Genomic DNA, 243,793 nt, shown 5'->3' on the forward strand with positions numbered 1-243,793 from the left:
ACTGGGAAGGGTGGCGATAGGCCGGAGAATTACCTCAGGATACTAGCCCTCAGCCTGGCGTCACGAACTATAGGGTTAACATTAACCCCTCATATACCGATACAACATCCCCACTACTATACACCCCCCAAGGGCTACCACAGCAGCATTTAAATGTTAAATTCTGGTAATCTATGATGTTTATTGGCCCCATCAGCCCCCCCTCGGATTTAATCGCAGGGTGCGGATGGGTTGCTGGGGAAGCCCAAGGCCTTTTACCTGTGCCTTGATCTTAGCTCCCAACCGTCCCAAATACAGCAGACCTTTCCTATTTTGTGGGGTCATGTCCTGCTGTCCTGTAACAGGCCCCACATATTCTGCTTTTCATTTAAACTTCCCAGCTCTGCACACTTTACCTGGAAGTTGTGCTGCTGCCGCATAGCCGTGCACCTACCCACTGCCTGGAGTCGATGGGGAGGGTCTGGATTGAGGCGGGTTGGCACAGTCACATGTATCTCCGAACCTCCCTCTGCACTTTCTGCACTGCACTCTCCCTGGACCCCTCCTCTTAGGGTACATTCACACTACGGAATTCCCACGGAATTCCACCAGCGGAATTCCGTGGTGTGAACCTAACATTAGTGTGAATGGGTCTCCACGAGACATGTTCACACTGCGGAATTTCAGCAGCAGACAATTCCACCGCTGAAACGGTTTCGTGCAAAGAAAGAACAAGTTCATTGTTTGCGCGGATTCCGTGAGCACTGCATAGCCGTCAGTGCCCCGCGGCCCTAGCGCCGAAGATTCTGCAGTGTGAACGCACCCTAAGACTGAGGGGAGGGGGAAGGGCACATAGAGAGCTCACTGCAGGCTATGGCAAGGCAACTGAATTCATATAGTATATAAAAAGTGTTCTTGTGAATGTTTATTTAATATTTATGTATGTGTATATATATATATATATATATATATTCCTCCGGAGTATCTGTTTAAAGCCTGCCTTAGGCAGGCTTAGGAATAGAGCGCCAATAACATAGATCAATGTTATGCAACTGTAATGTCCCAGTACAGGACATGGTCCTGCACTAAACTTAGGCCCTGTCAGGTTGAGTCCCTCGGTGACCTGATGGCTCTCCTGCAGTCTCCCCTCCTGTTATTATAGTGTTAATGTAATAGGATTATAGTCAGTATGTCAATATATAGTCAGTATAAAGGACCTTTGGAGTACTCCAGTAAATGTCGAAAGGACCTGTGAAATGTTACATGTTATGTTTATGTTATCACATGTTACCCAGAGGGCAACAGGTTAACACATGACCCGCAGCTTGACCAATGGGCACCAAGTCAAGTTATCAGGATATGGGTGTGTGCCATAAGCAATATACCGCAATTCCTTTCTCCCCCCCCCCCCCCCCCACCCCCCCCCCCAGTCTGAATTGTGTCCAGGAGAGAAATCGCATGCAGTTGCAAAAAAGGTTGCGCCAGAAAATAGTACGGGACTGTGTTAGTGAAGTGTGTCTTTACCATGGCGCGATAAAGTAGTGGGGGAGGTGAAAGAAAGACTGTTAAGTGTTATTGCCAAGTGTGTGGAGTCAGTACCTGAAGGGGTTAAACAGAGTCCGGTGTTTCCCATGCGCGGGAGTGGTCGCAACTCCGCCCCATCAGTCCCCAGCGGTGATGCCTCTTCAGTGTGCGAGCTGGAACTAAAGAACCACCCTGTGTTGCATGGAGGAAGATTTTACCAACCAGACCAAACGGGAAGTTCCCTGGGCGCAGCCATATTGAAGGTTCCGGTGGCTGCGTCTGGCTCAGCAATATGTCGACAAGCACCTGCTGCAGCGCAGACTCTGCACGAACCAACGATCCTCCGCAACAAGTCTCCAGCACCGGTAGCAGGCAGTGTTAACCCCTCGCTGCCCAACGAAGTCCACGGGCACTTGTTGCATAGTAGGGTTGTTGCTACCCGGAGGGTTCCTGCTTATAAAGAGTTATGCCGCTGCAGTCTATTGCCAAGCATTTTAAAGAAAAAGCACACTCAATTGACAGCACACCCAAATCATCTTAAAGGGATGACACACTCAAATCATCTTAAAGAGACAGCGCACTCAAATCATCTTAAAGTGACAGCACGCGCAATTTATCTTAAAGTGACGACGTACGCGTACTCAAAAAGTCTACAAGATGTCAGCACCGGTATTCTTGGGGAATCCTGTCCCCCCCTACCTACAATGGAGACCCCTTCACCCTGAGGGATTTCAAGGAGAAGATTTGTTTGTCTTTTATTCTCTCCCTCCTAATCAACAGGTGCAGCTGCTCACAGGGACCAGCACTTGAGGAAGTCCGCACTTGGCCTGCCTCCGAGAAAGCGACGGTAGAGCAGATCTTCGAGAGGTTGTACCAGGTATTTGACATTCTCGGTCAGAGGTACGCCTCCGGTTGTATGAGATACGGCAGAAGCCAGGTGAGAGCTTATGCGGTAGCTTTACAAAATGCCCTAGAGACTGTTCAAAAGCTAGATGGTATCACTCCTGAGCAGGGTAACAAAGTATTGATGGACAGATTTATTGATGGGGCTCACAATGAATGGGACAAAGCTCAGTTGGGGATTTTAGCAGTGCAAAATCCCAGTCTGTCCTCCCCCGCTTTTAAAAGACTGGCTATTCAAGTAATTGAGTCCGGGACTTAGTCTGCAGATGTTTGTACTCCCCTTGCACCTGCTCAGGAGCCCTCAGGGGCGACGGTCAGGCCCATGCTGCCCCATTTAAATGTCCCGACCGCAGTCCAAGCAACCATGTCAGTCACTACGGATTCAGACTTACAAAGTATTAAACAAGACCTTGCACAATTGACTAAGGTTATCAGGGAGCTTGCCACCTGGCCTTCTCCCCTCTCCTGTGAGCAATCCTTGCCTAGAGAAACTCCTTTTACTCCTGCCCCATATAATCCCAGTTACCATGCTCTTTCACCTGCTAGGTATTCTGGGAGTAATAGACCCTTCTGTACTCACTGTAACAAGTCTGGACACTGGACAATGCACTGCTGGGGTTTAAACGGAATTTTTCCTGGGGTCAAGGACCGGTCCCCAGGAAAACAGCCAGCAGTAACAACTCCAGAACACCCTTAGTCAGGGCTATCCCTTTATGTCGCCTCCTGTCCCTATGTAAAAGTCATTGTAGAAGGTGTACAATTGGAGGCGTTGAGAGATACAGGGTCACAAGTGTCCACTATAACCAAAGATGTTTTTTTTACAAGTACTCGAATGCTAATTTGTTGTGTGAACCTGACAATGTTGATTTCAGGGTAAGACAGATAATGGGAAACCAATACCCAGACATGGATATTGGGAGCCCACCATCCAGTTGGGGAAACATGTACTTAGGGGACAGGGAGTGATTGTAACTGATGTGTCTGATAAGGGGTCTGCAGTATTCATATTGGGGATGAATATCATGAAACACTTTTTCACTGACATTGTAGATTCCTTGCATGCCTCTCTCCCCTACCTATCTCCCTCAGGCCAGCGGGCTGTGCAGCACCACTTAAAGGTTCTCCAAGCAGAGCAGAAGTTTGCCAACCGGCAAGATGAAGTTTGCAAAGTGCGGATTCAATACATCAGGTCGGTAACCTTGCAACCCAACACAGAGACAGTCCTCTTGTGCCGTGCACGTCCTGGAATAAGAAACCAGTCTGACTAGTCAATTTGTCCAGTGTGACTACCATCTTACCGAAATACACTCTGGTCGCCCAACTGTATCTTCTAGAGTCAAGTGACATCCTATCACAATGCAAGGTGGCTCAGCAACGGACAGCCCAAGTGACTCCCGGTTCCACTGAAAGTCCCCCTGAGTCCTGGTGGGCACAACTTAAAGTAGGAGATGAAACTACTCCAAAGGATCAAGTTAAGGGAGTCATCAATGACACCAAGAGGTACCAAGAAGCTTTCAGTAAGCATCCTACAGACTTTGGATGTACGTCCATGATACAGCATTGTATTCTGACAGGCGACAGTCCACCTATCAAAGACACCACCCAATCGTGCCAGGCATGTACCAAACTGTCAAGAAGATGCTAGTCGACATGAAGGACATGGATATCATTCAAGAAAGTCAGAGTCCCTGGGCGGCACCCCTTGTCTTAGTAAAAAAAGAAGGATGGGACCATCCGTTTCTGTGTACAGGAAGCTGAACGATGTCACACATAAGGACGCTTATCCCCTTCCAAGAATCGAAGAGTCACTCACCCTCCTTCGATCGGCTGCTTCTCCACCTTGGACTTAACCAGTGGGTATTGGCAAGTGCCTATGGCTATGGAAGACTGAGAGAAGACAGCCTTCATGACACCCATGGGATTGTTTGAGTTCAAGAGTATGCCAGGCTATGCAATGCCCCTACTTTCCTGGCCAGAAGGTATTGCTGATACTAAGCAACGCACGTAATCAAGTCTAAGGTAACAGAAATGTCAAAGCATAAAAATGTCTAGCATAAACTTAAATATAGTGTTCTGGGGAGAAGTGTTTTAAGTGCCAAGGGACTGGGCAGAAAGCCTTAGGCAACCCAATCCGCGAATGTCTTGTACCAAATGTATAGAATATTACTTGTATAGTCCAAAAATGTCATGTTATGTCTAGTTAACTGTTATGCATAGTCAAGTAATCAAATGCATACTTAGAGGTCCTTAAAATCAAGTTGTCAGTACTAGTCATAGTCTTCACTCGTCCTGTTCTCAGTTGAGCAACCAAAAATCAGAGCATGTATGGACAATATTACAGAGACTCTTATGTTATTAGTTTTACCAGCCTGGGAAGGACGTTTGTTTGCAGAAAATTCCTCAGGACTGCATCCAGCCCCATTGCCACCTCGACTCTCAACTCTAACAGAACCTACATCAAGGGCGACTTGTGTTAAGTAGGGGGGTTTGTAATGTCCCAGTACAGGACATGGTCCAGCACTACACTACACAGTACAGGACATGGCCCTGTCAGGTTGAGTCCCTCGGTGACCTGATGGCTCTCCTGCAGTGTCTCCCCTCCTGTTATTATAGTGTTAATGTAATAGGATTATAGTCAGTATGTCAATGTATAGTCAGTATAAAGGACCTTTGGAGTACTCCAGTAAATGTCTAAAGGACCTGTGAAATGTCACATGTTATGTTTATGTTATCACATGTTACCCAGAGGGCAACAGGTTAACACATGACCCGCAGCTTGACTAATGGGCCTTGGTTCAGCCCCCTCTATATAAGGGGGTGGGCATTACAATTCTCTTTTGCTCTTCTACCATCACTTGCTGAGGAACAGTGGAGACCAGAAGTCTCAGTGCTAGTGTCCAGCTACTTGGAAGGCCTCAAATCTACAGTCACTTCCAGTAAGTCAAGTCTATGTCTGTTGTCACTACCTACAGTTCAGTCAAGCTTAAAGTCAATTATGTGAAGTCTATTACAAGTACAACTAGTAGCAGCAAGCTGTGAGGTCCTTCTGTGTTCCTGGCCACCTCTCTGGGATTCTGGCCGAGCTGTAGAGACCATAACAACTGTCTGACCTCATTAAAGCCTCTGTTAAACCATAACCTGGTCGTGGACTCTCATTTCACTGCCTAGCAATTGGGATAGCGGAGATATCGTTCTGGTGGTTCCCGATACCCAGAAACCACCCTTGCGTCAGTGCAGCGGCCGCCCAGCGCAGCGCTGAGCGCAGGAGAGAAGCACACCAGACCAGCCCAGGCAGCAGCAAGAAGAAGCTGGCAGCGGCGGCAGGCAGGTGACACAGGCCAGAGAGGAGAGAGGGAGCCAGTGGTGACAGACGCTGCAGGAGGACAACCTAGGAGGACCTGAAGGAGAAAACCTAGCCTGCTGACTGCTGTGATCGGGTCCGGGACAGCCGGTGAAAAAAAAGGTAGGAGTCACGAGTGACAGGAGTCAGGACTGACTGGAGTAGTACTGGGCTCAGTGGGCTGGCTGTGTAGTGCTAGCAGAGCATCTCCAAAACTGAAGTTTCTTTGGGATGTTCCCGGTCTGCAGGTCAAGACTGGCATGTTGAGATGACCAGATGGATTGAAGTTTGGTTGGTTCAACAGTGACGAGACAGATTTCGATCCATATGTAGCTGCTCCAGCTCAACATAAGTTGATGTAAGCCAGTGGGTTTAGCAACCTTTAATTTATTTATCAGTATTTTCATAACAAACAATGCATGTGCTTAGGGGGTAAGGGTTTCTTTAACTAATCTAGTGGAAGAGCCTCGAGTGATAAAATCCACGGGTTAGGGGGCGCAAATTACTTGCCTTGCCCCGGGTGCTGACTACCCACGCTACGCCGCTGTGACCAGGTGATCCCAGGGGTGACCTATGGGCTCCCGGCTAGTCTCCCCCATATAAGCCCTGGGTGGAGCCCAGGGCCGGATTAAGAGCATCATGGGCCTGGTGCTGAGAATTTTTCTGGGCCTTTTTATGAAAATATTTACATAATATATAAAATGAAAACGCAAAGCAATTTTATTACTCGGCCGCACAAAGATATCAGTGACTACAGCACTGATGGGACACAGTCAGGAGAATACACAGTGATTTAAGTGACTGACAGGCAGGGCTGGACTGGGACCAAAAATAGGCCCGGGCATTTTTAAATAAGATGCCCATTTTTATGGTGGGGGTCAGACTGCTGGGACCCCCACCAATCCCCTCGGTTCAAGTGGCTCTCCAGCTGTTGCTAAGCTGCTACTCCCATCATGTCTGAAGAGACTCAGGAATTAAGGAAGTTGCCGTTTTGAAACAGCTGCAGAGCCACAGAATGGGGTAAATTGTCACCCATCATCACTACGGAACTTACAAGTGACTCCAGAGCTGATGGGACAGTCAGGAGAATACATAATGATATCAGTGACCTGAGTGATGTCTTCTCTGTTGTCTTTCCTTTCCTTCTTTATCTGGTCCAGACGCCAGGACTTCTTCCAGCTCCATCTTCTCTGCAGAGTCTGATGCCCGGACATCATAGGCTCCTCACATTGTCAGCAGATCCTCATCCTCTATATAATTACAATATTCATAATAACACATTATAATTCTGCCAAATACTGTACCACCTGAATATAATACTGCCACGCACTGTACCCTCTAAATATATTATTGCAACACACTGTACCCCCTGAATATAATACTGCCTACCACTGTACCCTCTAAATATATTATTTCCACACACTGTACCCCCTGAATATAATACTGCCACGCACTGTACCCTCTAAATATATTATTGCCACATACTGTACCCCCTTAATATAATACTGCCATACACTGTACCTCCTGAATAGAATACTGCCACACACTGTACCCTCTAAATATATTAATGCCACACACTGTACCCCTGAATATAATACTGCCACACACTGTACCCTCTAAATATAATATTGCCACACACTGTACCCCCTTAATATAATACTGCCATACACTGTACCTCCTGAATAGAATACTGACACACACTGTACCCCTGAATATAATACTGCCACACACTGTACGTCTGAACATAATACTGCCACACACTGTACCCTCTAAATATATTATTGCCACATACTGTACCCCCTTAATATAATACTGCCATACACTGTACCTCCTGAATAGAATACTGCCACACACTGTACCCTCTAAATATATTAATGCCACACACTGTACCCCTGAATATAATACTGCCACACACTGTACCCTCTAAATATATTATTGCCACACACTGTACCCCCTTAATATAATACTGCCATACACTGTACCTCCTGAATAGAATACTGACACACACTGTACCCTCTGAATATAATGCTGCCACACACTGTACCCCCTGCATATAATACTGCCACACACTGTACCCTCTGAATATAATACTGCCACACACTGTACCCTCTGAATAAAATACTGCCACACACTTTACCCCCCGAATATAATACTGCCATACACTGCATACCCTTCATCCCATCTGTCTTATCAACACCCCCACCCCATGCTTGGTTAGCTTATCACCCCAATGCCCCCTCCCCTCCGCCACATCCTCGCTATTCTCATGACTCCATACACCCCACCCATCCTTGGCTCTTCACTCCCGCACTCCATATTATTCCCCCCCCCCATCCTCAGTCTCATCATTGCAAACCCCACCCCCCATCCTCAGTCTCATCATTGCAACCCCCCCCCCCCCCCGCACCTCATCCTCAGACTCCTCATCATCATAATTGAACCCCCCCATCCTCAGTCTCCTCATCATTCCACCCTCATCATCATCATCATCATCATTGCACCCCCACCCACACCCCATCCTCAGTCTCCTCATCATTCCACCCTCCTCCTCCTCCTCATCATTGCACCCCCCCACACCCCATCCTCAGTCTCCTCATCATTCCACCCTCCTCGTCCTCATCATTGCACCCCCACACACACACCCTATCCTCAGTCTTCTTATCATTGCACGCCCCCCAGCTTCCCCTCCTCCTCCTCCTCATTATAATTCCATCCCCCCCAACACTCCATCCTCAGTCTCCTCATCATTCCACCCTCCTCCTCATGATCATCATTGCACCCCCCCCACACACACCCCATCCTCAGTCTCCTCATCATTCCACCCTCCTCCTCCTCATCATTGCACCCCACAGCATCCCCTCCTCCTCATCATCGCATTCCCCCCACCCCATCCTCAGTCTCCTCATCATTGCAACCGCCCACCAGCCCCATCCTCAGTCTCCTCATCATTGCAACCCCCCCCCCCAGCCCCATCCTCAGTCTCCTCATCAGGGGCGTAGCTAAAGTCTTGTGGGCCCCGATGCAAGGTGTCAACCGCCCCCCCCCCCCATTTCTTTTCCCACCACCAACCCACCAACAGCCGGCCAACTGTGGGATTCACCCCCAGTACAATAAAACCACAAACTCACCATGTACACATATATGTCACCATAAACATACACAAAGAGGAAAAAATCTTTGTAAGAAATATTTTTTTCAATATTTAATCAGTCCCCTACCCCCTTAATCAGTCCCATGTCCCCCTTCACCAGTCCCCTGTCCCCCTTAATCAGATGCAGTATTGCTCCCCACATTAGGTGCAGTATAGCTCCCCACATTAGGTGCAGTATAGCTCCCCACATTAGGTGCAGTATAGCTCCCCACATTAGGTGCAGTACAGTTCGCCCACATTAGGTGCAGTACAGTTCCCCCACATTAGGTGCAGTATAGCTCCCCACATTAGGTGCAGTACAGTTCCCCCACATTAGATAGGCAGTATAGTTCTCCCACATTAGGTGCAGTATAGTTCCCCCACATTAGGTGCAGTATAGTTCCCCCACATTAGGTGCAGTATAGTTCCCCCACATTAGGTGCAGTATAGTTCCCCCACATTAGGTGCAGTATAGTTCCCCCACATTAGGTGCAGTATAGTTCCCCCACATTAGGTGCAGTATAGTTCCCCCACATTAGGTGCAGTATAGTTCCCCCACATTAGGTGCAGTATAGTTCCCCACATTAGGTGCAGTATAGTTCCCCACATTAGATAGGCAGACAGCCATAGCCCCCCCCCCCCCCACATTAGCACAGGCCACCCCCCAACATTAGCATAGGTCCCCCCAAACAGATTGACACACACACAGACAGACGCACACATATACATACACATAGACCGGTGTTTCCCAACCAGGGTGCCTCCAGCTGTTGCAAAACTAAAACTCCCAGCATGCCCAGAGAGCCTTTGGCTGTCCGGGCATGCTGGGAGTTGTAGTTTTGCAACAGCTAGAGGCTCCCTGGTTGGGAAACACTGGGTTAGGCCCTAGGGCAGTGTTTGCCAACCCAGGTGCCTCCAGCTGTTGCAAAACTACAACTCCCAGCATGCCCAGACAGCCAAAGGCTCTCCGGGCATGCTGGCAGTTGTAGTACAGCTGGAGGCTCCCATACACCCCCCCCCCCCATACACACACATACATACATATACACTTACCCTCCCGGCCCATGCCTTGCTCCTTCTCCCTGGCGGCGGCTGTGAGTGACGCCACCGTTGGCGTCCCGCGCGGGTCACAGACGAAATGAATATTTGCGACCGGGACCTTGCAGCAGAGGAACAAGGTAATGTCAGACAGCGGAGCGGGCATGACCGGGGAGGGGAGGGTGGGGGGGGGGGGGCATTGTTATCGGCGGGGTTGACTCTCGCCGGGGGGAGTTGCTATTGGCAACTTAACTTACCTTACCATGCGCGCGCGTCCTCTTCCTCGCTGCTCCGCTCTGCTGTTGCTATGGGCGCACGCACGGGACGTCAGTGATGTCCCTGCGTGCCCTATCTCCCAGCGGCCCCTGCGTTTTTAAAGTTAACGCGGGGGGCCGCCGCAGAGAGGTAACGAGACATCTTTGTGTCCCGAAAAGATCTTTTGGGACACAGGGATGTCCAGAATGTGACGGCGGACCCTGTGGGCTGCTTAGTGGCGGCGGACCCGTGCACATTACTGATTAATTAACTTGATGGCGGTGCCGGCCATCATATGATTGTGGCAAGGGGGCCCGCGCCGTTTGCAGGTAATAGTGCTGGCAGCGGTGGGCCCGGGCCGCGCCCGAGGTCCCTGCCTGTTGCTGCAGCATGTAGCGTAGTGTAGTGGCAGGGAGGGGGGCCCGCTCCTCGGCGGCCTTTTTGGCGGCTGGCTGGGCCTATTTTACTGTAGGGGCCTGGAGCTGCAGCTCCATCAGCCCCTACGTTAATCCGGCCCTGGTGGAGCCTCTCTCTCTTTCCTTACAAGTCTTTGCTGAGGTCAAGTCGAGTCCTAGAGAGTGTCCAGAGTCATAGGAGGCCTCAAGTCCAGTCTGCGGCCACAAGCAGCTACAAATAAGCCACAGTCTCAGTATTGTCAGTCATCAGTCAAGTCAGTCACAGTCACCATGTGTCAAGTCAACGTGGCCTGCATTAAACTGACCATATCTACTACAAGTCCCAGCAAGCCGTTAAGGTATCTGAGTCACTGGTCACTTCTGTGGGCCCTGGCTGAACAGTATAGACTTTACCAGCTGTCTACCCTCAGTAAAGCTACCTTTATCCGTAACTTGGCATCGGGGTCATTATTGCCCCCCGTGCCTAGCCCAGGATCTAGCGGTATAACTTCGGGTGGTATTGAGGATAAACTACGCCCTGGCGTCACAAATACAAGGGGTTAAAGCTATCTGCCCCTAGGGCAATTCCATCTGCCCTTTGCATCACACCCTCTACTACAAATTTCAAAATCTTAATTCTTCCAGTACGTATCAACTGCTGTATGCTCCACAGGAAGTTCTTTTCTTTCAGAATTGTGCAATTCCATTTTTTTATTTTTTTTATTTAGCCCTACATATCATTTTTTTTCTGGCTTCATAATACATTATATGATCAAATAAAATAAAGTGTGCCAATGAAAAGTACAATTTGTCCCACAAAAAGAAACTCTAATACAACTTTGTCTGAAAAAATAACAAAAAAAATGATGGGTCTTAGAAGGTGAGGAGGAAGAAAATGTAAGTCACAAAGCAAAATGTGTCAAGAAGGGGTTAATCATGGATCGGTCTTCCTGGGTTATAAGCCCTCTTCTGTGCTGTTCCCCTTTCAGTTGCTCAACTAACAAAAATGGCTGTTCATTCCACCTATAACAGGAGAATTCCCTTTCTTTCTCTCAGCTCACTCTGAAAACTTCAGTTAAGTGCAGAGACAAGGCTTATCCTAATGAATGAGTCAGATCTCTGCCGCACATCTACACAGGATGGCGGCACATTAGAATAATTATTCTGTCTATAGAGAGTTGATCACTTTCTGCTCCCGAGCATAATGCTGTCCATAAACACAGGGATGTTAAAAGAAACACCAGATAATTACCTGCTTAGATCTGTGGTATTGTTCTATAAGGGGAAATATTATAGTAGTTATTCCCTTGTATAGAAAGCAGTCCTATAGCAGTTATATTCTTGTACATAGTGTGCAGTAATATAGTAGTTATGCCCTTGTATATAGGACACAGTTCTATAGTAGTTATATTCTTGTACATAATGTGCAGTAATATAGTAGTTATGCCCTTGTATATAGGACACAGTCCTATAGCAGTTATATTCTTGTACATAGTGTGCAGTAATATAGTAGTTATGCCCTTGTATATAGGACACAGTTCTATAGTAGTTATATTCTTGTACATAATGTGCAGTAATATAGTAGTTATGCCCTTGTATATAGGACACAGTCCTATAGCAGTTATATTCTTGTACATAGTGTGCAGTATTATAGTAGTTATGCCCTTGTATATAGGACACAGTTTTATAGTAGTTATATTCTTGTACATAATGTGCAGTAGTATAGTAGTTATGCCCTTGTATATAGGATGCAGTACTATAGTAGTTATACTCTTGTACATAGTGTGCAGTATTATAGTAATTCTTGAATATAGGAGGCGGTATATAGCAGTTTTATTCGTGTACATGGAGGGCAGTATTATGGCAGTTATACTCTTGTACATAGGAGACAGTATTTTAGTGGTTATAATCTTGTACATAGGAGCAGTATTATCGTAGGTATATTCTTGTAACATAGTAGCATAGTTTGTTAGGTTGAAAAAAAGCTAAGAGTGCATCAAGTTCAACCTAAAACAATACTGTGTTGATCTAAAGGAAGTCACCCGCCCCCCCCCCCCCATGAGGCTGATACTAATTGCCCCATAAGAGGAAAAATTCCTTCCTGACCCCAATATGGCAATAGGAATAAATCCCTGGATCAACGTTCTATCCCAATAAATCTAGTATTCAAAACCTGTAATATTATATTTTTACAGAAAAACATTCAGGCCCCCCTTGAACTTGTCAGACATCACAACATCATGTGACCAAGAGTTTCATAGTCTCACTGCTCTTACTGTAAAGAATTTCTGTCTTGGATGATGGTGAAACCTTCATTCCTCTAGGCCATGGTTACCGGCTTAGGTATAAAAAGATCACTAGAAAGATCTCTGTACTGTCCATTCATATATTGTACATAGGAACAGTATTATAGTAGTTATATTCTTGTATATAGGAGGCAGTATTATAGTAGTCATATTCTTGAACATAGAAGAAGTATTATAGTAGTCATATTCTTGTACGTAGGAGAAAATATTATAGTAGTTATATTCTTGAACATACGAGGCAGTATTATAGTAGTTATATGATTGCACATAGGAGCAGTATTCTATGAGTTATATTTTTGTACACATGGGGCAGTATTATAGTTCTATTCTTTTACATACTGTAGAGGACTGTCTTATAATAGATCTGTGTACAGCAGATACAATGACAGATGACAGTTCTTTTAAGTGAATATGAATTCTGTGCTTAATAGACTGGAATTTACCATAGATATAACACATAATAATGGAGAATTATTGGTGCCATTGACACAAGCCTCATCAGGGCAAATTGCAGAAGTGTATGAAGTATAATTGCAGTAATTTCCAAGGCGCCAGGAGTTTCTATGCAACTTGGATGAATTTAGTTGTAGTGTTTATTAGTCTGGATGAGGACAAGATAATTTCATCAACAACCAAATCTATCAGTACAAGAAGTACCGTATATACTCGAGTATAAGCCGACCCGAGTATAAGCCGAGACCCCTAATTTCAACCCAAAATCCCAGGAAAAGTTATTGACTCGAGTATAAGCCTAGGGTGGGAAATACCTCATCCCCCCCTGTCATCATCCAGACCCGTCATTAACATCCTCATCATCATCCCCTTGTCATCATCCCACACATCCCCCCTTCATCATCCCCTTATCATCCCACACATCCCCCCTTCATCATCCCCTTATCATCCCACACATCCCCCTTCATCATCCCCTTGTCATCATCCCACACATCCCCCCTTCATCATCCCCTTGTCATCATCCCACACATCCCCCCTTCATCATCCCCTTATCATCCCACACATCCCCCCTTCATCATCCCCTTATCATCCCGCACATCCCCCCTTCATCATCCCCTTATCATCCCACACATCCCCCCTTCATCATCCCCTTATCATCCCACACCCCCCCTTCATCATCCCCTTATCATCCCACACATCCCCCCTTCATCATCCCCTTGTAATCATCCCACCCCCCCCCTTCATCATCCCCACCCCCCTTCATCATCCCCACACCCCCCCTTCATCATCCTCTTCTCATCATTCGCCCTCAGTGGTCTTCAACCTGCGGACCTCCAGAGGTTTCAAAACTACAACTCCCAGCAAGCCCGGGCAGCCATCGGCTGTCCGGGCTTGCTGGGAGTTGTAGTTTTGAAACCTCCGGAGGTCCGCAGGTTGAAGACCACTGCGGCCTTCAACATCATCCAGCCCCCCTCTCACCCCCTTTAGTTCTGTGTACTCACCTCCGCTCGGCGCTGGACCGGTCCTGCAGGGCTGTCCGGTGAGGAGGTGGTCCGGTGAGGAGGTGGTCCGGGCTGCTATCTTCACCGGGGGCGCCTCTTCTCCGCGCTTCCGGCCCGGAATAGAGGCGTTGCCTTGACAATGACGCAGAAGTACGTTGGCAATGAACGCACCTCTGCGTCGTTGTCACGGCAACGTGACTATTCTGAGGCCGGGCCCGAAGCGCTTAGAAGAGGCCTCCCCGGTGAAGATAGCAGCCCGGAACCACTATCCCACCGGACCACCTCCTCACCGGACAGTCCTGCAGGACCGGACCAGCGCCGAGCGGAGGTGAGTACTCAGAACTAAAGGGGGTGAGAGGGGGCTGGATGATGTTGAAGGCCGCAGTGGTCTTCAACCTGCGGACCTCCGGAGGTTTCAAAACTACAACTCCCAGCAAGCCCGGACAGCCGATGGCTGCCCGGGCTTGCTGGGAGTTGTAGTTTTGAAACCTCTGGAGGTCCGCAGGTTGAAGACCACTGCGGGTGGGGGAGTTCACTCGAGTATAAGCCGAGGGGGGTGTTTTCAGCACGAAAAATCGTGCTGAAAAACTCAGCTTATACTCGAGTATATACGGTAGATACTATTCATCGCTCTTTCATGTCATTATTACCTATCCAATTATTCACGCCTCTCTTTTAATCTATGAAATAAACCTTTTTTAGTCCTTTAAGTCCTACATGGAAAGGGGTAAAGGGTCATGCCACCTTTTTTTCCCTTCCCCCAAGCTAAAGAGAATCTGGCACCCCGTTCCCCCGTCCTAAACCCAATATACTGGGTTATAGTGTGGGTGACCAGCTTTACAAAGAGGGTTTACTTAAATCTGTTCAGTACAAGCAGAGTTCCTGCTTAAATGTGCTGCAGCGCACAGTGGAAGCAGGGAGCGGGCTCACCCAGCTCCCCTGTCTCCCCGATATTATTCATCCCGTCCGCTGCTGTTATTAATATGCCTATGTATGCCGCAGGTGAGTGCTCGGCTCTTTGTGCACTCACCCACTACCTTTAATAGCATAATAATGACAGGGGGTGGGGCGGATAGAGAACATGGAGGAAGCAGGGGAGCTGGGCGAGTCGGTTCCCTGCCTCCATTGTGCACTGGAGCACAATGCAGCTGAAGATTGCAGTGCTAGAACTCTGCATCTACTAAACAGGTTTAAGTAAGTGATCCCTTTTTGTTAAGCTGTTCACCCACACTATAATCCAGTATATTGGGTTAAGTGTTGTTGAACAGGGTGTCCTATTCTCTTTAAAAAATATGTTTTGGTAGAATTAAACAGGACTAAAATAGGGAAGGGAATTTTTATTTATTCTTGCTAACCCTGGTATGTTGGACATTTTCTGTCTGACATGGTCAATGGGGGATACTTTGAATGGCACAGTTTATAGGCGCACTCTATGGCTCACACTGCGTATAGGGTCATTTTGTGATGAACACTCAATAGAGCCTTCTCTGGCTGGCACTGTTTATTTTTTCCACAAAAAACATGCATATATCAGAATTTTTCTAGGTGTACCTGTTTTTGATGATATCCCCTTTAGTGGGCTCCTAAATGACTCCCTAATATGCCTGGAGATGCACCATCCTGACTTCATGGAAAACATGGCACAACCTGTCTGACACTAGTTGTAATGAATGATGAAGTAAGCATGAGACTTGGAGAGATCTTTCTAATCAGTGTTTTCCTACAAGTGTTCAGTTTTGCATGGCTTGAAAAATTGACTCAGATTCAAGGAGTGGTTTTTGTGAAGTATTGCTGATTTTTATTGATTAAAATAACTGAATGCTCCCAGACATCTACATGAACAATCTACAAACCTGAACTACTGAAATGACATGAAATAAAATCTTAAAAGAGTTCTTCAGTGTTAGACACGGAGCTGGGTCCCCCCGCGATCTCCTGTATGGGGCCCCAGCTCTGCTGACACACACCCTCCATATATCTCTATACATTATCCAGGAAGCTAAAAACAGAGCAAATTTCTTTCAAAAAACACTCACTGTCTGTCTCCAGGTTGAGTGTGGTATTACAACTTGGCTCCATTTACTTCAATGGAACAAAGCTGCAGAACCACACCCAACCTGGAGACAGACAAGGAGTGGTTTGTTAAAGAAATTAGCTCTGTTTATCGATTCCTGGATAACCCCTTTGTGGGGACTTGGGATGAGGGGTGAACAGGGGTGTTGCAGTGTTGCTGGGTATAGGATTAACCCTTAATTGTCATGACGCCAGGGTGCGGGTTTCCTCAATCTATATGTATATATATCCAACCGCCACCTGTCCCAGGAACGATAGGGAGGAATAAAGGATTGTCCACAGCCGGAATTGTATTGAACTTGAAATAACTTTACTGCAGATTTTATGCAGGATGCAATTAACAACTGTCTTTACAAGAGGACCGGAATTTAGGCTCCTCATAGGTTGGCTGGGACCTTGTAGGGAATAAGCTTTGAATTCTTGCTTTACGCTGTTCCGCTGAATTTCGGGTTATGTTTTAGGTTCAGTAGTCACGTAGGATTTTAGGATAGAGTTGGATAAACTCACGGTTCAGTATGCAGCTGAAATTGGTAGGCTTCAGGACTAGTTTGCTTGTAGAATTACACAGAGCTCTACTTGCTGTCATATCCCGGAGAAAAGAGAGCGATCATTGGATACAGCGCCCCTATATCTGAAGGGGCAGGCTCAAAGCTTATTGGTTCCCCAAACCTGTCAGTCCTAGTACAAAGGATTGTGGATATAACACATGACCAAGTCACATGACCCGAAGGTCCTTAACCTCCAAAACAACACAAATATCATTGATCACGTGACCTAAGGTCCTGTACATTACTTACATTATACTATATTAAATATATACAATTTTAAGAACACTAAGAGGCGACTAGGGACTATCCCACCAGGAGAGCCCTATCAGCATGAGGAACTCTGACTATGGGGACTTACAACCAAAGGTACGGGACCGAGTCCAGTACCAGGACACCACACCTTTAAACATCCTATGAGAGGAATCTGATTTAAAAGTGAGGGAGGAGATCTATTATTCTCTCATCTATTAGATAGTACAAAGAGTGAGAACTTGAGGATCCAGTATGGCCTGTGCTACACAGTCATGCCATTGCTTTCAGTTAGCACCATGTAATACTTAATTTCCCCTGTGGTGGCACTGCAGGGAAATTTTACAATTACTGCTTGGTAGCCAATATATAACAGCTGATCAGCAGCAGAACACCCTGTGCCATAGTAATAGGAATAAATGGGCTCCTAAGCAAGGGGTGTACGAAAAAACCTTACTACATTAACAATGACTTTCCCCTTAATAACCCCTTAATAACTAGATAGAACACTCTCCAAATCGAGGACTGTGTGGCCCTACAGTTATCTCTCTTTTCCCTCCTTGCATACATTTCTATGATCATACAGAAAACTGTGTAACTATGCAGTCACAACTGCTCTGCTTTTTAATTAGTGTTGAGTGGCATAGGCCATATTCGAATTCGCGAATATATGGACGAATATTCGTCATATATTCGCGAATATTCGCATATTCGTAATATTCTCATTTGATTTTCGCATATGCGAAAATTAACATATGCGAAAATTAGCATATAAAAAAATTAGCATAAGCGATAATTCGCATATGCGAAAATTAGGATATGCAAAGTTCGTATATGCGAAAATTTGCAAGCCAGTCTCACACAGTAGTATTAGAGCCTTCTTTACACCACACAAGCTGGAAGCAGAGAGGGATGATCACTGTGATGTGTACTGTGAAAAAAATACCCCAAAAAAACGAATATTCGTAATTACGAATATATAGTGCTATATTCGCGAATATTCGCGAATTCGCGAATATGGGAAATTCGCAAATAAAATTCGCTTTGCGAATATTCGCGAGCAACACTACTTTTTATGTCCCCTCCCTGCATTCATCTCTGTAACCAGAAAAAGAACTATGTTATCCATACAGTTACAGATGCACTGTCCTCTTTATGCTCTTCTTGCACTCATCTCTATTATTATAGAGAGAGCTGTGTTACCCTACAGCAGTGTTTCCCAACTAGGATGCCTCCAGGTGTTGCAAAACTACAACTCCCAGCATGCCTGGACAGCCAAAGGCTGTCCAGGCATGCTGGGAATTGTAGTTTTGCATCATCTGGAACAACCCTGGTTGGGAAACATTGCCCTACAGTTACAGCTGCACAGTCCTCCCTATCCCCTCCCTGCACTCATCTCTATGATCATATAGAGAAGTGTGTTGCCCTACAGTTACCATTGCACAGCTGCACAGTATCTCTATGATCATAGAGAAAATGTACTCTTGCCGACTCTGCCAGCAGTCATGTAATGTTGGTGTTGTGTACTGGTCACTTGCATTGTCGCATCTTTCTTAACCCCTTAACCCCTTAAGGACTCAGGGTTTTTCCGTTTTTGCACTTTCGTTTTTCCTCCTTACCTTTTAAAAATCATAACCCTTTCAATTTTCCACCTAAAAATCCATATTATGGCTTATTTTTTGCGTCGCCAATTCTACTTTGCAGTGACATTAGTCATTTTACCCAAAAATCATTGTGCGACAAAATCGAAGAAAAAACGCCATTATGTAAATTTTGGGGGCTTCCGTTTCTACGCAGTGCATATTTCGGTAAAAATTACACCTTATCATTATTCTGTAGGTCCATACGGTTAAAATGATACCCTACTTATATAGGTTTGATTTTGTCGCACTTCTGGAAAAAATCATAACTACATGCAGGAAAATGTATACGTTTAAAAATGTCATCTTTTGACCCCTATAACTTTTTTATTTTTCCACGTACAGGGCGGTATGAGGACTCATTTTTTTCGCCGTGATCTGAAGTTTTTATCGGTATGATTTTTGTTTTGATTGGACTTTTTGATCACTTTTTATTAATTTTTTAATGGTATAAAAAGTGACCAAAATACGCTTTTTTGGACTTTGGAATTTTTTTGCGCGTACGCCATTGACCGTGCGGTTTAATTAATTATATATTTTTATAGTTCGAACATTTATGCACGCGGCGATACCACATATGTTTATTTTTATTTTTTTTTACACTGTTTTATTTTTTTTATGGGAAAAGGGAGGTGATTCAAACTTTTATTAGGGAAGGGGTTAAATGACCTTTATTAACACTTTTTTTAACTTTTTTTTTTGCAGTGTTATAGGTTCCATAGGGACCTATAACACTGCACACACTGATCTTTTACACAGATCACAGGCGTGTATTAACACGCCTGTGATCAGTGTTATCGGCGCTTGACTGCTCCTGCCTGGATCTCAGGCACGGAGCAGTCATTCGCCGATCGGACACCGAGGAGGCAGGTAAGAGCCCTCCCGGTGTCCTGTCAGCTGTTCGGGACGCCGCGGTCCCGAACAGCCCGACTGAGCAGCCGGGTCACTTTCACTTTCACTTTAGAAGCGGCGGCTTTGACCGCCGCTTCTAAAGAGTTAATACCGCACATCGCCGCGATCGGCGATGTGTGGTATTAGCCGCGGGTCCCGGCCGTTGATGAGTGCCGGGACCGACGCGATATGATGCGGGATCGCGGCGCTATCCCGCTACATATCGCGGGAGTCGGTGCAGGACGTAAATATACGTCCTGCGTCGTTAAGGGGTGAAGGACCCATGACGTGTGCATACGTCATCACACCCTGGGTCTTAAGGACCCATGACGTATGCATACGTCATGGTCTTTTCCTGGTCTCCCCCGCTCACCCGGCGGAGATCGGAAGCGGATCCCTGCTGAAATTCTTCAGCAGGGATCCAGGGCAAACGCCGAGGGGGCCATGTAGGCCCCCCATGTCGGCGATCGCCGCAAATCGCAAGGGAAATCGCCCTTGCGATCTGCGGTGATACCGGGCTGATCGGGTCTCTGGGACCCGACCGCCCGGTAATTTTGCGTGATCCCGGCTGTCACAGACAGCCAGGACCATGCTAAAGAATAGGAGCGAGGTGGCAAGCCTGCCACCTCCTCCGATCCCCTGCGATTCTTTGGTTAGTTAACCGACCAATCGCAGGGGGGGGGGGGGGGCGGTTACTTCCTCCCACCCTGCCCGGCCCCTGGAAGTCCGGAGAGGACGGGAGGAAGACCGGAGGACGCGGCGGGGGACAGGGGAATTCTGGGGACCGGCCCCTACTTACCTCGTCCCTGAAGACCCGGATCCCGGCGATGAAGACGGCGGCGGCGGCGACAGATGAGTGGATCTTCAGCCGCGGTCGGGCCCTTTACAGCAATGCACGTTGCCGTAAAGCGACATGCATTGCTGTAATGGGACCTTGTATACTACAACTCCCAGCATGCCCAGACAGCCCTTGGCATCTGGGCATGCTGGGAGTTGCCGTTTTGCAACATCTGGAGGTCCGCAGTTTTGGGACCACTGTGCCCTTCCAGATGTTGCAAAACTACACATCCTCAGCATGCCCTTACTGTCCAGGCATGCTGAGAGTTGTAGTTCTGTAACATCTGGCCCTTCAGATGTTGCAGAACTACAACTCCCAGCATGCCTGGACAGTTTTGGCATACTGGGAGTTGTAGTTTTGCAACATCTGGAAGGGCACAGATTGGGAACCACTGTATTAGTGGTCTGCAAACTGTAGTCCTCCAGATGTTGCAAACTACAACTCCAAGCATGCTAGGAGTTGTAGTTCGGCAACATCTGGCTCTAAAGATGTTGCCGAACTACTACTTCCAGTATGCCTGAGAATGTTTGGGAGTTGTGGTTTTGCAACAACAGGAGGCACACTGGTTGGGAAACATTGTCTGTTTCCTAACTCAGTGTTTCCCAACCCGTGTGCCTCCAGCTGTTGCAAAACTATAACTACCAGCATGCACTGATAGACTGTGCATGCTGGGAGTTGTAGTTTTGCAACAGCTGGAGGTCCCCCCCCCCCCCCCTGTGAATGTACAGGGTACATTCACATGGGCAGGGGGCTTACAGTGAGTATCAGGCTGCAAGTTTGCGATGCAGCAAATTTTGCGCCACAGCTCAAACTCGCAGCAGAAAACTCGCTGTAATCCCCCGCCCGTGTGACTGTACCCTAAAAACACTACACTACACTAACACAAAATAAAATAAAAAGTAAAAAACACTACATATACACATACCCCTACACAGCCCCCCTCCCCAATAAAAATGAAAAACGTCTGGTACGCCACTGTTTTCAAAATGGAGCCTCCAGCTGTTGCAAAACAACAACTCCCAGTATTGCCGGACAGCCGTTGACTGTCCAAGCATGCTGGGAGTTTTGCAACAGCTGGAGGCACCCTGTTTGGGAATCACTGGCGTAGAATACCCCTATGTCCACCCCTATGCAAATCCCTAATTCAGGCCTCAAATGCACATGGCGCTCTCCCTTTGGAGCCCTGTATTTCAAGGCAACAGTTTAGGGCCACATATGGGGTATCGCCGTACTCGGGAGAAATTGCCTTACAAATTTTGGAGGGCTTTTTCTCCTTTCACCCCTTATGAAAAGGTGAAGTTGGGGTCTACACCAGCATGTTAGTGTAAAAAAATAAATTGTTTACACTAACATGCTGGTGTTGCCCTATACTTTTCATTTTGACAAGAGGTAAAAGGGAAAAAAGCCCCCCAAAATTTGTAATGCAATTTCTCCCGACTACGGAGATACCCCATATGTGGGCGCAAAGTGCTCTGGGGGCGCACAATAAGGCCCAGAAGGGAGAGTGCTCCATGTACATTTGAGGTGATTTGCACAGGGGTGGCTGATTGTTACAGCGGTTTTGACAAACCAAAAATAAAAATAAAAAACACATGTGACCCCATTTCGCAAACTACACCCCTCAGGGAATGTAATGAGGGGTGCAGTGAGAATTTACACCCCACTGGTGTCTGACAGATCTTTGGAACAGTGGGCTATGCAAATTAAAAAATTTGTACAGGCCACTGTTCCAAAGATCTGACAGACACCAGTGGGGGGTAAATGCTCACTGTACCCCTTGTTACGTTCCTCAAGGGGTCTAGTTTCCAAAATGGTATGCCATGTGGGGGTTATTTTGCTGTTCTGGCACCACAGGGGCTTCCTAAATGCGACATGCCCCCAAGCAAAATTTGCTCTCAAAAAGCCAAATATGACTCCTTCTCTTCTGAGCATTGTAGTTCGCCCGTAGTGTGCTTCAGGTTAACTTATGGGGTACCTCCATACTCAGAAGAGATGGGGTTACAAATTTTGGGGGGTATTTTCTGCTATTAACTGTTGCAAACATTTGAAATTTGGGGGGAAACACACATTTTATTGAAACTTTTTTAAACATTTTTTACATATGCAAAAGTCGTGAAACACCTGTGGGGTATTAAGGCTTACTTTATTCCTTGTTACGTTCCTCAAGGGGTCTAGTTTCCAAAATGGTATGCCATGTGATTTTTTTTTTCCTGTTCTGGCACCATAGGGGCTTCCTAAATGCAACATGCCCCCCAAAAACCATTTCAGAAAAAGTCGCTCCTTCCCTTCTGAGCCCTCTACTGTGCCCGCCGAACACTTTACATAGACATATGAGGTATGTGCTTACTCAAGAGAAATTGGGCTACAAATAGATGTATACATTTTCTCCTTTTACCCCTTGTAAAAATTCAAAAATTGGGTCTACAAGAACATGCGAGTGTAAAAAATGAAGATTGTGAATTTTCTCCTTCACTTTGCTGCTATTCCTGTGAAACACCTAAAGGGTTAAAATGCTGACTGAATGTCATTTTGAATACTTTGGGGGGTGCAGTTTTTATAATGGGGTAATTTGTGGGGTATTTCTAAGATGAAGACCCTTCAAATCCACTTCAAACCTGAACTGGTCCCTGAAAAATTGTGATTTGGGGAATTTTGTGAAAAATTGGAAAATTGCTGCTGAACTTTGAAGCCCTTTGGTGTCTTCCAAAAGTAAAAACACGTAAATTTTATGATGCAAATATAAAGTAGACATATTTTATATGTGAATAAAAAAAAAATATTTGGAATATCCGTTTTCCTTACAAGCAGAGAGCTTCAAAGTTAGAAAAATGCTAAATTTTCTAATTTTTCATCAAATTTTGGGATTTTTCACCAAGAAAGGATGCAAGTTACCCAAAAAATTTTACCACTATGTTAAAGTAGAATATGTCACGAAAAAACAATCTCGGAATCAGAATGATAACTAAAAGCATTTCAGAGTTATTAATGTTTAAAGTGACAGTGGTCAGATGTGCAAAAAATGGCCGGGTCCTAAGGTGTAAAATGGCTGGGTCCTTAAGGGGTTAAACATCACTGGCTGCCGGGAGGTAGCGTAACAAAAATGCCATGTCCGCTGCCCTATCATCCATCACGCCCTGACATCAGCTCAGTAGCCTGGTCTGGGTGCAGAGCACAGAGGAGGAGAATAGTAGCAGAAGAGTGCGGCGCCATCGAGAAGAGGCTATGGACAATACCTTGAGCCTAAGGTTACTAGTGGTCAAAAATCTATGACTGGGGGCCATGGCATATATCATATAGCATGGGCAGGCAGCTGCCTGGCAGGCTATATGACTGGGGGCTAAGGCCTACAACTATATGGGGGCAACTATCAGCAGCACAGAGGGGCCTACACCAACTAGTTGTTGTTGACCCCTCTGCGCTAATTGTTGCCCCCATATAGTTGTAGGCCCCTCTAAGAGCGGCCTTCCCAAACTATATGGGAACAACTATTAACAGAGAGGCCTACACAAATGGTGGGGGTAACTATTACCAGAGGGGCGTATACCAACTATAAGGGGGCAACTATTAACAGAGGGGCCTGCACCAACTTTATAGGGATGATTATTAACAGAGGGCCTACACCCACTATATGGGGGCAATTATTAACACAGGGGCCTACACCCACTATATAGAGGCAACTATTAACAGAGGGGCCAACATCAACTATATGGGGGGCAACTATTAACAGAGGGGCCTACAACACCTATATAGGGGCAACTATTAGCTCAGAGGGGGCCAACAACAACTATATAGGGGGCAACTATTAACAGAGGGGCCAACACCAACTATATGGGGGGCAACTATTAACAGGGGGGCCTACAACACCTATATAGGGGCAACTATTAAAAGAGGGGCCTACAACACCTATATAGGGGCAACTATTAGCACAGAGGGGGCCAACAACAACTATATAGGGGGGCACAGAATGGCCCAACAAGTATATGGGGGCACAAAGCAGGCACTATTACTGTGTGGGGCAATACGCATGGGGAGTTTGTAAAGGGGTGGACATTATTGTGCTGAAGAAAGGAGCCTAATATGTTTGTCTGGCAGGTTCTGTTGAGACATCCGGGAGACATCTTCATAAGGTCTAAGCCAGTTTTTCAGTAAAGAAAGAAAAAGTTGACAACTCTATTTAGAGAACCAGGCCCCTGTGATTCACTTAGAGAAAACTACAGAGCAATAATTTATGCAGTCTGCAGAGCGCTTGTGTATAGTGGTATCTACCACTATATGGACCGCTGTATTGGGGAAACATTAGTCAGAACATACTGACTTTATTGGGACACTGACAGCAGGGTCACTCATACTAACCTGCAGGTACATGGAAATAGTGAGAGCAACCCCATTCTAAAATGCATAGCTTACCCTAATCCATTGCGCTGTTCCTGAGTTTTTGCCCCTTAAAGGGGTAGTCCGGTGGAAACTTTTTTATTTTTTATTTTTTACATCAATTGGTGCCAGAAAGTTAAACAGATTTGTAAATCACTTCTATTAAAAAAATCTTAATCCTTCCAGTACTTATTAGCTGCTGAATACTAAAGAGGAAATTATTTTCTTTTTGGAACACAGCGTTCTCTGCTGACATCACGAGCACAGTGCTCTCTGCTGACATCTCTGTCCATTTTAAGAACTGTCCAGAGTAGGAGAAAATCCCCATAGCAAACATATGCTGCTCTGGTCCATTCCTAAAATGGACAGAGATGTCAGCAGAGAGCACTGTGCTCGTGATTCAGCAGAGAGCTCTGTGTTCCAAAACGAAAAGAATTTCCTCTCTAGTATTCCACAGCTAATAAGTACTGGAAGGATTAAGATTTTTTAATAGAAGTCATTTACAAATCTGTTTAACTTTCTGGCACCAGTTGATTTAAAAAAAAAAAAAGTTTTCCACTGGAGTACCCCTTTAATATACATTTGCAAATTATTTTCTTTGTGCATTCGGGGCTAGGGAACAAAAGAAGGTCATTTGCAGATTTGGACTGAGAACAATATATATGGAGCAACGCAACGGATCAGGGTTTTTAATGCCGTACAGCTAATCCTTTTTTTATTATTCTTTAATTCCTTACTGAAATCACTGATAAGGGTCTGAATCCCATTTTACTGTATTTTCTGTACTTAAAAGAAATGATTAAATAAAATAGAGGGTGGGTCCTAGGGGCGGGGGGACGTTTGGAGGTTGTTTAAGGGGCCCTAAAATTTCTGATGGCAGCCCTTTCCCTCAAAGAAGTCCTGGCACTATGCTGCAGTGAACGGGATGTTGCTTGCTGTTTAAAGGGATACTCTGGCGCTTAGACATCTTATCCCCTATCCAAAGGATAGGGGATAAGATGCCTGATCGTGGGGGTCCTGCCGCTGGGGACCCCCGTGATCTTGCACGCCGCACCCCGTTAAAATCAGTCCCCGGAGCATGTTCACTCCGGGTCTGATTACTGTCGATCACGGGGACGGAGCGTTGTGACGTCACGCTCCGCCCCCTCAATGCAAGTCTATGGGATGGGGACCCCCAGTGGCGGGACCCCTGCGATCAGGCATCTTATCCCCTATCCTTTGGATAGGGGATAAGATGTCTAAGCACCAGAGTACCCCTTTAAATGCTGATTCTTTAGGGGGCGGAATCCTCCCAGTGAAATTCTGTATTAGGAATGAGCCTTTATAATGTAAACACATTGCTGTTGCTGATCTTGAGTCACAGATGATCTTAATATACCAGTAAGACCTTTATTTTCAATTGTTCTGGTTTTCCTTGGAATCTGTCAGCACTCAGTACTAATTATTGTATGTATATCCTAGTTTGCCAGCTATGGGCTCTCCATATTAATATTTCTACAGACAGAGTTTAAGGGGTGCCGTGAGCAGCTCCCACTAGCTGATCCAATACACCATGTGCTGCATACCTCTTTATCGGGTTATATAACTCAGTCAACAGTGTACATTCCTTCCCACGGCCATTTGCACAGGGCAAGGTGTGTCAGTGCAAACTGATCTCACCCTGAGTACTGGACCTGAGTCAGTACATAATTCCACACCCTCGGACTGTACATGGGAATGAGTTAAAATGTACTTAACCTATGTACATCTAGATGCTTAAAGGAAATGTTTACTAGGTCCAATATTCTGTGCCAACTAATTTCAATAATAAGAAAAAGAAAGTACACATTCTTAATTTTTTTTACAGTTTTATGTTCTAGGACAGAAATAAGCATCTGGTACCAGGGGTGGACTGACACCTCATGGGGTCCCCGGGCAATAATAGACCCCACCCTTTATAGATACCCATCCACATAAATTATAATATATTTCTTCTCCTGTACAGTCTGCTGAAGGTGATAGGAGTTTGGTTCCTTTCCTCGTGTTCCTGTCACTCTTAAACATGCTAAGATCTCACAGTGACATGAGCACAGTTACAGTGATTCGTTTCATCATGAAGACTCTCTCCTAAGACTGTGTCCACTAGACTTGTGCAATTCGTTTCGGACGTAATTCGTATTTGTCCGAATTGTGCATATTTCGTACATTCGGATTGATCCGAATGTACAAAATATTTACATCCGAATGAATCCGAACAAAACGAATTGTACATGCCTACGAAACTGTGAAAAACTAATTTTATTTTTGTTAAAACAAAATTTGTTTTCATTTAGAAGCAAGGGACCATTATCGGGAGCGGGTGCACGGAAAAGAAGAGACCCGTGGAGATCAGAACATTAAGACAGGTAAGATAATGTATAATTCTATGTGATTCATTAATACATGATGTAATGTTGAATGAATAAATGAATGCTGTATGAATAATTGATGTGTTTGATCGATGTGTTTGATTGTCGGGTGATTTATGTATAACATGTCATGTCACTTGCGCTAACACTGTTACTGTTACCAGAGTGGCTCCAGCTGTTGAAAAACTACAACACCCACCCAGCATGCCCTGACAGCCAAAGGTTTTGCAACAGCTGGAGGCCCCCTGGTTCATTGGCAAAGATGCGCACAAGCTTTTCATCTTTCATTTTTAAATATCTCTCGCTCTTTTCTAAATTGGGTTATAGTAGGTCAATGAAATGCATAGTAATTGCTGTAGGAACATTTTTCATTCATAAAACCGCAGACTTAATTGCATAATTGCCGTTTAGAATGTTGGGACCCCAAACGTTCTTAACGGCAATTATCCAATTAAGTCTGCGGTTTTATGAATAAAAATTTTTCCCACGGCAATTACTATGCATTTTATTGACCTACTAATCCAGTTTAGAAAAGAGCGAGGGATATTTAAAAATGAAAGATGAAAAATAGCTTGTGCGCATCTTTGCCAATGAACCAGGGGCCCCACAGCTGTTGCAAAACAGCTGGAGGCCTTTGGCTGTCAGGGCATGCTGGGTGGGTGTTGTAGTTTTGCAACAGCTGGAGGCACCCTGGTAACAGTAACAGAAACAGTGTTAGCGCAAGTGACATGACATGTTATACATAAGTCACCCGACAATCAAACACATCGATCAAACACATCAATCATTCATACAGCATTCATTCATTCATTCATTCATTCATTTATTCATTCATTCAACATTACATCATGTATTAATAAATCACATAAAATCATATTAACTTACCTATCTTCCAATGTTCCGATCTCTGCGGCTTCCCTCTTTTCCTGCACACGCTGATAATGGTCCCCTGCTTAAAAAAGATTTACCCGAATGTACCCGAATACCGAATGTATCTGAAAAAAATTGCCCGAACCCCCGAATACCGAATGTATCCGAAAAATCAAGCCTGAAAAAATTACCAAAACTAAAATTTTACCCAAAACGAAAAAACAAAACGAGACGAAAAATTTTCTTGTGCACAAGTCTAGTATCCACCTTTTCCAGCCCACCGGAGCACCTGAAAGCTGAACTAATTTATGCAGGCTAAAGTCAGCAGCTGAGAAGTTTGCGACTAATCAAATCACTGTAACCTCGCTCATCCCTAGTGGCCACCAACACTCCTATTGGGATAGAATTATCGCTCCGGTATTGGACAGCCAGAAGCGAGTCGTAATGCTAGCGCTGCCTGCCTCACTAACGTACACTTACGGGGAAGGGGGAGTCAGCGCAGCCAGGTGTCGGGCACTAGAGGGGTAGACTTCCTTTAGTGTCTAAAGCTTGGCTGTGCTGACTCCCTGCCCCCAGTAAGTGTAGGCAGTACAGCTGTGAGCACAGACTGCTAGTGTAGGCAGTACGACTTACACTTATAACCTGTAAGTTAAAAAGCTGTGAATTGTGAGATGGAACACCCCAATTGGTGGCACCTGGGGCAGACAGCCCCCCCCGGGATAAGACATGATGTAACAGCAGAATAGTGACTTCAGCTCTGGAGGTTACTAGAGTACAAAATATGATGCTAATGCAGTATAGAAAGTGCAGCTCTGGAGGTGACTAGAATATATGATATGATGCAAGAGCTCTGGAGGTTACAGGAGGATAAGACATGATGTAACAGCAGCATCGTGACTGCAGCTCTGGAGGTGACTGGAGGATAAGACATGATGTAAAAGCAGAGCAGTGGCTGCAGCTCTGAAATTGACAAGATAATGTAACGTAGCAGGATGTGGATCCTCTAACCTGTGTGGCTGATGACTCGGACCGTATCGGGGAGCGGAGTCTAAGGTGCCGCTGGTCTTCACCAGAGCCCACTGCAAGGCAGGATGGGCTTGCTGCGGCAGGCGACATCCAGGTCGCTACCCTCGACACGGCTCGACCACACAGGTAGCTGGGCTAGGTGAGGTACAGAAGGATAAGGCAGTAGCGTTGTCAAACGTAGCAGATGGTCAAGGCAGGCGGCAAAGGTGCGAAGTCAAATAACGTAGCGGAAGATCTGGATACACGGATAAGGTAAACAGGCTATAAGGGTCGCTTAATCTCAGGCTAGGAGCACTGAAGATCCGGGAGGTGCAGGGACTTATAATATGGTGTCAGGTGCAACAACTAATTATGGGCATACTGGCCCTTTAAATTTCAGAGCTCTGGCACGCAAGGGCCCTAGGAGATGGGGACGCGCGTGCCGGAGCTGAGACACAGAGAAGGAGGCGGCAGCGGAGCATGGTGAGTAACGGGCTGGGACTCGCATGCGGGGGAGTCCCACAATGCGAATCCCAGTCCCGCCGGCAGGGGATTCAGGGACCATGCGCTCACGGTCGGTACTTGCGGCCGGAGAGCAGTGTATGACAGATAACACACAATGTAACAGCAGAATAGAGAGTGCAGCTCTAATGGTGACTGGAGGATAAGGCATGATGCAAGAGCAGAATAGTGGCTGCAGCTCTGGAGGTGACAGGAGGATAAGACATGATGCAAGAGCATAATACTGATTGTACCCCTGGAGGTGACTGGAAAATAGCGAGTACAGCTATGGAGGATAAGAAATTATCTTAAAGCAGAATAGTGGCTGCAGCTCTGGAGGTGACTAGAGGATAAGGCATGGTGTAACAGCAGAATAGTGAGTACAGCTCTGGAGGTGACAGAAGGATAAGATATGGTGTAACTGCAGAATAGGGAGTGCAGCTTTGGAGGTGACTGGAGAATAAGGCATGGTGTAACATCAGTGAATAGTAAATATAGGCACACACACCTTACTTTTTCTCTCTGTCATTTTCCTGTGCAGTGAGGCTTAAAGGGGTACTCCGGTGGAAAACATTTTATTTATTTTTTTTAATCAACTGGTGCCAGAAAGTTAAACAGTTTTGTAATTGACTTCATCTTTACCCTTTCAGTCCTTTTTAGCGGCTGTATGCTACAAAGGAAATTCTTTTATTTTTTAATTTCTTTTTTGTCTTATCCACAGTGCTCTCTGCTGACACCTCTGTCCGTGTCAGGAACTATCCAGAGCAGCATAGGTTTGCAATGGGGATTTTCTCCTGCTCTGGACAGTTCCTGATACGGGCATCAGGTGTCAGCAGAGAGCACTGTGGACAAGACAAAAAAGAAATTCATGAAGAAAAGAATTTCCTCTGTAGCATACAGCTGCTAAAAAGTACTGGAAGGGTAAAGATTTCTTAATAGAAGTCATTTACAAATCTGTTTAACTCTCTGGCAACATAAAAAAAAAAAAAAAAAGTTTTCCACCGGAGTACCCCTTTAAGAATTTGCGGGTCATGTCACTCAGGTCCCTAAGCTCTCTCCTGCACAGATTGTGAAGGGGAGAAGTTCCCGCACTCTAATAAGATGTAATGATGCCCCCTCCCAATGTCCTATCTGCCCTCGGACCACATGCCCCCCTTGCTATACTCCTGCATTAGTTGTTAGAAGATCAGGGAGCATGTAAGCTGTAGGTCTATATATATCCAGCTTACATGCTCCCTGATCTTGTGAAACAGCAAGTCCTGCTCTGGGTGGGCCCCCCTCAACCCCGGGGCCGACCTGTCAGTGCGCCCCTGTCTGATACTTACAGAAGATTTCCAGCGGTAAGAAATGTATCCCCTAACTGACCACTGGGACCCACTGCGATCTCCTGTACGGACCCCCAGCTGGGCCCCTGCTCTGCTGTGCTAGAGCAAGTTTCGTACCCAGCACCTCATCTGGTCAAAACATGTGCCCTCCATTCATCTCTATAGGAGAGGAGGAGACACGCAATGCTGTGTCTCCGCCTCTCCCATAGAGATTAATGGAGGGGGTGTGTTTTGACCAGCTGACGTTCTGGGTGCGGAATGTCATTTCCTGGAGCAGAGCTGGGGCCCCGTACGGCTTCTGTCTGTTATCGTCAGCAATCTGGCAGGGAGCGCATTACTGGAGTGACGGGCAGGAGAACATGGGAGGTCCCAGCGGTCGGACCCCCGCTATCAGACACTTATCCCATATCTTGTGGATAGGGAATATGATGTCTAGGAGTGGTGTACCCTTTTAAGTATGCACTTACTGCTTCCATAGGAATTAAGAGGGTAAATAGCAGCCAGGCGCTGCTAATCCAGTTCTCTTAATTAATTGATTATCAGTAAGTGTGATAAAACCCAGAGGTTTTGGAAGTTTGCTGGTCTGGAGCATTCAGTCATCACAATGCCAAAGAAGAAAGACGTGAGCAATGATCTTAGAAAAGGAAGTGTTGTTGCTCATCAATCTAGGAAGGTTTATTAGAACATTTCCAACCATCATCCTACAGTAAGAAAGATTCTTCTCAAGTGGAAATTATTGACAACAATTTGTTTATGACAGTACAACAGGAAAAAAAGTCCAGACCTCAGCCCAATCAAAACACTGGGACAGGACCTTAAAATGTCCTTGTTATTTAAATTGGTCAGGGTCTAGGTGCTGAGATCCCCACCGATCATTAGAACATTGTAGCGGGCTTCACTCCCCAGCTCACAGCGATCTACATCCTGCTTCACTCCATGGCCCTATAGACTTATGATGCATATACTTCAGGCACTAAGGGGAAATAAGGATCATTTATTTAGTTTTACCAGTTTCTATAAACATTAGATTGTGACCTATCCTGTCAAAATCAGCCGAGAAAGAACTAATAGCTGCTATACGGCCAATTAAAGTGAAATAGGTGACAGATATGGTGGTATAAAAAAACATCCAGACCCGGCTCTCAGCATGACACGGGTCTATACGTTCATTGGTATATTGGATCATTCTTGTTCTGGGTTATTAGATGTTTGCCCTTAATCAATTGTATCAGCCGCAGTTTTGCCCCTGGGGAAATGCAAGCCTAGGATATAACCATCAGCAGCTTTAGAAATGTGACCGAGTAATTCTACCATTCTATAATTAATGTTTTCGTGACCTGATGTTGAACAACCTATCTGTATCAAATACAAAGAATTTTTTTTTCATTACAAATTAATAACTAGAAGATTGTTAATTTACATTATACTAACTACTGAAATGATTACTATATGCTCTCTTATAGGTCACTTACATAATTGTACATTGGGAACTGTATACGTTATTACTAGTTATATCCTTGTACATAGGTGTCAATATTATAGTAGTTATATTCCTGTATATAGGGGACAGTATTATAGTAGTTATAATCTTGTACATAGGGGACAGTATTATAGTAGTTATATTCCTGTATACAGGGGACAGTATTATAGTAGATATATTCTTGTATATAGGGGCAGTGTTATAGTAGTTATAATATTGTACATAGGGGACAGTATTATAGTAGTTATATTCTTGTACATAGGGGCAGTATTATAGTAGTTATATTCTTGTACATAGGAGACAGTATTATAGTAGTTATTGTTAGGATTCGGCAGGCTGGATGTGGATCCACTGTGTAAGCGAGGGATTGGCGTGGACCGTGTCGGTGGACCGGTTCTAGGGTTGCTACTGGTTTTCACCAGAGCCCGCCGCAAAGCAGGATGGTCTTGCTGCGGCGGTAGCAACCAGGTCGTATCCACCGGCAACGGCTCAACCTCGCTGACTGCTGAGAAGGCGTGGGACAGAAGGACTAGACAGAGGCAAGGTCAGACGTAGCAGAAGGTCGGGGCAGGCGGCAAGGTTCGTAGTCAATGAGGATAGCAGAAGGTCTGGAACACAGGCTTTGGACAACACTAACGCTTTCTCTGGCACAAGGCAACAAGATCCGGCAAGGAAGTGCAGGGGAAGTGACTTTAAATGGACAGGGAGCAGGTGGAAGCTAATTGGACTGATTGGGCCAGGCACGAATCACTGGTGCACTGGCCCTTTAAATCTTAGAGAGCTGGAGAGCGGAGCCGCGCACGCCAGAACGTGACAGCCGGGGACCGGGACGGGTAAGTGGCTTTGGATGCGATTCGCGAGCGGGCACGTCCCGCTATGCGAATCGCATCCCCATTGTGAATGTCATTGCAGCGCTCCCGGTCAGCGGGTCTGACCGGGGCGCTGCAGAGAGAAGAACGCCGCGAGCGCTCTGGGGAGGAGCAGGGACCCGGAGCGCTCGGCATAACAGTACCCCCCCCCCCTTAGGTCTCCCCCTCTTTTTGTCTCCTTGTCCCTTCAAATGAAAAGAGAACATAGGGGGCGCCTCTTGAGTTTCCTTCCAGAACAAAAAGTCCTGGGTAGCTACACCAGCTGCAGGTAATTCAGAAGGAATGGGAATGGGGAGGGGGGGCAGAGGGTGAAGCATGTCACAGGGCAGAGTGTCATCAGGACGGGGGCTATGAGGAGGCACGGCACAGTCCTGATAGGCCTTGGGGAGACCAGGCACAGGAGGAGACACTGAGGCCCGACAGACGGGACTGGGAGCAGACGTGATGCATTTCTTGCGGCAAGCAGGACCCTAATTCTTGATCTCCCCGGTGGTCCAGTCAAGGGTGGGAGAATGATGCTGGAGCCATGGCAGACCGAGGAGGACTTCAGAGGTGCAGTTGGGCAGGACGAAAAATTCAATTTTCTCGTGATGCAGTCCAATGCTCATAAGCAAGGGCTCTGTGCGGTAATGCACAGTGCAGTCCAACTTCACTCCGTTGACCGAAGAAATGTAGAGCGGCTTGACGAGACTGGTCACCGGGATGCAGAAGCTATTCACCAAAGAGGCCAGAATAAAATTTCCAGAAGAACCAGAGTCCAAGAAGGCCACGGCTGAGAAGGAGGCGTTGGCAGAAGGAGAAATCCGCACGGGCACAGTGAGACGTGGAGAAGCAAACTTCGTACCAAGAGATGCCACACCCACGTGAGCTGGGTGCGTGCATGCGTTTCCCAGACGTGGAGGACGAATAGGGCAATCCACCAAGAAATATTCGGTACTAGCGCAGTACAGACATAAATTTTTATCCCTACGGCGAGTCCTCTCTTCATGGGTCAGGCGAGACCGATCCACTTGCATAGCCTCCTCGGCGGGAGGCACAGGGGTAGATTGCAAAGGATACTGTGAGAGAGGTGCCCAGAGATCAAGGTCTTTTTCCTGGCGGAGCTCCTGGTGTCTTTCAGAAAAACGCATGTCAATGCGGGTGGCCAAATGGATAAGTTCTTGCAGGTTGGCAGGAATCTCTCGTGCGGCCAGCACATCCTTGATGTTACTGGATAGGCCTTTTTTAAAGGTCGCGCAGAGAGCCTCGTTATTCCAAGATAATTCGGAGGCGAGAGTACGAAATTGGATGGCGTACTCGCCTACTGAAGAATTACCCTGGACCAGGTTCAGCAGGGCAGTCTCGGCAGAAGAAGCTCGGGCTGGTTCCTCGAAGACACTACGGACTTCAGCGAAGAAGGACTGGACTGTGGCTGTGGCAGGATCATTGCGGTCCCAGAGCGGTGTGGCCCAAGACAAGGCCTTTCCAGACAGAAGACTCACTACGAACGCCACCTTAGACCGTTCTGTAGGAAATTGGTCCGACAACATCTCCATATGTAGGGAAGATTGAGACAAGAAGCCACGGCAGAGTCTAGAGTCCCCATCAAACTTGTCCGGCAGGGACAAGCGGAGGCTAGGAGCGGCCACTCGCTTCGGAGGAGGTGCAGGAGCTGGCGGAGGAGATGGTTGCTGCTGTAGCAGTGGCAGAAGTTGCTGTAACGTGGCGGTCAACTGCGACAGCTGCTGTCCTTGTTGGGCAATTTGCTGCGATTGCTGGGCGACCACCGTGGATAGGTCAGCGAGACTAGGCAGCGGCACCTCAGCAGGATCCATGGCCGGATCTACTGTTTTGATTCGGCTAGCTGGATGTGGATCCACTGTGTCAGCGAGGGATCGACGTGGACCGTGTCGGTGGACCGGTTCTAGGGTTGCTACTGGTTTTCACCAGAGCCCGCCGCAAAGCGGGATGGTCTTGCTGCGGCGGTAGCAACCAGGTCGTATCCACCGGCAACGGCTCAACCTCGCTGACTGCTGAGAAGGCGTGGGACAGAAGGACTAGACAGAGGCAAGGTCAGACGTAGCAGAAGGTCGGGGCAGGCGGCAAGGTTCGTAGTCAATGAGGATAGCAGAAGATCTGGAACACAGGCTTTGGACAACACTAACACTTTCTCCGGTACAAGGCAACAAGATCCGGCAAGGAAGTGCAGGGGAAGTGAGGTTATATGGACAGGGAGCAGGTGGAAGCTAATTGGACTGACTGGGCCAGGCACCAATCACTGGTGCACTGGCCCTTTAAATCTTAGAGAGCTGGCGCGCACGCGCCCTAGAGAGCGGAGCCGCGCGCGCCAGAACGTGACAGCCGGGGACCGGGACGGGTAAGTGGCTTGGGATGCGATTCGCGAGCGGGCGCGTCCCGCTATGCGAATCGCATCCCCATCGTGAATGTCAGTGCAGCGCTCTCGGTCAGCGGGTCTGACCGGGGCGCTGCAGAGAGGAGAACGCCGCGAGCACTCCGGGGAGGAGCAGGGAACCGGAGCGCTTGGCGTAACAGTTATAATCTTGTGCATATGAGGAAGTATTATAGTAATTATATTCCTGTACATGGGGGGGCAGTATAATAGAAGTTATATTCTTGTGCATAGGAGGAAGCATTATAGTAGTTATATTCTTGTACATAGGAGCAGTATTATAGTAGTTATATTCTTGTACATAGTGGACAGTATTATAGAAGTTATATTCTTGTGCATATGAGGAAGTATTATAGTAATTATATTCCTGTACATAGGGGCAGTATAATAGAAGTTATATTCTTGTACCTAGGAGGCAGTATTATAGTAGTTATATTCTTCTACATATTAGACAGTATTATAGTAGTTATATTCTTGTACATAGGGGCAGTATTATAGTAGTTATATTCTTGTACATAGGAGCAGTATTATAGTAGTTATATTCTTGTGCATAGAAGGTAGTATTATAGTGGTTAAATTCTTGTACTTAGGAAGGAATGTTAAAGTATTTCTATTCTTGTACAAAGGAGGCAGGATTATAGTAGTTGTGTTCTTGTATATAGGTGGCAGTATTATAGTAGTTATATTGTTGTATAATGATGGCATTATTATCGTAGTTATATTCTTGTACATATGGGCATTATTTTAGTAGTTATATTCTTGTACTTAGTAGCCAGTATTATTGTAGTAATATTCTTGTACATATGGGGCAGTATTATACCAATTATAGGCATAGGAAGAAGACAGCTGGGTGGCACCACTACATAGGCGTATAGTATCATGTAAAAATTACTAATAAAAAGGAATCTAGAAGAAGGAAAAATGATATGGGGGTGCACATGACAAGAAAAAAGCAATCATAATGCAAGGCAAAAAGTAGAAAATATGTAAATGGCACTGTACTTTATTGCTTCATATTTAAACCACATCGGTGGACATCAGGTAACGAAGGTCTGGGAACAGCATCAGTGGAAGCTGAGCGGTGAGACGTTAGGGCAACAGTTTCGTGGTCAAACACCGCTTCCTCCATATTTTCTACTTTTTGCCTTGCATAATACCAATTATATTCTTGTGTATAGGAGGCAGTATTTCATTAGTGGGATTCATAAACACATAGAAGTAGTGTTATTGTAATTTTATTCTTGCCCTTGTGCCCTAAAATTGTCTCACTTTAAACAAGTCCATCTTTAAACAAGTGCATGTGACTATTCAGTGACAGTAAGCAGCTATCTTATAATCAGTTGTTGAGTCTTATCCTTAGCTTTGATTCTAGATAGCTTCTTTCCTCATTCGTAAATACTATAGGTCTCCCGCTCTGTGGTGTGTGGGACGTCATCTATGCTTTTTTACGTGGAAGAGATAATTATAAATCACGACACCTTCGAGCCAATTAGAAAACCTGCTTAGTGTGACCGGGTGGATTATTGAGAGCTCGCCAAAATATGCAAATCTCCACAAGCGAGAAATTCATGTGTCTCTTGTAATACAAACAAAGGGCCTTTTATCAGCCACCACAGGAGAACACAAATTACATTATAGAAATGTTCATGTCAGCAAATAGGTACATGAAGATTTTAAATGAGATTCCATTATGCTTCTAGTTTTCTTTACATCTACGGAAAGTTATCACAGTTATCAACAGCACAAGGTCAGTGTGCTAGAAACACAATTCATTACAATGTGTCGCCACCTCCACTGTATGTCTGATACAGTATCAGTCACTGCATGTTCATAGCAATTAAAGGAGCAGCCAGATATATTTTGCAGCGCCCACTACTGGGGAAATATAGTTTTACATATTGGACATTTAAATTAATACAGAACAGAATGAACAGGGGTTGTCGTCATTAGATCTCTTCTTAGTAAATTGGAACATCCAGAGACTTAAAATTCTCATGACTAAAATTCACACTGATTTGGATCCATTGTAAAACTGCATCAAAATCTATATTGCATTTTCAACCTCTTACCGTATATACTCGAGTATAAGCCAAGTTTTTCAGCACGATTTTTCGTACTGAAAACACCCCCCTCGGCTTATACTCGAGTGAACTCTGGGCCCTCAGTGGTCTTCAACCTGCGGACCTCCAGATGTTTCAAAACTACAACTCCCAGCATGCCCGGACATCTGGAGGTCCACAGGTAGAAGACCACTGCCGGGCCTTCGTCATCATCCAGACAACCCCCCCCCCCTTTAGTTTTGTACTCACCTCCCCTCGGTGGGAAGGAAGGGTGAGCTGGTCCGGGCCATCTATGCTGCAGGGACCGTCCAGTGGGGAGGGTTAGTCGTTCCGGGCTGTCCATCTTCACCGGGAGGCCCTCTTCTCTGCGCTTCGGGCCTGGCCCCGGAATAGTTACATTGCCTTGACGACGACGCACAGGGATGTTCATGCGCAACGTCCCTGTGCGTTGTCATCAAGGCAACATCATTGTTCCGGGCCCGGAGCGCAGAGAAGCGCCCCCCTGGTGAAGATGGACAGCCCGGAACGACTAACCCTCCCCACCGTACGGTCCCTGCAGCATAGATGGCCCTGACCAGCTCACCCTTCCTTCCCGCCGAGGGGAGGTGAGTACAAAACTAAAGGGGGGGGGGGGGGTTTCTGAATGATGATGAAGGCCCCGCAGTGGTCTTCAACCTGCGGACCTCCAGATGTTTCAAAACTACAACTCCCAGCATGCCCAGACAGCCGATGGCTGTCCGGGCATGCTGGGAGTTGTAGTTTTGAAACATCTGGAGGTCCGCAGGTTGAAGACCACTGCGACATTCACAGGCGGTGATGATGAAGGGGGGGGTGTGGGATGATGACAGGCGGGGATGATGAAGGGGGAGGTGTGGGATGATGACAGGGGGATGATGACAGGTGGTGATAATGAAGGGGGAGGGGTGTGGGATGATGACAGGGGGATGGTGACAGGGTAATGATGAAGGGGGGATGATGAAGTGAGATGATGAAGGGGGGTGATGATGAAAGGGTAATGATGAAGGGGGGATGATGACAGGGTGATGATGAAGGGGGGATGATGACAGGGTGATGATGATGAGGGTGTTAATGATGGGGGTCTGGATGATGACAGGGGGGGATGATGACATGGGGGGATGATGTATTTCCCACCCTAGGCTTATAGTCGAGTCAATAACTTTTCCTGGGTTTTTAGGGTGAAATTAGGGGCCTCGGCTAATATTCGGGTCGGCTTATACTCGAGTATATACAGTAATTTTGTTATGTGAACAAGCTAAAATATACCTCTAAGTTCCATGTGAAAAGTCATGCTTTGTAGCTGCAGCTTTTCAAAAAACAATGTTTTGATGCATTTTAGCTGTATTTTCGAATTCTTTTTTCAAAATCTCATTCATTTTAGTTGTACCATGTCATTTTTATTGTTGACATGTTAATTCTTGATGCCTCAATGTATTGTGGGTTTTTGATGCGGTAACCCCGTGTTCAGTGTGAACATACCCTAAACGCCTATACGCAGCTTGGTTGAGAGTTAATTACATTTGTATCCACATCAGCAGACCACATTTTTCTCCTGTACTGATAGGTTGTCACAATGTATCAGTGCAGATAGATTGGACAAAACATAATAAACCCTCGGCTGTGGAAAGTATTAGTTCTATACAGGGTTCAGCATCTAAATGCCAACAAGAATTAATAATTTTTTTTATAAATTCTGCTGGTGAAATTTTTTACAAGAAGATGGCCAGGTTTAGCTGGAGGAGGCATGGTCTCTTGTAGCCCGGCAGATCCAACATAACTTACTCCATAAATTTGTATAAGTCATGTTCAAAATCTTCTGCTTATGGCTGAAGTAGATTTCATTGTCTGGCTCACAGGTATTGACAAAGAACCTCTTAAAGGGGTACTCCACTGCCCTGTCTTCCGGAGCTCCGCTCGCAGCGTCCGGAAGTTTATTACTCCGGACGCTGTGTGCGGGCTTCCATGTTTGAGGCCGCCCCCTCGTGATGTCACGTCCGCCCCCTCGTGACATCACGCTCGCCCCCTCAACGAAAGTCTATGGGAAGGGGGCGTGACAGCGGTCGCGCCCCCTTCCCATTGACTTTAGTTGAGGTGGCGGGCGTGACGTCACGAGAGGCGGGTGTGACATCACGAGGGGGCGGCCTCTAACACGGAAGCCCGCACACAGCATCCGGAGTAATAAACTTCTGGACGCTGCGAGCCGAGCTCCGGAAGACAGGGCAGTGGAGAAGCCCTTTAATAAATTTGGAATATCTTTAACTAGTGCATGTTAAGAGTGACATGGGCAACACCTATCTTAATAAATTTCACCTAAAGTACTATATATTGGAAATCTGTAGAACTTTTAATTATGCAGTGTTTTATGTCATAGAATAGGGGCTCATGGATGTAGGATAGGTCCGTTTTACATCTTCGCCTATACCCCCATACTCCATGATCAGAATAGACAGAAGAATCGGGGGAACAGATTTCCTAGACATATCCTATGCACGGCCTTTGTACCAGTCACTGAGGCGGAAAATATAATAGTTGTGTTGATAAAACACTTTGCCAGGCCCCTTATACTTTGACACTGATAAGGCCCAATCTTGGTGGCTGGGGTAGGGGTCACATCTGTGCTATATGTCTGTATTATTGATGAGCCGTCTGCTACTGGTGAATAAGTGGCGCCCTGTATTGTACAGACGGTACAGTGAAACTAAACATTTATCCTCGTAAACTCGTGACATGGTGTTTGCTCAGCCCGTCCTTTCCTGTCACTGCTTGAGGTAACTCTTACACTACATGGAAACTTTTCCCTATTAACTCTGCTCATATAGATCTACACTGGTGCTTAAACGTTTGTGAACCCTTCAGAATTTGCTATATTACGGCATATATTTTACTTTGAGTGAATATAAATCAGGCAAATAAGTCAAAAATAGTAAACTACCGTATTTTTCGCCCTATAGGACGCACCGGCGCATAAGACCCACCCAATTTATAGGTGCAAAATCTAAAAAAATAAAGATTCTGAACCCAACAGTGGTCTTCAACCTGCGGACCTCCAGATGTTGCAAAACTACAACTCCCAGCATAACCGGACAGCCGTTGGCTGTCCGGGCATGCTGGGAGTTGTAGTTTTGCAACATCTGGAGGTCTGCAGGTTGAAGACCACTGGTATAGGAGGTAATACTCACGTGTCCTTCCGCTCCGGACCCGTCACCGCTGCCCTGGATGTCGCTCCATCGCTGTCGCGCATCCCTATGGTGTCCCCGACATCTTCTTCCCCGGGATCCATGCTCTCCGTCGCCATCATCACGACGCTCCGCACGCTGCTCCTATTGGATGACGGGACGGCGTGCGCGACGACGTGATGACGTCGAAGAAGAGCGCCGGCCAAGCAGGGGATCCCGGCACCGAGGAGGCAGGTAAGGTCCTGTAAGCTGTTCGGGACCGCCGCGGCGGTCCCGAACAGCCCGACTGAGCAGCCAGGTTAGTGTCACTTTCCCTTCAGATGCGGCAGTCAGCTTTCATCGCCGCGTCTGAAGGGTTAATACAGGGCATCACCGCGATCGGTGATGTCCTGTATTAGCCGCTGGTCCCAGCCGTTGATGGCCGCAGGGACCGCCGCGATAGGCGTGTATTCGCCGTATAAGACGCACCAACTTTTCACTCCAGTTTTGGGGAAGAAAAAGTGCGTCTTATACGGCGAAAAATACGGTATGTAATTTATTTAATTTGTAATTTATTGACAAAAAAAGTTCAGTATCACATAGCTGTGAGTAAAAAAAAAAAAGTATGTGAACCTCTGATTTTAGTATCTGGTATGATTCCCTTGTGCAGCAATAACTCCATCTAAACATTTTTGGTCATTGCTGAATGGTTCCGAACATCGAATTGGAGGAATTTTAGCTTATTCCTCTGTACATAACAGTTTCAACTCTGTTACATTGGTGGGTTTCCTCTTATGAACTGCTTGCTTCAGGTCTTTCCATAACATTTCTATTGGATTAACGTCAGAACTTTGACTTAGAGGACAATTATGGACATCTATCAACGGGTGTAGTCAGGTTTGACTGGAAAGCGAGAAAAGCAAGTTTTCCAAAAATTTACTACGTAGTAATAATTTTAAAATGGACTGCGGGTAGTCAGGTATTTATTAACTGCGACAGTCGCAACTGCGCAAAAAAAAGTTGCAACAGGGTTAAAAATTTACTAAATTTACTCCAGCTCAAACATGGAGCAGAAAAAGCTACTACCAAAGTAAAAAAGGAAAAATTGCTTACGTGAAAGAAAATTATCAACAGGCTGAAATCAGATGATAAATAAGTCACACATAAGCAAAAAAAAAAACTAAGGAAAAAAATTACTAAAAAAAAGAATACATAAGCAAACATTGATAAATGTCCCTCTATATGTGCAACTCACAATAAAAACAGACCAGGATGGAAACAGACCAGGTTAACTGTTGTGCATAAAATACCCCATACACTACACTACAATACAATACTGGTACAGTAAAACAAGGCCAGCCTTATAGGATTTTTCCAGAGAGTGCCAAATATCAAAGAATGAGATAGGAGTGCAGAAGTGAATATAGTTAAATACAGACATGGACAAAATTGTGGGTACCCTTTGGAAAAAAAAAAAACAATGACAGAAAAAACTAATTGTTCCCCCAAATAACTTGGAACTGACAAAAGTGAATATTGAATAAAAATGTACTGAAAATTAATTGATGGAAATTAGACATTGCTTTGAATTGTGGTTCAACAGAATCATTTTATTTAAAAAAAATTATGAGACTGTCATGAACAAAAATGATGGCCTTCACAACTTTTTGAGGCAGTCACTGTGATCAAACAATTTCTGTAACTCTTAGAAAGACTTCTGCACTGGTCTCCAGGTATCTTGGTCCACTCCTCATAAGATCCTGCTCCAGCTGTCTCAGGTGTGAAGGTGTCTTCTCCAGACTGCAGGTATCATGGTCCACTCCTCATAAGATCCTGCTCCAGCTGTCTCAGGTGTGAAGGTGTCTTCTCCAGACTGCAGGTATCTTGGACCACTCCTCATAAGATCCTGCTCCAGCTGTCTCATGTGTGAAGGTGTCTTCTCCAGACTGCAGGTATCTTGGCCCTCTCCTCATAAGATACTGCTCCAGCTGTCTCAGGTGTGAAGGTGTCTTCTCCAGACTGCAGGTATCTTGGCCCACTCCTCATAAGATCCTGCTCCAGTTGTCTCAGGTGTGAAGGTGTCTTCTCCAGACTGCAGGTATCTTGGCCCCCTCCTCATAAGATACTGCTCCAGCTGTCTCAGGTGTGAAGGTGTCTTCTCCAGACTGCAGGTATCTTGGTCCACTCCTCATAAGATACTGCTCCAGCTGTCTCAGGTGTGAAGGTGTCTTCTCCAGACTGCAGATATCTTGGTCCACTCCTCATAAGATCCTGCTCCAGCTGTCTCAGGTGTGAAGGTGTCTCCTCCAGACTGCAGGTATCTTGGTCCACTCCTCATAAGATCCTGCTCCAGATGTCTCAGATGTGAAGGTGTCTTCTCCAGACTGCAGGTATCTTGGCCCACTCCTCATAAGATACTGCTCCAGCTGTCTCAGGTGTAAAGGTGTCTTCTCCAGACTGCAGGTATCTTGGCCCACTCCTCATAAGATACTGCTCCAGCTGTCTCAGGTGTGACGGTGTCTTCTCCAGACTGCAGGTATCTTGGCCCCCTCCTCATAAGATCCTGCTCCAGCTGTCTCAGGTGTGAAGGTGTCTTCTCCAGACTGCAGGTATCTTGGCCCACTCCTCATAAGATCCTGCTCCAGCTGTCTCAGGTATGAAGGTGTCTTCTCCAGACTACAGGTATCTTGGACCACTCCTCATAAGATCCTGCTCCAGATGTCTCAGGTGTGAAGGTGGCTTCTCCAGACTGCAGATATCTTGATCCACTCCCCATAAGATACTGCTCCAGCTGTCTCAGATGTGAAGGTGTCTTCTCCAGACTGCAGGTATCTTGACCCCCTCCTCATAAGATCCTGCTCCAGCTGTCTCAGGTGTGAAGGTGTCTTCTCCAGACTGCAGGTATCTTGGTCCACTCCTCATAAGATCCTGCTCCAGCTGTCTCAGGTGTGAAGGTGTCTTCTCCAGACTGCAGGTATCTTGGACCACTCCTCATAAGATCCTGCTCCAGATGTCTCAGGATGAAGGTGTCTTCTCCGGACTGCAGGTATCTTGGCCCCCTCCTCATAAGATACTGCTCCAGCTGTCTCAGGTGTGAAGGTGTCTTCTCCAGACTGCAGGTATCTTGGTCCACTCCTCATAAGATACTGCTCCAGCTGTCTCAGGTGTGAAGGTGTCTTCTCCAGACTGCAGATATCTTGGTCCACTCCTCATAAGATCCTGCTCCAGCTGTCTCAGGTGTGAAGGTGTCTTCTCCAGACTGCAGGTATCTTGGCCCACTCCTCATAAGATCCTGCTCCAGATGTCTCAGATGTGAAGGTGTCTTCTCCAGACTGCAGGTATCTTGGCCCACTCCTCATAAGATACTGCTCCAGCTGTCTCAGGTGTAAAGGTGTCTTCTCCAGACTGCAGGTATCTTGGCCCACTCCTCATAAGATACTGCTCCAGCTGTCTCAGGTGTGACGGTGTCTTCTCCAGACTGCAGGTATCTTGGCCCCCTCCTCATAAGATCCTGCTCCAGCTGTCTCAGGTGTGAAGGTGTCTTCTCCAGACTGCAGGTATCTTGGCCCACTCCTCATAAGATCCTGCTCCAGCTGTCTCAGGTATGAAGGTGTCTTCTCCAGACTACAGGTATCTTGGACCACTCCTCATAAGATCCTGCTCCAGATGTCTCAGGTGTGAAGGTGGCTTCTCCAGACTGCAGATATCTTGATCCACTCCCCATAAGATACTGCTCCAGCTGTCTCAGATGTGAAGGTGTCTTCTCCAGACTGCAGGTATCTTGACCCCATCCTCATAAGATCCTGCTCCAGCTGTCTCAGGTGTGAAGGTGTCTTCTCCAGACTGCAGATATCTTGGCCCACTCCTCATAAGATCCTGCTCCAGCTGTCTCAGGATGAAGGTGTCTTCTCCAGACTGCAGGTATCTTGGCCCACTCCTGATAAGATACTGCTCCAGCTGTATCAGGTATGAAGGCGTCTTCTCCAGACTGCAGGTATCTTGGCCCACTCCTCATAAGCTACTGCTCCAGCTGTCTCAGGTGTGAAGGTGTCTTCTCCAGACTGCAGGTATCTTGGCCCACTCCTGATAAGATACTGCTCCAGCTGTCTCAGGTATGAAGGTGTCTTCTCCAGACTGCAGGTATCTTGGCCCACTCCTCATAAGATCCTGCTCCAGCTGTCTCAGGTGTGAAGGTGTCTTCTCCAGACTGCAGGTATCTTGGCCCCTCCTCATAAGATCCTGCTCCAGATGTCTCAGGTGTGAAGGTGTCTTCTCCAGACTGCATGTATCTTGACCCCCTCCTCATAAGATCCTGCTCCAGCTGTCTCAGGTGTGAAGGTGTCTTCTCCAGACTGCAGGTATCTTGGTCCACTCCTCATAAGATCCTGCTCCAGCTGTCTCAGGATGAAGGTGTCTTCTCCAGACTGCAGGTATATTGGCCCCCTCCTCATAAGATCCTGCTCCAGCTGTCTCAGGGTGAAGATATCTTCTCCAGACTGCAGGTATCTTGGCCCACTCCTCATAAGATACTGCTCCAGCTGTCTCAGGTGTGAAGGTGTATTCTCCAGACTGCAGGTATCTTGGCCCACTCCTCATAAGATCCCGCTCCAGCTGTCTCAGGTGTGAAGGTGTCTTCTCCAGACTGCAGGTATCTTGGACCACTCCTCATAAGATACTGCTCCAGCTGTCTCAGGTGTGAAGGTGTCTTCTCCAGACTGCAGGTATCTTGTCCCACTTCTCATAAGATCCTGCTCCAGCTGTCTCAGGTGTGAAGGCTCTACTCCAGACTGCAGGCGTCAGCTCCTTCCACAGATGTTCAATAGGGTTCAGTTCAGGGCTCATAGAAGCCACATTGAATAGTCCAGTGTTTTGCTCTCAGCCATTCTTGGGTGTATTTAGCTGTGTGTTTTGGGTCATTATCCTGTTGGAGGACCCTTGACCTTGTGACCAAGCTTCCTGATACTGGACAGAACATTTCACTCCAGAATGCCATGGGATTTCATGGTACCCTGGGCTGGAGGCAGCAAAGCAGCCCCAAAACATAACTGAGCCTCTTTCATTCTTCACAGTAGGTACAGCTGATGTGACTTGTCAAAAAAGGTTCCAGTTTTGTTTCATCTGTCCAAAGTACAAGCCACAAAGCTTCTGGGAGACAAAACTGGAGCTCTTTTCACAATTTGTTGTGATTGGCTGTTCTAGATGCAAGTAATGATGTTAAGTGTTAGAAACTGTTTAGACGGTTTTAGCCAAATGTCTTTCGGAATGTATCCTAACCCCTTTCTCATTGGCAATGATAAGGTATAAAGAATTTTAGCTTATTCCTCTGTACAATTGCTTCAGGTCCTTCCACAACATTTCTGTTGGATTAAGGTCAAGACTTTGACTTTGCCATTCCAAAATGTTAAATTTATTCTTCTCTGTCCATTCTTTGGTGGAGAGAATTGTGTGTCTAGGGTCTCTCTTTTTCTGCATGACCCCCATTCTCTTAAGATTCAGGTCAAGGACAGATGTCCTAATATTAGTCTTTAAAATTTGTAGGTTTGATTAAAAACATATTTCTCTATCAATAAAAGCAAGCCATCCTGGCCCAGATTGAGCAAAACCATGATAATACCACCACCGTATTTCATAGATGGTGTGAGGTTTTTATGCTGAAATACAGTGTTTTCCTTTGTCCTAACATAAAACTTCTCATTTAAACAAAAAATAATAATAATAATTAATTAGATATCATCCTTCCACAAAACTTTGTTAAAATTGCAGATGGGCAGCAATGTTCCTTTTGGAGGGCAGTTGCTGTCTCCTAGCAATCCTGCCATGCACACCATTGTTGTTCAGTGTGTGAAATATTGAATATTCTCCCTTTAGGGCTAGCCACATAGCTTTTACAGGTTCCTAAATGGTAAATCTGACTTTCCCAGGACTGTACATTAATGAGTAATTTGTAGCCTTACATTGATCTAATTCTATAGGATCCTTTTACTGAGTGCTCAGGATCCTAAGCAGCAACACAACACAACACAATGACTGACATTACTATTGTAAATGTAGGCCCTGCAGCGAGTAACTTTGCACACAGCGCCGTACGTTTATGGTTATATTGCAAGCACTCACTACATACCGGGTAAGCTCCAGCTGCTCTCAGCAGCAGGGTCCTCATCGATAATGGCAGACATTAGAGATCCCGCTGATGTCGGCCTTTAAGCCTATAGATGCCGTGATCTATGCCGATCACGGCATCTATAGTGAAACCGGAGGTTCTGGTGGGCTTATCACACCCGCTCAATAGCAGGGGTGCGATAATCTCAAATGGCCACCGGAGGTATCTTCCTTCCGGCGTGCAGGCGTGAGCTTCTTGTGCAGCCTAGAGATCCAGGCTATACAAAAAGATTGCTGGTAGTACTAATCAGTACTATATTATTACATAGTACATACAGTAGGGCAAAAAAGTTTTTAGTCAGCCACCAATTGTGCAAGTTCTCCCACTTAATAAGATGAGAGAGGCCTGTAATTTTCATCATAGGTATACCTCAACTATGAGAGACATAATGAGAAAAAAAATCCATAAAATCGCATTGTTTGATTTTTAAAGTATTTGTTTGCAAATTATAGTGGAAAATAAGTATTTGGTCAATAACAAAAGTTCATCTCAATACTTTGTTATATACCCTTTGTTGGCAATGAAGGTCAAACGTTTTCTATAAGTGTTCACAAGATTTTCACACACTGTTGCTGGTATTTTGGCCCATTCCTCCATGCAGATCTCCTTTGGAGCAGTGATGTTTTGGGGCTGTCGCTGGGCAACACAGACTTTTAACTCTCTCCAAAGGTTTTCTATGGGGTTGAGATCTGGAGACTGGCTTCTTAGGAAGCCACTGCTTCATTGCCCGGGCAGTGTGTTTGGGATCATTGTCATGCTGAAATACCCAGCCACGTTTTATCTTCAATGCCCTTGCTGATGAGGTTTTCACTCAAAATCTCATGATACATGGCCCCATTCATTCTTTCCTTTACACAGATCAGTCATCCTGTCCCTTAGCAGAAAAACAGCCCCAAAGCATGATGTTTCCCCCCCCCCCCCATGCTTCACAGTAGGTATGGTGTTCTTTGGATGCAACTCAGCATTCTTTCTCCTCCAAACAAGTTGAGTTTTTAACAAAATGTTCTACTTTGGTTTCATCTTACCATACTCCCAATACTCTTCTGGATCATCCAAATGCTTTCTAGCAAACTTCAGATGGGCCCGGACATGTACTGGCTTAAGCAGGGGACACCTCTGGCACTGCATGATTTGAGTCCCTGGCGGTGTAGTGTGTTACTAATGGTAGCCTTTGTTACTTTGGTCCCAGCTCTCTGCAGGTCATTCACTAGGTCCCCCCATGTGGTTCTGGGATATTTGCTCACCGTTCTTGTGATTATTTTGACACCATGGGGTAAGATCTTGCGTGGAGCCCCAGATCAAGGGAGATTATCAGTGGTTTTGTATGTCTTCCATTTTCTAACAATTACTCCCACAGTTGATTTCTTCACACCAAGCTGCTTGCCTATTGCAGATTCAGTCTTCCCAGCCTGGTGCAGGTCTACGATTTTGTTTCTGGTGTCCTTTGACAGCTCTTTGGTCTTGGCCATAGTGGAGTTTGGAATGTGGCTGTTTAAGGTTGTGGACAGTTGTTTTTTATAATGATAACAAGTTCAAACAGGTGCCATTAATACAGGTAACGAGTGGAGGACAAAGGAGACTCTTAAAGGGGTTATCCAGGAAAAAACTTTTTTTTATATATCAACTGGCTCCAGAAAGTTAAACAGATTTTTAAATTACTTCTATTAAAAAATCTTAATCCTTTCAGTACTTATGAGATGCTGAAGTTGAGTTGTTCTTTTCTGTCTAAGTGCTCTCTGATGTCTCGGGAACCGCCCAGTTTAGAAGCAAATCCCCATAGTAAACCTCTTCTACTCTGTGCAGTTCCCAAGACAAGCAGAGATGTCAGCAGAGAGCACTGTTGCCAGACATAAAACAACAACTCAACTTCAGCAGCTGATAATTTTTGAAAGGATTAAGATTTTTTAATAGAAGTAATTTACAAATCTGTTTAACTTTCTGGAGCCAGTTGATATAAAAAAAAGTTTTTTTCCTGAAATACCCCTTTAAAGAAGAAGTTACAGGTCTGTGAGAGCCAGAAATCTTGCTAGTTTGTAGGTGACCAAAATACTTATTTTCCACCATAATGTGCAAATAAATTATTTAAAAATCAGACAATGTGATTTTATGGATTTTTTCTGTCTCTTAGTTGAGGTATACCTATGATGAAAATTACAGGCCTCTCATCTTTTTAAGTGGGAGAACTTGCACAATTGGTGGCTGAGTGAATACTTTTTTGTCCCATTGTAGCAAGCTTATGGTTGCAATTAAAAGTCCCCTATGGGGGCTTAAAAAGTGTAAAAAAAAAAGTGTAAAAAAGAAAGTCTTTAAAAATATGATCCCCCATACAATATAAATTGTATTGGAGACAGTGTGCAGAGGAGAATGCCTGTATGAAAAGATGTTCCCTCCTCACACTTGTATCGGCCCTGTCTTCTTGTCCCCTGCTGTCACCTGTACCAGCCATGCCTTCATACACTCCTGTCTCTGTACATCTGCTCATGGTTCCTGCAGAGAAAGGGCACCTGAAGGAGGAGGCATAAAAAGGGCCAGGACTTAAAGGGGTAGTCCAGTGCTGAAAAACTTATCCCCTATCCTAAGGATAGGGGATAAGTTTCAGATCGCAGGGGTTCAACCGCTGGGGCTCTGCCATAGAGTTGTATTGTGGGGACATGTCAGCTGTCGCTCCGTGCGGTGGTCAACACGTCCACTTCCCGCGGGCGGCCAGGGCACCGTACAGGAGATCGTGGGGGGCCCCAGCCATCGGACCCCCCTCTATCTGAAACATATCCCCTATCCTTAGGAAAGGGGATACGTTTTTCAGCACTGGATATCTCCTTTAAGGCCCCTTCCTGCCCTATGTGTTAATGTCCCTGGTGTGCTGGAGGTGGGGCCCTGCCAGCTCAATTTACATATTTATGTTCTGTGACTCCACGTCCTAGTGACTCCCGTTGCTGGTAATGTAAAGGCTCTGCTTTTTGCATAGAGCGCATGTGCCAACTGAGCACTCATGTGACCAGCAACTCCACGTCACTAGGACGTGGAGCTACAGAACATAAATATGTAAATTGAGCTGGCAGGGCCCCACCTCCAGCACACAATTCACGGAATATAGAAGAGGAGCTTCTGGGGGACATATCTCCGGATCTAAGGACCAGTTTTAATCAGTGGCCCCTCGTCAGACTCCTCTTCACCCACACTATAACCTGCCATGCACCGGACAGGGACCGGACCCGGATAACTGCTGATATCTATCAACAGGCACCCTGTGTAAACCCCTTACCCAGCAGGAGTGAGGTGGCCTGGGTGCCACCTCACGATCACGTGATTGATCAGTCGGAATGACCGACCAATCACTGCCCTGCTGGGTGGTGATCGGGGTGGCGATCGGGGCCGGCAGGGGTCTCCTATCTCTCCCTGGTCCAGCAGAGGTCCCCCCAGAAGCGGCGGCGGTGGTCCCGGCAGCAGGCGCAGCAGCGGCAGCAGTATCGGCGGCAGGATACAGCAGGAGGTGAGGCCTGTTCACCTCCTGCTGTTGCTTAGCAACAACTCTCAGCATGCACAGCCAAAGGGCATGCTGGGAGTTGTAGTTTTGCAACAGCTGGAGTTCCAACTACAACTCCCAGCATACCCTTTGGTAGTCTGTGCATGCTGGGGGTTGTAGTTATGCAACAGCTGGAGGCACATTTTTCTATGAAAAAGTATGGATCCAGCTGTTGCATAACAACAACTCCCAGCATGCACAGACTACCAAAGGGAATGCTGGGAGTTATAGCAGTGTGCCTCCAGCTGTTGCAAAACTACAACTCTCAGCATGCCCTTTGACTGTCAATGCATGCTGAGTGTTGCAGTTTTGCAATAGCAGGAGACACATTGGTTGTGAAACAGAGTTTGTGTCCTAACTCAGTGTTTCGCAACCAGTGTGCCTCCAGCTGTTGCAAAACTACAACTCCCAGCATGCACTGAGAGACTGTACATGCTGGGAGATCTAGTTTTGCAACAGCTGGAGGCACACTGGTTGCGAAACACTAAGTTAAGTAACAAACTCTGTGTTACGCAACCAATGTGCCTCCACTTGTTGCATAACTACAACTCCCAGCATGTATGGTCTGTCAGTGCATGCTGGAAGTTGTAGTTTTGCAACAGCTGGAGGTTTTCTAGTGCGTTTAATTTTCACAAGCGTTAAAAAGAAAAAAAAGACCACCAAAATTTGTAATGCAATTTCTCTTGAGCTACCCCATATGTGGGTGTAAAGTGATCTGCGGGCACACAACAAGGCTCAGGAGTGAGAGTGCACTATGTACATTTGAGGTCTAAATTGGTGATTTACACAGGGGTGGCTGATTTTACAGCGGTTTTGACATAAACGCAAAACAATAAATACCCACATGTGACCCCATTTTGGAAACTACACCCTCACGGAATGTAACAAGGGGTATAGTGAGCCTTAACACCCCACAGGTGTTTGACAAATTTTCGTTAAAGTTGGATGTGAAAATCACAAGGGAGAATAGGAAAAAAGCCCCCCAAAATTTAGAATAGGAAAAAAGTAAGAACATACCCCATATGTGGATGTAAAGTGCTCTGCAGGCGAACTACAATGCTCAGAAGAGAACAGAGCACCATTGGGCTTTTGGAGAGAGAATGTGTCCGAAATTGAAGGCCATGTGTGTGGACCCCCTCCCCCCCCCCCACACACATGTGACCCATTTTGGAAATTACACCCCTCACAGAATTTAATAAGGGGTTCAGTGAGCATTTACACCCCACAGGTGTCTGACAGATTTTTGGAACAGTGGTCCGTGAAAATGAAAAATTAAATTTTTCATTTGCACAGCCCACTGTACCAAAGATCTGTCAAACGCCAGTGGGGTGTAAATACTAACTGCACCCCTTATTAAATTCTGTGAAGGGTGTAGTTTCCAAAATTCTCAAAAAATTACTCTCCAAAATCCCATTGTCGTTCCTTCCCTTCTGAGCCCTCTAGAGCACCCACAGTGCGCTTTACATATACATGTGAGGTATTTCCTTACTCGAGAGAAATTGGGTTACAAATTTTCGGGGGCTTGTTCTCCTTTTACCCCTTGTAAAAAAACTGGGTCTACAAGAGCATGCGAGTGTAAAAAATGAAGATTTTGAATTTTCTCCTTCACTTTGCTGCTATCCCTGTGAAACATAGTAACATAGTTCATAAGGTTGAAAAAAGACCAGAGTCCATCTAGTTCAACCTATATCACTAATGAGTCCTCATACTAGAGGTAAAAATTCCTTCCCGACGCCAAATAAAGCAGTCAGAATAAATCTCTGGATCAACATGCTGTCCCTAAATATCTAGTATATATAACCATCTGTGGGGCCAGGGTGGAAGGATGCAATGGGGTGTTGCGGAGTGGTAGTGTAGGGTATAGGTATTAACGCTTTGTTGTGGTGATGCCAGGGTGCGGTTTCCTTAGGGTAATGGTCCTACCGCCAATCGTCCCACAAACGGTAGGGAAAAATAAATTAATGTCCACAGCAGATATTAATGAAAACCGGAATAAACTTTACTGCATATTTTACGGAAAACTCACAAAAGATCCACCCATGTGAATGTACCCTAGGGGTTTTCTGGACTGCCATCAATCTGATATTGATGATATCTCTTGAGGATATGCCATTAATTAAAGGAAATCTGTCATCTGATGACAACGGTACTTACCTTGTCCCGTTCCATGTTGTGGTTCTCCGGCAATCCACTTCGGTATCTTCCTTTCCGGGCCCGACTTGGAGCATGGGCGGAGCTTAGTGACGTTACTAGCAGCGGAACTCAGCAGAGCAGTGACGTCACTAAGCTCCAAGTCGGGCCCGGAGCTGAAGATACCGAAGAGGATTGCCGGAGAATCACAACATGGAACGGGACAAGGTAAGTTAGGTTGTCATCAGTGTCACCTGCACTACCTGTCTGTACCGACAGGTTAGTGCAGGTGACACTAATGACAGATTTCCTTTAAAAGGTCCCAGAAAAGATTGGAAGCTGAGCCCTGACCGTTATGGAAGGGAAAGGAGGGGGAGGAAGAGCAAACAGTCATGCCAGTCTGTGGCACTTCAGTAGCTCAGAACCATCTCTTTGACACTTGGCTGTGAATATAAAACGTTTTTTTCTAAGTTTTGCAATCACGGACTGCCCTATTGATGGTACCATGCGTCTTATTGCCATAACAGCTCTCTAGCAATGTCTAAAAATCTTATCATCATCGGCAGCTGACGGATTCCCTTTAAGACATGTAGATCATTGTTGACTTGGATAGCAGTATATGGTATGTAGTTTGCATTATATAAATGGTTCCATATGGCAGTACATAATGTATGTAGGGAAAAACATGGTTTACATAGCAAAAAAAAAAACATTGTGCAACCTACATATGATATACAATAAATAACTGTTAACCTGCCAACAAAATATACTGCACTCAGTACTAAATGTTCATTTCTGAGCAACAAAAAGGTAATTTACTAACTCAGAATATTGGCAAAAAAAAAACCTAAAATAATCAAATCAGCATCTTAAAGCATAACCCCCTATTGAGGACTGTGGCAGATCAGTTTTTGGGTCCATATATCAGTGCCAAGACGGCTTGTGTTTGCTTTGTCTTCAGTGCAGACATAGAACTGGCAGCAGCGCAGATTGTTCTTCTGTGGTTGTAAATTAAATGGATACAATACATCAGCTGGGCCTTGGGCTGCCTCCCTGATGATCAGCTTTATAATGCGGGCCGTTAGGAACATAATTAAATTGATTCAACCGCCAGCCTCCTAAGTCATAGCTCCCCCTACCTGCACTTATCTCATAAGCATCTTCTGCGTTTTACCGCCTCTTTGCCTGTTCAAAGAGAACACTCAAGTTTATTATCAAGATTTTGTGTTTACAAATCAGGAGGCACTTCATGTATCCCTCGTGGTGCACGTGTCACGGGGCGCCCACCCAGACTGTATGAATCTCAAGGACAAAAGGTGCTCAAATCAGTAATGATTATGCTATATTTGAAGAAACATATATGTGGTGTCCCGGTACCATATTTCATACTGTACCTTTGTAGAGGTCCCCATAGCCAGAGTCCCTAGGAACGTCGGGGTCCCTCTTCTATAGTTATCCCCTTGTCACCCCTCAGTTAATTTATATTCGTATAGAAGTCACATAAATATAAGTATAAATATGTATTTATTCAATTGCCTACACGTTCAGCGTAGCAGGACCTGCGGGTCACGTGATTAGGTTTTGAACTCTTTGGTTTTACTACAGGACCTTTGGAGGTTCTCATGACGTGTTCACCCACAATGCAATGTAACGGTGAGTGACAGTTGTTATGGACCAATCCAAAACGGCCAGCCCCTGTCCATATAAGGGAGCTGCGCCATCTTGATTGCTCTCTTGGGTTGCTGATTCTGGAAGAGGTAGGACCTCCGCAGCTTACAAGACAATTTACTAGGCCAAAGCCTTGCAGCCTCGGCCTATATCAAAGTGGTTATACTAAGCAATTCCCCGCTACTCACCGCAAGATCACTGGACCTAAACGCACCCTTAAATCCAGCGGATCTATGCTATAAAATCTCTGAGAAGCTAAATTGAGCTTATCTGATCCCAACCGACTGTCAATCGCTGCTCAGCTATATCTATAGAGACTCTGTTATCTGGACTGTTACTATTGCTGCATGTACAGAAATTCTTCATTAAAAGTTCCTGCAAGTTTTCAGTTAACAGAGGTTGTGGACAATCCTTTATTCTACATTCACCTATTGCTCTTGGGAAGGGTGGCAATAGGCCTATCAAGATTACAGAATTTAACCCTCACCCTGGTGTCACGAGTGACAAGGGTTAACAGTGCCCTTTACTATACTGAACAGCAACACCCTAACTACCCTACACCCCACAAGGCTTTATTCCCCAAGGTTACCACATATATTTCTAGAAAGCACACAAATTCTTCACTTAAATGGGAACTCTCATTAAAACTAATTTTTGCTATTGCACTCCTTATGGTAAATAAAAAATCTTTCTAATGTACTTTGCTTAAAAAAAATGAAGTTTTCAATGTTTTATTTGTGTTTTAAAAAGCTGCCTCTAAGTGTCTCCCTATTTGTCCAGAGCACATTTTCCCCTATCTCTTTTTGCACAGACTTTGGACTCCTGCTGGACTGGCAGCAGTCGAAAATCAGGAAATGCTGTGTGTTTGTGTGGGGCGGGGGGGGGGGGGTGCAGCCTTAGCCAATCATAGCTCATCTCACACACTGAACTGCTCTGGGCTGTGTGTACCAGAGTGAGGGAGGAAGTTCTCCCCTGTATGGCTTCAGGTGATGTCACAGCCTGCTGGGGAACACCCCTTCCCTGTCTGTGAATCTGACTGAGACTGAGCAGAAAATGCAGAGCAATATCAAGGTAGAAAACTAAAAAACAATAAAAAAAATAAAGGCAGGGGGTGGTTTATCATGATGGGGGCAGTGAACTGGGTGGATTATAAAATTTTACAACATGATAGGTACTCTTTAAAGGGTACGTCTGGTTTATAAAAAAAAAACAAAAACAAAAAACACATATTTAAATGCCCTATTGGGATCCATTAGTTAGATAGTATAAGGACTACAAAGAGCGTCTCTCACCCAGCATGTTTATGCATTAGGCTAAGTTTCCACTTGTTTTTTTTTTCTGGCAGTTTTTGGATATCTGCCACTGCAGTTTTTGAGCCAAAGTCAGAAGTGGATCCATGACGGAGGAGAAGTATAAGTCCTTCCTTTATATGTCCTATTCCTTTTGAATAAATTTCTGGCCTTGGTTCAAAAACTGCCAGAAAAAAAACCAAGGGGAAACGGGCCTTACAAGGACAACTCATTGATTTTTTTAAATATATTTTTATAAACCTTTTGCAATAAACTAAATAAAATACATACCAGAACAATTCAAAACAAAATATATGCAAGAACCAAGTCATCAGGAAGGAAGTAGTAAAAACGTCAATTAGAACAGTATCCTCTCACCCCTTCCCTCCAACGCTAATGTATATAAGTAGCGTCCGTCAATAACCCTAAACGACTTTCCAGGTAAGGTCTCAATCTCCAATAAAGCAGAAGTCCATGTAAAAGTAGGCAGCTGACCTTAAAGAACTCACTGGATCTCGACACCCTGCTCTCTAACCCACCTTTAAGAATAAAAAATGGAGCGCAGCCCCCCTGTCTAGAGGTCCACACTCTAACCCCTCTGTACCTCCTTTGACTCTTAGGGCATTATTAGAGAGCAGAGCAACTAGCTTAAGCATCTGGCAAATGCAGAGCTCCCAGAGAACCTCTTAAAGATTCCACCCAATACCAAGAGGTATATTGAAAAGGATGCACAATTTCGGCGATCCCCCAAGAGTCAAAATGAGTAAAAATAAGACTTTTCTTTTTTGGAAAATGCGTTTAGTGCCCGACAGAATGCTGCTCAGCATCTAGCCTGTCTACTTGCAGATAAACTGTCAACTGAGCAACCAATCATAGGCAAATCTGGAGTAGCAGGTTTTAACCATTTAGCAAAAAGACATCTCAATGCCACTAAAAGGACCACATGAAGGAACCACGGGAATTTCTCACCCCTTACTTCCCCTTCCTCAGGCTGGCGTAGTTGATGGAATAATAAGGATTGGGACGTAAAAGGGATGCGTACCCGACAATTATCCCAATTGTAAGTCTGTATTAGTCGCCAATACTAGCTGTGTGAGAGCACTCCCAAACCCCATGATACAGGTTTGTAAGTGGAGCCTTGCACTTGGGGCAGTTAATAATTCTATCCAGGAAGGATGAAGAAGGCAAGATGTTAAAGCTGCATGAGCCACCTTATAATAACTCTCCCTCCACCTTTCGTTGATAACATTCTTATGCGCTGCCCCCCAACCCCCTAAGATGATATCAGTGATGTCAGCATCCCCAATCCACCTTTCCCATGTGCGAAAGACCTTCTTGGGATCAAGCTTTAAAAAATGGTTGCGAAAAGCTAAATACAGGTCGGAGATTGACACTCTCCGGGGGTCACTACCTATAATGTCATCTAGGGTGAGCATTTCCCCCGGTGAAAGCCATCTGCGGTCTCCGTCATGGGTCAGTCGCCCCACCGTCTCAACAACTTTAGCAAACCACAAACGCAACCAAGAGGAGGATCTACCCTGTGGGAATTCTGGATGGTCAAGCAAGGGCATCCATTTGGACAGGAGGAACGGGAGACCAAAAATCTTCCGCACCTCCTTCCAAGCTATTATCGTATCCCGCACCAGCATTGACCCTTTATCCCTGCTGGGAGTTTAGCATCAGAGGTATGTAGCAGTGCCTATAAAGACCAAGGAGCAGCAATAGCAGTTTCCACCGCCAAGTTAGAGAAATAAGTGGAATCATGAAGCCAATCAAGCACATGATTGTCTGCAGAGGATATAACAGGGAGGGAAGCTAGTCATTTTAACTAGATGACAGCTACCCAAAAAGGACAACGGTAAGGACTCCCAGCATCTCAGTTCAGCCAAGATGCGCTGGAACAACGGGACATAATTGAGAGAATAGAGCGTGTCAGGTGTCTTCCCAATGTGAATGCCCAGATAGGTAATGAAGGAAGGGGCCGCCGTCACCCCTAGCGCATTCGCATCAGGAAGCCATCCAGGAGAAGCAGTGCCCAGAGGCAACAGCATACTTTTGGTGGCATTCACCTTGTAGCCTGTAAAGCTCCCAACATAGAATAGAAAGTTAAGGATTTTGAGGACAGCCTCTCCAGGATTCCTGAGATAAAGAAGCACATGATCCGTGAACATAACCAATTTGATCTCCTGGGTGCCCACCTGTATGCCCAGGTAACTATCAGTAGAAACCAGGAAGCGAGACAGAGGCTTAATTCATAGATCAAACAATTAGGCCTAAAGGGGGCATTCCTGGCATGTGCCTTTCGCTAACGAGAGGTGAGTGGACAAGATACCTGGGGTATGCACCCCAGCCGTAAGTCCGTCATAGAGAACCGCTACGAATTAGCTAAACCTGCCTGTAATCCCAAATTTAGTCAGGGGAGAGTCAGCCTGGGACTAGTTCCGAGTACTATCCTTGCCGTCATAATGTTTGTGACTGCCGAGTGGGTTTTCACAAACCCCACCTGGTGATCACCTATAAGGGAGGGCAGGAACATCGCTAAACGATCCGCCAGGATTTTAGAGAGGAGTTTCACGTCCTGGTTGATCAGAGAGATGGGGCGATAAGAGCCAGGATCTGTGAGGTCCTTGTCAGGCTTAGGTAGTTGTTACACCTTGCACTCCGGCCAGACATACTGGCCGTGAGTGCATTCCCCCTCTCTCATCCCCAGCCGAAGGGGCTGGGATTTGCATTGCGGGACACGCCCTCATGCGAATCTCAGCCCATCACTCTCCTCCGTCCTCTGCCACTTACTCTGTCTCTCAGTTTCGGCACGTGTGCCCCCGCCTCCTAGGGCACGTGTGCGCCGGAGCTCTAGGATTTAAAGGGCCAGTGTGCCCATAATTATGGTTTTTACCTGTTCCACTGTTATAAGTTCCTGCACCTCCCACACAGCACTGCCTGAACTTTGTTGCCCTAGTGCCTGAGAGAAAGCGTTATTAAGTCTTGCCTTGCCGTGTTTCTGACCTTTGTTCTGTCACCTGACCTTGCTCCTGTGTCGCCTGCCTACTGACCTCCTGCTTCGATCCTGACTACGCACCTGTGCTGCCTGCCCTGACCTTCTGCTATCCTGGCCATGAGTTGCCGTATCTTTCCTGTGCCTTGAAACTCCTCAGCTGCCTGTGTGGTCGAGTAGTGCCAGGGGTAGTGACCTGGGTTCTGTCTGCAGCAGCAAGACCATCCCGCTTTGTGGCGGGCTGTGGTGAAGACCAGAGGCACCTTAGATTCCGCTCCCTGGCACAGCCCGCATCATCAGCCACAGAGGTCCAGCGGATCTACTTCCTCCAGCGTTCCAGCCTACTAACTGTGAGTGTTACAGTAGCACTTTAATGTAAGCTAGTTTTGCTGCTGGAGAGAGCACACCAGTGTGCAAAATTTCATTAAAGTATGCTGTGAGAGGGGGAACAATTTGGTCTACTAAGGGCGTATAGAATTCATGAGGATAACCATCTGATCCCGGCGCCTTCCCATTGGCTAGGGCGTGGATACCTGCCGCCACCTCCTCTGTCGTCACATCTGCGTTAAGCTCTGTCACGATGCCGGCTGGCAGGAGGTGGATCCTCTGTGCCAGAGAGGGATTGGCGTGGACCGTGCTAGTGGACCGGTTCTAAGTCACTACTGGTTTTCACCAGAGCCCGCCGCGAAGCGGGATGGACTTGCTGCGGCGGTAGTGACCAGGTCGTATCCACTAGCAACGGCTCAACCTCTCTGGCTGCTGAAGATAGGCGCGGTACAAGGGAGTAGACAGAAGCAAGGTCGGACGTAGCAGAAGGTCGGGGGCAGGCGGCAAGGTTCGTAGTCAGGGTGATAGCAGAAGTACTGGTACACAGGCTTTGGACACACAAAACGCTTTCACTGGCACAAGGCAACAAGATCCGGCAAGGGAGTGCATGGGAGGAGGTCAGATATAGTCTGGGAGCAGGTGGAAGCCAATTAAGCTAATTGGGCCAGGCACCAATCATTGGTGCACTGGCCCTTTAAGTCTCAGAGAGCTGGCGCGCGCGCGCCCTAGAGAGCGGAGCCGCGCGCGCCAGCACATGACAGCAGGGGACCGGGACGGGTAAGTGACCTGGGATGCGATTCGCGAGCGGGCGCGTCCCGCTGTGCGAATCGCATCCCCAACGGCCATGACAGTGCAGCGCTCCCGGTCAGCGGGACTGACCGGGGAGCTGCAGGGAGAAAGACGCCGTGAGCGCTCCGGGGAGGAGCGGGGACCCGGAGCGCTAGGCGTAACAGTACCCCCCCCCTTAGGTCTCCCCTTTTTTTTGTCCGGTGACTGCCTCCCCTGGGATGAGGACACCGGGAAAGAATGGATGGTTTCCTCAATGGCAGGCAGTACAGCAGGAGTGGGAATGGGGAGGGAGGGCAGAGGGTGAAGCTTGGCACGGGGCAGGGAGACACAAGGACGGGAGCCATGAGGAGACACAGAGGCTTGCCTGATGGGACTGGGAGGGGGGGAGAGGCACTTCCTGTGGCAGGCAGAGTCCCAGTTCTTTATCTCCCCGGTGGTCCAATCAAGGGTGGGGGAATGAAGCCGGAGCCATGGCAGACCGAGGAGGACCTCAGAGGTACAGTTGGGGAGAATGAAGAACTCAATCCTTTCGTGGTGGGGTCCGATAGACATCAGGAGGGGTTCTGTGCGGTAACGCACGGTGCAGTCCAATCTGGCTCCGTTGACCGCGGAAATGTAGAGCGGTTTGACGAGACGGGTCACCGGGATGCTGAATTTATTAACAAAGGACTCCAAAATAAAATTCCCGGAGGCACCAGAGTCCAAGCAGGCCACGGCTGAGAGGGAGGAGTTGGCTGTAGGAGAAATCCGCACGGGCACCGTGAGACGTGGAGAAGAAGACTTAGAACCAAAAGATGCAACACCCACGTGAGCTGGGTGCGTGCGTGCGTTTCCCAGGCGTGGAGGACGGATAGGGCAATCCACCAAGAAATGTTCAGTACTGGCACAGTACAGACAGAGATTTTCTTCTCTACGGCGATTCCTCTCTTCCTGGGTCAGGCGAGACCGATCCACTTGCATGGCCTCCTCGGTGGGAGGCCCAGGCGAAGACTGCAAAGGATGCTGTGGGAGAGGTGCCCAGAGATCTAAGTCTTTTTCCTGGCGGACCTCTTGGTGTCGTTTAGAAAAACGCATGTCAATGCGGGTAGCCAAATGGATGAGTTCTTGGAGGTTGGCAGGAATCTCTCGTGCGGCCAGCACATCCTTGATGCGACTGGATAGGCCTTTTTTAAAGGTCGCGCAGAGAGCCTCATTATTCCAGGATAGTTCAGAAGCAAGAGTACGGAATTGTATGGCGTACTCGCCAACGGAAGAATTACCCTGGACCAGGTTCAGCAGGGCAGTCTCAGCAGAAGAGGCTCGGGCAGGTTCCTCGAAGACACTTCGGACTTCAGCGAAGAAGGACTGGACTGTGGCTGTGGCAGGATCATTGCGGTCCCAGAGCGGTGTGGCCCAAGACAAGGCCTTTCCTGAAAGAAGGCTTACTACGAACGCCACCTTAGACCGTTCTGTAGGAAACAAGTCCGACAACATCTCCATATGCAGGGAACACTGAGACAAAAATCCACGGCAGAGTTTAGAGTCCCCATCAAATTTGTCCGGCAGGGACAAGCGGAGGTTAGGAGCGGCCACTCGCTGCGGAGGGGGTGCAGGAGCTGGCGGAGGAGATGGTTGCTGCTGTAGCAGAGGCAGAAGTTGCTGTAACATGGCGGTCAACTGCGACAGCTGCTGTCCTTGTTGGGCAATCTGCTGCGATTGCTGAGCGACCACCGTGGGAAGATCAGCGAGACTTGGCAGCGGCACCTCAGCGGGATCCATGGCCGGATCTACTGTCACGATGCCGGCTGGCAGGAGGTGGATCCTCTGTGCCAGAGAGGGATTGGCGTGGACCGTGCTAGTGGACCGGTTCTAAGTCACTACTGGTTTTCACCAGAGCCCGCCGCAAAGCGGGATGGACTTGCTGCGGCGGTAGTGACCAGGTCGTATCCACTAGCAACGGCTCAACCTCTCTGGCTGCTGAAGATAGGCGCGGTACAAGGGAGTAGACAGAAGCAAGGTCGGACGTAGCAGAAGGTCGGGGGCAGGCGGCAAGGTTCGTAGTCAGGGTGATAGCAGAAGTACTGGTACACAGGCTTTGGACACACAAAACGCTTTCACTGGCACAAGGCAACAAGATCCGGCAAGGGAGTGCATGGGAGGAGGTCAGATATAGTCTGGGAGCAGGTGGAAGCCAATTAAGCTAATTGGGCCAGGCACCAATCATTGGTGCACTGGCCCTTTAAGTCTCAGAGAGCTGGCGCGCGCGCGCCCTAGAGAGCGGAGCCGCGCGCGCCAGCACATGACAGCAGGGGACCGGGACGGGTAAGTGACCTGGGATGCGATTCGCGAGCGGGCGCGTCCCGCTGTGCGAATCACATCCCCAACTGCCATGACAGTGCAGCGCTCCCGGTCAGCGGGACTGACCGGGGAGCTGCAGGGAGAAAGACGCCGTGAGCGCTCCGGGGAGGAGCGGGGACCCGGAGCGCTAGGCGTAAAAAGCTCCTGGCGCTGCATATCCAACAATGTCGGTAAGGTCAATCCTTCCAAAAACCGTGCACCTTCAACAGTAGGGGCGCGCGGGGGGGGGGGGGGGGGGGAATAAAGAGCAGTGTAATAGGAACCCTAGGCAGCATTAATTGAGTGTGGCTCATGTGTCACTTTTTTTATTTTATTTATTATTCCATTTCAATAACAATAGTTATACATTCTCCATAAAATTACAATTCCATTTTCTTCACTTATTATCAATATTACAACATTTTAAATCCCTCCCCTCTATACACTTCTCAAGTCTGGTTCCAGTGCCCTGTCCGACCCACATCAAGCCCCCTTCCAGGATAGTAAATGGTTCAGCAGTGCCATTGATCATGTTCGCTAGGGATTGAAAAAAAGAGTTATTATCTCCATTCGGAGCATAAACATAATATATATAAATATATATATATATATATATATAAATATATATATATATATGATATGTATGGCCATTATGAATCAGCTGTAAATTGGAGAAGCGGCCCTCTACATAATTTTCATGTGAGAGAATGAGATGTGAAAAAGACTTATGGCTCAGTGTCAGTACTCCAGATTTTCCTTCTACTGCTGAGCTATCCAACACCTTCCCAGCCCACAGTTTCTGCATTCTTTGAAAGTCCCGTTCCTGTAGATGTGTCTCCTGGAGGAGGACTATATCAGGACGAAGATGCTTCAGAAAACGTAGAACATTCATGCGCTTCTGAGGGGAGCGCAGCCCCTTAACATTCCATGTCGCAACCTTACACATGATGGATAACTAGCCCCCCGAGAGTAAGAAAAAGGGGAAAGCGGTCACCAAAAGGTGGGAAAGAAAAGAGAGCCCAAAACACACAGGGAGAATACAGGCACGAGAAGAAGAGGAGAAGCAAACAGTGGGTACTGCCCACATCAAGGAGACGGAGAAAAGAACAGACCATGTATTTGTGTTGAAAAGTCAGGGGGGAAGAAGGGAGAACAGAACAAAGAAAAAACATATTAAACCAAGAGGAGAACAGGAAAAGGAACTTGGAAACCCCAGGACGGCCCATCTCCCAAGATGGAACACAGGTGGCCATAGTTTGGGTGATGGACTCCACTTTTTTCAGACATGTGGGAAGACAGAGCCCCCACCCCGGATCCCCTGCGTTATCAGGGACAAGGACTAAGGTCAAGGACAGACCACAACATAGGTACAAACGTGCAAGGGAACCCCAGGAGAAGCATGAAAATACATAGAACAGAGAGGAGGGGAAGGCCCCGGCCCGCCTTTCATGAACACAGGTAACGAGAGGAGCAAAACTAAACCAACTAAGGAATAGGGACAGAATCCTGGCCGAGCAATGTAGTTATCAGAATGGCCCCTGCTATAGCCCAGAAGAGGGGGATACAGTGGAGGGAAGGAACAAAAGAAAACCCTGGTACACAGAGGGACAATAAGAGTCTCCAGTTATACCGTACTGTAGGGCAGGGATCTCATAAGGCACATAGGCAGCACACCTCAGGAGGCAATTACAGTGGTGACAGTACAGGTCTAGAATGACCAAAAAACTACCCTGGAGCCCTAGATCCCCCCAAGAACAGAAACAATAGCAGACAAACAAGGAGATACTCAGTACGGAGAAGATGATCGGCTGCTTCTACTCCTGCTACGTCTCCCCGCTGACTTTCAATGTTTTCTGGAGTCACTCGGAGACCTTGTACGACTGCACCTGCATCACAAAGAATGAGAGGAGGGATCACTTCAGCCCTGGGGGATTGAGAGTGACAAGAAGAAGAGCATTGGGGGTGCAGTGGGTCCTTCAAGATATCTCGCAGAGCGTCCTCCGCTGCAGCAGGGGTCTGGTATGAGGAAAAGGAGTCATCTGGATGGAGCACTTTCAAAGTGGCCGCATACTGAAGTTGAAAATGCTTCTTTGCTTTAAACAGCTCGGTGCAGACTTTAACATAAGCTCTGCATCGCTTGGCAATATCAGCAGAAAAGTCCTCAAAGATCAAAAGTTTCCTGTTACAGAAAGTAAGTGGAGATGAGTGTTTTTCATAGGCCCTGAGGATTTCCACTTTATCATTGTAGTCCAGCAACTTAAAGATGACTTGTATTGGGCGAGAGGCATCAGCCTGAGGGGACTGAGAGTCGACAGTAGGAGGTCGGCCCAAGCGATGAGCCCTCTCCACTTGTGCTGAAGGCCCATAGCCTTGGGCAAGTCACTTTCATAGAAGTCCTGTAGATCAGACGGAAGAAGAGATTCACTAACTACCACTATGAGGAGATTGTTCCTGTAGGAACGGTTTTCCAAGTCTTCCAGCTTCTGGCTGACATAGAAGAGATCTGTTTGGTGGCAAAACCGCTATTCTCATCCTCCAAAGCGATAATGCACTGTTCTGCTTCATCTAGACGATCCATCTGAATCTGTGTTAACATAGATCGCGTGTTTTTAAGGGTTAGCTGTATAGTAGGGGTGATTCACTTGACCAGGGCAGCTGCCAGCATCTGGAGATCCATGGAAGAGGAGAAGGAAACCTCCATGGCGCCCACCATGGTGGGCAGCTGGGTGGGCGCAGGTGGTGGCAGGGCACCATCGTCAGGGGGAATAGCGGCTGGCTGTTAGCCACATCCATAGCCACTGTCTGGGGTTGTGCACTCGGGATATATGCAGAACTGGGGTCTGAAGGTGGTGCTTGGGAGCCCACATGGAGGGACCCTTTGTTAAGGTAGCCATCCATTAGATGGGGTCCATTAAAAAAGCCCCTGCCTGTGGAACGCTGCAGAGCAGCTGTGGTGGAGAAGAGCTGGTTCTGATATTTAGCACTGGAATAGAGGGGTGCCGTTACCCTTACTGCCCCAGGGAGGAGGCAGTGATGGTGCCTCTTCAGCTGGTCAGGCGCAAGAGTGTGGGGGAAGCGTGATGCTGCAGCTTCCAGAGAGAGCCCTCAGCTGTAGCATGGCTGGAGTGGGAAGATGGCGTGGCCCCTTATAAAGAACTGGGGTCACCTAATTATAGTGTCCCTGAAGGAGGCTTATGGACTCACTGTGACTTTCAAGTTGCGGTGTCCCCTGAGTTCAGAAGCGGAGCCTGCAGTCCTCACTATGCTGCTGGAGCAGCAGTAGAGCCCACCTTCCTCATGGCCTCCCCTGAGAAGATGGCGGCTGCAGCGCTGAGGTGCGCGAGTGCCGCAAGATACCGCCGGGCATTTCAGGCGCACGGTGGGATCTCGGAGGCCGGGAGTGCTCCCCTCTGGGCCAGGACCCCACTGCAAGGCAGCAAAGGTGAGCTGGGCCAGCGGCAGCCAGTATTCGGGGCCTGGGGCGCAGGAGCTCTGTCTTCTGGCTCTTCACATGCCCGCACCGGAACCGGAAGTCAGCTCATTGCTTTTAATGGAAACTGTGTAATGGCTCTTTTCTACTGTGGTGGCACTGCAGGGAAATTTAACACTTTCTGATGTGGCCTCAATAGCTACACACCCAAGGCACCCAAATTCAAACCAAAAGTGTTTTCCAAGCAACCCTTTAAAACCCTGAATAGACTCCATGGAGATTACTGTACAATAAAATTGGTCTTACAGGCTTAGAAAAAGATGGCTACTTTATTCCAAAAACAGTCCCATGCCTGTTAACAGGTTGTGTGCAGAATTGCAGCTCTGTCCCATTCACTTAAAAAGAGACTGTATGGGGCAGGAACCTGTCCACCACGTTTTTATATTTTGAGGAGTAAGGTAGGAGCAGCATCCCTTCAAGCACAGAGTATTTCAGGAGAGACGGTAGGTGATCGTGAAAGGAGGTCGTCTAATCATGTGATGTTGTAAGTTAGAACAAGACGGCATGTGAAGGGGACAGATAATGATGTGAGGATAGGAATAAAGCAGAGTTCCCAGCAGCAGAGTATTTCAGCAGAGTGACCTGTCCACTCATATGAGGGTGCAATGTTAACAAAAAAACTGATTGCTTCTTTTACTTTTTAGAGGGCCTCTGAAAAACAAAAGAAGCAATCTGGTTGCTATGGGCAACTGGTCAACTTTTCCTGTATACAGGTTTTGATAAATCTCCCCCATTATTCCCTTTTCCTGGACACTGGGAGACATTAGCAGTGCAACAGCATGAACCTCCTTACCTCAAGAGGTGCTCTTCCTATAGTAACTGAGGACACACCCGGCCTACACAGTCTAACAGACTCTTCCCTGGTTTATCCTTCCTTTCTTTAGCTTTTATGCCTACCTGGAATAGTATTCGAAAGGAAGCCGCTTTTACTCTGGAGGTGTTATCTTCCGCATAACAGCTCCTTATTGGGTTTCCAATAGTTTCAATGGAGGATGCGTCATAGGGTGCGTTCACACTACGGAATTACCGCAGAATTCCACAAGTGGCGGACAGCAGCCACCAGACAGAATCTCCGCTCACGGAATTCCGCAAGCGAAGATTCCGCACCCTTAGGGGGAAAAGGAGTTTCCAGTGTTTTACTAAAAATAATTTCTTGCTGGGGGTGAAAAAAACCCTATACTTATCTAGCCCCATTCTGATTCGGAGATGAGGGCTCACTGCATGACATGTCAATCTCTGGCTGCAGCAGTGTCAGGTATCGGACAGTAATTGGCTGAACAGGCAGGTCCTGCAACAATCTCTTGTATCAAAACCAGAAAGAAGACAGAAGATAGGAGGACTGGACGGTGGCGAAAGGGAGCTGCGGGGAACTAGGGCTAAGTTTTTTTCTTTTTGCCGCTCCCCTGCAGGATATCAAAAGCAAAACTGTGCATAACCCCTTAACCAGCATAACCAGTATAGACCCAGTGGGTTCATCTCTCTTTTTTTTTTTTGCAAGAACATCACAAATCCTGAGTGGCGGATGGACATCAATAAATTATTCATTGCGGCACTTGTATCCGCTTATATCATGTCCTAATGAAGTAAATAGCAGCCAGTCCTCAAGAAATATTAATATTGCTTCCATAATTAGAATAATTACTGCTGTGAATGACACCAGGGGTCAGAAGTAAGGCTGGCACATATCCGGAATATGTGTGTGTGTATATATATATATATATATATATTAGAGGTGCACCGAAATGGAAATTTCAGAACCGAAATGAAACCGAAATAAAAAAAAATGTCCGTCCGAAACCGATACCGATACCGAAAATGACTTCTCCCCGTCTTCTGGTAAAATGCAGCGCTCCGCTCATTAGATTAGATTAGATTCCCCCACATTAGATTGCCAGCTCCCCCACATTAGATTGCCAGCTCCCCCGCATTAGTAGGCAGCTCCCCCGCAATAGTAGGCAGCTCCCCCACAACAGTAGGCAGGTTCCCAAATTAGGTCAGCATTTCCCCCACAATAGTAGGCAGGTTCCCCACAATAGTAGGCAGCTCCCCTCAACAATAGTAGGCAGTTCCCACACAATATTAGGCAGCTCCCCCCAACAATATTAGGCAGCTCCCCCCACATTTTTAGGCAGCTCCCTCCCACATTAGGTCAGCAGTTCCCCACAATAGTAGGCAGGTTCCCCACAATAGTAGGCAGTTCCCCCACAATATTAGGCAGCTCCCCCCACAATATTAGGCAACTCCCCCCCCCCCCACAATATTAAGGAGCTCCCCCCCCCCACAATATTAAGGAGCTCCCCCCCCCCACAATATTAGGCAGCTCCCCCCAACAATATTAGGCAGCTCCCCCCAACAATATTAGACAGCTCCCCCCCAACAATATTAGGCAGCTCCCCCCACAATATTAGGCAGCTCCCCCCCCCCACAATATTAGGCAGCTCCCCCCCCCCCACACACACAATATTAGGCAGCTCCCCCCAACAATATCAGGCAGTTCCCCCCAACAATATTAGGCAGCTCCCCCCCCCAATATTAGGCAGCTCCCCCCCACAATAGTAGGCAGCTCCCCCCCCCCAATATTAGGCAGCTCCCCCCACATTTGTAGGCAGCTCCCCCCACCCCACAGACATACAGCTTACAGCCATATACAGTGTATGGCTGGAGGCTATATGTCTGTACTGCTGCCCCCACAGTGATCCGGTCACCGCTCCTCCGGCCTGGGGTCACATCTACTGCTATGGCCTATGGACCATAGCAGTAGGTGCTGGGACCGGAGGAGCGGTGACCGGAACACTGAACAAGATGACGCGGTCACTTACCAGGCCCCGGCCGGCGTGCGTTCTCCCGCGACGATCCTGCGGTCCTCCTGCGTCTCTATGGTTGTACGCACGGGACGTCAGTGACGTCCCGTGCGTACGACCATAGAGGCGGAGAAGCGAAGGACCGAAGGAGGATCGCGGGAGGATCGCAGGAGGACGCCGGGGAATGGTGAGTGACCGCCGGACATCCTTATGTCCCGAAAAGATTTTTCGGGACACAGGGATGTCCGGGATAGGATTAGGAATACTTCTTTTTATGTGCCCGGGCCGGCTCCTGTGTGTGGCTGCAGGCGGGGGGGCGGCCAGAGCATATAAAAACTAATACTGTGTACTAAAAACCAGGGGGCCTCCAGCTGTTGTGAAACTACAACTCCCAGCATGCCCGGACAGACTTTGCCAGTCCGGGCATGCTGGGAGTTGTAGTTTCACAACAGCTGGAGGCCCCCTGGTTTTTAGTACACAGTATTAGTTTTTATATGCTCTGGCCAGCCCCCGCCTGCAGCCACACACAGGAGCCGGCCCGGGCACATAAAAAGAAGTATTCCTAATCCTATCCCGGAGAGCGCAACCCCCCCCCCCCCCCCCCCCCCCCCCGATGTTGCGGCCGGCCCCCCCTGCACCGCCCACGAGTGCCTCTGCCACTGGCAGTGTTTGTAACTTGTGCTGTGGGCGGGCAGGGGAGGTGGTCATTATCGGCACTTTTTTAGTTGTTTCGGCATTTTGCCGAAATAGCTATTTTCGGCCGATATGTATCGGCCGCCGATATATCGGTGCATCACTAATATATATATATATATATATATATATATATATTTATTATACAGTCATGAGGAAATTTAATACACCCTCTTAGAATTCTATTTTTACAAATCAAAAATTAGGTAACTACAACCTTAAATGAACAACATTACATGACAACTTATACTGTGTCTGTCACGATGCCGGCTGGCAGGTAGTGGATCCTCTGTGCCAGAGAGGGATGACGTGGACCGTGCTAGTGGACCGGTTCTAAGCCACTACTGGTTTTCACCAGAGCCCGCCGCAAAGCGGGATGGTCTTGCTGCGGCGGTAGTGACCAGGTCGTATCCACTAGCAACGGCTCACCTCTCTGGCTGCTGAAGATAGGCGAGGTACAAGGGAGTAGGCAGAAGCAAAGTCGGACGTAGCAGAAGGTCGGGGGCAGGCGGCAAGGTTCGTAGTCAGGGGAGATAGCAAAGTTCTGGTACACAGGGAATAAACACACAAAAACGCTTTCACTAGGCACTAAGGCAACAAGATCCGGCCAGGAAGTGCAAGGGAGGAGACTAGATATAGCCAGGAAACAGATGGGAACCAATTAAGCTAATTGGGCCAGGCACCAATCATTGGTGCACTGGCCCTTTAAGTCTCAGGGAGCTGGCGCGCGCGCGCCCTAGAGAGCGGAGCCGCGCGCGCCAGCACATGACCGCAGGAGACGGGAACGGGTAAGTGACCTGGGATGCGATTCGCGAGCGGGCGCGTCCCGCTGTGCGAATCGCATCCCCAACGGCCATGACAGGGCAGCGCTCCCGGTCAGCGCTGACCGGGGAGCTGCAGGGAGAAAGGCGCCGTGAGCGCTCCGGGGAGGAGCGGGGACCCGGAGCGCTAGGCGTAACAGTACCCCCCCCCCTTAGGTCTCCCCTTCTCTTTATCGGGTAACTGCCTCCCCTGGGATGAGGACACCGGGAAAGGATGGAGGGATTCCTCAACGGCAGGCAGAACCGCAGGAGTAGGAATGGGGAGAGAGGGCAGAGGGCGAGACCTGGCACGGGGCAGTGTGACACCAGGACGAGGGCCATGAGGGGACACAGAAGCTTGCCTGGGAGGGGGGGAGGGGCATTTCCTGTGGCAGGCAGAGTCCTTAATGACCTTAGGGGGACCGGATACAGGAGGAACCACAGAGTTACGGCAAGGGATACTGGGAACCGGTTTTAGACAGTTCTTGGCACAAGAGGACCCCCAACTCTTGATCTCCCCAGTGGACCAATCCAGGGTTGGGGAATGAAGTTGAAGCCAGGGAAGTCCAAGGAGAATTTCCGAGGTGCAATTGGGGAGGACCAAAAGTTCAATCCTCTCGTGATGAGATCCGATGCTCATAAGAAGGGGCTCCGTGCGGAAACGTATGGTACAGTCCAACCTGGCTCCGTTGACCGCGGAGATGCGGAGTGGCTTGACAAGACGGGTCACCGGAATATGGAATTTATTCACAAAGGACTCCCGAATAAAATTTCCAGAAGCTCCAGAGTCCAGACAGGCCACGGCTGAGAGGGGAGAGCTGGCTGAAGTGGAAATCCGAACAGGTACCGTTAGACGTGGAGAAGCCGACTTGGCATCAAGAGACGCCACACCCACGAGAGCTGAGTGTGAGCGTGCGTTTCCCAGACGTGGAGGACGGATTGGGCAATCCACCAGAAAATGTTCAGTACTGGCACAGTACAAACAAAGATTCTCTTCCTTACGGCGATTCCTCTCTTCCAGGGTCAGGCGAGACCGATCCACTTGCATGGCCTCCTCGGCGGGAGGCCTAGGCGCAGATTGCAGTGGAGACTGTGGGAGAGGTGGCCAGAGATCTAAGTCTTTTTCCTGGCGGAGCTCTTGATGCCTCTCAGAAAAACGCATGTCAATGCGAGTGGCTAGATGAATGAGTTCATGCAGGCTAGCAGGAGTCTCTCGTGCGGCCAGAACATCTTTAATGTTGCTGGATAGGCCTTTTTTAAAGGTCGCGCAGAGAGCCTCATTATTCCAGGAAAGTTCAGAAGCAAGAGTACGGAATTGTATGGCGTACTCGCCAACGGAGGAATTACCCTGGACCAGGTTCAGCAGGGCAGTCTCAGCAGAAGAGGCTCGGGCAGGTTCCTCAAAGACACTTCGAATTTCCGAGAAGAAGGAGTGTACAGAGGCAGTGACGGGGTCATCACGGTCCCAGAGCGGTGTGGCCCATGACAGGGCTTTTCCAGACAGAAGGCTGACTACGAAAGCCACCTTAGACCTTTCAGTAGGAAACTGATCCGACATCATCTCCAGATGCAGGGAACATTGGGAAAGAAAGCCACGGCAAAACTTAGAGTCCCCATTAAATTTGTCCGGCAAAGACAGGCGGAGGCTAGGAGTGGCCACTCGCTGCGGAAGAGGTGCAGGAGCTGGCGGAGGAGATGGTTGCTGCTGCTGTAGCTGAGACTGAATCTGCTGTAGCTGCGACTGGAGTTGCTGAGTCATGGTGGTCAAGTACGACAGCTGGTGATCTTGTTGGGCAATCTGTCGGGCTTGCTGGGCGACCAGTGTGGGGAGGTCGGCGACAACAGGCAGAGGAACTTCAGCGGGATCCATGGCCGGATCTACTGTCACGATGCCGGCTGGCAGGTAGTGGATCCTCTGTGCCAGAGAGGGATGACGTGGACCGTGCTAGTGGACCGGTTCTAAGCCACTACTGGTTTTCACCAGAGCCCGCCGCAAAGCGGGATGGTCTTGCTGCGGCGGTAGTGACCAGGTCGTATCCACTAGCAACGGCTCACCTCTCTGGCTGCTGAAGATAGGCGAGGTACAAGGGAGTAGGCAGAAGCAAAGTCGGACGTAGCAGAAGGTCGGGGGCAGGCGGCAAGGTTCGTAGTCAGGGGAGATAGCAAAGTTCTGGTACACAGGGAATAAACACACAAAAACGCTTTCACTAGGCACTAAGGCAACAAGATCCGGCCAGGAAGTGCAAGGGAGGAGACTAGATATAGCCAGGAAACAGATGGGAACCAATTAAGCTAATTGGGCCAGGCACCAATCATTGGTGCACTGGCCCTTTAAGTCTCAGGGAGCTGGCGCGCGCGCGCCCTAGAGAGCGGAGCCGCGCGCGCCAGCACATGACCGCAGGAGACGGGAACGGGTAAGTGACCTGGGATGCGATTCGCGAGCGGGCGCGTCCCGCTGTGCGAATCGCATCCCCAACGGCCATGACAGGGCAGCGCTCCCGGTCAGCGCTGACCGGGGAGCTGCAGGGAGAAAGGCGCCGTGAGCGCTCCGGGGAGGAGCGGGGACCCGGAGCGCTAGGCGTAACAGTGTCAGTATTTAATAGACTAAAACTAGGCCAAAATGCACACCCTTAATGCACCCATAGGAATTAAGAGGGTAAGTAGCAGCCAGGAGCTGACAATTCAATGCCCTTGAATAATTGGTGATCAGTGTGACCACCTCTATACACCAGATGTTTTGGCAGTTTGCTGGTCACGCGTGTGTTAACACAATGCCAAGGAAAAAAGACATCAACGATGGTCTTAGAGAAGAAATTGTTGCTGCCCATCAATCTGGAAGGGTTATGAGGCCATTTCCAAACAATCTGAAGTCTTAGAGTGAGAAAAATTATTTACACGTAGAAAACATTCTAGACAGTTGACAATCTTCCCAGACGTGATGGTCTCACATATTCGCCTCAAGGTCAGGTTGTATGATGATCAGAGAAATTGCAAAAAAATAAAAATATAACAGGAGCTCTACAGGCCCTACTACGAATGTTTAGATGAAACACGCCAGCAGTTTTATCTAAACAAACCACAAGAATTCTGGAACAGTGTCCTTTGGACAAAACTGGATATATTTGGCCATAATTCACAGTGACACGTTTGCAGAAAAACAATCATAACATATCAGCACAAACACCTTATACCGGCTGTGAAACACAACAGTGGAGGGGGAGGATTTGGGCTGCTTTTGTAATAAAGTAATAAACCAACAAAGGTTTAAAAGAAAATGACTCAAGTAAAAATACTGGACCATAAACTGCTGATTCTGTAAAGAGACTTCTACCCTACAAAATCTGACCTGTTTAGACCAACTTTTCTTTTCTTTGGTGGATTCTAAAACCCTTAAATGACACTGTGTAGAGTTAAATGATAAATTATCAATTTCGTTGTAAAAACCATTGATGGTTTGCTTTTTAAATGACAAAATGTAGGTTTACTAATTTTTGGGGGAAGGGGGGGGGCACCAAATATCTAGCACTCGGACGGAAAACAAAACAGTCTGTTCTTTTATAGTAAATCAAGGCCATTGAGTTGACCATAGTTACATATATAGTTATATAGTTAATAAGGTTAAAAAAAAGGCAAGAGTCCATTAGGTTCAACCTAAAACCCTACTGTGTCTCTGTGTTGATCCAGAGTAAGGCAAAAACCACTTATGAGGCAGATGCCAATTGCCCCAAAACATGAGTAAACTTTATTCCCAATTCCATATAAGGTAATAGAATCTTAAAAGCCCCACCTCTATAAATCTAGTACCCATAACTTGTAACATATTTTTCAAGAAAAGCACCCAACCCCCTTTTGAACGTATTCAATAAGTCAGCCATCACAACATCATGTGGCAGAGAGTTTCATAGTCTCCCTACTCTTACAGTAAAGAATCCACATCAGTTATGATAGTGAAACCTTCTTTCCTCAAAATGCAGAGTATGGCCCCTAGTAATGGTTACGGGTCCAGGTATAGAAAGATCATTGTGATCAGATCAAAATTATAGAATTGCATTGTAGTAATGTTGGGGGTTATAGTGTTCTTTGTATAGAGTATATTAGAATTGTATAATGGTCATGTCCAGTGTTTGATCATTATGGGAGATTGTAGTATACTATGTATAGAAAATAATAGAAATGTTGTTGGCATGTTGTTTGTCATGGTTTGTCATGTTGGGGGCTGTATAGTGTATATGTCATGTGCTGTCATTTGATCAATCATTATTGTCCCATCATCTTTCCTTGTGTCACAGTTATTACTGTACCCTCATCTCTCCATGTTTCACAGTTATTACTGTACTCTCATCTCTCCATGTGTCACAGTTATTACTGTACCCTCATCTCTCCATGTGTCACAGTTATTACTGTACCCTCATCTCTCCATGTGTCACAGTTATTACTGTACCCTCATCTCTCCATGTGTCACAGTTATTACTGTACTCTCATCTCTCCATGTGTCACAGTTATTACTGTACCCTCATCTCTCCATGTGTCACAGTTATTACTGTACTCTCATCTCTCCATGTGTCACAGTTATTACTGTACTCTCATCTCTCCATGTGTCACAGTTATTACTGTACCCTCATCTCTCCATGTGTCACAGTTATTACTGTACTCTCATCTCTCCATGTGTCACAGTTATTACTGTACCCTCATCTCTCCATGTGTCACAGTTATTACTGTACTCTCATCTCTCCATGTGTCACAGTTATTACTGTACCCTCATCTCTCCATGTGTCACAGTTATTACTGTACTCTCATCTCTCCATGTGTCACAGTTATTACTGTACCCTCATCTCTCCATGTGTCACAGTTATTACTGTACCCTCATCTCTCCATGTGTCACAGTTATTACTGTACCCTCATCTCTCCATGTGTCACAGTTATTACTGTACCCTCATCTCTCCATGTTTCACAGTTATTACTGTACCCTCATCTCTCCATGTGTCACAGTTATTACTGTTCCCTCATCTTCCCTCCCGTGTGTCAGTTATTATTGCCCCTTTATCTTCCCCCCTCTGTGACCTGTTCTGCCTTCAGCATCGAATGTCTTTGATTGCCGTTTTGGTGACATGTGACAGCCACAGCCCATCCGCAGCCTTAGCGGTGACGCTCTATACTGCTGAGTAAGGAACATTACTGCCGAGGTTGCTCAATGGCTGCGTAAGTCACCTGACATCTACTGCTTCTGTAACACTGGAGGGCTAAACGCAGGCAGAACGGGGGATTAGTGCCAGAACGAAGGCAGAGGTAAGTAAATCAGTTTTTTTTTTGTTTTTAACCCCTTAACCCCTTCAGGACGGAGCCCATTTTGGCCTTAAGGACCGGAGCGTTTTTTGCACATCTGACCACTGTCACTTTAAACATTAATAACTCTGGGATGCTTTTAGTTATCATTCTGAGATTGTTTTTTCGTGACATATTCTACTTTAACATAGTGGTAAATTTTTGTCGATACTTGCATCCTTTCTTGGTGAAAAATCCGTAAATTTGATGAAAAATTTGAAAATTTTGCATTTTTCTAACTTTGAAGCTCTCTGCTTGTAAAGAAAATGGATATTACGAATACATTTTTTTTGGTTCACATATACAATATGTCTACTTTATGTTTGCATCATAAAATTGATGAGTTTTTACTTTTGGAAGACACCAGAGGGCTTCAACGGTCAGCAGCAATTTTCCGATTTTTCACAAAATTTTCAAACTCAGTATTTTTCAGGGACCAGTTCAGGTTTGAAGTGGATTTGAAGGGTCTTCATATTAGAAATACCCCATAAATGACCCCATTATAAAAACTACACCCCCCAAAGTATTCAAAATGACATTCAGTAAGTGTTTTAACCCTTTAGGTGTTTCACACGAATAGCAGCAAAGTGAAGGAGAAAATTCACAATCTTCATTTTTTACACTTACATGTTCTTGTAGACCCAATTTTTTTATTTTTACAAGGGGTAAAAGGACAACATTTTTACTTGTATTTGTAGCCCAATTTCTCTCGAGTAAGCACATACCTCATATGTCTATGTAAAGTGTTTGGCGGGCTCAGTAGAGGGCTCAGAAGGGAAGGAGCGACAAGGGGATTTTGGAGAGTACGTTTTTCTGAAATGGTTTTTGGGGGGCATGTCACCTTTAGGAAGCCCTTATGGTGCCAGAACAGCAAAAAAAAAAAACACATGGCATACCATTTTGGAAACTAGACCCCTCGGGGAATGTAACATGGGATAAAGTGAACCTTAATACCCCACAGGTGTTTCACGACTTTTGCAAATGTAAAAAAAAAAAAATAATAATTTGAATTAAATGCTTGTTTTCCCAAAAAATTTCAATTTTTAAAAAGGGTAATAGCAGAAAATACCCCTAAAAATTTGAAGCCCAATTTCTCCTGATTCACAAAACACCCCATATGGGGGTGAAAAGTGCTCTGCTGGCGCACTACAGGTCTCGGAAGAGAAGGAGTCACATTTGGCTTTTTGAAAGCAAATTTTGCTCTGGGGGCATGCCGCATTTAGGAAGCCCCTATGGTGCCAGGACAGCAAAAAAAAAACCACATGGCATACCATTTTGGAAACTTGGGGAATGTAACAAGGGGTTAAGTGAACCTTTATACCCCACAGGTGTTTCACGACTTTTGCATATGTAAAAAAACATTTTTTTTTTACCTAAAATGCTTGTTTTCCCAAAAATTTTACATTTTTAAAAAGGGTAAAAGCAGAAAATACCCCCCTAAATTTGTAACACAATTTCTCCCGAGTACGGCGATACCCCATATGTGGCCCTAAACTGTTGCCATGAAATACGACAGGGTTCCAAAGTGAGAGCGCCATGCGCGTTTGAGGCCTAAATTAGGGACTTGCATAGGGGTGGACATAGGGGAATTCTACGCCAGTGATTCCCAAACAGGGTGCCTCCAGCTGTTGCAAAACTCCCAGCATGCCTGGACAGTCAACGGCTTTCCGACAATACTGGGAGTTGTTTTGCAACAGCTGGAGGCTCCGTTCTGGAAACAGTGGCGTACCAGACGTTTTTCATTTTTATTGGGGAGGGGAGGGGGGTTGTATAGGGGTATGTGTATATGTAGTGTTTTTTACTTTTTATTTTATTGTGTGTTAGTGTAGTGTAGTGTTTTTAGGGTACAGTCGCACGGACGGGGGTTCACAGTAGTTTCTCACTGGCAGTTTGAGCTGCAGCAGAAAGTTTGCGGCAGCTCAAACTTGCAGCCAGATACTTACTGTAATCCTCCGCCCATGTGAGTGTACCCTGTACATTCACATAGGGGGGGATGTCCAGCTGTTGCATAACTACAACTCCCAACATGCCCGTTGGTTGTCGGTGACTGCTGAGAGTTGTAGTTTTGCAACAACTGTAGGCACACTGGTTATGTATCACTGAGTTTGTGACCTAACTCAGTGTTTCACAACCAGTGTGCCTCCAGCTGTTGCAAAACTACAACTCCCAGCATGTACGGTGCATGGTGTACGGTGACTGCTGAGAGTTGTAGTTTGCAACAGCTGGAGGCACACCGGTCGTGAAACACTGAGTTAGGTAAAAAAAAAACTCTGAGTTTCACAACCAGTGTGCCTTCAGCTGTTGCAAAACTACAACTCTCAGCAGTCACCGACAGCCAACGGGCATGCTGGGAGTTGTAGTTATGCAACCAGCAGATGCACCACTACAACTCCCAGCATGCACTTTAGCTGTTTGTGCAAGCTGGGAGTTGTAGTTATACAACAGCTGAAGGTACACTTTTCCATAGAAAAAATGTGCCTCCAGCTGTTGCAAAACCATAAGTCCCAGCATGCCCATAAGGGAATGCTGGGAGTTGTGGTGGTCTGCCTCCTCCTGTTGCATAACTACAGCTCCCAGCATGCCCTTTTTGCATGCTGGGAGCTGTTGCTAAGCAACAGCAGGAGGCTGTCACTCATCACCAACGATCCACGCCGTAGAGTCAGTCCCTCGCCGTCACCGCTGCCGCCGCTGCTCCTGGGGCCCCGATCCCAACATTGACGCCGGGAATCGGGGTCCCCAGCACCCGGGGTGCACGTCCCGCACCCGCTCACGTCCTCCGGAAGAGGGGCGGAGCGGGTGCGGGAGTGACACCCGCAGCAGGCGCCCTGATTGGTCGGCCGGTAATCAGGCCGACGAATCAGGGCGATCGTGAGGTGGCACCAGTGCCACCTCACCCCTGCAGGCTCTGGCTGTTCGGGGCCGTCAGAGACGGCCCCGAACAGCCAGTAATTCCGGGTCACCGGGTCACTGGAGACCCGATTGACCCGGAATCACCGCAGATCGCTGGACTGAATTGTCCAGCGATCTGCGGCGATCGCCGACATGGGGGGGCATAATGACCCCCCTGGGCAAAATGCCGGGATGCCCGCTGAACGATTTCAGCAGGCATCCGGCTCCGGTCCCCAACCGGCTAGTGGTGGGGGCCGGAATTCCCACGGGCGTATGGATACGCCCTCGGTACTTAAGGACTCGGGATGCAGGGCGTATCCATACGCCCTATGTCCTGAAGAGGTTAAGGACACAGACCTTTTTCACCTTAAGGACCGAGCCCTTTTTCGCAATTCTGGCCACCATCACTTTACGCATTAATAACTCTAAAACGCTTTTACCGAATATTCTGATTCTGAGATTGTTTTTTTGTGACATATTCTACTTTATTTTGGTGGTAAATTTTTGTCGTTACTTGCATCTTTTGGTGAAAAATCCCAAAATTTCATGAAAATTTTGAATTTTTCTAACTTTAAAGCTCTCTGCTTGTAAGGAAAATGGATATTCCAAATAAATTTTATTTTTATTCACAAATACAATATGTCTACTTTATGTTAGCATCATAAAATGGACATATTTTTACTTTTTGAAAAAATTAGAGGGCTTCAAAGTAGAGCAGCAATTTTAAAAAATTTCATGAAAATTGCAAAATCTGAAGGGACAGATGTTACAGAACTACAACTCCCAGCATGCCTGGGCAGTCTATGCCTGCTGAGAGTTGTAGTTTGGCAACATCTGGAGGGCTACTGTTTGGGCACCACTGTAATAGTGGTCTCCAAACTGTGACCCTTCAGATGTTGCAAAACTACAACTCCCAGCATGCCCAGACAGCCTTTGGGCATGCTGGGAGTTGCAGTTCGGCCTTCCTAGTGGTTGTCACAGTAAAGATCACTTTACTGCAACCCCCCCCCCCCCCCACCGTCGCTTCCCTACCTGCACCGTGATCTCCGCTGATGTCTCCGCTGATCGCCGGTCCTGACGCCGTCTTCTTTGCAGGTACCCGGCATCCATCATCTTCCGCCGTTCTGCCCGACATCCAGGGTGGGCAGAATGGGGTGTTTCCATGGCAACCCACTGTCCTGCGCTGCCATTGGTCAGAATTCATTTCTGACCAATAGCAGGGGATAGGAGGAGATCGCAGCACTGCGACCTCGCTCCTATCCCTCAGGATGATCGGGGCTGTCACTGACAGCTCCGATCATCCCTATTTTCCGGGTGATCGGGTCACCAGAGACCCGATGAGCCCGGAATAGCAGAAAATCGCATGTCTGAATTGACATGCGATTTTCTGCGATCGCCGACATGGAGGGGGTCTCAGGACCCCCCTCGGCGATGTGCCGGGATGCCTGCTGAATGATTCCAGCAGGCATCCCGGTCCGGTCCCCAACCGGCTAGCGGCTGGGACCGGAATTCCCACGGGCGTATGCATACGCCCTACGTCCTTAAGGACTCGGGATGCAGGGCGTATGCATACACCCCACGTCCTGAACAGGTTAAAGGGGTATTGCAGGAAAAAACTATTTTTTTTAAGATCAACTGGCTCCAGAAAGTTAAACAGATCTGTAAATAACTTCTATTAAAAAAATCTTAATCCTTCCAAGAATTATCAGCTGCTGAAGTTGAGTTGTTCTTATCTGTCTGGAAACAGTGCTCTCTGCTGACATCTCTGCTTGTCTCAGGAACTGCACAGAGCAGAATAGGTTTGCTATGGAAATTTGCTTCTACTCTGGACAGCTCCCGAGACACATGTCATCAGAGAACACTTAGACAGAAAAGAACAACTCAACTTCAGCAGCTCATAAGTACTGAAAGGATTAAGATTTTTTTTAAAGAAGTAATTTACAAATCTGTTTAACTTTCTGGAGCTAGTTGATAAATAAAAAAAATGTTTTCCCTGGATAACCCCTTTAAAGAGAGCATAACCACAAAATTCTAATTCGCCATGGAATTTGTCAAGGCCTGGTATCGAGTATAAGAAAGGAAAGAAATCAGCTCACCTAGTCTTTTCATGAATTTCCTCCAGCAGGGATGCAGTTTCCACTTGAACTCTCACATGCAACGATCCAAAACAACGATCCAGCGTAAAAATTAATTATAATCCGTGCGGATGCAGTTGAAACATGTAGGTCGGATTAGTTTGATTGTATTCACTTCCAATGCTGTTCTGGACTTTTAAAGGGTACCTTACATCAAAAAAAAACTTTTGATATATTATAGATTAATGTATACAGAATAACTTTCCAATAGCATGTTATTAAAAAATATTCTTCTTTCTATTTAATTTTCCCCTTTGAAAAAATGACCACTAGGGGTCTCCCTACCAGTCCTTTTTTTTTATAGATTTCAGACTCATGCAGGAGTCCTAAATCTCAGACTGCAGCCGGGACACAGACAAACTCCCTGGCAGTGAGCAGTGGTGAGTTTGTCTGTGTTCCGGCTGCAGTCTGAGATTTAGGACTCCTGCATGAGTCTGAAATCTATAAAAAAAAAGGTCTGGTAGGGAGACCCCTAGTGGTAATTTTTTCAAAGTGGAAAATTAAATAGAAAGAATCATATTTTTTAAATAACATGCTAATGGAAAGTTATTCTACATACATTAATCTATAATATATCAAAAGTTTTTTTGATGAAAGGTACCCTTTAACAATTTTTGGAATGAAGGTTACGGATTTTAATAAATTTTTTCGCTGGATCGTTGTTTTGGATCATTGCATCAAGTATAAGAACTCTGTTATGGTCATGTCCAGTGGTCAGATCATGTTGAGGGTCGTGGTGTTATATGTGTAGAGTGTAGTAGAAGTGCAATGTTAATCATGTTGGTGGATTTAGTTGTCCTGTGTTTGGAATATATCAGAAGTGTATTCTGGTTTGTGTACTGGAGATCTGTGGGTCCATGCTTCATTATATCCTCATCTGGTCCTGAAGTCATCTCATTAGCTACTCACGAAGAATTGCTCTGTGTATATAGATTGATCTCTCAGACAGTCATGGGCTCCTCACTACCTGGATTCGTGTTCCACAACATTTGCCAATTGATATAATTAGCAGAGAAGAAGAATGCAGGGAAGCAGATTGATTCCCCCAAAGGAGATGTCTCTCTGCTGTCAGTCCTCACATTACCGCTGACCCGCCGCTGAGAGTGATCTGATTCTCCTTTATTAGTGTGAATCCTGCAGCATCCCTCAGCCCACGGCGCCCCACACCCCAATATTTGTCCAATTCGCACTCCGGACACATGGAACAGACTCAGTCGGCCCTGGAATTGCTGGGGGGCACAAGAAGCTCTGACAGGAGATGAATGAGAGAGTCACAGTCATCAAGCGGTGCAGTGGCTGCTCCTCCATCAGTGTTTGCAGCACTTGGAGGGGGGTTGATAGAAGATACAAGCTAATACCACACCGAGGAAGAGCCTGAAATGAGTTCTAAACACATGGCAGGGAATCTGACAGGCATGCTGGGTGATTACACAACCGATGACGTCCTCCATAGAGGAATAAACATGAATGTGAACAGAGGCTTGTAGTCAAAAGGGACAAATGAGGTATCATCTAGTGTTTGTACGTGCACCATTAATGCAATTTGGAAAACCTCTGTCGTCCATGTATTCACAGTAAAGCCCTGGGCTCCACGATAACTTTAGTCACACCACTTTGGAGCCCCTCTATAGAAATATGTTGACTTCACAGAACATTTACAATGTGACTTGATGACAAATTTGATACAGCTTTAGTCCAGCCTTAAAGGGATAGTCCGATGGAAAACATCTTATCCCCTATCCTCACTGGGGGCCCCCACGATCTCTGGCATGGCACCCTAGTCATCCGTGCACGGAGCGAACTCCACTCCGTGCCGGATGACTGGCGACTACAGCCTCCACATCCCCTCCATTCATGTCTATGGGAGGAGGCGTGACGGCTACTACGTAGCCGTCACGCCCCCTCCCATAGACTTGAATGGAGGGGGTCATGGCATAATGTCATGAACATGGAAGCTCCAAGCTCGGAGATCAGACATCCTATCCCCTATTTTTTGGATAGGGGATAAGATGTTTTTCGGTGGAGTACCCCTTTAAGAATACACTGTGTTGTACTGTATATTGCATATGCAAAATGGATCGGCAACAACTTTGGTCACACCACAGCGGAATTCATCTATAGGAATAGGTTGACTTTACTAATACCTCTGCATCACGACTTAATGACAACTTTGGTGACAACTTTAAAGTCCACTAAGTTGCATATTGAATCAGTGAATATGCAAAATGGATTCTTGACAACTTTGGTCACTCCACTTTTCAGTCCATCTACAGAAATACGTTGACTTGTACAATACATTTGCAACATGACTTGGTGACGCAACCTAAAGGTCCATCCATAAGGATAGATCGAGTTACACTTGGCATCTTCAAAATAGATTAGACTTGAGTCTAGCCATCAGAATATAAATTGTACAATACATTGCTCAGTGACAACTTTGCTCACATAATTCATTGTGGTGAGGGGTGTGATGAGGGCAGATGGAATTACCCTGGGGCAGATGGCATTAACCCCTTGTGTTCGTGATGCCAAGGTGTGGTTTATCCTCTTCACCACCCAAAAGGTATACCGCTGGATCCTGGGCTAGGCACCGGGGCAAATAATGACTCCAACGCCAAGTTACAGAACAACGGCAGCTTTTCTGAGTCGGACAGATGTAAAAGTCTATACAGCTTGGCTAGGCCCATGGAGGTGACCAGTGACTTCAGAGACCTTAGGGCTTGCAGGGACTTATGGTGGACTTGAACAATTTGATGCAGGACCACGCTGACTTGAGACAGATTGACTTGGACTGACTTGACTGAGACTGACTATGACAGACTTTACCCCGTTTGTAGCTTACCAGGTTTTGACTTGGTCTGGGGGGTAGTGGACTTATGGATCCGTGGCTGCGTGGTAGACGTTAGGCCTCTTTAGGACACCAGACACTCTCTTCAGACTTGACCTAGCTGCACTCAGTAGAGAAGAGCATAAGAGGCTGAGCTAGCTCCACCCAGGGTTTATATGAAGGAGATGCTGGAGAGGTCCCATAGGTCACCCTGTAGGTCACATGGTCACTGGTGCCTTCCCTGGTTACAATCACATGACAAGAGTACTTAAAGTCATAGAACAATTATGTACATTGCATTGGATAACATTTACATTGTTTAACTATTCAGGACACACAGGTGAAGGGGAGGCCCAGGGGTCACGGAATGGAGTCTGCCTAACAGGGCAGCAATGGTACAGGGGTGCAACTCCTGTACTGCGCCACCACATCATCATAACCTATACTCTTTCACTGGAAACAATATATAACCACAGGTAACACAACCTTATCAACAATATATATATATATATATATATATATATATAAATCACACAATGATTATTTATGCATATACTTCTTTAATACAAAAAAATTACAATTACAAAAGATGACATACAACCCATAAAACACACATACCCTAAAATAACGGAGAGACCCCATAAAGATGTTAAATATGGAATGATTGTTTCAAAAGTACAGCACAGGATGGGTCAGTACAGAAACCTCAATACAAATCCTATTAAAGAAGCCAGTGCTATATAATCAACTTCCATTAACTGGAGTAGAAAATATGCCAGTGGCCATATGGGGAGCGCCAGTGCAACCTCAACGCTGTTTTGTGGATACACCACTTCGTCAGGAGGTTGACCTCCTTCCATTGCTTCATGCACCATTTCTGACACTCATGTGCTCACTGTGGTCACTTACATGGGCATCCTGATTCATCTGTGGCTACACTGTGTGATCTGACATCTTTCTATCATAGATAGCAGGAACTTTTTCAGCAATTTGCTGTACAGCAACTTTTATGTTGGATTGAACCAGATGGACTAGTGTTGACTCCCCACACACGAGCCTGGGGCCATCATGACTCTGCCCCAATAACTAGTCATCCTTCCTAGCAGCACATTTGGTAGGTTCTAACCACCACATACTCTGAACACCTGTACCTGCCATTCTGCTTTGACCCAGTGGTCTAGACGTCACAATTTAGCCCTTGTCACAGTCAGTCAGATCCTTGCACTTTCCCATTTTTACTGCTTTACAGGCACCAAGAACTGCCTGTTCACTTGCTGCCTAATAAATCCCACCGCTTACAGGGGCCATTGTCAGTGGATTCAATATTATGGCTTTTTGGTGTAGTCCTTAGGTCGGAATGCAGCGTCAACCCATTTTACAAATTTACACTTCAATATTTACTAAATTACTTGGCATGATTTCTGGTAACCCATAGCAACCTATCTGATTGGCAGGAGGAGCTGCGTGCAGTTTTTGATCATTGTTTGCTGAAATTTTACAGAGGCCAGAGAGGTGCAGGGTTGATGGTCCTTATTAAAGTAATGAATCCATCATTCACTCTACGTCGGCTTATTACTAGCAGAAGGATAGCACAGATCTATAAAGTCATCTAGAGTCTCATGAGTAAAGGGCTAGATTCATTAGACTCAGACTCACTTTTAAGGCTCGTGCTGAACTTGGGAAGTACCGTATTTTTCGCCGTATAAGAGGCACTTTTTCTTCCCCAAAACTGGGGGGGAAAAGTTGGTGCGTCTTATACGGCGAATACACCCCTATTGCGGCGGTCCCTGCGGCCATCAACGGCCGGGACCCGCGGCTAATACAGGACATCACCGGTCATGGTGATGCACTGTATTAACCCTTCAGACGCGGCGATCAAAGCTGACCGCCGCGTCTGAAGCGAAAATAACACTAACCTGGCTGTTCAGTCGGGCTGTTCGGGACCGCCGCGACTGAATAGCCAGGTTAGTGCTTACAGGATACCGGGAGGGACCTTACCTGCCTCCTCGGTGTCTGCTCCGTGCCGGGATCCCCTGTATGGCCGGCGCTCTCCTTCCTCGTCATCACGTCGTCGCGTACATGCATCGGCATGCGTAAAGACGTGATAGCGGCAACGGAGAGCGAGGATACCCGGCCGGCAGCAGAGATGTTCCGGAGCGACGGGGACACGGCGACAGCGATGGAGCGACATCCAGGGCAGCGGTGACAGGGCCGGAGCGGCGGGGACACGTGAGTATTACCTCCTATACCAGTGGTCTTCAACCTGCGGACCTCCAGATGTTGCAAAACTACAACTCCCAGCATGCCCGGACAGCCAACAGCTGTCCGGGCATGCTGGGAGTTGTAGTTTTGCAACATCTGGAGGTCTGCAGGTTGAAGACCACTAATCTTTATTTTTTTAGATTTTGGACCAATAAATTGGGTGCGTCTTATACGCCGGTGCGTCCTATAGGGCGAAAAATACGGTAGTACATTCCCATCCTTTAAATCGCTACAGAAGTCAGAAGATCTTCCATTCAGGTGTCTAGGAAAGCTGTTTAGTAACCCTGAAATAATGGACAATCATTGTGGCTCATTCATTGTTCCGTAGTTCTTACATTGGCACCATAATGGATGTCAAGAGAGCGAGGTGCATTCAGTATTATCAAGTAAACACAAAGGGTTAAAAGTAGCCTGATTGCAGGGGTCCCAAGTGACTTCACTCCCCCCTCCACCCACCATATAAATAGAATCCTTTGTGAATGGCAGTGCTGCCAATCATTCCTTCAGAGGTTCTACTTTCATTTTGCAGCGTTTTTCGTGACACCCACGTTTCCCCAGCGTAGACTCATTGCTGCCTTCACACTGTGGCAGGATGGGAATTATATTGATTGCGAGCAACTAGATTTTAAGGGTCGGAAGAACTACTAAAATGCTATTTTTTAAGGGCCTGAAAGTAAAATAGCGCTGGACAGAGCACAACATTTCCTTAAAGGGGTATTCCAGGCAAAACCTTTTTTTATATATATCAACTGGCTACAGAAAGTTAAACAGATTTGTAAATTACTTCTATTAAAAAATCCTAATCCTTCCAATAGTTATTAGCTTCTGAAGTTTTTTGTCTAACTGCTCAATGATGATGTTGCGTCCCGGGAGCTGTGCATGATGGGAGAATATCCCAATAGGAACTGCACAGCTCCCGGGACATGAGTCATCAGAGAGCAGTTAGACAGAAAACAACAACTCAACTTCAGAAGCTAATAACTATTGGAAGGATTACGATTTTTTAATAGAAGTAATTTACAAATCTGTTTAACTTTTCGGAGCCAGTTGACATATAAAAAAAAAGTTTTGGCCTGGAATACCCCTTTAAAGTGTACCTGGCATATGGCAGAAAAAAATAATGCTTACATATGTTACTCATTAAGTGATGCAGATGATTACATGTCTTTTTTGTGTTTCTAGTTTCTGTATTTGGCTCACAAATCCCTCTGTTCTGCTGCTCACCCATTATGACATCCACTGCTTATGAAGGGGTGTGTCCAAGGCAAGCACTGAGCCCACCCTCACCATGCATTCATTACCTCCCTGAGTCTGAACAAATGGTAATTTGTGAACAGATAGGGAACACAAACCTATTTTTTCACTAAAACTCATTTAGTTCCCTTTATCTTTTTCTTAAGCTACCTATATTTTCTATATATCTCCCTGAGCCTGCTGTGCTGTGCTGGACCTCTTCATCCAATCACTGCAGGCTGCCCTGTAACCCCTTCCTCTCAGTTTAATGCTAAAGTCTGATTGGGCAGGAATGAGCACAGTGGAGGAGAGATGGCTTTCTTTGTATACCATGTGATTACTAACAATTACCCATGCTGCACTTATAGCCAATAAAGTTGTTTGATTCTTAAAAAAGAAGCGCCAACAGCACTCACAATTGTCTTATGGTAATTGATAGGTATGGATCTTACATATTAGTGTAAGGGCTATTTACAGTGGATATGCTCTACTCTTAGCACAGGACTCTCGGCAGCTTGGGCTGCTCAATTTTATTGTTTCATGCACTCACTTATGTTGACTTTCTATATGGTATATCAGTAGGCACTTGTATACAGTCATGTGACTACTAAGTCCCACCAACTGAATGAGTTAGAATTACGGGCTACAGTATTTTAAGCACAATAATCAATGGTGGCCATAATGGGGTTAGTAGTGTAACTTTTTCTTTCTTTAATGAAGCACTAGATCACACAAAATCTGTATACAGTACTTGGAGACTGTTTCCTCACAGGACACCTTTATGTGTAATGCTCCATGGCCATATTGGAGGCCCCCACACATCCTCCCAGCACTGTAGGTATGCCAGGAGGTTATGTCTGCCTTATGCCAACTGCAATGGATGAGAGGCAATTGACATAAAAAAGTGTCAATAGCCTAGTACAAACTCCTGGAAAAGCTGTTCAGCCCCTCGCCCAGAGTGGTAGAGCTAAATACTGAGCTTTAGCAGTTTGTATAGTGTTACTATCCTGCTACATCTAGACCTTCTACAATACAATAGAGCTGCCATGAAATCTAATTATGAGATGACCCCGTCCTCTAATGATAATAAGATTACTCTCTAGATCCCACCCTCTAATGATAATGAGATGACTCTGTTGACTCTGCCCCCTGATGACAATGAGATGACTCTGCTGACTTCTCCCTCTAATTGTGGTAAGCTTGTGGGGGTATAGGGTATATGGGGTGTAGCTGTGCAGTGATGAAAGGGTGCTGGTTTAACCCTGAACTGTCGTGAAGCCAGGGTGAGGGTTCCTCAATATATACTTGTCCTATCGCCACCTGTCTCCAGAACGATAGGGAGGAATAAATGATTGTCCACAACCGGAGATTCAGAAAACTGTAGGAAACTTTACTGCAAATGTTATGCAGAGGTAAAACAGGAACAGTCTTTACATATGTACAGTCTATGAGGATCCTGACAGTTGGTTGGGACCTTGTGAGTATAAGCTCTGGAGATTGATTTACGCTGTTCCGCTTGATTTAGGGGATTGGTTTTAGGTCCAGCAGTCACGCAAGCTTTAGCGGGGATTTGATTTAGTAACTCACGGTTAGTAAGTTGATGAACTGTTAGGCTTAAGGCCTGATTTTGTCTTGTAAGTCGTACGGATCTCCTCTCTTTGCTAGTCCGGAACCCAAGAGAGCCAGGATTGGCTGGCAGCTCCCTTATATGGGCAGGGGCTGGCCTTGAGCTGATTGGTTCATCCCAACTGTCAGTCCTTTACACAAAGGATTATGGTAGAACATGTAACTACTCACGTGACCTGGAAGGTCCTTTAGCATACCATCACAGTAGAAACATTAGTCATGTGACCTAAGGTCCTGCAGACACTATATAAATCAATACATTACACTAATTATATACATGTAACACATAAAATTAAAGAATGAAGAGGTGACTACGGATCACCTCAGCAAGCGGACCCCAACGGTACCAAGGAACTCTGCCTTTGAGGACCCAGCACACAAGGTACAGTATGAAATACAGTACCGGGACACCACATAATGATAATGAGATGACTCTCCTGACCCCTCTCTCTCTAATGATAAGGAGATGTCTTAGCTGATTCTGCCCCCTAATGATAGAGATGCCTTTGCTGATTTTGCACTCCAATAACTCTGCTGATCCTGCCCTCTAGTGATAATGCGATGACTCTGCTGACCCCTCCTTCCAAAGATAATGAGATGCATCTGCCATCTCTGCTCACTAAAGATAATGAGGTGACACTGTTGACTCCACCTTTTAATGATAATGAGATGTCTCTGCTGATTCTGCCCTTTAAAGATAATGCAAAACTCTGCTGACCCCTCCTTCTTATAAAAATGTAAAGGCTCTGCTGACCCCTCCCTCTAATGATAATAAGATGGCTCTGCTGACCCCACCCTCTAATGACAAGATGACTCTCCAGACCCTGCCCGCTAATGAAATTACTCTGCTGATCCCTCCCTTTAATGATGAGATGACTCTGCTAACCCAGCTCTCTTACTTTGCTGAACTTGTCAGAGTCTATGCAGCAAAGCTGATAAATGAGCAAAATAGAACGGGAAATGCCAGCTTATTGTGTGTACTACGAAATAAAAAAACATTTATGGTCTGATGGATTAAGTGTGGAGTTCAACAAATATTCTTTTGTTTTATCTACTTTGGGACGGATAATAAAAGGCTTAATTCGCTGTAATTCTGTGTTTTTCACATTTCTTCCTGATTCATGAAGCAGCTTCCCCCATGGGCCTGTCTTACATCCTCGGCCTCCATACGAGATGGCTCAGACAGTCAAGTGATTTGCAATTTGGGTTATTTATGAGAACAGCAAATTAATTTCTCTTTGTATATTTAATGCAAAGTAAAGGAGATTAATTGGCGGCTGAATTTGGAGAGAATCGCGCAGCGTGTTTTCTGTCTCCTGTTGTCTGTTGCTAATTATTTGTCATTAATAATAATAACCCAGGAATTAAGTCACAAAAGGAAAAAAAAACTGGTGAATGGCTTCTATCAGCATAAATACTTCTGATAAGCTGGCCGGAATACAAATATATATGTATTAGATAATGGGTGGGGGGAGGGGTGACGTGGCTGAATTGGGCTCGTTCTGGTTGATTATCGCCAATTCAATAAACATATGAGAATTAGCAGACAATAGTTACAATTAGATCATTATGGTGAAGACTAAGCTAACAATAAGATGTGACACGTGATCTCCTCTTACCAGGTGTCTGCAGCACAGGAGACTGGAATAAAGTGAATTTATGTATATGGTACTGTCAGAAATCTCAATTACAATAAGGGGGGGTTGTCTTAAAATGTCCAACGAAACTACTAGACTTGTTAGGCTACAAAATTTTGCATGCAACTAAGGGAAGTTTACTGCATGCTGCAGTGTTCCACTGGTTTCTACTGTTTTATAATGTTTTCTGTGTTTTACATTGTATCAGGTTTGGCTGGGGCCTGGGGGGCAAAAGGAGTAACATGAACGCACACATAGACTAAGCTAGAAAACTTCCAGCGAGTTAAGAAGCTTGCTCTGAGCCAGCCTCTCTATTGATGAAGTTAGCGGAGTTTAGTGTAGAGTGTGGAGAAGTAAGGACCTTCCTCCCTTTGAAAGATAGTCAACATTCAGCATAACTTGAGGCAAAACCAGTCCCTACTAAAAACATTGTTCTGGACATAACTTCTACCGTGTACCACCGTACAACACAGAAAATGGTGGAAAGGAATGATAAAGACAGCCTATGGGGGGAAGCTGCAGAAGGGGCCCATTGTAAGACCCTAAGACATTAGTTTTCTGCCAGTAAGGTCTACAACTGTATGGCTACAAACCCTCCAGACTTGCACCCTACAATTGGGAACTGAAGCATCAGTTGTAAGTAAAGATAAGCTGTGAGCCAAACAGATAGGATCTGTAACAGGGAGAAAGACAAAGGGACTAGCAACAACCAGAAGGACTCGATCATAGAGATCAAGCTCCAGGTACCCTCCTAGTACACACCAGCTTTGTGGGTTACCCTGCTCCTTCCTGCTTATTGTTCAAGAGGATGTGCCTGTTTTTGTGGATGAAGCATTTGTTTCCAGTATAAACTGTGACCCATTAAAGTTACTACAGTGTTTGGTTTCCTTACTGCACCTGAACACAAAAAGCACCCCAAAACCCCATCAAGTACCAATATTGACAGTGCAGCCCCTCATCCCTGTGCCAGCTAATGAACCATGGGCAGTCCACTTGGAAGCCCTTAAAGGGGTATTCCAGGCCCAAACTTTTTTTTATATATCAACCGGCTCCGGAAAGTTAAACAGATTTGTAAATTACTTCTATTAAAAAATCTTAATCCTTCCAATAGTTATTAGCTTCTGAAGTTGAGTTGTTGTTTTCTGTCTAACTGCTCTCTGATGACTCAAGTCCCGGGAGCTGTGCAGTTCAGATGGGGATATTCTCCCATCATGCACAGCTCTCGGGACGTGACATCATCATTGAGCAGTTAGACAGAAAACTTCAGAAGCTAATAACTATTGGAAGGATTAAGATTTTTTAATAGAAGTAATTTACAAATCTGTTCAACTTTCCGGAGCCAGTTGATATATATAAAAAAAGGTTTTGCTTGGAATACCCCTTTAAGGGCTTCCAAGTGGACTGCCCATGGTTCATTAGCTGGCACAGGGATGAGGGGCTGCACTGTCAGTGTATACGTAGTGTGTTGTAAGCTTCACCTCTTGGTGGTAGCCATACTGTTTTTATTTAGCTCTATGTCTAAAGAAGGGATTAAGAGTGCATTAAAAGAAAAATAAAGCTCCACAAAAAAACAGGATGAGCTTTGAGCCTATTTATATAGAATTTAAAAAGTGATGTTCGTGGGTGTGGATTGTGATCTGTCAGACAACATAACTGCCATTGACTGCCAGGAAGACCCAAAAGAGGTAGGTGGAATTTCTCCCTCTCTAGTGATGGCAGATGGTTGGGACATGCCATCATTGACTGACTGCTGGTGATCCAACTGCAAGGACCTGCACTAATAAGCAAAGTAATGGTGTTCAATTACAGGTTTTCCCTAGAGGACACTACTGTTCAAGGAACTACAATGCAATCCTATTCACTTCAATGGAGCTGTGTAGCAGTTTGCTGTATAGCATGTGATTGGAACCACAGTGAATGGATTAAGCAGAAGGGTATTTGCACTGCTGGCAGCCACTACTGAACACAAAGCACTGTACAAGCTCAGGAGATGAGCCCACGCAATCAGCAGCGGGGGTCATATGTAGTAGGTAACTCACACCAGCAACTGCTGAATTCTTTTCTGGGTGCCTACCCTTTGCAAGATGCACTCCAGTTTTTAAAAGTGGGGGTACTGTTGGATTTAGTTAAGATAATGGGACAATTTTAACCCCTTAAGGACCCAGCCATTTTACACCTTAGGACCCGGCCATTTTTTGAACATCTGACCACTGTCACTTTAAACATTAATAACTCTGGAATGCTTTTAGTTATCATTCTGATTCCGAGATTGTTTTTTCGTGACATATTCTACTTTAGCATAGTGGTAAAATTTTGTGGTAACTTGCATCCTTTCTTGGGGAAAAATCCCAAAATTTGATGAAAAATTTGAAAATTTAGCATTTTTCTAAAATTGAAGCTCTCTGCTTGTAAGGGAAATGGATATTCCAAATATTTTTTTTATTTTATTCACAAATACAATATGTCTACTTTATGTTTGCATCATAAAATTGATGCGTTTTTACTTTTGGAAGACACCAGAGGGCTTCAAAGTTTAGCAGCAATTTTCCAATTTTTCACAAAATTTTCAAACTCACTATTTTCCAGGGACCAGTTCAGGTTTGAAGTGGATTTGAAGGGTCTTCATATTAGAAATACCCCACAAATGACCCCATTATAAAAACTGCACCCCCCCCCCCCAAAGTATTCAAAATAACATTCAGTCAGCATTTTAACCCTTTTAGGTGTTTCACAGGAATAGCATCAACGTGAAGGAGAAAATTCACAATCTTCATTTTTTACACTCGCATTTTCTTGTAGACCCAATTTTTGAATTTTTACAAGGGGTAAAAGGAGAAAATAATACTTGTGTTAGTAGCCCAATTTCTCTTGAGTAAGCACATACCTCATATGTCTATGTAAAGTGTTCGGCGGGCGCAGTAGAGGGCTCAGAAGGGAAGGAGCGACACGGGGATTTTGGAGAGTGCGTTTTTCAGAAATGGTTTTTGGGGGGCATGTTGCATTTAGGAAGCCCCTATGGTGCCAGAACAGCAAAAAAAAAAAAAAACACATGCCATACCATTTTGGAAACTAGACCCCTTGAGGAACGTAACAAGGAATTAAGTGAGCCTTAATACCCCACAGGTGTTTCATGACTTTTGCATATGTAAAAAAATATATTTTTTTTCACTAAAATGTGTGTTTCCCCCCAAATTTCACATTTTTGCAAGGGTTAATAGCAGATAATACCCCCAAAAATTTGTAACCCCATCTCTTCTGAGTATGGAGGTACCCCATAAGTTGACCTGAAGTGCACTACGGGCAAACTACAATGCTCAGAAGAGAAGGAGTCATATTTGGCTTTTTGAGAGCAAATTTTGCTCAGGGGCATGTCGCATTTAGGAAGCGCCTATGGTGCCAGGACAGCAAAAAAAAAAAAAACACATGGCATACCATTTTGGAAACTAGACCCCTTGAGGAACGTAACAAGGGGTACAGTGAGCATTTACACCCACTGGTGTCTGTCAGATCTTTGGAACAGTGGGCTGTACAAAATTTTTAATTTGCACAGCCCACCAGTGGGGTGTAAATTCTCACTGTACCCCTTGTTACATTCCGTGAGGGGCTGTAACAATCAGCCACCCCTGTGCAAATCACCTCAAATGTACATGGTGCACTCTCCCTTCTGGGCCTTGTTGTGTGCCCTCAGAGCACTTTGCGCCCACATATGGGGTATCTCCGTAGTCAGGAGAAACTGCATTACAAATTTTGGGGGTCTTTTTTCCCTTTTACCTCTTGTCAAAATGAAAAGTATAGGGCAACACCAGCATGTTAGTGTAAAAAATTTTTTTTTATACACTAACATGCTGGTGTAGACCCCAACTTCCCCTTTTCATAAGGGGTGAAAGGAGAAAAAGCCCCCCAAAATTTGTTAGGCAATTTCTCCCGAGTACGGCGATACCCCATATGTGGCCCTAAACTGTTGCCTTGAAATACGACAGGGCTCCGAAGTGAGAGCGCCATGTGCATTTGAGGCCTGAATTAGGGATTGGCATGGGGTGGACATAGGGGTATTCTACGCCAGCGATTCCCAAACAGGGTGCCTCTAGCTGTTGCAAAACTCCCAGCATGCTTGGACAGTCAACGGCTGTCCGGCAATACTGGGAGTTGTTGTTTTGCAACAGCTGGAGGCTCCATTTTGGAAACAGTGGCGTACCAGACGTTTTTCATTTTTATTGGGGAGGGGGGCTGTGTAGGGGTATATGTATATGTAGTGTTTTTTTTACTTATTTTGTGTTAGTATAGTGTAGTGTTTTTAGGGCACAGTCACACGGGCGGGGGATTACAGCGAGTTTCCCGCTGCGAGTTTGAGCTGCCGCGCAAAATTTGCTGCATCGCAAACTTACGCCAAGGGCTGTCTGGGCATGCTGGGAGTTGTAGTATACAGGGTCCCATTACAGCAATGCATGTCGCTTTACGGCGACGTGCATTGCTGTAAAGGGCCCGGCCGCGGCTGAAGAGGAAGTCACCTGTCGCCGCCGCCGTCGTCTTCATCGCCGGGATCCGGGTCTTCAGGGACGAGGTAAGTACTGGGGACGGTCCCCAGCACTCCCCCGTCCCCCGCCGCGTCCTCCAGTCTTCCTCCCGTCCTCTCCGGACATCCAGGGGCCGGGCAGGGTGAGAGGAAGTAACCGCAGGGGAGGACGGATCGCAGGGGATAGGAGGAGGTGGCAGGCTTGCCACCTCGCTCCTAGCCTCCAGCATGGTCCTGGCTGTCTGACAGCCGGGATCATGCAAAATTACCGTGCGGTCGGGTCCCAGAGACCCGATCAGCCCGGTATCGCCGCAGATCGCAGGGGCGATTTCCCTAGTGCTTTGCGGCGATCGCCGACATGGGGGGCCTACATGGCCCCCCTCTGCATTTGCCCTGGATGCCTGCTGAAGCATTTCAGCAGGCATCCGCTTCCGATCTCTGCCCGGGGCATGGCAGAGACCGGAGAAACACCAGGACGTACTAGTACGTCCTGGGTCCTTAAGAGGTTAAAAGCTTTAAATAAAAACTTTCTGGCAGAAAGTTTTCATTAACATTGGAATGGTTTACAATTGTTTTTATATATTGCATTTCTAAAGGAGTAGTGTAGTGAATATAACTTAACCTCTATCCAAAGCATAGGGGATAAGTTATAGATCGAGGAGGTTCGACCGCTGGGACTCCTTTCGATCTCCTGAACGGGGCCCGCGGCAGTCTGCTGGAAGGGGACGTGCCGACCCCTGCATGGAGCGATGGCCGACACCCCCCCTCCTTGTATCCCATAGAGATACATGAAGGCAGGGGCGAACTGACAACACTCAGGGCCCCTAGACCAAAAAAATTAAGGGCCCCCTGCAATGCTCGGCCGCTGGTCACACTTCTGCCCCTATTCCACCCAAATCCCTCTACCACCCCTACACACAAAATAAAGTTTTATATATAAGAAACATTTTAAGGTAGGTAATATAATTTAGCATGACCAATAATATCAGTATACAAGGAGTAAATATATACTACCATACAATAACTGGATAATACCGCCATACTGTACTAAATAAAACCCCTATACACAGACCAGTATACTAGAAAGGATTTGTATACTATATAAGTGATTATATACAGGACCATATAGCGGTAGATACCAGCTGTACAGAGATCTGTATACAATATACTGTATAAATTGGCATATAACACACACTGGCGTATAACATGCACCCTTATTTTAAGAAGGAAATTTCAGTAAAAAAAAAAAATTTAACATAAATGACTTGGAAGATTTGAACTTAATCCCCCCCTTTATCAAGCTCTGTGCTACATAATCCCCCCCCCCCCCCCTCTGATTACCCCTGTGCCACACATCTTTCCCCTCACTGATCCCACCACCCCCACACACATCTTTCCCCTCACTGATTCCCCCTCCCCCAACACATCTTTCCCCTCACTGATCCCACCCCCCCCCCCCCCCACACACACACACACATATCTTTCCCCTCACTGATTCCCTCCCCCCCCCCCCCCACACACACACATCTTTCCCCTCACTGAGCCTCCCCACTCTAAATCACTGACCGGTGATGGCTACCAGGACATCTACCCCCCCCCCCATCCCCCACTGATCACCGTATTTAGTTTTTTTTTACCCCTTACCTGGCTTGTGCTCTCCAGCAGGCTCAAGTTTGGCCAGCGTCTGGGGCTAACTGCGCACTGACAGGTGACGTCCTCTGCGCGGCATCAGGGACGCTTCACCCGTCAGTGCGCTGTCAGCCGCAGACGCCGGACGAACCTGAGCCTGCTGGAGCGCACAAGCCAGCTAAGGGGTAAAAACCTAAACACAAATGGGGGATCAGCGGGGGAGGGGGGGGGTGTAGATGTCCTGGCAGCCGTCGCGGGTCAGGGATTTATAGTGGTCGCAGCGCCAGTTGTTTGTTCAGAATCTGCAGTACGCTATCAGCAGCGGCTGCAATGACTGGAGTAGGATTTATTGGCGTATAAAGGGTTTTGGCTTAATATTTTAGCTTCAAAAGTGCGTGTCATACGCCGATAAATACGGTAAGTGATTATATACAGGACCATATAGCGATAGATACCAGCTGTACAGATATCTGTATGCAATATAAGTGATTATATACAGGACCATATGACGGCAGATATCAGCTGTACACAGAATCTATATACTATAGATGTGATTATATACAGAACCATATGACGGTAGATATCAGCTGTACAGAGGATATGTATACCATATAAGTGATTACAGTTACATCTAGGGACTTACAATTACATCTTTTCTGATCAGCGGTGTCCTCTTTCCTTTTCTTCTCCATCCAGATCAGACCACCATGTTGATCTTTTAACATCTGCAAGACAAACATGTCAGACTCTGCATTTTTTTTAGTGCCGTCCTCTCCTCTACACAATCTTTCCATCTATAGGCCCACAAACTGTAATAATGCCCTCCTTGGTGTCTTGCACAGTAAAAGGGCAGATAGGTAGGCAGGTAAATAGGTAACTAGGTAGGTAGATCAGGAAGCCAGGTAGGTAGGTGACTGGCCAGGTAGGTAGGTTGCTAGCTAGTTAGGCAGCCATGTATGAAGGCCAGGTATGTACATAGTTACCTAGCCTGGTATGTAGGTAGGTAGCAAGATATGTAGGTAGGTAGTTAGCAACGTTTCGATGGTCTCACACCATCATTATCAAGCCACTTGATAATGATGGTGTGAGACCATCGAAACGTCGCTCCTTGCACATTTGGGATGAATAAATAGTTTTCATTTTTTCACCATACCTTGAGTGCCACAGCATTTTCTTTGGAATTACGTATGCAGAATCCTGGACCCGGACCCTAGCTGGGGGCACCTACTCACGTTTTTGGAGTGCTGCTTTCTTCTTTGATATACAGATATGCAGTTAGGTAGCTAGACAAGTATGTAGGTAGTTAGATAACCAGGTATTTAGGTAAGAAGTTAGGCATCCAGGTATAACGTTAGGTAGCCAGATAGTCAAGTAGGTAGCCAGCACCCCCCTCCACCTGGTGGCGGATCCAGAGTCTAGTCTCAGGAGGGGCACTATAAGAGTATTTTGTGTTAGCGGACAGAAAATAAGGTGTTGCTTACGGAAGTTACAGGTAGGTAATGTCCCCAGGAGGTAGTGGCCCCTAGTAGATCATGCTCCCAGGTAGTTAATGTCCCCCGGTAGGTAGTCATGCCCCCCTGTAGGTAAATCCCCCAGATAGCTGCCTCTTTTATAAAAATTACCCTATGTAGGTAGTGTGTAGCCCTTCTATTAGTTTGGTAGTTTGTCCCCACATTAGATATAGGCAGCAGAGTTCCCCACAGTAGGGTGTCGGCAGCAGAGCTCCCCAACAGCAGCTGTAGGCAGCAGAGTTCCCCCACAGTAGGTGTAGGCAGTAGAGTTTCCCCACAGTAGGTGTAGGCAGTAGAGTTTCCCCACAGTAGGTGTAGGCAGCAGAGTTCCCCCCAGTGGTTGTAGGCAGCAGAGTTCCCTCACAGTGGGTTTAGGAGGCAGAGTTCCCCCCCCCCCCCAGGAGGTGTAGGCAGCAGAGATTCCCCACAGTAGGTGTAGGCAGCAGAGTTCCCCCCCAGTAGGTGTAAACAGCAGAGTTCCCCCACAGTAGGTATAGGCAGCAGAGTTCCCCCAAAGTAGGTGTAGGAAGCAGATTTCCCCACAGTAGGTGTAGGAAGCAGAGTTTCCCCCCCATTAGGTGTAGGCAGCAGATTTTCCCTACAGTAGGTGTAGGCTGCAGCATTCCCCCACAGTAGGTGTAGGCAGCAGAGGCCCCCCACAGTAGCTGTAGGCAGCAGAGTTCCCCCACAGTAGCTGTAGGCAGCAAAGTTCCCCCACAGTAGGTGTAGGCATCAGAGTTCCCCCAGAATAGGTGTAGGCAGAAGAGTTTCCCCCCCCCCCAGAAGGTGTAGGCAGCAAGGTTTACCCCCCCCCCCCCAATAGTAGGTACAGGCAGAAAAGTCCCCCCCCCACCCAGTAGGTGTAGGCAGCAGAGTTCCCCCCTCCCTTCAGCAGGTTTAGGCAGCAGAGTTGCAGAGTCCCCCCCCCCCCCCCCAAATAGGTGCAGGCAGCAGAGTTCCCCCCAGTAGGTGTAGGTAGCAGTGTTCCCCCCTCACTTCTGTAGGTGTAGGCAGCAGAATTGCAGAGTTCCCCCCCCCCCCCATTCCAAGGTTGAAAAAAAATAATATGCCCTCCTGATGCCCCACGCAGCATTCTTCTCTTCAGGAGCGTGCAGCAGGGGCCTGCATCTTCCTCCACAGTGCAGGCACCGATGAGTGACGTCACTGGCACCTGCACTGCATGCGGCTCACACAGAGGTGACACCTTCTGTTGTATGTGCGTCTCCCGCACACACAGCAGATGGCAGCGCTGTCTGCCTGGGGATCTGGGACAAGTGTCCGGAATCCCCAGTAGCAGCGGCAACGGTGAGCCCTTTACCCAGTCAGGCCCTCAGACCACGTACAATCGGATGGCTGGTCAGTCCGCCCCTGCATGGAGGGGGCGTGTCGGCCACTGCTTCCTGTGGGGGTCGGAACGGCTGCTCTAAACAGACTGCCGGGGCCCCGTTGAGAAGATCACAGGGGGTCCCAGTGGTCTAACGTTGCAAAATTAAAGTTTTTTTTTTTTACACTATATATATTTTTAAATAGAGTGTGAATATATCATTTGGTATGGCCTACTTTAAGCTGGAAGCATGTTTGGCTTTGCTGTTTTGCAGTACTATCAAAGCACCACCGTGTTTTTACTGTAGAGGGGTATTCCAGCATTTTAAACCTTTTCCCCTATTCTGTTGCACCTCAGCTCTCCCTCTGCTGTACTTTGCTGTCTCTGACATTCTCATATAAAGTGCATTTGTGGTAACATTTGTGGTAACATAAAACCCAAAGGTTTCTGAATATATCCCCCATTGTCCCCCAAAGAAATAAAAGCGCACTCAGTCATAACACTATTGAGTTCTTTCAGCAGTTGAACTGAACTTTCCACAGTCATATAGTGAAGTTGTAGATTTGCTGTAAACAACGTATCACCAGATACAGAGATACACCCAGGAATAAAGTCATAAAAGCCTTGAGATAAGATGGAACAGCCATAAAATTGATATTTCTATCCTACCGAATGCTGCAGGACCACATTGTGTTATTTCTCCTCGACAACATAATGACCCTGATTTACTATTGTAAACCCGACATGTTTTGTCAGCTTGTGCTCCAGAATCAGGCACATTGCGCCAAAAATTCTGTCCGCGCCAGAAATGAAAAAGCTCTCTATTTTACTGAGAAAACCCGAAAAAGCGGCATGTCTGTCGGGAAAAGGGGTCATGGTCACATAAAAGGGGAGTGTTCCCGACATTTTCACGAAAGCCCAACATATTTACTAAGGTTTACACAGAAAATGTGGTGGATTTGAGCTGAGGAAAACCCGGCAGATCAGAGCAGGTGTAAAAAAATGCTAAATGTAGGGAAGGTGGAAAATGTTGGGAAACCTTAGTAAATACAGTGGAAAAAACTGTAGGGAATTGAAACCCATAAATAAACCTAAACTACACTCTTAGTAAATCAGGGCCAATGTGGTGAAAAATGATCTCTGCTTTCAGCTAAAATCCACTAAACTAAAAAGGATTATCTGTATTAGGCCCAGTTCACACTACATTCAGGACCAGCATAGGGGGGGGGGGTGTCAAACTGGGCCATTGCCTATGGTACTGAACCCCAAAAGGAGCACAGCACCCTGCAGCATAATAAACCTTGTTGCTGCTGTTAAGTATGTTGGGGTATGTCACATAGGGCAAGGAGAAACGCTGCTGAACACAGACAATGGCGAAGAGACAATGGCAGATATCGTGCTTGTATCCAATTAACTAATTAATATAGATACATGTACAGTATGTGATGGGTGTCAGGTGGTTGCATTGGGAAGTGACCCGCCTTGCGTACAGCAACTTTCCTACATGCCTGATTTCAGATTGGGTAAATGACTGAGCTGCTCCACAACACCTGTCAGGGCCGTTTAAACCAATCAATTGATGTTACACTGTGCTCATACAGTATGTGAGTTACCTGCCCACCTAGGGAAAGGTAGCTTTGACTGCCTGGACTCGGGACAGTTAGGGGTTAAGTGAGAAGGTCAGGCCGACCAGGAGAGTGAACCAACAGTGCAGGGATGGGTGGTAATGTTAGTCCCCTCCCACTGAGTATAAGAAGCTGGGTAGCTCCTCCATCTCCCTCTTTGTGCCTTACCAGTGTCCCTGGGAATCTTGCCCTCCCTATTTTGTTGTTTGTTTTGTATTTTTTCTTTTGTATAAAAAAAAACAATAAAGGAAAAAACAACAAATATACAAAAAAAAACAAATGTTATAGTTTGTCTGAGTTTTCTTGGTAGACGCTTTTGGCATCTTGTAAGTAATTATGTTTTTGAGTGATGCCTGTTTGTTGTATCCCTTTTGCTTCTGTTTTCCTGTAGGCTTTTGCCTTTATTATTTTTCTTTGAATTCACAGCTGGTGGGAGAGATCATCAACAGAGGATGTCGAAGGCTGATGGCTAAATGCACGTTGGGCATACTGAAGGCCGGCATACTGCTTCAGCCAAAAAGTTATACCTATTAGTGCTTCCAAGTTCCTGATTTCAAGATATTTAAATATTTATGAGAAGGTTAATGATTAACTGCTAAGCAGTTGTGTTTACATTGTTAGTATTACTTTTATTAAAGGGGTTCTCTGGTGCTTACACATCTTTTCCCCTATCCAAAGGATAGGGGATAAGATGCCTGATCGCGGGAGTCCCCCTCCCATAGGCTTGCATTGAGGGGCGGAGCATGACGTCACAAGGGGGCGGAGGCGTGACGTCACACGTCGCCGGTAATCAGACCCGGAGCGAACACGCTCCGGAGACTGATTACAAACAGGGTGCCACGTGCAAGATCCCGGGGGTCCCCAGCAGCGGGACTCCCGCGATCAAGCATCTTATCCCCTATTCTTTGGATAGGGGATAAGATGTGTAACCACCGGAGAACCCCTTTAAAGCTGTAACCGACCACTCAGTCCATTTAAAAAATACATGTTGTCAGTTGGTTTGTAGTAGAGCGGGAGGCTACCTTCCCTATTTCTTGCCACTGCTGGTATAACAGCTTCACTCCCCACTGCCCGGTACCCCTGATGAAGTCGCTTGGCGAGACAGCAGAGAGCACAGAGGAGTGCTATCAGACAGGAGAGAGCACAGAGGAGTCCTGTCAGACAGGAGAGAGCACAGAGGAGTCTTATCAACAGGAGAGAGCACAGAGTAGTGCTATCAGACTGGAGAGAGCAGACAGGAGGGAACACAGAGTAGTGCTATCAGATAGGAGAGAGCACAGCGGAGTATTAGCAGGCAGGAGAGAGCACAGAGGAGTCCTAGCAGACAGGAGAGAGCACAGAGAAGTACGATCAGACAGGAGAAAGCACGGAGGAGTGCTATCAGACAGGAGAGAGCACAGAAGAGTGCTATCAGACAGGAGAGAGCACAGAGGAATACTATCAGACAGGAGAGAGTCCAAATGAGTGCTATTAGACAGAAGAAAACACAGAGGAGTGCTATCAGACAGGAGAGAGCACAGAGGAGTGCTATCAGACAGGAGAGAGCACAGAGGAGTACTATCAGACAGGAGAGAGCACAGCGGAGTATTAGCAGACAGGAGAGAGCACAGAGGAGTCCTAGCAGACAGGAGAGAGCACAGCAGAGTATTAGCAGACAGGAGAGAGCACAGAGGAGTCCTAGCAGACAGGAGAGAGCACAGAGGAGTACAATCAGACAGGAGAGAGCACAAAAGAGTACTATCAGACAGGAGAGAGCACAGAGGAGTGCTATCAGACAGGAGAGAGCACAGGGGAGTACTATCAGACAGGAGAGAGCACAGCAGAGTATTAGCAGACAGGAGAGAGCACAGAGGTGTCCTAGCAGACAGGAGAGAGCACAGCGGAGTATTAGCAGACAGGAGAGAGCACAGAGGGGTACGATCAGACAGGAGAGAGCACAGAGGAGTGCTATCAGACAAGAGAGGGCACAGAGGAGTACTATTAGACAAGAGAGAGCACAGGGGAGTACTATCAGACAGGTAAGAGCTCACAGGAGTACCATCAGACAGGAAGAGCACAGAGGAGTGCTATCAGATAGGAGAGAGCACAGAGGAGTGCTATCAGACCGGAGAGGGCACAGAGGAGTGCTATTAGACAGGAGAGAGCACAGGGGAGTACTATCAGACAGGAGAGAGCTCACAGGAGTACCATCAGACAGGAGAGAGCACAGATGAGTACTATCAGATAGGAGAGAGCACAGAGGAGTGCAATCAGACAGGAGAGAGCGCAGATGAGTGCTATCAGACTGGAGAGAGCACAGAGGAGTACTATCAGACTGGAGAGAGCACAGAGGAGTGCTATTAGACAGGAGAGAGCACAGAGGAGTACTATCAGACAGGAGAGAGCACAGAGGAGTGCTATCAGACAAGAGAGAGCACAGAGGAGTACCATCAGACAGGAGAGAGCACAGAGGAGTGCTATCAGAGAGGAGAGAGCACAGAAGAGTGCTATCAGACAGGAGAGAACACAGAGGAGTACCATCAGACAGAAGAGTGCTCAAAGGAGTGCTATCAGACAGGAGAGAGCACAGGGGAGTACCAACAGACAGGAGAGAGCACAGAGGAGTGCTATCAGACAAGAGCGAGCACAGAAGAGTACTATCAGACAGGAAAAAGCATATAGTAGTCCTATCAGACAGGAGAGAGCACAGAGGAGTCCTATCAGACAGGAGAGAGCACAGAGGAGTACTATCAGACAGGAGAGAGCACAGGGTACTAGCCCATCCACACCTACTGGACTTTGTTCATGCCTTTGCTCTAGCTTAAACAAATCCATGATTTTATAAGACATGATTTCTATAAAAAGGAAATAAAATTTTCTTATGAAGTGTGGTGGCCCAGTACAGTCCACCCCTCTGTTACCACCCTGTCACCCATGTTCACCACCCCCTCTGACCACCCCCCAATTTTCCCCCCTATCACCGATGTCCAACCCCCACTATTCACCCCTCTGTCCCTTTGTCACCCCTGTCCACCCCTGTTACCCTCTTTCACCCTTGTTCACTTTCCTGTCATCCATGTCTACCTTGTCCGCCCCTGTCACCCATGTTCACCACTCCTCTGACCATCCCCCAATCTACCCCCCTATCACCAATGTCCAATCCCCACTATTCACCTCTCTGTACCTCTGTCACCCCTGTCCACCCCTCTGTTACCCCGTTTCACCCTTTTCCACTATCCTGTCATCCATGTCCACCTTGTCTGCCCCTGTCACCCATGTTCACCACCCCTGTGTCCCTTTGTCACCACTGTTCACCCCTCTGTTACCACCTTGTCACCCCTTTTCACCCCTGTCCACTTTCCTGTCATTCATGTCCACCACCCCTCTGACCAACCCTAATCTACCCCCCTATCACCAATGTCCAAGCCCCACTATTCACCACTCTGTCCCTTTGTCACCCATGTCCACCCCTCTGTTACCACCTTGCCACCCATGTCCAACCCTCTGTTACCACCTTGTCACCTATGTATACTCCTCTACACCCACGCCTCAACACCCCTCTGTCACCCATGTACACCCCTCTCACCCATGTACACCCCTCTGTCACCCATGTAAACCCCTCTGTCACCCCCTCTGTCCCCCATACACTCTTCTACAACCAACTCTCTCCCCTGTTTACTCCCCTGTCACCCATGTACACTCCTCTACACCCCTCTGCCACCCATGTACACTCCTCTACACCCCTCTGTCACCCATGTACACTCCTCTACACCCCTCTACCACCCATGTACACGTCTCTACACCCCTCTGCCACCCATGTACACTCCTCTACACCCCTCTATCACCCATGTACATTCCTCTATACCCCTCTGTCACCCATGTACACTCTTCTACACACCTGTCACCCATGTACACTCCTCTACACCCCCAACACCCCTCTGTCACTCATGTACACTCCTCTACACCCCTCTGTCACCCATGTACACTCCTCTACACCCATCTGCCACCCATGTACACTCCTCAACACACCTGTCATCCATGTACATCTTTCTGCACCCCTCTGTTACCCCTTTACACCTATACGCCCCTGTATTCCTCCTCATTTCTAAAAGGGGAATCTGGAGGCTCATGCTGGTAAAGTGTGGAGCCTAATAAGTTTGTTTTGCAGGTTTAACAGTGAAGTATTGTGGTTGGAGGTAATTGACTGCGCGGAGCAGATGGAGAAGAGAAGGAAACAACGCTGATTTTAGAAGACATCACCTGTGAATTTCTGTATGAAGCAGTACTGTAATCTACATACTCACAGATAAATTGATGTTGTGCATTGGGGTGGCTTCTCTTTTTTTTTTTTTTTTTTCCTGAAGGGTTTTGGACATGAACTGTTGTCATGTGATTGTAACCCAGTGAGGTATCAGTGACCATGTGACCTAAGGGTGACCTATGGGACCTCTCAGAGTCTCCCCCATATAAGCCCTGGGTGGAGATAGCTTACTCTCTTAGTCTTTGCTGAGGAACAGTAAGGCCAAATCCTGCTAGAATGTGTCTGGAGTCCAGAGGAGGCCTAAAGTCAGTCAAGCAGCCACGGATTCTCAAGTCCATTGCCCCACAGGTCAAGACAAAGCCTGGTAAGCTACAGAAGGGGTGAAGTCAGTCATAATCTGTCATAGTCAAGTCAGTCCAAGTCATCCTGTTTCAAGTCAGCGTGGCCTGCATCCAAATTGTCCAAGTCCATTATGTGTCCCAGCAAGCCCTAAGGTCTCTTAAGGTCGGATGCTAACGGCTACTGCCAGATCCCATTCTACTTGTATGGGGCCTGTCGGTGATCTGGTAATTTTAATGGAATTTAGCGGACAAGAAAATTGTGCTTGCACTATTTGACAGAACTGCCAACAGAGCTCCACCTAACAGAGCCTGAGGCAGTGTAAAGGAGGCCTAAGATGGGGGTGTCTTCAACATGTATGGAGCAACATAGTATTGTAGGGTGAGCCCAGGCTATAATGTAATAAGGGTGAGGGTAGTCCTTGTAAGTGATCGTCTTCCTGCATCCACAGGATGGCCTAAGGGCTCAGATGGATTGAACATTGAATCTCTATGGCTTTCATTTTATGTCTATAATAATGACTTTATATGGTACCTGCATGGCGTGCTCTATTCTGTTTCTTTAGGTGAATACTTGAAAATTGAATTTGATAAAATTACAGGAATGTGGTATTACGTATATGAATAACCCAAATCCGTAAACCAGCCATGTGCATGTGACCTATAGCTGCAGGGTTGGGTGAACTCTCCTCTAGTGCACAAAAGGTGTCACAGTCTGGTATTTGGAAATTATTTTATTACTATAACTTGTACTGCCCTTGTAAAAGTTGCATACAGACTTAGGATTTTCCCTTTAAATTTGAACAAATCTGATTTATAATTCAGGTGTGAACATCACTCAGCAAATCCAGGTGAACAGGTCACTTGAGATAGTCTTATCGCTAGAGATACACTATGGGGGACATTCATAAAAACTTGCTTATGTATGTATTTTTTTAGTCGATTTATTTTGCTTAATGTTTTGCTTACGTGCAACAAATTTATAACAAGTCACACGGCCTTTTTAAATTTGTCTCACGTAAGCAAATCAGCTCTTTTCCTCCATTCTGTTTTCCATTTTGAGATTTTGCTCATGTAAGCAAAATCTGTAAGCCAGGAAAATGCTGCAGCAACTTTAAAGGGTACCTCTCATCAAAAAAACGTTTGATATATTATAGATTAATGTATGCAGAATAACTTCACAATTTTTAATTGTTAATTGTTAATTGTTATTAAAAAAATATGCTTCTTTCTATTTAATTTTCCACTTTGAAGAAATGACCACTGGGGGTCTCCCTACCAGTCCTGGCAGCAAGCATTTCAGACTCATGCTGGAGTCCTAAACACTACGAGCTGCCAGTCTGCTTTGTTCACAAAGGAGAACACTCAGAGCTGCCAGCCTGCTTTGTTCACAGCCTGTTTGGCTGTGAACAAAGCAGGCTGGCAGCTCTGAGTGTTTAGGACTCCAGAATGAGTCAGAAATGCTTGCTGACAGGACTGATCGGGAAAAATACAATAGAAAGAAGCATATTTTTCATTAACATGCTATTGGAAAGTTATTCAACATTCATTAATCTAAAATATATGAAAAGTTTATTTGATGAGAGGTACCCTTTAAGCAAAGTTTTCCTCTATAGCGACTTTTTAGACAGTCGCATCTTATAAATCTCTTACTACTGCAAGTCAATTTCTAAAACTTGCTTAAATAAGCCAAAATCAATTTTCTTGCTTTTCTCGCTCTTAGTGATGATTGTCGCACAGAAAATAGCGTAGTTCCAGTTGCGACTTTTTTGCGACAAATATATGTAAGAAAAAACGGGTAAATGCTTTTATAAATGCCCCCCTATGTAACCACTGCTGCAGCATTGAGGACCACAGCTGTATAGGGGTGCTATGTATAAATCACACGTGTATATTCTTAGGTGCATCTGTTGGAGTATTAATATAAAGCATTCTGACTTCCAGTCTAAAATAGATAGTAATAGGGATCAATCAATTGGATTTTATGTACATGGAAAACAAGGAGATGATAGATTCTATTTAGAGTTAATTTAATATTAAGGGGGGGGGTAGAAATGCTTCTGAGGGTTTCTGGGTATCAAATGAATATTGTTTGGCAGACTTGAAATCAATAAAGATTATTCTGTCACCTGGGGCTGGTGCCGAGCAGTGGCCGTTGCGTTCCCCTTGTGCTTTGGTCTAAACACATCGGCATGATCGTGTCTGGAATAATACAGCAGGTTTCTGTAAACCGCTCATTAATTCTCGGCTATTTCACATTCTCCAGCAGAGGGATACGCAGCAACCCATACATGTCACCTGCTCATCCTACAGAGCACTGATCTTTAACCTGTGGCTGTGACTACTACTCCCAACATGCCCTGACACCCTGAGGCTATGTAATAACAACACATGAGCTCCTACATTGCAGGAAAGGGGGATGGGCACTTAGTTTTTTCCTACGTAAGATAACTGTACAGTGTCTGGAGTGAATCAGAGCAAATTCTGTACAGACACAGGCAGGGAACAGTAATGTAATGTATGTACACAGTGACTCCACCAGCAGAATAGTGAGTACAGCTCTGGAGTATAATACAGGATATAACTCAGGATCAGTACAGGAGAAGTAATGTAATGTATGTACACAGTGACCCCACCAGCGGAATAGTGAGTGCAGCTCTGGAGTATAATAAAGGATATAACTCAAGATCAGTACAGGATAAGTAATGTAATGTATGTACACAATGACTCCACCAGCAGAATAGTGAGTGCAGCTCTGGAGTTTAATACAGGATGTAACTCAGGATCAGTGCAGGATAAGTAATTTAATGTATGTACACAGGGACTCCACCAACAGAATAGCGAGTGCGGCTCTGGAGTATAATAAAGTATACAGTGAGCCACCATTTGTGCAAGTTCTCCCACTTGAAAAGATGAGAGGCCTGTAATTTTCATCATAGGTATACCTCAACTATGAGAGACATAATGAGAAAAAAAAATCCATAAAATCACATTGTCTGATTTTTAAAGAATTTATTTGCAAATTATGGTGGAAAATAAGTATTTGGTCAATAATAAACGTTCATCTCAATACTTTGTTATATACCCTTTGTTGGCAATGACAGAAGTCAAACGTTTTCTGTAAGTCTTCACAAGGTTTTCGCATACTGTTGCTGGTATTTTGGCCCATTCCTCCATGCAGATCTCCTCTAGAGCAGTGATGTTTTGGGGCTGTCGCTGGGCAACATGGACTTTCAACTCCCTCCAAAGGTTTTCTATGGGGTTGAGATCTGGAGACTGGCTAGGCCACTCCAGGACCTTGAAATGCTTCTCACAAAGTCACTCCTTCATTGCCCGGGCAGTGTGTTTGGGATCATTGTCATGCTGAAAGACCCAGCCACGTTTCATCTTCAAAGCCCTTGCTGATAAATGGAGGTTTTCACTCAAAATCTCACAATACATAGCCCCATTCATTCTTTCCTTTACACAGATCAGTCGTCCTGGTCCCTTTGCAGAAAAACAGCCCCAAAGCATGATGTTTCCACCCCCATGCTTCACAGTAGGTATGGTGTTCTTTGGATGCAACTCAGCATTCTTTCTCCACCAAACACGACGAGTTGAGTTTTTACCAAAAAGTTCTACTTTGGTTTCATCTGACCATATGACATTCTCCCAATACTCTTCTGGATCATCCAAATGCTCTCTAGCAAACTTCAGATGGGCCCGGACATGTACTGGCTTAACCCCTTAAGGATCAAGGACATTCTGGAACGTCCCCGCACCCTGGGCTTTAAGGACCAAGGACATTCCAGAACATCCTGGTGTTTCTCCGGTCTCTGCCGCGCGCCGGGCAGAGATCGGAACGGCATGTCTGCTGTAATCGTTCAGCAGGCATGCCATGCAAATGCCTAGGGGGGTCCCGAGATCACTTGCAGAATCACGCAAGCGATCCTCGGCGATTCGGGTCATTTGGGTCACTTGTGACCTGATGACCCGATAATAAATGGTGATCGGCGGTGTACAATTCACCGCCAATCACCTGCCGTTGCTGGGGAGTATTATCACCGCCCCAGCAACGCTGCTATTGGCCGGCGATCGTCCAGCCAATAGCAGTGCGGCAGAGGAGGGGTTAACGGTCCCTTCCCGCTGCTGCACCCGCTCTCTGTGATCACTCAGCGGTGCCGCAGTGAGGAGAAGACCGTGGATCCCCCCTCAGAGCTCTGGAGCCCCCTCAGGAGCCTTAGAATAGGGACAGCGGATTGCAGGGACAGGTAGGATTTAATAAAGTAAAAAAAAAAAAAGTAAAAAAAAAAGTTTTAAAAAAGTAAAAAAATAAATAAATCCCCCCCCCCCGACCCCCTAATAGGTCCCCAAGGGTCCTATTAGGGTCTGATCCCTGACCCCAAGTCCTATTAGGGGTTCAGGGAGCTGCGTGCGCCATCCATTTTTTATTTTTTATTTTAATTTTTTTTTTAAATCACCCCCTAATAGGTCCCCCAGGGTCCTATTAGGGTCTGATCCCTTACCCCGGGTCCTATTAGGGGTTCAGGGAGCTGCGTTTGCCACCCCTTTTTTTTTGGCCGCAGCTTTTTGTTTTTTTTCTATTACTGTTATTACACTTTTTACACCATGCACCACACACTACATACTTCCCCAGCGGTTCATTGCCCACCACCCCGATTCACTTTTGGCCAGGCCCAATGAATGGCGCGCCATTGATGCAGCAGAAATGAGGACATTTTGGGGCCTCACGCTGCATATGGGCCTGGACAAAAAAACAAGTGCTCGTCATTACTGGAGCGGGGACGTCCTCTATCACACCCCACTTTACAGCTTTACAGTATGGCGATGACACGGAAGCCGTTCGAGGCGTTTCGAAAATGCCTGCATTATGCAGATAATGCGGCATGTCTGCCCCTAGGTGATCCCGCCCATGACCGGCTTTACAAAGTTAGGCCGGTCATCGATCACTTTGGGGACAAATATTTGGAGGCCTACGTACCGCTCTGGGACCTCTCGGTAGATGAGTCTCTCATCAGTTTTAAGGGGGACTCATCTTCCGCCAGTATATTCCCTTGAAGCGGGCGCGGTATGGCGTGAAACTCTACAAACTTTGCAAGAATACCTCCGGGTACACTTGCAAGTTTAAAGTATATGAGGGACGAGATTCCTGTATTGAACCCCCAGAATGTCCCCCCACACTGGGTGTTAGCGGGAAACTCGTTTGGGACCTTGTGCACCCATTGCTGGATAAGGGTTTCCACGTGTACGTGGATAACTTTTATACCAGCATCCCTCTGTTCAAATCCCTTTCCGTCAGATCCACGTCCGCTTGTGGGACCGTGCGGAAGAACCAGAAAGGCCTCCCTCTAAATGTTGCTAAGACGTCTATCCCCAAGGGTGAGTCCCGTGCCATGACCCATGATAACCTGTTGTTGGTGAAGTATAAGGATAAGAGGGATGTCCTTATGCTCACCGCTATTCATGGGAACGGCAGCACCCCTGTCCCTGTCCGAGGTACCGTGGGACCGGTCCTCAAGCCCGATTGTATTCTGGACTACAATCGGTATATGGGGGGAGTTGATCTCTCAGATCAAGTCCTCAAGCCATACAACGCCATGCGGAAAACACGGGCATGGTACAAAAAAGTTGCGGTCTACTTGGTACAGGTTGCCATCTACAACGCTTTTGTACTATCCCAGTATGCTGGCAACACAGGGACATTCCTCCAGTACCAAGAAGAAGTCCTAAGGTTCTTGATCTTTGCTGACCGGGAAAGATCAGGCCGGACTTCCCAAGGGTCTGGAGTTATAGGCGCCAGGATCGTCCCAGGCCAACACATTCCAGGTGAGGTACCCCCCCCCCCCCGTGGAAAGAAGGGACGATCCCAGAAAAAATGCAGAGTGTGTTACAGGAAGGGGAGACGGAGGGACACCACCATTCAGTGTGACACTTGCCCAGATAATCCGGGCCTCTGCATAGGCTGCTTCAGGGAGTATCACAACTCCATGGAGTACTACATTTTCCCTTTTTATTAGAATTTTCCATAATTTGACCAATGTACCAAGTCCAGAGTACATTCCAAAACATAGCCCCATAAATCACCCCAAAAAAACCTTTAAAAAAAAAAAAAAAACCTGATAAGACCTCTGGGGGTGTTTTGTAAAAAATGGGTCATAGGTCACTGAGTCACTATCATCGGGGACTTTATTATGTTGCCTCAAATGTGCAGCGCTCTCTCTCCACCTGAGCGGGTGTGCATTTGAGGCAACAGGTTAGGGACGGCCACACACGTCACATTCCCAGAATGATGATTCAGAGGATAGGGTTTGGGGCGGGCATATTCCTTTTACTTTTGGCTAGGCTCTGGGTCATCATTCTGGGAACATATCCTGTTTTATTATGTTTTATAATTTTCTGGCCCACTGTACCCCATATTACAGGCCTCTGTACCCCACCTGTCTACCCCAGTTACGGCCCGTTGTCCCCCATAGTGTTCCCCTATTTTAGGGTTCAGTGCTCCCCCCATTAACGCTCCTTGAGGGGGGGTCCCACATCCTGGCTCCATATCAAGCTCAAGGTCCCTGACTGCGCTCCCACTCAAGCAAGACCTACTGTGCACCCGCCAAGCCTAAATCATCAAAAAATAAGGTATGTCCTTACTCCAAAGGAATGTATTTACAAATTGTGGGGTGTCTTTTCTGCTATTAACCCTTGTAAAATTTGGGGGGAAACACACATTTTAGTGAGAATGTATTTTTTTTTTTTTACATATGCAAAAGTTGTGAAACCCCTGTGGGGTATTAAGGCTTACTTTACCCCTTGTTACATTCCTCAAGGGGTCTAGTTTCCAAAATAGTATACCATGTGGGAGGTATTTTGCTGTCCTGGCACCATAGGGGCTTCCTAAATGCGACATGTCCCCCCCATTTCAGCAAAGTTTGCAAATGTGACTCCTTCTCTTCTGAGCATTGTAGTTCGCCCGTAGTGCATTTTACGTCCACTTATGGGGTACCTCCATACTCAGAAGAGATGGGGTTACAAATTTTGGGGGGTATTTTCTACTATTAACCCTTGCAAAAATGTGAAATTTGTGGGGAAACTCACATTTTAGTGAAAAAAATATATACTTTTCAACATGTGTTTTTTTTTTTTGCTATCCTGGCACCATAGGGGCTTCCTAAATGCGGCATGCCCCCAGAGCAAAATTTGCTTCCAAAAAGCCAAATGTTACTACTCCTCTTCTGAGACCTGTAGTGCGCCAGCAGAGCACTTTTCACCATCATATGGGGTGTTTTCTGAATCGGGAGAAATTGGGCTTCAAATTTTGGGGGGTATTTTCTGCTATTACCCTTTTTAAAAATGTAAAATTTTTGGGAAAACAAGCATTTTATGTAAAAAAAATTTTTATTTTTTTTTTACATTTGCAAAAGTCATGAAACACCTGTGGGGTATTAAGGCTCACTTAATTCCTTGTTACGTTCCCCGAGGGGTCTAGTTTCCACAATGGTATGCCATGTGTTTTTTTTAATTTTTTTTGCTGTTTTGGCACCATAGGGGCTTCCTAAAGGTGACATGCCCCCCAAAAAACATTTCAGAAAAATGTTCTCTCCAAAATCCCCTTGTCGCTCCTTCCCTTCTGAGCCCTTTACTGCGCCCGCCAAACACTTTACATAGACATATGAGGTATGTGCTTACTCGAGAGAAATTGGGTTACAAATACCATTAAAAATTTTCACCTTTTACCCCTTGCAAAAATTCAAAAATTGGGTCTACAAGAAAATGCGAGTGTAAAAAATTAAGATTTTGAATTTTCTCCTTCACTTTGCTATTCCTGTGAAACACCTAAAGGGTTAAAACACTTACTGAATGTAATTTTGAATACTTTGGGGGGTGTAGTTTTTATAATGGGGTAATTTATGGGGTATTTCTAATATGAAGACCCTTCAAATCCACTTCAAAACTGAACTGGTCACTGAAAAATAGTGAGTTTGAAAATTTTGTGAAAAATTTGAAAATTGCTGCTGAACTTTGAAGCCCTCTGGTGTCTTCCAAAAATAAAAACTCATCAATTTTATGATGCAAACATAAAGAAGACATATTGTATATATGATCCAAAAAAATTTTTTATTTTGAATATCCATTTTCCTTACAAGCAGAGAGCTTCAAAGTTAGAAAAATGCAAAATTTTCATTTTTTTCATCAAATTTTGGGATTTTTCACCATGAAAGGATGCAAGTTGCCACAAAATTTTACCACTATGTTAAAGTAGACTATGTCAAGAAAAAACTATCTCGGAATCAGAATGATAACTAAAAGCATTCCAGAGTTATTAATGTTTAAAGTGACAGTGGTCAGATGTTCAAAAAATGCTCTGGTCCTAAGGTGTAAAATGGCCTGGTCCTTAAGGGGTTAAAGGGGTTTATCAGGAAAAAAGTTTTCTTTATATATATATAAATATCAACTGGCTCCAGAAAGTTAAACAGATTTGTAAATTATTTCTATTAAAAAATCTTAATCCTTCCTGTACTTATTAACTGCTGAATACTACAGTGGAAATTCTTTTCCGTTTGAAACACAGAGCTGTCTGCTGACATCATGAGCACAGTGCTGTCTGCTGACATCTCTGTCCATTTTAGGAACTGCCCAGAGTAAAAGGAAATCCCCATAACAAACATATGCTGTTCTGGACAGTTCATAAAATGGACAGAGATGTCAGCAGAGAGCACTGTGCTCATGATGTCAGCAGACAACTCTGTGTTTCAAAAAGAAAAGAATTTCCGCTGTAGTATTCAGCAGCTAATAAGTACTGGAAGGATTAAGATTTTTTAATAGAAGTCATTTACAAATCTCTTTAACTTTCTGGCACCAGTTGATTTAAAAAAAAAAAAAGTTTTTCACCGGAGTACCCCTTTAAGCAGGGGGACCCATCTAGCACTGCATGTTTTGATTCCCTGACGGCGTAGTGTGTTACTGATGGCAGCCTTTGTTACTTTGGTCCCAGCTCTCTGCAGGTTATTCATTAGGTCCTCCCATGTGGTTCTGGGATTTTTACTCACCGCTCTTGTGATCATTTTGTATTTTGACACCACGGGGTGAGATCTTGCGTGGAGCCTCAGATCGGGGGAGATTATCAGTGGTCCTGTATATCGTCCATTTTCTAATAATTGCTCCCACAGTTGATTTCTTCACACCATGCTGCTTGCCTATTGCAGATTTAGTCTTCCCGGCCTGGTGCAATTCAACAATTTTGTTTCTGGTGTCTTTCGACAGCTCTTTGGTCTTGGCCATAGTGGAGTTTGGAGTGTGACTGTTTGAGGTTGTGGACAGGTGTCTTTTATACTGATAACAAGTTCAAGCAGGTGCCATTAATACAGGTAACTTTAAGAAGTTACAGGTTTGTGAGAGCCAGAAATCTTGCTTGTTTTTAGGTAACCAAATACCGTATATACTCGAGTATAAGCCGAGTTTTTCAGCACGATTTTTCGTGCTGAAAACACCCCCCTCGGCTTATACTCGAGTGAACTCTCGACCCGCAGTGGTCTTCAACCTGCGGACCTCCAGAGGTTTCAAAACTACAACTCCCAGCAAGCCTGGGCAGCCATCGGCTGTCCGGGCTTGCTGGGAGTTGTAGTTTTGAAACCTCCGGAGGTCCGCAGGTTGAAGACCACTGCGGCCTTCGACATCATCCAGCCCCCTCTCACCCCCCTTTAGTTCTGTACAGTACTCACCTCCGCTCGGCGCTGGTCCGGTGCTGCAGGACTGTCCGGAGAGGAGGTGGTCCATGGGATAGTGGTTCCGGGCTGCTATCTTCACCGGGGAGGCCTCTTCTAAGCGCTTCGGGCCCGGCCCCAGAATAGTCACGTTGCCTTGACAACGACGCAGAGGTGCGTTCATTGCCAATGTACTTCTGCGTCATTGTCAAGGCAACGCCTCTATTCCGGGCCGGAAGCGCGGAGAAGAGGCGCCCCCGGTGAAGATAGCAGCCCGGAACCACTATCCCACCGGACGACCTACTCACCGGACAGCCCTGCAGCACCGGACCAGCACCGAGCGGAGGTGAGTACTGTACAGAACTAAAGGGGGTGAGAGGGGGCTGGATGATGTCGAAGGCCGCAGTGGTCTTCAACCTGCGGACCTCCGGAGGTTTCAAAACTACAACTCCCAGCAAGCCCGGACAGCCGATGGCTGCCCGGGCTTGCTGGGAGTTATAGTTTTGAAACCTCTGGAGGTCCGCAGGTTGAAGACCACTGAGGGCGGATGATGAGAAAAGGATGATGAAGGGGGGTGTGGGATGATGACAAGAGGATGATGAAGGGGGGGTGTGGGATGATGAAGGGGGGTGGGGATGATGACAAGGGGATGATGAAGGGGGGGGTGTGGGATGATTACAAGGGGATGATGAAGGGGGGTGGGGATGAGGACAAGGGGATGATGAAGGGGGGGTGCGGATGATGACAAGGGGATGTGTGGGATGATGACAAGGGGATGATGACAGGTGATGATGATGAGGGTCTGGATGATGACAGGCGGTGATGATGATGAAGATGTTAATGACGGGTCTGGATGATGACAGGGGGGGATGATGTATTTCCCACCCTAGGCTTATACTCGAGTCAATAACTTTTCCTGGGATTTTGGGTTGAAATTAGGGGTCTCGGCTTATACTCGGGTCGGCTTATACTCGAGTATATACGGTACTTATTTTCCACCATAATTTGCTAACAAATTCTTTAAAAATCAGACAATGTGATTTTATGGTTTTTTTTTCTCATTACGTCTCTCATAGTTGAGGTATACCTATGATGAAAATTACAGGCCTCTCTCGTCTTTTTAAGTGGGAGAAGTTGCACAATTGCTGGCTGACTAAATACTTTTTTGCCCCTCTGTATAACTCGGATTACTGTAAGAAGGCTTCATTGTAGATTTTGTCAAAAACATTTCGATAAAATAGAGGCACAAGCTGTTCTTGGATGTCTACTAAAATATCTAACCCCTATAAAGGGGTATCCATCCTTAGAAAAAAACATAATTGATTTCCTCCAGAAACAATGCCACCGCTGTCTTTAGTTTATGAGTGGTACTGCAGCTCAGTTCCATTGAAGTGAATGGAGGCAAGTTGTAATACCATACACAACCTGAGGACAGGCGTGGTGCTATTTTTGGTAGACAGCAGCTATGAGTCAAGTATGTTGGGTGCTGTTCATGTCAAGCACGTAAATGATCCAACTGCACCATTATTGTAGTTGTTCTGCAGCTATGACTGAGCAGAACAGTAGAAATGGTGGCGAAGGTTTGAACTCTATGCAGATATCAAGCAGATATCTTTAGAGGAGTTAAAAATGGCAGCACAAAGTACTGTATATTGTAAGGTTCCAGAGCTTTTTGTCACACGGTAAAGGGAAAGCGGATCAGTTATGTTGTGCAATAAACATTTATTGGAGATTATTGTACAGTATGTAGTGTGAGCAGATAATGACATAATAATCTACAGTCTCCTGCTGTTATCACAGGCCTATGGCAGCTCCTGTTATCTGTAGATGCATGATAGTAAGGCGAGCAGAGAGGAGACATAATACAGCACTCCAGACTTATACATTGCAACAAACTATCAGAACAGAAGGCAGGTCTGTGCTGCTGATGCATTTACCTCACAGAGCATTGTCTAGACTGGATCCATAACATACAACCAGGGCTGTGGAGTCGGAGTCGAGGAGTCACAGTCGGACGAAATTTTGGGTACCTGTAGTCGGAGTCGGCAAACAATGCACCGACTCCGACTCTTACTAAATTTAGATTGGAATGAAAAAAAAAAAGTAAGTTTAAATGTCCCAATTCACAAAAAGTTATAATTAATGACTTCTCTACTGTAAGAATAAAGATCAATGCATGCAGTGCCTCATGTAACCGCAAAACGAACACGTTAAGTGACCGTGAAGAAGCATGCTTTTCATGTGCTTCGCTATATGGCACGCAACGCACAATTAGGAGCGGTAATACTTATACTTTCCATAGTGCTGTTACAGGGAACCCATGGGTAACCTAGCCTCTCACTGATAAGGGGTTAAGTAAATATGTTTTTTGCAGGACTAGAGACACTTGTATGAGTGAAGGGAATGAAGGGTTCATAGTTCAAGACTGAAGCTGTAAACCATTGGAAAAACTGCTGCCATTCAGCTAAGGCTATAAAAACTTGTAAACTCCGATTGTTAGCTTAAACTTTAAACATGACTATGGGATTCTAATAGGGAAATCATGTTTTATAATAAATGCCCCTTCCTGGATCCTCCCACTGCCCTATCTTCAGCAGCAGATCAGCACACAAAAAGGAGAAGGCAGCAGCTTCTGCCCAACTACCTCTCTCTGCTTAGAAGAGCTTAGAAGGACTTGGTGGAACAGCTTCTTGGATTCAACTGTAAGTGTTTATAAATACGTTCGCATATTAATACAGAGGAGTCGGGGAGTCAGTCGGAAGTACAAAAAACTGCGGAGTTGGAACATTTATCTACCGACTCCACAGCCCTGCATACAACTGTAACAAGCCTTCAGCTGTGAAAAGTCTTAGGCCAGGTGCAGATGTAGGATATTTATTTGCAGCAATTTACAGTACAGTGCATATATATTTGATCACGTAAGGGTATGTTCAAACTACGTAATTATCACTGAATTGTGTGTCGTAATTCCTCAGTGTGAACGCCTAACATTAGTGTGAATGGGTCGTTCACACTGCAGAACAATTCCGCCGATTAAATTGTTCTGCACAAAGAAAGAACACTGCATAGCCGCTGTATTTCGGCGGCCGCCGCCAGATGGAATCTCTGCTTGCGGAATTCTTTGAGCGGAGATTCCATTCAAAATGCGTGGTCTGAACATACCCTAAGGCTATGTTTTCATCTGTGTTATGTTTTCTGTTAAAAATGGAAACAATGAGGCCAACCTGGGATCCATCACACAACCATAGGTGGCCAGCCTGGGATCCATCACACAACCATAGGTGGCCAACCTGGGATCCATCACACAACCATAGGTGGCCAGCCTGGGATCCATCACACAACCATAGGTGGCCAGCCTGGGATCCATCACACAACCATAGGTGGCCAGCCTGGGATCCATCACACAACCATAGGTGGCCAGCCTGGGATCCATCACACAACCATAGGTGGCCAGCCTGGGATCCATCACACAACCATAGGTGGCCAGCCTGGGATCCATCACACAACCATAGGTGGCCAGCCTGGGATCCATCACACAACCATAGGTGGCCAACCTGGGATCCATCACACAACCATAGGTGGCCAGCCTGGGATCCATCACACAACCATAGGTGGCCAGCCTGGGATCCATCACACAACCATAGGTGGCCAGCCTGGGATCCATCACACAACCATAGGTGGCCAGCCTGGGATCCATCACACAACCATAGGTGGCCAGCCTGGGATCCATCACACAACCATAGGTGGCCAGCCTGGGATCCATCACACAACCATAGGTGGCCAGCCTGGGATCCATCACACAACCATAGGTGGCCAGCCTGGGATCCATCACACAACCATAGGTGGCCAGCCTGGGATCCATCACACAACTATAGGTAGTCAGTAGAGATGTGCGAAGTTACAGTGATTCGATTCGTCACAAACTTCTCGGCTCGGCAGTTGCTGACTTTAGCCTGCTTAAATGAGTTCAGCTTTCAGGTGCTCTGGTGGCTGGAGACTCTCCTAGGACTGTATCCACCTTTTACAGCCCACCGGAGCACCTGAAAGCGGAACTAATTTATGCAGGCTAAAGTCAGCAAACGCCGAGCCGAGAAGTTCGTGACGAATCGAATCACTGTAACTTCACTCATCTCTAGTGGCCAGCCTAGGATCCATCACACGACCATAGGTTGCCAGTCTGGGATCCATCACAGTAAAAAGTAGAACTGCACGCATGGCTATTTTTCTCATCTTATTGGTATTACTGATGGCAATAATCCTATATATCTGTGTTCCCCTTACACAGCTGATGCAAAACTACAACTCCCAGCATTCATTGACATTCCTTTTAGTATGTCCCATTGGCAGCTTTTTCTTTTGTAGCACCCAGAGTCCATAACCTATGTACTTGCTGCAAAACTACAACTCCCAGCATGCATTGACAACCTTGAGGATCCTCAATTGCACCTGTGGCTTTCCAGCTGTTTCAAAACTACAACTCCCAGCATGCCTTGACAGTCTCGAGCATCCTACTTTGCGGTGTTCCTTAACCTGTGGCTCTCCAGCTGTTGCAAAACTACAACTCCCATCATGCTCTGACAATCTTGAAGAAGTTCTTTTGTAGCACTCTCTATACCCGTGTTTCCCAACCAGGGTGCCTTCAGCTATTGCAGAACTACAATTCCCAGCATGCCCGGACAGCCAACGGCTGTCCGGGCATGCTGGGAGTTGTAGTTTTGCAATAGCTGGAGGCACCCTGGTTGGGAAACACTGCTCTATTCTGTGTACTTGCAGCCCTCGGCTGTCTCAGGGCATACTGGGAGTTGTAGTTTTGCAATAGCTGGAGGCACCCTGGTTGGGAAACACTGCTCTATCCTGTGTACTTGCAGCCCTCGGCTATCTCAGGGCATACTGGGAGTTGTAGTTTTGCAACAGCTGGAGGCACCCTGGTTGGGAAACACTGCTCTATCCTGTGTACTTGCAGCCCTCGGCTGTCTCAGGGCATGCTGGGAGTTGTAGTTTTGCAACAGCTGGAGGCGCCCTGGTTGGGAAACACTGCTCTATCCTGTGTACTTTCAGCCCTCGCTGTCTCAGGGCATACTGGGAGTTGTAGTTTTGCAACAGCTGGAGGCACCTTGGTTGGGAAACACTGCTCTATCCTGTGTACTTGCAGCCCTCGGCTGTCTCAGGGCATACTGGGAGTTGTGGTTTTGCAACAACTGGAGGCACCCTGGTTGGGAAACACTGCTCTATCCTGTGTACTTGCAGCCCTCGGCTGTCTCAGGGCATACTGGGAGTTGTAGTTTTGCAACAGCTGGAGGCACCCTGGTTGGGAAACACTGCTCTATCCTGTGTACTTGCAGCCCTCGGTAGTCTCAGGGCATACTGGGAGTTGTAGTTTTGCAACAGCTGGAGGCACCCTGGTTGGGAAACACTGCTCTATCCTGTGTACTTGCAGCCCTCGGCTGTCTCAGGGCATACTGGGAGTTGTAGTTTTGCAACAGCTGGAGGCACCCTGGTTGGGAAACACTGCTCTATCCTGTGTACTTGCAGCCCTCGGTAGTCTCAGGGCATACTGGAAGTTGTAGTTTTGCAACAGCTGGAGGCACCCTGGTTGGGAAACACTGCTCTATCCTGTGTACTTGCAGCCCTCGGCTGTCTCAGGGCATACTGGGAGTTGTGGTTTTGCAACAACTGGAGGCACCCTGGTTGGGAAACACTGCTCTATCCTGTGTACTTGCAGCCCTCGGCTGTCTCAGGGCATACTGGGAGTTGTAGTTTTGCAACAGCTGGAGGCACCCTGGTTGGGAAACACTGCTCTATCCTGTGTACTTGCAGCCCTCGGTAGTCTCAGGGCATACTGGGAGTTGTAGTTTTGCAACAGCTGGAGGCACCCTGGTTGGGAAACACTGCTCTATCCTGTGTACTTGCAGCCCTCGGCTGTCTCAGGGCATACTGGGAGTTGTAGTTTTGCAACAGCTGGAGGCACCCTGGTTGGGAAACACTGCTCTATCCTGTGTACTTGCAGCCCTCGGTAGTCTCAGGGCATACTGGAAGTTGTAGTTTTGCAACAGCTGGAGGCACCCTGGTTGGGAAACACTGCTCTATCCTGTGTACTTGCAGCCCTCGGCTGTCTCAGGGCATGCTGGGAGTTGTCGTTTTGCAATAGCTGGAGGCACCCTGGTTGGGAAACACTGCTCTATCCTGTGTACTTGCAGCCCTCGGCTATCTCAGGGCATACTGGGAGTTGTAGTTTTGCAACAGCTGGAGGCACCCTGGTTGGGAAACACTGCTCTATCCTGTGTACTTGCAGCCCTCGGCTGTCTCAGGGCATACTGGGAGTTGTAGTTTTGCAACAGCTGGAGGCACCCTGGTTGGGAAACACTGCTCTATCCTGTGTACTTGCAGCCCTCGGCTGTCTCAGGACATACTGGGAGTTGTGGTTTTGCAACAACTGGAGGCACCCTGGTTGGGAAACACTGCTCTATCCTGTGTACTTGCAGCCCTCGGCTGTCTCAGGGCATACTGAGAGTTGTAGTTTTGCAACAGCTGGAGGCACCCTGGTTGGGAAACACTGCTCTATCCTGTGTACTTGCAGCCCTCGGTGGTCTCAGGGCATACTGGAAGTTGTAGTTTTGCAACAGCTGGAGGCACCCTGGTTGGGAAACACTGCTCTATCCTGTGTACTTGCAGCCCTCGGCTGTCTCAGGGCATGCTGGGAGTTGTCGTTTTGCAATAGCTGGAGGCACCCTGGTTGGGAAACACTGCTCTATCCTGTGTACTTGCAGCCCTCGGCTGTCTCAGGGCATACTGGGAGTTGTAGTTTTGCAACAGCTGCAGCCACAGGTTGGAGAGCATTGTTGAAGATGATGACTGGTGTTCGCCACCAGTGTGGCACTACAAGCCCCAGCATGTCCGCAGTGATATGTGGCCCGGTGCTGCTCTGTGGTTACATAACTGTGTGTACTCTCACTATGTAACAATCCATTTATTTTCTCGGGATCCAGTCCTGACATCAGCTCACATGCTCTCAGCCAGAGCAGCCCGCCCCTCCGAGCCCCGCAGCACGCATTTCTATTGGTCGCCCGAGCTGCCTGTCTTCCAGATCTGGGCGGTGATTGGCGGGCGCGGGGCGGCTGGGCCTGACAGGCACTTCCGCCTGGGTGTCAGTGGAGAAGCTGGGTCCTGAGCAGCAGAAGCAGCAGGTAAATAACCTAGGCCTGAGGGGCCTCACCGGCGCAGTCCCCCGGGGGCTGGGGGGTTTACCGTGGACCTTGGGGGGGGCGCTCCAGATAATAAAAGTCAGTGTGGCTTATAGTGCATTGTAATGACAGACTATCAGGCAATGGAGGTGATGTGTCCTGTGTATATACCAGGCAATGCTATATACAGTATACATGTGTATATAGAATGTTGTATACTGCCCCCTAGAGCACACATTGATAGCAACAACGAATTGGTCATCTACCAGCCCCCCCTTATTTGAGGGCACAGTACAGTCATGTCGTTATACTGTGAAAACTTTTGCAACTAGCTTTCAATGTCCCTGCTTGCTGTCAGTGAATAGGATCCTCTCCAGTCCTAATGCTTCTCACACCTGTGGGTTAGTCACAATTGTATCCACTCTAAGCAGTGGTTCCCAACGTGTTGCTCTCCACTGGTTGCAGAACTACAACTCCCAGCATGCCTTGACAGCCATTATGCAGATCTAATACTTCCGACAGCTGAGGGTTAGTTGCAGTTCTATCCACACTAGCCAATGCTTAGGACAGCATTTCCCAACCAGGGTACTTCCAGCTGTTGCAAAACTACAACTCCCAGCATGCCCCGACAGCTGAAAGCTGTCGGGGCATACTGGAAGTTGTAGTTTTGCAACAGCTGGAGGCACCCTGGTTAGGAAACACTGGCTTAGGAGCATTGATCCCCAACCTGAGGCTCAGCAGTTATTGCAAAAACTACAACTCCCAGCATATCCTCACAGCCATTTATAGAGCTATTACTTCTCACAGATGAGGGTTAGTTACAATAGTATATCAGCTAGGCCAGTGTTTTTTTTTTTTTTTAACAGGAAGCCTCCAGCTGTTGCAAAACTACAACTTCCAGCATTTCTGGAGAGTCAAAAAACATCCCAGGAGTGGAAGTTTTGCACAGCTGGAAGCACCCTGATCTAAGAAATGCAGTGGTGTTCAAACTGTGGACCTAGAGATGTTGCAAAACTACAACTACAATGGCTGTCTGGGAATGCTGGGAGTTGTAGTTTTGCAACAGCTGGAGGTTTGCAGTTTGGACACCACTGCACTAGGCATTGTTCCCCAACCTGTGGCTGTCCAGCTGCTGCAAAAACTACAACTCCCACCATGCCCCAGCAGCCATTCCCCACACAGATCTAATACTTTTCACTGCGCTGGAGCATTTATCCTCATCCCAAAACTCTGCAGCTATTGCAAAACTACATCTCCCATCATGCTTTGACAGCTGAAGGCTTTCATGGCATCAGAGTTCTAGTTTTACAACATCTGGGGAGCCACAGGTTGGTGATTATAGCTCTAAAGTAATTTTAGTTGTCTTGCAATCCTATGTAAAACCACAGGTGGCGCTGTGTTGCTCTTTATGACAGATGTTGCAGTCTTAGTATTCTCTATGCTGTGTTATTATATCATATTACAGGCATCATCCTGGATTTGTTTCTGTACTTAGTGCAGTGATACAGTCATGGCCGTAAATGTTGGCACCCCTGAAATTTTTCTGGAAAATGAAGTATTTCTCACAGAAAAGGATTGCAGTAACACATGGTTTGCTATACTCATGTTTATTCTCTTTGGGGGACATGTATCATTATTTGTGTATGGTAGAAGCATTTTACCCCTTTTCCCGAATTCTAAATTATGAGCAGAAGCGCTAAATTTATCAATCAAGCGCAATGAGCTTCATAAATTGGGGGTAAATATAGTAATCTCCTAAATCCACTCTTTGGAAAATAGAATCGATGATTTAGAGCATCTTGCTACGTTAAGTCCAAGATGGCTTATATTTGCGCCAAAAAAACAGCTCTTGTGGCAAAATTTTTGGTGTAAAGGAAAAGTACGCAGTTAATAAATCCATGTGTACTATAGATGTCACTCCAAGGTACCCCGATTCAGCCACATCTGGAGGACATGCTCTACCAAAAATGTGCGAAAAAAAGGGCTTGCGCAAAATTTTGCGCTAAAAAAATACACACAAAACAGGGGTAAAATCTTTGATACATGTCCCCCTTTGTGTGTATTGGACCTAAACCAAAAAAAAAGGAGGGAAAAAAAGCTAATTGGACATAACATCACACCAAACTCCAAAAATGGGCTGGACAAAATTATTGGCACCCTTTCAAAATTGTGGAAAAATAAGATTGTTCCAAGCATGTGATGCTCCTTTAAACTCACCTGGGGCAAGTAACAGGTGTGGGCAACATAAAAATTACACCTGAAAGCAGATAAAAAGGAGAGAAGTTCACTTGGTCTTTGCATTGTGTGAAATAGAAGAGAACTGTCTGAGGACTTGTAACTTTGAGATTGTTTGTTTATATTTTTCGCATGGCACTGTAGCTAATTGCACTGGTTGTGGACAGAAGAGAAAAATTGATGAAAGGTGTCAACATAGGATAGTCTGGATGGTGGATAAGCAGCCCCAAACAAGTTCCAAAGATATTCAAGCTGTCTTGCAGGCTCAGGGAGCATCAGTGTCACCGCAAACTATCCGTCAACATTTAAATTAAATTAAACTCTATGGCAGGAGACCCGGGAGGACCCCACTGCTGACAGAGACATTAAAAAGCAAGACTACATTTTGCCAAAATGAACTTAAAGGGGTACTCCGACCCTAGACATCTTATGCCCTGTCCAAAGGATAGGGGATAAGATGTCAGATCTCCTGGCTCCCGCTGCTGGGGACCCCCGGGATCTCTGCTGCGGTCACCTGCTATCATTACTACACAGAGCAAACTCGCTCTGTGCGTAATGACGGGCAATACAGGGGCCGGAGCATCGTTACGTCACTGCTCCGCCCCCTTTTGACGTCACGGCCCGCTCCCTTTATACAAGTCTATGGGAGGGGCGTGGTGGCAATCACGCCCCCTCCCATAGACTTGCATTAAGGGGGTGGGCCGTGATGTCACAAGGGGGCGGAGCAGTGATGTAACGATGCTCCGGCCCCTGTATTGCCCGTCATTACGCACAGAGCGAGTTTGCTCTGTGTAGTAATGATAGCAGGTGACCGCAGCGGAGATCCCGGGGGTCCCCAGCAGTGGGACCCCAGAGATCTCACATCTTATCCCCTATCCTTTTGCATAGGGGATAAGATGTCTAGGGGCGGAGTACCCTTTTAAGTAAGCCAAAATCCTTCTGGGAAAACGTCTTGTGGACAAATGAGTCCAAGACAGAGCTTTTTGGTAAAGCACATCATTCTACTATTTACATAAAACAGAATGAGGCCTACAAAGAAAAGAACACAGTACCTACAGTGAAATATGGTGGAGGTTCAATGATGTTTTGGGGTTGTTTTGCTGCCTCTGGCACTGGGTGCCTTGAATGTGTACAAGGCATCATGAAATCTGAGGATAACCAATGGATTTTGGGTCGCACTGTACAGCCCAGTGTCAGAAAGCTGGGTTTGCTTCCGAGTTCTTGGGTCTTCCAGCAGGACAATGACCCCAAACATATGTCAAAAAGCCCCCAGAAATGGATGGCAACAAAGCGCTGGAGAGTTCTGAAGTGTCAGCAATGAGTCCAGATCTAAATCCCATTGAACACCTGTGGAGAGATCTTAAAATTGCTGTTGGGAAAAGGCGCCTTCCAATAAGAAAGACCTGGAGCAGTTTACAAAGGAAGAGTGGTCCAACATTCCGGCTGAGAGGTGTAAGAAGCTTATTGATGGTTCTAGGAAGCCACTGATTTCAGTTATTTTTTCCAAAGGGTGTACAATCAAATATTAAGTTAAGGGACCCAATAATTTTGTCCAGCCCATTTTTGGAGTTTGGTGTGACATTCTGTCCAATTTGCTTTTTTTCATCCCTTTTTTGGTTTAGTTCCAATACACACAAAGGGAATACACATGTGTAAAGCAAAACATGTGTTACTGCAATCCTTTTCTGTGAGGAATACTTCATTTTCTTGAAAAATTTCAGGGGTGCCAACATTTACGGCCATGACTGTATAATGTGCATCAAGTGGGACACCTGGGTCAGTGTTTCCCAACCAGGGTGCCTCCAGCCGTTGCAAAACTACAACTCCCAGCATGCCCGGACAGCCTTCGGCTGTCCGGGCATGTTGGGAGTTGTAGTTTTGCAACAGCTGGAGGCACCCTGGTTGGGAAACACTGACCTAGGGAACCATAGGTTGTATCAGCTAGGGCATACCTAGAGTTGTAGTAATGTCACTTGGGCTGCTGAGAGTAGCAGTTTAACATGTAGGGAAGTACAGGTTGTAGACACATGCTAGATACTGTGATACCCAATGTGTGTGTATTCATATGTACAATTTGGTTCCTTTTGGACTGTTTAGTGTCCATAAACAGCACCACACTAATCTAGTGGCAGTGTCTGGTATTGCAATATTAAATTGTTTTAGTCTGAGCTGCAATACCAGACACAGCCAGAGGCTGAAGTGGTTCTATTTCAGTAAGATTTCCTTAGCTGCATATTCTATGTAATAGTCAGCCTCTCCAGATTTATCATGTGCTGTTTAATTCGGTCACATGTATGTTACGTACTGTTTACTTTATGTCTTTGCTGACACTGTTTGCTGTTGACTGTGGATCTCTCCTCTGCTTCCTGCTGAGCTTGTGCTAGAAATCTCAACAGGACGAGCTGCAATGTAAAGCATGGGGGATGGACCTAGAACCAGCAATGGTCAATTATAGATAAATTGGTTACAGTATGCTATTATAGGTTCAGCATTAGGCCCCATTCACACTACGGAATTCTCGCGGATGAATTCCGCGAGTGGAGATTCCACTTGGCGGCGGCCGCCGGTGATGCTTCGGCGCTAGGGCCTCGGGGCACTGAGCCGTCACCATTGACCGCTATGCAGTGCTCACGGAATCCGCGCAAAGAATGAACATGTTCTTTCTTTGCACGGAACACTTCCGCCGCTGAAATTCCGCAGTGTGAACGGGTCTCGCGGAGACCCGTTCACACTAATGTTAAGGTTCACACCGCGGAATTGCGCCCGGAAATTCCGCGGCAATTCCGTAGTGTGAACGGTGCCATAGATTACTGACTTCAATTCCAACTCCTGATCTGTCTGGCTCCCCCTATCTGTGACTTCTTAGGGTGCGTTCACACAGAGTAATTCAAGAGGAATTTACTCGAGTAATTCCTCTTTAATTCGCCGCTCCAAATTAAAGGGGTACTCTGGTGAAAAACTTTATTTTTTTTTAAATCAACTGGTGCCAGAAAGTTAAACAGATTTGTAAATTACTTCTATTAAAAAAAATCTTAATCCTTCCTGTACTTATTAGCTACTGAATACTACAGCGGAAATTATTTTCTTTTTGAAACACAGAGCTCTCTGCTAACATCACGAGCACAGCGCTCTCTGCTGACATCTCTGTCCATTTTACGAACTGTCCAGAGCAGCATATGTTTGCTATGGGGATTTCCTTTTACCCTGGACAGTTCCTAAAATGGACAGAGATGTCAGCAGAGAGCGCTGTGCTCATGATGTCAGCAGACAGCTCTGTGTTTCAAACGGAAAGGAATTTCCACTGTAGTATTCAGCAGCTAATAAGTACAGGAAGGATTAAGATTTTTCTTTAATAGAAGTAATTTACAATTCTGTGTAACTTTCTGGCACCAGTTGATTTAAAAAAAAAAAAAAAAGTTTTTCACCGGAGTACCCCTTTAATTCACATCTTCTCTGCCCATTGACTTTAATGTTTTTTCTGCTGTCCTGTTCACACTGCGGAAATTCTGCTAGCGGAATTCCGACGCTGAATTTCGTTCCGCTTGAAGAATGAGCATGTTCATTCTTCAAGCGGAATCTGCTAGCAGAAATCAATAGAAGTCAAAAGTAAAAAAAAAAAAAAAAAATTCCGCCCGACATCGTAATATGCGCGAAATTTGCACTAAATTCGCGCGGAAATGGCTGAAAAACCCTTCTCTTCACAATTCCGCGCAAATTCCGTGTGAATTGCGCCCGAATTTTGTGCAAAAATTTAATTATTTTTTCCGCCCTTAAATTTTTCGTCGTGAATTACTCTTGATTTACTACGTGTGAACGCACCCTTAGTCAGAAGTTGATCACATGATGATAATGTTCTTGTTTTCTTCAAATAATCCTTGGTGTAGCCCTTTGCGGAGCTTGTGGAGCAGATGTGTCAGTGTTAGCGGTGATTGGCGTCATGTGATGTGGTGATGTCATTGTTTTTCCACATGTGAGCACAGCAGAGCCGAGCTGATAACAGGACAGGATCTGCAGAGTATTTAGTCGCTGATGTCAGCTGTGACATATGGGTGTCTTGGCTGTGTTAACTGCTCGCCTCATGCCAGTGTTTCCCAATCAGGGTGCCTCCAGCTGTTGCAAAACTACAACTCCCAGCGTCCGGGCATGCTGGGAGTTGTAGTTTTGCAGCAGCTGGAGGCACCCTGATTGGGAAAAACTGCTCTTGCTGTTGCAAAACTACAACTTCCAGCAGACCTGACACTTGAAAGCCTATGGTTGCCAGGGAATGCTGGGAGTTGTAGTTTTGCAGGTCAAACCTTGTATATGACTAACATTTTCTGCACTGTGTTAAAGGGTAACTTTCATCAAAAAAACTTTTGATATATTATAGGCTAATGTATGCAGAATAACTTTCCAATAGCATGTTATTAAAAAATATGCTTCTTTCTTTTAAATTTTCCACTTTGAAAAAATGACCACTAGGGGTCTCCCTACCAGTCCTTTTTTTTTTTTTTTTTTTTTTTTTTTTTTATAGATTTCAGACTCATGCAGGAGTCCTAAATCTCAGACTGCAGCTGGGACACAGACAAACTCAACACTGCTCCCTGGCAGTGAGCAGTGGTGAGTTTGTCTGTGTCCCGGCTGCAGTCTGAGCTTTAGGACTCCTGCATGAGTCTGAAATCTATAAAAAAAAAAGACTGGTAGGGAGACCCCTAGTGGTCATTTTTTCAAAGTGGAAAATTTAAAAGAAGCATATTTTTTAATAACATGCTATTGGAAAGTTATTCTGCATGCATCAATCTATAATATATCAAAAGTTTTTTTGATGAAAGTTACCCTTTAATATGATTTGATCACCATTTTTCAAGATCTCTGCTTGTTGCCACTGTATGGTTACATTCATGTTTACATTTTGTTCACACTGAGGAATTGGTGAGGAATTCTCGCTTAAAAATTCCGCCGTGGAATTTCCTTTATTTAGAATTTTTTGCGTGGAATTGACGGTTTTTACGTGCGGAATGTAGGAGGAAACTTTTTATAAATTTTTTTTTTATTTTTTTTTGCTGGACGACCAATTAGAATTTCCCTTTTTTTTCGCAGGCAAATTCCATGTGAAAAAACGCGTTCGGCGGAAAAAAAATAACATTGCGGTCTATGGGGATTTACATGCGGATTCTGCATGAAGAAAGAACATGTTCATTCTTCATGCAGAACGGAATTCCGCGTCGGAATTTCGCATGCGGAAATTCCTCAGTGTGAACTGAGGAGCGGAATTCAATTCAAATCAATAGGGTTTGGCACTACTGAATGAATTGGAGAGGAATAAGCGAGCGGAATTACTTGTGGAAATTCCTCTCCAATTCCTCAGTGTGAACAGACCCTAAGATGCTGCAATCCTGTGTGGATGGGAAGGAGGCTTCACAAGGACCTGGCATTTCTTACTGTAATGGGCAGCAGGGCCCCCACGATCACAATAATGAAGGGGCCCCGTTGGACATATGTTCTCTGCACAATGACATTCCTAATACAACATTGTGCAAAAGCTCTATGCAGAGTGTCTGATCTATGGGGGCCCCACAAATTATTGATGGAGTGAAATTCCACTTGGAAATTCCGTTGCAGCAGAGTCCCATTGCTTTCAATGGGATTCTGCTGCATCGTGCACGCTGAACAAATTTAAATTCATGTCTCCGCCGAAAAGGTAAATTCTTTAGGCAGAATCAGCTCGGAAATGCATTGCCTTCTATGGAGACGGAGCGTTTCCGAGTGGTCCTAGTGCTGGCAGAACATGCTGTTTGCGAAATGTGCGCCTGTGTTTTCCTGGTGGACGTTCCGCAAAATTTCCGCTGTGTGATTATAGCCTAATGCAGTACATTCTAACCTGTGGCTCTCCCAAGTCTGTCAGGACATGATGGGAGTTGTAGTTTTGCTACTGCTGGAGAGCCACAGGTTAGAAATCCTGTCCAGTCTTGAATCCAGACTAAATGTGAGCAAAAATGTTTTATTCACTGACAGCAAACAGAAATCTTAAAAAGAATCCGAGATGAACGCCTAGTATTAGAAACTTGCAGAGCGGTTTTGTTTACTACGCTCTGTATTCAGGCTGTGTGGAGTATAATATGTCTGCCTTAAAGGGGTACTCCGCCCCTAGACAATTTAAATGATGTCTAATCACGGAGGTCCCGCAGCTAGGACCTCCGCGATCTCTGTGCGGCCCCTAGCGTTCGTTTAGAACGCTTTGAGCGGGCGGCAGGGGTCGTAACGTTTCGGCCACGTCACACCACGCCCCCTCAATGCATGTCTATTGGAGGGGGCGTGGCGTGAAAATTTTTTTTCCGACCGCTAGGGCAGCGGAGTAGCCCTTAAAGCTTGTTGAGTGTTTCTCTACTGTGCCCTATAGGAGAGCTGTGGTGTGTGGTCTATGCAGTGCACTGCAGGTCAGGGGTTGCCTGGGTTTATGTTCAATAATAACCCTGAAGAGGTTTGGTCATATGACCATCTTCTGGAGATTCTTCTAGTGTTTTTCCTTGTTCTCTCTTTTTTTCTTTTTTTTTTCCTCTTTTTTTTTTTTTTTTTTTTTTTTTTTCTTCTTGAAAGTGTCCTGACTTTAACCCCTTAAGGACGCAGCCAATTTTCTTTTTGCATTTTCGTTTTTTCATCCTCTCCTTCTAAAAATCATAACTCTCTTATATTTCCATCCACAGACCCATATGAGGGCTTTTTTTTTTTTTTTTTTTTTGCGTCACCAATTGTACTTTGTAATGACATCACTTATTTTACCATAAAATGTACGGTGCAACCAAACAAATATTATTTATGGGGGAAAATTGAATAGAAAAACGCAGTTTAGTAAATTTAGGAAACTTGTGTTTTCACGCTGTACACTCTATGGTAAAAAATTGAATTTTTATTTTTTTAATTATTCTGTGCGTCAATACGATTAAAATGATACCCATGTTATATGCCTTTTTATAATTGTACCACTTAAAAAAAAAAAAAAAAAAATCTCAAACTGTTTTAACAAAATTAGTATGTTTTACATTGCCCTATTTTGACCGCCTATAACTTTCAAATTTTTCAGTTTACGGGGCAATTTTTTGCGCCGTGATGTGTTGTTTTTATCGGTACCACTTTTGCTTATATTTTACTTTTTATTACTTTTTATTTTTTAATAAAATGGGACAAAAAAGCAGACATTTTGGATTTTTTTCAGTTATTTTTTTTTTTTATTTTTATGTTTACGCCGTTCACTGTACGGGATAATTAGCAATATATTTTGATAGTTCAGACTTTTACACATGTGGCAATACCAAATATGTTTGTTTATTTTACGCTTTTTGGGGGGTAAAATGCGGAAAAATTGATTATTTTTTATTGGAGGGGATTTTTCTAATTTTTTTTCCTTCACTTTAATAGTTCCAATATATAACTATTTATAGCAATCATTTGATTGCTAATACTGTTCAATGCTATACATAGGGCATAGCACTGATGAGTGTTATCGGCTATCTTCTGCTCTGGTCTGCTCAATCTCAGACCAGAGCAGAAGACCCCAGCAGACACCCGGAGGCAGGAGAGCGGACCTCCGGCTGCCATGCTGGATTTAAAGTACCGAACTATCCGCAGATGCCGTGATCTGTATTGATCATGGAATCTGAGGGGTTAATGGCGGACATCTGCACGATCGGAGATGTCCGCCATTACCGGTGGGTCCCTGGCTGCTGATAGCAGCCGGGACCAGCCGCGCATGACGCAAGCATAGGTGCGCTGCTCGCGGTCATGGCGGAGCGTAAATGTACGTCGTGGTCATGTACTTTAAGGGGTTAAAGTGGTATTCCAGGAAAAACCTTTTTTTTATTTTTTTTATTTATTTATTAATAAATCTTAATCCTTCCAGTACTTATCAGCTGCTGAAGTTGAGTGGTTCTTTTCTGTCTGACAACAGTGCTCTCTGCTGACACCTCTGCTTGCCTCAGGAACTGTCCAGAGTAGGAGAAAATCCCCATAGCAAAGCTCTAATGCCTTGGACAGTTCCTGAGACAAGCAGAGGCGTCAGCAGAGAGCACTGTTGTCCAAAAAGAAAAGAACAACTCAACTTCAGCAGCTGATAACTACTGGAAGGATTAAGATTTTTATAATAGAAGTAATTTACAAATCTGTTTAACTTTCTGGAGCCAGTTGATATTAAAAATAAATTTTGTTGACTTGTCATTCTGCTCAGCATTGGCAGGAGCGCAGAGGCGCGCTTTAGTATGCCGGTGCACAGTGTAACTATAGTCACAGGGCGCTGCCAATAAAAGTAGAGACAGGAGCATTGATGCCAGCTCTGCTCAGATGTGTAACGCTATTGAAGAAAATGTTTTGCATCATGTATTGCAGTGGTCTCCAACCTGCGGACCTCCAGATGTTGCAAAACTACAACTCCCAGCATGCCCGGACAGCCGTTGGCTGTCCGGGCATGCTGGGAGTTGTAGTTTTGCAACATCTGGATGTCCGCCGGTTGAAGACCACCGATTATTGTTTAGAAGTGCCTTGGACCCAAACAGTGCAGATCCCAGTCGGTACGAGCCTCTGACTTCACTTTGAGCCTCTTTCATGGAGTCTTCATTTTTGGTTGGGAAGTTGTGGTTGGGAATGATTCAGAATAATGACTCTCTCGATAAATAATATAGATAAAGCGAGTCGTTACATATAAAAGTAAGAAAGATCTGCTGGGAGCTGGAGCCTCAGCTGTTGCAAAACTACAACTCTTAGCATGCCCGGACAGCCAAAGGCTGTCCGGGCATGCTGGGAGTTGTAGTTTTGCAACAGCTGGGGGCACCCTGCTTGGGAAGCACTGGTTTATGTAGAGGACAGGAGCTTCTTCGGGGTTCTGTACAGTACACGCAATGTCCTAAAAAAAAAAAAGGAACAGGGAGCCGCCCTCACCTGGTGTCCAGCAGCTAACCCTGGCCCAAAGAGTAGTACAGAACATGTAATACCTCCCTGTACTGTAGGGGGCACTACCAGACACCAGTCAGTGCATACGCTTCAGTAATACAGGGGTTTTACCAGTGAATGCCCATTCTGATTGGTCAGTTCATTGACATGTTTCACAGATCGCAACTGTCCATAACATTGTATGTTGAGTCTGGTTTCAACTTACAATGGTCCAGAAAAGACCATTGTATGTTGAAACTATTGTATATTGAGGTCATTGTAAGTTGAGGGATCACTGTGTATATATATATATATATATATATATATATATATATATTTATTTATTATAGAGCAGGGCTCAAGTCCTGCAGGAACTCATGGGAACGGAGTTCCCGCACTTTTACCACAGCAGGAACGCAGTTCCCATTAGCAGCCCTTAAAGGGGTACTCCGCCCCTAGACATCTTATCCCGGGGGTCCCGCCCAGACATCCGGTGCACGGAGTGAACTTCGCTCCGTGCTGAATGACTGGCGAAGGGGGGGTAGAGGCTTGTGATGTCACGGCCATGCCCCCTCAATGCAAGTCTATGGGAGTGGGAGTGACGACCGTCATGCCCCTTCCTATAGACTTGCATTGAGGGGCTGTGGCTGTGACGTCACGAGCCTCCGGCGCTGCACCCAATGCTCTAAACGAATGTCGGGTGCAGCAGGGAGAACGCGGTGGTCTCCAGCGGCGGGACCACCGCAATCAGACATCTTATCCCCTATGTTGGGTGAGTTCCCACACTTTTTTTCCCAGGACTTGACCCCTGATATAGGGACTATAACTCTGATTTCTGGTTAAGTTGTCTTCATGATATAACCACAGTGTTCCTCAGAGTAGTTTCAAGCAATGGTAAAACACTGTATGATGAAAAGATCAAACGCTCTGCTTGCTGTCAGGTGTTCTATTCTGTAGGGACATTTGGTTTTGGTGTTTTTCTGGGTTTATACATGGACAGCATTTACAAGAGCCTAACACAGGTGCAGGGCTTGTAACAATGTATCAGTTCTCTCATGCTATGAGCTCGGTACCTGTCAGTTGGATATAATCAGGACAGGACTTTTGGTCTCTGAATGTTTCCTCCTATTCACTGACAGCAAGCAGAGATGTGGAGAATGTATGATATTTTTTTTTAGGCAGTTGAGGACCTTTTCTTTGTATGTGTTTACATAACATTAATATCTGTACTTTAGGGCTTGTCCGCTATTTGCTTGGAAGCCGAGGCCTCTGTTCTCTTTACCATTGATTTCTGCCCTTGGGTCTTAGTGCTGAATAAGTCCACATTCCTTCCACGCTTCCGTATGTCAGCTAAAGAGGACAACCTGAGGACTCCGGCAAGGAAGAGTGTTCTGTGCCATTGTTTGCCTCGAAGCCTTACCTGGAGATTACAGCCAGGCGCCCCAAACATTGACTTTTGATTGTTTTTACTGCTTGCTGCTCATTGCAGATGATTACAATGGAACATGTTGTTCCGTTTATTTTAATATATTGAAGGGTTAATGGACTTTCAGGGAATTACTAGTCACTAGGGAGGTGTCCCCCTGTTTACGGCTCTCCTCTGTTTCCTCATTGACGTGGCACGTCTGTCCGATTGCAGGTCCAGCCCATTCATTCCAATAAGACTTGTGCTCAATCAGATTCAGGTCTGGGGAACAGGCGGCCAGTCCATAGCATCAATGCCATCCTCTTACAGGAACTGCTGACACACTCCAGCCACATGAGGTCTAGCATTGTCTTGCATTAGGAGTAGGGATCGACTGATATTGATTTATTTTTATTTTTTAGGGCCAACACCGATAATCTGTGGCCTTTCAAGCCGATAACTTATACCGATATTCCGGTATAAGTTATCGGCTATTTCTCCACCCCCCCCCCCCCGGCCCCGAAGAAGCGTCTGCAGATTATTGATTTAGAGCGGGCGCTTTAAATCAGTGACCTGCAGCGGCTTTTGCGGGGCCAGAGACCGTCGCCGCTGCCCGCTTCTCTCCCCCTGCCTGTCCTTAGTCCAACCACCGCCACTGCCCCATTGCCTCCCCCATCCCCGGTTTTATAATTACTTGTTCCCGGGGTCTGCGTTACTTCTGGCTCCAGCGGCGTCCTGAGCTGTCACTGTGCGCACTGACGGTGAGGTCGTGTTTAGGACGTCACTCGTCATTACGCAGCGCACAGCGTGCCGCAGGAGCCAGAAGCAGCGCGGACCCAGGGAACAGGTAATTGTAAAACCGGGGATGGGAGAGGCAATGGGGCAGTGGCGGTCTCGTGCGGTGGGGGGGCGGTGCGAGGGGGGGGAGCGGTGCATTATCGGATTATCGGCAAGGTAATTGCCGATACGATAACGTCCAAAATCGTGAATATCGGCCAAACCGATAATTGGTCGATCCCTAATTATGAGGAACCCAGGGCCAACCGCACCAGCATATGGTCTCACAAGGGGTCTGAGGATCTCATCTTGATACCTAATGGCAGTCAGGCTACCTCTGGCAAGCACATGGAGGGCTGTGCAGACCCCCAAAGAAATGGCACCCCACACTATTACTGACCCACCTCCAAACTGGTCATGCTGGAGGATGTTGCAGGCAGCAGAACGTTCTCCACGGCGTTTACAGACACTGTCACGTCTGTCACATGTGCTCAGTGTGAACCTGCTTTCATCTGTGAAGTGCACAGGCAGCCAGTGGCAAATTTGCCAATCTTGGTGTTCTCTGGCAAATGCCAAACGTCCTGCATGGTGTTGGGATGTAAGCACAACCTCCACCTGTGGATGTCGGGCCCTCATACCACCCTCATGGAGTCTGTTTCTGACCATTTAAGTGGACACATGCACATTTGTGGCCTGCTGTAGGTCATTTTGCAGGGCTCTGCCAGTGCTCCTTTGTACAAAGGCGGAGGTAGAGGTCCTGCTGCTGGGTTGTTGCCCTCCTACGGCCTCCTCCACGTCTCCTGATGTACTGGCCTACCATAGTTGTGATAAATCTTTTTGCAGGTAGTTCCATTTCTTGTATTGCAAATTAGAAAAGTTGGGTGACATTTCCTGTAAAAGTAGTGCAGTCTAGGAAAGCTGAGTGGCCATGCCTATGGGAGCAGTGTTGTTTAGGAAAGCTGTGTGACAATTCCTTTGGGTGCAGTGCAGTCTAGGAAAGCTGGGTGACAATCCCTGTAGGTGCAGTCTATGAAAGTTGAGCAGCATTTCTTAGAACTTTCCCTACAGTTCCAACAGGGATTGGTCATCAGCTTTCCTAGGATCCTGGTGGGCAAATCTGCATTATTATGTAGTGCTAGTGGATCTGGGAAAGCCCCTGTAGCAGCAGAGCACACTTGGAAAGCTAAATGACAACCCATGTGGAAGCTGTAACTTGGATTGGGTGCACATGGGTTGTCATAGGTCATATTAGCTGTCACTCAGCTTTCCTAGACACAGACAAGACTAAGGAACAACTGAAATGAATTTGTAATGCTGAGATTTTTGTTCTTATGATTTTGCAGCATTTCTTATGCCGGATCCGTCCTCTGCTCTACTTCTGATGTATATTTAATGTCACATTTATGTGACGGTTCGTTGTTGAGCAGTGACGGGGAGGCGGGGGCACGATTGGGCCTCAGGGAAATAAAAACCTGAGCTTAATCCATATTCTGCTGGAGTCCAATAACTCTTAGAGTTGTCTATGGGATGCCATGCAGTGCTAGGGCCCCGTTGCGGGTGCTTATGTCCGGGCTGCGCTCTTCTCCAACCTGTCACACTAGCTGCGGGAAATGATGAATGTAAATGTCAGATATTCCACTTTTATTACAATGTGCATCAGGAAATAGGATTATTCCCACAGTGTAAGGAACATCATGTTCCCCTTTCTGAAATTATATAAAAAAATATTCTTGTAACTTTATTAATTTAATTCATTTTTCAACATTCACTGTTCATTATCCTTTCTTATTGCTTTTAGAAAAATCCTGTTTAGGTATATTCTTACCTGGAACAGCTGAGTGATAGGGTCATGTGGACATAATTCCTGTTCTTCTGTTTAGTTGTTACATTTTATTACTATGGATAAGGATCATTAGGACTACCAGTACTGCAGCCTGCTTACTTTTCAGGAGTTAAACAAAGCCGGGTAACAATACAGTCAGTTTTCCTGTGCCCGCAGTAGTTGTCACCCAGCTTTCCAAGGCCCAGTACATCCCTTGCTATTAAATAACCTACCCTATTTACTATATGGAAATCGATGAAACTGGATTACAGTAAGATTTCCATTATTGCAGCTACAGTGGTTGTCACCCAGCTTTCCCAGACTCTTGAATATCTAGTCTTCTTAGTCCTGTACCAGTACATATCTCTAAGCATATTTACGATCTAGGAATCTAGGAAAGCTGGGTGACAATACAACCACTGTTTATGCAACTACAGTAGTTGCCATCCAGCTTTCCTAAGCTCCTTTATAGCGTATCTTCGTAGTCCTGTAACCATGCATCCCCTTTTATTATATAACTTGACTTATTTGCTATTCTGGAATCTAAAAAAGCTGGGTGACAATTGTCACGATCACACCCTATCGGTCCATCCAAGACGCTAGAGAGAGTGTGATGGTGCAAGGGTTAAAGCCGCCAGACCTCTGGGTATCCACTACTAGTCCCAACAAGTCACCAAATTAACCATTAGATAAACTTGTTTTACCAGAGCCTCCTTTAGAAAGGTGAGCTCATATATTTAGAGATCAAAGACCAGAGCTGATTAAACATTTAATCTGATAAAATGTATCACAGTGCTATGCATAAAAATACAGGAACAAATTACATACAGGTACAAAAATATATGTGTTTAGCAAGGTAAGTTCAGAAAACAAAAGATGAAGTTCTTACAGCATGATGGTATCAGTCCATGAGAGTGAGTCAGAGTCCTGTTCTTAGGATGGTCTTGTCGGCTTGTTGCACAGCATTCAACACCCTGAGGCTAACATTGTTAAATATTATATTTCTGCCTTTTTGGAAGGGAGACTCCATTCCCCCCTCTACTGATCCCACCAGGGGGTCTTCTCTCTTCCTGGCCCCTTATGTTTGATTATATGATGGGACCAGAGTACATGACTTCAAAAAAGCCTTTGACTTCAAAGGAGATGTAAACAAACAGCCAGACCCCCCATAAAATGCAATACACAAGCCCACAGTCTGAATGACCTCTTACCCCTGGCTTGGATAATACATCACACAGTTATAATTATAATACATATATAGGATTTTAATAATCAGGCCTTGGGCCTGACAACAATACGCTTACTCGTGCTTAACCTTCACTGGTCGTCAGCATTACCCTGCTTTCTCTGGCTGCTGAATATATGGTCTGCCTAATCATATAACATCGCTTCCCTTGCTCTCTTATCCGCTGTATGATTGCTGGCATTTAGCTAGGGGGCTTAAAGGGGTACTCCACTGGAAAACATTATTATTATTATTATTATTATTAATAATTATAATCATTTTTTTTTTTAGCTGGTGCCAGAAAGTTAAACAGATTTGTAAATTACTTATATTAAAAAATCTTAATCCTCCCAGTACTTATGAGCTGCTATATGATCCACAGGGAGTTATTTTCTTTTTATATTTCCTTTCTGTTTGACCACAGTGCTCTCTGCTGACACCTCTGTCCATTTTAGGAACTGTCCAGAGCAGGATAGGTTTTCTATAGGGATTTGCTCCTACTTTGGACAGCTGATAAGTAGCAGCTGATAGGTACTGGAAGGATTAAGATTTTTTAATAGAAGTAATTTACACATCTGTTTAACTTTCTGCCACCAGTTGATTTAAAAAAAAAATATATATATATTTTCCAGTGGAGTACCCCTTTAATGGAAGTTGTGCAGTGTGCCTCCAGATGTTGCAAAGCTATAACTCCCTGCATGCCCGGTCAGCCTTTGGCTGTCCGGGCATGCTGGAAGTTGTAGTTTTGCAACAGCTGGAGGCACACTGGTTGGAAACCTATATGCTAGATCCATATCTACTGGCTAGTTTTGGATCTTCATTTGGGTTTTATCCAGTCTCTAGCCCACCATGCAGACTGCGCTGCATTTATTGGGTGACATTATTTTTTTTATTTATTTTTGGCAAACTCCACTTAGCTGAGCGCCAGCATTTCAAGTAACGAAGTACAGGGAAGAGGTCAGTGACTCCCAGTAACCCCCGGCCCTGGCAGAGCTGTGTTGTATTGTATAGTAGAGGTTGCTGTTATTTCACCCACTTCCTCGTGACTTATGGCGGGGAGCAGTGTACACTTGTGTGTTTTACTTGTAGTCCTGTACATGGTTATGGTGGATATTCATGTATCAGTGTCCTGGTGGGAGATTTATCAAAACCTGTCCAGAGGATGAGTTGCCCATAGCAACCAATCAGATCTCTTCTTTCATTTTTGAAAAGGCCTCTGAAAAATGAATGAAGCAATCTGATTGGTTGCTATGGGCAACTGGACAACTTTTCCTCTAGACAGGTTTTGATATATCTCCCACTTCGTGTCCATTAGGGTGCTTTCACACTACGTTTGTAGTGTACGGTTGCTGCATACGGTTGGGATGGGCGAAAACCGGCCGCTCCCGTATCCCAGCCGGATCCGGCCTGAATCCCATTCATTTCAATGAGCCGACCTGAGTCAAACGCTGACTCCGGTTGTCTCATTTTTGCCCTGTATACAGTTTTTTGACCGGACCTAAAACCGTGGTATACCACGGTTCTAGGTCCGGTCAGAAAACCGTATTTGGGGAAAAATGAGACAACCGGAGTCAGCGTTTGACTCCAGTCGGCTAATTGAAATGAATGGGGTTCAGCCGGATCTGGCTGGGATACGGGAGCGGCCGGTTTTCGCCCCTCCCAACCGGATCCAACAACCGTACACTACAAACGTAGTGTGAAAGCACCCTTATAGAGATCTGAGTTTACAGTGCACAGCACAAAGGATCTGATCACGGTGGAAACATTAGTCGGTTTATGGGAACGAAGAATGTCTAAAAAAAACAAAACAAGATAGTCTCTATAGTGGAGAATTACTATGACCATCTCTTAATACCATTTAGGGATTATTAGTAGATACAATCTACATAAACATTGATTCACTGTGTACATACATTAGTTATCTTGTACTGATCCTGAGTTACAGTATCTAACATAAGGGAGTCCACCCCTCACTCTGAAGAAAAGACCCTCTGCTACAATGTAAAGGAGTAAAGTGCACAGCCTGTATAACAGTGTTTAATGTTGTGTCCCCTCAAAATAATGCAACACACAGCCATTAAATGGGCACTATCATTGTAACAAACGTTTGCTATTGCCCTCCTTACAGTAAATAAAAAATCTTTCCAATGTTCTTTGTTTTAAAAAGCTGCCACTAGGTGTTTCCCTACTTGTCCAGAGCACATTGCCCCCCCCCCATCATCTCTTGCACAGACTTTGGACTCCTGCTGGCCTGGCAGAAGTCCAAAATCAGGAAACGTAGTCTGGAGTGCTGAGGGTGTGTGTGTGCAGCCTTAGCCAATCATAGCTCATCTCACACACTGAACTGCTCTGGGCTGTGTGTAGCAGAGTGAGGGAGGAAGTTCACCCCTGTATGGCTTCAGATGATGTCACACCTGCTGGGTAACGCCCCTTCCCAGCCTGTGAATCTGACTTCGAAAATACAGAGCAGTATCAAGGTAGAGAACTAACCTAAAAATAAAGGCACTGCTGCGGGGATCAGATCAGCCAAGATGGCAGACGGAGGTCCCCTCACCTGCCTCCGTCCGTCTCCCAGGGTCTTCTGCACTGATCTGCCTTCCAGCAGACCAGAGAAGATCGCTGATAATACTGATCAGTGCTATGTCCTATGCATAGCACTGAACAGTATTAGCAATCTAATGATTGCTATAAATAGTCCCCTATGGGGACATAAAAAGTGTAAAATAAATGTAAAAAAAAGTTTTTAAAAAAGTGAAAAGCCCCTCCCCCAATAAAGTTTTTAATCACTCCTTTTCCCCATATTAATACAAAAGTGTAAACAATTATAAAATAGTAAACATATTTGGTATCTCTGTGTGCGTAAATGTCCGAACTATAAACATTTTATGTAAATGATCCCTTACGGCAAACGACGTAAACATAAATAAATGTCCAAAATGTATTTTTTGTCACATGAAACGGCAAAAAAAATAATAATAAAAAGCAATCAAAAAGTCACATACGCAAAAGTGGTACTAAAACAAACTACAGATCACGGACAAAAAAAAATTAGCCCTCTCACATCCCCTTATATGGAAAAATAAGAAAGTTAGAGGTGGTCAAAATAGGGCAATTTTAAATGTACTGATTTTGTTAAAAAAAAAAAAAAAAGATTTGATTTTTAAAAGCAGTACAATAATACAAATATATGTAATCATGTGTATCATTTTAATCGTATTGACACAGAGAATGTCATTTTTACTGTAAAATGTACAGCGTAAAAACGAAGTCCCCCTCACATTTGCTAAATTATGATTTTAAATTTCCTTTCACAAAAAAAAAAATAGTTTGGGTTTAATGAATGATGTCTCGCAAAAAACAAACACTCATATGGATCTGTGAATGGTTTTGTGACCTGACCTAGAACCAGGGCATACCACGGTTTTAGGGCCGGTCACAAAACTGGATTCAGGCCAAAAATGAATCGTGATCTGAAGTTTTTTATTGGTACTATTTTTGTTTTGTTGGGACTTTTTGTTTGCTTTTTATACTTTATTTTTATTTTTTTTAGGGTATACAAAGTGACCAAAAATATGCAATTTTGGATTTGGTATTTTTTTACGTAAACGCCATTGACTGAGCGGTTTAATTAACATTATATTTTTAGAGTTCGGACATTTGCGCACTCGGCCATACCACGAATGTTTGTTTTTATTTTGTTTACATATTTTTTATATGGGTTTTGGGAAGGGGTTAATGTTTGTTTGTTTTTATTATTTTTTTTTACTTTTATTTAACTTTTTCCCCCTTTTTAGTAACTTAGGCGACTTTTAGGAGGAATCATTAGATTCCTCATACAGATCAGTGTGGTTCCATAGAACTCCATTGATTTGTATGCTCTGCGCTCGATTGATAAAACCTGGTCCAGCCAGGCTCTCAATACAGGAGCCGCAGCCAGCACAGGACAAGAGGTAAGCCCTCTGTTTACTCCAAAAGTAGACTGCATGCCCCCCAACTCCACCCTCAGGCCCCCCACCACACAGGTTCATCCACCCCACTGGACCACCAGGGACTGGTTAAAGGTCCCTTTAGACGCCGCTGTCAGCTTTAATCTAAAGGGTTAATAGCTGGCCACGGCAACCGCCGCATGTCTGCTATTAACGCCAGCCTCCAGCTACAGGAATCGGTTGTGGGCCGGCCGGTATGGAGCAGGCTCGAGTCGGGAGCCCGCGCCATACACCGCTTGCCATCTCAGGACGAGCCGTCCTTCGAGGGTAAATGGTTAAACCCTGTTATATAGACTGTGCACTCACTACTTTACATTGTAGAGTGTCATTCCTTCAGTCTTGTTACATGAAAAGATAAAAGAAAACATTTATAAAAATGTGAGGGATGGACTCCTAGTGAGAGACTGTACAGCATATATCTGTACTCACTATTCTACTGGTACAGTCACTGTGTACCTACATTACATTACTTATCCTGTACTGATCGTGAGTTATATCCTGTATTATACTCCAGAGCTGTACTCACTATTCTGCTGGTGGGGTCCCTGTGTACATACATTACATTACTTATCCTGTACTGATCCTGAGTTATATCCTGTATTATACTCCAGAGCTGCACTCAGTATTCTGCTGGTGGGATCACTGTGTACATATATTACATTACTTATCCTGTACTGATCCTGAGTTATATCCTGTATTATACTCCAGAGCTGCACTCACTATTCTGCTGGTGGGGTCACTGAGTACATACATTACTTATCCTGAGTTATATCCTGTATCCTTATATCCATAGCTGCACTCACTATTCTGCTGACAGCGTTGGATGGCATGCACTTTACTGCAGTCACGTGACCTCACCACCTGATGGCTGTGACTCAGCTTCTGGCATTACACAGGCTGATAAGGTCACATGACAACTGCCCATTACCAACGTAACTATCAAATTACAAACCATACAATCATTTTGCCACTGACGCTGGTGTATTATCACTTAAACTCTGTTTGTTGTTAATAAATTCCACCGTATATAAGCTACAGTGATGCCCACCAGCTGCAGCCAGTGCTGATCACTTACTCCAGGGGCGCGTAAGGTGCCAGGATTCCATTTAGAAGCACCAGGATCTGCCATAGTACAGTGGGTTCCAGCTGTGACTCTCATAGTGTTTTCTAGTCATTCGGTGACAGTGTTGTACAGCTCATACTTGTACTATAAATCTTTGCCCCGGGGGCAGTGTCGGTTGTGCAGCCTGTTTTACAAGGCCTGGCGGAGCGCTGATTCACTTCTTACTGACGTTTGTACATGGAGCAGATCGAATTGCAAAAATTCCAGAAGGATTATTGCTTTTTTTGTTAAATGCAGTGAAAGCAGCTAATTCTATTTAAAGGGCACATCTGCCTTTCTAAGGCCATGTTCACACAGTGTAAAATGTGCGTAAGTGTCCACACAGAAAACACGTGCTGACAGAGGCGTAGCTGTAGAGGGTCAGGGGTGCGGAAATTTAAAAATAAATAAATAAATACTTGTCCAAGGGACTAAAGCTTTAACAACGGTGATCTAATGGTTTAATAGCCGGCCATGGTGATGGCAGCATGCCAGGCTATTCGCGGCGGGAGAGCTGTAGCTAGCCCCCCCCCATCTGACCCCTATAACTCCAGTTTTTCCATATACAGGGATGTATGAGGGTAATGTTATGTGCCGTGATCTGTAGTTTTATCGGAACCATTTATTATCAGAACTTTTATTAGGAAAGGGGCTTATTCACATATATACGCACTTCTTAAAATATTTTAATCACTAATTCACCTCATAGGGACTTCATAGGAGTCTTTTGATTGGAAACCACTGAACGCCGCTGTGTTACTGGGGGGAGGGGGGTGTTCTGCTTCTCCAGTTTATATGGTGCATTTTATTTACTCTAATTTATGTGTCAGAAAATGCTGGACGTTGCATTTAGTTACTAGATAACTACAACACCCAGCATGCCCTGATGCAGCCTATGGTTGTGTGGGTGTTGCAGCATGTTGTACTGTATAGTAGTACAGTTAAGGTTATTGTGTAACATGCTGGGAGTTGTAGTTTTGGTCCGTGTCAGCTGTAGAGCCATAGGCTGTGTCAAGGAATACTGGGAATTGCAGTTAGTAACTACAACACCCAGCATGCCCTGATGCAGCCTATGGCTCTGCAGCTGACCCGAACCAAAACTACAACTCCCAGCATGTTGCACTTTATAGTTCTTTATAAACAGAGCAACAGAATCCCATTGAATTCAATGGGACTCTTCTGCAGCGGAATGTCTGTGCGGAATATTCCTGCGTATTTCTGTACGGACATTCCGCCTTGTGAACATACCCTAACAGGATCTATCATTAGGAAGGGGCTGCATACTGGGACCCATGGAATGAAAGCTCCCACCCCAGAACAATGCTAAGCTTGATGCATCATTTTATAGAGAAGAGAGCTGGCTGACCGGGTTTATCACTAGGCTTTCCCAGACTCCTGCATGTCAGATCTGCTCAGTTATTTAGCGGGTAAGGATCAGTGTATAACTTGGAAGGTTTGCCAATGGGTCTCTTGCTCACTGTTTCCCAACCAGGGTGCCTCCAGCTGTTGCAAAACTACAACTCCCAGCATGCCCGGACAGCCTTTGGCTGTCCGGGCATGCTGGGAGTGTAGTTTTGCAACAGCTGGAGGCACCCTGGTATAGAAACACTGCTTTAGCTGTTGCAAAACTACAACTTCCAGCAGGCCCTGACACTTGAAAGCCAATGGTTGCCAGGGCATGCTGGGAATTGTAGTTTTGCAAAAGCTGGAAAGGAAAAGGTTGCAAACACTGCTCTAGATAGAATGCTGTCTATTAGTAACTATTTGGTAGCCAGTCCTGTTGTGTGCTAATCTAATGGCGGTCTTTAAAGGGGTATTCCAGGAAAAAAATGTGTGTGTGTGTGTGTGTGTGTGTGTGTATGTATGTGTGTGTGTGTATATATATATATATATATATATATATATATATATATATATATATATATATATATAATGTGTGTGTGTGTGTGTATATATATATATATGTATGTATATATAAATATAAAAAAAACTGGCTCCAGAAAGTTAAACAGATTTGTAAATTACTTCTATTAAAAAAAAATCTTAATCCTTTCAGTACTTATGAGCTTCTGAAGTTGAGTTGTTCTTTTCCGTCGAAGTGCTCTCTGATGACATCTGTCTCGGGAACTGTCCAGCGTAGAAGCAAATCTCCATAGCAAACCTCTTTTAAACTGTGCAGTTCCCGAGACAAGCAGAGATGTTAGCAGGGAGCACTGTTGCCAGACAGGAAAGAACTCCACTTCAGCAGCTCATAATTATTGGAAGGATTAAGATTTTTTTTTTATAGAAATAACTTACAAATCTGTTTAACTTTCTGGAGCCAGTTGATATGAGATTTTTTTTTTTTCCTGGAATACCTCTTTTATAAAGTCATGAATGAATTTTGCTTGTTGCATGTCTTACTGCACCTAGCCAGCCACAATGAGTGTTTTTAGTACAGCATATGATCCCTAGACTGCCATCTCTGGCACCATGCTATGCACCGAGCAGCACCATGACAAAGTCTAACTTTGCCGGCTCTCTTGGGATCTGGTTAATCATTACACATTTTATTTACATCTAGTGTTTGCATAGGATATCAGGATTGTGGCGCACTACAGGGTTCCTCGATGACTGTATCGGGAGGGGGCACCTTGGTGGACCCTTCCATTGCTACGTGATGGTAGGTAGAGAGAAACAAGGCCCTTGCAGGTGCTCTGGGGTTTGTGAAAAGGAAGGGCCCATGCTGGCTACTACTCCACTGATCATCCAGTACATTTGCATGCTTGACTGGATTGCGCATACATGTGTTTTCAATGGAGAAATGTGCTGCCAGACTTCTCTTGTCTGTAGCTTCTCACAGAAACAAAAGAATTGGGCAGCTGAAAGCCAGTGTGTTAAGTGTTAACCCCTTAAGGACTCAGCCCATTTTGGCCTTAAGGACTCAGACAATTTAATTTTTACGTTTTTATTTTTTCCTCCTCGCCTTCTAAAAATCATAACTCTTTTATATTTTCATCCACAGACTAGTATGAGGGCTTGTTTTTTGCGCGACCAGTTGTCCTTTGTAATGACATAACTCATTATATCATAAAATGTATGGCGCAACCAAAAAACACTATTTTTGTGGGGAAATTAAAACGAAAAACGCAATTTTGCTAATTTTGGAAGGTTTTGTTTTCACGCCGTACAATTTCTGGTAAAAATGACGTGTTCTTTATTCTGAGGGTCAATACGATTAAAATGATACCCATTATTATATACTTTTATATTATTGTTGCGCTTAAAAAAAATCACAAACTTTTTAACCAAATTAGTACGTTTATAATCCCTTTATTTTGATGACCTATAACTTTTTTATTTTTCCGTATAAGCGGCGGTATGGAGGCTCATTTTTTGCGCCATGATCTGTACTTTTTTTTGATACCATATTTGCATATAAAAAACTTTTAATACATTTTTTATAATTTTTTTTTTAATAAAATGTATTAAAAAAGTAGGAATTTTGGACTTTTAAAATTTTTTTTCGTTCACGCCGTTCACCGTACGGGATCATTAACATTTTATTTTAATAGTTCGGACATTTACGCACGCGGCGATACCAAATATGTCTATAAAAAATGTTTTTTACGCTTTTTGGGGGTAAAATAGGAAAAAACGGACGTTTTACTTTTTTATTGGGGGGAGGGGATTTTTCACTTTTTTTTTACTTTTACATTTTTTTACATTTTTTTTTACACTTGAATAGTCCCCATAGGGGACTATTCATAGCAATACCATGATTGCTAATACTGATCTGTTCTATGTATAGGACATAGAACAGATCAGTATTATCGGTGATCTTCTGCTCTGGTCTGCTCGATCACAGACCAGAGCAGGAGACGCCGAGAGCCGCACGGAGGATGGAGAGGGGACCTCCGTGCGGCGTTATGAATGATCGGATCCCCCGATCGTTCATTTTAATCGCGAACTGCCGCAGATGCCGGGATCTGTATTGATCCCGGCACCTGAGGGGTTAATGGCGGACGCCCGCGAGATCGCGGGCGTCGGCCATTGCCGACGGGTCCCTGGCTGCGATCAGCAGCCGGGATCAGCTGCGCATGACACGGGCATCGCTCCGATGCCCGCGGTTATGCTTAGGACGTAAATGTACGTCCTGGTGCGTTAAGTACCACCTCACCAGGACGTACATTTACGTCCTGCGTCCTTAAGGGGTTAAAGGGGTATTCCGGTGGAAAACATTTAATTTTTTTTTTTTTTTTATCAACTGGTGCCTGAAAGTTTAACAGATTTGTAAATTATTTCTATAAAAAAAAATCCTTCCAGTACTTATTAGCAGCTGTATTATGAATTTCTTTTTTGTCTTGTCCACAGTGCTCTCTGCTGACACCTGATGCCTGTATCACGAACTGTCCAGAGCAGGAGAAAATCCTCAGCAAACTTATGCAACTCTGGACAGTTCCTGACACGGACAGAGGTGTCAGCAGAGAGCACTGTGGACAAGACAAAGAAATTCAGAAAGAAAATAATTTATTTGCTGCTAATAAGTACTGGAAGGATAAAGATTTTTTTAATAAAAGTAATTTACAAATCGGTTTAACTTTCTGGCACAGTTCATTTAAAAAAAAAAAATAATATAATAAAATTCCACCGAAGTACCCCTTTATACCCATTAGATGGTTGGTTTGTTCCGCTGATTATGGTGGGTTTAACCACAGCCTATTTTAATTCCATTAGATTCGACCATTTTACTAGAGATAATGGCCGGCATTTATCATTGTAGGTGTAAGTGAAGCATTTTTCTACACCAGTGGTCTCCAACCTGTGGACCTCCAGATGTTGCAAAACTACAACTCCCAGCATGCCCGGACAGCCAAAGGCTGTTCGTGCATGCTGGGAGTTGTAGTTTTGCAACATCTGGAGGTCCACAGGTTTGAGACCACTGCTCTACACCTTTTTGTGTGTGCTGGTAATGTGTAGGAGCACCAAATTTACTAAATGGTCGTAGAGCATTTGATGAATTTTGTGCAGGTCACATTTTCTGAAATTTCCCTCTTCACATACACCAAAAAGCTAAGCTAAGTCTGGGCTGGTGTAGTTTTAGAGACTTTTCAGTGGCTTTGCGCCTTTTTTGCGCCTTCTCACAAAAAGGCGCAGTTCATAAAACCCTTCCATATCATGTGTATTGCCAAAATCAGTGGATTGCAACTCAAAATCAGCAGAAATATGTAAACCAAAAGGCGCAAAAAATGCGCTTTTTCTAGACACAAAAAAACGTCGACAATGATAAATGTCGGCCAATGTCTTGGGGGGGGGTGTCTGGTTTAGGCAAATTGACCAGGGCTCCGTTGGAATTAATAGTACAACTTGAGAAAAAAGCTTTCTTGGAAATAAATAGAACTGAGCTGCAATACCACATACAACCTGTAGTCAGTGGTGGCGCTGTGGTAGGAATAAAAGTCACAATGATTTTATAATCCTGACCACCCTCTACTGCTCCCAAACTCTTCCCTGGGTTCCCCGTGGGATTATGGGTGTATTATTGTTCTGTTCTTTATCTGGCTTGCAGATGGTAATCTGAGGCCTAATCTGTGTATGACCTGTTGTACTGTCATACGGGCGATACGTTTGGCAATACTGGGAAATGACTACCAATCCAAGGACCTATTCCAGAGTTATGCCCGCTGTACCATAGACAGAATACAGACTGCTATAAACAGCTGCCTGTATTCTGCAGATGGACTCTGGCGGAGGATCTGATTTCTTTGCTAAGGATAGAAAGTATCATGCAATAAAATGCCTAGATTATGGAATTCCTTCATATGCATTTGTCCTATATTAAAGTTTCGGCACTTTTTATCTTGGCGCTCAATATTTGGATCTAATGCAGAGATTGGCTGGGTTCACACCATGTTTTTGCAATACAGTTCCCGGATCAGGTTTTTGATTTAAAAAAAAAAAAAAAAAAACTAATTCCTCAAAACCGGACTAAAATGTATCAAAACATGTGTTTAAAATTTTAATACGTATACAGTTTGAAAAAATGAAGTCCGGTTGCATCAGTTTTTTAAGAAAAAAATGTATATATTTTTAACGCTTCATTCAGTTATGAATAAAGTTTCACTTGTTTGATTGAAATTCCAAGAAAAAAACTGTGCACAGTCAAAAACCGTATGGTGAAAACCGGATGGAACCGTACGCACAATGTAAAAAAAGTATACGTTTTTAACTTTTCATTCCATTATGAATAAAGTTTCACTTGTTTGATTGAAATTCCAAGACAAAAACTGTGCGAAGTCGAAAACCGGATGGTGAAAACTGGATGGTACTGTACGCACAATGTAGAAAAAAAATATACGTTTTCAATACGGTTTTTCACCCGGACCAAAAAACCGTGGTAGACTACGGTTTTGGGTACGGGAAAAAAACTGACAAAACCGTACTTCATGCAAAACGGCCACAACGGATGCATCTTTTGGCATACGGTTTTCAATGGAGAGTCAGCGCATACGGTTTTTAACGTTTTTTCAAACTGAAAATGTATACGGAAACCGTATTGCCAAAACATGGTGTAAACCCAGCCTTATTGAGGTGTTTTTAAAGGGGCAGTGTCCTAATTTTTTTTTTTTGTAATCTCTATGGGGGAGATAGTTTCTTTCAATTTTGAAAAGGCCTGACTGATTGGTTGCTATGGGCAACTCAGCAACTTTTCCTCTGGACAGGTTTTGATAAATCTCCCCCTATATCTTAGAAAGGCTTTAGAGCCCTGTTTAAAAAGTGGAGGCCGTCTTTATTGCCAGGAGCATTAATGCGGAGTTACCAAGCAGTTGCCTTCTCTACATGTGGCATGTACCTGCTCCACCTGTCTGACCATTCCTGATCTTCTGCATTCTTTACAACCTACCTGAACACGCAGAGCCAGGCAGACGGCACAGTACACAGGACAGACGCAGGGTCAGCTACGTCCTGGTCAGCAGCCTCCCGTCCTCAGGCTTTGCAGGTACTTTTTTTTTCCGTATGCACTGTCATTCTCATGAGGTTGTATATACAATATACCAGTGTTTCCCAACCAGGGTGCCTCCAGCTGTTGCAAAACTACAACTCCCAGCATGCCCGGACAGCCTAAGGCTGTCCGGGCATGCTGGGAGTTATAGTTTTGCAACAGCTGGAGGCTCCCTGGTTGGGAAACACTGCAATAATACATAGGATTCTTCGCTGTATGTGTAAACGGTGTGGTAATAAGTATCTCTGCGATACAATGGTCCGTTATAGAAATGGTTCCAACTTGTCGTAATCTGTTATATTTGTTAATTAGTTACATGACTGACACCAGGAAAAATTGCTCTAAAGTGCTATATACAGAGCAATGCCCTAATGCAACCATTGGAACACTGATCTCTATGGAACAGGACCATCTACAATTCAGAGGATAGGCACAAACATTGCCTATTGCCCTCCATGGGACTTATAGAATGTCTGATTGGGATGGGGGGGGGGGGATTTGGGGAGTGGTAAGACACCCCCATCATCACCCCCCTGTTCCTTATTATAAGTACTTAAAGTTTTGCTTTGGGTAAAGGGGTGGGAAGTTAATTCACAAATCGTTAGCTCGATGTGTTGAAAAATAAAAAGGAAATATTTGGGGACTGAAATAAAAATAAATAAATAATAAATAAAAACATCAACAAAAAAATGGCATTCTGTACTTTTTGGTGTTTTTTTTATTTTTTATTTTATTTTTATTTTTTTACAATGTTCACTATGTGATAGAAAGAAGATGTTACTTTTATTTAGTAGGTCTGTATACTACTTATAGTATTGCCATATTCTCGTATTTTAAGGGTTTAGACAATTCCTAATGTCATGAGACCAATTATGTATGTTTGTTTGTTTATTTTTCATATAAAAGGGATACTTGTAATAGGGTTTTGTTTTTTTCAGTTAAGGAGTATTCCCTTCTGGCAAAGTTATCGTCTTCCACAGAATAGGGGATAATTATCTAATCACGGGGATGGGGTCTGACCACTGGGGCCCCCTGGTATCATGAATTGAGCAGTGGGTCATGCGTGGTTCATGTATGCATTTCTATGGGAGTCACAGCTAAACACTGTACTTGGCAATATCTGGCAGTTCTCATAGAGAATGAATGGAGCAGTAGTGGGAATCTGCTCCACCCGGAGACTTGGGGCCTCATTCAGGGAAGGGCAGTGGTTGGACTCCCTGCAGTCAGTCAGTTATCACCTATCCTGTAGATGTCAGATGAGAAACTCCTTCCTTTAAGGCTGTGGTTCCCAACCTTTTTTTTTTTTTTTGCCCAGGTACCCCTTGGCAGGCCATTTTCAAATATTGTACACCGCCATATTATCAACATAATTGTAATTAAAATAATAGTTGCTGCTATTTCAAATGTATATGCTTTTCTTAACTCCACATCCTCTTCCCCAGGCACCCTGCTCCCCCTCCTATGTCCCTAGGCCCCCTGCTTTAGAGCAGGGGGGGTCTGGGGAGATAAATCAGAGGTGTGCAGTCCCCCAAATTTCAGGTTCTGTGCTTTAGATTAAGATCCGCCCGCTCCCGCAAGTTTTATATCTGGGCCTGCGGGACCCACGGAATCCCAATCCCATTGCAGTCCTCTCTCCAGGCCTCCTGCTCCTCTCCCGTTCTTCCAAGGAACTATTATTCTTCAACCTCTTTGCACCCTCTGCTCGTCTCCCCAGCCTCTCCTCTCCCTGGGCCCTTTGCTTCTCACCCTATCTTCTCCATGTGCCTCCATTATACTGTGACTCCATTATACTGTGACTCCATTATACTGTGACTCCATTATTCTGTGCCTCCATTATACTGTGCCCCTGCCTCCTTTATACAGTGTCTGTGCCTTGTTATGTGCCTCCATTATGCTGTGCTCGTGCCTCCATTATACTGTGTTCGTGCCTTCGTGTGCCTCCATTATACGGTGTTCGTGCCCCTGTATGCCTCCATTATACTTTGCCTGTCCCTCCATTATACATTTTTACACCTGCAGGTGAAGACATGAGTTGGGTGTTCACCGGAGTCGGGACTGTTACCTTCCTAGGCACACTCTGACCTGCTATTAATTAAAGGGATTCTCCACCATAATGTGATTTAAGTACCTACCTGGCAGACAGTAATGGACATGCTTAGGAAGGATCTGCACTTGTCTTGGGGCTAAATGGCTGTGTCATGAGATTACCATAACACTGTGGCTAGCTTTTTGTGAACTGGTATTTCCTGTTTCAGTTTTCTTTTTTTGACTACAAATCCCATAATTCCATTTCCTCCCTCCCACACATCAGCCAACCCACCCATTGAAACATAAATGAGCTGCATCCATTCAAAAGACCTGTGGTTTTCAATCAGGGTGCCTACACCTGTTGTATTAGTTGCAGATTGATCTCTCTCCCACCAAGCGATTGCTCCACCCATTGAAGCAGACAGGCTCCCTGTCATCAGCTGACTAGTGAGTCAGGTCTCGGCCGCATTGCAAGCTGGGAAAAAATCTGAGACAGCAGTCATTTTGTATGCTGATAAAAATAAATATTGGGGTGAAAATCACAGAAGAATTGTGAGAAAACCGTCACACACAGGTACAGACACTATATTATGAACTACACTAACTTTACAGCCCCTGTAGCATAGTCAAATAAAAAAAAATCCTGGAATCCCCCTTTTAAGGCCCTTTTTACACGTGCTGACTGGAGATAATGAAGAGAATCAATCTTGGTGATTGACATTCGTTTACTGAACCTTCATGGGGTTCGATTACTCATTAGTTGTCCCAAATAAAAGGGCCATTAAAATTCAAGGATCAGAGTTACCTCAGATCCTAGTCACATATAGTGTCAGCTGTAGTGAACAACGGACACCCACCTTGTATTTGAGTAGCCAGAATCGTATTTCTTAGTTTTACATCTGTGCAGGGGATTGGAAGCTATTCATCAGAAAGATGGAGCTATGACTGATATATAGATCTATATACAGTGACTCCCCGACCCACGATGGCCCCGACTTACGATAATTTCAACATGCGATGGCCTCTCAGAGGCCATCGCATGTTGAAGGCAGCATCAACATACAATGCTTTTGTATGTCGGGGCCATCGCATAAACGGCTATCCGGCAGCGCAGACTGCTTCAGCTGCCACCGGATAGCTGTTTACGGTGCCCCGTGTGCTCCAGTGATGGTCTCCTACCTGTCCTCGGGGCTCCGGAGCGTCCTCTTCGCGATTCCCTACATCGCCGGCGCTCTCCTTCGTCGTCATCACGTCGCGCGCACGCCATCACGTCATCCAATAGGATGCGTAGTGACGTGATGACTGCGACGGAGAGCGAGGATCCCGGGGAAGCAGAGATGTCCGGAGCGTCGTGGAGGGCGACATCCAGGGCAGCGGTGACGGGTCCGAAGCGGCAGGGACAGGTGAGCACAGCTTCCTATACTTTACATTGCACGGATCCCTCAACATACGATGGTTTCAACAAACAATGGTTCATTTGGAACGGATTACCATCGTATGTTGAGGGACCACTGTATATCTCTATCTCTCTCTGTCTGTCTGTGTTTCTCTCTCTCTCTCTCTGTCGGTGTCTCTCTCTCTCTCTCTGTCTCTGATGTCTGTCTCTCTGTGTGTGTGTGTGTCTCTCTGTGTGTGTGTGTCTCTCTGTGTGTGTGTCTCTCTGTGTGTGTGTGTGTGTGTCTCTGTGTGTGTGTGTGTGTGTGTGTGTCTCTCTGTGTGTGTGTGTGTGTGTCTGTGTGTGTCTGTGTGTGTGTCTCTGTGTGTGTGTGTCTCTGTGTGTGTGTGTGTGTCTCTCTGTGTGTGTCTCTCTGTGTGTGTCTCTCTGTGTGTGTCTCTCTGTGTGTGTCTCTCTGTGTGTGTCTCTGTGTGTGTGTGTGTCTCTGTGTGTGTCTCTGTGTGTGTCTCTGTGTGTGTCTCTGTGTGTGTCTCTCTGTGTGTGTGTGTCTCTGTGTGTGTGTGTGTGTCTGTGTGTGTGTGTGTCTCTGTGTGTGTCTCTCTGTGTGTGTGTGTCTCTCTGTGTGTGTGTGTCTCTCTCTGTGTGTGTGTGTCTCTCTCTGTGTGTGTGTGTCTCTCTCTGTGTGTGTGTGTGTGTGTGTGTGTGTCTCTGTGCGTGTGTGTGTGTGTCTCTGTGCGTGTGTGTGTGTGTGTCTGCGTGTGTCTCTCTCTGTCTGTCTATCTATGAAGAAATTAATTGGTGCAGAATTTTGGACCTAAAAGTGACAGGGTGTTAAAAGGTAGGGATTCACTTTGATGAACGGAATCTCGGGAACAGAGTTTTACATCTCCTATCTAATTCAAGTGGAAGATCTGCAAATGGATTTGCTCCTTTATCTCTGACAGGTGATATCTTTGGATCAGCATTGTATTCATATAGCAGTGGCAGCGCCTTGTATAATTCGAGGTTTATTATGGTTGTTTCTAATCTTAGAGAGGGGAGTATTAAAAGCCGAATATCCTGTTCCCTCCTAAATGAAACTCATTTGCCTCTGTATATATGATGCTACTCCTGCTACTACAAGCAACTAATCCGCTAGTGAGATTAAAAAAAAAATATTTATCATTGTAGTTTATTAGCTCTGCATATATTAAAGGGGTACTCCGGTGGAAAACATTTTCTCAACTGGTGCCAGAAAGTTAAACAGATTTGTAAATGACTTCTATTAAAAAAATCTTTACACTTCCAGTGCTTATTAGCAGCTGTATGCTACAGAGGAAATGATTTTTGAATTTCTTTTTTGTCTTGTCCACAGTGCTCTCTGCTGACCCCTCTGTCTGTAACAGGAACTGTACAGAGCAGCATAGGTTTGCAATGGGATTTTCTCCTGCTCTGGACAGTTCCTGATACGGACAGAGGTGTCAGCAGAGAGCACTGTGGACAAGACAAAAAAGAAATTCAAAAAGAAAAGAATTTCCTCTGTATCATACAGCTGCTAAAAAGTACTGGAAGGGTAAAGATTTTTTAATAAAAGTCATTTACAAATCTGTTTAACTAACACCAGTTGCTATAAAAAATAAATAAAAAACGTTTTCCACCGGAGTACCCCTTTAACCTCCTGCTCTGCTTGTGCTTATGAAAAGTGCCTCTCTGAATAAGCAGTACTGAAGTGTAAGCATAGTGTAGGGGAGTTTTTCCCAGCCAGGGTGCCTCCAGCTGTTGCGAAACTACAACTGCAAGCATGTCCGGACAGCCAAAGGCTGTCCGGACCTGCTTGGAGTTGAAATTTCGCAACAGCTGGAGGCACCATGGTTGGGAAATACTAACGTAGAGGAAAAATATTAATCCTTAGAAGCTGCTGAGATTCTACGGGTGGGAGACACTATAACTCATCAGCGCTAGGACCGCGCAGACCGGCACCATCACTATTAACAGCAAGGCAGTCTGTGCGAAATTCCACTGAAAGAAGAAACGTTTATTCTATGATCAGGTCCAGAATCGACAATTTCTGCAGCGGATAATTCCGCAGTTCTGTAATTCTGTAGTGGGAACCCTTCGTGGAGCAAGTGTGAAGGAGCAGAGCTGCAGTGTAAAACATTGTGGAGGAAGAGAACAGAAAATCTACAAGATCTGAATTTCAGACATTAATGCATTGAGGCTGGAGTCCCTGGTCACAGCTGTGCCACCTAGAAGTATAATAAAACATACAAACACACTTTGTAAGCACTGCTTTGCGGTGGCAACATTTAACCCCTTAACGACAATGGACGTAAATGTACGTCATGGTGCCGTGGCACTTTACCCACCATGGCATACATTTACGCTAGGGGTAATGGCGGACATCCGCGATCGCGCAGATGTTCGCCATTAACCCCTCAGATGCCGTGATCAATACAGATCACCGGATCTGCGGCAGTGCGGTACTTTGAATGGATGATTGGATCCGATTATCCAGCATGGTGGCCAGAGGTCCCCTCACCTGGTCCGGCTATCTCCCGGGGTCTTCTGCTCTGGTCTGAGATCGAACAGATCAGAGCAGAAGATTACCGATAACACTGATCAGTGCTATGACCTATGCCCTATGGGGACTATTAAAGTGTTAAAATGAAAGTAAAAAAAAAAAATATATATATATATATGTTATTGATACTGTACGGTGAACGGAGTGAACGTAGAAAAAAAAATAAAGCGCAAAACTGCAGCTTTTTGTCACATTTTCTAAAGAAAAAATAATAAAAAAATGTATTAAAGTTTTTATATACACAAATGTGGTATCAATAAAAAGTAGCGATCTACCGATTATCGATTTGCCCCGACCCCCGCACCACCCACCACACCACCCCCACCGCACAGAGTCGCAAAATGGGCTTGGTCCTTAAGGGGTTAAATGGCCACTGTGTAGTAGTATTTTTATGGGACCACTTTAGTAGTCAGCGCAGCCGCACCACAGGGGGTCAGATCACAATCTTACATAATGTCCAAGTCGCAGTGAAGTACCAAGGTCTCATATAGTACATTGATATTGTGATTGGAGGCCAATACCTGTCTGGGTCCTTGTCTTTATTACAATCTAGTAATGAGTCACTGAGTAATTGCAAGCCGGGGAAACCTGTTTGATGACGTGTAAGAGAGCGGTGTCAGCAGCCATGCCACGTGCAACTGGCCCAGCCTTATGAGACATCACACACCATCACCACAACAGCTCAAGGGTTACGGTGACTAACAACGGTTCTGGGTGTTATTTGCAAACTTTCCTGGAAGTGATTCATTACTAAAGGTCCTTATTGACATTACATTCAGAAAGTTTTCAGACCCTGTCACTTTTTTCACGTTTTGTTATGCTGTGGGCTTGTGCTACAATAAAAAAAAATCTAGTTTTCATCTATCATTCTGCACTCAATACCCCATAATGACAAAGCAGAAAACAGAATTACAGATTTATTTTTTTCAAATATATTAAAACGGAAAAATATTTGGCATGGACATAAGTATTCAGACCCTTTGCTCTAAAGCTAGGTTTACACGTCGGAATGTCCACATGGAGATACTCGGTGTGGATATTCCAGACACTGTGGGGCGCCGGCATAAATGTGCTGGTGCTAGGACCGCACAGGAATGCGCAGTCTCATAGACGGCTATTCATTCTGTGCAGATGCCGCATGAAGAATGTAATGATGGCTTATGATGGGCCCCTATGGGGTCCGAAAAAAAATGGGGTAAAGAAAAAGTTTTTCCTCACCCTAATAAAAGTTCAAATCAGCCCCCTTTTTCCATTGTTCAAATAAAACACTAAAAAAAAAAAAAAAAATTGGGTATTGCCACATTCATAATTGTCCAAACTATTAAAGGGGTACTTCGGTGGAAAGCCTTTTTTTTTTTTTTCTTCTGAATTTGTGCCAGAAAGTTAAACAGATTTGTAAATTACTTCTATTAAAAATCTTTTCCCTTCCAGTACTTTTTAGCAGCTGTATGCTACAGAGGAAATTCTTTTTTTTTAATTTTATTTATTTTTTGTCATGTCCACAGTGCTCTCTGCTGACACCTCTGTCCATGTCAGGAACTGTCAAGAGCATGCATAGGTTTGCTATGGGCATTTTCTCCTGCTCTGGATAGTTCCTGATACGGGCATCAGGTGTCAGCAGAGAGCACTGTGGACAAGACGAAAAATAATTAATTCTGTAGCATACAGCTGCTAAAAAGCACTGGAAGGGTAAAGATATTTTAATAGAAGTCATTTACAAATCTGTTTAACTTTCCGGCACCAGTTGATTTAAAAAATAAAAAATAAAAAAAATAAAAAAAAAAAGCTTTCCACGGGAGTACTCCCTTTTAAGTTATGATGTCCCTGATGCTTCTTGGTAAAAGGCGTAAACGCAAAAAAATTCCAAATGCCAAAATTGCTGGTTTTTGGTCACATCATGTCCCAGAAAAAAAAACTAATAAAAAGTGATCAAAAAGTCATATTACACACAAGTGGTACCATTAAAAACTAAAGCTCATGGTGCAAAAAACCCCAACAGCTCCGTAGGTGGAAAAATGAAAAGTTATTGAGGGGGGGGGGGGGGGGGGTTAGAACATGGCATGGAACAACCCTTTTTTTTTTTTTTTTTCAAGATTTTGGTATAATTCTAATCGTACTGACCAATAGAATAAATATAGCATATCAGATTTACCGTATTTTGAACCCTAATAGAATTATTGGCCCACATAATTGCACAATTTCATATTTTTTGAAAATTTTTTGTCTTGCATATTTTTTTTCGGGCTCTGTAATACATTATATGATAAAAACACTTTATCACTTTAACACTTTATTAGTCTCCTTAGGGGACTTTTAGGAGGAATCCTTAGATTCCTCATACAGAACGATGTAGTTCTATTGAACTCCATTGATGAAACCTGGTCCAGCCAGACCTCTACAATAAAATGGAAGAGCGCTCCATAGCGTAAAAACCACCAAAGTAAGGTCCAAATAATGGATTGAAAAAACACTTACCAAAGGCGGTTGTGTGAGCTCACACACAACAATGGACCTCAACAATAGACACCTGTGACAGTGGGGATCTAGAGGGTCAATAGCCAACCGTGGTGATTGCTGCATGCCGGCTATTAGCGGCGGCCCCCAGCTTCTGAAATCAGCTGGAGGCCGCCGGGTATAGACCGGTCTTGAGTCAGGAGCCGGCTTCATACACCTTGAGCGTCGCCGTACTTGGTGGCTTTCAGGTCCGGCTCTGCTTGCCTGAAGCCGGGCTAAAGGCCTGAAAAATTCACCTGCCTGGCGCCAGGAACTGCATGTCTTGGGCGTTGGGTGATTCGATTTCCACATCTATTGGCTTCAAGGAGAACTCATAAGTGCCTTATCAGATATTCTGGATAGAAATATGTATAAAACTGTCTTGCAAGGGCTGAGATTTAGAAGTCAGCTAAGAATGTTAAATGGGTTCTCTCATCCTCCAACCCTTTTAGATTAGTCCCTTGGGACACCCCACTCTAATGTGAAGAAAAAAAGAAAGGTGTCTCTGGCTTTTGTTGACCCGTGGCCACCCATTGGCATGTAGTATTGTAGTCCTCCTGTAGTGGCTGCTGCTATTATTTCCCTGTCAGGTTGTAGACCTGAGTTTGCACCAATAGGCTGATCACTAGGCTAGCTTCAGTTGCCGCATAGAACATTTTTGCTTTCTCGAATGTCATCTAGTTTTTTTTTCTTGTGAAATTCAAATTTATTTTGTTGTTCTCTGCGGGATGAGCAAATTTTGTGGGTTATCAGATACTGGATTAAAGATATTTATAATTTTTTTTTTTGTCATTTTTCATGAATTGCATGATAGAAGCAGGGAATGCATGAACCGTGCTGTTCAAAGCAGCCGTAATAGCAGATGTTACTTTTGTGAGCAGCATGTTGTTTTTGCATACTATTGTTCAATTCACTGAAATTGTAGGAAAATTGGTTTTGGATGGAAGAGATTGAAAATTCTGCAAAAAATACAAAAGCTGACCTCAAATCCCTATTCCTTGTTTCCATTTCTGGCTGATCCATGTACCATAACTATCTCACTCTTGCGCTATATAGGCTGAAGTATGCATTTTTTTATTTTTTTTTTGGTTTTCATATATTTCTTTTTTTCTTTTTGGTAAGTGGTTTCAGGTTGTCTTTATGAAAGTTTTAAAGGGGTACTCCCGCGGAAAACTTTTTTTTTTTTTTTTTTTTTTTTTTTATATCAATTGGTGCCGGAAAGTTAAACAGATTTGTAAATTTACTTCTATAAAAAAAAAAAAAATCTTAATCCTTCCAGTACTTTTTAGTGGCTATATACTACAGAGGAAATGCTTTACTTTTTAGATTTCTCTGATTTCATGACCACAGTGCTCTCTGCTGACCTCTGCTGTCCATTTTAGGAACTGTCCAGAGCAGCATATGTTTGCTATGGGGATTTTCTCCTGCTCTGGACAGTTCCTAAAATGGTTAGCAGAGGTCAGCAGAGAGCACTGTGGTCATGACATCAGAGAAATCTAAAAAGTAAAGCATTTCCTCTATAGTATATTGCCCCTAAAAAGTACTGGAAGGATTAAGATTTTTTTTTATTTTTTTAAAGAAGTAATTTACAAATCTGTTTAACTTTCTGGCACCATTTGATTTAAAAAAAAAAAAAAATTACACAGGAGTACCCCTTTTTTAAGGCCCATTTCTTAATGCCTGATGTCGGCCAAATGCAAAAGAACCATGACTGATTCCCTAACCCCCTAAGCCAGAAGGCCCGCTTATCACTGAAATGAAGGATGACCCTTCAGTATCCTGCTGTCCAACCATCTCTAGAGCTAAAAAAAGAGAGCAGGGTACAACAGGTGAAGACCCTTAGTGCACTCCCCCTGAAAAGCTCTGGGGGCAAACATGCTAAAGTGAACATAAAAACTAACATTGTGCTATACTCAGAAGTGTGAAAGTGAACTGTGTACAAATGAGAACACATCCATCAGTGTGAACCCATTTCCACTGATTTCACCATGTCAGTGCTGACAGCAGTCGGTGCTAGGACCGTGCACAATGCATTGCTACCCCCATAGATGGCAATGCATTTGTGAGCAATTCCACGATGTTCTTTCTTTCGGCAGAGTATGAAATTAGAATTTTCACAGTGTTGGAAATTCAGCGTTGTTCCACCGTGCAGCAGGATCCCAGTGAAAACAATGGGAGGCTGCTGCATTGGAATTCTGTTGAGAAATTTTGTTGCATGAACCCGGCCTAAAGCTACCTGTCCCATTACTTCAAGGGGTACTCCGCCCCTAGACATCTTATCCCCTATCCAAAGTATAGGGGATAAGATGCCTAGGGGCGGAGTACCCCTTTAACTTGTGCAGATCCTGAGGTGCAATATGTGTTCTACTCCAGAGCTGCAGTCACTATTCTTCAGGTGGAGTCACTGCGCACATACATTACATTACTTATCCTGTACTGATCCTGAGTTATATCCTGTATTATACTCCAGAGCTGCACTCACTATTCAGCTGGTGGGGACACTGTGTACATACATTACATTACTTATCCTGTACTGATCCTGAGTTATATCCTGTATTATACTCCAGAGCTGTACTCACTATTCTGCTGGTGAGGTCACTGTGTACAATCATTACATTACTTATCCTGTACTGATCCGGAGTTATATCCTGTATTATACTCCAGAGCTGTACTCACTATTCTGCTGGTGGAGTCACTGTGTACATACATTACATTACTTATCCTGTACTGATCCTGAGTTATACCCTGTATTATACTCCAGAGCTGTACTCACTATTCTGCTGGTGGAGTCACTGTGTACAAACATTACATTACTTATCCTGTGCTGATCCCGAGTTACATGTGATCATGTAGTTCTTGAGTCCTGCGCTGGAATATAAAGAAAATTTATGAATGTGTCACTTCATAGCCTCTTTTTTTTTTTTTTTTGTGTTTTTTTTTTTTTGCAGTTTTTTGGCTTATGTGCGCCAAATTTATCAAATCAGTGCACAGACTTATTTTGCGGAAATATAGAATGACCTTGGAACTTGCTGTAGGATGTCATTTTTCTAAGGCAATGTATAGGTGGTATGAATTTGGCTCCCCTGCATAGTCAAGAATGAAGCACTGCATTTTACAGTCACTTTTGCCAAAATTGTCTATATTGAAATTGCGCAAAATGTTGGCGCAAAAATTAGCTGCCATGGTAAATCTCCCTGTGTTCTTAATCCCACTTCTGCTTATTTTCTGACCATTACAGCCCATTCTTGCAAGGTGCTCGTTCCACTTCTGCTTGCTCCCACGACATGTGTGTCCAATCCTACCTGCTTCCACAAACATAGCACCCCCCTGAACCATTTCATCACCCCCCTGAACCATTTCATCACCCCCCTGAACCATTTCATCACCCCCCTGAACCATTTCATCAGCCCCCTGAACCATTTCATCAGCCCCCTTGTAGCATTTCAGAGGTTTGCGGAACTGCGTGTGATTTATTCAGGACTTGGTGTGTGTTGCGTGACCACCCGGTCTCACAAGTTTTATATTGGGTGCTACAGGATCCCAATCCTATCGCAGTCCTCAACTCCAGATCTTCATTCATTTCAGAATGTTAAAGGGGAACTCTACTGGCCAGTGTTCAGAAGTAAATGTTCCGAACACTGTTTTCGCGCTGCAGGGATTGGCCACGCCCCTTGTGACATCACGGTCGTCACCCCACCTCGCATAGACTTGCATTGAAGGTGTGTGGCTGTGATGCTACGATGGGCGTGGCCGAACCCCGCAGCACGAAAACTGTTTTCGGAACACTTACTTCCGAACACTGGCCAGTGGAGTACCCCTTTTAATTTAGACAGTCAGCAAGCAGGTTGTTTTCTCAGACATAACCTTGACAGCTCAGTCAAGTACCTGTAAAGTTTTCTATATTAGATATCTGTTTGGAGCCTGATACAGAGATTAAACTATCCGAATTATAAGCCCAAGATCTCTTTTGGCTTTGTAGGGAATACAGGAAGCTGAGCCCCAAGGAATTGTGATAACATGCAGTTTAGTCATGCTCCCCCCCCCCTCCTGTATTTAGCATAGCACTAAGTATCAGTTTTGGCTGGAATGTTCCTTTAAAGGGTAGCTCCCACCATCCTATTTATTTATTTTTTGCTAGCCCGTTCCCCCCCCCCCCCCGACTACGGCACTAGCCCCCGTTCACTCCTCCCCCCCCCCGCCCCGCATACCCCGTTCCCTCATTACACTTGCAGTTACTGCAGAGTCCGGCAGCGGGCGTGCAAGGACAGCGGCGGCAACGAGGCGGCAGCGGCGATGTGCGGGAGGAGTGGCCTCCCAGCCAGTGGCCGGGGAACCAATGCGCTCGCTCCCGCCTGTCTGATTGACAGGCAGGGAGCGAGTGCAGCCTAACTGAAAAAGGACTAATTGCCACTCCAAAATCAGTCCTTTTTCAGTGGCCAGTTTTTAAATGTAAATTAAACCTTTTTAATGAAAAAAAAAAAATAATAAAAGTATATTAGAGATATGTTGTAGTACATAAGTACTACAACATATCAAAAAATAAAGTTGGTGACTGTGCCCATTTAAGTATACTGGGACCTCCTCCGTACAGCACCTTTGCTCTTCTGTATTCATGCCCGCTATCCCTGTCCTTTTGTGAGTCACTTTCCTGATGGTATCTAGTCGTATATGCTGTGATGCCGGCCTGCTTTGGCTGCTGGATCCTTATCTCGGCCAATTATTTCTTTTGAGATGCTTTTTCCTGAATTGACTACAAAGTAGTGCTCAGTTGTTCTACGACTTCATTGTCACCATTATAAGTCAGTATTAAATGCGCTCTGCTGAATATGAAAGCTTACAGTCTGAGATGGGATCAGAGGTGCTTCTTCTCCAAAGACAAGACCAGCCCAATGATACTGTCAAGGGGGCCATAAGGGAGCATTATACTGTGTAGGGGCCATAAGAGAGCACTATACTGAGTAGTGGGTGGGGGCATAAGGGGGCAATATACTGTGTATGGGGCCATAAGAGAGCATAATACTGTGTAGGGGACCATAAGGAAGCATTTTACTAGGGGTGGAGGGGGGGGATACTATTTGGATGCATAGGGGAGCATTATACTCTGCGGTGGGTGGGGGGTATGAGTATAAGGGGACATAATACTGTGTGTGGGGCCATAAGGGAGCATTATACTGTGTGGGGGGCCAAATTGGGCTATTATACTGTGTGTGGGGGGTCGTGAGGGGGCATTCTACTATGTGTGTTCACCGCAAGGGGACAATTTACTGTGCAGGGGCCATAAGGAGATGTGTACTGGATAGGCTTGTCCTCGGTGCACAGAGCCCGGCTTGTCCTCGGTGCACAGAGCCCGGCTTGTCCTCGGTGCACAGAGCCCGGCTTGTCCTCGGTGCACAGAGCCAATGTACCGTATATTACAAATATACATATAATGGTATTATCTACATTATATTAAAAGTTTTTGTTGATGACGGGTACACTTTAATGGTGTAGCATGCAAATGAAGAAATAATTTATTAATTGTAGTAAAATGTTCAATTCTAGGATAGAGCATAATCTCTCAGCCTTACTAGGGCAGAAACCCCAGAACAATTGTCTACCAATGGGGTTATTTTCTTTTAGCAGGAGACTCTGGATTGGCTACTCTGTTTAAGGCTATAATGGGTCAAATATTAGTAGCTACCTACAGGTGGTGGTAGAGAGACAGTTTTGTTCCTTTTGGCGGACACTGTACACCAGATGGATCTCCCCAGTCCGACCCCCCCCCCCCAAGCTGAGTCAGTCTCACATAGACATCCAGTACCCTGATGAGAGGTAACAACCCTGAAACATTCTTGATATGTTCAATCCCTTGTTTTCTAGGAACATAAGCGCCGCCAGGCTTGAATAGCAGCTTCTTATCCCTCCACTGTAAACAGTTTACTGTAAATGTTGGTGACTTAGGAGCTGATGGCAATATCTTTAGCTTTACTCTAAAAAATTGCTGTAAAAGCGCTGTGGTGTGCAGAAATTGCATCCTAAAATACAACATAACTGCAATGTGTAAATGAACTGAAAAGAAGCTTTAAAGCGATTCCTCTAATCTTCTATATTAAAGCGTGCATTAATGGCAAAACTAAAAACTTGTTTTCAGAGAGGTAGGACGCCTCTACAAGGAGTCTCAGTGGCTTGCCTTGTTTCTTTATTCGGAAAACATGTACATTTGGCAGATCCAAATATTCAAGTGTAGTGTGGTATTGGGACAACTGTGTATGGACAATATGGCCAATGTGCATGTATATGGTCAGCTTTATGGCTCTAATAAGTTTGGTGGCCATACTGTCATAAAATGATAACTTAAAGTGTACCTGTCAACAAAATCTTTTTATATAATGTAGATTATACCATTATATGTATATTTGTAATATACATTGGTTTAAAAACATGTATGGGGCTCTGGGCAGTGGGGACAAGCGGGGCTCTGGGCAGTGGGGACAAGCGGGGCTCTGGGCAGTGGGGACAAGCGGGGCTCTGGGCAGTGGGGACAAGCGGGGCTCTGGGCAGTGGGGACAAGCGGGGCTCTGGGCAGTGGGGACAAGCGGGGGGCTCTGGGCAGTGGGGACAAGCGGGGGGCTCTGGGCAGTGGGGACAAGCGGGGGGCTCTGGGCAGTGGGGACAAGCGGGGGGCTCTGGGCAGTGGGGACAAGCGGGGGGCTCTGGGCAGTGGGGACAAGCGGGGGGCTCTGGGCAGTGGGGACAAGCGGGGGGCTCTGGGCAGTGGGGACAAGCGGGGGGCTCTGGGCAGTGGGGACAAGCGGGGGGCTCTGGGCAGTGGGGACAAGCGGGGGGCTCTGGGCAGTGGGGACAAGCGGGGGACTCTGGGCAGTGGGGACAAGCGGGGCTCTATGAAATGCTCCTGGCTCGCACAGCAGGATGATTGACAAGCCAGGAGCCTTATTTTTGGACTCCTCATAGAGACACACAGGCAAAAGCTGCAGAGACAGCATTTTTTCACCCAAAAATCTAAAAGGAAAAATTTAAATCGATGTACGGTATATTATAAATTTACATATAATGGTATAGTCTACATTATATCAAAAGTATTTAACGACAGGTACACTTTAAAGGGGTTGTCCAGGACTATAATTATGGCTATGAGGCTGTTTCTAGGATACAACAGCTATGGTTTATTATTCCTCGGACATCCATCTTTAACATATATTGCTGACCCCTACGTTATATTTTTATAAGGCTAGGGCCACATGGCAACCTATGGCACAACAAGGATTATGTGGTCACAGCTTGCAGTTTCAAGCTCCTTAAATAATGCCACATCGCAGCCAATGAATGGAGTCTCATTACATCCCACAAGTTGACGAGGTTTCAACCTGACAACTGCCGGAATTTTATTCTTTTATAGAATTCTTGTCGCAGTCATTTGCAGGTATAACTTTCCCCAATTTACGTACATTAGCTGCGATGCAGCAAGATTCAGGGAATGCAGTACAGCAATCTTTGGCTGCGCAGTCATAGTCTTCATGAAGCCTCGGGGGAGAAGTAGCAGCTAAGTCACACCTGGGGCCACTTATCTCTCTGGAACAATAGATCTGAGGTTAAAAAGGGACAAGCACAGTAAATGGATAGCTGCATCTGTGAGCGAAGGGTTAAATAAAAGTATATCCAGGGAGGTCAGGATGTGAAGGTCGGGGCTCTCATTGCTCAATCTGCTTGGGGCCCCAGCTTCACACTGGGGATCTGCAGCTGCATCCACTATGATCCCCGGAGATCGTGGCGGGTCATATGCAGGACGTATGTTAATATGTGACTGTATGTCTTGTGTACTGCGGCACAGTGTGACAGTCACACGGCGGTCACTGGCTGTAGTAGAGCATACGTCATCTTACTGAAGAGTCCATGTAGCTGTGCCCTAGAGGGGTAGATTTTTGGGTCATAATCCTTATGGTCACCGATTTTCGAGGAGTCATCGTTCCTATCCTGACTTTTCTATATTAGATGTATGCAGTTCTATGGCCTCTTTTAACATGTTCGTTTGTTTAGATTTGTCATTCAGGGCTGTAATAAAGCTGGGTGACCACATTCGAAATAGCTGCCAACTAGTTTTTCCTATGAGGAATATAACTAAGAAACAGATAAAGGTTATATGGGTTGTCCAGGAATAGGAAACCAGAGCCAATTTCTTCCAAAAACGGCACCACCTCTGTCCTCAGGTTATATGTGGTATTACAACTTGTCTTTATTCACTTCAATAGAACCGAGCTGCACTGCCAGACTCTGAGTACAGGTGTGGCACTGTTTTTGGAAAAAAATTGGCTTTGGTTTTCTATTTGTGGACAAGCCCTTTAATGGGGTTATCCCAAGACTACCAGGACCCCTGCTGATCACGAACAAAGGTCAATCGTCCAGCAACACGCATGCTTGACCCGCGCTCCATTCATTGTTCATTGTTGAGACGTAAAGTTTAATGCTTTGCAACATTTGCAAAATTGTGGTGACTGCCATATAGTCGTTGTGACCTATTAACTTGTGCAGTAGACCAGTATCACATTGTGCGCACAGCAGAGCCTGTGTGGAGTCACATGGCTTCACTGTGCCGCCATATGATGCTGCGTACTGTACAATGTTAGGCTTTAATCACACATAGGATACATATCGCTGCCAGTCACTTTGCACAGCGCCCAATGCTATTTAGTGCCATCAGAACAATGGGGGAGATTGATCAAAACCTGTGCAGAGGAAGAGTGGTGCAGTAGCCCATAGCAACCAATCAGATTGCTTCTTTCATTTTCCACAGGCCTCTAAAGAGGCCTGTGGAAAATGAAAGAAGCAATCTGATTGGTTGCTATGGGCAACTGCACCACTCTTCCCCTGCACAGGTTTTGATCAATCTCCCCCAATGTGTACCGTAACCTATCACTTACGAGTCCTAACACCGCCATATTTATGCCTACAACTGTCCGCAAGCAGCTAATCCCCCTTTAATAGAGCAGAGCTGCAGTACAGCATGCAACCTGTTTACCAGTGTGGCACTGTAGGAAGAATCTATTTATTTATTATTTTGCACAGCTCTGCTTCACACGGCTCTCAGGATTTTTGCTTAAGTTTAAAGTTTGAAGGGGAATTTGCTGTTTATAGTGAATAATGTATTGCTAAAGGTGGCGAGGAGAAGGTTAAGCCTGGCATCTGACCGCAGCATAGCTAGTAGGGCGCTGACTTTAATGCTAAGAACATAAGAAATGCCCTCCGGTGGCAATTACTTGGCTAAGGAAATGTAGATTTACAGCCTAATGAGAAGAGAAATGCTGCGAGCGCTGGTTTTAATCCCACATGCCCACGGTTTAGAAAAGTGAGCCGGGCAGTAAACATGGCTGAACCCTAATCTGCCCGCAGAGTCCGCACTCCTGCTGTGCCTTGTTAACCTCCTCTAGATCCCTCTCACTTCTGACTTTACTCACTTGCAGTTATCAGCATTAATCTAGTCCCATGGTGGTTGGAAGCTTTTGGCTAAAATCAGCGTTTATTAACCAGTGTGCTTCCAGCTGTTTTTAAAACTACAACTCTCAGCATGCCCGGGTATGCTGGGAGTTGTAGATTTTCAACAGCTGGAGGCACACTTGACTAAAATGATTCCACAGGTTTAAAAAAAACTTTATTCCAAAAACAGCGCCACAACTGTCTTCAGGTTGCACTTGGTATTGCAGCTATGCCATATCCATTTGAACATTGTACCACCACAGATATATTGCTACTTCTGTAAATGGGGTGGAATTTCTGCAGCAAATCTGCCACATATGGTTACAGAATGTGCAGGTTAGTTTATTTACTGCAGCGGATATTTGGTGTGCATTAGATTAACCATTTGCAGTCAATCGGGAAAGATTATCAACATATCTGCGGCATATCCGCAACATGGTGCCGATTGGATTTTTTAAGTGTCACCCAGTGATGCCATTCATGTACCTTATGGGTGTATTCATATGGCTCAGTGGTGTGATGCTCGGTCAGAAAATTTCAAAATGGTGACAAACCTGTTCAACCCGAATATAGCCCATAGATATTTTATAAAGGAAAATTCTCCTACTATGATTAAAGTATACCTGTCAGATCTCACACAAAAAAAAAAAATGTATATGTTGCACTGTACCTAGTCCTGTACATCTAATTCTTATGCCTTTATCACCTGTATTTATTCTAAAAAGTCCTCTTTCCATTAGCTCCCAGTGTTAGAAATCCTCTCAGGGGAAGGGGCGTGTGAGTGCTGAGAGGTGATTGGTGGGTCTGCTCATGCAGCCTTGTCTACGAGTCATCTCTTGTCCATGACTCATGGACAAGCCTGATGCTGCTGCAGGACTGGTTAGTGTCCCAGTAGGTATGAGGACCCCTGGTGGTGGGATTTCCAGGGGCCGTTTTTTCTTAATTTTTTATTTTTTTTTATATATATATATTTAACCCCTTAAGGACGCAGGACGTAAATGTACGTCCTGGTGAGGTGGTACTTAACGCACCAGGACGTACATTTACGTCCTAAGCATAACCGCGGGCATCGGAGCGATGCCCGTGTCATGCGTGGCTGATCCCGGCTGCTGATCGCGGGCGTCCGCCATTAACCCCTCAGTTGCCGGGATCAATACAGATCCCGGCATCTGCGGCAGTTCGCGATTAAAATGAACGATCGGATCGCCCGCAGCGCTGCTGCGGGGATCCGATCATTCATAACGCCGCACGGAGGTCCCCTCACCTTCCTCCGTGCGGCTCCCGGCGTCTCCTGCTCTGGTCTGTGATCGAGCAGACCAGAGCAGGAGATGACCGATAATACTGATCTGTTCTATGTCCTATACATAGAACAGATCAGTATTAGCAATCATGGTATTGCTATGAATAGTCCCCTATGGGGACTATTCAAGTGTAAAAAAAAAAATGTAAAAAAATGTAAAAGTAAAAGTAAAAAAAAAGTGAAAAATCCCCTCCCCCAATAAAAAAGTAAAACGTCCGTTTTTTCCTATTTTACCCCCAAAAAGCGTAAAAAACATTTTTTATAGACATATTTGGTATCGCCGCGTGCGTAAATGTCCGAACTATTAAAATAAAATGTTAATGATCCCGTACGGTTAACGGCGTGAACGAAAAAAAATTAAAAAAGTCCAAAATTCCTACTTTTTTAATACATTTTATTAAAAAAAAAATTATAAAAAATTTATTAAAAGTTTTTTATATACAAATGTGGTATCAAAAAAAAGTACAGATCATGGCGCAAAAAATGAGCCCCCATACCGCCGCTTATACGGAAAAATAAAAAAGTTATAGGTCATCAAAATAAAGGGATTATAAACGTACTAATTTGGTTAAAAAGTTTGTGATTTTTTTTAAGCGCAACAATAATATAAAAGTATATAATAATGGGTATCATTTTAATCGTATTGACCCTCAGAATAAAAAACACACGTCATTTTTACCATAAATTGTACGGCGTGAAAACAAAACCTTCCAAAATTAGCAAAATTGCGTTTTTCGTTTTAATTTCCCCACAAAAATAGTGTTTTTTGGTTGCGCCATACATTTTATGATATAATGAGTGATGTCATTACAAAGGACAACTGGTCACGCAAAAAACAAGCCCTCATACTAGTCTGTGGATGAAAATATAAAAGAGTTATGATTTTTAGAAGGCGAGGAGGAAAAAATGAAAACGTAAAAATTAAATTGTCTGAGTCCTTAAGGCCAAAATGGGCTGAGTCCTTAAGGGGTTAATAAACAACCATATTACAAAAGATCTTCTATTCAATTTTCATCAGTAACAACATATAAAAAGTTTTTGGATCTGACAGTGCCCATTTTTAAAGGGGTATTCCAGGATTTTTTTTTTTATATTTGGCTATGCTACAGGGGCTGTAAAGTTAGTGTAGTTCATAATATAGTGTCTGTACCTGTGTGTGACGGTTTTCTCGCAATTTTTGTGATTTTCGCCCCAATATTTATTTTTTACAGCATACTAAATGACTGTTGTCTTGGGATGTCCCAGGTTGCAGTGCGTCGAGACCTGACATCACTAGTCAGCTGATGACAGGGATCCTGTCTGCTTCAATGGGTGGAGAGACAGAGATAATTTTGTAACAGCTGTAGGCACCCTGATTAGAAAACACTGATCTTTTGAGCTTATTTGTTCTGCAATGGGTGGAGTGGCTGATGTGTGGGAGGGAGGAATGTAACTTCTCACTTACAACCATGGAACTATGGGATGTGTAGTTTAAGAGACCAAACTGTACAGAAAATACCCAGATAGCCTGGCGACATCCCGGGCAGCGGTGATGGTCCGGAGCGGCGGGGGCAGGTGAGTACAACTTCCTCTACCAGTGGTCTTCAACCTGCGGACCTCCAGATGTTGCAAAACTACAATTCCCAGCATGCCCGGACAGCCGTTGGCTGTCCGGGCATGCTGAGTGTTGTAGTTTTGCAACATCTGGAGGTCCGTAGGTTGTAGACCACTGTCCTATACTTTACATTGCACGGATCCCTCAACATACGATGGTTTCAACAAACGATGGTCCATTTGGAACGCATTACCATGGTATGTTGAGGGACCACTGTATGTGCTTTTAAAGCTCAAGCTTTAATGTAACTTCATTCTGCTGGAGAAGTTTCCTTGGAGTTTCCAGTAACGCCAGCTCTCCCAGTGCCCCCCCACATCATTGGCCCATGCTGATGGTTTGATCTGTATATGTGATCCCTGTTATAGTCTGTGGCTGACCAGTGACTTCTGATCTCCGGCAGTAACACAGTGTTCCAAATCCAGGCTCAAGATATAAGGCCATGAGTCCTCCTCGCCGGTGTATTTTATGTCCTCTCTGAATGTTTGGTCATGTGGATGGTCACACAGCTTTCCCTGTTTCCTGAATGACAGATCTGCCTGTTCAGAACCTATTAACAGTTTCATCTCAATGAATCTTTGTTCGAATGCTGTTAATGGATGTTCCACAGCTGTTGCTAAACTACAATTCCCAGCATGCCCTGACAGTATTTAGCATTCTCTATTGCAGTGTTTCCCAAGCGGTTTTCCACCTTTTGCAAAACTACAACTCCTATCATTCTCTGAGACGGCCTCTAACGTAGTGGTCCGTAACCTGTCGCTCTCCAGTTGTTGCTGAACTACAATTCCCAGCATGCCCTGATAGCTTTGAGGATTCTTTATTGCATTGTTTTTCAACCTGTTGGTCTGTAGCTGTTGCAAAACTACAACTCCCATGGTGCCCTGACAGGGCATTCTCTGTGCAGGGTTTCCCAGCCTGTGACTAGCCTTCTGTGGCAGAACTACAATTCCCAGCATGCCAGAAGATTTAGTTCTGCTACAGCTGGATAGCTTACAGGTTGGGAAACCCTTCCTTAGTACATGGCCTCTCGCATAATCCCGTGTTTACAGTATCCTCTTATTATAGTGAGTATTAGATGCCGCTGTTTACTTCATTTTGGTAGTGGCGGCGTTGGCAGAGACGACCGTGTTTATCCCGGCAGCGCTCGTGAGGCTCCCACTTGTCCCATCTATAAATGGAAACCTTACCCTGCCTGATACCGCTCCTCCGGGACCTGTTGTACATACGAGTCTTGTTAGCGTTCACGGGAGCTGACCCCATTGGTAAACATATCTCTCAAATGGTGGGGGAGGGGAGAGACCATAGAACAGGGTTTCCCAACTAGTGTGCCTCCAGCTGTTGCAAAACTACCATTTCCAGCATACCCAGACTACAACTTCCGGGCATGCTGGAAGTTGTAGTTTTGCAACAGCTGGAGGCACACTAGTTGGGAACTACTTCTATAAAATATCATCAAACAGCAGTATTTTACCATATAACAATCTCCGTGGGTACAGTGATCCCTCAACTTAAAATGGCCTCAAACATACAATAGTTTCAACATACAATGGTCTTTTCTGGACCATCGTAAGTTGAAACCAGACTCAACATACAATGTACAGACAGTCCAGATCTGTGAAATGTGTCACAACTGGAAGAACCGACCAATCAGAATGGGCATTTTACTGGTCAATCACCTTTATTACTGAAGTGCATGCACTGACTGGCTGTCTGGTAGCGCCCCCTACAGTACAGGGAGGAACTACAAGTTCTGTACTACTCCTTACCTGTGCCAGGGTTAGCTGCTCCTTTGGACACCAAGTAAGGGGGGCTCCATTTGGGACACTGTGTGTACTGTATAGGACCCTGAAGAAGCTCCTGTCCTCTACATAAACCATTGTTTCCCAGCCAGGGTGCCTCCAGCTGTTGCAAAACTACAACTCCCAGCATGCCCGGACAGCCAGCGGCTGTCCGGGCATGCTGGGGGTTGTAGTTTTGCAACAGCTGGAGGCACCCTGGTTGGGAAACACTGACATAGACAGTGATTTACAGCTTCCAACAGATCTTTCTTACTTGTATATGTAAGTAATTGCTTTATCTGTATTAGCTATCTACTTATTTTTCTTTAATTCTCAATTCTTCCTATTTTTGGATGACATTTTGGTGGCTTCAGAACCAATTACCAGGTTTCCATAGTTATGGACACAACATACAATGGTTTCAACATACAATGGTCGTCCCAGAACCAATTAATATTGTAACTTGAGGGACCACTGTACTATAATCAGAACTGTACCGATAGTCACCCTGCTTTTCCAGGAACAAATACTACTTTATAAGCCATTCAAATGTTCATGGTTTCCACTAGTCTGCGTGTTCAGGACCCATTATCACTATCAGGTCTATGTCATCTGAAAGTATCTGTATCCGCGGCAGCAAATTTGTATATTCCAAATCCTGCTGAGAATTGTATCCATTGTAGGTAATGCACTGTAAGGGATCCTTCAGGCTAAATTCATGCCCGTCCTGCAATCCGTTCGATACTTTTGCAAACTGCTGTAAAAGGATCCCATTGATGTCAGTGGGACTTATTTACAGTTGTTTGCACCCGTTTGCTTCCTATTCGTTTATTTTTTCTTTTTTTTTAATTGAACAAAAAAAAGATATAATAAATTTAACATTGAAATCTATGGGAAACAGATGAGCCTATAATGTCATCTGTTTGCATCCGTTTTCTTCAATCCGTTTTTCATCCGTTTTTACTTCTGAGCATGCTCAGAACAAAAATAAACTTTTTTGTTTGTTTATTAACTGAACAATAACAGATCTAAATGGATGCAAACGGATAACCTCTGCTTACGTCAGTTTGTCTGTTAAAAGAAAGGTCAGTGAACCTCAATAGATGGATGCAATTGTAGCAGAACCTCAGCTGAAGGTACGTTATCTGCTTCGGATTGGTAATCTTACCTCCATAGCTCAATGGATAAACCGCCTTGGAGCTTTGGGCAGTCTTAGAATAGCAATGATCCTGATACGTGTCTCTGCTTCTTAATGGGTGTATGGGGTAACCCTAAATCCCAGTGAGGTTGGGAAGACCTTCAGGGTCATGGGACGCTTTAGAGAGCCCACCCCTGTGGCCATGAATATGCATGGGCAGTGGGGGAGTCCACTTTGCCTAGTCCACTTTGGTCATATACTGTTTAAAGTGGTGGTTTTCACTTTTATTAATTCCTGGGAAAGCTGGGTGCCATGAAGAAAACAAAAAATATAGGTCAGCGCTTAGAAAAGCTGGGTAGCACTCAGTCCGGCCACCATTATAACGTTTATGGCACATATGCCCAGGTTTGGCATGATAAAGCTACTGTTATGTTCACCATTCAATGTGTCACCAAGCTTTCTTAGATTCCTGAATTGCAAGTCTGCCACTATAAGGTTAGGGTCACAGAGTGGTTGCACTGTCTAAAATCTGTAACTTTTACAGTAAAAAACACACACAAAATTTGAGCTTTGGATTTAATATCCCGACAGGTACATTTTTGTGCTGGAAACACTGATTGTAGTGCAGATCTCCCACCTTGACTTCATTGGGGAAGTAAAAATCCTCAATAAATCTGCACTGTTGCGGAAACACTGTGGATATGCGGTAAACTCCATTAAAACCATTGGGAGGAGTCTTTAAAGCCAGTATGTCTGGCCTCATGGTTTATGAAGTCACTAATTGTGGCACAAATACTTGGTAGAATGATTTGCGCTGCCCTTGCCATTTCTAAGCAAGTGGGTGGGGCTATGAATAAAGGAGGCATGGCCTCCAGTGCACAGCAAATGTACTACTTATGGTAATGAATATTCGTAAGATATTGCTGAAATTTACAGCACCTCAGAGCTGGAATAGTTGTTTAGGCCATTCTTCAGCATGGTGTTGTCTCAGCAGCTCCTGACTGCTCATTCACTCCCGAGACAGTGCATCATCATCTGCTGTCAGGATTGGCTGGATCCCGTCTGTGAGCTCAAGGCCTCCCCCTTAAGTGATGCCACTACCTCTGACTAGTCCCTACAGCCTACATCACCATCTTTCTGTTGTATGTGTGTGTGTATATATGTGTGTATATATGTATATATATATATATATATATATCTCTTTAAAATGCTGGGTTGTCTTTATTATCCCAAAATCAGAGCAACGTTTCGGCAGTAGTAGCCTTTATCAAGCAGTAGCCTTTATCAAGCTTGATAAAGGCTACTACTGCCGAAACGTTGCTCTGTTTTTGGGATAATAAAGACAACCCAGCTTTTTAAAGGTCCGTGACCTGACTGGTGCTGTGTTACTTGGATTTCGTGTACAATTTTCCTGGGCTGGTGGCCTGGGCAAGCACGGGCACAGAGGTCATATTTATAGATAGATAGATAGATAGATAGATAGATAAATATTCTTTATTGGGAAGTTAGGGGAAGAATGGAGTGTGTTTATACCATTATACCATGAGGCCTTGTGCAGAGCTATGTTATACGCAGAGGAGCAGACAATGAATGTATACAGCAGGTTCTGCAGGCTGTTCTCATCTGTTGTGCAGCAGTTGTGAACTCACAGGAGTCCTGTAGAAGGGGAGTAGGATGGTGGGAGCACTGTGATGGATAAGTGAAAGGAAGCAGTGCATCTTGGGAATTGTAGTAATGAGCAACTGCTCAACCAGGGAGTAGACAGAGGACATGGTAGGGGAGAGGACTACATATCCACATCACAAATGGCGGTTTTAGAACTGTGGCAGACAGGTAAGCAATGCTATATGCTTCTGCAGTGGATTTGCTGCGGACATTTTTTTTGCAGTAATTCTGCAGTTAAATCTGCCAAACAAATGTGCACTTTCTGTGTGTTTTTGTAGAGTGTTCCCTTTAAAAAAGTGAGAAATCCTCATTCATTTAGGGCAAGTGTGTAGGATCGGTAAACAAATCTGACTGGTGTTTTTTCTTTTTTTTTTCTTCCCCTTCTGTTAAGGACTTGACAGCAGAGGCCACCAGGGATTTCTATGTAAAGCGATAACCCCGACTGTCTGATAGAATATTCCTAGGTCAGAGTCGTGTACACACATCTGCTATTCCCCTCCACTTGAAGCCATAAAGATTTCTATTCTTTGCACATCTCGGCCCCGGTGAAATTGGTTTCTGTTTTTCTGTTTTAAGATGTATTTTGCAGTTGACCGCCGTTGGCTGTCCAGGCATGCTGGGAGTTGTAGTTTTGCAACATCTGGAGGTCCGCAGGTTGGAGACCACTGTCCTAGATCATAGTTCTTAAAGGGGTACTACCGTGGAAAACTTTTTATTTTTTTTTATTTTATTTTTTTTAAATCAACTGGTGCCAGAAAGTTTAAACAGATTTGTAAATCACTTCTATTAAAAAATGTTAATCCTTCCAGTACTTTTTAGGGGCTGTATACTAAAGAGAAATCCAAAAAAGAAATGCATTTCCTGTGATGTCCTGACCACAGTGCTCTCTGCTGACCTCTGCTGTCCATTTTAGGAACTGGAGAAAATCCGCATAGCAAACATATGCTTCTCTGGACAGTTCCTAAAATGGACAGCAGAGGTCAGCAGAGAGCACTGTGGTCAGGACATCACAGGAAATGCATTTCTTTTTTGGATTTTTCTTTAGTATACAGCCCCTAAAAAGTACTGGAAGGATTAAGATTTTTTAATAGAAGTAATTTACAAATCTGTTTAACTTTCTGGCACCAGTTGATTTAAAAAAATAAATAAATAAAATTTCCACGGTAGTACCCCTTTAATTAACAGTTAAAGGGAATTGTGCTAATATTTGGGGCAGGAGTGTACAGACCCTATAGCGTGTAATAAGTTGGCCAATCCACCTTCCCTTGACAGTAGGGCCCGGGGCTTATTTGCCCTCCCAGCTGATCTTTGCACCTTGATTGTATTTCCTATGGGCGAGGGAGTCCTTCAAGTGTTTTTATTAAGGCATGGGACAGTGTTGGGGGCCTCTCTCTCCAGGGGGCCCATGGTAGCCCTATGGACTGCCTCTGTTGTCTGTATAGCTTCTAAAAAATGATCATGGATTTTGGATACACATTGTCCTTTTCCTTCTTTCAGTTCCAGTGGGTGTTAGGTGGGAGCAGCATTCCTCGCCCGGACCACACCGTGAAGATGATGCAGTAATCACTTGAGCAGCTTGAAACGCGGTGGAGAAGGATGAACAGCGAAGAGGAGTTTTTCGATGCCGTCACAGGTACATAGAAGACATGTCTGAGATCACGTGTTGTGCTGTCAGGTGTAAAAGATAAATGGCGCTGTACCGCAAATCTCAAAGTAAGAATTTGTTGCAAACAATGTGCAGATGTTTTAGGTAAAGATCTCTGCATTTTAGTCTTAAAGGGGTATTCTGGAGGAAAATGTTTTATTTTTTCCAAAGCAGAAAGTTTTGTATATTCTATTTAAAAATTTTAAACCTTCCCGTACTTATCAGCTGCTGTATACTGCAAAGGAAGTTGTGTAGTTCCTTTGTCTGACCACAGTCTAAAGGGGTACTCCGGTGGAAAACATTTAAATCAACTGATGCCAGAAAGTTAAACAGATTTGTAAATTACTTCTATTAAAAATTCTTAATCCTTCCAGTACTTATTAGCGGCTGTATACTACAGAGAAAATGCTTTTCTTTTTGGTTTTCTTTTCTGTCATTACCACAGTGCTCTCTGCTGAAACCTCTGTCCATGTCAGGAACTGTCCAGAGCAGGAGAAAAATCCCCATAGCAAACATATGCTACTCTGGACAGTTCCTAAAATGGACAGAGGTGTCAGCAGAGAGCACTGTGGTAATGACGGAAAGGAAATCCCAAAAGAAAAGAATTTCCTCTGTAGTATACAGCCGCTAATGAGTACTGGACGGATTAATAGAAGTAATTAACAAATCTGTTTAACTTTCTGACACCAGTTGATTTAAAAAAAAAAAAAGTTTTCCACCGGAGTACCCCATTTAACTTTCTGGTACCAGTTGATTTTGAAACTTTTTTTTTTTTCCTCTACAATACCCCTTTAGGTCGTAAGGAAGGGCCTGATATCCGATCCCAGGGATCCCCCAAACCTTCACTCTGGCCTTCCAAGTTGTCTGTGTCAGTCCTAGTTGCACCATTACATTGGGACTAAGTGACACAGATATAACAAGGCGGTCGATGATGATGGTGGTGGGAGGACACTTTAAAGCAGTGTGTCCCAACCAGGGTGCCTCCAGCTGTTGCAAAACTACAACTCCCAGCATGCCCGGACAGCCAAAGGCTGTCCGGGAATGCTGGGAGTTGTAGTTTTGCAACAGCTGGAGGCACTCTGGTTGGGACACACTGCTTTAAACAGATAGATAACCATTCACAAGAAACCCACAACAGGTGCTGGCTGATTTGGATTATAATTTACAAATTGTGTCCTAAAACTAATTTCAGTCTATGGTACTTTTGTACATATTTTCATGGGCCTAAATCTGGTCCTAGACATTTTATTGGTAGATCCCATTGACTGTGTCCTGATCCATCAACAGTTTGCGGTTAGATAGGGTTGGACAGGTTTAATTTATATGTTTGCACACATCTGTACGCCACGTGTGCTGCACGCTTGTGTTACTAAGGGAGTCGGCACTGATAACAATTTTTTTTACTTTTTCCCCTTACTCTATACTGCTTGCTTTGCACATTAAAGGAGTACTCTGATTTAAAAATGTATACCCCCCAAATGTCCCCCATGGCTGGTACTCTCTGGCCATGTACTTTTTGCTCCAATTGGTTCAACCTGTCTCCCGGTGCGGCGCTCCGTATTTCATGGCACTTCCTGGTTATGGTGGTGTGGAAGATGATGTAAAAATAGTCATCCCCCATGCTGCTTTGCTGCAAGTTCCTGTTCCTCTGTGCCTGACTTCTCCTCCCTCCTGCTCTCCCCTCCCTAATAATTTCAATAGTAACGCCGCCCATGCCCCTAAACCCACCCCAATCATCTGTGTCTCCATCCCCCTCCATTCCCCGGCTACCATATGAAGATTACTAACTTGTTACTAGAATATCCCTGGTAGTTACTAGAGATGAGCGAACTTACAGTAAATTCGATTCGTCACAAACTTCTCGGCTCGGCAGTTGATGGCTTATCCTTCATAAATGAGTTCAGCTTTCAGGTTCTCCCGTGGGCTGGAAAAGGTGGATACAGTCCTAGGAGACTCTTTCCTAGGACTGTATCCACCTTTTCCAGCCCACCGGAGCACCTGAAGGCTGAACTAATTTATGCAGGAAAAGTCATCCACTGCCGAGCCGAGAAGTTTGTGACGAATCAAATTTTCTGTAAGTTTGCTCATCTCTAGTAGTTACACCAGCGCAACTATCAGGGATATCATTGGACTACAGTTATCAAATGACCGATCCCGGGGAATGTGTATGTGCGCAGGCGCGTCTGGCGCAGGCGCTTGCCTGCTATGTAAAACTAAGTAGTTTTGAGAATATCCCTGTTAGTTACAGCAGCGTAACTATCAGGGATATCATTGGCCTAAAGAGATCACATGTCCGGTCCTGGGAAAGGATTTGTGCGCAGGCGCGTCTGGCTTGCGCTGATAGGCTAGAGGCATTGTGAGGCGTTTGCACAGCCCAGCGAATGACGTCTGTGCAAACGAAGATTGTATGAATATGTAAATGGTGGGAGTGATCTTTTCGTGGCTAGGGGGGCCGGCATAGAGCGGGGAGGATCCTGAACAAGGTGACGTTTCGTTACCAAGATGGCCGCGGCCCTCAGCATGCACGGGGAACGAAATTCATAATTGTGACAGGCAGCCTGTACTTCCAGATTTTGGAAAAGTCAGGGGTGCGTGGAAGTAAGACAACAGAGGTAATTGAGGTTGCTATATAACTTATTGCTGGCTTTACAATGGGATAAGATAAGTTTGCTTCAGAGTACTCCTTTAAGATTAATAGGCAGTTTACTGTAGAGGTCTATAGTGGATGGTATATGATAAAGCACAATACTTTACACCCAAGATAGATATAGTTATACTGGGACACTGCAGAAACGGAGAATGTGCACTCGCTTCCTTTTTGCTATTGCTTAAATCCAGATGTAACCTTACTGAAAGGTCCATGACACAAGGTTTCCCCTTCCTGAGATTACCTTCTTCTGCATCTATAAAAATGCATCTTATAGTTGGGTATTAGGCAGATCAATGTATGTACCTTATCCTCCTACCATTCCATGCACTGCTGCCCCCCTATATGAGTGTGACACCTTGTTTATTTTCCTGGATGAGCAGCCATACACTTCATAAAGCTGGAGGCTACCTCTAGCCATACACATGCATCCATGGCTTATCACTTTACTGCCAATTGTGGCTTTTATGACTGTTCACCAATACTCTTCTCCAGTGACAAGATCTATTGGCAGAGATGCACCTCTTGGACCCCAGTGCAGAATCTATAACCGCACCCCCTCACCATGCACTGCTGTATTCATGGTCACTTATATTTTTCAGCAGCATAAGGGTTAAGCCATGTCCACAGATCTTGGCTAATAACCTTGTTGTGCAGCAGCGAGAGGAAGTGTCTCAGGGCACGGGATACACACACCCCAGTTACTGCGTATCACGTAGTGTTGGGTCACTAAGTGTTATGTGCAGTCACCTGCCTAATGCAGGCGAATCAAGCTTCCTCGAGTAGGGACTGTAATACTGAACCCCATTTCTGGGTGCACTTTAAGGCTGTTGCAGTGGTGGTTTAGCTGATCTGATCTTGGACTTGCAGCCGGGTTGATAATCTGCAGCAGGAGTAATAATCTGGAGACCTGATACGGCACATTACAGCGGTCAGTGCACACTAGTAGTTTTTACACTCCCTGTCTTTCCTGCCTGTTCCAAATTACAAAATAGACAAGAAAGACAAGAACAGCAGAGACTAAATAGGAGCCGGTAAGGTGAATGTCGCCATTTCTGTTCAGAGCGTTAGTGTCCCTGCCATTAGAAAAAAAATTATAATTTTTGCACGTCACAGAGACATGTTAAAAGTTTTAATCGATTAGGGTCTCTGGTCTAATCTTCCACCAACCAGGAGAACAAACAGGGACGGGGGGGAGAGGACGGGGGTTAAAGTGGCTACAACATATTATGGGGCAGGGAAACAAAGATACTTTTCCCCGCTCACTCTCCTAGACCTCGACCAATCAAAACTTTTGACATGTCAGACTTTATTTAAATGAGAGGGACATTTTAAAGTAGTTCTACACAGATGTGCTGTGATATTCCAAGTCAACAAAGGGCACAGGGTGGGTTCTTTTTTTATTTCTTTGTTCCTTATTCCCCTGTAGAATCATCCATTTCAGCTGCTTCATATTTTGCCTAATAGGAAAACCTGTTTAGTATGCATTCCTCATAAGATAACAGAGCTTCTATTTTCAGAATTTTGGATTGCGCTGTCCCTCTTAAACCTCCTGGAAATGTATGGCAATTGACAACTGGCCATTATGATTGCTCTTGTCTACAGACTGCAGCAAGCAGCTGCTATTGTGGGCTATCAAAAGCTTCTAGAAGTACATCATTCACTTCAGTAAATATGGGTCAGTAAAGAGGAAGTCTAGCTGAATGTTCAGCGGCCAGGATGAGGTAGATATACATTATGTCCGGGAATAGCGTCTAGATTACAGGTTGTAACACTTAATTCAGTTGACAGGAGGGAAAGGGGAGAGAATATTATTTTCTATAATAACGCTGTATGATGAAAGAAAAGATAACTTTACCATTATGAGGATTAGATTCTCGATGCAGCACAGGTATGAGCATCTGCACAAATGACTGCTGGGAAATGAAGTTCAAAGAAAATCATGTGACAGTCAGAAGCTCCACCCAGCACAATGATTTCTATACCAAAAGGGGAGCGGATAAAAATAAGGCAGTCTTCATAAGTTTTAGAGGGAAACACGTATTTTATTTCAACTAATAAAATATTAAGTTTGCTGTGGGAAGTGGATGATGTATCAGGAGGAATAGAGATCTTAATAGAGATTATAGCACTGCTCTCTTATTGACCCTGTTTATTCATGCACCTCATATATAAAGGCTGCATTTGTTCTGCGTCATTGTCTTTTTTGTATCCTTGATTACGGTATGTCTTCTTCTTCTTTTTTTTTTTTTTTTCTCTCTCTAACCCTTCATTCCCATCTCCAGTATTTTAATTTCCCTGCTTTGCCCCCTCCCAATGGTTTGTATGTGTTTGTAGATATTTATCTGCAGCTAGACAGGCGCATGATGCGGTGGCGACATTGCCGACAGATTAACATGTACTAGATTTTCAGCAGAAGGAACTGTACTTTTCAGGTCTTGTCAGCAAATGCAAAATAGATAATAAATGAATATATAAATGAGCTATTTTGCATCTGCTGAAGGCTCTACCAGCATCGCTCGATGCCTCTGATCCTTACTTTTCATTTTCTTTTATGAAAAACAACCAGAGGGCAAAATCGCTGGTAGACCTGCAGAACTGTGCTCAGGGCAAGAGATATCTTATGCCAGCACTGCGTAAGCTGAGGTTGGGTTGGTGACTGTAGGTGAGCCAAGGCACAGTGTGTGTTAAGCTGATGTTCCGAATTAGGTTGGTGCTGTGGAATGCTTGATTTCGTGGGATACTTATCTGACACCTCTTGGTTTCATGGGACATTATGATTTAGATTTGGTAGGTGTAGGTAGTTTGCAGCATGATCAGTTTAGGTTTAGAATGTCAAGTAACCACATTTAGGTTTATATGTAGTTGCAGCAGAACTCTTTGGAGCTGCCTTGTCTATAGAACACACAAGAATAAATATGGTAATATATGATTTAGCTAAACACAATAAGGTCAGCTCTGCTGCACCTAATACACTTTGTCTGCTGCCTCTAACATGCTTTAAAGCTGCTCTGTCTATAACAGTAGGATTACCTGCAGCTCTGCTAATAAACAGATAACATGTAATATCAAGATATACAGATATTACTGCAGATAAAAACTTGCCTCATGGTACATTTAACAGCCCTACTGCCCATGACACACTTGGTCCCAGTACCCCTGCTGCACTTATTCCACTTTTTCCTGCAGTGCTCTTTGACCCCCCCCCCCCCCCATGTTCTCTCTGTCCGCCTCTCCTGTTCCTGCCTCCCTCTCTCCCACCATTCCTGCTGCTCTGTCTTTGCCCCCCCCCCATTCCTGCTGCTCTCTTTGCCCCCCCCCCATTCCTGCTGCTCTCTTTGCCCCCCCATTCCTGCTGCTCTGTCTTTGCCCCCCCATTCCTGCTGCTCTGTCTTTGCCCCCCCATTCCTGCTGCTCTGTCTTTGCCCCCCCATTCCTGCTGCTCTCTTTGCCCCCCCCATTCCTGCTGCTCTCTTTGCCCCCCCATTCCTGCTGCTTTGTCTTTGCCCCCCCCATTCCTGCTGCTTTGTCTTTGCCCCCCCCATTCCTGCTGCTGTCTTTGCCCCCCATTCCTGCTGCTTTGTCTTTGCCCCCCCCCATTCCTGCTGCCATGTCTACCATAACCCCCTCCTGTTCCTTCTGCAATCTCTATCCAGTTTTGTTCCTGCCGCAATCTCTATCCCCCCTTCCCTGACACCATCTCTAACTTTTGCCCCCAACCCCCCCCCCCCAAACCATCTCTATCTTTTGCTCTCCCTCCCGTTCCTGCCACCATCTTTACCCCCCCCCCCCCCCCCCTCCGTTCTTGCCCCCATCTATTCCTTATACCTATCCCATGATTGGCCACCCTCCTGACAAGATTGTGCTGCACTTGTAAGTCACTGGCTCCCGCTCACTCTGAAGGCAGCAGCATTCTGTCTGGGGTTAATTCTGTGACAATATTTTCTCTCCTCTCCGCTTTTGGTTGATTAGAGGATAATGAGGAAATCCTTCTGCCATCTGGAGATTGTGACAACGGGAGACAACAATTTTCTGATGGGAGCCGGAGCTGGGCCCCTCCAAATGTTTACAAGAGGAGCAGAGCAGAGTTGGCCACTTGGCACAACTGGCAGGATGAATTTACATAGGACTGCAGCTGCTGCATCACCTTGTCTCTGCATGTTGTCCTGGTGCACAAATGAAACCATTCAATAGTAGATTCAGCTCTGCTACATCTGATCCGCACGTGCATTGCTCAGATTTTCAGTTTCTCACTGGATAAATCCAATTATACAGCGAAAAAAATCAATCTATGCAATTACAGAGATTACTGCGTATTGATTGTGTAATGTAGTGAACGAGATGTGGGCTTTGCGGGTGACAAAACTGTCCATTGTAAAGCCTATATAGGCTGTCGCCCAGCTCTGTATTGTTATGCTCCCTCTCATCCATGTGTTACCTGTGTGTCATTCTTTACTGCAGTGCTTCCCAACCAGTGCACCTCCAGCTGTTGCAAAACTACAACTCCCAGCATGCACCTGTTGTGGGTTTCTTGGGAATGGTTATCTATCTGTTTAAACCAGGGTGTTTCCAGCTGTTGCAAAACTACAACTCCCAGCATGCCCGGACAGCCAAAGGATGTCCGGGCATGCTGGGAGTTGTAGTTTTGCAACAGCTGGAGGTGCATCGGTCGGGAAACACTGCTTTACTGCAATTCTGGAGTTCTGTTTACAAATCAGGAGGCTCAGGCTTTATTCACACGTGGCGTGTTTATCACCATTTAAAAAAAAAAACGTGGCACAGGTATTTTACTTTTTTTCTTTTTACTGCAATTATGGAAATCCCGTACACATTTACTGTTTTCACCTGTGTAGCTGTCAGTCTTTACTGCAGCTTAGGAATGCTATTCATGAACCGGTAAGCTCAGGATGATTTTAACGCTCTCCGTATAGAAAGGCAGATGTTGTAAAATGTGAATGTGCACGTTCGGCAGGAAAGGTTTGACGTCTGGACTTTGGCCGTGACATGCCAAAGGGAGCCCTACTCGCTATTGCACAATATCCATGCAAGGCTTTGTGGACAAAAAATACACAAAAACTGGGCTGACCTTCAGCTTCTACTCAGAACGGAGCAGAGTTCATTGTCAGCCATATGTAACACTCACCCTCCTCTCTCTGACAGGCACAGACTCTGACAATTCATCTGGAGAATTTGCAGACACTAGCCAGCGCAACGCAGGGATGACGCGCACCAACCTAAACGCGGCGTCTGAGGATGAGGCGAGTCCGCAGGAGAATGGGGTTAAGAAGCATCGGTAAGTGGTGGTTGTGGTGGTGGTGGTTGTGGTGGTGGTTGTTGTTGTTGTTGTTGTGGTGGTTGTGGTGGTGGTTGTTGTGGTGGTTGTGGTGGTGGTGGTGGTGGTTGTGGTGGTGGTGGTTGTGGTGGTGGTGGTTGTGGTGGTGGTTGTTGTTGTAGTTGTGGTGGTGGTGATTTGTGGTGGTGGTTGTGGTGGTGTGGTGGTGGTGATGGTGTTGGGGTGTTTGTGGTGGTGTTTGGTGGGGTGTTTGTTCGGGTGTTTGTGGTGGTTGTGGTGGTGGGGGTGGTTGTTGTGTGTGTTTTGTTTTTCTTCTTTCAAATTCTTAAAGGGGTACTCCGGTAGAAAACTCTTTTTTTTTTTTTTTTTTTATCAACTGGTGCCAGAAAGTTAACCAGATTTGTAAATTACTTCTATTAAAAAAAAATCTTTATCCTTCCAGTACTTATTAGTGGCTGTATATTACAGAGAAAGTTCTTTTGTTATTGGATTTCTTTTTAGTTTTTTTTGTTTTCCACAGTGCTCTCTGCTGACACCTCTGTCTGTATCAGGAACTGTCCAGAGCTCCATAGGTTTGCTATGGAGATTTGCTCCTGTTCTGGACAGTTCCTGATACGGACAGAGGTGTCAGCAAAGAGCACTGTGGGCAGAAAAAAAAAGAAATCCAAAAAGAAAAAGAACTTTCTCTGTAGTATAAAGCAGCTAATAAGTACTGGAAGGATAAAGATTTTTTTTTTTAATAGACGTAATTTACAAATCTGTTTAACTTTCTGGCACCAGTTGATTAAAAAATGTTTTCCACTGGAGTACCCCTTTAAATGAGCCATTGTTCCCTGTTATCAGCCATTTGCGAAAAATAAGTTCTTTCTATGTATGTGTGTGTTACTGATCTCAGCAGCTATTTGAGCTAGCAAATAGAGATCTTACTGTGACCTTACTACAGTGTTTCCCAACCAGGGTTCCTCCAGATGTTGCAAAACTACAACTCCCAGCATGCCTGAACAGCCTTCGGCTGTCCAGGCATGCTGGGAGTTGTAGTTTTGCAACACCTGGAGGTGCCCTGGTTGGGAAAAACTGCCTTACTATATCTGAGTGGCCCCAGACTTTAGACCTCTAATTCTTACATCAGTGATCCTCACACTGGGACCTCCAGCTTTTGCAAACGTACAACTCCCAGCATGCCCGGACAGCTGTCTGGGAATGCTGGGAGTTGTAGTTTTGCAAAATATGGAGGTCCACAGTTTGGAAACCTCAGCTTTACATCATATACAAGGATATACGGACATCAGCAGGAGGACATTGAACCTGTCCCAAGAGCTGACAATCTAATGAGGATTTAAAGTACATTTTGTGCCCATTTTGATGTTGACTTTCTGTTACCTGAGAAGATCTTATAACATGGCGATGACTTCATTATTCTATCTAGTGAGATAATATATAGATAAGACGGTTATTATCAACCAGTTTCCACATATGATACCTGGCTGGATATCTTATCTGCTGCTATCTCCCCTGTCATTACATGACCTGTAGAAATATGTGCAACTGCAGCTGTTATGGTGTGGAATTCAGGTTATAGGATAATAAAGGATGTAACTCAGGATCAGTGATGTGTAATGTATGTACACAGGGACCCCACCAGCAGAATAGTGAGTACAGCTCTGGAGTATAATACAGGATATAACTCAGGATCAGTACAGGATAAGTAATGTAATATATGTACACAGTGACCTAACCAGCAGAATAGTGAATACAGCTCTGGAGTATAATACAGGATATAACTCAGGATCAGTACAGGATAAGTAATGTAATGTATGTACAGTGACTCCACCAGCAGAATAGTGAGTGCAGCTCTGGAGTATAATACAGGATATAACTCGGGATCAGTACAGGATAAGTAATGTAATATATGTACACAGTGACCTAACCAGCAGAATAGTGAGTACAGCTCTGAAGTATAATACAGGATATAACTCAGGATCAGTACAGGATAAGTAATGTATTGTATGTACACAGTGACATCACCAGCAAAATAGTGAGTGCAGCTCTGGAGTATAATACAGGATATAACTCAGGATCAGTACAGGATAAGTAATGTAATGTATGTACACAGTGACCTAACCAGCAGAATAGTGAGTGCAGCTCTGGAGTATAATACAGGATATAACTCAGGATCAGTATATAAGTTATGTAATGTATGTACATAATGGCTCAGAATTATCAATCTGTTTAAGACAAAAACTCTTGTTTTGCCCACAACAACCAATCACAGCTCAGCTTTCATTTTACCAGAGCTCGTTAAGATTTGAAAGCTGAGCTGTGATTGGTTGTTGTGGGGAAACAAGAGTTTTTGTCTTGAACAGATTGATAATTCTGGGCCATTGACTCCCCCTTTTGTGTGGAATATATATAGAAGGAAATTTAATTCTGGCTATAGGCTTTACCTGTATACTTTTGACGATAACCTGGGCCATATTTGTACGTTATGGATTGTTCTATAGGCCATCTGGCTGCCTAATGTGTATGTATAGATCTGGGGCATTGGATTGTGACCCCTATAGACACTGGTGTGAACGCTTGCACTGTACTGTGCTGCACAATATGTTAACCCTATGATAAGAATGGAGAATAAATGCATAATGAAATTCAGAGGCTTTGTAATAGCTTTCCCGTGTTGACACTTAATGTGCAGTAACATAATCATACGGGTGGCTTTATTAAGTACAAATTACCTGTTTAACCTGAGCACCAGGAACATTACTTACAGTGTATAAAGATGCGAGGCTGCAGGGGGTAAAGGCTTTGTATAAATCTATTCAGTGCTGTCGGGTAATTGCATTCAAGTGCATTAACCTTCCTGGTTCTACCATTTTCCCAATACATCTCAGTAGTACACACAGACTAATGGAGTGTCGGGTAATCTATCCCCAAAGGCGTCATCCCCCCCCCCCCCCCCACACACACACACACTGAAATACAATGATCTGCCGAAGTCCCCGAGACAACCTCTTTAGTCAGGCTGTTTCCTGGTCGGTTTTCTTAGAAACAGATTTAAGTGAGAATGACGTGGCTTTTACCCAACTTTCCCAGGTTCCTGATGGAAAATACACCTTGCATATGCAGAGGTATTTGTTGTGGTATAACTGGGAATATTTCCCATATTTGGGGGGGGAGGAGCTAAGTGACATTTATATAATAAAAGTTGAGCAATTTTCCATTATACCTTGGGCTTCAGGCCTAGCATTTCTCAGATCTGAGGGTTTGTTACAGTGTTATCTAGTCCAGACAATACTCTGTGATCGAACCAGTCTGGACTCCAGGTTGATATGTTTTATATGCACTGATACATTGTAGCAAATTACTTGGTCAGGAAAGAGAATTGGCATAAATAAGCTATTTGTGCCTCCCGCTACCCAAAAGACTTTACTGTGTCACCCATCACATCTGTAACATGGTCGTCACCTCTCTGTCCTCCAGACTTTTAGGAGTGTGTTCTGAGCCTGTTACATCAGATTCCCAGATCTGTCCCTGACTCCTGGATAAATAACATTTAACTAATACCTTACTAGCACCTTCCTGATACTATGATGCTCCTGTTAAGGCTGCTTTCATACTATAAAATCTATCTGTTTTAAAGATCTGTTCAATGTTCCGTTATAAAAAAAAAACCTGAAAATAAACGGCCGTTACAAAATCCCATTATAGTCTATGGGATTTTTACATTATCCGTTTAAACCCGTTATAGCCCATTATTAATAACGGTCACAAAATAACATCCATTATTAATACCGGGTTAAAACGGATAATGTAAAAATCCCATAGACTATAATGGGATTTTGTAACAATCGTATTGGATTTTGTAACGGCCGTTTAACGGCTGATTTTCAGGTTCTTTATAACAGAACATTGAACGAATCTTTAAAACAGATACATTTTATCGTGTGAAAGCAGCCTTATATAGCAGAATAGGAACATTTGTACGAACAGTCTCCTCTACTACTGTATGATGTCACTTGTTTTATTATACTTGTTTTGCTCTTTATTTGTAGTGGTCCTTTAAAGGGGTACTCCACTGCACCAGCGTCCGAAACATTTTGTTCTGAATGCTGGGTGCGGGCTACTGGGGTTGGGACATCATGCACACGCCCCCAAGTGATGTCACGCCACGCTCCCTCAATGCAAGTCTATGGGAGGGGGCGTGGCAGCCCCTTCCTATAGACTTGCATTGAGGGGGCGTGGCGTGACATCACTAGGGGGCGTGTGCATGACGTCACGACCCTCGCTGACTGCACCCAGCAGAATGTTCCGGACACTCGGGCAGTGGAGTACCCCTTTAAATAACATTATTTCTTCTTACAACGGTGTCACTAATATAAGTTAGTAAGTAAATCAACATACATTAAAAGGGTTATCCTGGAAAAAACATTTAAATATATATCAATTGGCTCCAGAAAGTTCAACAGATTTGTAAATGACTTCTATAATTTTTTTTAATCCTTTCAGTACTTATGAGCTGCTGAAGTGGAGTTGTTCTTTTCTGTCTAAGTGCTCTCTGATGACACCTGTCTCGGGAACCGCCCAGTTTAGAAGCAAATCCCCATAGCAAACCTCTTCTACTCTGTGCAGTTCCCGAGACAAGCAGAGATGTCAGCAGAGAGCGCTGTTGCCAGACAGAAAACAACAACTCAACTTCAGCAGCTGATAATTATTGAAAGGATTAAGATTTTTTTAATAGAAGTAATTTACAAATCTGGTTAACTTTCTGGAGCCAGTTGATAGATATAAAAAAAAAAAAAAAAAAAAAAAAAAAAAATTTTTTTCCTTGAATACCCCTTTAAGTAAAATGTCAGCTCTCTAGTGCTTCTTATCAAGCGTTTAAGTACCAGGTGTTTTTAGTTAATCTCTTTTATGTCTTTTCCATTTTGGAGGACTATATAAGGGATCTATGCGCATGCATAACTATACTTTACCACCCTCCCCATCTGGTGCAGGGAGTGTTCAGGGATCAACACATTGTGACAAGTGGTGGGTGCACTAGTAAAACCTAAGCAGTGATCTTACTATAATCTGGTGTGTCTGGCACAATCTGATGTTTCGATCATAGATCCCACTAGGTGCTTCCATAATAGATCCCGACAAGTGCGTCCATAATAGATCCCACCAGTGGATCCCTGCCTGGTGTGTCCATGATAGACCCATGATAGACCGTTTTATTACAGATATTGATAAACAGAAGGGTCTCTGGCACTCTGGAACTTCCCTAAGCTATCCGGCTACCATTTTTAGTTTAACGGCCCTTTCAGAATGAAGCTGAAAGTGGTCAGAATAGCTGCTCAGACACCTATGGATGCATATATGGAATATTGTATCTGGTATGTGCATTGAATACATAGTATGCTGCATCTATATCTTAGCACTAACCAATATTTTTCTTGATTGTTTTTCTCAGGACCACCCTTCCTGCCCCGATGTTCTCTAGGAATAATTTTAGCGTTTGGAGCATATTAAAGAAGTGCATTGGGCTGGTAAGTTGGGAGAATCTCAGAGTTAAATTTGCAGCCACTTAGAGAACTCTGTTCACATTATCGTTATTGACTACCATGAACCCTCGTGATCCTCAAAATAAAGGAGCAGCTGCCTTACATGAATAGATATAATGCCTGATTGTATTTCCAGTAGTCGACATGGAATGCCACTTTGCACAAAGCAATCTTTAGGAATTTGAGTATGTGATGCGGAGATGCCCCTGATGGTTAAGGGGGAGCCAATGAGCAGAAAGACAGGCAGTCCTGCAGTGGTGATCAAAACTGAATTTGGGCCAGGTATAGTTAATCCCTTTGGGCTAAACTCCAAATATAGCAGCCACCAATGGGAATTTTAAAGATTAGAAGCTACTGACGAAATAATGGGCTGGAATAATCCAGACACCTGCTCATGCTACAGGTGCTGCAATGTTTCTGCTCTAATCCCTTACAGAATAAGGTCATTTACTAATGGATTTTATTCCTGGTGTTATGAACCAGCAGATTGCTGCCACCCGGCTTCAATCACACACAAATAATTGACATTATAACTTCTGTAAAGACCAGCAAAGCCGGAGAATTGTCCGTATATGCTGAAGACCAGCTGAATGTAACAGTGAGTATTGCTGCTATGGCACACCTCAAACTGTATTCAGTGGTGTGAAAATGTAATAAAAAACTACTTGTCCATGGGACGATCCACTTGTTCTGGCCAATTTTCGCTTTTACCCTCTTGTTGTTTCCTCCTCGCACTGTAATAGCCATAACTAACTACTATAATGATGCCTCCTCCTATAATAATCATAACTAACTACTAGAATGATGCCTACTACTATAATAATCATAACTAACTACTATAATGATACCTTTTTAATTTTTCCATAACATTTATGCTCCGTAACAAAAAATAAAAACTATTGAAGTGAAATATGGAATAGTAAAAGATAATTATGCTAATTTGGTAGTTTTCTTTTCTACGCCATTTACACCTACACCTTGTGGTTGAGCTAACATGTTATTTTGATACTTTAGGCCAGCTTGATTACAGCAATACCAGATTCATATAGTTTCCGTCATGTTTTACTAATTTAAAATAAATTCTGAACTTTTTGAAAAAAATGTAATTGCCATTTTCTGACCCCTGTAGCTTTTTTTTTTTCTTTTAATTTTTTTTTACCCTTTACGAGGCTGTATGAGGGCAAATTTTTTGTGCCATAATCTGTTTTTTATATCTGTACTATTTTGGTATTGATCTGACTTCTTAATCACTTAACTTTTAGTTTTCTGGGATATTATAAAAATTGCAATTCTGTGGTTTGGTATTTTTTTTTATTTTTTATTTTACATCATTTACCGTACAGGATACATAATGTTATATTTTAATAGTTCGTACAATTACGCATGCATTGATACCAAATATGTTTATTTTTATTATGTTTACATGGTTTTTATATAGGAAAAGGGGGTGGTTTGAACTTTTAATATAGAAGGGGGTAATGTGTGTTTTTACACGTTTTATTTTTTGTGCCTTAGGGGACTTGGAGGAGGAATTATTAGATTCCTCATACAGATCAATAGAGTTCTATTGAGCGCCATTGATCTGTGTGCTCTGTGATCCATTGATAGAGCCTAGTCCAGCCAGGCCCTATCAATGACAGAGCCACGGACACCAGGGAAGCAGAGGTAAGCCCACCAGCTACCTCTATTGTGGATCGCCCCCCTCGCAATCACGCTGCGGGGGGCGATCCACCCCACTAAGCCCACCAGGGAGCATTTACATGTCCCTTTAGATGCCGCTGTCAGCTTTGACAGCGGCCATCTAAAGGGTTAATAGCCAGCCGCAGCGATCGCCGCATGCTGGCTATTAGAGGCGGCCCCCAGCTACTGAAAACAGCTGGGGGCTAAAGAGTATTTGAGCGGGAACGAGTCCGAAGCCCGCTCCATACACCCCTTTGAGCGCCTCCGTGCTGGTCGGAAGCTTTTAGGTCTGGCCCTGCTTGCCCAAAGCAGGGCTAAGGGCCTGAAAATATCACCTGCCCAGCGCCCGGAACTGCATGTCCCGGGCGTCGGGCGATAGGAATTCCACATCCCTTTGTATTGGTTGAGGTCATAAATGGGCAGCCATTCTGGATTATTTATGCTGCCATTATGGGCCAGTTACCCAAAGACCAAGGTAACTCCTGCAGCGACTAGAGTGAGAAAAAATGCAAAATATAAGTTGACATTGTATTCGGAGTTCAAGTGGTCTCCATTATAAAAGGTTGTCAACCAGTTTTTCCCACATTTCAGAATGGAAATTTCTTAGTACATCTCCCCTTTCTTCATTACCATCTGACTAGGTATTATTTTTCCGTTCAGTCATTTGGGAAAGCTAGGTGTCAGCATCTTTAATGATAGCTAGATGATCTGTCTCCCAACTTTTGTAGAAACTGCGATAACTTCTTGTACATTGTTCACTTGGAGCTTCAGCCAATCTCTGTCCTTGGTGGTCTCTGCTTGTATTTATGGCACTTGACAACTGAGGGCAGTGTTTTTATTTTAGCACAAGACCTCAACATAAAAATGTGTAAAAATAAAGAAAATATAAAAAAAATAAAAAAAGTGATATGTCAAACATTCTTTAGTTTAAAACACACATTTTATTATAATAAATAAAGAAGAATCATGGTACAGAACACAGAGGGAAGAATCCCACAGAACAAGCAGTAATACAATAGGATAGAAAAAGAAATCAAGATCAGTACAACAGTAACAAACACATATACAGTGGGGTATACAGACGAGGCAAAAAACACATATCTTGGGCTACAGGTGGGAAGCCATGAATAGAAGTCAAAAAAATGTTTTTATGAGGCTGCTTTCACACTGACGTTTGTGCCCAGTAGTGTGACGACGATGCTTGTGACGTCTTTTTCTCTCGCTATCTTCCGGTGGAATGACGGGAGTCATAACGGACGTTAGAGGAATACTATTCAAGTGAATGGGATCCTATTTGCCCGTTATGACTCCCGTTATGCTCCGTTTGTAACAGAGCCTAGTTTATAGTGTGAAAGTAGCCTAACAAATACAAAATAAAAAAAAAGATCATTTTCAAAAATTGTAGTCACATACAAAGGCATGAGTAAAATTTGACAAGAACAGATTTACATATACTGGGGATTTCTACCATTTTCAAGGGCACTGCTCTTTGACTGTGTTGTGGCGCCTGTCAGTTTGAGGAGGTCTGACCTATAAGTTAGTGCAGCCGTAATTGCAGTTTATTTTCCCACATTAATGATGTGTTTTTCTAGTACTGTTGCTGATTCTCCTCACGGCAGATAAGGATTATGTATCCCAGGAGCCGCGTGCCTTTGTCACTTTTTCTTATCTTTTTCTTTCTCTGCCTCTAGGAACTGTCGAAAATCACTATGCCGATCATCTTCAATGAACCCCTGAGCTTCCTGCAGAGAATCACAGAGTATATGGAGCACACATACCTGCTGAACAAAGCCTGCTCCTACACAGATCCCCTGCTCAGAATGCAGGTCAGTATCCGACACACATCCTTGCATAAATCTACAGCCAGCGCTGCGTGTTCCGCAACTGAGCTGGAAAAGGTCTGACACTTGGGTTATGCGCATACATTTCAATCTCACTGCAGGGTAGCGGTAGTAACAGGCAGAGCCAGTCTTTAAAAACTTTGCTGTCAAACATCATCTGTAAACAGGGATCGATCTGTCGCTGGAGGCTTGGAAGCTGCCATGATAACAGAACAGCGATGCATGTGTGCCACTTTCTAGGTGGGCTTCATTGATTGTGAGGGGAGTGACTGTGAGCTTTGGGATTTTACTTACTTAATGCAGGTGACAATCATTTGCAGCAGGTTTTTAAAGGTTAATTCAGTAGATCTTCACTGCTCTGTGTCCAATAATAGGTGCTATAAAGTTTTGTGTTAATTCACTGCCATACACCTTTTAATAGCTGTTTTCCTAAAGCCCCCATACACATGTATGCTCTGCTGAGCGTTATCGTGTTGAGAAACCTTTAACCCCTTAAGAAACAAACCCATTTTAACCTTAAGGGCCAGGCCAATTTTATTTGAGCGTTTTCATTTTTTCCTCCTCGCCTTCTAAAATCTATAACTCTTTTATATTTCCATCCACAGACCCATATAAGGGCTTGTTTTTTGCATGACCAATTGTACTTTGTAATGAAACCTCTCATTTTACCATAAAATGTACGTCTAACCCCCCAACATTTTTTTAATTTATTTATTTATTTTTTAATGGAGGAAATTTAAATGAAAACCACAATTTTGCACATTTTGAAGGGTTTTGTTTTCACACTGTACACTTTACGGTAAAAATGATATGTGTTCTTTATTCTGTGGGTCCATACGATTAAAATTATACCCATGGCTAGATACTTTTAGATTTTTGCACCGCTTAAAAAAAAATCTAAAACTTTTTGTACAAAATCAGTCATCTAAAATTGCCCTATTTTGACCACCTATAACTTTCAAATTTTTCCGTATATAGGGCGGTATGAGGGCTCATTTTTTGCGCCGTCTCTGTACTTTTTATCGATACCACATTTGCATATATAAAACTTTTTAGATTATTTTTTCTAAATTTTTTTTTTTATAAAATGTGACAAAAAAAGCAGCATTTTTGGACTTTTTAAATTTTTTTACGTTTACGCCTTTCACCATACAGGATCATTAACATTATATTTTGATAGTTCGGACATTTACGCACACGGCGATACCAAATATGTTTATTTAAAATAATAACGCTTTTTGAGGATAAAATGGGATAAACGAGCAATTAAAATTTTTATTGGGGAAGAGGATTTTTCACTTTTTTTAATTAATTTTATTTTTACATTTTTCAACTATTTTTTTCTACTTTTTATGTCCCCATAGGGGACTATCTATAGCAATCCTTTGATTGCTAATACTGTTCAGTGCTATGTATAGGACATAGCACTGATCATTATTATCAGTGATCTTCTGCTCTGGTCTGGTCGATCTCAGACCAGAGCAGAAGACCCCGGGAGACGGCCAGAGCCAGGTGAGGGGACCTCCGGCCATCATACTGGATGATCGGATCGCCGCGGCAGCGCTGCGGGTGATCCGATCATCCATTCAAAGTACTGCACTGCCGCAGATACCGTGATCTGTATTGATCACGGCATCTGAGGGGTTAATGGCAGACAGCCACACGATCGCAGATGTCGGCCATTACCGGCGGGTCCCTGGCTGCTGCTAGCAGCTCGAACCTGCCATGTATGACGCGAGCACCGTTCCAATGCTCAGTCATACACAGGACGTAAATGTACATCCAGGTGCGCGAAGTCCCGCCAAACCAGGACGTACATTTACGCCCGTGGTCGTTAAGGGGTTAATTAGATCTACTAAACACCTTTCAAATGCTGTCAGTTGCTCCTTAGCCATTATATATTAACTTAATTTGGCATATATTGTTAAGAGTTAGTCCACAGGTGGACATTCCGCACATTTGAATATACCGGCGGGTGCTGGGATTGTGTGGAAAAGTCCTGTCTAATGAACAGTAATGCATCTCCGAGCGCAATTCGCAGAAAGAATCTACATGTCTATTCTCTCTGCTTATGCCGGGAGCGGATTTCTGCCGTGGAAATTCCACCATGTGCACAGCACAGCATAATCCCATTGAAATTAATGAGACTCTGTTGCAGCGTAAGTCTTAAAGGGGTACTCCGCTGCCCCAGCCTTCGGAACATTTTTTTCCAAAGGCTTGGCGCGGGCATCGGGGTCGTGACGTCACAGCCACGCCCCTCATGATGTCACTCCACACCCCCTCAATGCAAGTCTATGGGAGGGGGCGTGGCAGCCGCCACGCCCCCTCCCATAGACTTGCATTGAGGGGGTGTGGCGTAACATCACAAGGGTTGTGGCTGTGATGTCACGAACGCCGGGTGCTGCAGAGAGATCGCGGGGTTCCTTTGGATAGAGGATAAGATGTCTAGGGGCGGAGTCCCTTTTAAGATGCAGTGTCATAGATCCTGTGGTGTCACAGCCTTGGGATAAAGTCTTTGCTTACCTGTGATGCCTGGGGAATGATTGAATTGGTCTAGCTAGGTGCCACCTAATATCTGACACCATTAAATAATTTTATATCAAATTGTGCTAAATAATCTCTAACTTCAAGAGCTCGTGGGCACCAGAGGGATCGGTGGTGATGTTGGCCCCATTTATTTTTGGCAATGAGGAGTGGGGGTCATAGTTTGACTGTAAGCAATTACAATAGGCCTAGTCCACTATAAGCTGTAATAATGTTCTCATTGGGCTCAGTACAGCCCTATATAAGTCAACACACCTAGTCCAGTATCACAACACAGAAAGCTGCTCTGGAATGAACTATTTCCCACATGTATTCTGGCCCACTGCCTGAATCATACACTGGAATGGGAAGCTTGTTGAGAAATGGCCCAGGTGTGGTTTGGACTGAGGTCACCCAGTCCGGGCCATTAGGGGTTAATGATTGAGTGTACATAGGATCATATTTGCCAGATTAAAGGGGTTTTAGCTATATTATGTCTTATTACTGTATAGTAAAAAGTTCTCAAAATTTTCTACAATCTTTATATAATAAGAATTCTGCTTGCTCTCAGTGAATATTAACATTCTTGTTTGTATTCAGAGTCCGACAATTATTGTAGACCGAATAATAATACTTTTCACAGCTGAGAGTTTATTACATTTGTATCTGGTTCAGAAAATCCTGTCCAAGTGAAAGAGTCTTGACTTTGGGCTGATACATTTTTTTTTTTTTAGCTGCACTGACACATTGTAGCAAATTATCAGAATAGGAAAGCGATTAGCGCTCACATAGGTTTGTCTTGACACATGTGTAACAAACAACCAGAGTCTCCTTGCTGTCAGTGAATGAAAGCCTTTTTGGTAACCTCCTGGATAGACCAAATACTTGTTTTATTTTCTTAATACTTCTGACAGCTGAGGGTTTGTTACAGTTATATCCCTCCTAAACAAGCCTTAGTGAGATAAACATGTCATCAGCACAAATCTCTCTATTTTGCGACAATATGTTAGTTTGAATTATCTACACTGGATACATTTGTAGCAAAGGGTCAGTATGTACAATCAGCCTCAAGGTATAGGCAAGAATGTTCCTATTTACTGACAACAAGCAGGGATCTAAACAATGGTGAATAATTAAAATGCTATTTATATTAGATTATAATATAGTAAATAATGTTGAAAACCCCATTCAGTGTCCAAGATGCTGGTATTAATTTTGGGCACCTATCACTTTAAGAGCAGCACCTGGCAGAAATTTTGGGCACAAGTTTTTTCCCTGATGAAGTCCTTAGATCGAGGTATTCAGGGTTCTCAGGGGAAACTAAGGGGAACTCCAGCACCACCCACATCTGTGTTTTTCCATATTGATAGTGTGTTGGATCTATTGTAACAGTCTGCAACCTGTAGCTCTCCAGCTGTTGCAAAACTACAATGCCCAGCATGCCCTGACAGTCTTCGACAGCCTTCACTGGTCTATTGCACAGTAACACATGCATTCCATATGAGGTCTCTGTATATGGAAGGGGAAGTCTCTTGATCACCTCATAGAATGTATACAGGACCTGTTATTCTGACATATGGTAACAAATGAGGGAAGACTTCTGGGTGGGAACTAACCTTTCTGCTGCCGACTCTGCAAAATAGAGAAATGTCAAAACAATTACATAAACCTCACATAAATATTCCTCTTGTCATCTTCTCACAGCATTACACAGTGGTAGATAATGGTGGCAAGAAGCCCGTCAGGATCTCTCTGTGTTAAACCGGCCATAAATCTTGGGGGTTATACTGGGCATGTGACCTGGGAATTTTTGCTTCAGTTCTGTTTCATTGACTTTGTAGTCAGATGGTTTAATAAAAAATAAACTCAACAGCTGAGGGTTTACTACAATTGTATTCATTCTGGAACAAAACTCATAAAAACTTGATTGTTACAATGTATCAGTCAGAGGATTGCCTACACAGGATACGTGTGTAACAAGCCCTCTGCTAGAAGTTCATTCAGATCACGTTTGGTGGGATACAGCCGCCGGTGGGAGAATTTTTGAAACCAGCCGTGTTGCACCCCTTTCACGTGAATTTGAGGCAGACTGAGTCAGCTAGTGACTCCGGTTGGCTCTTTTTTTGGACCGTATCTGGTTTTGTTGCCGAACTATTAGTGCAGCAACAAAATTGATATGGCCCAAAAATGAGCCAATCAAAATCCCTAACAGACTCCATTCGGCACATTTAAATGAATGGGTGCAGCAGGATATGGCAGCAGTTGGTTTTTAAATCCCCAAAACGTGATGGGAATGCACCTTAAGAAATGTTCAGATGAAGAGGGATGAAAAACTGAGGTTCCTCATTCTAGTAATTGGTGGGGAGTACCCGCAATCTAAGATCACCTCTCTTGTGGAGCTTTTAATAGAGTATTCCCATCTTCTAAAATGGTATGTCATCACTTCATGCTTGCGGGTCCAATCTCTGAGACCTCCATAATCCTGAGAATGGGCACTGTTCATTCTCTTGATGGATGGGGCCCAGCGACTGTTCCACCACAAATAACAAAGTGATGGCATATACCATTGCCTTATAAGATGGGAATATACATGTTCTAAACCCCTGTTCATATTCTCTGTTAAAGGGCTTTACCTGTGATGGGTACTCTCCCCCATCTCACTGATTGGTGGGGACTGTGACTGTTTGGCCTATAGAGTTGAATATAGCAGCAGCTCACATGTCCAACCTCCACTTCATTCAAACATGGAGACACGGTGCCCCAGTTCTCAGGATTGTGGGGGCTCAGCAGTCAGAACACATAGATATAAATATAAAACATAATTAAAAAGGATTCAGCAGCAGTCAGAACAAAAGTGCAGAGACCAGAGACATATTACTCATTACTCTCCTTACAGTAACAAAAGTCCGTAACTGTAATAATAAAATTGTGGTAGGAATATTACAATATAAGTATGTATATGAAGCCCACAAGGTACTGCACAGAAACTAATGAAAATACAGGAGAAAACACAATGTGATACAGCAACTATCAGTGGTTAGTGTGAGAAGCTGGATAACCAGGGAAAGGGGTATAAAGGAGGAAAAGTAGCTACAAAGCAACTACCATCGCCATTCCACCATGCTATCCCCTGTGATGTAGAAAAAAACAACAAACACTATCACACCAATGTATAGACCAGAAAAGAAAAAAGATACGTTGGCGGTTTGCAAAGGAGTTGGGGACACTGTACTGGTCTACATGACCCTTTAATTTTGGGAGTTGGTGGATACAATGTACTAACCATTAACTTTTGGTTGAGTTGCCCTTCAAGAATTGTCTTCTTAATCTTCATTCTTCCCTGTACAGACAGTTGCTGCCTTTGCAGTCTCAGCTGTAGCATCTCAGTGGGAGAGAACAGGAAAACCCTTTAACCCTCTTCTTGGAGAAACCTACGAATTAACAAGGTGAGTGCAAAGAATTGTGGAGCTAAGACCCCCAACCCAATGTATGAGGTATGTGACCAGAGCACTGTCTGTTATAGGGAAGACCTAGGGTTCCAGTTCATCTCCGAACAAGTCAGCCATCATCCGCCCGTTAGTGCCTTTTATGCAGAGGGGCTGAACAAAGACTTCATCTTCCATGGATCTATCTACCCCAAGCTGAAGTTCTGGGGAAAGAGCGTAGAAGCTGAACCCAGAGGGACAATCACCTTAGAGCTATCCAAGTAAGTATGAGAAAAGGGTTGTGTGAGTGATCATGGGAAGCATTAAGATGGCTACATTGTTGCTACAGTGTGAGGACTCAAACAGCTCTCCGATAAGGTGTGAATTGGGAGCAGGTGTCTTAAATTTGGTGTTATTGCTCACACACTTTTTTTTTAAACTGGTCACTGGAAGTTCAACATGGTACCTCATGGCAAAGAACTCTCAGAGGATATGGGGGGAAAAAAAGAATAAAATAAAATAAAGATGGCCTATACTATAAGAAGATTGCCAAGACCCTGAAATAGAGCTGCAACATGGTGGACAAGACCATACAATGGTTTTACAGGACAGGATCCACTCAGAACAGGCCTCGCCATGGTCGACCAAAGAAGTTGAATGCACGTGTTTAGCGTCATATCCAGAGGTTGCCTTTGGGAAATAGACGTATATGTGCTGCCAGCATTGCTGCAGGGGTTGAAGTGGTGTGGAGTCAGTCAGCCTGTCAGTGCTCAGACCATATGCAGAACACTGCATCAAATTGGTCTGCTTGGCTATTGTCGAAAAGAAAGCCTCTTCTAAAGATGAGGCACAAGAAAGCCCACAGTTTGATGCCAGAAGACCAAGGACACGGATTACTGGATGAGACCAACATAAACTTATTTGGTTCAGATGATGTCCAGTGTGTCTGTGTGTGTGGGGGGGGGGGGCAACCAGATGAGAAGTACAAAGACAAATGTGTCTTGCCTACAGTCACGAGTGCTGCTGGCACTGGGGAGCTACAGTTCATTGAGGGAACAATAAATGCCAACATGTACTGTAACATAGTAGCATAAAGTTCAACCTAAAGTCCTAGTGTGTTGATCCAGAACAAGGCAAAAAAAAAAAAACATGAGGCTGATGCCAGTTTCCCAATGACAGAGGAAAAATTCCATCCAGACTTAAATATTGTATCAGACTAAATCCCTGGATCAACATTCTATCCCCATAAATCTAGTACCCATAACCTGTTATGCTTTTAAAAAAAAAAAAAAAAAACATCCAGGCCCCCTTGAACTGGTTTATAGAGTCAGACATCAGAACAACATGTGGTAGAGAGTTCCATAGTCTCACTGCTCTTACTGTAAAGAATCTCTGTCTGTGATGCTGGTGAAACCTTCTTTCCTCTAGACATAGAGGATGCCCCCTTGTCATGGTTACCGGCCTAGGTATAAAGATCACTAGATATATCTGTATTGTCCATTCATATTTGTACATTGTGATCAAATCCCTCCTAAGACGTCTTTTCTCCAAACTAAATAACCCCGAGCTTTATACCCTGTCTCTGTCCTGTAATCTTCCCATACCATTAATTATCTTTGTCGCCCTCCTCTGCACTCTCTCCGGGTAGCCATGTCCTTCTTATACAGATGCCCAAAACTGGACACAACACTCCATATATTATCAGACTAATGATTTACACAAAACTGTCCTTGTCACGTGCCTCTATGCCTCTGATACATCCCATGACTTTGTTAGTTTTGGCAGCCGCTGTTCGGCACTAATCACTAAAGTTGAGTTTACTGTCCACCAGTATCATAAAGTCCTGTTCTGTAGTAGTTCTACTTAATGGCCCAGATTTATCAAACTGTGTGAGAGAAAAAGTGGAGGGATTTTCCCACAGCAACCAATCACAGCTCAGCTTTCACTTTACCTCAGCTTGTTAGCTACGCTGTGATTGGTCTCTGTGGGAAAATCCCTCCCATTTTCTCTCTCTCACAGTTTGATAAATCTGGGCCAGTGTCTTATTATTAAACACATATTTGTACATTTTGGTTTTATGGCCCAAATGCATAACTTTACATTTATCCACCTTAAATTTGAATTTGCCATGTTTGTGCCCAAGCCTCCAGCTTCCCCAGATCCATCTGTAATATTATGTTATCCTCCTCTGTGGTTATCACCTTACCCAATTTAGGGTCATCTGCAAATATAGAGATTCTATGAGGTCATTAATGAACATTTTGAAAAGAAGTGGACCCAGTACTGACCCCTGTGGTACCCCACTAGTAACTGTCACTCAACCAGAGTACGTTCCATTGATCCCACAAGATACTTAATCAGAACACGATCAGGCCTGACGAAGCGCTTGTGAAGCGTGATCCGGTCCATGGTCCGATAGCGTCTGCTCCCCCACAGATCCATCTCCTGCCTCCCCGTGTGCCGTATGTGAAGTATGAAATAAATCATCTTCTTGGCATCAGCTCTCTGGTCTCTGGTGAGTTGCTCCGTACAGCCCTTCTTTGTGTGACATATTGGACTTGCCTGCTCAACGTGTAGCACCACCATTTGAGCTTTTATACCTCCTGCTACTGTCGATAATAGGTGACAGCATACCTTAGCTGCATAGTTGCATGATCCTCTTACACAGCCACTGCCGGGTTGATTTTCTTTCTCCATGTGTTACATTATATTTTTTATAGTTCGGACATTTATGCACATGGCGATACCACATATGTTTATTTTTATTTTTGTATACATTAAAATACATTATTTTTTTATTTTATTTTTTATGGGAAAAGGGGGGGGGTGATTCAAACTTATCAGGGAAGGGGTTAAATCACATTTTATTGATTTTTTTTACTTTTTTTTTTTTTTGTCCCCATAGGGGACTATTACATGCAATCCATGCTATGCTATGCCATAGCATAGCATTGATCAGTGTTATCGGTGCTCTGCTGCTCCAGCCTGGATCTCAGGCATGGAGCAGCAGAGCGACGATTGGACAGTGGAAAGCAAGGTATGAAGCTTCCCGCGATTTCACGGCGGCGGTCCCGAACAGCCCACTGAGCTAACCGGCAACTGTTTTCTCCCATTTTAGACGCCATGCTCTAAAGGGTTAATACCGGACATCAGCCCAATCAGAGATGTTCGGTATTGCTGATAGCAACCGGGACCTGCCGCGTATGAAGTGCGCTCAGGAGCTGGCAACGCTCTTGGTCGTTAATAGGTTAAGGCAGTGCTAGAAAATAATGGTGGCCACACAAAATGTTGACACGTTGGGCCCAACTTGAACATTTCCTCTCAGGGGTGTTCTAACTTTTGTTGACAAGGTTTAGACATAAATGGCTGTGTGTTGAGTTATTTTGAGGAGACCTAACATTAAACACTGTTACACAGGCTGTGCACTCACTACTTTACATTGTAGCAGAGGGTCATTCCTTCAGTGTTGTCACATATGAAGATATAATTATTTACAAGGGCCAATTGTATTACTATTAGGGCTTTAGAAAATTTGCAGTGTCTTAAAGAAGTAGAAACACATGGCTGCCTTCTACCAAAAATATGCCATTCCTGTCCTTGCATTGTGTGTGGTATTGCAGCTCAATCCCATTCACTTTAGTGGAATTGAACTGCTATGTAAGATGCAACTTACGGGCAGGTGGAGTGCTTTTCTACAAGAAAGTAGACATGTCTTTATAATTCTGGACAACTCCTTTAAGTTAAATCTGTCTGTGACTAAATGGGTTCCAATGCAAACTTTCAGAGTTCTAGCATACATTGTTCCCCTCTCCTATTTCACCTCCATTTCCCACTAATAGAAGCCATGGAAGTTGAGGTATGTGGAGCTTTTTGATGGGGTCTTCACATTGTAGAGATGCTGGACAGACTCTTCCAGCATTCTGCATGTCTCTGTACATTTTCAGGAAATACATACAGATGCTATCCTAACCCCTTGGGGATGGAGCCCATTATGAACCTAAGGACCAGAGCATTTTTTTTCAAATCTGACCTCTATCACTTTATGCATTAAAGGAGTCCAGTGGTGAACAACTTATCCCCTATCCTAAGGATAGGGGATAAGTTTGAGATCGCGGGGGGTCCGACCGCTGGGGCCCCCTGCGATCTCCTGTACGGAGCCCCGACAGCCCGCGGGAAGGGGGCGTGTTGACCTCCGCACGAAGCGGCGGCCGACACGCCCCCTCAATACAACTCTATGGCAGAGCTGAAGCGCTGCCTTTGGCAATCTCCGGCTCTGCCATAGAGATGTATTGAGGGGGCGTGTCGGCCGCCGCTTCGTGCGGAGGTCGACACCTGCTATCTGTCCGGAGAGCCTGGCCCCCGTACAGAGAGATCGCAGGGGGCCCCAACGGTCGGACCCCCCGCTATCTCAAACTTATCCCCTATCCTTAGGATAGGGGATACATTTTACACCACTGGACTACCCCTTTAATAACTCTGGGATGCTTTTACTTATAAATTTGATTCAGAGATTGGTTTTTTCGTGACATGTTCTACTTTGTTAGTGGTAAATTTTCGTCGATCCCTACATCATTTCTTGGTGAAAAATTCCAAAATTTCAGCAAAAATTTGAACATTTTTTCTAACTTTGAAGCTCTCTGCTTGTACGGAAAAGGGACATGTCAAATAAATTACATATTGTTTCACATATACAATATCTTGATGTTGGCATCATAAAGTTGACATGTTTTTACTTTTGAAGACATTAGAGGGCTTCAAAGTTTAGCAGCAATTTTCCAATTTTTCACGAAAATTTCTAAATCAAAACTTAACTGATCCCTGAAAAATTCTGAAGTGAATATGAGGGTCTTAATGTTGGAAATCCTCTATATTGGACCCCATTATAAAAACTACACCCCTCAAAGTATTCAAAATAACATTCAAAAAGTTTAACCCTTTAGGTGTTTAACAGGAATAGCAGGCAAATGGAGGAGAAAAATCAAAATCTCAATTTTTTTTTTACACTAACATGTTATTGTAGCCCCATTTTCATCATTTTTTTTCCTTCAGGGGCAAAAGGTAAAAAGGCCCCCCAAAACTTGTAATTCATATTCTCTCGAGTAAGGAAATACCTCATGTGGATGTAAAGTGCTCTGTGGGTGCACTAGAGAGAGGGCTCAGAGGGGAAGTAGTGACAATGGCATTTTTGAGAGCAAATTTTGCTGAAATGGTTTTTGGGTAGGCATGTCGAATTTAGGAAGCAGAATAGTAAAACCCCCGCATGGCACACTATTTTTAAAACCACACCCCTCAAGGAACGTAACAAGGGGTAAATTGAGTCTTTATACCCCACAGGTGATTGACGAACATAAGCTAAAGTGGGACGTAAAAATTTTTTTTCTCAATTTTCAATAAAATGCTGGTGTTACCCCAAATTTTTCATTTTCACAAGGGGTAATAGGAGAAAAATCCCTCAAATGTGTCACCCCATTTCTTCTGATTATGGATATATCTCATGTGGATGTAATGTGCTCTGCAGGCGAATTACAATGCTCAGAAGAGAAGGAGCACCATTGGGCTTTTGGAGAGAGAATTTGCTTGGAATGGAAGTCGGGGGGCCATGTGCGTTTACAGAGCCCCCATGGTGCCAGAACAGTGGACCCCCCCCCCACGTGTGACCCCATTTTGGAAACTACACCCCTCACGGAATGTAACAAGGGGTGCAGTCAGCATTTACACCCCACTGGCGTTTCACAGAACTTTGGAACAGTGGGCTGTGCAAATGAAAACATTTTCAGAAAAGTCTGTCAGACACCTGTTGGGTGTAAATGCTCACTATACCCCTTGTTACATTCAGTGAGGGGTGTAGTTTCCAAAATGGGGTCACATGTGGGTGTTTTTTTTTTTTTTTTTTTTGCGTTCATGTCAGAACCGCTGTAAAATCAGCCACCTCTGTGCACATCACAAATTTAGACCTCAAATGTACATGGCGCTCTCACTCCTGAGCCTTGTTGTGCATCCGCAGAGACTTTTACATCCACATATGGGGTATTTTCATACTTGGAAGAAATTGTGTTACAAATTTTGTGGGTCTTTTTCTCTTTTTACCTCTTGTGAAAATGAAAAGTATGGGGCAACAACCGCATATAATTTTTTACACTAACAGGCTGGTGTAGCCCCTAACTTTTCCTATTCATAAGGGGTAAAAGGAGAAAAATCGCCCAAAATATGTAACACAATTTCTCCCGAGTACGAAAATACCCCATATGTGGCCCTAAACTGTTTCCTTGAAATACGACAGGACTCTGAAGTGAGAGAGCACCATGCGCATTTGAGGCCTAAATTAGGAGTTTGCAATAGGGGCGGACCCGCATACAAGGATGGTGCTTTTCTCCACCAAATCCCTACGGCAGTGTTTCCCAAACAGAGTGCTTCCAGCTGTTGCAAAACTCCCAGCTTGCCAGGACAGTCAATGGCTCTCCGGCAATACTGGGGGTTGTTGTTTTGCAACAGCTGGAGGCTCCGTTTAGGAAACACTGCCGTGTGAGACGTTTTTCATTTTTATTGGGGGGGGGGGGGGACATGTAAGGGTGTGTTTGTAGGGTTTTACTTTTTTTGTGTAGGTGTATAGTGTTTTTAGGGCACATTCACACGGGGGGGGGGGGGTGTTTGCAGTGAGTTTTACGCTGGGAGTTTGAGCTGCAGCAGAAAATTTGCAGCAGCTCAAACTTGTAGAAGGAGACTGTAAACCCCCGCCGGTGTGAATGTACTCTGTGGGGGGAGGGGATGGGGGGGGGGGGGTTTGGGGCAAACCTTCAGCAGTTGTAAAACTACAACTCCCAAAATGACAGACAATACATGCTGGGAGTTGCAGTTTTACAACAGCAGTAGGCACACTGGTGGGGGAACCACTGAGTTAGGAAACACTCTAGCTCAGCTATTCCAAGCCGTGTGCCTCCAGCTGTTGCAAACTACAACTCCCAGCATGTACGGTCTGTCAGTGCATTCTGGGAGTTGTAGTTTTGCAACAGCTGGAGGCACACGGGTTGGAATCACTGAGTTAGGAAACAGACTCTAGCTCAATGTTTCCCAACCAGTGTGCCTACAGCTGTTGCAAAACTACCACTCCCAACATGCACTGACAGCCAAAAGGCATGTGTGGTAGGGGTAGTACAGTCAGGGTATTGCTTTGATATATCAGGGGTTAACCCTATAGTTCGTGACGCCAGGCTGAGGGCTAGTATGCTGAGGTAATTCTCCGGCCTATCGCAGCCCTTCCCAGTAACGATAGGTGCATGCATAAAATGACTGACGGTCCACAAGGTAGCTGAACTTGAACTTGGATAAACTTTACTTAAAGGCTTGCTGTACATCCAATGAACAGTAACAGTCTCATCAATACAGTCTCTATACACTTCAGTGACTGGCAGTTGTTGCAGACCTTGACTTGTTTTATAAGTCTTTGAATTTAGGGTAAATTGGGAAGATCCGTCCGGATTTAGGGGCTAGATATGGTCCAGTGATCTTGCAGAGTGCTTAGGGATTGATACACTCACGGTTTGGTAATGATCAGCCGTCGCCACAAGGCTCGGGCCAAACTCACTGATGATAGCAGCGTAGATCCTTCTCTCATGAAAGCCCAGGAACAAGAGAGCGGGCTATGGCCGCCACTCCCTTAAATGGGCAGGGGCGGGGCCGTTTTAATTGGTCCGAATATCTGTCACTCACTGTTACAAGGAATTGTGGGCGCAATACGTCACAGGGACCTCCAAAGGTCCTTAAGCAAAAACCATAGAGTTTACCTGATCACGTGACCCGCAGGTCCTGCTACGCTCCGTACAGGTAATTAACCACTATATACATTTGTACTGTTAGTTTAATGACTAATAACTAATAATGACTAATAACACTCTAGATGAGAGGTGACAAGGGGTGGACTAAATAAGAAGGACCCCGACGTCCTAGGGACTCTGGCTATGGGGACCTATATACAGGTACCGTATAGGATGCGGTACCGGGACACCACACATGCTAGAAGTTGTAGTTATGCAACAACTGGGGAAAAACAGTTTGGAGACTGCTAAGTAGTAGTCTCCAAACTGTAGCCCTCCAGATGTTGCAAAACTCCAAGCATGCCAAGACTGTCCTGGCATGCTGGGAGTTTTAGTTCTGCAACATATGAAGGGCCAGATTTTGCAGAACTACAATGCCCAGCATCCCTGGCATGCTGGGAATTGTACTTTTGCAACATCTGGAGGGCTACAGTTTTGAGACATTTGGAATGTAATTGGTTGCTGCTTCACTTTATCGTTGCATGCTAATCTCTTGTCCAGATGATGGCAATGATATTGGGGCACTGACTCTTACCTTTTTAAATATGCACATGGCCCAAATATGCAAAATTGTCTCCTCTTAGTCTCATTTATGGCAATATTATGGCTGGAAGAGTTAAAAAGTGCAATGTGTCTGGAAGAGGGACACTGTGAATTGCCATAAAACTCAGCCAAATGGAATGTCTTGATTTTTGGTGAATATTTGTCAATTGTCATCTCCAGGCACAAAGATGTCTATACATGGACGAATCCCACTTGCTGCGTACACAACGTCATTATTGGAAAACTGTGGATAGAGCAGTACGGCACAATGGAGATCGTAAACCACAGGTACCACAGTACTTTTCCACCCTATACATCATCAGGATCATAAAGGGATATGTAAATTATGTTACATAGTTTGTAAGGTTAAAAAAAAAAATAATTTTAACCTAAAACCCTACTGTATTTATCCAAAGGACAATAAAAAAAAACATGAGGCTGATGCCAATTGCCCCATAACAGAGGAAAAATTCCTTCCCGACTCCAATATAGCATCAGAATAGTTTTCTGGATCAATGTTCTGTCACTTGTAATATTATATTTTCCAGAAAAACATCCAGGCCAATCTTGAACTTGTTTAATGAGTCAGACATCACAAAGTCATGTGACAGAGAGTTCCATAGTCTCACTGCTCTTACAGTAAAGACTCTTACAGTTATAGTCCACCAGTACCCCCAAGTCATTTTCTGTAGAAGTTTTTCCTAATGTCTTATTATTTAGCACATAATTGTACATGTTGATTTTATGGCCATAACCTTACATTTATCCACATTAAAGAGGCACTGTTATTGTTAAAACAATATATTGCAGGACTCATTATAACATTACATTTCACAATATACACCTGTTAAATTTTTTTTTACATTTTCACCTGTAATTCAAGCTCAAAATAGCTGCCACTAGGGGTCGCCTGTCTTTTAGCCAGACAGACTAGTCTAGATTTTACAGCATACTGGATACCGGCCGTAAAGCATACCGGTATCCAGTATAGGAGATTTCTATTGTGTATGCAAAACTACCGATAAAGGATGTGTGGACATGCTGAGAGCTGTAGTTTTAAAACAGCTGGAGGCAACACTGCTCTAACACAGTTATTTACAAACATTGCAGCTTCAGTTGTTACTAAACTACAACTCCCAGCATGCTGAAATAGTTAAAGCTATCTCGGACTCCTGAATGACAAAGACGTTGATCAGACATTCAGGAGTCTGTGAAAGATGAATGACACACATAGTGACAGCTATGCTGATTAGCATCCAGCTTTACCAGGAGAAGATAAAACAGATAGAACATGTATTCATAAAAATGCTGTACTTTTATCAAAAAAAATCCTTGCACTAATTTTATAAAGATCTATTCTTATATTTATACATTTTATCCTGCTATGAATTCACCATAATGTCTGATTACTGCAGGCAAGCTCCAAGTATCTTTCTCTGTGTAACATGACACGGCATAAAACCAGAGAGGAAAGGGTTACAGAGTAGAGAGTACTGATTGGCTGACTGCCCAGGCTTGCTCCTGTGAGGGAGACAGACTGACACGCCCCCTCCAGCCTGCACAATGAAAAAGTAACTCACCAGCAGATAAATGCTTATATCTCTGAATATATAGGTCTGAGACACATGAAAATTATATGCACATGATCAGGATTGGGTCCTGAGTAACATATCACTTTTTTCTTTTTTTTTTGCACTATGACAGGTATGCTTTAAACTTTATTTGCCACATCTGTGCCCAAGCCTCCAGCTTCCCCAAATCCCTCTGTAATATTATGTTATCATCCTCTCTGGTGATCACCTTACCCAGTTTAGTGTCATCTGCACATATATAGAAATTTTACTCTGTAACCCCTTTACAAGGTCATTAATAAACATTCTGATGTGTGTCTTATGCCATCATTTATACAGTTGATTGGTACAGATATGCAATACCAGTCATAACCTGGAAACAAAGATTGCTCTGTTGCTGCAAAAAGAATCAACTTTTGCGTGATCTTATATTAATTTGCCTAATAATCAATGCCTTTGGTTTCTTACAGCACTGGGGAGAAGTGTGTCCTGAACTTCAAACCCTGTGGACTTTTTGGAAAAGAACTGCACATAGTAGAAGGTTATATTCAGGATAAGAAGTAAGTGCTGAAGTTTCATTTTTCTGCCCTTTTATGGGTCCAACTTAAATGTCAAAATTCATAACCCCCTGCTCTGGCTGCCCCTGGAAGTCCGGGCAGACTGGGGTTGCCGTGATGATGGCTGGCTGGCTGCGGGGGTGTGACTGGCAGCAGCAGTGGCACATATGGACCGGAGGGGACGGTGCAGGCGGGCCACAGTCTGAAGATCGAGGTGAGTGATCTTCAAATGTGGCCCCCTAGAAGTTTCAAAACTACAACTCCCAGCATGCCCAGACAGCCTTTGGCTGTCTGGACATGCTGGGAGTTTAGTTTTGCAACATCTGGAGGGCTACAAACTGTGATGCTTCAAATGTTGCAAAATTACAACTCCCACCATGCCCAGACTGTCCAGGCATGCTGGGAGTTGTAGTTCTGCAACATCTGGCACTTTAGATGTCGCCAAACTACAACTCCCAACATGCCTGGACAGTGTCGGCATGCTGGGATTTGTAGTTTTGAAACATCTGTAGGGCCAAAGTTTGGAGACCACTACACATTGGTCTCCAAACTGTGCCCCTCCAGCTGTTGCAGAACTACAACTCCCAGCATGCCCTTCAGCTGTCAGTTAACGCTGGGAGTTGTAGTTTTGCAAGAGCTGGAGACACACTGATGGGGAAACACTGAGTTAGGATCTGTTACCTAACTCAGTGTTTCCCAATCCTTGTGCCTCCAGCTGTTGCAAAACTACAACTCCCAGCATGCACTGACAGACCATGCATGCTGGGAGTTGTAGTTTTGCAACAGCTGAAGGTACACTGGTGCGGAAACTCTGAGTTAGGTAACAGACCCGAACTCAGTGTTTCCCAATCAGTGTGTCTCCAGCTGTTGTAAAACTACAACTCCCAGCATGAATGGTCTGTCAGTGCATGCTGGGAGTTGTAGTTTTGCAACAGCTGAAGGAGGATACATTCACACGGGCAGGGGTTTACAGTGAGTTTCCGCTGCAGCTCAAACTCCCAGTGGGAAACTCTGTGAACCCCCGCCCATGTGAATGTACCCTAAAAACACTACTCTACACTAACATAAAATAAAGAGTAAAACACTACATATACACATACCCCTACACAGTTACCCCCCAACCCCACTCCCCAATAAAATTGAAAAACGTCTCATAAGGCACTGTTTCCTAAATGGAGCCTCCAGCTGTTGCAAAACAACTCCCAGCATTGCCAGACAGCAATTGACTGTCCAGGCATGCTGAGAGTTTTGCAACAGCTGGAGGCACCCTGTTTGGGAAACACTGCAGTAGGGGTTTTTTTTTGTGGCGGAAGATGGTCTGGGCTGGCAGATGGTGAGGACACTGTAGGTGGATCCTCTGTGCCAGAGAGGTGATGGCGTAGGCCGTACCAGGGGAACGGAGTCTAAGGGGTTACTGGTATTCACCAGAGCCCGCCGCAAAGCGGGATGGACTTGCTGCAGCGGTAACCCCCAGGTTGTTCCACCCGGTAGAGACTCAACCCCTCTGGCAGCTGAGATGGCGCGGTACAAAAGGACAAGGCAAGGCAAGGTCAGACATAGCAGAAGGTCAGGGCAGGCGGCAAGGTTCGTAGTCAGGGGCAACAGCGAAGGTTCTGGGAACAAGGCAGTGGACACTCAAGAAACTCTTTCAAAAGGCACTAGGCAACAAGATCAGGCAAGGACAGGAAGGGGAAGTGGGGTTTTATAATGTTTTACAGTGATTGGGCCAGGCACCAATTAATGGTGCACTGGCCCTTTAAATTTAAGAGAGCCGGCGCGCGTGCACCCTAGAGAGCGGGGCCGCGCACCAGGAGGATACAGCAGGCAGAGGGATTTAAGTAGAACGGGATGCGGCCCGCGGACGGACTTGTGCCGCCACGCAGATCGCATCCCCGCCGGCATCACTGTAGCAGCGCTCCCGGTCAGAGGGACAGACAGGGGCGCTGCAGGAGGGCACACGCCGTGGGCACTCCGGGATGGGATGGCGCTCTCCAACTCCTGAGCACTGTCGTATTTCAAGGCAACAGTTTAGTACCACATATGGGGTATTTCCGTACTTGGGAGAAATTGTGTTACAAATTTTGGGGGGCTCTTTCTCCTTTTACCCCTTAGGAAAAGGTAGTTGGGGTCTACTCCAGCTTGCAAGTGTAAACATTTTTTATTTTTGTTACACTTACATGCTGGTGTTGCCCCATACTTTTCATAAGATGTAAAAGGGAAAAAAAGCTCCCCAAAATTTGTAACGCAATAGCTCCGGTTTACAGAAATACCCCATATGTGGACATAAAATGCTCTGCGGACGCACAACAAGGCTCAGGAGGGAGAGCGCACTATGTACATTCGAGGCCTAAACTGGTGATTTGCACAGGGGTGGCTGCTGGTTACAGCGGTTCTGACATGAACGCAAAATAAATACCCACATGTGACCCCATTTTCGGAACCACACCCTTCACGGAACGTAACAAGGTGTACAGTGAGCATTTACACCCCACAGGTGACTGACAGATTTTTGGAACAGTGGTCCTTGAAAATTAAAAATCTAATTTTTCATTTGCACAGCCCACTGTTCCAAAGATCTGTCAAACGCCAGTGGGGTGTAAAAGCTCATTGCACCCTTTGTTACGTTCCGTGAGGGGTGTAGTTTCCGTAATGGGGTCACACGTGGGGGGGTTCACTGTTCTGGCACCATGTGGGCTTTGTAAACGCACATGGCTCCCGACTTCCATTCCAACCAAATTCTCTCTCCAAAATCCCATTGTCGCTCCTTCCCTTCTGAGCATTGTAGTGCACCTACAGAGCACTTTACATCCACATATGAGATGTTTCCTTACTCGAGAGAAACGGGGTTACAAATTTTGGGAGACATTTTCACTTATTACCCCTTGTAAAAAGGAAAAATTTGGGGTAACATCAGCATTTTTAGTGAAAAAAAAATTCATTTTAACGTCCAACTTCGTCAAACAAAATTCGTCAAACAACTGTGGAGGCTCACTGTACCCCTTGTTACGTTCCTTGAGGGGTGTAGTTTTCCAAATAGTGTGCCATGTGGGGTGTATTTTGCTGTTCTGGCACTATGGGGGCTTCCTAAATGAGACATGCCCCCCAAAAACCATTTCAGCAAAATTCGCTTTCCAAAAGCCTATTGTCACTCCTTCCCTTCTGAGCCCTCTAGTGCACCCACGGAACACTTTACATCCACATATGCATTATTTCTTTACTCGAGAGAAATTAGGTTACAAATTTTGGGGGGGATTTCTCTCCTTTTACCCCTTGTAAAAATTCAAAATATGGGTCTACAAGAACATGTTAGTGTAAAAAAATAGATTTAGAATTTTCGCCTCCACTTTGCTGCTATTCCTGTGAAACGCCTAAAGGGTTAGCAAACTTTCTGAATGTCATTTTAAATACGTTGAGGCGTGCAGTTTTCATAATGGGGTCCATTATGGGGTATTTCTAACATAAAGACCCTCAAATTCCCTTCAAAACTGAACTGGTCCCTAAAAAATTCAGATTTTGAAATTTCATGAAAAATTGGAAAATTGCTGCTAAACTTTGAAGCCCTCTAATGTCTTAAAAAAGTAAAAACATGCCAACTTTATGATGCCAAAATAAAATAAACATATTGTATATGCGAATCAATATATAATTTATTTGGTATGTCCAACCAGAGAGCTTCAAAGTTAGAAAATGCTAAATTTTCATGAAATTTGGGAATTTTTCTCCAAGAAATGTTTCTAGTATTGATGAAAATGTACCACAAACATAAAGTAGAATAGGTCACGAAAAAGCTGTCTCGGAATCAAATTCATAAGTAAAAGCATCCCAGAGTTATTAATGCTTAAAGTGACACTGGTCAGATTAGCCAAAAATGCTCTGGTCTTTAAGGTCATAATGGGCTTCGTCCCCAAGGGGTTAATATTATCTTGGGGGCATGGTAAAAATAGAAAAACAAATCACACTCACCTTCCCTGGTCCCCTCCTATTCCAGCATTTACCAGTCTCCTATAATCATCACTTGTTCCAGCTTCTAGAGAAGACGTCTCAGCAGGACCTGTCCAGTCACTGACTGAGGCGGGACTGCGCTGTGGCCAGTGATTGGCTGAGCTGACAGGTCCTGCTGAGACACTGCCTCTCGGACACAGGAATAAACATTGATGACTATAGGGCACTGGAACATGAGCTTCGAGGAATCAGGGTAGGGGGAGTATGATTTTGTTTTTTATTTTTTCTATTCCCCCAACATAGTATAAAAAATGATATGATATTGTAATACCCCTTCAACTCAATCTTAGCTGCATTGTGTATCAGGGTTGGCTCAAATCCACATTCTGTTCCACCAGGAGCTCAGCTTCAGCTCTGTCTCTCATCTTTACTTTATATTGGAGTGTTGCTTGCTCAGATCGAGAGATTTTTATCTCATTAATTCTGATTGATGTTCTGATTGGGGTTTTCCCTCATTTTCCACCTGTAGTAAAAAGAAGCTTTGTATGATTTACGGGAAATGGACAGAGTGTATGTGGAGTGTAGATCCTGCTACATATGAAGCGCATAAGAAGTCTGAAAAGAAAGGAGGTGAACAGAAGAAAAATAAGCAGGTGAGTAGTGTATGCATTAGATATCCTGTCTGATGCACAGTGGCCTCCATTACTAGGTCTCATTCCTATGGGGGAGGTAAGGTGAGGAGCACACAACAAAGCCTGATGATATGATCCATGGTGAAAGGTGTCGGACTTATACAGAAATCAGGAGTATCCAATGTGCAGTTTTTACTCTCTCTTAACATTGTTGCATTGTTTCTGCAGTATGATGAATCTGTGAACCCTGAGACTGATGAAGCCGATGATATGCCTGATGTTCAAGAGACAGTGCAGGTTATAGCCGGCAGTAAACTACTTTGGAGGATCAGCAGTCGACCCCCAAACTCTTCCCAGGTTAGCACTGGGTCCATAGACCCTGTAAAATATTGGCATGTTTTTTCCCTATAACAATAATAAAAGTAACTGCATGTGTAAGTATTGCATTCCCTTCATTGTAATGTAATAGGCCTAAGGGTAGATCTACATTTGGACACTTTTTTACAGATTAGTCATAGTAAGTAAATTACATTATTTATCATTCACTAACCCTGAGTTACATCCTGTATTATACTCTATAGGTACGCTCACACGTGTGCAGATTTGACGTGCAGGATTTGATGCACAGGATTTTCTGCTGCAGATTTCAATGTAAGCTAAATGACTGATCACAGCTTCTAATCTGCAGTTACAAATCCTGCGCATCAAATCTGCGCAGAATCCTGTATGTGTGAATGTGCCCTAAAACTGTATTATTCTTCTAATGGAGTTACTGTGTACATATGTTACATTGCTTATCCTGTACAGGTCCAGATATATATATACTCCAGAACTGTACTCGCCCTACAATGTATTTTATATTGGTCTCACTACTCTTGTCATTGCCATGGTATAATAACATTTTGTTTTTCATCTCCTAAGATGTATAACTTCACCAATTTTGCTGTGGCCCTCAATGAGCTTGACAAAGACTTGGAGTCCACATTGGCTCCCACTGACTGTCGCTTAAGACCCGACATCAGGTATATGGAGAATGGAGATCTCGGTAAGTGCTGCAGCCTTTGGCATCATTCCATGTTACATTGGTTTGCTGGTGTATGTCACCCAAAGGTTTTTTATTAACAATCTCTCTGTGTTATTCAGATCAAGCTAGTAAAGCAAAGGAAAGGTTAGAAGAAAAGCAGAGGGCAGCCCGAAGGGAGCGAGCAAAGACTGGCGAGGAGTGGAGAACAAGGTATTGTGTCCTGGAGGGTTTTGCGTGACGTTATTAGTTTTTATTTTAGTTGTGATTTGCCATTCTCTGTGTCTCCTATAAATGGCCACATAATATGTTACAGGAGAGATCACATACACTCGCGCTTCTTAGCAGACACCTTGTAATTTACTTCATGTTGTGTCTTGGCTGTGCTGAGGAATTCTCAGATTTTAGTGATTCCTTTTCCTCTCCTCATCTCTTATTCTCTCACGTTCCTTTCGCTGTCATTTGCACATTGCACTTTCCTCATCTATTCTACATTCTTTGTGCCCTCTCTATTGCCATATTGTCGTATCTCTTGTCATTCTACAGTCTATTTTGTATCTTCTTGTGTTATATTGTCCTCTCTGTTTTTATTTGACTCATTCATGTTAGTTTCTTCTTAGGTCACATCACAGTCCCTTCTAATGCATGTCATTCTCTCTCATCTCTTATGTGGGTTCATCTCGAGCCATCTTGTCTTAATTTTCTTTTCTACCTATATTAACATTTATATTAAAGGGTAACTCCACTCCCCAGCATCCAGAACATTGAGTTCCTGAACACTGTGTGCGGGCTTCCATGTTCACGTCCGCCCCCCTCGTGACGTCACGCCCCGTCATGTGACGTCACGTCCCGTCATGTGATGTCACATCCCGCCCCCTCAATGCAAGTCTATGGGAGGGGGTGTGACGGCCGTCGCACCCCCTTCCCATAGACTTTCATTGAGGGGGCAGGCCATGACGTCACGAGGGGGTGGGTGTGAGCACGGAAACCCGCACACAGCGTTCAGGAACTCAATGTTCCGGATGCTGGGGAGTGGAGTAACCCTTTAATATAAATGTTAATATAGGTAGAAAAGAAAATGAAGACAAGATGGCTTGTAACCCTTTAATATAAATGTGAATATTTCTCTTTCCACCCCCTTGTCATCTTCCTCCTTCTCATACTGTTCTTTCTTCTGCTCACCCTCTTATTTGCTATCTTATTATGTTATGAAAACCTCTTAAGTAAGGCCTCTTGTCATCTGTGATTCTTCAGTTTTTTTTGCCTCCATAAATCATTGCCATATCCTTTTTTTTCCCTTAAAGTTTCACCTCTGTCTCTTCTTTTCCAGGTGGTTTACACAGGGGACTAACCCGCACACTAAGACTTCTGACTGGCTCTATACTGGAGGATACTTTGATAGAAACTTCACAGACTGTCCCGACATCTATTGATACCCTTCCCCTGGACTTTTTGTTTTACATCAGACCTAGGCATCATATCAACTTTTGCACCGGAGCCAAGGCTCACTGACTGTGTCTCTGCGGAGTGGGGTGTGCGTATGTATATGTAGATATATATATATGCACACATTTTTTTCTTTTTAGGAAACTTTATTGTTCAATCGGGGAATTATTATTTAACAACATTGGTTGCCAAAAATAAAGCTTATTTTTGTGCTAGTTTGTATATGCAAGTCAGTTAGGTGTATACAAACGCACAAAGAGTATGTAGCCAACAGTGCGGGGATCGATCACTTCCCAAATTTTAATCTTCCTTTGTCTGAATATGATGACTAGTCACTAGTGAACATGTGTCAATCCCACCACTAATGCTGGCTGCTGGTATGTAATCCTCTCTATCTACTTACTGACTGTTTCCTTACTTTGTAATCAGTGGTGACTGGATCCACAAGTATTGAAGCTTTCACCTTTTTTGATTGGTCATTAGGTTAAGGATTGTGTGCAGGTGTAGATTTTGTGAGCATGGCTCATAAACACTACGGGACTAGCGATTTTAAGGATCATAGCTTAAAAGATGCAGTAACCTCCCACAGCTTGAAAGCTGTGCTATTCCGGCTATCAGGGTAAAGTTGGATTGTAATTGACCTGAATAGCTTAGCGCCACCTATAGGTTGTGTGAAGGTTCTTTTGCAAATGATCTTGTAGATCATAGGGATGAAACTTAAAAATATTTTTGGAAATAAAAAATAAAACTATTTTAATTTTAGGGTCTCTGTGTACTGGTACAGTGATCTAGGCCACTGGAATCACCAAGCTGTGGCTCTCCAGCTGTTGCAAAACCACACCTCTTAGAATGTCCTAAAAGCCTTGTAGTTGTAGTTTTGCTAGAGCTGGAAAGTGACGTTGGAAAATACGGCTTAAGGGTACGTTCACACGAGCGGATCCACAGCGTATATTACGCTGCAGATCCGCGACTGAAGGACCCCTACTGGGTGCCTTTAGATGTGCTGCTCGGAGCCGCAATCCGCCTCTACGAGCAGACACTGCTGCAATGTTCGAGTTGCCGCGCATGCACGGTGTACTCGCACACATCACAGCCCCTTCCCCTGCTCCCTGAGCTAGGTCAAGAGTAGCCGCAATGTGAGAGTATACTGCGCATGCGCGGCGACTCGCGCATTGCAGTGTGTCTGCTCGGAGCGGCGGATTGCCGCTCTGAGCAGGCACCTGTAAAGGCAGCATACAGCGGTCCTTCAGCGGCGGATCCGCAGCGCAATATGCTCATATTCCCCAGCTCATACTCGTGCTGGCATCTAAGCTGTGGGCCACACATCCTCCTCACTGCCTTTAACTTAAGCATGCAGGCTCAGGTGATCTGTGTATGTCAATCACTATAATCTCCCAGAGTCTTTCCTATGTCCCCCCTACACTCCCCACCTGCATTAACATTCACTTAAATGCTAGCTAAGGTGATCAGTGTCTGCCAATCATCATCTCCTCCGTGATCAGTCCACACTGGCATCTACTCTGCACCCTCACGGTCTGCATTGATAAGCATGCAATCACATGATCTGCATATATTACGATTGAAAGTAAAGTGTTCAGCTTTGAAAACCATACACTTTACTTTTTATGTAGATTGTGTCTCTATCTATAAAGTCACAGTGTACATAAATTACATAACTTATCCAGTACTGACCCTAAATTACATTCTGTATTATACTCCAGAGCTGCAATTAACTATTCTGCTGGTGAAGTCACTTGGGGAGATTTATCAAAACCTGTCCAGAGGAAAAGTTGCTGAGTTGCCCATAGCAACCAATCAGATCGCTTCTTTCATTTTTCAGAGGCCTCTTCAAAAATGGAAGAAGCAATCTGATTGGTCGCTATGGGCAACTCAGCAACTTTTCCTCTGGACAGGTTTTGATAAATCTCCCATACGGTCTACATACATTGCATTATTTATCATGTACTGATCCTGTATTACACTCCAGAGCTGTACTCACTATTCTGCTGGTGGAGTCTGTGTACATACATACATTTCTTATCCTGTACTGATCCTGAGTTATACTCCAGAGCTGTACTTACTATTCTGCTGGTGGAGTCACTGTGTACATACATTACATTACTTATCCTGTACTTATCCTGAGTTATATCCTGTATTATACTCCAGAGCTGTACTCACTATTCAGCTGGTGGAGTCACTGTGTACATACATTACATTACTTATCCTGTACTAATCCTGAGTTATATCCTGTATTATACTCCAGAGCTGTACTCACTATTCTGCTGGTGGAGTCACTGTGTACATACATTACATTACTTATCCTGTACTTATCCTGAGTTATATCTTGTATTATACTCCAGAGCTGTACTTACTATTCTCCTCGTGGGGTACTACAGCAATAGAAAACTTGTCCCCTATCCTCAGGATAGGGGATAAGTGTCTGATCGCGGGGGGTCCAAGCACTGGGACCCCTCACGATCTCCCGTACGGGGACCTGGCATTGCTTCTACTCTGCACGGCTAATGTGTGTTTAGTTGACCTTACTGAGGTCGACATACGCCCCTCCATTTAGCTCTATGGGTGAGGCGGGGAGGCATGAATGCTGCATCTCAGCCTTTCCAATAGAGATACATGAAGGGGGCGTGTCTGCCTCTGCGACATGCTGTGGCCGACACGCCTCCTGTACAGGAGAGCCGGGGGCCCCATACAGGAGATAGTGGGGGGGGGGGGGGGGCAGCGTTCTGACCCCCTGGATCACACACTTATCCCCTATCCTGCCGGATAAGTTTTCTATCACTGCATTACTCCTTTAAAGGGGCCCAGAAAACCCATGGCACCAATGCACAAAAAATAACTCTTACCTACAAACAGAGAAGTTTTTTTCTTTCACTACAGGACTTAGCCCTTCCCATACTAACAATTGCCCAGAGGGATCCTGGGAATCATGCAATCTCTCTAAATTAGGGAGTCTCCTTTTTCTGTCAGGTTTTTACCAGACAGCCAACTCTGGGGCAGCTGACAACCACTGTCGCCACATTTGCCATTCCCACAGGATTTGTCACCTAACTTTCCCAGATTCCTGAATGGCAAATCTGCCTAGCTACACAGAGATGGATCTCCTGCTCTCTTTATCGCTGCTGATCTAGGCAACTTTGGTGTTTAGGACATGCTAGGCTGTCATGTTGGCCATATTGGTTGTCTCCCAGCTTTCCTTGCAATGTATAAAATTCAACCGGGATTATTATTTTTAATTTTAGGAGGATTTCTTTTTGACGTGTATGTGTGAGTCTGATTGTGACTTTTAGGAAACTATATCCAATACAGATGGCGTCTGGTAGCTCTGAATCACAGGTACCAGCTTTACATGAGAAGGATTGCATACAACATATGTACAAAGGCCGTGCATCCAGCAATGTTTATTGTACATCACAACCACTATGTCAGCATCGGTGTCAGTGTGTGTGTGTGTGTGTGTGTGTGTGTGTGTGTGTGTGTGTGTGAGTGTGAGAGAATATTTATATTTAAGAAATTGTGCATACAGGTATATCCTTGTATGTGTGTATGTACATACATACCTATATGCGTATATGTTTATATATATATAGAGAGAGAGAGTACAGCTGTATAACAAAGCAATATTTAATGTAAAGCCAATTGATTAAACTACAGAGGGGTTTTATAGCAAGGGGAGGGGGACAAAACAGACAGATAAAATTGTGTTCTACTTGGTTTATTAAAAATAGCTGTGATTATGATGTACCGCCATCTTGTCTGGTTTCTGCATATCACGGAATACTGTGTAACTCCTGTGTGTGTTGTATATTAAATCGGTGATAACTTATGACAGATCAAGATCTATATTCTGATGCTCAGTTATTGTTTTACTCCACTAGCAGGGTAATAGAGATGAGTCTTCGCAGTCTACTGTATAGCAGATAGAACTTCCTGGCGCTGTGACATTACATGTGCTCTTGTGGTGGTCACGCGTTCAGGAAGCTGTGGTTGCTAGGCACTGCAGTACAAGCTGCAGAGGAAACCTGCAAGACATAGTATAAAGTCAGCAGAGGTAGGTTATATATGTATATGTATGCTCACGGTGGATTCTAATTTTTATATCTAGAGATGAGCGAAGTTACAGTGATTCGATTCGTCACGAACCTCGCGGCTAGGTATTTGCTTGACTTAGCATGCATAAATGAGTTCAGCTTTCAGGTGCTCCGGTGGGCTGGAGACTCTCTCCTAGGACGACTGTATCCACCTTTTCCAGCCCACCGGAGCACCTGAAAGCTGAACTAATTTATGCAGACTAAAGTCAGAGCCGAAAAGTTCGTGACAAATTGAATTACTGTAACTTCGCTCATCTCTACTTATATCCATATTGGAAAAAAAAACATGTAATGCTTCATCTCTCCTGTGGGGGCACTGCAGGGAAATTGGACACTTGCTGCCGGGTTCTTCTACCGATCACAGGTGATCGCTGGAAATCCTAGGACCTTGTGATCAGCTTCAGATCAGGGGACCATTTTAATATGAGGCTTAAAAACACTTGTATTTACAAGAAAAAGGTGTCTGAAATTTATTTTTTTTGCAATTTGTTTTCATTTCTTGCAAATTTCCAGGGATTCTCTTTATGTGTGTATTTGGCGTATAATTCTTTTAGTGCTCCCATTGATTTCCATGAGAATGTTGGATGTCTAAAACACCGGAAGAATGCCAAAATTTTAATGGAATCCATATCGGTAACCACCTAGCTTTCCTATAAATGGTAAATAAATTAAGAAGTCTGTACCCACTATGGGAGTTTGATAAGGAGTAGGGAGGTGCATGTCAGCTTGCTAATGCACAAACAGCAGAAATATGTCAGCACTCAGAGCAGGGCTGAGATACCGCCTGGCATGCTGCCTGATAATCTACTGCCAAGACACTGCACCGTGGTTAGAAACTTCAGCTGTAGTAAAACCTGCCAAAAAACAGAGCTGAAGTTGGTTATAAGCAGGAGATTTACACTCAGCTCTCAGTCGTGAAAAAACTACACCTCCCAACATGCACTGACAGCTGAAGGCCAACATGGCTTGCTAGGATTTGTAGCTTTCCAACAGCTGGAGATTCACATGTTTTGGAACACTGCTATGTACAGATGTGATAGCCTGGGGATGTAGGGTATGGGGAGTGTAGCTGTGCAGTAATTAAACGGTGCTTGCTAACCCTTGCTATTCGTGACGCCAGGGTGAGGGCTCCTCAATAACGCTTGTCCTACTGCCACCCTTCCCAAGAGCGATAGGGAGGTAGAGAAGAATAGATTGTCCACAACCGGAGAGTTTTCTGAAATAGTATTAACTTTTACTGAAGGTTTTCTGCAAGCTTCAATAACATAAGTCTCTAAGCATAACAATGGCTTTCCTTGGAGATTGACAAAGGTTGGGACTTTAGCATTTTAGAGTCTTTTAGTACTGTGCGTTGTTCCACTGGATTTAGGGGATTTAGTTGCGGTCCAGTAGTCACGCTAGCATTAGCGGGGATTTAGATTTGAACTCACGGTTTTGGTTCAGCTGAGGCCGGCAGGTTTTTGAGGCCTAGCTTGTCTTTTGAAAGTTGCGCAGAACCGTCCTGTTAGTCCGGCATCCACGAGAGCAGCAACCCAAGAGAGCGATAATTGGACGCAGCTCCCTTATATGGGCAGGGGCTGGACTAATGCTAATTGGTCCATACCGATGTCAATCACCATTACAGAGATTTGGGGGTAACAAATCTCTAAAGGTCCTCCAACATACCATAGAGGCTATTAGCATGGTCACATGGCCGAAGGTCCTGCGACGCCGAACAAGGTAAGTACTATACATTACTATAAAATATATATAAGTATTAAATATATACATATATTATCATTAGACATAGACTTGAGGAGAGGTGACTAGGGGCTGTCCCACCTGAGGAACCCTACCTGAACGTAGTTACTCTGACTTTGGGGACCTCTACACTTGGTACTGTATGCAATACAGTACAGGGACACCACACAGATTTATACAGGGGTCTTGTGGAAAAAATAGTGTGGGAACTCACCCAAGATTTCCTCTCAAGGGCTGGTCCTGCTAATGGGAATGATGTTCCTGCTGTGGAAGAAGTACAGAAACTCAGTTTCCATGCTTTCCTGCAAGACTTGACACCTGGATTTATATTAGGTGATGTGTAATTTGTAGCTCCTGGGCTCAAATGCAAAATCTGTAATGAGGTAACACCATCTATCATGTGCTGTTTATGAAGTTGGTGGCCCCTCAATGCCACCATTCCTGGAGAGACTACTACTTGAAATTCCATTGAAACGTATTAAATTTTACACATCTGTTTCTGTTCTCCAGTTAGCTCCAAAGCCACATTCAGAATTTTACTAGTTGTCTCCAGAAACTTACAAGCTGGGCCCCTTACAGGTGCATATGTCTGTAATACAGAGCTATACAGAGGTTTTAAGTGAGGTTTCCCTGATGAGCTCGCATTATGCACTGCTTCCTGATAACTGGAAAATGGAAAATTCTCAACGCAGGTTTAAATGTGAACGGAGAATAAGTAAATAAAATTTTTGCAAACACAAGCATAGTGACAAACGTGAGAAGAAAAATGACAATCACATGAGGCTCATGGACTGACAATGCAATCTGCCTCAGACAGAAATGTATGTAACAGAACAGAGACAACATGAGGCTTGTGGATTGTCAATCTGCCTCAAACAGGAGAAAATTCTGGACGTACCCTTTGGGACTTCTGAGCTTATGACGTCTACTAGAAATGGTTCTACCAGGGTGTGCATGGAAAATGAAGGTAACCAAGTGCTTGGAGATAAAAAAAAAAAAAAAAATTTTAAACGCTAGCGAATTGCTGGAAAAAGTAGGAAGGTACCAAGAGCGAGCTAGATTGAGAAGAGGCCAGTAAGTATTTAAGATAGGTGGTGACAGAAGAGGGAAGTAGTCATCGAATATGCAAAGTGGCCCATGCTACACATAGCAATACTCTTAGAACCATACCATAACGGGAAGACCTCAAAAGGACATAAAATAATATCAAAAGACATGTAGACAAAAGAAAGATGATTACTGTTGTACTGTGAACCTCCAAAAAAAAGTATCACATGACGAGCAGGTTACCACCAACGGAAAACACAAGTGACTAGACATGAACATGCACAACAAGAGGCTCAGAAAATAGACCCACACAGAAGAATTAATCACAAAGACAAAGTACATCGAAGACCACAATACCATACTAGTAACAGACATAAGATAAAGGTAAAGATGACGACAACGTGAGGTTTGTGGATTGACAATGCAATCTGCCTCGGACAAAAGCATAAAACATACAAAAGAAATAAATGGTGACGACATGAGGCTCGTGGATTGTCAAACAATCTGCCTCTAACGGGCAAAATGTAACTTACAGGAGCTTAACAGACTTGAGGCCCGTGGATCGACGAGTAAACTGTCTCCACCAGGAATGTAAGAAACATACAAGGACGAACAAAAATGACATGAGGCTTGAAGACTGTCGGACAGCCTACTCTAATGTGAGCGTGTATGAAGTACAAAAAAAAGAACAAAAAGTGGTGACTTTAAGCTTACCTAGAACGGCGAGGTCAAACAGACTGTAGGGAGGTCAAGCAGGCTGTAGCGAGGTGTGTAACGACCAGGAGGGAACCTATAAATACAAGAGGCTTTTTGGATTGACTAGGGCAATCAGCCTCTAACAACAAAACTTAAGGAAACCAAACATGGCTGTAAAACAATACCAGCTTGGGTAGCTGAGGAATGGCACCAATGTAACATAAGTGTGGAAACAATGCTTAAAGCTCCTTACCCGAAGTGTCAATGCTCTGTAACGGAAGTGTAATGACAATACTAAACAAAGTAAACTTAAGAAATGTAAGCCCAGTAACAAAGCTGTAGGCGAGTAAGCAGAGCAACAATATAGTAATGGTGAATGCAATAGTACCATGAAAAACTACACATACCAGACCTGCATCCATGAAATGAAGAAAACGATGGTGACAGCCTAAACCTAGTAGACCCAAACCATACAGACATTTAACATGCCTGACCTATCTACCTGAACAAGATAAGAACAACGCAATGATAACACGACCTGATAACATGAATGGAATTCTATCACCACAGCCTACAATACCTGACTAGTGTACATAACATAAACCGAACACAACAAAGCTGACAAGAGAAAACATGAGAAAAGCTACGAAAACGTATACTGTGGGGATTCGTATGCACGTAATACTGTAGGAAACCGTTAACATTAAGCCCAGAATATCAATTGACATAAGAACCGTATAACAGCTCTAGAACATCAATGCACGGTATGTGAGCTATGATAACTCAAATACCAGCTATGGTAACATAAGCCCGTATGTCAGCTAAAGTAGCATTAATGCCCAGTATATCAGATATAGTAGCGTCAGCCCCCCGAATAACAATGCAATAAATCAGTTTAATTAACCACTAAAACGCAGTATATAATGTAGTAACGTAAAAAGTGAAGAGGAGAGACCGCATCGGTCCTCTCAGTGTGTGCAAGTGATCATCTGAGTATGCCAACCCGGAATAGCATACAAAAGTCCAAAGTGGATACAGCACCAAACAGCTGAGGACTCAAGCTAGTAGATGGAGTGAGACTTTATTTGCTATCCACTGGATAGCAAATAAAGTCTCACTCCATCTACTAGCTTGAGTCCTCAGCTGTTTGATGCTGTATCCACTTTGGACTAATGTAGTAACGTAACGCAAATTATCAGCTATAGAAACATAAGCCTGGCTATCGGCTATAAGAACATTAACGTACCTTATGACACTATAGTAACGTAAAGCACAATAACTGCTAAACTAATACGAAATGCAACATACCTGCTAAAAGAACACTAGCAGCGTACACCATCTATAAAAATCACGCTAGCCCAGTATGAGCACATTGCCTCAGCTATGAACTCAAAAACATGAGTACAAGGAATCAGGTATGGTAAGATCGGCCAGTATACCAGATATGGTAACGCAACACAGTGTATCAGTTCTGGTAACAAATTACATAGGAACTAATGTAGCATAAATGACACGGTCATGTATGCGTGCTGTGATAGCTGTAGAAAGACATTCCTAATGTCACGTAAAAACAAGTGCCATCCAGGCACAAAACAGCCGGTATACCCCTAATAATAAAACGTAACTTTTATTAGTTATAACTTAATATTGACGTGGATTAAAATATACCTATATTGTCACGGTATAAATATTGAATAAGTATCACACTGTAATATTGTGTTGAGAAATGTCTGTATCCAACACTAAGGCCAATGCTCCATCACTGACATGTATCGCATATGTGCCATAGGCCCAAGGCTGCAGTCCCTGAGATCTAATACCATGACAACACTGAATATTAAAAACACAGACAATGCCACCTAACTAGTTTCACTCATTTACATGAGCTTCCTCAGAGGTGCAGGCAAGTGACCATTAAAATGGTGATCGTTTGACCTTTTATGTCCTCTGTTCATGACATCACAGCTTTGACCTGATGGCAAACTATCCAATCAGATACACCCATTTCAGATGGGCATATCAGATTGCCAATCAACTAAAGGAAGTAGATTGCCACCAACGAATCCTACAATGTGTGTATCACACTGTCATGGCAACTCCACTCCCAGGGTGCCACATCACTTGAATTAGCTCCACCTTTCTTATCAGTCCTCCAATGGTATCCCTCAAACTCCAACCACTCTTCTTACCTTTCTTATTAGCCTATCGTTACATCTAATGCATCTCTCGTCTCGCATTCAGTTCCAGGTCATCATCCCTGTCACTTCCTTATCTGTGCGCAGCCGCACAGACTTGTAAACATTGTCCGCGCCGGCAGTGTCCAGGCGCATGCGCAGGGACAAAGTCTAAGAAGCGCAGCCGACTGTGACCACATTGCGCGTGCGCTAGCACTTAGTTCCAAGCGCCGGCACTTAGACTCAGCGCCGCACATATCTATTCCCTACAGGTCGGACAGTTCTTAAATATGTAATGGGCCACAGTACAAATGTATAGGGCCTGTTTGTTTATATGTACATTAGGAATATAGAGGGTATGGTATGCCAGTACCCTACAGGTAAGTATAAAGGGAGGAGAGGGAAAGAAGGAAGAGGGGAGGAGAGAAGATATGCCTATGGGAGCCATATCAACTGAATTATATTAAAAGTTCCCATGGCATGTTTCTATATGGAAAGGTCAAAGGTAAATGGACTAAAAAGGCTACTAGTATCTACCGATATCTACATAGAAAAATCACAATTAAGTGAAGAGTTACCTTCTATAAGAGGACTAATAAACAATCAACATTAAACGTCAAAATTATTCATATGTCATAATTGTCCAGAAATCACAAGAATTATATGCTAGCAGACCTTAGTCAGCGACAAAATAAAATAAATTATAGTAGAGATTCAAAATAAGAAATACAATAGTAATAGTGACCAGAGACATAATAGCAACAGAGACTGCCATCGTTATCAGCAGTCTCTTAATGGCAAAAATGATCATGCAGGAACAACTCATAAGAAGGCTGAGAAGGAAAAACCCTCGTTAAGACCCCTCAGGCTTAAGCTTTTGAGTCTGTATATCCAGCGAGCCTCCTCTGTCAACAGTAGATTATCAAGGTTGCCTTTGCGCGGTCCCAACTTTATCTGGCTGATCCCCCAAAAGCGTAATACATCCAGGTTACCCCCATGTGAGTAGTTTATATGTCGTGATACGGGGGTATCCTTATTCCTCCTGATGGCACGGAGGTGTTGACAAATCCTCCTCCTAAATTCTTGAATAGTCTTTCCGACATATAATTTGCGACAATTGCATTCCGCAACATATACAATGCCCTTACCCTGGCAGTTGAAAAAGTGCCTGATTTCATATACCCTCCCATCAGTTGGGTTCGTAAAGTTTTTTTTACTGTGGGTACATGTTTGCAGAAGGTGCAATTGCCGCACGGAAAGGATCCCTTCACTCTTAAGGTGAGCCACGTTTCCCTCTTTTCCCTTGAGAAGTGTATGTACTAATAGTTCTCTCAGGTTAGGTCCCCTACGATAGGTGATGCTTGGTCTTGTCCCTAAGACCTGTTTAAGATCATTGTCAAGGGTAAGTACCCTCCAATGTTTTGTGAGGATCCTCCTCACTTCCTCAGAGTATGCATCATACGTTCCAATGCATCGTATGGGGCTCTGGGAACTTATGCCTAGCTGTTATTTAGCAGTTGGATTATTGCCCCCATGGAGAAGCCTATTCCTAACGCTCCCACATGCTCGCCTGTATGCCTTTCTTAGGCATTTTTTCGGGTAACCCCTTTGGATGAATCTCCCTGTTAGATTGTGACACTCCATCTGGAAAGTGTTCTCTTCGGAACAGTTTCTGCGAGCCCACAGAAACTGGCCGACAGGGATACCCGTTTTTAGTGGTTTTGGATGGTGGCTATTCCAATGTAACAGGCTATTTGTAGCCGTAGGTTTCCTGTAGGTAGTTGTCTGTATATGGCCCCGATCATCTATGTAGATGGTAGTATCCAAGAAGTCAATCATGTTTTTGTGTATTTCAGACGTGAATTTCATTCCAATATTGTTCTGGTTTAGTTTGACGACAAAATCCTGAAATAGTGCAGTGTCCCCATCCCACAAAATAAGAGTGTCATCAATATACCGCCCCCAAAATAAAATTTGTTCAGTGTACAAAAATAAGTCATCACAAAAAATGTGTTCGTGCTCCCACCACCACAAAAAAATATTGGCGTAAGTGGGTGCACAAGTGCTCCCCATGGTGGTACCTTTAATTTGATGATAAAAAGTGTGATCAAATAAGAAAAACATTTGTGTAAGTGCAAATTGTAAAAGTGACAAAATTATTATGGCCAGTGAAAGTAGTGCTCCGTGTATCCAGAAATTTCCTAACAGCTTCAATTCCTAGTTCGTGCCTAATATTCGTGTATAGTTACATAGTTAGTACGGGGAAGGGATGGGATTTTATATTTCTTCATAAGCATTAATGTTATTTTGTTCCAGGAATGTATCTAATCCTGTTTTAAAGCTGTTAATTTTTCCTGTTGTGACCAGTTCCTGAGGTAGACTGTTCCATAAGTTCACAGTTCTCATGGTAAAGAAGGCGTGTCGCCCCTTGAGACTAAACTTTTTCTTCTCCAGATGGAGGGAGTGCCCCTCGTCCTTTGGGGGGGGGGTTTAACCTGGAACAGTTTTTCTCCATATTTTTTGTATGGGCCATTAATATACTTATATAGGTTTATCATATCCCCCTTAAACGTCTCTTCTCAAGACTAAACAATTGTAACTCCTTTAATCGCTCCTCATAGCTAAGATGTTCCATGCCCCATATTAGTTTAGTCGCGCGTCTCTGCACCCTTTCCAGCTCCACAGTGTCCCTTTTATGGACAGGTGACCAAAACTGAACAACATATTCCAGGTGAGGCCGTACCAATGCTTTATAAAGGGGGAGTATTATGTCCCTGTCCCTTGAGTCCATGCCTCTTTTGATACATGACAATATCCTGCTGGCTTTGGAAGCAGCAGCCTGACATTGCATGCTATTCTGTAGTCTGTGATCTAAAAGTACACCCAGATCCTTCTCTACCAGTGACTCTGCCAGTTTAATCCCCCCTAAGACATACGATGCATGCAGGTTATTAGTACCCAGATGCATAACTTTACATTTATCCACATTGAACCTCATTTGCCAAGTGGATGCCCAGACACTTAGTCTATCCAAGTCATCTTGTAACTTATGCACATCCTCTATAGACTGTACTGTGCTACAAAGCTTGGTGTCATCTGCAAAGATAGAAACAGAGCTGTTAATGCCATCCTCTATATCATTGATAAATAAATTAAACAGTGGTCCCAGTACAGAACCTTGGGGTACACCACTAATAACTGGGGACCAATCAGAGTACGAATCATTGACCACCACTCTCTGGGTACGATCCATGAGCCAGTGTTCAATCCAGTTACAAACTAAAATTTCCAAACCCAAAGACCTTAACTTACCTGTCAGACGTCTGTGAGGGACAGTATCAAATGCTTTAGCAAAATCCAGAAACACTATATCCACAGCCATTCCTCTGTCAAGGCTTCTACTCACCTCTTCATAAAAGCAAATTAGATTGGTTTGACAACTTCTATCCTTAGTAAACCCATGCTGGCTATCACTTATAATACAATTATCCCCTATGTATTCCTGTATGTAATCCCTTATAAGTCCTTCAAACAATTTACCCACAATGCACGTTAAACTTACCGGTCTATAATTACCTGGCGAAGACCTAGAGCCCTTCTTGAAGATTGGTACCACATTAGCCTTGCGCCAGTCCCTTGACACAATACCAGACACCAGTGAATCTCTAAATATCATGAACAGGGGTACAGATATTACTGAACTTACCTCTCTAAGAACTCTTGGGTGCAATCCATCTGGCCCTGGAGATTTGCTTACATTTATATTACTTAACTTACCTTGTACCATCTCTACATTAAGCCAGTTCAGTACATTACCTGATGTGTTACCAGTACTGACCTGTCCAATGTCAGCTCCTCCTTCTTCCCTTGTATATACAGAACTAAAGAACCCATTCAGTAGCTCCGCTTTCTCTTTATCGCCTGTGACAACCTCCCCATTATGATTCTACATCCAAACTTGCCAGTGACGTAGTGCTAGTGCTAGTGACTGTGATTTCATTTCTGTGACTTTAGTGAGCATGTCCTTAGTGTCTTTAATATATGATGGTAAAGTGCTCACAAAAGGTGAAAGGATTTTGTCGACATAAATGCTGGCTCCTTGTGTTAGACTATCATTTCCTGAGACGATCTGCCTCCCTTTTATTGGGTTGGTCTTCTTATGCACTTAAGGAAGTGCATAGAAGGTAACCAGGGTAGGATTCGGACAAAAGATGAATCTGTATTCATCCTCAGATATCATGTTATTCATCCTGGCTTCCCTCAGTATCATATGTAACTCACCAAGGAACGTAGGAGTGGGGTTAGTATCCAACTTTACATAGGTGGTATCATCATCCAAAAGAGAGCGCACCATTTTCACGTATTCAGACTTCTCCATGAGGACAATGTTGCCCGATTTGTTTGAGGGCTTAACCTCTATATTTTCATAAGATCTCAATTCGGTCAGTGCCCTTTGTTCACTGATCGACAAATTAGAGTGTATCTTGTCCTTCCTAGGATGTAATCTGCTAATGTCTTCGCTTACCAAAGATACGAAAGTGTCTATGTTAGGGAATTGAGAGAGACTAGGTGTAAATTGTGACTTGGGTTTTAAGGTGGTTAGTGGCGGGCTAAACTCCACTTCATTACCCTCATTCTCACTTAGTAAGGAGACTAAACTCTCAATAGCCTCATTTTCCCTAGTCATCAGGTATTTGGGATCACGGCTTCGATTTAGTTGCCATTTGTGCAAAGCAAGTTTCCGTGCAAACAAATTTACATCTTTGATCCACGTAAATTCATCAAACCTAGGTACTGGGGTAAAGGAGAGTCCCCTACTCAATAAACTGAGTTGCTCTGTAGTTAATCCCAATGATGATTGATTAATGACTTGTGAGGTAGAGCTGTTTCCCTCACTCGTGTCCACCTCCATGGATATTACTTCGGGTGAGGGCTGTTCATCTCTAAAAAAAGAGGTCGGTGGGGTTATTGTTGTAAATAGCCCAGGTTGTGTGTTCCCAGTCGACAGTCGATCTCCCACCGTCCATCACATAATTGGTTTGTGATGTAGGGATCAAAGAGACCCCTATATCCATGTTGCCTAATGGTGGGATCGAATTTGGTATGCCACTGGGATTCTGAGTCTGTCTTGTTAGAAGACCCATAGGACCAGAAGTATCTCACAATATCACAGTGTGATACTTATTCAATATTTATACCGTGACAATATAGGTATATTTTAATCCACGTCAATATTAAGTTATAACTAATAAAAGTTACGTTTTATTATTAGGGGTATACCGGCTGTTTTGTGTCTGGATGGCACTTGTTTCTGCATTTATTGCCTTCCCTAATAAGGGTATCTGTGATATTGCTTTGGTAGAGTAGTGGGTTGTTGCCCACAATTTATATATACTGCAGAATGGCAGGATTTCTACAACAAAATATTAATGTTGAGAACTTGCTAGCAGAGGCTGCACAAGTATTTACAACTGAAAGTTTACCATTACATCAGTTTGAGATTCATTCAGCTTTTAAGAATATAACCAGGACATATAAACAACAAATAAGAAGCTGGTGGGAAATAGCGAGCTTTGAGAAAGCGTACTTTAACGCTATAAAAGAGAAATTGGAAAAGGAAGTGAGGGAAATCCAAGTCTTTGCCAATAACCCTGAATTTCATAGATTAGAACTCAATTTACAAAAGCAATTGGATACTCTCAAAAATGAGATCAAGGAAAGGAAACCTAAGAAAGTCATCAGGAATTGGCAGGACTTTAAGAGTGGTCACATATACGACTATAGAAATCAGAACAGGTATAGATATCCCACCGCTAACACACATACAGATATATCTGATTCGGATATCTCTAACCCAGAGGAGTCAGGTTCTGAGAGTGGTGGTACGAGAAAACCGGGAGTAAAAAGGAAAAATAAACGTTTCCCACAAAAACATCAAAAACAGAATGCCCCCAAAAGAACAAACTATCAAACAAATTCTCAAGCACCAAACCATCAAGCAGCATCTCAAATCCCAACCACATCTGCACCATGTGTATCCCAGAGAGAGCAACTCTATCAATTTATGCCAGCCTCTTGTTCATCCTCCTTACCAGCTGGTCCTATGGGTCTTCTAACAAGACTGACTCAGAATCCCAGTGGCATACCAAATTCGATCCCACCATTAGGCATAGGGGTCTCTTTGATCCCTACATCACAAACCAATTATGTGATGAACGGTGGGAGATCAACTGTGTCGACTGGGAACACACAACCTGGGCTATTTACAACAATAACCCCACCGACCTCTTTTTTTAGGGATGAACAGCCCTCACCCGAAGTAACATCCATGGAGGTGGACACGAGTGAGGGGAAACAGCTCTACCCCACAAGTCAATAATCTCTCATCATTGAGATTAACTACAGAGCAACTCAGTTTATTGAGTAAGGGACTCTCCTTTACCCCAGTACCTAGGTTTGATGAATTTACGTGGATCAAAGATGTAAATTTGTTTGCACGGAAACTTGCTTTGCACAAATGGCAACTAAATCGAAGCCGTGATCCCAAATACCTGATGACTAGGGAAAATGAGGCTATTGAGAGTTTAGCCTCCTTACTAAGTGAGAATGAGGGTAATGAAGTGGAGTTTCGCCCGCCACTAACCACATTAAAACCCAAGTCACAATTTACACCTAGTCTCTCTCAATTCCCTAACATAGACACTTTCGTATCTTTGGTAAGCGAAGACATTAGCAGATTACATCCTAGGAAGGACAAGATACACTCTAATTTGTCGATCAGTGAACAAAGGGCACTGACCGAATTGAGATCTTATGAAAATATAGAGGTTAAGCCCTCAGACAAAGGGGGCAACGTTGTCCTCATGGAGAAGTCTGAATACGTGAAAATTGTGCGCTCTCTTTTGGATGATGATACCACCTATGTAAAGTTGGATTCTAACCCCACTCCTATGTTCCTTGGTGAGTTACATATGATACTGAGGGAAGCCAGGATGAATAACATGATATCTGAGGATGAATACAGATTCATCTTTAATCCGAATCCTGCCCTGGCTACCTTCTATGCACTTCCTAAAGTGCATAAGAAGACCAACCCAATAAAAGGGAGGCAGATCGTCTCTGGAAATGATAGTCTAACACAAGGAGCCAGCATTTATGTCGACAAAATCCTTTCACCTTTTGTGAGCACTTTACCATCATATATTAAAGACACTAAGGACATGCTCACTAAAGTCACAGAAATCCCAGTCACTAGCAAGTTTGGATGTAGAATCACTCTACACGAATATAAGGCACGAACTAGGAATTGAGGCTGTTAGGAAATTTCTGGATACACGGAGCACTACTTTCACTGGCCATAATAATTTTGTCACTTTTACAATTTGTACTTACACACAATTTTTTTCTTATTTGATCGCACTTTTTATCATCAAATTAAAGGTACTGCCATGGGGAGCACTTGTGCTCCCACTTACGCCAATATTTTTTTGTGGTGGTGGGAGCACGAACACGTTTTTTGTGATGACTTATTTTTGTACACTGAACACATTTTATTTTGGGGGCGGTATATTGATGACATTCTTATTTTGTGGGATGGGGACACTGCACTATTTCAGGATTTTGTCGTCAAACTAAACCAGAACAATATTGGAATGAAATTCACGTCCGAAATACACAAAAACATGATTAGCTTCTTGGATACTACCATCTACATAGACAATCGGGGCCATATACAGACAACTACCTACAGGAAACATACGGCTACAAATAGCCTGTTACATTGGAGTTGCCATGACAGTGTGATACACACATTGTAGGATTCGTAGGTGGCAATCTACTTCCTTTAGTTGATTGGCAATCTGATATGCCCATCGGAAATGGGTGTATCTGATTGGATAGTTTGCCGTCAGGTCAAAGCTGTGATGTCATGAACAGAGGACATAAAAGATCAAACAATCACTATTTTAATGGTCACTTGCCTGCACCTCTGAGGAAGCTCATGTAAATGAGTGAAACTAGTTAGGTGGCAGTGTCTGTTTGTTTTTAATATTCAGTGTTGTCACGGTATTAGAGCTCAGGGACTGCAGCCTTGGGCCTATGGCACATATGTGATACATGTCAGTGATGGGGCATTGGCCTTAGTGTTGGATACAGACATTTCTCAACACAATATCACAGTGTGATACTTTTTCAATATTTATACCGTGACAATATAGGTATATTTTAATCCACGTCAATATTAAGTTATAACTAATAAAAGTTACGTTTTATTATTAGGGGTATACCGGCTGTTCTGTGCCTGGATGGCACTTGTTTTTACATTTATTGCCTTCCCTAATAAGGGTATCTGTGATATGGCTAATGTCACGTAAACCTACCAGCAATAACGACGTGTGTGGTGAGAACGAGATGGGAAAAATGACTCGCGTTTAAAGAAAAACATGACCGCGCAAACATGAGAGAAAAGGACGTCATCACTGTAAGCTATGAAGACAGCCCTGAAGGAATGGATTGCTAGTTAAAGAACCTTAAGTGTGTTGACTATAGGGAGGCGTATGCATGTAACACACGTTCTCAGGGGAACGTTTGCGTGTCCCCTGAGGAACCATGCAAGTACTCTGAGGAAACCAAAGCTTAGCGTCCTGTGTGGAACACGAAGTAAAAAGTAAGCCTGGTACACTGTAATGGACCGTATGCATGAACATTGTTTTGCTCATCATCTGCTATTATGACGTACGAGTAGTACAACCAAGTGAAACATAAGTGTGGTACAATTGAGTAGGAAAGTAACGTATTACAGGAAATAAAAGTGAAGCCAGTACCCTGTTTGAACCAATGCAAGTCATCCTATCTGAACTATATGGGGGAGATTTATCAAAGTTGTCTATGTCCCGCATCAATATAGACCAAACTAAAGAGCGTTAGGCTGGTCTATTGTGCGCTTAATTTATCAAAGGTCGAATGACTCTTGATAAATTCTGTGCATAGACTTCGTGATCTATGCTTTAGACTATATTTAAACCTGCTCCAGCATGGTCTGACATTTTGGCGTACTTTCAGCCGAAGCGACTTGTCGCTGGAAATTCGCTTTTCATAAATTCAGCACCAATGCATTTTCCCATCTAAAATTGACTAGAATGCATCATGTTCTAAAAATCCTCTAAAGCAAAAGTTGCACATATTTAGACTGCGACTTTCTGTGCGTCAAATTTAGACGGGAAAAACCTGTCTAAATCCTTTGATAAATCTCCCCCTATGTGTTTTAACTGCAGTACAGGATAAGTAATGTAAAGTATGTAAACAGTGACCCCCCAGCAGCAGAATAGTGAGTACAGCTCTGGCGTATAATACAGGATATAGCTCAGGATCAGTACGGAAAGGTAATGTAAGTATGTACACAGTGACCCCACCAGTAGAATAGTGAGCGCAATTCTGGAGTATAATACAGGATAACTCGGGATCGGTACAGGATAAGTAATGTAATGTATGTACACAGTGACCCCATCAGCCGAACAAAGAGCACAGCTCCGGGGTACAACACAGGATAATTCAGGATCAATTGAGTAAGTAATGTAAAATATACAGCGACCCTACCAGCAGAGTAGTTTGAGTACAGCTCTGGAGTATAAAATAAACATAGTTCTAGGGCATAATATGAAAAAATAACTCAGTCAGTAGTCAACAAGCAGAACATAACCCTAGTGGTCAGTCAGTAGACAAAAAGCAGAACATAACCCTAGTGGTATGAAACCGGCATAAGGAAGTGTTTGTTTATGACAGGCTAAACTCTGATGTAGTATGACACCCTGGCACCACCTGAAAGTAGAAGTACAGTGCTACTTGCAAACATTACCAGCCAGAGCAGCGCCTAGCAGCCGCTGCCGTCGCGTGAGAGTGGGATTAACAACGTGCAGAGCCTGGCGGATCCCCCCACCCGAACTCTGTGCATCCTACCTCATCCATGGCAGTCCACGTGACCCCTCCTGAACGGAAGCCCAGCAGCGTGGGTCCGTAACCTGGAAACGGGATAGCGGCAAGTGCCGCATTACATGTGTGTGGAGCGCGGCTCTGCAAAATACTAACCAGCCCTGTGCTCAGCATCTGCAGTGGCATGCTGGCTGCTGACACACAAGCTCCCACTAGCCAACTGCTCCTCTGGCGAAGAAAAGAAAAATGGAAGGATTGCACAGAACATCGTGCCCTTACCCACCGCACAGGCCAAACGCTCCTAGCCCGAGCACTGAACACTTGCCGGAAAGCAAGAAGCGCGCCGAACTGCTAGACCATCATGCACATTCCCGACAGAACCTCTGTGAAGCCGGTGAGTATGTAATGACCAGACTCCTCCCACAAATTAGGTTAACTTAATTAAGTTAACCAACACTTGTTTGATTGAAATTCCAAGAATAAAAACTGTACAAAGTCAAAAACCATATGGAACCGTACAAACGTACAGTACCCATTGACTCCCATGTTGAAAAAACGTATACGTTTCAATAAAGTTTTTCACTCAGACCAAAAACCGTGGAAGGCTACGGATTTGGGTTCGGGAAAAAAACTGACAAAACTGTACAGGATGCAAAACGGACACAACCTGATGCATCTTTTGGCATACGGTTTTCAATGGAGAATCAATGCATACGGTTTTCAATACGATTTTCAAATTGAAGACATATACGGGACCTGTATTGCAAAAACGTGGTGTGAATCCAGCCTAAGAAGGATGTGATCTCTCCTCCTATGTGTACTTTAGAAGCACATTGGGGGAGATTTATCAAAACCTGTCCAGAGGAAAAGTTGCCCATAGCAACCAATCAGATCGCCTCTTTCATTTTTAACAAGGCCTCTGCAAAATAAAAGAAGCGATCTGATTGGTTGCTATGGGCAACTGGGCAACTTTTCCTTTGCACAGATTTTGATAAATCTCCCCCACTGTCTCTCTCAACCCAGTATGTGACGTGTCGTCCCTGCGCTTCTCTACGGGTGCTGCACTACCTGGTTGTGTGGAAATTACAGATCACAATCAATCTTGGTGGACTGATCAACATTTGCATCTCCCTTATTGTTCCTCCTGGTACCAGCTTTACCTGGACTTTGCCCATTGTGTACCCAGTCGCCACATCACACACACAGCTCGTGGATTATTTGCCAGGCACAGTTCCCAGAATCTGATCAGTGGGGGAAAGCTCTGTGCAGACAGAAGACAATAAGGAGAGCTGGGAGATTTCAGCTCTGGAGCCTACTATTGTTCATGCAGTTGGTGAAATAATTATACACTGCTCAAAAAAAAAAAAAAAACGTAAACAACACAATGTAACTCCAAGTCAATCACACTTCTGTGAAATCACACTGTCCACTCAGGAAGCAACACTGATTGACAATCAATTTCACATGCTGTTGTGCAGCTGATCCAGGATGGCACATCAATGCGAACTGTGGCAAGAAGGTTTGCTGTGTCTGTCAGCGTAGTGGCCAGAGCATAGAGGCGCTACCAGGAGACAGGCCAGTACATCAGGAGATGTGGAGGAGGCCGTAGGGGGGGGGGGAACACCCATCAGTTGGACCACTACCTCCGCCTTTGTGCAAGGAGGAGCATTGCCAGAGCCCTGCAAAATGACCTCCAGCAGGCCTCAAATGTGCATGTGTCCACTCAAACGGTCAGAAACAGACTCCATGAGGGTGATATGAGGGCCTGACATCCACAGGTGGGGTTGTGCTTACAGCCCAACACCATGCAGGACATTTGGCATTTGCCAGAGAACACCAAGATTGGCAAATTCGCCACTGGCTGCCTGTGCTCTTCACAGATGAAAGCAGGTTCACACTGAGCACATGTGACAGACATGACAGAGTCTGGAGACGCTGTGGAGAATGTTCTGCTGCCTGCAACATCCTCTGGTTGGGCAATGGGTCAGTAATGGGGGGGCATTTCTTTGGGGCGTCGCACAGCCTTCCATGTGCTTGCCAGAGGTAGCCTGACTGCCATTAGGTACTGAGATGAGATCCTCAGACCCCTTGTGAGACCACATGCTGGTACATTTGGCCCTGGGTTCCTCCTAATGCAAGACAATGCTAGACTTCATGTAACTGGAGTGTGTCAGCAGTTCCTGCAAGAGAAAAGCATTGATGCTATGGACTGGCCCGGCCGTTCCCCAGACCGGAATCCAATTGAGCACATCTGGGACATCATGTCTTGCTCCATCCACCAACACCACGTTGCACCACAGACTGTCTAGGAGTTGGTGGATGCTTTAGTTCAGGTCTGGGAGAACATCCCTCGGGAGACCATCTGCCACCTCATCAGGAGCATGCCCAGGCGTTTTAGGGAGGTCATACAGGCACGTGGAGACCACACACACTATTGAGCTTCATTTTGACTTTTTTCAGCCTCTAGTTTGGTTTTCCACTTTGACTTTGAGTGTGACTCCATATCCAGACCTCCATGGGTTGATATATTTGATTTCCATTGATCATTTTTGTGTGATTTTGTTGACAACGTATTCACCTATGTAAAGATGAAAGTATTTCTTACAATTAGTTCATTCAGATCTAGGATGTGTTATCTTAGTGTTCCCTTTATTTTTTTTTAAGTAGTATAGAACACTGACCACATCAAGACCTCCCTGTGTTATACAGTGGCTGCTGCCAGGTTATAACAAATGGCTGGCAGGAATCTATTGGAGGCTGCATGTAGATAGCTTTCATTATGAACAAGACTTAGAGCCTTGTAACAGAAAACCAGAGCTTTAAAGGGGTTCTCCGGTGCTTACACAACCACTGGGCCGGCGGCGTGTGACGTCACGCCTCCGCCCCCGTGTGATGCCACGCTCCGCCCCTCAATGCAAGCCTACGGGAGGGGGCGTGATAGCTGTCACGCCCCCTCCCATAGGCTTGCATTGAGGGGCAGAGCGTGACGTCACATGCCGCCGGCTCGGTGGTCGCCCATAATCAGACCCGGAGCGAACACGCTCCGGGGACTGATTACAAAAGGGGTGCCGTGTGCATGATCACGGGGGTCCCCAGCGGCGGGACTCCCGCGATCAGGCATCTTATCCCCTATCCTTTGGATAAGGGATAAGATGTGTAAGCACCGGAGAACCCCTTTAACCACTTTACTACCACTTCCCTTTCACAATTAGATCTTCCCTGTATAAAGATGAGACCTGTGACCCTAAAACTCGGCATAATATCCATCAACATTAGATTGAAAAAATCCAGTGATCCGAGGCCTGGTCATCAGGCCAGGATTTCACTACCAACCTTGTGGAGTTTTTTCTCGTGCAACTGTATGGAGAGTATGAGAATGGTGTGATTGAGGAAGAACATCCAGTGAAACAGGATCCTGTTAGAATAAACTTGTTGCTGAATGGGGGTCAGAGGGGAATTTCAGGAATTGATTGGACGAACAGGTGGTGCAATGTGGAAGATGCAGCCAAATACAACGCTGGTGACAAACTAATGCGTCGGTTCCCACAATTCTCCTCTTCATCAAGGATAGGCTATAACTGCAAACAACCAGCTTTAGCTCCATTGTATGTAAGGGAAATAAAAAGGTGACACTCCAGGAGGCAAGAGAGTGCAAACATTTTATCACTGAGCAATGGATAAACATTGCCTGGTCAGATGATTCCATATCTCTGTGGAACTATCCTGATAGAGGGTCAGAATTTGGCAGAAGCACAATGAACCCCTTCCTCTCAGTTGTGAACAGTTCACCTGGTTATGCTGTGGGGAATGTTTTCTTATAATGCTCGGGGTCCTCTGCTACCTGTAAGTGGACGTTTGGACAGTTGAGCTTATCTAAGCATTGTGGCTGATCAAGTTTATGCCTTCATGGCAGCTGTTTCCCGTATAGACAAAGACTTTCAGCAGGACAATGAACCACTCGTAAAGGTTATGTAGTCCCTGAATCATTCCAGGGACTGTGCTTCCCCAGACTTTACAGTCCCAAAGGTTATTAAGACTGATGCAATAACAGATGAGTTGTCACGATCACACCCTATCGGTCCAGCTAAGACGCTAGAGAGAGTGTGATGGTGCAAGGGTTAAAGCCGCCAGACCTCTGGGAATCCACTACTAGTCCCAGCAAGTCGCCAACTTAACCCTTAGATAAACGTGTTTCACCAGAGCTTCCTTCAGAAAGGTGAGCTCCTATATTTAGAGATCAAAGACCAGAGCTGATTAATTAAACATTCAATCTGATAAAAAGTATCACAGTGCTATATATATATATATATATATATATATATATATATATATATATATATATATATACAGAAACAAATGACATACAGGTACAAAAATATATAAAAGAGTTTGGCAAGACAAGTTCAGAAAGCAAAAATGAAGTTCTTACAGTATAATGGTATAGCTGTCATTGTGAATGAGAGTCCAGCTCTTGTCAACTTTTGGCACACCCATAATTGTAAGTGCTGCAGAATCTGCAGGCGCTATATAAATAAAATAATAATAATAGTGTCTCTAATAAAGTATCCATTTGGTGCAGATTAATAAATTGGCACAAAGTGTTGGACCTGCACACCATATAGAGTTAAAAAGTAGAGATTAACTTTAAAAAGTCTTTAAAAAAAATGTCACAGCCATTAGACACAAGGTACAAGTCACCTATCAGTTCTCTGGACTTAAGACCACACAAGGATGAATCTGCCCCATCATATCAAGCCTTGTGTGTATTTCCTGCCCTCCAAAGGAATCCATTGAAGCTTTTCTTACTTTCAAGCTCAAATTGTCAAGATAAAAGTATCTTATAATAGGTGAGCAGAGGAGTCGCTTCAAGGTTATCTGCAATTTTGGAATATTTCATATTCCGTTCCATAAAACATTAGAAGTAGGCTTGATGAATACTGAGCTCTAATGTTTCAGTGCTTTGCTTCCAACTTTATTTTCTTCCCCATTTATTATGTGATTTATTCATAAGGACTTTCATCGGGAGACTATAGACCATTCATTGCTTAGTAAGGTATCCAGGCAACATGAAGGGTCATACGTTCACAGGATTTTTTTGTCCTTGTTACGCCGAGCGCTCTGGGTCCCTGCTCCTCCCCGGAGCGCTCGCGGCGTTCTCCTCTCTGCAGCGCCCCGGTCAGACCCGCTGACCGAGAGCGCTGCAATGACACTGCCGGCGGGGATGCGATTCGCATAGCGGGACACGCCCGCTCGCGAATCGCATCCCAAGCTACTTACCTGTCCCGGTCCCCGGCTGTCACGTTCTGGCGCACGCGCGGCTCCGCTCTCTAGGGCGCGCACGCGCGCCAGCTCTCTAAGATTTAAAGGGCCAGTGCACCACTGATTGGTGCCTGGCCCAATCACTGTAATTAACTCCCACCTGCTCCACGCCTTTATAATCTCACTTCCCCTTCCCTGCATTGCCGGATCTTGTTGCCTTGTGCCAGTGAAAGCGTTTTGTGTATGTCCCAAGCCTGTGTTCCAGACCTTCTGCTGTTGCCCCTGACCATGACCCTTGCTGCCTGCCCTGACCTTCTGCTACGTCCGACCTTGCTCTTGCCTTGTCCTTCTGTACCGCGCCTGTCTCAGCAGTCAGAGAGGTTGAGCCGTTACCGGTGGATACAACCTGGTTGCTACCGCCGCAGCAAGACCATCCCGCTTTGTGGCGGGCTCTGGTGAATACCAGTAGCAACTTAGAACCGGTCCACCGGTACGGCCCACGCCAATCCCTCTCTGACACAGAGGATCCACATCCAGCCTGCCGAATCCTGACAGTCCTGATGTTACCTCCAGAGTTAGACCCTAACAAGACTGTGTTCTACACACTATACGTTCTGCTTCTTCACTATACGTGGTCCCATCTCAACACCTTTGGTGTCCACTACTGAACTTACTATATCACAATGATAGCAGCATTTTAGGAATACAATAAAGTTCTGTAATTTAAAGGGAATCTGACAGCTTGTTCACCCACACTTAAACCCATACAAGGGAATCTGACAGCTTGTACACCCACACTTAACCCCTTACATAGGGTGAACATGCATAAGAAAATGTTTTACTCCTCGCCACCAGTGGTCCCATTAGTGAGAGAGAGCCCCTGTTGCTAATATGCAAATGAGCTCTTTAGAGAATAGGGC

At 44.8% G+C, this 243,793-nt stretch overlaps 1 protein-coding gene across 2 annotated transcripts; it reads left to right on the top strand.

Moving 5' to 3' along the window:
- The first annotated feature begins 121,889 nt into the window (after positions 1-121,889).
- OSBPL2 (oxysterol binding protein like 2) lies at positions 121,890-221,679 on the top strand. Of its 2 annotated transcripts, none has more exons than XM_056549247.1 (14): positions 121,890-121,961; positions 177,305-177,440; positions 185,260-185,392; positions 190,842-190,917; positions 194,304-194,438; positions 200,325-200,422; positions 200,500-200,682; positions 208,936-209,043; positions 210,797-210,886; positions 215,355-215,478; positions 215,686-215,814; positions 216,379-216,502; positions 216,601-216,691; positions 217,809-221,679. In XM_056549247.1, exons 2-14 carry the CDS (start codon positions 177,404-177,406, stop codon positions 217,909-217,911), a joined length of 1,431 nt encoding a protein of 476 aa, XP_056405222.1. In that variant the 5' UTR covers positions 121,890-121,961; positions 177,305-177,403; the 3' UTR covers positions 217,912-221,679. The 2 variants fall into 2 exon arrangements, with proteins under 2 accessions (XP_056405222.1, XP_056405223.1); XM_056549248.1 differs by lacking the exon at positions 121,890-121,961 and adding an exon at positions 176,197-176,271.
- Positions 221,680-243,793: the final 22,114 nt, after the last annotated feature.

Source organism: Hyla sarda, chromosome 12 (genome assembly GCF_029499605.1).
Source record: "Hyla sarda isolate aHylSar1 chromosome 12, aHylSar1.hap1, whole genome shotgun sequence".
NCBI lineage: Eukaryota > Metazoa > Chordata > Amphibia > Anura > Hylidae > Hyla > Hyla sarda.

Excerpts from the sequence above, each read along its gene's own strand:
- OSBPL2 (XM_056549247.1), top strand. The coding sequence starts at position 177,404 with ATGAACAGCGAAGAGGAGTTTTTCGATGCCGTCACAG. Across the intron at positions 177,441-185,259 it reads GTTTTTCGATGCCGTCACAG|GCACAGACTCTGACAATTCA; the intron begins GTACATAGAAGA and ends TCTCTCTGACAG. Across the intron at positions 216,692-217,808 it reads GGCGAGGAGTGGAGAACAAG|GTGGTTTACACAGGGGACTA; the intron begins GTATTGTGTCCT and ends CTTCTTTTCCAG.